This window comes from Lontra canadensis, unplaced genomic scaffold, assembly GCF_010015895.1.
Source record: "Lontra canadensis isolate GAN:19392208 unplaced genomic scaffold, GSC_riverotter_1.0 scaffold3, whole genome shotgun sequence".
Classification (NCBI taxonomy): domain Eukaryota; kingdom Metazoa; phylum Chordata; class Mammalia; order Carnivora; family Mustelidae; genus Lontra; species Lontra canadensis.
In genome coordinates this window covers 22179852-22423644 of record NW_022630997.1, presented here as the reverse complement: position 1 = coordinate 22423644, position 243793 = coordinate 22179852, and the positions used below count along the sequence as shown (strand labels likewise).

Sequence of the window (243793 nt, the reverse complement as noted above, 5' to 3'; positions counted from 1 at the left end):
TACCATATATTCTTTGGAGAAATGTCTGTTCAAGTATTTACCCACTTTAAAATTGGGTTGTCTTGTTAAGTTGTAAGAGTTCTTTATATATTTTGGATACTACACTCTTATCAGATATATGATTTACAAATATTTCCTCTCTTCCTATATTGATTTTTCCACCTGTGTCCTGGAAGTCATTTCTTCTTCTGAAAAATCTTGGCAATAAATATATTGCTAACTGTGCCTCTGCCACTTAGTCCTTCCTAAGGCCTTCAGATATGCTCATTATAAAAGACACTTGTTTCTTAAAGTGGGTGCTGAATACATAAGTGCTCATTTTATTTACATATTTTCCTGTTACTCATATATAGGTTATATTCCTTCTTGCATATAGAAGAAAAAAATATAAAGGCTTGGCAATGGGCTTCCTCTCATTACTACCCCATTCTCCTATTTCTTTCCTCTCTTTTCATTGATATACTTCTAGAATGAGTGGCCAATATTCCCCCCTTCATTTTATCTACAGCTAATTCCTCTTTAATCCTTTGCAGTACAACTTCTTTGCCCATCTTGAAATAATAACACCTCTGATTCTCTGCCCCACCTCCGTCTTTATTCCTTCTTCCCAGGGTAAGTCACTAATGACTCACTTTGTTGCAATATGCAGATGACTCTTCAATCCGAGTCTCCAAACCGAAGCCCTAACCTAAATTTTAGAACTCTTAACTATATCCTGGACAGTCCCAGTCTTTCACTTTACCGGATATATTTCCCCTATTAATCAAGGTTTTTTTTTTTTTTGTTTTTGTTTTCTAATCCAAATCCCATTTCTTCAAACCACATTAGTTTCAGTCGCAAGAGTTTTGTAGTAATTGCTGGTTCCTCCCTCTTCAGTCGCTCCTTAAATCAGTTATCACGTCTTGTTTCTACTTTAAATGCCTTTCATTTCCACTCAGTGGCTATCACCCCCATTTTTATCCATTATCATGGGGTGCTGGAATTATTTCAACAGTCCCTCTCCGTCTGATTCCACTTCCTTTCCCTTCTTAAGTGATAATGGAAATTTTTAAGAAAAATGATGTTATGAAACGTGGGGCTAGATAAGAAAGATTCCTTTGGTAGTATCGTGGAAGATGAAGTGGAGAAGGGAGGGTGTTGACATGAAGCCGACTCCCTGAATTATGGCAATGGCAGTAGGGAAGATGTATGAAAAAGCGTAAAGTCCACTGGTGACCCATTGAAGCTGGCAGGACTTATATTTAATATCCTGTATTCTATTTCCATAAATTAAGTACGTCAAGTGAATTTTCCTTAGGGAGGCAAACCGGTGCCTGTTAAGAATTGTCTCTCTCGGAATGAGCCAACCAGCCTCCATCATCCAGATGGCGGATCCCAGATTGGCCGCCTGAGTGTCAGGGAGCGGCCTCTCTAGCTACTATCTCTATGGTTCGCGGAATCTCCAGGTCGCGGTTTGACCGGGCCGGCGTTTGCGCGTGCGCGAGCTCCGGCGCGTGCCCGCCCTCCCGCAACTGCCCAAAGCCCGGGGTGGGAGGGGTGGGTCTGGGAACGTTGCGGCGGTAGCCGCCGCGTCCCCAACCCTAGGGTTATTCCCGGGCCGAGCCTGTGCCAGCGACTCTTCCGTCGCCTCCTCGGGCGGCACTCACCCGGCCCTAGATGGTGGGTCCGGACGATGCCGGAGCCTGCTCGGGAAGAAACCCCAAGTTGCTCCCGGTGCCGGCGCCGGAGCCCGCGGGCCAGGACGGGAAGATGATCCGGGCCACCGGAGGCTTCGGCGGAGGCGTCGGCGCTGTGGAGCGGCCGGCGGAGGAGGAGGGGGAGGAAGAGGAGGAGACGCCGCCTCAGCAGCTCCTTCGGCGCTACCTCGCGGCGGCCGGGGGACAGCTGGAGCCGGGGCTGTGCTACTGTCCACTCCCCGCTGGCCAACCCCGCGCCCCCCCGTCCCCGGCAGCTCCGCACTCAGACGCCCGTCCGGGGGACTCGGGCTCCAAGCACCGAGGCGCGGAGGTGGCGGATGCCCGCACGCCGAGGCATAGAGGCATGACCAACGGGGACTCGGGCTTTCTGCCGGGCCAGGACTGTCGGGACCTGGAGGACGCTCGCGGGCTGGCCCGCGCGGGCGGTCGGGATCCGCGTCACCGCCGTCTCCGCCTTGAAGGGCCTGGCGACGAGGACGCGGACGGCGCGGACAACCCGTCCGACTGGGCCGCGCCGCTCGAAGACCCGCTACGGAGCTGCTGCCTAGCAGCGGCGGACCCTGACAAACCGCAGGGCGCGGGCAGCGGCTGGGAGGGCGGCCGGGCCAGCGACGGCGGCAGCAGCAGTGAAGACGTGGAGCGGCCGGGAGCAGGCGCTGGGGGTCCAGAGGAGGGCGCGTCCGCCGCCGCCTCGGCCGAGAGGACTAGCGGGGGCGCCGGCGTAGAGCCGCGCCCCGGCGTCTCGGACGTTCACGTGAACTCTCGGAACACGTTCGAGGTGAGCCGCGACCACCTGCCCCCCGCCGGGCCGCCGGTGCCCGCGCCCGTCGCGGAGCAGGGCGCCGCTGGGCCTTCGGCCCGGGCTCGACGGAGCGGCGGTTTCGCCGACTTCTTCGCCAGGTACAGCGCAAGCTGCGCCGGGGCTCGGGGCGGGCTCGGGGCCGGGGCGGAGGTCGAGGCCGGGAGTTGGCCGAGAGAGGCTTGGGGACCGCCTCCGTCCGGGCTCTTTGCTGGCGTCAGGACTTAGCTTTGATTTGTCACCGGGAGAAGAGGAACTGGGTCTGCACTGTGTTGCCTGTCAGAGAAGTTGCCAACTTTCTGGGGAGCGAATCTTTCTGTTCCTCTGTGGGCTGGAGGCTATACCTGCTCTTCACACCTGGTTTCCGCGTATTCAGGTCCTGGCAGTGTGCTAATGCCACAGCTGCAGTTTTGCCTCCTGCGGAAAAGCAGACAACCTACTACGAGGATTAGGGGTGGTGTGTGGGGTTGGGGGTGGGCGCGGCGGTATGTGTGTACGGGTGTGGTTGTGGAAGAGAAAGGGAAGTCATTTTGCAGACATGACTATTTGTGTGGAGTTTAAAACCCATTCAAGTGACTTGGGAATTCTTGAAATTAGAACTGATTGTGTTTCATAGTGTTTAACTGTTTCAGTGGCTTTTATTAAAATGCAGTCAGTTTCGGGTTTAGAATTTGATTCCGGCCCTTAAAGCCAAGTTACTATGGCGCTTTATCTCCAAAATCCCTTTTCTGTACTTCTGCCAAATAGGCCTACGCTTTTTTCAGCAACTTTCAGATTTTTGATGCCATTGTATTTGTGTTTTGTCCTGCTATTCTTGAAATTAAGTAATGGTGCTGGACATTGCAGATTTCAGAATAGGGTTTGATAGGGCTAAATTACTCATCCTAATGCACGTTAATGAAATGCCAATTTTCCTGGACTCTTCTTGCTTGATACGCTTTTTTTCCTTTTAATCTCCAGGCAAATTTCCCAACTTGTAAACTCTCCCCTTCAGAGTTCTCCCGTGCTTTTGTTTCCTTTTCAGGGATCTTGATAGAAATGAAACAAATTCTACAGCTCCAGTTTTAGAGGATTATACAATCTGTGTGCATTTTTGTAGACACAACAATTTTCTGATTGTAATTTTTTCTATTTTATTATCATTTATTTTCCCTTGTATGAATTTACAAAAATTTATAAAGTTGTTTACATGAAGATAGGGAAATCCTAATTCTGTCTTACTTGTAGGACAAAATATATAATAGTGAGATTTGTATTTGTGCCTATAGTTGCAAAAGTATACAAAAATATACTTAAAGCTTAGAGTGGTAGTATTTTAAAAGTTTGCAAGGTGAGCTAAGCTTATACATTTGTGAACTTTGGGTATATTTTGGTCATGTTTCCATGTCAGGTGTCAGGCAATTTTAGACCTGGAAGGGGCTTTGGAGATCGCTAATTCAATCACAGAATGCCTGCTCTGTGCCACCATTGGGAGCAGAGATGATTTGCACAGTAGAGTGCAGGCTAGCAGGTATTAAGTTTGAAGACAGATTCGTATATATGCATTGTAAATTATGAGCAATAACAAGGCAAATCTATTATAAGAGGTTTTTCATATTAACAGTAGGGTGGAATTTTGATATAATTTTTTTTCTTTAATCTGTAGACTAATAGGATTTCAGTTAATATAAGTAGCTGACATTTATATAGCCATATTAAGCATGTGTATCAGAGCACTGGATTTGAAGTCAGAAAATAGGTACCATGAAGTTAATTTCTCTAAGCCTCATTTTTCTTAATTGACATTTGAATGTCAAGATTCTAGGTGTCAGGTTGCTTCTTTGTATAAGATACTTGGAAAGGGGCACAGTCAAGAGGCACAATTTTTCTTTTAGCATTTAACCAAAACCTTACTTGGATTTGGAACACCTTAAAGACAGAGACTATGATATTCATCTCCGAGTCTACAGTACCTAGCAGTGGATATTGAGAACCTTGCTCAGTTCGTGTTGGATTGGCAACTTTCATAGATTCTTCCTCTTCACTATTCTCTAGGTTGTGTAATTTTATTTTTTGTTAGTAAGTCAACTTGGGGCTTGAGCTCCTGACCCTGAGATGAAGACCTGAGCTGAGATCAAGAGATCAACTGACTGAGCCACCCAGGTGCCCAGAGTAATTTTGAAGAAGTCTCCCATCCCTGGGTAGAATAATTAGAAATTTCCTTTGCCTTGACAACCTGTGAGGTTTTTTTTTTTGTCATTGTTGTTGTTGTTTTCCCTTCATGTGTACAATTGTCATTCTTTTTTTTTTAAGATTTTATTTATTTATTTGATAGAGATCACAAGTAGGCAGAGAGGCAGGCAGAGACAGAGAGGAAGGTAAGCAGGCTCCCTGCTGAGCAGAGAGTCGTTGTGGGCCTCGATCCCAGGACTCTGGGATCATGACCTGAGCCAAAGGCAGAGGCTTTAATCCACTGAGCCACCCAGGTGCCCCTACAATTGTCATTCTTAAGCCTGGAGCTCCAGATGTGGGATCCCTTTGGGGATATCTTGTTCTAGGACGTATTCTTGTTCTTGGGAGCAATCCCTCCTATAGCCACTTCATTTTTTAATGAGGAAGTTCACTGTCTACATAAGGTATTTTAGGTAGCTAATGGCAGAGCTGGAATTAGAAACCAGGATTCCTGATTTTCAGACCAGGTTAACATTTGATCACAATTTGCATTCACCCATGGCTTTTTTCTCTCCCACCTGATTGTCCTCCATCTTTCTTCTCTTTCTACTTCCTCTCTTTCTCTTAACCTGGCAAAAATCTATAATAGAAATACTTTTAAGGAATAGTTTCATGTTTGTTTTAACTTAAGTAGAGAGAGCAGAACATATTACAACTGTTTTATCTATTACTACAAAGTTATCTTCAGTTGAGACACATCATTGACAGAAACTTCATTGAGTAGGGTAGAAGTTCTGTAGGAGCTAAAGGAGTTTAGTCCAGGATGGTACTGCTCTCCATCTCCTACTTCCCGTCTTTTTCAGATGAAGTGAGTTCTTGTTCAGTCCCTGTTAGGGGCTTGCCTCAGCTTCACATGGGTATCCCTCTGTGAATGAATGGTGACTTGACTGTGGGAGCCCCAGAAGTAATATTCCCTTAGATCCTTGGTCTTTTCCTGTCCGTAAATGTTTAAAATGTTAGGTTAGGGAGCACCTGGGATGGCTCAGTCCTATGAGCTTGGACTCTTGGTTCTGCTCGTGATCTCAGGGTTGTGAGATCCAGCCCTGCATCTAGCTCCATGCTCATTGGGGAGTGTGCTTGAGATTCTCTCCCTCCCCCCCTGCCTCTCCACTGCTTGTGTATGCTCACTTGCTCTCTCTTTCTCTCCTTCTCTCTCTCTCAAATAAGTAAGTCTTTAAAAAAATAAAATGCTAGGTGGGTTCACTATTCCTGCTGTCACCAACTTAGCAGTAAGGAGGAGTTGAAAACTTAAAAAAATATATATCTTATGTTTCCAGGCTAGCTTTCATTCTTTAAGGATCTGTTTATTACTCTTTCTTTCTTTCTTTTTTAAGATTTTATTTATTTATTTGAGAGAGAGAAAGTGAGAGAGCACGAGACAGGGGAGACCCAGAGGGAGAAGCACACTCCCTGAGCCCCATGTGGGATTTGATTATGCAACTCCAGGATCATAACCTGAGCCAATGGCAGCTGCTTAACCCAACCGAGCCACCTAGGCACCCCTGTTTATTACTCTTTCAAAAATAAAATAAATTTAAATTATTTAAATTACTTAAATGGGTCCTTCAAGCAAATTCATGTCTTAATTTTTTTTCAATCTAGAAAGATTTATTTTTTAGATAAGGTACATCTTTTATAGGTATTTTTTTATAGGTATATTTTTTAAACTGTTTAACACTTTTGAGTTTTGTTCAGATTGTACTGGCACAGTTACTGTTATTTAGAAACACACAAATATCTGTTGCCAGGTAGTGCTGATAGTTTTTTTCTTACAAAGTCTTCATGTGAATCATGAGAATTGGGTGGACTTAAAGGGCATAGCTCAGGTAGAGAAGAAAGTATTGAAGATTTTTTCCTTACTTTTAAAAAGGAGAATTGAGGGACGCCTGGATGGCTCAGTTGGTTAAGCAGCTGCCTTCGGTTCAGGTCATGATCCCAGCGTCCTGGGATCGAGTCCCACATCGGGCCCCTTGCTCGGCAGGGAGCCTGCTTCTCCCTCTGACTCTGCCTGCCTCTCTGTCTGCCTGTGCGCTCTCTCTCTCTCTCTCTCTCTCTCTCTGACAAATTTAAAAAAAATAATAATAAAAAAAATAAAAAGGAGAATTGACATTGTAGATTATGAAACATACAGATCCATGTAACTTTTTCTGTAATTATTGACTTCTGAAACTTACTTGATGTTGTGGTAAAAGATTATTTTCACAGAACACATATTACAGGTAGACTGGACATGGAAGACTAAAGGCTTGTTTAGTGCTTTCTTTTCCTTTTTTAAAATTTTTTATTTTATTAAGAAGGCTCCACACCCAACATGGGGCTTGAACTCACCACCTTGAGATCAAGGTCTGAGATCAAGGCCTGAGCTGAGATCAAGAGTCAGACACTTAACCAACTGAGCCACTCAGATGTCCCATGTAATTTTTCTTTATTTAAGGTTCTCAGAAACAACAAAATCAACCACATTTCTTTTTTTTTTAATTTTTTTTTTAAGATTTTATTTATTTAGTTGACAGAGAGAGATCACAAATAGGCAGAGAGGCAGGCAGAGAGAGAGGAAGGGAAGCAGGCTCCCTGTTGAGCAGAGAGCCCGATGCGGGGCTCGATCCCAGGACCCTGAGATCATGACCTGAGCCGAAGGCAGAGGCTTTAACCCACTGAGCCACCCAGGCGCCCCTCAACCACATTTCTTTTTCCACCTAGAATTTGCGCTGGTTGGCAAGATCATAATTCACCTGACTGAACTATCAGAGACTTCTGTCAGATTGGGCTCCCTTATTTGTTGCACAGCATGTATTCCTCCCAACCAACTAAAATAAAAGCCTGTTTCTCAAAAAAAATTCCCTTTTCAGCATTTCAATAAAGAAGAGGCAAAATATTAAATTTCTGATTTTTTTTTTAAAGATTTTATTTATTTATTTGTAAGAGCGCGAGAGCGAGGGCGAGCACAGGCAGACAGAGTGGCAGGCAGAGTCAGAGGGAGAAGCAGGCTCCCCACTGAGCAAGGAGCTCAGTCCCCCCGTGTGGGACTCGATCCCAGGATGCTGGGATCATGACCCGAGCTGAAGCCTGCTGCTTAACCAACTGAGCCACCCAGGCGTCCCAAATTTCTGATAAGTTTTAAAAAGATTTTTAGAATTACCCAAATCAGAGGTGCAGTATAATTATTTGTAAGGCAAATGAAGGAATATCTTGATTTAAATACTAAATTAAAAAATATATATTAAGTTTTTGTTACTGCAAGAGATCATAAAAAATGTGAAAGTATTTTCTATGTCACTAGTAGAACACCTTTGACATTACATTTTTAGGAAAGCTGAAAATAATACGTAATTCATTGCTCTAGAATAAAAGTAAGACCCTTTAAAATTTTAGAATGTTGTGAAGCTACCCATTATATTAGATTAAGGAGCTGATGGCTCAAGAGCCTTTTGTGTTATTTGTTCCCTGTGTCTGATACCCACTCCCCCCATTCCCCCCACCCCACCTCTGAGTGCTTTCTTAAGACACAAAACACTAAACTACTGGAAATACAGCTCTGGTTCAAGGACATTACGTAGAAATTTGTGGTTTTAGGGTGATTGGTTAGAAATGTAATAATCTAAATATAAGTCAGGTAGAAAATATTGGAAAACTCCCAATTTTTCTGAAACTAAGATAATTTTAATGTAATGGGGGGGGAGGGGCAAAGGGAGAAGGAAAGAGAATCTTAAATAGGTGGCAGGACCAGCGCAAAGCTGACATGGGGCTCAGTCTCACAATCCTGAGATCATGACCTGAGCTGAAATCAAGAGTCAGACAGTAACAAAGCAGTAACAAAGCAGACTCTTACTCCAGTATTAACTTGGAGTTACTCGTTTGGTAGAAATTTTTGAACTATTAAAAATGGGCATAGAGATTTACTCTATTTTTTAAATACTTTTTATTTTAAGATAGTTTCAGATTTACAGAAAAGTTGCAAAGATAGAGAATTCTGGTATACGCCTCACCCAGTTCCCCTATTGTTAATATCACATTACTGTGGTACATTTACAGCAACTGAGAAACCCTCAGTTGTACATTGCTATTAATTAAACTTCACACTTTATTCAGCATAGAGATATTGACTGAAAGATTTTTATTTGGGGAGCAGTTGTGTTTTACTGTACAATTAAAAATGTTTAAAGTAGAAGGAACTTTAAGGATCACTTTATTCATCATTTAATATCCTATGGAAAATCAGCAGTGGTATTAATCAGAGAAATCTCTGATTTGCTAGGTATCACCTAGTAGGGTGGTATTAATTAATATTGGAAATGAGTTAGACATGGTCATTAATTGTTCTTCAGGTGGACCAAGGGCTTTGATTTCCACGGCTTTGCAGTTCACACTATTCGGGACAGTATTTAACAACCATTGTTTACCTATTTGCCTCTAGAAAAAATTGTGAAAGCATATCTTAATTCTGTGTAATTTCATATTTTTCCAAAGTTATATTGATATGTGTTTTCTAATTCTGGAAATATTCCCCGTGACCTATTAAGGGTGGGATTTATTTTTATTTTACAATTATTTGCCTATGGTCAGATAGTGAATGAGTAAAAGAATCAGAACTTGAGCAAAGATCTGATTCCTAGTACTTGAAGCTTATATACTAATTTCTACAAATTCTGAGTTTATGAACAAAAACATAATTTTTGGTGTAGTAAAAATACTGTGGGCTTGAGAGAGAAGAAATTTGGTTTTTGTCCTGGGTGAGCTTCTTCTGCCGTTAAATAATTGTGTGACCTTGGGCAAATTAACTAAATTTAGTTAGTTCCCTCATCTGTGAAATTAGGAGATTCAGAGTCCCTTCCAGCTCCAATATACTGTGATATTATATGATTTTCTTGCAGTACTTTTATAGGCCTCAAAATTTTACCAGCTAAATATTGCAAATGTGAACTGAGTTAAAGATGGTGCTTTAAAAAACAGGATGTTTGTTGCATCCGTAAAATGAGAAAGTTGAAATATCTCCAACTCTAAATTCTGCCCTGCAGCTCTTTCCACCATCTTTCCGTGTCACCATAATGGTGTACGTTAATGTCCTGGCAGATGCTCTCAAGAGCGTTAACAATGCTGAAAAGAGAGGCAAACGCCAGGTTCTTACAGGCCATGCTCCAAGTCGTCATCCAGTTTCTGTGTTGATGCAGCATCGTTATACTGAGAGTCAAAAAAATTTTTTTAAAGATTTTTTATTTATTTATTTGACAGAGATCACAAGTAGGCAGAGAGACAGGCAGAGAGAGAGGAAGGGAAGCAGGCTCTCTCCCGAGCAGAAAGCCCAATGCGGGCCTTGTTCCCAGGACCCTGGGATCATGACTTGAGCGGAAGGCAGAGGCTTTAACCCACTGAGCCACCCAGGTGCCCCCTGACAGTAAAATTTGAAATCATTGATGATCACAGAGCACGGAAAATTGTTGTGAACCTCATGGGCAGGTTAAACAAGTGAGGAATAATCAGCCCCAGATTTGATGTACAACTCAAAGATCTAGAAAAATGGCAGAATCACGGGCTCCAGTTCTCCCAGTTTGATTTCACTGTACTGACAACCTCAGCTCACATCAGGGACCATGAGGAAGGAAGTCGAAATAACATAGGAGGGAAAATCCTGGGATTCTTTTTCTAGGGATGTAATATAAATAAAATGTGCAAATAAAATGCATTCATGGAAAAAAAATTCTACATTGCACATTTCTTTTAGTAAAGGTCTAACTCTGCCCCCAGAATAATGCTGAACATCAATAATCTTTGTTCAGTTTCTTACATATGGGTAGTATAGACCAGCAGCTCTAATTAGAAAATTCTGGATTTTTTTCCTTTTAATTTCTTTGGAGTAGGAGAGAAAATAAGATAAGTAAATTCTAGTTAATCAGTGTAGTGGAATTTGAGACCTTAACTTCCAGACCATGAGTTCTATCTCAGAGGTTGCCAGTGTTCCACTTTGGTGAACTAATAGCCCAGTACAGTAATTCCAAGCCTTTGTTATACTTCAGAGTCACCTAAAAGCACATTTTAAAAAATGAGATTCTCCTGAATCCACAACTCCTACCTTGTTAGATTCAGGGGACTTGCTTTTGGCAGATGGCATATTCAAAATACAGGATAGTTTTGTGTTAAAAGTGCCGGCCCTGGAGTTAGACTGCCTTGGTTTGAATTAGCTTATCTTGCTGTATAATTCTGCACAAGTTACTTGACCCATTTAGTTCTTAGGCAACTCATCCATAAAATAAGGATAATGGTGATACCCAACTCATGAGGCTGTCCATGGGATAACGGTCTAAGTGTGTTGTATTTCTTATTTGACGTACAGTGAAGGTTCAGATGTTCTTATTCAGACTTCAGTATGACAGCTGTAGTCCCTTCCCCACCTTCATCACTGACATCCATTGGTTTAAAGAAAGGAAGAGATGAATGGATTTTTTTGTGTACTACCTGAAGAAACATTTCACAATTTGTGTAGTAGACTTTTAAACATAATTGGTATTTGGGATTGTATGGGAATTAAAATCGACTTAAAATTAAAATTAAAATTATGATCTAAAATTTCCAGAAGTCTTGAAACTTTGAAAAAAGCAAATCTGAGAAGGACCTGAAAGGGGGGAATGTTGAGATGGATTAAAATATTTGTATCTTTTATTGTTTTAAGGAACTTTACAGACAGGCAAAGCCAGATTTTTAGTTTAAGTTCATGAAATGTTTAACTTGGCTCACTCATACATTTCAAAGTTAGTATGTTGTTGTGGGAAAGCTTTGGGAAGAGTGGAAACATTTGGAGATTTTGAGGTGACACATCTGTTACCCATCTCCAAGCATATTGGGAAGGGGAAAGTCAGTCCTTTTTGAGGCAGTTTATTTTCCTAGGAACTCTGCTATCTACCCTGAGTTGTCCCCAGGTAGTTCTGATGGATAAGTTCCTTGGGCCCTACTACAATAGTTCTTAAACTTTAGTGTTTAAAATTACCTGGAGGGAGGAGATTGTTAAGAATGGGGATTTCTTGAGCTCCCCCACTCTGGTTTTGATTCACTAGATCTTGGGTGGGGCCCAGCAGGAAACCAAGTATTTATTTAACAAGGACTCCCTAGTGATTCTGATGCAGGTGGTTCACAGACTGTAATTACTGAAATTATTGTTGATAGGTTTCCTCAGATAATAACTGGAAGAAGGTACAACATGCATTTACAACTCATATTACCTTATTGATTTAAAATTGGGTCATATCAATTATCATCTGATCTCTCTGATATAAGGAATTTGAAAAGCAGGGCAGGAGGTCCTGGCGGGTAGGGAGGGGGAAAAAATGAAACAAGATGGGACCTGGGAGGGAGACAAACCATAAGAGACTCTTAATCTCAGGAAACAAACTGAGGGTTGCTGGGGGGTGGGAGGGGGTAGGGTGGCTGGGTTATGGACATTGGGGAGGGTATGTGCTATGGTGAGTGCTGTGAGTTGTGTAAGACTGATGACTCACAGACCAGTACCCCTGAAGCAAATAATACATTATATGTTAATAAAATAAAATAAAATTGGGTCATATGTAAGTCCTGTAATTGGTGAGTATAAGTACAGGTATGGTAGAGAACAGGGGTAAATACAAATGTGTAAGTATTTTGCTAACTTTCACTAGGTTGAGAAGTTATCTCTGCCTGATTAAATCGTAGTTTCCTTTTTTTTAGTGGGAAGGGTCTTTTTTTTTTAAATTTTATTTATTTATTTGCAGAGATCACAAGTAGGCAGAGAGGCAGGCGGAGAGAGAGAGGAGGAGCAAGCAGGCTCTCCGCCGAGCAGAGAGCCCGACTTGGGGCTCAATGCGGGGCTCGATGCGGGGCTCGATCCCGGGACCTGGGATCATGACCCAAGCTGAAGGCAGAGGCTTTAACGCACTGAGCCACCCAGGTGCCTGGTGGGAAGGGTCTTTTACTTTCATTTTATGCTGTGTAGATAGCCATGCTTGCCTGTTCTGTGAAAAGTTTTAACTTTCAAAATCTTACTCAGATCTCTTTAACGTGGAGACCTAACTGTCCTTATTTATAGCTTATCAAAGAAGGTGTTAATTTTGCTTCCTTCTGCTGCTAGTTGTAACTCTTTTCCGTGCCTTTAAGAAAAAATCCTGCACATTGCACATGGCTTATTCCCCTGTAGAATTTGCTGCTTCAGCCTTTCTTGGACTTCTTATTTCTGTGGCCAAAAGAAGAAAGAGAGGGAAACCCATGTGACTGTCTGGGTTTTCAGCAGGCTCTTTCCTGCAATTAAGAGAAGTTTACCTTAGGAAACCAAGCTACAAGTTATGCTCCTAGTTAGAGCTAGTTTGAAAGTGAACTTAGTAATGTGTTTAAATTTACCCTTGAATTTGGCTTTTCACTTTCTTTTTAATTTGAATTTTATTTTGGGATACATTATTGGCTAGAAAATATTTCCATCTGCCTGTTTCTAACCCCACAGAGATTAAAACATTCTGAGTTTGGAACTGAACATGATAGTTTTGAAATCAAATTATGTGCTATTTTCTCGTATTTTCCCAAATACCGTAATGTATAACTACCCATCATACATTGGGAATTATTTACAGTTTCCAAATCTGGTTTTCATCTAGACTGTTTGTAGTACTCTTCTAGTCAAGTAGGGGAAATACTTTTATTGCCCTAAGAAAAAGGTATTCAGAGACTATAAACTTAAGATTTTTTTGTAAGAACAGAAAATGCTCATCTTTTTTTGGCTTAAAAAATAGAAATTTATTATCTGATAGCTCTGTAGGTCAGAAGTCTAATAATATATGTCTCAATGGGCTAAAATCATGGTATGAGCAGGGCTAGAGGCTTGAGGGGAGGGTCCATTTCCTTGTCTTTAGAAAATGCTCTTATTATTTGCTTTTGAAAAGCAGGACAGGAAATATAAAACTACTAAGGATAGTAGTTGTTTCCATACTATTCCAGTTAAGGTGGTAAGGAAAAAGTTAAAATTAGAAAGTGTGAAGTTACAGTTACAGACAGGAAAAGCTGTTAAGAGAATGAGTTTGAAGACCTTTCTACAGAGAAAAATTGCTGAGGAGAATACATGTTAGTTGGAAGTTAGCTCTGTACTTTGGCTGCTAGGCTTCAGAGTATTGCTACAGATTATCTGCATATTTATTTTTCTGCCCTGCTTACCTCAGTACCCTTGTAGAGGTTTCTGGAAATTTGTTGCCTCCTTAAATATGTCTGCTATGCCTCCCTCCTAACTTCCCTAATGTCCCCAGCCTCTCATGGCCTCTTCAGAAGTCATATTGTACAGCAGAAATATTTTTTAATGACAGGTATGTATGTGTGTGTGTATATGTATGAGTGTGTGTGTGTGTGTATGTATCTTGTAATATATATAATATACAGTAGGTTAATATTTATGGTGTATACATGATGTAATGTATATAATGTAAAGTAGCCTCTCTATATATGGTTTAATTTAGGTTCTAAAAGTTTAGGTGCTAGTATGATAGACACAGATATTAAAAAGCAGTGTTTTATGCAGTGTGTTCTTCCTTGAGATTCAGCTATTAAAAGGAAAATTTTTTATAAGCACCATGGTGAACCTAGCAAACAAAATCCCTCTCACCCATAAGGAGAAAATTAATTGCTCATTACCAGGAAGATATCTTGTGTAGCTTTAAATTTAAGTTCTGAAATAAACTAATGAAATTTTAAGTCAGTGAAAGGTCTCAAGAGTGATAAAATGTAGGTTTTTAAAACGTAAGTGATAAAATGTAATGCCTTTTTTTTTTTTTTTCCCCTTACATGGCCCTTGACAACCCCGTTGGACTGACTTTTTAACCTCATGGTACTACCTAGGATTGAAGAGATTTAAATCCTGGGTGTTGTTTGGAAGACAGATTTGTTGTGATTCAGAACTTGGTGTTGGGAACCAAAATTTGTTATCAAAGACTAATAACATTTCTTTTAAAGATTTTATTTATTTATTTGACAGGCAGAGATTACAAGTAGGCAGAGAGAGAGAGAGGAGGAAGCAGGCTCCCTGCTGCGGCAGAGAGCCCCAATGCGGGGCTCTATCCCAGGACCCTGGGATCAAGACCTGAGCTGAGGCAGAGGCTTTAACCCACTGAGCCACCCAGGTGCCCCAACTAATAACATTTTTGATAAATAATTTTTATATAAAGGTAAACAATACAATAATTGAACATATAACCAGAGAATAATGGCCATCTTTGTGATATACTCCTAGAAATGCATTAATACTGTTAAGAATACATAGGACAGAAATTAAGTTTCAAAATGGGGCATACAAATAACTGAGAATAGGTGCACCTGGGTGGCTCAGTGGGTTAAGCCTCTGCCTTCAGCTCTGGTCATGATCTCAGGGTTCTAGGATGGAGCCTGCATCTTGCTCTCTGCTCAGCAAGGAGCCTGCTTCCCCCCGCCTCTCTCTGCTCGCCTCTCTGCCTACTTGTGATCTCTCTCTGTCAAGTAAATACAATCTTAAAAAAAAAAAAACACTGGGAACAATTTTAGAAGATAACCACTATTATATTTTCCTAAATAAAATAATAACTGTATATTTAATGAGGAGATAAGATTGTTTTGTTCTAAGAGACCACCAAAATACAATCTTTTGATTTAGTTGTCTATTTAATGGAAATATCACAACACCTTGATCACTAGAGGGATTTCAAATATGCTACTGCAAGATAAGTTCTATCGTGCATGCCATCAGTTCAAGAAGTACTTTTAGGTCAGGCCTGAGCAAAAGGTCAACAAAACAAACCAGTAACAACCAGCACCACCATAGAGCTAAGTGTGTTTGCCTCTTTATTCTTAGAGAGTTTGGGCACCTGATGGATATTGTTTAGCCTCTGCTTGAGTTCTTTCTCTAACAGGGAGGTCAATTTCCTCAAGGCAGCCTATTGAGGAAATAATAATTGTTAGAAGTTTCTTTATGTGGAAAACAGTGTATCTCTTTGTAATGTTTCTGATCCTAATTTGCCCTTTAGAGCCACAAAGAACAAGTTATGTTTTTGTTTTGTTTTGTTTTTGTTTTTTAACATAATCACCCTTCAGAAATTTAAAGATTGCTTCTGAGCCTCTTTTTGTTTTTGGGCCTTCTGACCTAAGCATATCCGTTCTTATTGAGTTAGTTTGCAATTTTCTTTACCATCTCTTTATTCGACAAATGCTTTTGAGCCCTATTATGTGTATGAGGCACTAAGGAAATTAAATAATATTAAATAGTAAGAAAATTAAATAGCATTAAACTTTGGATGGGGGAGTCACATGAATCAGTACTTATACTGTATACTTGATTACTATTATACAAGATTTGACCAATGAGAACAGCTGGGATAGGAATGAGGCTGACTGACCCAGAGTGCCTGGTGGCTCGCTGGTTAACTATCGGCCTTCTGCTCAGTTCCTGGGATTGAACCTGGCATTGTGCTCCGTGCTCTGCAAGAGGGCTGAGTGAGGCTGACTGAAGACCATACAGGCACACAACAGTATATGCAGAATTTATGCATGAAAATAGCACAGCACTTGGGACTGCAGTATAACTGCCCTTGGGGCAGGTGAGGCAGGGTGTCAAAAATGTTGAAGTTAAATTGTGAGGGAGGTTGCATGATAGAACTAAGCAATTTTAAACTGATTCCATCCAGGATGTTTGATGGGCTTTTTTTAAAAATTTATTTTAAAAGATACAACTTATTAGAGCGAGCACAAGTGGGGGCGGGGGGGGGGCTGACTCCCTGAACCTCAGGCTGGGCTGGATCCCAGGAATCTGGGATCATGACCTGAGCTGAAGGCAGACACTTAACTGATCGAGCCCCCCTCCCCCCCGGTTCCCCTGATGGGCTCTGAAAACAAGGGAAGCATTCTCAGAATTGCTTTTATTTAGTTATTTTTTTAAAAATTTTTTTTTAAGATTTTATTTATTTATTTGACAGAGAAACCACAAGCAGACAGAGAGGCAGGCAGAGAGAGAGAGAGAGAGAGAGAAGCAGGCTCCCCGCCAAGCAGAGAGCCCGACGCGGGACTCGATCTCAGGACCCCGAGATCATGGCCTGAGCTGAAGGCAGCAGGTTAACCCACTGAGCCACCCAGGCGCCCCCATATTTAGTTATTTTTTTAAATGTTGGTAGGCTTCACACCCAGAATGAAGCCCAATGTGGGACATGAGCTCATGACCCCGAGATCAAGACTTGAGCTTAGATCAAGGGTCTGATGCCTAACTGACTGAGCCACCCAGGCACCCCTCAGAATTGTATTTCGGAATAATGACTCTTGTGGCAGATTGATTTGGGACTTGTGAAACCAGGGTTTGGTGCACTGTGGTAGTTTATGCGTGCTTGTCAGTCTCTTTATTAAAGTGTGATATCTGGTAGTTGATGTAAATAACATTAAATTCAATCCTTGTTAGAAGGCATCCCTCACAAATTGAGTGACTTATGCTTATACCAGATGTCTTTTTGTGAAGCTTTGGTGGAAGAAAACCTTGAATCTGATTTTTGTTTTGAGGGAAGTGGTATGACATGAAAATGGAGAGTCATGTGAAAAATTTATGTTTACCATGTTCTGTAAGGAGTTTGATGGGCGGGGGGGAGGAGCCAGAAGAGCTGTTAGGCTGGTTGTTTTGCTCTCATGAATCAGAAAGAAAACAACCTCCGGGAAAACCCTTAGAGTGTTAAGTTATTGTATAATCAAGTCTTTACATTCAATGCACATGTTCTGTACATTGCTTCATAAAAGTGGGTGCTGGCAGTATACCCTCAGCCATTTCAGGGATTGTTTGAGGTAAAGACAAAGTATCGAGACTTCCAAACTCCCTGGAGATAAAGAACATGTCTATTTTGTTTCTGCATAAAAGCGTAGGTCCTTATATGTAATAGGAAAACAAAGATTTATTGGGTTACAGCTTTAAAAAGGTACAAGAAGGTAATATAGCTAAATGTCTGGAACCTTTGAAATGGTCACTTTGGGAGGCTCTCCACTTTTTACTTTAATAGTATCATTTCTCAAAGTATTTTGGTACCTGTCTTTGTGGAGATGTTTCTGTAGAAGAGAAATCCTTTGGGCCAAAGTAAGGACTGAAAAACTGAACGTTGGAGGAGATCAAAGCTGAAACACATTGGGAAGCCAACTAAAGTTGTACATTAACTATAGTAAGTACTTTAAATAATATCTTAGGTATAATAGATTTATCCCCAGGCAAGTAGTTAGACATAATATGTAAATTTGCCATCACCAAAATTTTTAATAATTTTAAATATTAGCCTTCATTTTAGATTTGATAACACTTAAAATCAGCTCATGTAGAATAAACAGCTTTTGATATGAAGTCATTTTTGTATATTGTTTTAAAAGCCTTAACCAGTGGGATTTAGTTTTCTGTGTAATATATTTAGTTCCAAACAATGCCAGAAAAAAAAAAAGTGAATTACCTTGAAATAGTTCTTTACAAAGATGTGTGGTTTAGATATGGTTTTTGGTTTGGCATACTTATTACTACTTAAAGATGTAGGTCTAGTCTTAAACCGGTGACTATATTTTAAAAATTGATAATTGGAAGTTCAGTTTTAGAAACCTGTTAACATTTTTTATTATGTTAAAATACATATAAAATTTACCATTAGTGACATTTACTGCATTCGTTGTGTTTATAGTCATCACCACTGTCTAGTTCCAAGACATTTCATTACTCCAAAAGGAACCTCCATTCCCATTAGCAGTCACTGCACTCCGCTCTCCCCCCAAGACCCTGACAATCACTATCTGTGTCCTGTTTCGGTGGGTTTGCATAGTCTGGATATTTTGTGTAAATGAAATCATACAATGCATGGCCTTTTGTGTCTTCTTTCACTTGGCATGAAGTTTTCAGTGTTCATCCATGTCGTGGCATATACCAGTATTGTTCTGCTTTTGATGGCTAAATAGTATTCCATTGTGTGAATATAGCACATTTTTTAATCCACTTATCCATTGACAGGCATTTATTTGTGTTGTTTTCACCTTTTGGATTTTATGAATACTGCTGCTATGAATATTTGTGTACAAGTTTTTGTGGTTTTTTTTTTTAATGCTCCTCAAGTTATTTTGGGTGTTATGTCTAGGAGTGGTATTGTTAGATCATATGATAATGTTTAACTTATTAAGGAACCACCAGTTATTTTCCACAGTACTTGCACCATTTTACATTCCCCCCAGCAATGTACAAAGATTATACTTTTTGTACATCCACTTCAACACCTATAATTTTCCCTTTTTTTCCCCCGCTAGTTATAGCCATCCTAGTGGGTATGGAGTAGTAGCTCACTGTGGTCTTAATTTGAGTTTACCTAATGACTAATGATGTTGAGTATCTTTTCATATGCTTGTTAGATAATTTGTTTATCCTTTTTGGAGAAATGTTTATTCATATCTTTTGTCCATTTTTAATTGGGCTGTCTGTATCTTTGTGTGTGTGTTTTTTTTTTAAAGATTTTATTTATTTGACAGAGAGAGAGACAGCAAGAGAGGGAACACAAGCAGGGGGAATGGGAGAGGGAGAAGCAGGCTTCCCACTGAGCAGGGATCCCCATGTGAGACTCCATCCCAGGACCCTGGGATCATGACCTGAGCCTAAGGCAGATGCTTAATACCTGAGCCACCCAGGCACCCTTTGTTTGTATCTTTGTTGAGTTATAAGAGTTCTTTATATATTCTGAATACTGGCCCTTTATGAGTTATATGATTTGGAAATAGGTTCTCCTATTCTGTGGCTTATCTTTATACTTTTTGGTAGTATCATTTGATGGACAAAAATAGGAGCTTTTTAGATTGGCTATATTTGGGGTGCCTGGGTGGCTCAGTCAGTTAAGCATCTGATTCTTGATTTTGGCTCAGGTCGTGATTTCAGGGTCATGAGATTGAGTCCTACGTGGGGCTCCCAGGCTCAGTGTGGACTCTACTTGAGATTCTGTCTCTTTCCCTCTCCCTCTGCCCCTCCCCCTGCTTGTAGGTACACACACTCTCTCTCTCAAATAAGTAAAATCTTTAGATTGGCTATATCACAGTTCTAACCATGTGTTACCAACTTAGTTTATATTTTAAGAGGGGGAAATAAAATGTGTATATAGAGCGTAGAGGCAGGAAAGCACAGAATGTGTGGAAAGGATATAAAGTTTGGCTAATACTATGTAAGGGTTAGTGTCCATAACTGTAAGGAACAGAAGCCCACCTAAGCTACCTTAGAGGAAGGAAGGTTTATTGTAGGCATGTAACAGGCATCTTGTAGATATTTTGAAAATAGAGAATGAAATATACCTGGGCTGTAGATTGCCTGGAACAGTTCTCCACTTTTCAAGAGATGGTTTTTCTCATCTTTCTGTCTTCTGATTGTTCAATGTATGGTTTCCACCTGCAAAAGCCCTATAAAGCTGTCCCAGCTCTACCTGATTTATCAGTTCAAGCATCTACTAGCTTTCAACTGACTTAGTCTCCAAGTTTCCTATTTAAAAATCCTGGGACCAAAAAAAAAAAAAAAACAAAAAAACAAAAAACACCAAAAAAAATAAGTGGGGGGCAACCCCTTTGGTTGCCCTTGGGAGCTTTGTACTATCACTTTGCTAGCACTCAATAAACCTTGCTTTGCCACCCACCAAAAAAGAAAAAAAAAAAAAGTCCTGGGAACCTGATTGTCTCAGCCTATGAATTAATTTGTTCCAAAGGCAAGGCCATAAGATATAAATGCAGCCACATTGGGCTGCTGCTTCAGTAGGAATTGGAACAAATGGACAAAGAAGTGGGAGTGGGTTGCAGGTATGCTAAAGTCATGTATATTTCTCTAAGTTGTGGCAAGAGTAGTAGGAACTAATGTTGGACAGATTATTTGGGTTCAAGTTGTGAAGAGCTTTTAATACTAGGTTAAAGAATTAAAAATTTTCCTTAAGGATTAGGGACTATTGAGGGTTTGAGGACAAGGAAATGAAATCTATTCTTTCTTTGTACTTTTTAGCCAGAATGAGTTGTTTGACATTCTCCTAATTTCAGTTTGTCTGGATCCCCCCCCCCCCCCCGTTCATTCAGCAAGCATATTTGAACACACAGCTATATTCCAAGGAAGGAACTGGAATAAAGCCTTTCTGGTGAAGTCAGCAATGATCACATTGTAGACATTGAAATGCTATGATGTGATACTAGCAGGCAGCATGAGATGTGGGGGGGGGGGCAAAATTTACTTCTCTGGCACTGAGTCTGGCTTGTAAGTTTATCTTCAGGTTTATTCCAGTGCTTTACAGGAGTTAGGGGAGAGGGTGATTACAAAGAGGTAACATGATGGATTTTCTGGGGGTGATGGAACTGTTGTATACCTCAGTTGTGGTGGTCATTATGCAGATCTGTACATGGGATAAAACTTGTAGAACTGTACATCAAAAGAAAAACAGCCACTTTTCATTTCATGTTAGTTTAAAAAGTATTTACTGAGTGTTTTACATAGCTTATATGCAGGGCATTGTTAATGTTCTACAGTCCTGTTCACAGTGCATTTATAGCTTAAAAGTTACATTCAGATCAGTATATTAAGATAGAAAGAAGTATTAGAAGAGAATGATGCAAGCAGAAGTGGCTCTTAGAGAGGATTCATAGAAATAATGGTTCACTAGCCTGTGCCGCTCCATTAGACTAATGCTGTAGGACTGAATCTTTGTCATGTACTCCTACATCACATGTTGGGAACCTAATCTCCAGTGTGATAATATTTGGAGTTGGAGACTTTGGGAGGTCCTTGGGTCAAGTGAAGCCCATCCACATGAATGGGATTAATGCCCTTCTGAAAGAGGGCTTGGAAAGCTCTCTCATCCCTTCCACCATGTGAGGATAAAATCAAAAGTCTATGAACAGGAAGGAGGCTCTCACCAGACACTGAAACGGCCAGTGCCTTGATCTTTGACTTCCCAGCTTCGAGAACTGTGGGAAATAAGCTTCTGTTGTTTATAAGCCACCAAATCTATAGTATTTTGTTATGGCATCCTAAATGGACTAAGACCACTAGGAATAGAAGTTATTTTTTTTCTCTGTTGCTCCCCAAATGAGTAAACTTTCATTCATGTGTGTAAGTGCAGCACTAAGGATACAAGGATGAACACAGATCTCACAGTCCAATACAGTGATAACATCATAGAGCTTATATTCAAGTGCAGAAGATAACTAAATAAATTTTCAAAATCATTTTGGCCATTTTACTTCCTTTGCCTTTTCATATAAATTTTAGAATTAGCTTGTCTGTGTCTACAGATAATCTTTATTAACTTGGGAAGAATTGACATTTTTAGTATGTTTAATTTTCTGTTCCTTGAATACAGTAGGTGTCTCCATTTACTTTGGTCTTGTTTGATTTCCTTCATCAGTATTTTGTATTTTTCAGCATATGCATTCTGCTCATGTTCTATGTTTATATGTGAATACTTAATATTGGAGATACGGTAAATGATACACTTTTAAAAATTTTAGTTTCCAGTTATTAATTGCTAGTATATAGAAATATGATTGATGTTTGCCTCATATCCTGCAATCAAACTAAATGTCTATTAGTTCTAGGAGATTTTTTATGGATCCCATGGGATTGTTTATGTAGATGATGATGGTTTATACAAATAGGGAAACTTTTATTTCTTTTTCCTTCTCAGTCTGCAAGACTGACTTACTTTATTGCACTGGCTAGGACTTTCAGTATGATTTTGAGTGGGAGCGATGAGAGTGGATATTTTTATTTTGTTCTAATCTCCAAAATATTTAATCTTTCACAGTTTAGTATGATGTTAATATTAGGGTGTGTGTGTGTGTGTGTGTGTGTTTTAAGAGTCCCTTAATCAGACCAAGAAACTTCTATTCTATTCCTAATTTCTTGTGTTTTTTGTTTTTTGTTTTTTGTTTTTTTTTGTCAAGAATGGACTTAGGATATTGTCAGTGTATCAGTTGATATGATCATGTGGTTTTTCTTTAGGCTGCTAATATGGTAGATAACATTGATTGACTTTCAAGTACTGAATAAGCCTTGCATTCCTGGGATAAGCTGCACTTTTCTTTTCGCTTTTATTTTTAAATATTGTCACTTTTTAATTTTTTCACTTAAATAATGCTTTATTGAGGTATAATTCATATACTATATAACTGATCCACTTAAAGTATACAATTCCGTGGGTTTTAGTTTATTCACAGAATTGTGCGACCATTGCCACAATCAGTTTTGAACATTTTTATCACTTCAAAAAGAAACCCTGTGTCCATTATTGAAGATTAAATATATATGAATATATTTTACTTTTATTATAAAGAAAAACACTAACAAAATTTCTTTTTTTTAATGCAAGAGGCATAAATAGAAATGTATTCACAAACGTGATTAGCTTTACTTATCATCATCAGTCGTTATCTTGCGTTCATTTCCTAAATTTCTTTTAGGTTAAAAGATAGCTTACCTCCTGGTGAAATACCTTTCTCATATTTTGCTAATGTGTTGTTCCTTGTTACTGTTTATGTTCTCTTTCTAAAAGTTCTTTCTTATATTCTTCCTTTTTTCTTCTTCTGGTGGTTTCTATCTTTCTTCTGTAGTTAGGTACTACATAGGGTATAGAGAGATGGAGATTTTCTTCATGAAGCATTCAAGATGTGTAATTAGTATGTAGCACAAAAGCAAATATATTTTTTTAATTTTTTCCCCCCTTAATTGTATTCTCTTATGTTCTGCCTGTGCAACAAAAGAATAAAAAGATCTCTCTTAGTAAGATACTGCCCAAAACCTATTATGGCTGGCTCAGTTGGTAGAGCATGCCACTCTTGATCTTGGGGTCATGTGTTTGAGCCCCATGTTGGGTGTACAGATTACTTAATAAAAATAAATATTTGCTTAAAACAAGAAATAAGTTATACCATAAGGTGACTTATTGACATGAACATAGGAGGAAGAAAAAGATAATGTGTATTTTTAAAAAGCATTTTGGCAATATGTAGAATCAAAGGGAATAGGAATAGTTAAAAAGCTCTGACATGTTAATTGTTCTGTGAAGGACATGAACAAATTAAGTGTGGTTGGAAAGAAGAGGATCTAGCTCTTCAAGAGACCTGACTCAGGTCTCTAGTGATGTGACTTTGGCAAGTGATTTTATAAGTTTTCCCGATGTGGTGGCAGGTACACATTGAATACTTTGAGAATTTGATGGAAGCTATAGACAACTGCCCCCCAAAAATTTCTGTAAGCACATCATTTACTTCAAATTTACATGTAGTTTGAGGAGGCTTGTGGACCTCCTCTAGCTCATTCATGTAGGTTCATTGATTCATGATGAAGAACCTTTGACCTGGTTACCCTCTGTAGTTCCTGGCAACTCTAAAATATTTAACAATAACCCCCCAAAATTATAACCTTTACTTTCTTTCTTTTAAAAAATTTTTAATTTATTTTTTAAAATTTCTTTTCAGTGTTCCAGAATTCATTGTTTATGCACCACACCCAGTGCTCCATGCAATCCGTGCCCTCCATAATACCCACCACCAGGCTCACGCAACCTCCCACCTCCCTCCCCTCCAAAACCCTCAGTTTGTTTCTGAGTCCAGACTCTCATGGTTCCTCTCCTCCTCCAGTTTCTCCCAACTCACTTCTCCTCCATCTCCCCATGTCCTACGTATAACCTTTACTTTCAGCCTTGAAATTGTGTGTTGTTTTTTCTTGACAGAGTAAATGATATGAATTCTGTCCTTTTTTAGATAGTTCCAATCTCTGAGAATAGGTAGGTTAGTTTAGCAGTGTATATTAAATAAAAATTATGTATTTTTTTTTATTTTTACAATTTTTACAATAACAATAAAGAGATACAGAAAAAGCCTGAAAAAGAAAATTCTTGGAATTAAAAAAAGCCTTAGTTATCTGGCAGAAAAAGTACTTTTTTTGCATATAGTCAGCTGAAAGTCTTTTTCAAGTGAAAAATGATTGAGGTTTGGAAAGAATGTAAGTAATCTTCATGCCAGATCTTTAATCCAAAATACTCAAGGGTAGCCAAAGTACTGAATTTTAAAGAGACAGTACTTCTACTTCTTTGGATTAATTATGTAGTCAACTGTGGCATTCCATGATCACTAGATAATGTTTTCTTTTTGGCTTTCTATTATGCTTCGGGGAAACTTAAGTACAAAGTCCAGGAAGTTCATGTGTTTTCAACAGTCCAGTTTCTACTGAGATGGAGTTCTAAGATCAGGTCATGATTTCTAGTTTTGTTTTGTTTTTTAACTGATTTTACTTTTGATTGAAGTTGGATTCTTAACTGTTTGGAAAAGCATTCTAACCCCTCTTTATGTATTTCAGTGATGATTAGAATTTAATCTAAAAAATTAAAATAATCATATAGGTATAAATGTTAGGCAAAAAGAATGATTTCCTCCCCCACACCCCCCCCGGTGTTGACATTATTGACAGAAGATTGAAAATTTAGGTAGTTCCAGTTTTCTGTGTCAAATTCCATAGTCTGAGAAACTATGGAATTTACATGGTTTTGTCTCAGAATTTACATGGTTTTGTCATGTTTATGGGTTTGCCAGTTCTTGAAGACTGAAGCCCTGGAGTTTCTTCTACTTTAGGAATCATGGTGTAAGTTTTGCCCCTTTTTGGTTAGCTTTATCCTTTAATATGGTGTAATAGGCAAGTGGTCTGATTGTTTTATCATATGTAACTCTTTTTGTGTGGTAAAAGACATGAAGTCTTAGAAAAATGAAACGGACACAGTTACACAGATATGTGAAGCAAATATTAGTACTAATAAGCAAGAATCATTCACCAACCTTTATTATAAAAGCCACTGAGAAGAAGGGCTAGGCCCTTTTTTTTTCTCTTCTAACTCCCACATCAGTTTTTTTCTTGGTGTGCCTCTTTTGTGCGTGTGTATGTTTTCAGTGATGTGGAAACATTGAACTGCTACTTCTCACCTAGTGCTGTTTCTTAGCTGGTACAACAGATTTTCTCATTTCTTTTTGCTAAAAAGACCGGACACAGATTAGAGGAGAGAATGGAAGATGGTGTGTTTATGTCTCTGTGTGTGTAGATAGTTGTGTGTGTGAGCACAGTGTTGATTGAGGATAGAGAATGAACTTAGTGGAGAGAAGATGGATTGCCACTACCATTTCCTATTCTCTAGACAAGATGTTGTCACAGAATGGAAAAAAAACAAAACCCCAAACACTCAAACTAGAAAAATAGTTTTTAATATCTCCAGTGTATCTGAAGTAATAAGATGCTTTCAACTTCTAAAAACTTGACTTTCGGAGTTTGGGGAGAACCAGTAAATAATACTTTTTTATCAGCCCATCTGAGTTTGGAATCAGTAGGAAAAAAAAATAGGACACAGACGAATGGGTCCTGAAAACATCAACTTTATGCTGATGACATCTGGATTGAAAGACATGCCTTTGGCTGCAGCGTGACTTCTAAAACTTCCCTATCTACCTAGCTAGTCACTAGCATAGCAGGTCTTTCTTTAGGGGGTCGGAGACAGAGGGGTACAGAGGAAGCCTAACCTTGTATTATTAGGGAAGCAGAGCAAACTGTATCTTCTCTGCTGTTAAGCAGCATGTTTATCTACCAAAATTTAACCCCTCAGGTAGAGGAGATGAATAAGGGAGCAGGAAGAAGCCAGGAGTGACCTTTTCCTCCTAACACTGCCATATAATTCTCATTCGTACGGTCAAGCTCTACCTCTGAAATCCGGAGAGGAAGAACTGTCTCCTCTTTTTTGTATATGCGTGCTTGAACATGTTTGGTTGGTTTTGCTAAGAACCTTTAGTGTGGACTTTAAGAAATTTAAAGGGGATATTTAAGGGGGACAGAAAAAAGGGAACTGTGTGTGTGTGTGTTCACTTTGAAAAGGTGGCGAGGAAAAAAAGAAAAGGTGGTGAGGAGGAATCTAGTCCCACAAATTTATTTGCACTGAGACCTTAATTTCATCAGTCCTCTGATAGTGGATTAGGGGACGAGGGATGGGGTATAGGAAGAATGACAGCATATGACATATTTTTGAACTATTAATGTACCTTTTTTGTTATGTTTTCCTTTAAGACTTAATAGAGTGGTACTCTTCCTAGACTGACTAGTAGAACCCATTTGATTTGTATTACCTTAATACAATTTCATATATTTGTAATAATATCTTAAAATTACTTTTTGTTGCAGATGTATGCCTTTTAGTTGCATTATATACAGTTTCTGTGGCAGGGGATAACTTGAAAACCTAATCCAAAATTTCTTAGTGGCATAAGAAATTAATGTGAAACATTATCTGGTGGCCTTTCTTAGCAATTGGATACCTGTTGGCTCATATTTCTTTTATGGAAATTTCTTGAAGTAACCAAAGTTTATTGGATATGTAAGCTTAAGGTATTTGGTTTTGACTTGTTTTAATGATTTAATTAAAATTTAAACTTTATGCTGAACTTACTATCATTGTGATATTATACTATAAAAATGTTGAAACCAGACTTTCTCTATTGTGGAGGTTATGCATTTATTTTGCTTTTCTCCTTTCCAGTCATATCAAGATTCTTCAGAAACTACATCCATAGAAAGTATTGTTTGGTTTAAGATGTTAGTATTCCTTGACATCAATTTTGGAAATCTAAAATATCCTCACAAATTAATTTCAGATGTAAACCCACATCTTAGTATATGTGCTGCCGAAGCGAGCACTGTAAACCCACATCTTAACAGGCCTTTTATGATGCAGGATAATTTCCAGTGGTCTTTGTGAAAAGATCCATGTTTATTTGGCATTCTGACTGTGGTTTATAAAGAGTTCTGTAACTTATAGGTGGCCCGATGCACAGTATTACTATGTATAGCTGCTAGTTTTTCATATGAGAATGTATTTGGTAGTGATTACAATACCTTGATCATAGGTAAAAATCATAGATTACAATGACGACGCCCCCCACCCCCACCCAAGAGCTCTCTGTAATGCTCTGTGCCTGGAGATTTTTCTGATTTGTGATTATTACTCTCACTATAACTGCATCTTATGCTTGTGGTCTCCTCTTTCTGCTTCTATGTCTGTATTCTCTGCCAGGTCACATTATTTGAAACTATATTTCACTGTGTTTGTTTTGTGTTAGCTTTAATTATATACATAATTCTATATTTCTCGGATAGAGAATGAAATGCTATTTTTTCCCCATCATAAAACTACCTTGTTTATACATTGTGAGGGGCAAGTGATTTATGGGGTTCTTAGATTTGAGTGAAAGATCTGATTCTGGTCAATGATTAGAATTGGTGGTAGTTGTAAAAATCAAACTTATTGTTCATTGTACACTTCTTTCTCCTCCCCCACCAAGAGCTAATTGTTAGCATGAAGTCTTCTGACCCAGTAACAACCTCAGTTTGATGATTGAGACAAATTTATATAGAGATGTGAATCAATCATAGGAAGAGTACTTAAAATCTGAAATGTCTGTCAACTTTGGCTCAAATAAGTATACCTAAGCTTGTGGCAAAAGTGGATATCCATCACTATGTAGGAAAAGGCTAACTTTATAGCTCCCCAGTGGTGGATTCAGAATATGCAATCCTTTATTTATATCATGCTCTCCAGTTATAAGGGAGTTCCATTTGGGATGTTAGGTTTACATAACAATAAAAACTAATATTTTTTTGGACACATACAGAAGAAACTCTGTAACAGATACATGAATTATGAGGTATAGTATACATTGATGAACCCTTTGCTCAGTCTCAGAAATAGAACATTATCAATACTATTGAAATTATACCTATGAGTATCATACTATCCTTTCCACCCCTAAGAGGTAGCAACTAACCTGAATTCATTTAATGATTTAAGCACTACTTTTGCCAGAATGTTTTTCTTATTATTTTATATTATTTTAGAGCTTTGTAAAAATGGTATACTGTGTGTACACTTCTGCATCTTTCATTTTTGTTTGTTTTTAAAACTCAGCATTTTTTTAAAAGATTTTTTTATTTTACAGAGAAAGAGAGAGATCACAAGTAGGCAGAGAGGCAGGCAGAGAGAGGGGGGAAGCAGGCTCCCCACTGAGCAGAGAGCCCGATGCGGGGCTCGATCCCAGGACTCTGAGATCAGGGCCGGAGCTGAAGGCAGAGGCTTAACCCACTGAGCCACCCAGGCGCCCTTCAGCATTGTTTTTAAGATTCATCCATATTGATGGTTGTAGCTTTGGTTTGTGTTCATTGAGGAACAATATTACATTCAGTAACATGCCACAATTTAAGTTTTCTATTCTTCTGCCAGTGGATTATTAGACTGTTTAGGATTTTTGCTTTTTTGAATAGCGTTCCTTGAATGTTCTTAAATGTGTCTTCTAATGCACATGTCCAGAATTTTCTCTAGAGTATGTGGCTAAATGTATAATCACTAGATGCAAATGTTCAGCTTCATGAGCTAGAAACTGATGTGTGATCACACTATTATCAATTCCTAGCAGCTTTCTTCTCCCTCCAAATCTGGTGTCATCAGATTTCTTGGTTTTTGCCAATCCTGTGTAAATAAAATGTTATTCTGCTTTTAGTTTGTGGGCTCACTAATTACGAATGAGGCTAAATATCTTGATAGATTTCTTTATTTGCCATTTGTTTGGCTTCTTTGTGCAATATATTTTTTTAAGATTTTATTTATTTTTTGACAGAGAGACAGTGAGAGAGGGAACACTAGCAGGGGGAGTGGCAGAGGGAGAAGCAGGCTCCCCGCGGAGAGCAGGAAGCCTGATGCAGGGCTCCATCTTAGGACTCTGGGACCATGAACGGAGCTGAAGGCAAACACTTAATGACTGAGCCACCCAGGCACCCCTGTGCAATACTTTTTAATAGTTTTTATTGTTTTTATCAGACAGTTTGTCACTTATGAAAATTATAGTTGGAGTTCTTTATATTTTCTATATGCCAATCTTTTGTCATTTACTTGTGTTATAGTTTCTGCTCCAGATTTGTGTGTGTGTGTGTGTTTTAAGATTTTATTTATTTATTTGAGAGAGCGTGCATACAAGCAGGGGTAAGGGGCAGAGGGAGAGGGAGAAGCAGACTCCCTGCTGAGCTAGGAGGCCAGTGTGGTACTCCATCCCAGGACCCTGGGATCATGACCAGCCGAAGGTGGTCACTTAACAGACTGAACCACCCGGGCACCCCAGATTTGTGTCTTTTTACTTTCTTTTTCTATACTGCCCCTTGTAAACAAGTAGTTAATTTTAATGTTGTGATTTAATTGTTTAAAAAATGATAGTGCTTCTAGGTATTGTTTTTAGATGCTTCACTGCTATGAACTTACTTAAAAATTCTCTTGTATTTCTTTCTAAAGCTGTGGAAGTTTACTATTCAGATCTAACTATTTAATCCACTGGGAACTGACTGTTACATATGGTAGGGATCCAGTTTCATTTCCCCTGCATTGATAGCCAAAGGTCCCAGCATCATTTTTTTTTATACTTAAAAAAAAAAAAAAGTTAGATCCGTGCCCATTGTGGAGCCCAATGCAGGGCTCAAACTCAAGACCTGAGATCAAAACCTGAGCTGAGTTCAAGAGTTGGACATTCAACCAACTGAGAGACCCAGGAGCCCCCTAGCGTCACTTTTTTAATGATCTGTCTGTTGTCATTGATTGCAGTGCCACCTCTGTTTCCATTTATGCTTTTGTGTGTTTCTAAGTTGTGCATTGTTTTTCTGATGATCAATTTTTTCATCCCTGGGCCATTACCATGCTGTTTTAAAAACAGTGGTTTTGGGGGCGCCTGGGTGGCTCCGTTGGTTAAGCATTTGACTTCAGCTTGGGTTATGATCTCCAGGGCCTGGTATCCGGCTCAGTTTTGGGTTCTGTGCTCTGAGGGGAGCCTACTTCTTCTCCCGCTGCCTCTCCGCCTGGTAGTGCTCTCTCTCTCTCAAATAAATAAAATCCTAAAAAAAAACCACAAAAACACAAAAAAACTGGTTGTAGTAAATTTGGTAATCTTTGGTAGGGGGACTCAGCTTTACTTTTTTTTTCTTTAAAATATTTTATTTATTTGACAGACGGAGATCACAAGTAGGCAGAGAGGCAGGCAGAGAGAGAGAAGGGGAAGCAGACTCCCTGCTGAGCAGAGAGCTTGATGTGGGGCTCTATCCCAGGACCCTGAGATCATGACCTGAGCTGAAGGCAGAGGCTTAACCCACTGAGCCACCCAAGCTCCCCTTTACCTTCCCCCCGCCCCCTTAAAGTGTTTTGGCTATTTTTAGTCCACTCTTCAGTATAAATTTTAAAGTTTTTTCAAGATCTTCAAAAACCTTGTTTAGGGGCGCCTGGGTGGCTCAGTCAGTTAGTGTCTGCCTTCCGCTCAGGTCATGAACCCAAGGCTCTGGGTTTGAGCCCCATGTTGAGTTCCTTGCTCAGTGGGGAGTCTGCTTCTCTCTCTCCCTCTCCCTCTGCCCCTCCCCTGCTTGTGCTGTCTCTTTCACATAAATAAAATCTTAAGAAAAAAAAAAAAAAACCTTGTTGAGCTTATGATTGGAGTTGTGCAGAATCTTTAGATGAATTTGGGAAGAACTGATTTTTTTTAAAAGATTTTATTTATTTATTTGAGAGGGAGAGAATGAGGGAGAGAGAGAGAGAACAAGAGGGGGAAAGTCAGAGGGAGAAGCAGACTCCCTGCCAAGCAGGGAGCCCAATGTGGGACTCGATCCGGGGACTCCAGGACCATGACCTGAGCTGAAGGCAGTCGCTTAACCAACTGAGCCACCCACTTGCCCAGAACTGATATTTTTATGGTAGTGTCCTTTCTAAAAATAATAAGCTGTCTTTTTATTTAATTAGGTTTTCTTTAATATGTTTCAGGATAATTGTATCCATTCCCCATAAGGGTCTTATAAAACTTTGGTTAGATTTATTTCTAGGTACTTTTTGAAGATTTATTTAAGTAGTTTTTACACCCCAACCGAGGCTCAGACTTAGAATCTTGAGATCAGGAGTCAAAAGATCTTCCAACTGAGCCAGCCAGGTGCCCCTAAGTACCTTATATTTTGTTGATACTGATATTGATTTCAACTTTTTTATTTCTAGCCGTTATTGATAGATAGAAAGTCAAAACTGGGTCTTGTTTTTTGATCTTATAGGTAACCACTTGCTGAACTCTTTATTTCTGGTAATTTGATGGTATATTATGGAGGTTTTTTTTTAAAGATTTTATTTATTTATTTGACAGATCACAAAGAGGCAGAGGGGCAGGCAGAGAGAGAGGGGGGAAGCAGGCTCCCTGCTGAGCAGAGAGCCCGATGTGGGGCTCGATCCCAGGACCCTGGGATCATGACCTAAGCCGAAGGCAGAGGCTTTAACCCACTGAACCACCCAGGTGCCCCTATTACGGAGTTTTTAAATACATATTTTCATATTGTCCATGCATAATGGCTTTTGTTCTTCCTTTCTAATCCTTCTGCCTTTTATTTCTCTTTCTTACCTGATTGCACCAAGACCTTCAGTACAAAGTTGAATAGAAGTGACAATAGTGGCATCCTTGTCTTGTTCCTGATTTTAAAAGACTATGTTTCTGACATTTTATTAAGAACGACATTTACTGGGGCAGCTGGGTGGCTCAGTTAGTGTCCAACTCTTGCTTTCAGCTCAGGTCATGATCTCAGGGCTGTGGCATTGAGCCCTGTGTCAGGCTGTATGCTCAGTGGGGAGTCTGCTTGAGATTCTCTCGCTCTCCCTCTGCTCCTCTCTCTCTCTATCTCTCAAATAAATAAATAAATCTTTAAAAAAATGACATTTACTGTAGGTTTTTGGTAGGTGTCCTTAAGGAAGTTCTCTTTGAGTCATCTTTTGTAGTTTCTATCCTGAGTGGAATATTTTTCATTATCTTTTTTTCAGCATTGAGATTATCATAGTTTTTTTTTCATTACTGTATTGAATAACATTTAAGATCTTATAATGTTTGACTACCTTTGCATTCCTGAGACAACTCTAACCCAGTCATGATGTATTCATCTATCTTTACAGATTATATTTAGTTTGCTAATATTTAGTATATTTCTTCTGTGTTCATAAGTTAGGTTGGTCTGTAATTTTACTCTCTTAAGATGTTTATGCCCAGTTTTGTTACTGAGTTCATATTGGCCTTACAGATATGATTAAGGATTATAGAATAGTTTATACAATATTGGTGCAATCTGTATCTCGAAAAATTTGGTAGAACTCTCATGTAAAACTAACATGCCATGGGGCGGCTGGGTATCTCAGTCATTAAGCATCTGCCTTTGGCTCAGGTCATGATTCTAGGGTCCTGAAATCGAGCCCTGCATCAGGCTCCACGCTCAGCAGGAAGCCTGCTTGTTCCTCTCCCTCTGCCTGCTGCTCCCCCTTCTTGTGCTCACTCTCTCTCTGTCAAATAAATAAATAAGATCTTAAAAAGAAACAAAACTAATATGCCTTTCTGGGGGGAGAAATTTTAACTCTTATTTCAGTTTTTAAAATGATTTTTGGACTATTGATATTTTATATTTCTTACAAGTCTGTTTTGATAAATTGTATTTTTACAAGTTCTGTCCATTTTGAGAAATATCCTTTTTTTTTAAGGTTTATTATTTATTTATTTGACAGAGAGAGCACACACACAAGGAGGCAGAACAGGCAGAGGCAGAGGGAGAGGGAGAAGCAGGCTTGGCACCCTGGTGAGCAGAGAACCCGACCTGGAGCTAGATCCCAGGACCCTGAGATCATGACCTGAGCCAAAGGCAGATTCTTAACCCACTGAGACACTCAGACGCCCCTTGAGAAGTACTCTAAATTATTGGCTTGGAGTTGTTTATAAATTCTCTTCCCTTTAAAAGTTTTGTTTCATCTGATTTTATGTTCTCTTTACAACTAATTTATTTATTTCTATTTTTTGCATAAATCCCACTGGAAGTTTTATCTATTTTACTAAACTTGATGAAAGACCAACTTTTGGCAGTGTCAGCCTTCTATATTTGATTGTTAGTTTAAATAATCTCTTTTAATTATCAGCTTAATTGAGGTATAGTTAACATCCTATAAAAGTCATCCATTTTAAAAGCATAATTCAATGATATTAAATTTATTTAGCTGTACAGCCATTACTGAAATCTAGTTGCAGAGCATTTCTGCCACACCATAGATCATTCGTACCCATTTATAGTCAATAGTTAATTCCACCCCCAGGAGTAGCCTTTTTGTACAGTTCATATAAACGGAATTACACATGTGGTCTTACACATCTGACTTCTTTCATTGGGCATATTTTGAGTTCATCCATGTTGTAGCATATATCAATCGCCTCATTCCTTTTTAGTGCTGAATAGGATTTCATTGCATGAATATATATTTTATTTATACATTCAGTAGTTGCTGGATATTTAGCTTGTCTTTATATTTTGGCTATTATGAATAATACTGCCATATGAACAGGGGTGCCTGGGTGGCTAAGTGGGTTAAACCTCTTCCTTCGGCTCAGGTCATGATCTTAGGGTCCTGGGATCAAGCCCCACATTGGGCGCTCTGCTCAGCGGGGAGCCTGCTTCCCCCTCCATCTCTGCCTGCCTCTCTGCCTGCTTGTGATATCTCTCTGTCAAATAAATAAACAAAATCTTAAAAAAAAATACTGCTATGAACATTTCTGTTTAAGCCTTCATGTAGACCTATGTTTTCATTTCTCTTGGGTAAACATCTAGAAGTGGAATTGTTGGGTTGTATGGTTACTTTATGTTTTACTTATAAAAGAAACTGCCAAATTAGTAGGTGGCTGTACCACCTAACATTCCTACCAGCAATGTTTTCCAAGCTGTTTCACCATTTTACATGCCCACTGTTCCATGTTTTCCACATCGGTGCAAACTTGTTATTTTGTTGTTGTTTTATAAATAATAGTCATCCTTAGTGGGTGTGTTTGGTACCTAATTGTCATTTATGATTTGCTTTTTCCTAACACTAGACTATGAACAGTCGTTTATGGTATTCCCATATACTCCTTTTTATTGGTAATAATGTCCCTCTTTTATTTCTGCTTTTAGTGATTTGAATCTTCTCTTTTTTTTCTTAGTCATATAGCTAAATGTTTGTCAATTTTGTTGATCTTCTTTAAATAACCAGCTTTTAAATTTTTTTCTCTATTTTTCTATTCTTTAGTTCATTCGTACCCACTCTAATTTTTTTTCTTTCTTTCCTTATGCCAGCTTTAGGTTTACTTCTCTCTCTCTCTCTTTTTTTTTTTTTTTTTTAAGATTATTTACTTGTTTATTTGAGAGAGAGAGCCTGAGAAGGGAGAAAGTCATAGGGAGATGGAGACTCCCCATGGAGCTGGGAGCCTAATGTGGGACTCGATCCTGGTACTCTGGGATCATGACCTGAGCCGAAGACATTAACTTAACCAACTGAGCCACTCAGGCACCCTACTTTGCTCTTTTTCTGGTTTCTTCATGTGTGCCATTAAGTAATTGATAAGAGATGGTTCATTTTTAACGGTTACAACTATGAATTTCCCCCTTAGCTGTATCTCATAAGTTTTGGTATGTTGTGTTTGTTTAAATTCATCTCAGGGTGTTTTCTTTTCTTTTCTTTTTTACCCCCCCCCGAAGGTGTTTTCTAAGTAACCTTGTGATTTTTTTTTTCTTTGACCAACTGGTCATTTAAGACTATTTTGTTTAATTTCCGCATATTAGTGAATTTTCCAATATTTTTCTGTTACTGAGTTCTAGTCTCATTTTACTGTGGTTGAAAAAGGTACTTTGCATGATTTCAATCTTTTTAAGCTTATCAAAACTTGTTTTGTGGGTTAACATGTAGTTCATTCTAGAAGATGTCCTCTGTGCCCTTGAGAATGTGTGTTTTTACTTTTGGGTTGAGTGTGCTATATATGTCTGTTAGGTCTAATTGACTTACAATGTTTTAGTGTTTTCCTTTTTGATCTGCTTGTTCTATGTATTAGAGTAGGCTGCTGATATCTCCAGTTATTATTGTAGAACTGTCTATTTCTCCCTTCAATATTGTCAATTTTATTTCACATATTTTAGGGCTCTTGTTGTTAGGTGCATATATGTTTTAAAATGGTTATATCCTCTACTGGATTAAGTTTTTTTCGACATATAATGTTGTCTTTGTGTCTTGTAACCTTCTTTGACTTAATGACTACTTTGCCTGACAATAGTGCAGACACTCCAGGTCTCTTTTGGTTTTTATGTATTTTCGAAATAATTTTCCATTCTCTTTTTTTCAACTTCTTTGTATCTTTTTATCTAAAGTAAGCCTCTTGGGGCACCTGGGTGTTAGACACTTAGACGTAAGTGTCCAACTCTTGATATCAGCTTAGGTCATGATCTCAGGGTTGTGAAATCGAGCCCCTCATAGTGCCGCATACTGGGCATGAAGCCTGTTTAAGATCCTCTCTCTCCCTCTTTTCCTTCTCCTCCCTGCCCCCGCTCTCTCTTTCCCTCTCTAAAAAAATAAATACAATGAGTCTCTTATTGTCAGCTATACTTTGATAAAAAAAAATAGAATCTCTTGAAGACAGCATATAGACAGTTTTTGATTCAGTCTGCCAATATCTCTTGTGTAGAGAGTTTAATCGATTTATATTTAAACCAATTGTTGGTGAGGAAGGATTTACTTCTCCTATTCAGCTATTAGTTTTCAGTATGTCTTTTATGATTTTTGTTCACCAGTTCCTCCATTACCACTTTAGTATTTAGTTGAATGTTTGTAGTGGATCATTTTGATTCCCTTCTTTCCTTTTCTGCATATTTTTAAGCTGTTAGCGATAACTTCAAGGATTACAAGTAACATCTTAAACTTACAGCAACCTATTTTGAATAATACCAAGTCAGTTTCATTAGTATACACATTGCTACACATCTCTGTCCCTCCTACTCTATATTGTTATTGTCAGAAATTACATGTTTATACATTGTGTGTCCGTTAACATGTATTTATAAATAATTGTTTTATACATTGCCTTTTGAATTATATAGGAAAAAAAGGTTACAAACCAAAAGTGCAATAATACTGGCTTTGACGTTTACCTATGTAGTTAATTTTACTGTTGTTATTTATTTCTTCTCATGGCTTTGAGTTACTCTTCAGTTACTTCTCATTTCAGCCTGAGGAGCTCCCTTTAGCATTTCTTGTAGCTCAGGTCTGTTGGTAATGAACTCCATCAACTTTTTTCTAGAAATGTCTTCATTTCTCTTTCATTCTTGAATGATAGATTTGCCACATATTGAACTTTTAGTTTTTTTTCTTTTAGACCTTTAAATAATGTTATCCTGCTACCTTCTGGCCCCCATGATTTCTGATGAAAGATCATTTGTTAATCTTGTTTGTGGTGTTTGCTTCTCTGTTTTCTAAATTTTCCTTATCCTTTGTTTTTTTTTTTTTTTTCTTAAAGGTTTTATTTACTTAATTTGTCAGAGAAAGAGAGCACACTAGCAGGGGGAGCGGCAGGGAGAGGGAGAAACAGTTTCCCTACTGAGCAAGGAACCATGTATGGGACTTGATTCCAGGACTCTGGCATCATGACCTAAGTGAAGGCAGACACTTAACCCACTGAGCCGCCCTGGTGTCCCCAAATAAAATCATTTAAAAAAATTTTTTTTTCATTTTAGTTATGCTAGTTTTCAGCCCTAGAATTTGCTTGGCTCCTTTTTGTAATACTTTTCCCTTACCGATATTCTTATTTTGTTCATGCATTCTCCACTCCCCATTTCTTTGTCCGTGGTTTCCTTTAGTTTATTTAGGTATATTTGAGACAGTTAATTTAACATCTTTGAGTAGTAGTTCCACTGTCTGAACTTCCTCAGGGATGTTTTTGTCAAATCTTGTTCCTGTGAATGGTTCATACTTTGTTCTTTCTTTGTGTGTTTTTAAATTTTTTGTTGAGACATGGACATTCTGATTACTATGATGTGGCATTCTGTAAATCTGTTAACTCTTCAGTATTTGGTGATTTTTGCTTATTGAGTGCTAGAGTCATCCATTTGTGATGTTTCCAAACTATTTGGTGAAGTATATCATTCTTTTTGTGTGATGTCACAAGTTTTTGTTATTTCTGCAGTCAGCTGGTAGCCTGAAAAAGATTTTTTTCCTTAAACTTCTGGCTCAAAAAGAGACAAAAGAGTTTTTTGTTTTTTGTTTTTTTTAAGATTTTATTTATTTGTCAGAGAGAGCACAAGCAGAAGGGAGCCACAGGCAGAGAGAGAAGCAGGCTCCCAGCTAAGCAAGGAGCCTAATGCAGGACTTGATCCCAGGACCCCAGGATCATGACCTGAGCCAAAGGCAGATGCTTAACCAACTGAGCCACCCAGGCACCCAAGAGTTTTATCTTTTTTAATGTTCCAGTAGACACCACCAGTAGAAGCCATTGCTGCAAGATGACTGAACTGATACAGGTGTCTGTGCTGGTACCTCAGGTCACTGCCAGACCAACCAAAATTCATAACTCCAAATTTTAGAAAGACATGAACCCAGCTATCCTTCCTGATGCATCAACCACTTCAGAAACATGAGCTCCTAATCTCCACTTCTTTGGGAGGGAACGACTAAGGAATTGAGGGAAGGTGGTTTGTTTACACATGTTGTAGATTTAGGAAGGATCAGCAGCACCCTCTTCCTTCATGTACTTTCCTGTTTGTTACAAATGTTTGATAAGTTTCTAGAGTTCTGAAATGGTTGATTACAAGTGCTCTTTGCAGCTCAGTTTTTACTTTGGGGAAGGAACTGACATCTAGAGCTTAATAGTCTTCCATTTTGCATTAGTGATGCTTTTGAACTGCAAATTTGATTTAAATTTGTTTTAAATTTGATTAAGGCCAGTTTTTTTTTTTTAATTTTATTTATTTGTCAGGAAGAGAGAGTAAAAGCAGCGGGAATAGCAGGCAGAGGGAGAAGCAGGCTCCCCCCTGAGCAAGGAGCCCAGTGCGGAACTCGATCCCAGGACCCTGGGATCATCACCTGAGCCAGAGGCAGATGCCCAGCCGAGTCACCCACGTGTCCCTAAGGCCATTTTTCAATTTTTATTTTAGGGGGGCCTGGGTGACTCAGTCAGTTAAGCATCTGCCTTCAGCTCAGGTCAGGATACCAGGATCCCAGGATCGAGCCCCACGTCAGGCTCCTTGCTGAGCGTGATGTCTTCTTCTCCCTCTCCCTCTGTTCCTCCCCCTACGTGTGCACACATGCACTCTTTCTCTCAAATAAATAAAATATTATTAAAAATTAAAAATTTTTACTTTATAGATCATGACTTTGATGTCATATTCAGTAATTTTTTGCATAAACCATGGTGACAAAGATTTTTCTCCTGTGTTTAGCATGGCTGGATGGCAAACCTTTGGAGTATAGACAAGCCTTGTGGGGCTTATCGAGGGAATTGTTATTTCACTGCCAGCAGGAGGCCTTTGGGGTACTAGTTTCCATATCAGGAGGGGTGTAGAAGCTATCTCCAGGATGAGTTTGCCAGCGCTGCAAATTCGCTGAACGACTGCATGTCCTGGGCACGTGACTGAGTGGAGTTCTACTACCTACTTGGCAGCTGCTGAAAACCACAGGAGAGTTCCTTTCTCCTTCGGTGTCTTTTTCAGTGCCCTCTGTTAAGAAAATTTAACAGTTTCATGTTCATTTTGAAGGAGAAATGATCATAGAAATTCTATTATTACACACAAGATATCAAATACTATTTAAATTAATAGGCCATCGTTTGAAGCTTGAAATTGTATGTTGTAAATATACCAGTCCTCAGTATAATCATTATTAAAAACCTCCAACCTAGAGATCTTAATAAGTAGAGAATTGAGTCACTATATATAATCTCTGAGATGAAACTTCTAGAGTATCCTAAGTAGAACTTACATTGTCATCAGTTCACTTCCATTGCACACCCAAGGAAATGGGAGTGTCCCTTTGATGTATTACAAATTAGCCCACATTCTTTTGTAGGAGTCCATTGATGCCTTCCTAAACTCAAAGAATGGCTTTAATATTATGCTTTAAAAACATAACTCCTTTTTATCACAATAATGTACTTTTAAGAACAGATACATGATATTTTGAATGTAGTTAAACCAAGTTATTTAGGACTTCAAATAATTTGTAATGATGTGCAAATTAAAAATTTTCATAATAATCACATATCATAGCTTATAAGAAGGGTTCCTATTTGGTTGGATTCATCCGGACTTTTCTGAGAGTGCGTTGATCATGCTTTATTGGTGGATATATATTCTGAGTATCATTCCTGCTTCTATCTGCTATAGATACTTAATTTGGTTGGTAAGGGTCTAGAGATAAAGTAAAATCATTGATCCTTGGGGCACCTGGGTGGTTTGATCAGTTAAGCAACTGGTTTCAACTAAAGTTATGATCCTAGGGTCCTGGTTGGAGCCCTGTGTTGGGCTCCCTGCTCAGCGGGGAGTCTGCTTCTCTGACCCTCTGACCCTCTGACCCTCCCCCTTGCTTGTGTTCTCATGTGCTTTCTATCTCTCTCTCCCTCTTTCAAATGAATAAACAGTCTTTAAAAAAAAATCTTTGATCATTGTGCAGGTTTCCTTTAGATTTGTGAGAAATACTTTTTTTTCCTTTTTTTAAAAAAATATTTTAAAGATTTATTTATTTATTTTAGAGAGAGAGCAAGAGCAGGAGGAATAGAGGGAGAGGGAGAGAGAATCCCAAGTAGAGTTCACACTGAGCGTGGAGCCCGATGTGGGGCTTGACCATGACCCCTGAGATTAGGACCTGAGGTGAAACCAAGAGTCAGATGCTCAACTGATTGAGTCACCCAGGTGTCCCAAAAGATACTTTCTTCCCAGGCTATTTATTGACCTCAGAGTTGTGAGTTAAAGTCTTGTGTTGGGTGTAGAAAGTACTTAAAAATTAAAAAGATAGAATTTAATTTAAAATATTTGTATTTGTCTTGGGTACAAACATACTTTAAAAATTATTAAATAGTGTTCTGGTTACCAAAAACACAATTCATGTAACTTTTCTGTGTTTCAGAAACCTTTTTCCAAAAAGGACAAAGGAACTCAAATCAGTTGTCCATAGTGCTCCTGGCTGGAAATTGTTTGGTAAAGTCCCTCCCAGAGAGAATCTTCAGAAAACTTCTAAAATCATTCAACAGGTAAGTATTAATATAGCCACATGGTTTGTCTTAGCTTTTCAAATATTTTTTTCTTGATAATGAATCATATTCCACTTTCATTTGTCCTTTTTCTATATATAAAATTTGAGGATTATTAGATACTTATAGTAACCTTAAATTTTTTTTTAAAAACACACACATATTTTCAATTATCATTTATGGTTGTGAAAATTCTTCTCTAAAGTAATGGAACATTGAATTTTTTTCCTGGTTACTCCTTGAAGAGCTTTTTGGTTTTTTTGTTTTTCTTCTTAGCTAAGCAGTCTTACCACGTACATTGACTTGTAATTGAATATGGTAGTGTTTGCCAGTGGCACAGATTTTATGGATGCAAGGAGTTACCAATCGGTGAAACAGTAGAAAGCAAAAACTGAGTAAATTTTGAGGTTGAACACCTTCTTTGGTCACTTTTCTAGTGTTCTACCTTAACCAAGGACTTTGTGAAATAGGTGGATGTATAATCTGTTTCTAGTAATTTTGGAATCAGTTCTTCTAATATCTGTATCAATGTCCATATTCTGAAGCTCTTAAGAATTTCAGATCTTGACTCCTAAAATTGGGCTCCATCAGTACCAGGAGATCGGTGAGACTGGATGAGTTTGCAGGCATTTCTAAGTTCTGAGAAATTGTTTCTCAGAAGGAGGAGATATGTATGTAATACATTTTCTATTTCTCTCCTTCCCAATTGTAGTTTTTCAGATTCAACGCAATCATTATGTATAAAAATAATCACATTAAGACAATAATCACCATTCCAATTAGAGAAAACATCTTCCATTAAGGATTTAATAGTATTCCTTTTATTGCTTAAAGAAAAACTCATTTCCCAGGTAATACAAGAAAATTTATAAATCTTTAAAAACATATATTTTAGTTAATTTTATTTACAATTAAAACACTGACTAGTTTATATAGCTGCTGGGACTTGAAACTGCAGTGTTGTGTTTTCCAACCTGTGGGCCTGGGTACTCGATGTGCTGCAGCCTACACACAGGGGAACAGAGGCTGCCTCAGTGATACTAATGTCTGGTGGATACAGTGCAGACTGTTAGCTTGAGATTATACACAGTTTTAACATTAAGTGACACTGTTTTTTTCCTGTGGCATCATATCTTTGTTAATCTGGTTTTCTGAGGTTTCTGTGATGAAAATCAGATACTGTGCAAAGATCAGTGTTCAATGGGAAATGAGCGTGATCGTGTCCAATCTGATTTCGAGATTTGTGAAATTATACAGTGCACGATAAGCATATATGCCTAATTAGTAATTGTGGTTATTTAAGAATGAAAACCTTTTCCCCTTCAATTTATGTGTATTATTTTTTTCCAATGACTACTAAGTGTTAGGGTTTAAATCCTTATTAAATTGTTGGGCAAAACTACTTATTAAACAATACTTTGGTATTTCTACTGGTTTAGGGGGAGCCATGGAAAAATTAATGGTACGCCAAGAGCACTGTTCACCAAAAAAGTTTGGGAATTTTTGCTATCTCAACATCTTAATTTTAACTTTGGTAAAGTCTGAAAGTAACTTCTCTTGTCTAGAGTTTTCCAGAAGACCAAGTTCGCCCTCTAGAGGCAAAACAGTGGTCTTGCTATTGAAGGTTTGTATTCTTTATGATAGTTTATGTTAAATATGCATGTGCATACTTTTATATTTTTATGTAAACTAACATTCTGTGACAGGCCTCTAAGTAAATTACCGATTGGATAATTATCTGTTTACTTATATGCTGTATGCTTTTAATTAGCTATTTTATTTTGGAAAGCTAAGAGGTCACATTCTCTCTTTTTCATATACATATATTGTGTGAAAATTTGGTGAGGGGTCAGGGAAAGAACAACTCTTATTTTCATGTGGGAAGAGGGAGTGGAGTTGCTCTCCTCTGTAGTCCTTTGTCTGGCCTTTTACAAATGCTGATAATCTCCTACCTGCTACTTTTATTTTTGAACTCTCCAGCGATGTGTAGGTACTAGTGTCTGTTTTGGTGCCTTTTCCATGGTTGTTTGTTTTCTGGGAGGTGTGGTAGATAGTGAAGTCTTTGTTCTTCTGATCCTTTCCACCCTCAAAATATGTATCTCCTCATGGATGGAACCTGTTTCTGCCTCTCCCTTTCTGCTGTCTTTTTCCCTGTTTCTGTGTATGTTTTCTCCTCCCCATTTGTCTGACTTTGCTCTGCTCTTCCCTACAGTTGTCATTTTCAAGGTGGGCATGATTTTCTTTTATTAGTAATAGCAAATTTATAACTTCATGTCTCTGTTCCCACTTGAAAACATGTTTTCACATCCCTGACTTTTAAGCTCTGTAAAACTGTTATGAATACGAAGTATGATTGAGATCTTTTGTCATGTACTCCTTTTAAATGAATACTGTATGTTTAGAGTCCGAAATAAAAAAGGAAGGTATTATCAGTAAAGACATGAAGAATGTTAGGGCCTATCTTTTATTCTTTCTTTCTTTTTCTTTTTTTTTAAGATTTAATTTATTTGAGAGGGAATGCACAAGTAGGGTGAGAGGAGGTGCGGGGAGGAGTAGAGGGAGAAGGAGAAGCAGACTGTACTGGGCTTGGAGCCTGATGCAGTGCTTGACCAGAGCGGAAGGCAGATGCTTAACCAACTGAGCCACCCAGGCACCCCAGGGCACATCTTTCATGTTTTAGGGCAAGGCCTTCTGCTATTCAGCCTGTAGAAAATGAAGGGATCTAGTAATTCCAGTGTAAAATTGCTTGAAAAAGTGAGGCAGTGCTAAAAATACAGAAGAAAGTACATTCTGCTGGGCTTTTCTAAGGTTTCCTTACTTGCTTTTTGAGTGGCAAAATAGATTTATTGAGAGATTAGAGGATGAGGAGTATTTCCTAAGATAATTTAAAAAAAATTTATATTTGACAGAGAGAGATCACAAGTAGGCAGACAGGCAGGCAGAGAGAGAGTGAGGAAACAGGCTCCCTGCCAAGCAGAGAGCCCGATGCAGGGCTCGATCCCAGGACCCTGAGACCATGACCAGAGCCGAAGGCTGAGGTTTTAACCCACTGAGCCACCCAGGCACCCCTCATAAGATAATTTTTTAAAGCAGAAAGCAGATATTTAGAAAGGAGTTGATATATTCTTAAGTATGAATATATTATTGGGCCAGAATTTTCTTTTTAGTGGAAAGACATCTATAAGATTATAAAGTAACTATATAGAAAAATAAGGTTTTATTTTTAAATGTTTTTCTTTCTTAATTATTAATTACACAATTAACACATGATTACATTCTCTATAAAATGTAAAACATTATAGGAAGGTATGTCTCATTTCACTTTCACATTTTTGGGCCTTTTAAAATTCAATTTTTTGTGTGGAAGCACATATAATTATGTATGTATATTTGTACATATATGATATTATATATATATTTTGACTCATTTCAAGAACAGAATATCATTATATATATATAATTTTTTGTGTTATCTTTACATGTTTTGCATCCATAGCTTTTCAGAGATCTATGAAGTTCATAAGTGAAAGATATTTGTAGGTTAAATATTTTTTTAATTTTATTATAGTAAATTTTATTAAAGATCTGATCAGTTTAAGTGCTTTTAATGTTAACATAAAGCAACATAAAATCATTTTAGGGTAATAGCAAAGTCAAACTAACTCACGTTTGGCATTTAACTTGAATCACTTCCCAAATCACATGACTATTCATAATATTATTTTATGAGGATTATCACATGTGTTCTCTTGCAGGTGTGAAATTCCTGCTTGTGGCCTTTTGAACCAGTTGGTGAGCCATGTTAAAAGTTGCATCTATTAATAGTAAATAGTATTTCAGTTATATTGTAATTCGATTGACCTAAGTTTTTGGTTTTTCTAAATTAATTGGCCAAAGTTGGAATGTGGCTACATTGTCTTCTGACCTTTAGACTGCAAGTAAGAATGATTACAAATGAGCCATGTTACGTATAATTTTAACATGATTGCATACTAGATTGAATATACCCTATTTATGTCAAACTGACGGATCTTTTTTTGCTTGATACTGTTTTTATATTGACATCTTAAAATAAGAAAATGAGATTATAGTACTTAGATGACGTTTCCAGTTTTTCATCACTCATGTCTTTTTGTCTTTTTCTTTTTCTTTTTTTTTTTTTTAAAGATTTTATTTATTTATTTGACAGAGAGAGATCACAAGTAGGCAGAGAGGCAGGCAGAGAGAGAGGAGGAAGCAGGCTCCCCGCTGAGCAGAGAGCCCGATGTGGGGCTCAATCCCAGGACCCTGAGATCATGACCTAAACTGAAGGCAGAGGCTTTAACCTACTGAGCCACCCAGGCGCCCCACTCATGTCTTTTTCTGAGTGAACCTTCAGTTGAGAATTTGAAACACTTTCACATAACTTTTGATAGGTAAGGGAAAAAACTTTTAAGAGACTACCTGACTTCTTAATCTGAGCACTTGAAAATGTCTTAAAAATCTAAAAGAATAGGTCACTCTCCTCAGTTAAGCCATTTCTTTGAAATGTTTTACTGCAGAAACAATGACATGAAAAGGACTAGAATATGTGTACTTTGTGAGTAGTACTCAAATCTATAACATTGTGAAAGTGTAAGAGCTTAATATTCTGGTTAATAACTTGATTGGTATGTGCAGCATTAGAATATTTGAAAACAATTTGTTGGCTTTAATTATACCTTTGGTGTAAAATTTGAGCAGTACAAAAAGTACCCATTTCCTTATTTATGGTTAAATTGTGGAGGGGATGGACTGTGTCGGAATTTATTTTTGAAAAATCCTTAAAATTGTTACACCCTTGTGTGTTTGTTTTTTTCACCTTTGTTTACCTAGTGTAATGTCACCTTGAGAAGGAAGTCAGTAATTACCTTTCTGGCTGCATGTGTGTGCTTTATTTTATAATTAATGATAAATTATTGTCTTTCCCATGTATTATTAAATTGATTTCATAAAAGTTAATATATATGGTCTGAAGGTTGAGAGAGGAATTCATAATAGCTCAGCCAGCCTCTTCTTGGAGAGGAGAAAAGTGTAAGCCTTAAGAAAAAACTTACTTTGGTTAAAGAAAACTAAAAGAATAAAAGCAGTAAGTGCTCAGAAATTGAACTGGGTGGGATTTGGAGGAAAGTTTTTTGCTATCATCAGAGACAGAGACTTGGAAAAGGTTTGCTGTCTGAAAATATTGTCTACCTGTTATTTGATTCTATAAATACAGTTTATGTCAGAGTTTTATTAAAAGTTGTATTCATTCTGTCTTTATGTCAGACTTAAATATTATGTTAGGCATCAGATTAGACTGAACAAACAAAATTATGCTAATAACTTTACCAAAATGAAGTTTACTAAGGCTTTCCTGTTTGCCAAAGGGCGATTAAATGTTTTGCCCCAAGGTTTCATTAAGGTTGAGTTATGCAATGGATTTTATTTGGCCTACTACACAGATTCTGGGATAAAATTTAGAATCAGTAAAGGCATCATAATTGCCTTTATCCTCTCTACTCCAAGCCTGATGGTATCCCTGGCTCTTGGATCAAGTTGTGTTAAGAGAGCCCTTTATCTTGGGCAAGCATGGTCTTGAGGTGGTAGGTCTACATGGGGAGTTACTTCCATTTCTGACACATTATTCTGGCTGTCTGTAAACTATTCACAGCATATAGAAATATGATTGATGCAGGTTTAACATTAACTCCGTTAGAAGGGGTGTTCTCACTGTCTACTAGAACTCCAAATCAGTTTATGTGTCAGACTATTTTGGTTTTCATGTTGTCTTTGGAAGAGAAGCTCCTATTTTATTCTTTCCTCTTACCAGTTCTAGTATTTTACTTCTTTAAGAAGCTATTCAAAGTCTCTGGCCACCCCGCCTTTGAACCTGTAGAGATCTTTTCTCACATTTCCCTTCTAGGTACCTTCGTTCTAGTAGGTACCTTTAGCTACAGAGCCCAAAGCGTCAGAGTGTGGCAGAATACCATTCTGCTCCTACTTTACCATGGGACCTCATGTTAACAAACTCTAAGCCTTTTCTCTAGCCGAAACTGAAGGACAAAAATCTTTTTTTTTTTTTTAAGATTTTTATTTATTTAACACAGAGGGATCACAGAGGCAGAGAGGCAGGCAGAGAGAGACGGGGAAGCAGGTTCCCTGCTGAGCAGAGAGCCCATTGTGGGGATGTGGGGCTCAATCCCAGGACCTCGAGACCATGACCTGAACTGAAGGCAGAGTTTTAACCCTCTGAGCCACCCAGGTGCCCCAAAGGACAAAAATCTTGAACTGATTCTAGATTCTTCTCTGGCTTTTATTTCAATGAATGCATAATTCAGCATACATTGACTGTAATATATAATAGGTATGGTTCAGGTTCTTAGAATATAAATAAATAGGAGTCCTAGCCTTTGAATTATTCCAGTATAACTGAGGAGAGGCATAGCTTCATATATAATCTTAATGATTCTGAGTGCTATAGTAGAGTTGTGAACAAAGTATGAAGAGTAAATATGAAAGAATAGTTAATTCTGTTCAGGGATGACATATGAGTTGTGTTCTAATGTGTACTAACTGGTAGGAGTTTATGAGGTAGAAATGGGGGAAGCCATTCCAGAAAGAGGAAATTGAATGAGCAAGCAGGAATGCACAAGGCTTGTTTAATTAGTAGGCCAGTATATCAGTGATATAGGATAGATGGTGAAAGGTCATTAGTCACAAGATTAGAGGGCTGGGTTTTATCCAAAATACCTTTTTAAAAAAAGTCTCATTTTTATTTTTAAAATAAAATTTTTTTATTTTATTTGTTTGCCAGAGAGAGGGAGAGAACACACAGGGGGAGCAGCAGAGGGAGAAGCAGGCTCCCTGCTGAGCAAGGAGCCCAATGCAGGACTTGATCCCAGGACTCTGGGATCTTGACCTGAGCCAAAGGCAGACACTAACCAACTGAGCCACCCAGGCGTCCCCCAGAATACTTTTAAATAAAGTACTGAGACCTCAAATTCATATCTTAGAAATGAGACATCAAATTCTGGAGGCATTATAGAAGCTAAAAATGTGGGTTGGCAAATAAGGACATTAAGACTTATTGTAATAGCCCACAATTCTGGTTTCTAAATATAGTGGATTACTAATCCTACAGAATATGTTAAAAATACAGCCCCAGACATTGAGTTCCTATTATCAGATTTGTATTTTTCAATTCCTGTGTTTCTAGCTGGTTCTTTTTCAAATCTGCTATATCACTTTTTACAGTTTACAGTTCCCTGATGAAATTTCAAGCTTGGCCTTTTTCTCCCTTAACATAGTTAAGTATAGTTGTTTCATAGCCCCTGTCTGATAACTCCACTGTCTGCAAATTCTTTTTTTTTTTTTTTTTAAGATTTTCTTTATTTACTTAACAGACAGAGATCACAACTAGGTAGAGAGGCAGGCAGAGAGAGAGAGAGGAGGAAGCAGGCTCCCCGCGGAGCAGAGAGCCCAACAGGGGCCTCGATCCCAGGACCCTGGGATCATGACCCGAGCTGAAGGCATAGGCTTTAACCCACTGAGCCACCCAGCCACCCTGTGTCTGCAAATTCTATAGGTCTGTTTATACTGAAAATAATTTCTGCTAGTTTTTTTTTAAGATTTATTTATTTAATTTTTTTTTGAGAGAGAGAGAGACCGTGCAAGCAGAAATAAGGGCAGAGGCAAAGAGAGAGAGTATATCAAGCAGATTCCCTGGTGAGCGTAGAGTCCCACGTGAGACTTGATCTGATGACCCCAAGATCGTGGCCTGAGCCAAAATCAAGAGTTGGATGCCTATCTGACTGAGCGACCCAGGTGCCCCTCTGCTAGTTTTTGTTAGATGCTATTTTATCTCCGTGCATTCCTACTTACCTTTGCTGGGGTACTAGATAAAATATTTGGAATATCCATATCTAGAAAACAATTTGAAGGCTAAGATTATATCATCCTTTAGAGATTTTAATTTACGTCTCTCGGGTACCTGATGGTGCTAGCTGTCTAGTTTTTTCATCCATTAAAATGAAGCAAAGGTCAGATGCAATCTGTTTTGGCCATTTTTCTTATTAACTTGAAAACATTTTTTGATTGTTAAATCAACTTTTCATTCCTGGGATAAACTCCAGTTAGTCAAAGTTATTATCCATTTTGTATGTTGCTGGATTTGGTTTGCATATATATTTTCTTAATTGATAAACTTTTTTAGAGTAGTTTTGGATTCATAGCAAAATTGAGCAGAAAGTACAGAGAGTTTCTATATATACCTCCTGTCCCCACCCTAAATACAACCTCCCCCACTGACATCCTGTACCACCATATGATACATTTGTTACAATCCGTGAATCTACACTGAGACATCATAATTACCCAAAGTCCATAGTTTATATTAGGGTGTACTCTTGGTGTTGTATATTCTTAGAGTTTGGACAAATGTGTAATGACATTGTATCATATGGAATAATTTCACTTTATTTAATGAGTAAAACTACTATAAACATCCATAGGCAGCTTTGTTTTTTTTTAATGGATATAAATTTCCATTTCATTTGGGTAAATGCCAAGGATTCTGATTGTTGGATCATATGGTAAGGGTATGTTTAGTTTTGTAATAAACATCACATTATCTTCCAAACTGGGTATACCATTTTGTATTCCCATCAGCAGTGAATGAGAGCTCCTATTGCTCCACATCCTCATCAGCATTTGTTACTGTCAGTGTTTCAGATTTTGAGCATTCTAATAGGTACATAATAGTATCTTACTGTTGTTTTAACTTGCAGTTCCCTATTAACATATGAGGTGGAACATGTTATGTTTACTTGTTGTCTGTATATCTTCTTTAGTGAGATGTCTCTTGGGTTGTTCATTTCAAAACAGTAAGAACAGGGCACCTGGGTGGCTCAGTCAATTAAGTGTCCAACTCTTGATTTTGGCTCAAGTCATGATCTCAGAGTAGTGGAATTGAGTCTCATATCAGGCTCTGTGCTAAGCAGGGAGGGAGGCTGCTGGAGATTCTCTCCATCTCCACCTACCCCCCCCCCACCACTTGCTCGTTCATGCTCTCTCACTCTTTCTCTAAAAATAAGTAAATTATATACATAACAATAAGAACAGAACTTAGTAGGCTTTTACAAGGTTTTTGTATATTTTTTTTCTGACAGTTCATCAGATGTATCTTCTGCAAGTATTTCCGGCCAGTTTGTGGTTTGTCTTCTCATTTTCTTCCAGTATCTCTCACAGAGCAGAAGTTTTTCATTTAAATAAAGTTCTGCTTCTCAGTTATTTCTTTCATGGCTTGTTTTGGTATTACAGCAAAATAAAATCATTACCATGACCATGGTTATTTAGGTTTTCTCCTGTCTTCTAGGAATTTTATAGTTGGGTTGTTTTGTTTTGTTTTGTTTTTACATTTATGTCAATTGAATTAATTTTGTGAATGGTGTAAAGTCTATGTCTATGATTTTTTTGCAAGTGGATGTCCAGTTATTCACCATTTGTTGACAAGACTATCTTCGTTTGATTCTGTTTTCTTTGCTCCTTTGTCAAAAATCAGTTAACTGTATTTATATGGATCTATTTCTAAACTGTGTGTTCTGTCCCATTGATACATTTGTCCTTTGTCAGTACCACACTATCTTGATTGTTGTAGTTTTATAGTAAGTCTTGAAGATAGGTAGTAGCAGTCTTCCAACTTAATTTTTCTCTTTCAATATTGAGTTTGTTATTCTGGATCTTTTTCTGCTACATATAAACTTAAAGAGTCACTTTGTTAACATCCGCAAGATAACTTGCCAGGATTTTGATTGGGATTGTCTTGAATCTATACATTTGGAAAAAACTGACATCTTAACAATATTGACTCTTCCTTGCTATATACATGGCATAACTCCCCATTTATTTAGGTTTTTTTAATATCTTTCATCAGGGTTTTGTAGTTTTCCTCATGTAGATCTCGTACATATCTTGTTAGGTTTACACCTAAGTATTTCCTTCCTTTGGGTGCTAATATGTAAGTGTGTTTTAAATTTCACATTCCAGGGGCGCCTGGATGGCTCAGTGGATTAAAGCCTCTGCCTTTGTCTTGGGTTGTGATCCCCCGTCCTGGGATGGAGCCCCTCATCTGGCTCTCTGCTCAGTGGGGGCCTGCTTCCCCCTCTCTTTCTGCCTGCCTCTCTGCCTACTTGCGATCTCTGTCTGTGAAATACATAAATTAAAATCTTTTAAAAATAAATAAATTAATTAATTTCACATTCCATTTGTCCTTGTATCCTGCACCCTTGTCTCTAATTAGTTCCAGAAGTTTGTCTATTCTTTCAGATTTTCTACAGTGATAATCTTGGCATCTGCAAACAAAGATAATTTTTATTTTTTCCTTCCCTATCAGTATACCTTTTATTTATTTTTCTTGTCTCATTGCATGAGCTAGGACTTCCTGTGTAATGTTGACATCAACAGTGGTGGGAGGGGATATCCTTCTGCTGTTCTTGATCTTAGCAACAAAACTTTGAGTTACTTACCATCAGATATGATATTAGGTACAGATTTTTTTTTTTTTTGCTATTATAAAAAAATGTGTGTGGTATGTATGTGTTTCCCATGATATCTCTGATAATTTCTTTAGGATACATTTGTCTTTTGTCAGTACCACAAAGTCTTTAGGATAAGTTTTGTTTTTTTTTAAACAGTTTATTTGTTTCAAGGATACAGGTCTGTGATTCATCAGGCTTACACAGTACGCAGAACTCACCACAACACATACAATCCCCAATGTCTTTGTCTAGGATCCAAATCCTATAAAGAACTTACCAAACTCAACACCCAAAAAACAAATAATCCATTCAAGAAATGGGCAGAAGACATAAACAGGCATTTCTCCAAAGAAGACATCCAGATGGCCAATAGACACATGAAAAAATGCTCAGCATCACTGCTCATCAGGGAAATACAGACCAAAACCACATTGAAATACCACCTCACACCAGTCAGAATGGCTAAAATTAACAAGTCAGGAAATGATGCATTGGCAAGACTGTGGAGAAGGGGGAACCCTCGTACACCATTGGGGGAATGCAGGCTGGTGCAGCCACTCTGGAAAACAGTATAGAGGTTCCTCAAAAAGTTGAAAATAGAACTATTACCCTATGATCCAGCAATTGCACTACTAGGGATTTACCCCAAAGATACAAAGGTAGTGATCCAAAGGGGCACCTGCACCCCAATGTTTATAGCAGCAATGTCCACAATAGCCAAACTATGGAAAGAGCCCAGATGTCCATTGACAGTGAATGGATAAAGAAGAAGTGGTCTATATATACAATGGAATACTACTCAGCCATCAAAAAATTGAAATCTACAAGAATGTGGGGGGAGCTAGAAGGTATTACTCTAAGGAAAATAAGGCAAACAGAAAGACAATTATATGATTTTACTCATATGTGGAATTTAATAAACAAAACAGGATCATCGGGAAGGGAAGGAAAAATAAGACATGAAATCAGAGAGGGAGATAAACCATAAGAGATTCTTAACTGTAGAAACAAACAGTGTTGCTGGGGGAGGGGTAGGGTAACTGGGTGATAGACATTAAGGAGGACACGTGATGTCATAAGCCCTGGTTATTACATAAGACTGATGAATCATTGAACTCTACCTCTGAAACTAATAATACACCCTATGTTAATTGAATTTAAATTAAAAAAAAAAAGTTCTTTTCTCCTCCTAGCGCTAGAAGCATGAGGGGATTTTTCTCTAATATTTACTCTAGACCTGGTAGAGTTACTGGAGGTAGAACTCAACAGAAGTATGTGGGACTGGGTCCTCTTGTAGTTTTAGCTCTTAGACCTGTCCACATTGTACCTCCAGCTATTTTTCAATAATAGAATTATAGTTCATGTTTTCCTACCCTAGCATTTGTTCCTCCAGAGGTTTGTGCTCACAGCTTTCTGCTATGTTTCTTTATATCCACCTATCTGTCTCCATTTTGGGAGGCACAGTTCACCCTGTGACTTTACTTCTCTGATAGCTCCAAGAGAAGTTACTATTTTTTTTAGTTTATTTGACTTTTTTAGGATGGAATTGTAATTTCTAAGTTTCTTCTGTGTTAGACCATAAACAAGAAGTCAATTTGCTAATATTTTGTTAAAAATTTTCATTCAAGGGGCGCCTGGGTAGCTCAGTGGTTTAAAGCCTCTGCCTTCAGCTTGGGTCATGATCTCAGGGTCCTGGGATCGAGTCCCACATTGGGCTTTCTGCTCAGCGGGGAGCCTGCTTGTGATCTCTGTCTGTCAAATAAATAAATAAAATCAAGAATTTTCATTCAAGATACTGGTCTGTAATTTCCTTTTAATATCTTGATCTGATTTTGGTATTGGGATAATGCTGGCATCATTGAATGCGTTGAGAATGATTTCTTCCCCCTCTATTCTGAAAGAATTTGTGTAGAATTAATATTATTTTTTCCTTAAATGTTTGGTAGAACTTGTTAGTATTATCAGAAACAAAATTTCTCAACCTCAATGCTATTTTAGGTCTTGTAATTATTGTTGCGGGAGACTTTCCTCTGCAATGTAGCATATTTACCAGCATCCCTACCAATTAGATACCAATAGCCACACTCCACCCCTACCCGGAGTTGTGGCAACCAGAAATGTTTCTAGATAGTGCTAGATGTTCCCTGGGGGCCAGAGCTGACCCCAGTTGAGAAGTACTGACATAAACCAAACATGGAGGTTTGTTGTTGAGTAAATTGTTAAATATAAATTTATTATTTTAATTGACATAGGGCCATGAAGTTTTCTGTTTCTTTTTGAGTCCATTTTGGTAGCATTCCTTTCAGTTTTTAATATTTCTCCCTGTTGTTGGATTTATTGGAATAAATTGTTCTTAATATTCTCTTATTATCCTTTTATGTCTATTGGATATGTGATATGGATAGAGGTCCATCTCTCTTACATTTCTGATTTTAGTAATTTGTGTCTTCTTTCTTGACCAGTTTTACCAGAAGTTTTTGAATTGTACTGATTTTTTTAAAAAACATACCTTTAGTTTCACTGATTTTTACCTCCTCTCTGTTTCCTATTTTATTTTTCCTTTTTATTGTTTAGTTATTTCCTCTTACTTTGGGTTTGTTTTTGCTTTTTTTCTAGGTTTTTTTTTAAGGTGGATCACTGATTTTAGGCCTTTTATCCTTTTAATATAAGTATATTAAGGTATAAATTTCCCTCTAACCATGCTTTACTTGTATTCCACAAGTTTCAGTGTTTTCCTTTTTTGCTCCATTTCAAATTGTTTTTTTCTTTTTCTTTGTTATTTCTTTTACTTATATCTATAACTTTCAAATATTTCAGATTTGCCAGATAAGTTTCTGTAAATAATTTCCAATTTAATTTTGTTACGGTCATATAATATACATTATACAATTTCAGTCTTTTTCAATTTGAGATTTATTTTCTGTGTGAGACATAGCTTGTCTTAGTGAATATTCCTTGTCCACTTGAAAAGATTGCACATTCTATAGATGTTGAGGAGGAGTTATATAAACGTCAATTAGGTCTTGTTAGAAGATAGTGTTGTTTGAGTCCTGTATAATTTTGCTGATTTTCTGTTTATTCTATGAATTACTAAAAGAGGAATAATGAAATCTGCACCACAATCTACTTGGGTGTTTCTCCTTTTCCTACATGTGTTTTGTTTTTGTCTTCTTGGTGAATCAGCCTATGAAGTTATTGTCTGACTTAAATTTAGCCACTGTACCTTGCTTTCAGTTATTGGTTGCATGATAATTTGTTTTTCTATTCTTTTCCTTTTTATTCATCTTTATATTTAAAAGTGGGTTTCTTACATAACATATATTTGAATCTTCTGTATGCCATCTGATATGATGAGCTTTTTATAAATGAGTGTCATTTAATGTCATTATTAATGTGACTTGTTTTAAATTTACCATCTTGCTATTTCTTTTCAAATTGTCCCATCTGGTCTTTGTTTCTTTTTTTTTTCTCTTTTCCTGCCTTCTTTTGGAATAAGTGAGTATTTTTAGTACTCCATTTTATTTCCATTATTAGCCTATTAGGTATACCTTTGTTTTAGTTTTTCAGTGGTTGACTTGACCAACAGTTCTCAAGTGTTTTAGTTTCACAACTCTTGGATTTGTAGTTATTAATGACTTCAGAGACTTTTTGCTTAAGGTGATAATCAGTTATTACTATACCCAGAGTTAAAACTGAAATATTGAGGTATTTTTTAATTCATTTTAAAATAATGGTAGTCAAGTCATTGCATGTTAACATAAAAATTATGTTAACTCTATTTTTAAAAGTATTTTTAAAAAACTGGTAGAAAGAGTGGCATTGTTTTACTTTTTCTTATCTCTTTGAAGTCTGGCTTAATAAAAGAAGGTTAGATTATATCTCTACTTCTGCTTTCAGTTTCTTGCTATATGTTGTTTTGGTATACATCTGTGAAGAAAATCTGGCCTCAAACAGATATGTAGACAGTATTTGAAAACAAAATTCAGCCGAGTGAATGTGAAGATCTGATTGGCTTTTTTAGCGATTTATGAATTGCGTAGTATCCCATTCAGCAAGCAGAGGGAAGCTCTGAGGTGCTGTACAAAATGGAAGGTTTTTATAGGAAGGAAGGTGGGTCAAGAAATTAACTAGCAAAAGAAAAGAAAGGATGGTTTCAGGCAAAGTTGCCCTTTTTTAGGGAAGACCCTTTAAAGGGTTCTTATGATGCATATTACTTCGTCTGCCTTTGTGGAGAGATGGGGGAGGATGGAGAGGCCCCACGTGACAGATTACCTCATTGGTGCTGAGCAGAAAATTCCTGACTGACTGATTAATAAGACCGCGTTTCTGGGGCAGGTTGAAGCTGCAGTTAGGTTAGGTATCAAGCCTTTGTGTGGTCTAAGTGACTCCATTTTGGGCCTGTGGTTTTCTTTTTAACAATTGTAAAGGGAAGAGCATTTTAATAGCCTTTTCAGATATTTGTGGCTATTCTTCTTGTTACACTCAAACTCATCAAGTGGTAGTTTTTCTTAAAGGTGAGTTATATTGTGGAATCTGAAAATAAATAACTCTGTTATATTAAAATCCAATGGTCTCTCTCTCACTTTGAGTGGATGTTTTTACCCCTGTGTGGTTTCATATTATACATTGATCGTTTGGAAAATACTGGTTTACCATATTGCAGATCATTTAAATGTTGTAATATTTTATTATAGACTACTTAAAAATTGCAGTAATATCACCATTGGTTTCTTCTGAAAAATTCATTGGAAACTCTCAAACATGTGGCATTTATCAGTTTTGCAGCATTTCAATTTCACTTGAAAGGTTGACTTTTATTATTGACAATAATTACCTTCAATTGCTTTCCTTGAAATCACTAGTTCATTTCATCCTTTTTGTTTTAATAAACCTTATATTCAAATAACTTTAGATTTATAGAAGGGTTGAGAACAATGTATGATTCCTGTATAATCTTTCATTTTTTCATTAATGCTGATATTACCTGCATTATTCTGGACTTTTGTCAAAACTAAGAAGTTTACAGTTGACACTGGTACATTGCTGTTAACTAAACCCCAGACTTCATTTGGATTTCACCAGTTTTTCCAGTTACGTCCTTTTACTGTTCCAGAATCCAATCCAGAACACCACATCGTATTATCATGTTTCTTTTTCTCTATGGCCTTTGACAGTTTCTCAATCTTTCCTTGTTTTTATGACCTTGACAATTTTGAGTAGTACTGCTCAGGTATTTTCCAGCATGTTCCTTTAAAAAAAAAAAAAAAACTACTATTTTCTCTCTACTCTCAGTATTTTTGACACCAACTATGTAGGGTTCCCCTCCCCACCACAGTCAGGTGTCCTACAATTGAATTCAGTTTTGACACTGTTTACGTGGAGTCAGTGTCAGATTCCACAGCTTAAGAACTCAGTTCTACAAGACTACCCCCCACTTCAGAAGCCAAGTCCAGGTCCAGGCTTCTAGTGCTTCTGACCATCCAGCTATAAATTGGAGATTCCCATGATTCCCTCCTTCGGTTTGATAATTTGCTAGAATGAATCACAGAACTCGGGAAAATGGTTTACTTATTAGATTTAGATTGCCAGTTTATGAAAGGTTAAAACTAATGAACAATCAGATGAAAGAGATACATAGAGCAAAGTATATGGAAGGGGCATAGAGTGTCAATGACTTCTCCATGTGCATCACCCTCCCACACCCCCATGTGTTCATCAACCCAAAAGCCCTCTGAATTGTTTGTTAGGGTTTTTTATGGAGGCTTCATTATATAGGCATAAGTGATTGAATCACTGGTCATTAGTGATTAACTCAACTGCCAGCACCTCTCACCTCTCCAGAAGTCAGGGGATTGGGCTGAAAGTTCCAACCCTCTCATTACACCATTCATTCCCCTGACAACCAGCCCCTATCCTGAGGATATCCAGGAGACTTCAGCTACCCATCATCTCATTAGCATACCAAAAAACCACTTAATTCAGAGAATTCAAGGGTTTTAGGATCTGTGCCAGGAAACAGACCAAATATATATACTTATTATGTCAGGTCTTCAGTTTGGGTTTGTTTGATGATTTCCTCATGATGTGACTGGGGTTATATTTTTTTGGAGGAATACCATGGAGATGAAGTACCTACTTTCTACAAATTTGAGAAAATAACCTGCCAGATACTCAAGTCTGAATAAATATAGTTTGCTATCAGTTTTTTTTAATTAAAAAATGGTGCCCATAATAAAAAAGATTTCATCCTGTTCACCACTCAAATAATTGCATAAGTGCTTTTTCTCTAGACAACTCTTGTACTTTGGTGTGCAGCAGAAGTTCCTTATGTATACATTTCCTTTTATCACATAAAATATTACAGAGATGTTTATCATAGGTTGAGATTTAATATAATTAGTAACAATTACTGTTTAATCATAGACATTCTTTTTTTTTTTTTTTTTTTAAAGATTTTATTTATTTATTTGACAGACAGAAATCACAAGTAGACAGAGAGAGAGAGGAGGAAGCAGGCTTCCCGCTGAGCAGAGAGCCTGATGTGGGGCTCGATCCCAGGACCCTGAGATCATGACCTGAGCTGAAGGCAGAGGCTTTAACCCACTGAGCCACCCAGGCGCCCCAATCATAGACATTCTTAAGTGAAACTGACCAGACCTCCCCCATTCCCTTTTTGTTTCTTAACTGTGAGTACATGCCACGATGAATACAGTGATTAGTGGGGCGCCTGGGTGGCTCAGTGGGTTAAGCCTCTGCCCTCGGCTCAGGTCATGATCTCAGGGTCCTGGAATTGAGTCCCGCATCGGGCTCTCTGCTCAGTGGGGAGCCCGTTTCTCGCTCTCTGCCTGCCTCTCTGCCTCCTTGTGATATCTCTCTCCCTGTCAAATAAAATAAATCTTAAAAAATAAAAAAATACTGGGGCATCTGGGTGGCTCAGTGGGTTAAAGTCTCTGCCTTCGGCTCAGGTCATGATCCCAGGGACCTGGGACTGAGCCTCACATCAGGCTCTCTGCTCAGCGGGGAGGCTGCTTCCTCCTCTCTCTGCCTGCCTCTCTACCTACTTGTCATCTCTGTCAAATAAATAAATAAAATCTTAAAAAAAATACAGTGATTATACTAGTACAGTTGGAGTCTGCCTTGATTTGTGCTAGAGTAACAAAGGTTTTATGTAACGTTGCTGTAGCACCAGGACAGCTAATGTTAATACACTGACAAAGACAAACTATTATGAATATAGTTTTGACTTCGCAGGTCCAATGAAAGCGTCTCAGGGATACTATTGAGAACTGCTGCAGTAGGACTTAGAATACTTTAAGCCCCGTGTGGGGCTTGAACTCATGATCCTGAGATCAAGGCCTGAGCTGAAATCAAGATTTGGACACTTAACCGAGCCACTCAAGTGACCCAAAGATACAGTGCTTTTGATTCTACATATTGTCTTCCTATGAGAAATTTTGTCCCAAGCCGTAAATTTCCAAATGCATTACATTTTTTTTCTTTCATTCTGTAAGGTATAAAATTATCATCTCTATGGCAAAGTCTCTTACTATGTTGTTTTTTTAAGGTAATCTGTAAAGTCTCTTTGTGAGAGTTTGCAATCAATCAGATGGATATACCTCTTGGAATCGTTACTTATTTTACATTCAGTTTCTTCCTTTCCTATTCCAGTCAAGCAAACAACAAAAAACCCCCCACTAATCAACAAGTGACCTTCCACACTTAGCATTGGTTGAGATAATTTCAAGATAATGTGTCCTCTCCAAATAAGTAGTTTGCTGTTCAAAATTAACAGAGAGAAAGCACCCATAATATGAGAGATGCTATTAGCAAATGGGCTACATCTTCTCTGAGAGATTATTTTGGGGAAAAACATCTTTTCTCTTTATGTGTAGAATATCTCTTTACCTTCAAATTGTAAGACATTTTTTCTACTTTACTCTTAACGGAGATGACAACAACTACCTACCATCTTTTGACCAGGGTTAGAATGATCGACTGATGCAAATTTTTTATAGTAGCAGAATATATTATATAATTTTTAATATTGTAGAATATTGCAGAACGTAAATTATTCTACAGATATTTGCCTGCCTGCCCTTAGCATTGGTTTCATCCACTATTCTAGTTATCTCAATTAAACATATTTCATAGGACAGAATATTTTGAATGAAAAACAAGAATAAATTATAGAAGCAATAAATAGGCTTCGTTACAACATCCCATAGAAATAACATGCCATATCTTAAATGCTTCTTATCTTATATTTGGCAGGTAGATTCCAGTTACTCATAAAATAGGTCAGTTAAAACAGCTTTGTTGGCAAAAAATGAGGCAGAATCTTACAGTATTTTCAGATGGTGAATGTACTGTTGCTAGCATTATTTACTGATTTCCTTGGACTGTTATATTTCCATTTGCTTTTTAATATTGTAATGTTCTTTTAAAACCTATCAAATTATTAGTGTTTAGCTCATTATTAAACTTCTTTTGAAGAAATACATGGGGGATTTTTATGACATAATACACATGGAATTAAAGTGAATTCCACCCCCTGAGATATTATTTGTTATATTTTTAAATGAAATCTTACGTGTTTCAACTACTTTTCACTAACTTGAGCCCTCTGATCTCCCTACTGCCCCTGACTCAAGAGTTCCTTAAGAGTCATGCGATTGGCCTCCGCTATCTGACTGACTCATTGATAAGGCTTATTTCTCAGGTCATTGTGATGCTTGTGGAATGAGATATTTACTGAGAACTTTCAGGAAGGATTTTTTTCCTTCTCTTTTGTGAGAATTACTAGAAGAGCAGCTGGAGGATCATTGCAAGTTGATTAAGGATGTGACAACTCACACTGCTGCAGTCATTTCTCTGAGTAGCAAGCCAGCCTCCAGATGAAGCCCACACATGGAGGAAGATACGGCTGAGATACTGGTAGAGAAGTGGAGTCCTTGACTAATGCTGTGAACCTCTTGGTCAAAGACCAAAGTTAGCTGAGTATATGGAATATTCAGTCCTATCACCGGATAAATTCACCTAAAACTGTTTGAGTTGGCCTTTTGTTATGTATTATTAAAAAAAAAAACAACCCAAACTAATAGATAACATGTTGTGATCAGTTTTGAAAGTACTGGTACTTAATATTTTACTATTTCTAATATAATTTATAATTTTAATCCCATTAGAGTAGCAACTTTAATTCAGCAAATATTTTAGTCATTCCAGATATATTAATCTATATTATTTTCATATAAGTGTGGATTGATGCCATGTTTTTTTAGCTTTTCTTGTTCATATTACCCGCAAGAAACTCAAAGCATTTTTATGCTAAGGATCTATGATTGGAATTGCAGGAAATAGAATTTTTTTTTTTTAAAGATTTTATTTATTTATTTGACAGAGATCACAAGTAGACGGAGAGTCAGGCAGAGAGAGAGAGGGAAGCAGGCTTCTTGCTGAGCAGAGAGCCCGATGCGGGACTCGATCCCAGGACCCTGAGATCATGACCTGAGCTGAAGGCAGCGGCTTAACCCACTGAGCCACCCAGGCGCCCCAGGAAATAGAATTTATTTCTTGTGAAAAATACCTGAATGACAATTCTGTATAAAGCCCATTTGTAAGGTAGACACATAAATGATATTTAGGTGCCTCATTTTGTGTCACCTTTTATATTAAATGTATACTTACTCAGTTAATTTTTTTTAAGATTTTATTTATTTAATTGACAGAGAGGGAGCACAAGCAGAAGGAGCAAGAGAGGGAGAAGCAGGCTTCCCACTGAGCAGGGAGCCTGATGCGGTGCTCAATTCTAGGTCCCTGGGATCATGACCTGAGCCAAAGGCAGATGCTTAACAACTGAGCCACCCAGGCACCTCTTCAGTTAATTTTTAGTAAAAAACTACTTTCATCAAAGCTAGGCTTTGATGACTGGCTCACTTAGTAGAACATGCGACTCTTGATCTTGGAGTCATGGGTTCAGACCTCACACTGGGTGTAGAGCCTACTTAAAAACCTACCTTGGAGTGATCCGAAGGGGCACGTGCACCTGAATGTTTATAGCAGCAATGTCTACAATAGCCAAACTATGGAAAGAACCTAGATGTCCATCAACAGATGAATGGATAAAGAAGATGTGGTATATATACACAATGGAATACTATGCAGCCATCAAAAGAAATGAAATCTTGCCATTTGTGACAACGTGGGTGGAACTAGAGGGTATCATGCTTAGCGAAATAAGTCAATCAGAGAAAGACAATTATCATATGATCTCCCTGATACGAGGAAGTGGAGATGCAACATGGGGGGTTAAGTGGGTAGGAGAAGAATAAATGAAACAAGATGGGATTGGGAGGGAGACAGATCGTAAGTGACTCTTAATCTCACAAAACAAACTGAGGGTTGCTGGGGGAAGGGGGGTTGGGAGAGGGGGGTTGGGTTATGGACATTGGGGAGGGTATGTGCTAAGGTGAGTGCTGTGAAGTGTGTAAACCTGGCAATTCACAGACCTGTACCCCTGGGGATAAAAATATATTATATGTTTATAAAAAATAAAAATAAAAAGAGAAAAAAAAAATAAACCTACCTTGGGGCGCCTTTTCCGGTCATGGTCCAGGGGTCCTGGGATTGAGCACCGTGTCAGGCTCTCTGCTCAGCGGGGAGCCTGCTTCTCCGCAGCACCCTCCACACCCCACCCCCGCCTGCCTCTCTGCCTACTTGTGATCTCTGTCTGTCAAATAAACAAATAAAATCTTTAAAAAAAAAACAACAAACCAAAAAAAAAAAAAACCCCCCTTTTTTTTTTTTTTTTGGTCTTCTTAATCTAAACTTTTAATGGCTCTCCATTTTGTTCATGTATTCCAAATATTTTCATCAATGGAAGATTCCATAATTTAGCTTACACGTGTTCAACCTTATTTCCTGTCCTTTTTCATATTCAGTAAGATTAACGTGTTGCCTCATCCATGCCTTTGCTTGCCCCCCACCCACTTGTTCTTTCCTATTCTTTCTGCCTGTGGAATTAATACCCATCATTTCTGCCCCAGTTCTGATCCTACCTCTTCAGTAAAATCTTTGTCACTTATCTACCATGAATGTAAGTGATCTCTCTTAGAAAATAATTTATTTCTTCTTGTAAAAAAATTCAAATAATACTGAATATGTTAAAGTAAAACAAGTGCCCTTCATTCTTAGTCCAGTCCTCCAGAGGAAAACCTCTTAATAGTTCAGATTCCTTGCTGTTTTTCTACATGTATTTAAGCGTATGTGACATACTTGGTTATTACTCCTTTTGACTATATTGGAGAGCACAGTTCTAGAGGTTTAACCATATTTGTTTGTTTTTTTCTTTTGGCAAGAATATGTCAAGAATGGTGTTATGTACTTCACACTGCCTTGTAACAGGAAATATCATCTGGTGGTCTTTTCTTGTGATGTTTTAGTTGGATCAGTGTATTGTTAGCCTGATCTACCCATTTTAAAGATCCCCATGATTCTGTCACTGAATGATTTTATCATTTGATTTCATTTTTTTAAATTGTCATAGATATCTACTTGACTGTTAATATAATAAAGCAATAGATTGTTAAAAGGCCCGGCTCTGGAGTTACACTGTCTACCATTTATGACCTTCAGCAAGTGACTGCGTATCTTTGTGCCTAAGGTTCCTCTGCTGTGAGTTAGGTGCCTCACGGGGTTTTTTCAAGGATCAAATGTGTTAAATGTTTAAAACAGTGCATGGTACATTATATCAGTAAATATTATTAATATGTTGATTTAGAAATGCTATTTTGCTGTCTGTGCATTGGCATTTATTTGCATGGGAAATGCTTTATTGGATAATATTCATTGTATTCTGTCTGGCAGTGAGACCAGGTCACATTGTAGGAAAACAAAGTGCCATTTAAATAAATAAAAAACAAAATAAAACAAAAAATCCTCTCATATGTATCTAGCATCTGTGATTTTTTAAAAGATTTTATTTATTTATTTGGCAGAGTGAGAGGGAGTGCGTCTGTGTGTGTGTGTGCGCGCACACGCGCAAGCAGGGGAATCAGGAGAGGGAGAAGCAGGCTCCCACTGAGCAGGGAGCGAGATGCAGGGCTCCATCCGAGGACCAAGGGGTCAAGACCTGAGCCGAAGGTAGTCGCTTAACAACTGAGCCACCCAGGCGCCCTGCATCCATGATTTTTTTTTAAAGATTTTATTTATTTGACAGACAGAGATCACAAATAGGCAGAGAGGCAGGCAGAGAGGTGGGGAGGGGGGAGCAGGCTCCCCGCTGAGTAGAGAGCCCAGTGCGAGGCTCAATCCCAGGACCCTAGGATCATGACCTGAGCCAAAGGCAGAGGCTGTAACCCACTGAGCCACCCAGGTGCCCCTGCATCTATGATTTTTAATAAGAAAAACATTAGAAAAGGGGATTTGTTACATTTGAGTTTGTAATGAAGAAAAAAGGCATTGATCATAATTATATATATATATATCCTAGATGTTAGGAAAGAAAATTGTGATAAATGAGTGACCTTTTGACTCAAAAGGTCTCAAAAGCTGTATAGCTCTTTGGGATGGGAGTTAGTATAAATGAGCATACACAGTCTTAAATAACTTGAGCAAGAAGTCTCAAAAAATCCAGTGCAGTTTTCCCTAAAAAGTAATTATCTCAAATTAGAAGATTAAACATCAACAAGACCATCAAATTTTTAACAGGGATAGAACCATGAATTTATTATTTTACAACTGTTTGATTCAGTAGGGTGAAATAGTCTTTGAGTTGGAAAAGGTAAAAATAGTATATAAAAAGAATTATAGGTCATGGTAGGAAAGCAGCCAGTAAGTGAAGCACTTGATCAGTTTAAGTGCATTTCATTTTCTTCATTTAAATTAATGTCTCTGGGTCTCCTGGGTGGCTCAGTGGATTAAGCCTCTGCCTTCAACTCAGGTCGTGATCCCGGGATCCTGGGATCGAGACCTGCATCAGGCCCTCTGCTCAGCAGGGAGTTTGCTTCCCCCTCTCTCTCTCTGCCTGCTTCTCTGCCTACTTGTGATCTCTTTGTCAAATAAATAAATAAAATCTTTTAAAAAAATTAATATCTTTTGTAGTGGCCAGCAGACTTGCAAATCTACCCATGAAATTGTATAATCCTTAAGAATTTCTTTTTTTTTTTTTAAAGATTTTATTTTATTTATTTGAGGGAGGGCATGTATGAGAGTGGGTAGGAGCAGGGGGGAGGGAAAGAAACCCAGGCAGACTCCCAGTCAGTACAGAGCCTCACAACTCAGGATCCCAAGACCACGATCTGAGCTGAAACCGAGTCAGACACTTAACTGAGTCACCCATGTGCCCCTTTGAGATTTTCATGAAAAATATATTTATTATCTAGGTATGACTAAATCTAGATTAATTTTTTTAAAGGGAAAATGTGGGTTCTGGAAACTATAAGCCCGCAACTTGTTATTGATCTTTGTTAAATTTCTGGAAATAATTTCAGTAGAAGTCTATGAACATTTGTGAAAAAAATGCTCATCTGTAGAAATTTAAATGTATCCACCAAGAACATACTGTGTCAAATTAACTTCATTTCTTTTGATAGGGTTATCTGTTCAGATGAATTAGAAAAATGCTGTAATAATAGTTTCTTAATTTTAATAGTGTATTTGACAATCTTTTGCCATATTTTTGGGTAAGAAACGATGGTGAATTATTGTTACATTTAGAGGAAACAGGCAGATTTACAGTATTTAGATTTAAAGTAGGTCAGAATCGAAAACCAGCATTTTGATTACAGGTTTATTGTTACTTTTGGGAGATATCTTCAAGGCATTATAATAGGATTATGCCTATATCAACATTTTCATTATTGATCTGACTGAAGGGTTAGAAAGTAGGTTTATCTGCTCGTAGATTCAAAGCTGGACTTGGATAGCTGATACCATAGAAGGCAACTCCCTAAAACCTTGACTCATTAATGTATTGCATTTGTATCTTCCTCTTCTCTTAACATATTTTGCTGCTTTATATATAATATAAATTCATGATTTAGATTGCTTCAGGGAAAAAAAGTGACTTCTTTTTTTGTCTGCCTCATAGTTTTACCAAATTAATGTATGAATAGTATCTTTTATTATAGTGTAATATCCTTAATGATAGAGATTTAATAATACAAACTGAAAATTGGAAAAGATTCTACATAAAGTATGTTTTTATCTGTTCTAGGAATATGAAGCACGAACTGGGAGGACCTGTAAACCACCACCTCAGTCTTCAAGACGTAAGAATTTTGAATTTGAGCCACTTTCTACCACTGCCCTGATTCTTGAGGATCGACCATCGTAAGTATTCTGGTTGTCATCAGGTACACTATTTATATTTTAAACCTCAATTTAATTTAAACTTCAGTTTAAATTTCAATTTAAATATATTGAGAAGTTAATATAGAAATGGCTTTTTTTTAAAGAAAATTTTAAAAATCTCAGTCATGTATCCTAAAACTAATAGGAAAGAATATATTATTGATGTCCAGACTTTATACATATTTTCTTGAAGTATCTCTGAGCCAATGTATGATACATAAAATCTTTGCTTTTTTCATATCTATTCTTATTTCAACCCTTCCTGCCTTATCTTAACAAGATGAGGCAATTATTTTTCCTTTCTTGACATTTAATGTATACTTAAGATGTATTTGTCCTTGCCTTTTGGACAGATTTTAAAATTGTAACTTGAGATAATAACTACTGACTGTCAGCTAGTTGGTTTACTCTTATAAAGAATATATTCTTTTTTTTTTTTAAGATTTTTTTTTATTTATTTGAGAGAGAGAGCATGAGAGGGGAGAGGTCAGAGGGAGAAGCAAACTCCCTGCTGAGTAGGAAGCCTGATGTGGGACTCAATCCTAGGACTCCAGGATCATGACCTAAGCTGAAGGCAATTGCTTAACCAACTGAGCTACCCAGGCGCCCCTCTTTTTTTTTTTTTTTTTTTTTTTTTAAAGATTTTGTTTGAGAGAGAGAGAGAGAGAGTATGAGTGGGGGAGGGAAGAGCAGAGGAAGAGGGAGAACAGACTTCCAGCTGAGCAGGGAGCCCCATGTGGGGCTTGATCCCAGGACTCTGGAATCATGACTTGAGCCGAAGGCAGATGGTTAACCAGCTGAGCCCCCCAGGTACTCCAGGAATATATTCTTTTTTTTTTGTTTATAATTTTATTTTTTATAAACATATATATATATATATTTTTCCCCCCAGGGGTACAGGTCTGTGAATCTCCACGTTTACAAACTTCACAGCACTCACCATAGCACATACCCTACCCAATGTCCATAACCCCCCCCCCAACCCCCCTGCTCCAGGAATATATTCTTGATACCCAGTAAAACATTTTAATTTCTTCCCTTTGCTTTCCCTGCCCTTCCCATCTCAGCCTTCCACAAAGCTGGTGTTCTTCAAAATACTGTCTTTGGTTTGTTATTAAACAAAAGACACCTTCCCTAAGCAAGACCCCTTGGTTCTTAACTCCTTTTCCCCTTCTTGGGCTCTCTGGATCTATTCTTTTTCTTCTTCTAGACTTTTCTTTCCTTCCAGAGTAAAAATTCCTAACCTGTTTTGTAATTTTCCTCATCTGCAACTTTTTCTACCTGTTATCAAGAGGAACATAATAAAAGAATCTAGAGCCAAACAGGCAGAGGTTGAATTGAATATTTTGTAGACGTTGTGAGAGAAGAAAGGTTGCACATAAGTATATATATATATTTTATTCTTGTTGCATTCCTTCACACTAAAGTGATCATGACAGTCCTTTTAAAGGACTTGGTAAACATGTTCATATTCATTTTCCCATTGGTTAAAAAAAAAAAAGATTCTCAGAAATTTAGCTATGAGAACATGTCCGTTTTATTTAAGTCTTACTGCCAGGGAGAATAAACCAGGTCAATTCAGAGTGCTTCGATAAGCCAGAAAAGAATGCCTGGTTAAAGACCTTCAGACTCGGGGCGCCTGGGTGGCTCAGTGGGTTGAAGCCTCTGCCTTCCGCTCAGGTCATGATCCCGGGGTCCGGGGATCAAGCCCCGCATCGGGCTCTCTGATCGGCGGGGAGCCTGTTTCCTCCTCACTCTCTGCCTGCCTCTCTGCCTACTTGTGATCTCTGTCAAATAAATAAATAAAAATATTAGAAAAAAAAAAAAAAAAAGACCTTCAGACTCTGGCAGACAGTCGGCTGAGCAGGTAGATAACGAAGTTCCCAGAAGAGTTTTCTTAAGCTTGTTGAAATTTATCCCAAATGGGTTAAGCTTTTAATCAGGACTGTTCATTTCTTCCCAGGAGTTCATAAAAATTTTATGCAAAAGGTTCTGTTCTAAACAGTATCTGGGACATATTTTTCTTTACGCTATATATTTTTTTAAGATTTTATTTATTTATTAGAGCGAGGTCACAAGTAGGCAGAGAGGCAGGCAGAGAGAGAGGGGGAAGCAGGCTCCCCGCTGAGCAGAGAGCCCGATGCGGGGCTCGATCCCAGGACCCTGAGATCATGACCTGAGCTGAAAGCAGAGGCTTAACCCACTGAGCCACCCAGGCGCCCCTTTACGCTTTATTTTATTCTATAACTGAACCTATTTAAGTCCTGCCTTTGTACCTTTGCTCATTTACTGCCCTCTCTTGGGATGCACTTATCTTACTTCCGCTTCTCACCTCCTAATCCTTTAAGGACTAGACTTTATCTTTGCCATCTAGTCAAGTCTTTGACTTCAACCTTTAGTGATTCTTGCCTCTCTTAGATTTTTCTTGTAATGCATATAAGCAGTTCCTTAATATTGGGAACTTGAAATAGTACACTAGACAAAGTAAATAAGATCTCAGTGTACCAAAAATGTATAAAACAATGGAAAGAATGATTTTCTTTTCCACACTACTATCTGGAAATTAATATGGGAATTGTAATAAATATTACAACTTCTTTGCTGTTTCTGTGTGATTTTGTTCATCTGTAACAAACAGATTCAACTTGATAGCAACTGTTCCCCCCAGTTCTAAGATGCTGCAATTTAATTAACAATTTTATTCACCTTTCTAAAATTGGAGGGGTCTTTTTTGGGAAAGTGATTTATATAATTTACCATTTATGTAACTAAAGCCAACAAACAAAAGCTTTAGTACATGGGACTACCTGATCATCGATCCCTCTTCTACTTCAACAATTAAAAAATAGATCTAAAGAACCAATGAGAATGAAAACTTTGACTTTATTAACGATAAAACCAGATGAAAATGCGTGGATGCAACTTGTATATTAAATGGCACTCCAGGGTGCCTGAGTAGCTCAGTTGGTTAAGCTTCTGACTCTTGATTTTAGCTCAGGTCATGATCTCAGGATGAGATTGAGCCCCATTTTGGGCTCCACACTCAGCCTGGTCTGCTTGAGATTCTCTCTCCTCTCCCTCTGTCCCTCCCTCCATCTGCGGTCCCTCTCTCTCTAAAATAAACAGACTTTTAAATAAATGACAAATGACACTTCATACTTTATCTCCCTCAGAATACTCCCAGCAGCTCTGGGCCAGTTCACATCCTTCCTTTCACAGGCTGAGAAGTTGGAGCCGAGATTTATACAATCTGTAGTGTTGTTCTGTTTCTGGATGCAGCCACGTTCTGTTACCACCACTGCTCCATCTATGAGATAGCATCTGGGTAGAGATAGAGAAGTTTTTGCCTCAGTGTGAACTTGATGTTGGAAATTTCATGTTTCATCAGTCACAGTGATAGTAGAAGGAGGAGAAGAATTTCCCCTTGCAAAGGGGGTTTGTGAATTGGTGCTACTTTTCCTTTCTTAGCCTCTGTAATTTTGCAGAAACATCTAGAATCATTTTCTGCATAAGTTTTTATTGTCGGAACTGCTTTACATTGGAAGCAACAATAGCGTTTAATCATCTGAAATCTCAGAAGATTTCAAATGTAGGAATTTCTGTAATTTCATCCTTTGGTTAATTTTCTCTCTGCCTATTGCTATCCCAATCCGCCTTGAAATAAAGCCAGCCTTGGACAGGAAGGTAAGAGCATCCATATGAGCTGACTCTTCTATGTTTTGTTTTGTTTTTTTTTAAGATTTTATTTATTTATTTGACAGACAGAGAGGGAACACAAGCAGGGAGAGTGGCAGAGGGAGAAGTAGGCTTCCCTCTGAGCAGGGAGCCCGATGCAGGGCTCAGTCCCAGGACCCCAGCATCATGACCTGAGCCGAAGGCAGACACTTAACAACTGAGCCACCCAGGCGCCCCAACTCTTCTATGTTTTGAATCACTGTTGCTTAGGGGACTTTTTTAAACCCGCCGGTGGATAGAGCTATCTCCTCTTTCTATTCTGGCTTCCTTGCTGAATTACTGCATATACCATACCAAACATAATGGAGAAATCTTAAGATACAAGTGAAGACTGACAAAAAAGTAAAGCATAGGCTTTTATGTGATACCTTTGAAAAGGAGCAAATGTTCATATCCTGTATTTCAGCATGATAGGCTATCTTAAGTATTCATTAACGGTTTCTTCTCTTCACCACATAACTGATTGACATTTTGGGGCACCTGGGTGGCTCACTTAGTTAAGTGTCTGTGTTTGGCTCAGGTCATGATCCCAGAGCCCTGGGATGGAGTGCCATGTCAGGCTTCCTGCTCAGGGGAAAATCTGCTTCTCCTTCTCCCTCCCCCTGCTCATGTTCAGTCTTTGTCATTCATGCTCTCTCTCTCTTATTCATCCTCTCTCAAATAAAATTTTTTTTAATAACTAATTGACATTTTTTTAAGAGATAGGAGTAATCTATTAGTATCTTTTTTGTAGAGTAAGAGTACTGAGTGAGGTGCTTAGTATTTCTTGATTATATTCACTCAGTCTTTGATTTTCAAGACTATAGAATCGTATTTTTTAATATACTTCTCCAGGCAAATGACTGCAAAATTAGGGATTTTTTTTTGAAGGAAAAAAACATGAAAACTAGTGTATATGTATTTATTTTTATGCTTTATTCATTCACTCTAACCTAGAGTTACTTAAAACTTAGGGTACCGAAGACTCTGGTCTTCTTCAAAATGTCAAAGATTGTGTTTACCAAATGGACAATTCACCTTTGAAGCATAATTATTGAATATGTATGATGTCCCAAGGTTTTTGCATTTATAATGATTTGAAGAAGAGGATACCAAAACAGAATAATTAATAAGCCAATGATTATTTATGTACTATTTTGGTTTAGAGTATATATATTCGCTCTCAAAAAGAAAAAAAATGAAATCACAGTTGAAGAACCTTACATAGGGGCTCCTGGGTGGCTCAGTCATTAAGTGTCTGCCTTCGGCTCCAGTTCATGATCCCAGGGTCTTGGGATTGAGCCCCACATCGGGCTCCCTGCTCAGTGGGAAGCCTGCTTCTCCCTCTCGCATTCCTCCTGCTTGTGTTCCCTTTCTCACTATGACTCTGTCAAATAAGTAAAATCTTAAAAAAAAAAAAAAAAAAAGAAAGAAAGAAAGAAAAGAAAAACCTGACATACGACTATCTGAAAAGTTCTGTTTCCTGAACAGTGTTTAACTCCTTCCTGTAAATCATTTCATGGTAAGACTGGAATACTTAAAACTGATATAAATCTCTCTGCTAACCTCTTCTCAAAGTCTTCTTTTAGGACTAGGTAAACATAGTTTGGGGAACTGTCTGGAAAAATCAAGGTGTGAATTGTCAGTGAAACAGTTACATGGATATAGAGACTGTACTCTCTCATTAATTAGGCCCTTATAACTATGGTTTTGAGACATAGCTCTGTGTTACTTTAAAAATCTCTGATCTTTGTGGTTATTCAGAGTTTAATTCTGCTTTCTTACATAAATGACCTGGATAGCAAGTTACTGCTCCTTCTTTTTCTAGAGTCTAGACCATTTTATCACCATTATGGTAACAACTAGCCACATATAGCTATCTAAATTGAAATTTAATTAATTAAAATTAAAGAAATTATAAAATTCATTCCCTCAGGTACACTAGAACACATTTCAGATGCCCAGTAGTGACATGTGGCTAGTGGCTGCTGCATTCTGAACAGCACAAAAGAGCATTTCTAGCATTGCTTTAGTACTGGTCTCACCATGTGGAGAGACTGTGAGGTTGTGCAGAGAAGAGATCTATTTAGATCTATAAATTCTGCTTTCTTAATACATAGAAGACCAGATCCCCCAGATTGTGCTTTTTAAGTTTAGACTATAGTCTTTTGCTGAGACTTGTGGAAAAAAAACAAGAAAGAATGAAAGTACAAAAAGCAGAAAGCGTTAGGATTCACACCAGGAGAAGCAGGCAGCATTCTAATTGAGGGGAATGATCAGGCCCCTTTGGTGGAAAATAATAGTAAATGGTAAGGTATCTTTTTTTTTTTTTTTTGAAGATTTTATTTATTTATTTGACAGAGATCACCCCAATGGTGAGGTATCTTAAGAGTAGGTTTATAATCAGGTACCTGGGTGGCTTAGTTGGTTAAGCGTCTGCCTTCAGCTCAGGTCATGACCCCCAGGGTCCTGGGATTGAGCCCTGTGTTGGGCTCCCAGGTCAGTGGGGAGTCTGCTTCTCCTTCTCCCTCTGCTTCTCCCCCTGCTTGTGCTCTCTCTCTGTCAAATAAATAAAATCTTAAAAAGAGTAGATTTATGGTTCAAAAACTAGAAATAAAATTTTAATAAGCTGTTTCTCTATTGCTAAAATACAAATTTCTAAAGGTAGATGAAGTATAGCTACCAATCAAATAATTTTCTGTATCTTAAAGGTTCAGAGTCCAGTCAGGAAGAACTGACAGCAATATAGTGATTTCAAACAAAGAGACTTTGCAAAAAAACACTTCCTCTCTAAGCTGGAGGGAACAAAAGAGAAAACAGTATTACTGAGTCCAGATCACTCTTTACCCGAAAACTAGATTTATAGGGGCGCCTGAGTGGCTCAGTGGGTTAAAGCCTCTGCCTTCGGCTCAGGCCCTGATCTCAGAGTCCTGGGATCGAGCCCCGCATCAGGCTTTCTGCTCAGCAGGGAGCCTGCTTCCTCCTCTCTCTCTGTCTGCCTCTCTGCCTACTTGTGATTTCTCTCTGCCAAATAAATAAAATAAAATCTTAAAAAAAAAACTACAGTGGCGCCTGGGTGGCTCAGTGGGTTAAAGCCTCTCCCTTTGGCTCAGGTCATGATCCCAGGGTCCTGGGATCGAGCCCCACATCAGGATCTCTGCTCAGCAGGGAGCCTGCTTCCTTCTCTCTCTCTCTGCCTGCCTCTCTGCCTACTTGTGATCTCTCTCTGTCAAATAAATAAATAAAATCTTTAAAAAAAAAAAAAAAAAACTACATATAGGGGCGCCTGGGTGGCTCAGTGGGTTAAGACCTCTGCCTTCGGCTCAGGTCATGATCCCAGGGTCCTGGGATCAAGCCCCGCATCGGGCTCTCTGCTCAGCAGGGAGCCTGCTTCCCCCTCTCTCTCTGCCTGCTTCTCTGCCTACTTGTGATCTCTGTCTGTCAAATAAATAAATAAAATCTTAAAAAAAAACACAACTACATATATATATATTCTATATATTATATATTATATGTATCTATATAAATACATATAATAAATATAAATATATAAATATATATTTATATATATAAGTATTTAAATATATATTTATATATAAATATATATAAATAAATATATAAAATATATATATTATATATAATATATATATGTATCTTCTTTTTTTTCTGTGGTCTCATTTTCTTGCAATAAATAAGGTTTCTCCTTCAGCATCTGAAATTTAAAAACCATTAAACCTGTTCCTTTGTGGTACCAAACTATATCCAGAGACACAGGCAAGATAGTTTGCAAAAGGAAATGAGAGAGACTTAAGGCTGGGATTGGCATTAATGATTGGTTAGGATCTGGGTAGGAAGCAGCTTTGGACAACATCAGTTTGTAAGATTTAAGGGTAGGCAGTACTAGGAATCATAATGTTAATTAATTTAGTGTGAGGGCTAAACATCGGAGTCAGATAGGTGAGATTTGTGATGGTCCTTGCCCTTTAGAGCATTATTATTGTTTAACTGGTAGAATACTCAGCAATTACATTCAACTACAAATAAGAGTCTCCCCAAATAGTGGCTTAAACACACAAGGATTTATTCCCTCATATATACATGGCCCAGAGTTGGGCCGTTCAGAGCTAGTATGGTGTCTCCATGGATCAAGAACCCAAGTTCATATCTTTCTGTTGCACCATCTTCAGGAGCTGACTTTACTCTCTTGCTGACCTTGCACTTGCGTTTGGGACAAACCTGATAGAACAAAAGGTCTCTTGCAGCTGAGTCAACTCTCCTTTTAGGAAGTCTTCTAAGAGATTCCACACTTTTGTTTAAATCTTATTAGAAACAATTCTGTGTTTAATGCTAAGGAGTTGGAGAAATTCATCTTTATTATAGGATGGCAATCAAAGTTCTACTTTTTAATTTTTGGCCTTCTTTTGGATAAAATATTTTGTTGACTTTTAATTTCATCTATTATTGGTGAATTGCCTATATTTTTAGTATTGTATTAGTACTTTCTCTGTAATACATATTTTGACCCTTCATGGACTACCTTCAAGTGCTATTGTACCATTTCACATATATAAGAACATTACAGAAATATACTTCCACTTTACATGTTATAAACTCCATGTCTTAGTGTTCTTTAGAGAAGTGGAAATGCTATGTATTAAGATTCTTCTTTTTATATATCCTATATGTAAGAGATTTATTATAAGGAAGTGGCTGTCATGAATTTTGACACTGAGAAGTCTGAAGATGTGTAATCAGCAAGCTGGAGACCCAAGAGACCGGATGTTCCATATCCAGGTCAAGTCCCAAGCCTATGAAATAGGAAAGCTGATAGTGTAATTTTCAGTTGAAGACCAAAGGCAGAAGACCCATGTCCCATCTCAGAGGCAGGCAAGCAGGCTTAGAAAGAGAGAGAGAGTGAGGGGAGAGTGAGAGAAAAAGTTTGATACACAAAACTAACCATTACATCCCACCATACAGTTTTTTTTTCTTTAAACCTTTTTATCTTCTAAGGATTTGAGTAACTAGATTTCCATCTGCTATTTTCCCCTTCTACTGAATGGCCTTTTTTTAAAAATAAGGATTTTATTTATTTATTAGAGAGTGCACCCTGTGAAAGAGCATGGGCAGGGAGGAGGGGCAGAGGGAAAGAGAAGCAGACTCCCTGCTGAGCAGGGAGCCACAAGTGGGGCTCGATCCCAGGACCATGACCTAAGCTGAAGAAAGACGCTTAACCAACTGAGCCACCCAGGCACCCTACTAACTGTTCTTTTAACACTTTTTGTAGTGCTGGTCTGCTGTCTGAATTCTTTTACTCTCTGAGTGCTTTTAAGATTTTTCTTTATCTCTGATTTTCATGAATTTTTTTTTTATTTTTTTTTTAAAGATTTTATTTAGTTATTTATTTGACAGACAGAGATCACAAGTAGGCAGAGAGGCAGGCAGAGAGAGAGGAGGAAGCAGGCTCCCCGCTGAGCAGAGAGCCCGATGTGGGGCTCGATCCCAGAACCCTGGGATCATGACCTGAGCCGAAGGCAGAGGCTTTAACCCACTGAGCCACCCAGGCGCCCCTGATTTTCATGAATTTGATGATGTGCTTTGGTATGGTTTTCCTCATGTTCCTTTTGTTTGGGGTTCATTGAACTCTCATGTGTCTGCATTTATAATTTTATATCAACTTTGGAAAAATTGTTGCCTTTATTCAACTATTTTTTGTCTGCCACCTCTCCCCTTCTGAATCAGTTAAGCATATGTTGCTGTTTCAGGAGGACGTTTTTTTCTCTTTGTATTTCATTTTGTCAAGATTTCTATTATATCTTAAAGCTCACTTATTTTTTTTTTCTGCAGTTTATAATCTGCTGTCAGGCCCATTTTTTTGTGTTTTTCAGCTTAAGAATTGCACTTTTCATCTATAGGTGTTTGATTTGGATCTTGAGTTTTTATCATGTTCCTGCTGTCTTCTACCATCTTGAGTGTATTTACAACAGCATTTGTATTATCCTTGAGTTATAATCCTGTTATCTGATATTTCTGCACTATCTCTATTGATTTTTTTCCCTCAGTATAAATTGTATTTTTCTGCTTCTTTGCTTCCTTGGTAACTTTTATTGGACACTAGATTTTGTGAGTTTACATAGTTTACATAGCTGGACTTTTTGTATTTCTTTCAATATTGTTTGGCTTCAGTCTCATACAAAGTTCTTTAGAATTGGATTGCCCCTTTTAATCTAATCATTGTTAGAGTGATTTTAGAAGAGCCTTTAGTTTAGAACTAGTAACCTTACTAATGAAGCTGTACCCTAATAATTCCACCTGCTACCTGGTCTATTAGGAGGTCTTTCCACTCTGACTGGCCCAGTGCAATCTTTCAGAATGTTCTACCTAGGGGCGCCTGAGTGACTCAGTGGGTTAAAGCCTCTGCCTTCGGCTCAGGTCATGGTCTCAGGGTCCTGGGATCAAGCCCCAAATCGGGCTCTCTGCTCATTGGGGAGCCTGCTTTCTCCTCTCTCCCTGCCTGCCTCTCTGACTACTTGTAATCTCTGTCTATCAAATAAATAAATAAAATCTTTTAAAAAAAATGTTCTACCTATTCCTTTCTGGTATTTCTTTCTTTGGCTACCATAATTTAATCACACACATGCATAAATAGTATTCAGCCAGAAATTTGAGATGACCAGCTCTCCTCTCTCTGTACTCTGATCTGCAAAGTCTGGCTGTGGACGCTTCAACTCCAAACTCACCTCAGCAAGATTGATGGACTCTGGGTACCTCCAGCACTGAGACCTAGAAATGGCAGGCTTTGTGCTTAGGCATTTGTAGGGTTACCTTGTTGGTTTCCTTTCTATTAAGGATCACTGTCTGTGCTGCCTATTGTCCAGTGTCTAGAAACTAATGGTTAGTACATTCTGTTCGTTTTTCTAATTAATCAAGGCAAGAGGGTAAGCCTGGTTCCTCTTATTCCATTATGGCCTAAAGAAGTTTTAACTGTGATTCCTCCCCGTTATAACATACCTGAGGAATCTAATTTGAGAAGAAGAGGTAAAATGTATGTTTTGAAAGTTTGTCAATATCTTTGCCCATCCTGGCCTGTTGAAAATAATTAAAAACCCTGAGGGTCACCTGACAGTCTCAGCCATAAAGCATGAGACTCTGCATCTCAGGGTAATGAGTTCAAGCCCCACAATGGGTGTGGAGCCTACTTGAAAAAACATTTTTTTAATTAAAAAACCTGAATTCTCAAACTGGACATTATTACGATATATTTGGATATGTGGTAATATTCAAATGTACTTTTGCACAGTCGATATCTAAATCACCTGCTATATGAAGCCATTAATTTTATAAGCCAAAATATAGTATATGCAAGTGATTAACTGATAATCAAATTTGTAGGTAGAATGTTATCTTAACACTCTGAAAGTAGGGGCACCTGGGTGGCTCAGTGGGTTAAGCCTCTGCCTTTAGCTCAGGTTATGATCTCAGGGTCCTGGGATCCAGCCCTGCATCGGGCTCTCTGCTCAGCAGGGAGCCTGCTTCCCCCTTTCTCTCTGCCTCCCTCTCTGCTTTCTTGTGATCTCTCTCTCTCTGTCAAATAAATAAATAAAATCTTTAACAAAAAACACTCTGGAAGTAGAAAGCAATTTATAAAAGTATACCTGCACTTATCATAAAACCCAAGAATTCTACTCCTAAGTATTTACCCGAGGGAAATGAAAGCAGATACCCACACAAAGACTTGAAGTGAATATTTATAGTAGCTTTATTTGTGGTGGCCCTAAACTGGAAAGAATCTAAATGTTCATCCACATGGATATATAGAACACTACTCACCAATTAAAAGAAATACTAATTAAGTACTAATTAAAAGAATTACTAGTATGCAGAATAACATGGCTGAATTTCAAAAGCATGCTCAGCAAAAGAAACTAGACGAGAAAGAATCTATATGAAATTCTTTTTTTTTTTTTTTTTCCTATATGAGATTCTTTAAAAGGCAACTAACTAACTATGGGTGCCAGGGTGACTCAGTCAGTTAGGTGTGGACTCATGGTTTTGGCTCAGGTCATGATCTCAGGGTCCTGAGATCCAGCCCTGTGTCAGGCTCCACACTCATGGGGAGTCTGCTTGAGGATTTCTCTCCCTGTCCCTCTGCTCCCTGCCCCCCACCTCTCACTTTCTCTCTCTCTCCCAAATAAATAAATCTTAAAAAAAAATAAAAGGCAACCAACTAATGTGTAGAGATAGAAATCAGAGATGTGATTGCCCAAGGTAGAAGTGGGTAAGTATTGAGTGCAAAGAGGTCATAATGACACTTTGTAGAATTATAGAATTTTTCTATATCTTGATTAATATGTTGGTTTCACAGATATATACATTTGTTAAAACTTGTCAAACTGTATTCTTGAAATCTATTCTTCATTTTATTGTATGAAAATTATACCTCAAAAAAAATTGACTAAAAAAACTAATAAGTGGGTTTGACAGATAACCTAGGAGTGTTGGCTGAAATCTAACACATTTAAATAATATATAAACGTGTATCTGTCAGACATATAAATAGTAACATTTATGTAAAATATTAGCAATCAAGATTCTGATTCTTTTCTGAAATTCAGAGTTCTTTTCAACCTTGTACTGCCTTGGGGTGTGAAATGAGAAGGTTAAGATAGAAATTCTTTATACTTGGCTACAAAAAAGAAGTTTATACATTTAAAAGTTCATTTTTTAAAAATCGACTTAAAACATTTTTTCCCCCAGAAATCTACCTGCCAAATCTGTGGAGGAAGCTTTACGTCACCGACAAGAATATGATGAGATGGTGGCTGAGGCTAAAAAACGAGGTATAAAATTGAAGCCTAATTGGTATATTTAATTTATTGATGTCAATTAGGAAGCTAACCCGTTAATTTCAACAGGAGGGTAGATGATGAAATTAAGTCCGTTTTTAAGATGATGCTAATTTCTTATTTTTCTCACTAAATCTGTTGTTAAAAACAAAATGTCAGGGATGCCTGGGTGGCTCAGTCAGTTGAGTGTCTGCCTTTGGCTCAGTTCATGATCCTAGGGTCCTGAGATTGAGTCTCGCATCAGTCTTCTTGCTCAGCGGGGATCCTGCTTCTCCCTCTGCCTGCTGTTCCCCCTGCTTGTATGTGCGTGCTCTCACTCTCTGAAAAATAAATAAAAACCTTTAAAAAAAAAGTCATACTTTCTCTACAAGTTCTTTTACAAAACTAATAGGAGAAAGGCAGCAGACTGAGAATTCTTATAATTGCAGTGATAAACCTTAGACAACTATTATTTTAACTTATGAATGGAGATGATATGAATTTATTTCATGAAGTTCACCTTTACAGTTTTTAAGCTTTTAATATAATTTAATAATTTTTACACTTTAACTTTCTGTATGACTGAGAATGCGATTTGAAATTAGAATTTGCTTTTGTAACTTAATGGAGTCTCTCTAGAATCCCAGATGTGTCATTTGGACAGGCACAGAAATGTGTATTTTGGTATATAAATATACACATTTATTTATTTTGTCTCTCCTCCCACCAAGAAGTATAATGTAAGGATAATTTAACAGTATTTATTTACTAAGCACCGTTCGTTCAGTGTACATTTTCAGAAAATATTATACAGCTATGTATATTTTTAGGCACAAGCCTTTTAACAATGAATTTTTTTTCTTTGACTTAAGTTAGTGGAATACTATTATAGTATACATTTCTATTTTGTGGCACTATTTTGGAAATGAAGTTAATTTTTTTAATATAAGAAACCCATAAGGCCAGTTATATCTTTCTAAAAGCCCTAATCATTTAAACATTGGTTGGGTTTATTTTACTATCTAGAATTTGAAATATTCCTGCCATACCCAACAAATTTTAATTGACTCTGAATTTTGACTTTACTAGTTGATTAATGTTTATGATAGTTATTGATAAATACATAATCTAACAACATGATATGGTAGAAATAACATTAAATTGGGAAATCAGAAGGTAATAGCTTTACATCAAAAAACAATATATATGGCATGATTCTGGTTAGTAAAAGAAAGAAACACAGGAAGTATAAAACAAGACGAATTCAGGGAGACAAACCATAAGACACTGTTAATCACAGGAAACAAATTGAGGGTTGCTGGAGGGGAGGAGGGTAGGAAAATGGGGTAACTGGGTAATGGGCATTAAGGAGGGCACTGGTTGAAATGAGCACTGGGTATTATATAAAACTGATGAATCACTGAACTCTGCCTCTGAAACTAATAATACGCTATATGTTAATTAAATTGAATTTAAATTAAAAAGAAACCCCCAAAAAAGAAGGTAATAGCTTTAATCTTCTTTGATACTACCTGGATATGACTCTGTTAGTAAACCTAATGTTAGTTTCCTTAAGTCTGAAGTGCATGGGTCAGGTTGACTAGATTAAGGCTAAAACCTTTTTTGGTGTTGTTTATTATTAACACTTTTTTGTTTTAAAAGCAGTGGAACTCTCTACAAAGAAGCCTTATATAGGGGTTCCAGAGTTTGCTGAGCTTCTGACTCTTGATTTTGGCTTGGATCATGATCTCAGGAGCTATGGGATTTAACCTTGGGCTCTGTGCTCAGTGGGGAGTCTGCTTGAGATTCTCTCCTTCTCCCTCTGCCTCTCCCCCAACTCCTGCTCATGCTCTCTCATAAAATAGATCTTTAAAAAGGAAAAAAAAAAAGAAACCATATGTAGAATCTGAAAATATACAGCAAATAAAAGAGCTGCTGCTTACTTGGCCTCCTGCTTGCTGCTTAAAATGATTTCTGAGGCATTTGTGAAGCACAATTAGTAAGCATTCTGGCTAGCTGACCTCTGAAGTCCCCACTGGGTCTAAAATTGCATATTCTATAAATAAACGTATGTAAAGCATTACATATAATATACTGTTATTAATGCATTAATAATTATGATCAGTGGTATATAATAAATATATTAATATGACATGTTATATATCAATATAAAACATGGTTATAATTTCTCATATATATTCTGTATAATTATTTTGTGTACATATTCTCTTTTTGAGGCATTTCTTATTTTAAAATTGTGACTTCTGATTTTCTGTTATGTATAATTATAGTGTATATTATATAATAATATATATATGTAATTTATCTCTTCTCTTTTTGAGGCATCACTTGTTTCAGAATTGTGACTTCTGATTTTCAGAGGAGTGTTGTGTTTGTGTGTATGTTACAGTTTTTAAAATTTCAGTCTAATAAAGTAAGACCTCATAGTAGAAAGGTTTAACTATAATAGTGCCATTGGCAAAATTATTTTTTAATGTTATTTAATGTGAATTTTTGAAAAGATTCATTTATTTATTTTAGAGAGCATGAGCAGGAGGAAGGGCAGAAGGAGAGGGATTGAGAGCACATTTCAAGCAAACTCCCTGCTGAGCACAGAGCCGGCTGTAGGGCTTGATCTCATGACCCTACAATAATGACTTAGGCAGAAACCAAGAGTTGGATGCTTAACCAACTGAGCCACCCAGACACCCCTAATATCATTTTTAAGGCCTCTTTTTTAGACTTAGGTAGAAAGAGAAGGGCATAGGATCTAGCTTTTTTGTATTGAAATAATTTTTGCTTGTTTAAAACAGAAATTAAAGACGCCTATAAGAGGAAAAAAATAATGAAAGAACGATTTAAACAGGAAGAAAATATCGCAAGTGCAATGGTAATTTGGATCAATGAAATACTGCCCAATTGGGAAGTAATGTAAGTAAGCAGACTTTTCCTGAATTCCAGTCTGTCTCCAAAGATCTCGTGTTTCTAATTCTTCATTTTTATTACTTCCAACATGTATCTCATGCTTTGGCTAAATGATACTGTTAATCAGTGTCTGAAAAATTTCATGATTATTTCTGTGCCTTTAATTTTATAAATCCCTCAATCTCTAATACCTCCCTTACTGACCACCCTCTATGCCCGTCAGAATTGTACCTATCCTTTGAAGATCTCCATCTGAAATGGGAGTTGATCCATGAAATGTTGATTTCCTCAATTACCATATTAATTCTGACATACCTTTTGTCACAAGATGCACTTTTGATGTAATAGCAGATTTTTGCAAAGAAAACATTAAGTATGTATATTCATTGTAAGATGCATTTATTAAATGTTATGTATTAAAATGATTTTTAATGTTTTCTTATAATTATAAATACACTATAAATGATCTTTCCCTTCTGTAATGTCCCAATATAATTTGAGACTAATGTAGTTCTTGCTTTACTTTGCCTTTTATTTTCTGATAATATTTTTGTACATGGCTTATCTTCCCTCTAGACTGACTGGAAGGTAGAAGGAAGATGTAGTCTGCAGAGCCTAGTGTAGGGTATGCATAAGGAATTTGTTGAATATTGGTACAGTGTGACATATAGCACATTAAGCTCTTTACATAAGTAATCACATTTGATTCTTACAGCCTTTATTCTCATTTATCTTATAAAGAAGCTCAAGGCCAGAAAGGTTAAATAATTTGCCCAAGGTAATACAATTAATGAATAGTTAAACCAGATTTGAATTCAGGCCTCTCTGACTCCAAAACCTATACTTTTCAGTAGACTAACACTGCCTCTCAAAGACTCCTTATCCTTAGTAAATACCTTGTGTTTTTCTTTTTGGTACTGAGTTGACAACAGATTTTTATGTTCCTTTTATCCTGTTTCTTATGTGATTGTCCACATATTTCTGATTCTCTCACTGTAGCCGATAAGTGGCAGTTGTAGAAGGCAGCTCCCTTTAAATTACTGTTGTCCTCCTTTAGAGTACTGTTTATTCTTTAGGTTTCTGTTGCCTACAGACATGAACCCCACAGAAAGAATGCATCAAATACTTAACCATGTTCTTAAAAAGTCATTCAGTCACTTGGCCACAGACTAGGTAAACCATCATGCAACTAGTGTTTTGGTATAAAAAGTAACTCTCTCCTTTTTTTCTCCCCCTTTAATTCTAGGCGTAGTACGAGAAGAGTTCGAGAATTGTGGTGGCAGGGATTGCCCCCTAGTGTTCGTGGGAAAGTTTGGAGTCTAGCTGTAGGAAATGAACTAAATATCACTCCTGGTTTGTATTCTATATTCAGTTACTCCCACCCATCCAAATAGCCATCTGCAGTGTTACAAGGCAGGTTATTAGATTGACCATTTAAAAAGACATTACCATATCTAATGTCATTTTAAGAGCATGCCTCATTCCCACTCCCTGTAAAACCTGGTATGATTTAATGAGTAAGATTTTTACATAAATAAGATTTATGGGTTTTCCTTTAGTTGACAACCATCAGTAGTATAATTGACATCCAAATATCTTGACTGCAGGTAACTTCTTGGATTCTAGGTAGCAGTGGATGTATAAGTATATAAAAGGAAAAATGAAATAGTCTGATGGTGAGAAGGTATCCCCTCTGTTTAAAAAAAACATAAATGCTGGTAGAAGGCTAGAAGTTTCTTTTCCTATATCTCTACCCAAACCACTCCTTTCAGATTTTTATTTGAAAATTTCAAATTTTAAAAAAAAAACAGAAAAAGAAGAAAGACTCTCAAAGAACCATTTTATTTTCTTATGCTTTTTAAAATCTTAAATGATAGAAGTAAAATGTAAAGTAGTTTTGATGCAGTAAAAAAAAGTTAGTTAAAATTAGGATGATATCAAATAGAGGAAAATGTAAAGTAGTAACTAGTAAATGTTAAATAGGTTTGAGTGATAATGACAGTGCTAGACAGTGGCACCACAGGAAGACTGAGGAACTCTGGTATAATTATGTGAATAGATTGTTGCTGTTACTTAAAAAATGTTATTTACATACTAGTTTTTTAAAACTCAAGCAGTAGTGAGGAACAAATTGTATGTTTCTTCCCACTCTTCTACCCCGACTCCTGCTTTTGATCCTACTATAAATACAAGTTTAATGTATGTTCTTTCAGATCTTTTTTTATACATGTTAAAAAAAAGTGTGCATCAAGTATGATAATGTTTAAGGCTTCTCTTTTTCTTTTCTTTTCCCCCCACAAAAAAGAATGTATACCATAAGCTTATTTCATGGCTTATTTTTTTCCACACTATAATCTGCCTTGAACATCCTCTTTGTCACTGCATACAAATATACATTATGCAATACTATAGCTGCACTGTATTCCAGTTTGGCTGTACTATAAATTATTTAATCATTTTCTTGGTGATAGTCAAATCAATGACGTATGTTAAAAGAACATCAGGGTACTATTTTTTACCTCTCAAAAGTGATTAAAATAAATGAAAATTATCCGCATAGGGTATGACTGATAATAATATAGAAATATTTAACAAGGGCCTCAAAAAATAATCTTTCACCTATCTATTCTAGTTCTAAGAATAAGAAAATCGTCAGGACTGGGTACAAAAGCTTTTTTACAAGGATACCCATTGTAGCAAATAAAAATAAATAAAAAACTGGACAGAATTATAATAAAAATCTGAATATTTATCTTTAGTCTTAGAAGTGATGCCAACTTTGAATGGTATGATTATGATTTTTTATAAAAAGATTTACTTGAGAAAGAGAGAGTGAGAGAGCATGACCAGAGGGAGGAGCAGAGGCAGAGGAAGAGGAAGATAGGTAGACTCCCTGCTGAATAGGAGCCTGATGCTGGGTTCAGTCTCAGGATTCTGAGATTATGACCTGAGCCAAACTCAGTAGTCAGATGTTTAACTGACTGAGCTACCTAGGCACTCTTATCAATGATTTTTAACACTGATTTTCACAAATATCCCATAACAAACATGTTTCCTTAAGCAGACTTTTTTTTTTTTAAATTTTAAAAATATAATTTAAAGGAGGAATTAAGTGGGGTACCTGCCTGGCTCAGTCAATAGAACATGCAACTCTTGATCTTTGATCTTGGGATTGTAAGTTCAAGCCCCATGTTGGGGGTAAGAGTTTACTTTATAAAAAAATAAAGGAAGGAAGGAAGAATTAAAGAGTTTTTAATTTAGGTTAGAAAAGATTCAAGTCTACCTAACCTAACCATTTCCTCCAAATAAAACAAAGTTTTGTTTTGCCCTCTGTGCTTGAAACGAATTAAAAGGAAATATTTTTACAGTCAGAACTCTCAGATAAAACCCTTGACATTAAGGATTGTTGAACATACAGTAATTGTTTTAAATCTTAAGAATCGTTTTTATATACAGATGAGGTGATAAAGTATTGATGGCTATTTGAAATTTGGTTTGTAGTTTTGTTGAGAACTTTGACTCAAGAATGTTAAGTGTCCTAATACCTTCTGCATTAAAATACTGGTTAAGTTGGTATTAACCTTTTATGATAATGCAATCATGAAGTTGTTTTTCAAGCTCAAAATTTATAAAGTTGGTAACATAACTAGGTCATTTACTTTGAAAGTAATTTTATATTTTCTCTACTAAACAGTTCTGTATTCAGGAATGGACTAGGTGATCGTTCTTTTTTATTAGTGGTAGGAAGGAAGCTAAATTTCAATTGAAGTAAATCTACTTTTTTTTAAATAAGATTTTTTTTTTTTTTTTCGAGAGAGAGAGAGAATAGGGAGGAGGGGAGAGGAGGAGGCAGAGACTCTCACAGACTCCGCACTGAGTATGGAACTCAATACACAGCATGATCTCACAACCCTGAGTGAGATCATGACCTGAGCCAAATTCAAGAGTCTGACACTCAACTGACTGAGCCACCCAGGTACCCTGAAGTAAACTTACTTTTGATAACTTAATTTTGTTTCCTTTTAATGACTCTTAACAGTTTGACTTTTACTTACTGATTTTAATCATGACATTTATAACCCTTAGAGAATAGTAGAACAAGAATTAGTAAAGTAAGAATAGAATAGTGGGATTAGAATAAGTAGAATAGAGGATAAGAATAAGTTTTTTTTTTAAGTCTTTTTTTTTTTTTAATTTACTTGAGAGAGAGAAAGAGAGAGAGAGCATGAGGGGGAAGCACAGAGGGAGAAGCAGAACCCCTGCTGAGCAGAGAGCCCGATGTGGGGCTCCATCCCAGAACTCTAGGATCCTGACCTGAGCCGAAGACAGTCGCTCAACCAACTAAGCCACCCAGGCGTCCAGGAATAAGGTTCTAAAGTCAGTCTTAAGTGGTTCAAATCTTGGTTCCACTATACATTAGATTTGTGACCTTGGGCAAATTACTTAACATCTAAGAGAATTAGTTTTCTTCATCTGTAAATGGAGTTAGAGTATTAGCTATCTGAAAGGATTGCTCTAACAGTTATTTGTGGTAATGAATATGAAATTACAGCGAAAGTGAAATTTGCTTAGAGTATGTACAGTGTTTATCATTGTCAGAAAATGAGAAAGTGAAACTTATACGGATCTCAAAGAGTTCCCAATTCAAGTTCAAGATACATGTTAAGTCTGCTTCATATTCTACATTTGTAGATTCAGAATAACATAAATGAGGTATGTGGAGTCAAGTATGGAATTGAACTGAAATGCAAGTCTTCTTATTGTAGATAAGCACTGTAAATCTTCCCTGGAGAGATGTCCTTTGATGTTTAAAATGCATTACCATATTTTTATTAGTAGATCAATTCTGTGGCTCCCACAGGTGAGGATTTATTCGGAGAGCCTTTCTTCTTCCAGGACAGCTTTAAAATTTGAGTAGAATAGTGAGACTGGATGTGGCTTGGAGTCAGTTTGAAATCAGAAATCGTGACCTTCAGTTTGGTACCTGATAACTGCAAAAAAAAATTGCATATCTAAATTACAAAATTATATCTACCTCTTTTATCAAATTATTGACGAATTCAAATAATAGAAATTTTGACTTTAAAAAAAATGTTCTTTCTAAATGACTAGTAGTAATGAAAAATGAACAGAAGGGAGAAGAGATCAACATAGCAAGAGCTGCTTGAAATATATCTAGTCAGCTTTTTTTATAAAGATCTGATTCTTGTTAATATAAGAATACTTATTATGGTACAGTCATACATTGGAATACTGTGCAGTTGTTTTAAATAAGAAAACTAAAGCAGATTTATTCTCCTAATAAGGGGTAGCTTCTAATATAATAAAGCAAGATGCATGTTGGTGCTATAATATGCTGCCACACCTTTTTTTTTTTTTTAAGAGTAAGATATATCTGTATATATTTGTACCTTCATATTTTCATCTTTAGATTTCTGGTAAGCATAGTTACATTTGAGGGAAGGAAATTTACTTTTTATTCTATACCACTTTATACTATTTGAATTTTTTTAAAAATCATATTGTACTGCCTTTAAACAAACTTTTTAAAAAAGATTAATGAAAGCAAAAACGTTCTGGGCATTTTGGGCAATATATAAATGTTGGTGTTTTGTAAGAAATGTTTTTTGCTGGTCATCTGTCATTGAAATGTTCTGTTCTTGTGTAATTTAGAATATCAATAATGGTTAGAAAGTAAGACCGTTAAAATCTGAGGATTGAGGAAAAAACATTGTTTCTTTTATTCTTGAAGTTGTATCAAGATCATGCATATGGGTGCATAAAGTGGTAGTCTCACAGTGACTGGGCACTTAAAATGGAAAGATATGAGTAAAGATATTTGAATGCAGGCCCTCCGACCAAATCTGAAGGTTACGTAGCTTTAGAAAGCAGTATCCTAATGGAGAAACCAGTTTCTCCATTTTTCATCCAGGAAAACAAGCACTAGCATTTATTGAGGGTCTGTAAGTTGTCAGGAGCTTTATGAAAATTATCTTGTTTAATCATCAGTATTCCCATGATTAGGTATTATTTTTCTCCACTTTACAAATGAAGAAAGCCAAATTCCAGAGTAACCATGTAACTTTCTTAAAGTCCCAAATACTGAAAATCTGGTATTTGAATCTAGGTCTTACTGACTCCAAAAAATCATTTTTCTCTTACTCCATGATGATACTCCTTTAGCAAAAGCATCTCTTCCTGCCTCATACGTACATTCTCTATTGTAGCTATTTGGATGACCACTGTGCAGTATTTTATTTGCTTTCTTTCCAGTTGTGGTAATAAATAGTTTTGGTAGAATCAAGTTCTTTGATTTGCCACATTTTTGATGCCTGCTATACAAAGGAAGACCTGAGCCATAATAGGGTTTTTCTCCATTTTTAAGAGTAAAAGTTAAATCAGAATTCATTTCCTCCCATATATCCAGTCTGTTAGCTAGAAGGTATATTCTCTAGATTCTTCACATCTCTGCATTTGGGCTTCTGCCCCCTTTACCCTCAGATGTTGTTCCCATCAGGGTCACCCATCACCTCTGTGCTACAAATTCCAATGGGCAAATTTCAGATTTTGTCTTGCTATATGATACTGGATAGTTGATCACTTCCTTCTTTGTAGCTTACATCTAAGTGCTTCCAAGATTTTACATATATTATCTCATTTAATATTTAAAGCCCTAGGCTGTAAGTATTAGTACTAGCTCCACTTAGGAATGAGAAAACTAGGTTAGAAGAGTTAAGTAGCTTGTCCGGTGTCAAACAGCAACTCCCTGTCCTATGTATAGTTAGTGAAATGCTCTTTTCCTTTGGTTTCTAGGACAACTGGTTCTCTTTTATTTCTTCATGCATTTTTAAAAGATTTTATTTATTTATTTGACAGAGAGAGAGATAACCAACAGGTAGAGAGGCAGGCAGAGAGAGAGTGGGAAGTAGGCTCCCTGCTGAGCAGAGAGCCCAATGCCGGTGATCATGACCTGAACTGAAGGCAGAGACTTAACCCACTGAGTCACCCAGGTGCCCCTCTTTGTGCAGTTCTTATTCTTCTGATGTGCATCTTCCTGTGTCTACCCTTTAATATTTGTCTTTCCTGGCAATCCATATTTCTCATTTCTTTTGCCCTAATAATCTCCCTGAACACACTTATGAATGGTTTTAATCATCAACTGTATACTGAAGGATCCCAAACTCTTTCTCCAGTATGCATGCACTGCCTTCAGATCCAGTTTGTCCAAAATGGAACTTATCACCTTCCTCCTTCCCACAAATCACAAATTTGCTTCCTCTGTGTTCATTCTCTCAGTGACATTATTATGTACCCAGCTACTGTAGCCAGAAGCCTGGAAGTCCTAATGAGTCTGCCTTTTCCCCCTCTCTTTCAGCAAGTTTTGCTTTTTCTGCTTTCTGAATATCTCTTGTGTTCATTTCTTCTCTCCAACTGCACTATCACCGCTCAAGTTTAAGCCTCATCATCTTTTCCTTGGGCTATTACCACAAAACTCTAACTTCACTTCAGCAAAACGTCAGCTTCAACCTACCCACAACACTACTGCTGGCTTAACGGACACAGATCAGAGTGTGCTATAGACTCTTGTAGTTGTAGATAAACTCTAATCCCCTTAGCATGCCATTCAGGTCCCATGACCAACTAATGCTTGCCTCTGTCATCCAGCCTTATCATCTGCTCTTACTCCCTTACCCCTTTTAATCTAAGCGTCCTGAAATCACTTGTAATTCATGCAAATAAGTCATGATCTCTTTTCTCTTTGTGACTGCCCATGACAAGAATTCTTAGAATGCCTTCTTTCACCTTGTTCTTTTATAAGACCCATATTTATTCTTTATGGGACAGCTCAGTCATCACTTCTCTAAGAAGCCTTCCTTTATCCCCTACCTGGGTTAGAAAACTCTCCCAAGTGATCCCATGGTTCCATGTATATATTTTTCATGGCACTTAACTCTCAAAGCTGCCTTATTCCATGTGTGGCCCCAGGTTTACAAATGAACCTTTTCCATGGCCAGGAAAAAAAGGGTAAAAGTTAAAATATATGAATGTATTTTTCCTACTATTATTAATTTTTATTTTGTTTTCCCTAGAACTTTATGAAATCTTCCTCTCAAGAGCAAAAGAACGGTGGAAAAGCTTCAGTGAAACAAGTTCAGAGAATGATGCAGAAGGTGTGATTTTTTTTTTTTTTTTTAGTACAAATTTCTGGGTGAAAACCCAGTCAGTGAAGATATGGGTGTGATTTTTACCATGTGTCAGGAACTGTAGCAATTGCTTTACAACATTATTTCCTTTAATGTTAGTAGCCCTTTAAGTAGGTGGTATTATCCTGAATGATATAAGAGGAGACTGAGGCTCAAAGTAATTAACTTGTAAGCAGTGAAGCTGTGATGTAAACCTGTGTTTTTGGACCTTGAAACCCAGGATTTATTCACAACAGTAAGACTAATAACTTAAAAACTGAAATATTTTTAAGCCTACTTTTAACTTAAAGATAGATGGTCTTCACTCCTCAGTTATGACCTATATCCTCAATCACTGCTTTCACTCACTCCCCAAAACATTATTTATAATTCTTATCGTGCCTTAGCCTTTGTTCATTGAATTAACTCATAGACCTCATCTTTCCCTCCACTCAGTTTTTTCCCTAATCATTTTGAAGAAGATAGGGACACTTTTTTCCTGTTATCATTATTTATTAAATATAGGTAAATGTATTCAGTCACCTCTTATCCTTGAATAATGGAGAGCTATTTGTCTGCCACTTTTCTTTCTGTATTTGCTCTACTTCATAGATAGCAAACATTCTTCTTTTGCCAGTAAGTAAAACTCTAAAAATGAACATGATTTAGAATAGAGAAGTGGTATGTGTTGCAGAGTGGTTTTCTATGAGTATGTATACAACTTTATTAAATTTCTTGAATATTCTCCTATTTTTAGAAGAGTGAATAGTAGGTTAGGGAGAATTGACCAAATAAGGTTAGAGAGAAGATTTGATTTTGAGAAGGTTCATGTGTCATTCTGAGACCTGTTAGCTCTGTCAGCTATTTTTGGGAAACTAAAAGTGTAAGGAAGGTGAAGATGTAAGAAGCTGTACACTGGAAAGGCCTTAGCTGTTTCATAATTCTTTTTGAATTCATTTTATAAAGTTTTGAAAGTATAAGAATTAAAATAATTACTTTTGAGACATTTTGGTCATGATTAAGTGGTAAAAGTTGTACTTTAGTAGAAATTAATTTCGTGTAATGAAGAATTATTCCAATTAGAAACAGTATTCTATCTGATTTACTGATTTCTTATTACCTGTGTGTTTATAATTTGCAGTTGTCATTTAACTTTCCTGGCCATTGTTTTTTCAACTACTACTTCTGCCTCAATTCTCTTTTTTTAGACATGTATGTTAGACCATTTATCAGTGTCTGTCAAGTCTTTCACTTAAAAAACATATTTTTTCCTTTTTGTGCCTCAGTTTAGATGATTTTTATTGACCTGTAATCAATTTCACCAATCTTCTTTTTCCCAGTATCCATTCTGTTAGATCTGTCCAATGAGTCTTTAATTTCAGATATTCTGTTTTGTAATTTAGAATGTCAACCTGATATTTTTTTTTTAAAGATTTTATTTATTTATTTGACAGAGAGAGATCACAAGTAGGCAGAGAGGCAGGCAGAGAGAGAGGAGGAAGCAGGCTCCCTGAGGAGCAGAGAGCCCGATGTGGGGCTCGATCCCAGAACCCTGGGATCATGACCCGAGCTGAAGGCAGAGGCTTAACCCACTGAGCCACCCAGGTGCCCCTCAAACTGATATTTTTTGTAGATTCTGTTTCTCTGTGGAAATTCACCTTTCCATTCCATACATTTCCTCCCATCCTTTCCCTCTATTTTCTTTAACATTTAACAGTTAATATTCTTTTTTTTTTAAGATTTTATTTATTTGACAGAGAGAGATCACAAGCAGGCAGAGAGGCAGGCAGAGAGAGAGGAGGAAGCAGGCTCCCTGCTGAGCAGAGAGCCCGATGCGGGGCGATCCCAGGACCCTGGGATCATGACCTGAGCTGAAGGCAGAGGCTTTAACCCACTGAGCCACCCGGCGCCCCAACAGTTAATATTCTTGTTTAATTCTAATACTGGATCATCTTCAGGCCTGCTTCTGTGGGTTTGTTTTCCTCTTGATTGTAAGTCACATTTTCCTGCTTCTTTGCATATCTTAAAATGTTTTATTATATGTCAGTCATTCTATAGAAGAAGGGTAGATAAACTGAAGTTGATGTTTGCCCTGCAGAGGAAGCATGCTGTTTTCTGTCAGGCAGTTGGATTATCGCCTCAGTTCAATCAGTAACTGAGCTAGATTTGGCTAAGGTTTCAGCTTTAGGTAAACTTAGTTCATCATGGGTTTCACACATCTTGGTAGGAAAAACTGTCTATTTTTTGTAGTTTATTTGTCGTATAGGCTTCTCCCTCTCCTGAGATGCTCTCCCAAAGGCTTTGTAATTTGGGGTGATTTCCTTCTGCCTTTCCAGCCCAGCCTTCTGCACTTCACTAACACTACACAGAAGTCCCATAGGGGTAAACCAGATATACATTCAGACTCCTCCAGATTCTATCACATCGGTCTTATTTGGCCATGGAAATCTCTTCTGGTTTCTGTTTTCTCAAGCAAGGGTACCTTTGTCTATGGCAGACTCAGTCCCAAAGTCATGGCCCAGATTTGGCATATGCCTCCAGGAAGAAAAATAGCTACCTAGGAAAGACTCTTCTTTTTCTGGGATTTAAATCATCTGGACCTCTCTCTCTTTGTCCACAGCATTCTTAAAAACCTTGTGCTGTTTGAAACTTACTTATTTTTTCCAGTTGTTATTGTGGAGTGATAATCTGCTCTTGTATAAAAACTGGAAGTAGAAACCTTTCATATACTTTTCTGATAAATACATAAATACTTTCTTCATGTAAGAAGCTCTTAAGTTCCAGCAAAAGCTGTGTGGTGTTTCTTTGAATTTCTGGATTATTCATCTTTTAACTTTCCTTAAGTAACATATCGATGCTATGTGATCATTCTGTGTGTACAAGATTGAACTGGGTATAGCCAAGTAATCATTTTAATTTTATCTACCTGACAAATGCAGGTGTATCTGTTGCTGATCGGGAGGCCAGTCTGGAATTAATTAAGTTGGACATATCCCGTACATTTCCATCCCTTTACATCTTTCAGAAGGTGAGGGTTTCTAACCAGTTGTAACTACTTCTAAATTTTTTTTGATCCAAGGCAACGAATTCTCAAATGCATAGCTATTATTTTTTTAAAAAGCAAAACTATAAAAATTAGAGACCTTCATATGAAAGTGTGGAACTATTGGGAAAATTCTGAAGGAATTTCTGTTATTTTGACCCATTGACTGAACACATTGTAGTTAGCATAGCCCATAATACTTTTATTCATTATGGTGAATTTCTTTGTTTTTTTTTAATTCTGAAAGCTATTTGAATTTTAACATTTTTGCTTAGTCAGTTGTTAAAATACAAAGAACATTTTCCCAAATCTTAGTTTTCTAGGATTACTGTTGAAATAGGAAAAAATGGTTCATAAAAATGATTTTGTGCATAGGCAGTCATGAATTGCTTATACTTTATGAGAAATGATCATTACATTTTGTATGTACTTTCTATTTCTCACATGGAATTTCTCTAGATTGATACAATGAAATAAAAATTTTTACCATTAAGATTAAAATTATTAATAAACTTAAATTTGGTGTAGCTTGATGGTTTCCTTTTGCTAAAATTATATGAAGTGAAACAGTCTGTTTTCATCATAATCTTATTGTACCAAATCTAGAAATCTTTAAAATAGTACAAAGACTGTATAACTTGCATCTATCAAGTGAGTTCATTTGACTTTTCTTTGGTTCAGGATTAAATATTTTTATTAATTCTTTAGAGAAAACATTACAGAGCATATTTAGAGTATTTCTGACAGTGACACAATATACTATAACTAAAACAACTCATTTAGGAAATGCTGGAGTTTATTTAAAAATTACTTATTTGGGAATTAACATTACACAGTTATTTGTGTATTTGACATTTCATTTTTCTCTCCTAAGGGTGGCCCATATCATGATGTCTTACATAGTATCTTAGGGGCATATACGTGTTATAGACCTGACGTTGGTTATGTAAGTATTTGTTTCAATCTGGTTTTTGAATATAAACATTTTATCTATCTTATCAAAGTATCTTATGTTGTACTAGCTCACAAATGTCTGTATCACTCTGTCTTATTTTTCTTGGGGCTATCAACTAACCAGAGAGGAATCTTCCCAGGCACTTGGGAGACTGCCTGCCAGATTTCTGGGAGAGCTACTGGGGGTTTTATTATTCAATTTGTAAGCCTTTATTAATTGCCACTGTTGTTGGTGTGGTGCCTATTCCCTCCTCCCTGTGTCTGTGCCTCTGGAGATAAACCTCTTAGATTATGTTGGCTTGAGGGAAAGATAGGCACCTGTCCCTATAGAATAGAGGAAGGGATTTGCTCCTTGTATAAATTTTCAGCCAATCCCAGTTTTAGCCTTAACCCCTCCAATTTCAGAGCGGCCTGTAACTCCAGTTTCTGAGCCTTGCAGATTTGTGGCAGAATTGGTTTGCTGCTTATTGGCTTTCTTCTCTGCAGATATCTTAGTTTCAACATTCTCCATTTAGTTACAACTTCTGGAATGCTAGTGACATTTTTATTTACTGTTTATATTATTTTCCATTCTCTTTGTCTTCCTAGGCTCATATTGATTTTTTTAATGTCATTATAGTTGGATTTGGGAGGGAACACAGAATAATGTGAGTGCTCAGGGGCACCTGGGTGGCTCAGTTGGTTAGGTGACTGCCTTTGGTTCAGGTCATGATCCTGAAGTCCCGGGATCAAGTCTCATGTGGGGCTCCCTGCTCAGTGGGGAGTCTGTGTCTCCCTCTGACCTCTCACCTCTCATTCTCTCTCTCAAATAAATAAATAAAATCTTAAAAAAAAAAGGGGTTCAGTTTGCCATGTTTAACTGGAAGTCATGAAACCTCATCTTACCTTTGTCTTTTTTTTTTTTAAGATTTTATTTATTTATTGGAGAGCGAGCGCACAAGTAGAGGGGGAGGAACAGAGGGAGAAGCTCCCACTGAGCAGGGAGCCCCAAGTGGGACTCAATCCCAGGACCCTGGGATCATGACCTGAGCCAAAGGCAGACACTTAACTGACTGAGCCACCCAGTCATCCCCAAAATAAAATCTTTAAAAAATGTGAACATTACATAATGTTTTGACTATTCTGTGACATAATACATGAGCAAGGGATTTTAGATCTTTCACTCAAATTTCACTTTCTCCATAAGGACTACTTGGAACATCTTCTTTAATATAAAACCTACCATATTCCCAAACTTGGCACTTCCCCCCGTTACTATGCCATATTTGTGCTGTAGCACTTATCACTTATTCTGCCTGCCACAGGCTCTATCCTCATGGAATTTATACTCTAGAAAATCAAATAGGGAATTACTATAGATTTTGTAAAGAGTACACAGAAGAAGCCAGAGAAGTAGGAGGAGAACAAAGAAATATTGGATCACAGAAGCAAAGGGAATTCTAAAAGGGTAGAAAAGTGCCCATTGGGTTTTACAAGTTATTGGTTATCCTGGCAAGAGGAGTTTCAAGATCGGCTAGTAATGGAGTGGGAATCCAAACTGAAGTCTGCAAGAAATAAAAACTTCAAAGGGAGTTGAGAAAGTAGAAATAGTGATTGCAGGCAAACCTTGAAAACATTTGGCTGGAAAAAGAGACGAGACGGGCGGTTTCATTGTAAATACTGTTAGTGTTGTTTTTGTGTAAGTCTGTTATGCAAATCTGTACCAGAAGTGCCTGAGGAAGTTTTTTTAAACAATGAGCAGCAGTTCATATTACTTATCTGCTCAAAAATGTACAACAGTTGTCCATAACTCACAAACAAGCATCTGTGTAGCTGAGCTTTTTCCTCAAGGCTTTTCACTGTTGGAATTGCATCCTACTTAAGTTCTCCCAATTTCAAGATTGTGCTTCAGCTGGGCTGGTCCTATGTGTCTTTGGTCACATTTTTTTTTTTTTTTTAATTTCTTGGGATTTTTTTTTTTTTCTTATTTGTTCATCCTGCTTTTCCAGGAACCCAGCCTACTTCCACCCTCCCACCACCTCTTCTGTCTTAGAACTTCAGTAGCACTTTTCATACATTTCTTTTATTCTTATTTCCTCACTTTATACCTCAGACAGATGTGCTGTGACAATGAAGACAATCACCAGATTTTCAATGTCCTCTACTTTGAAAGACTTCAGAGTGAGAGAAAATGAAAGTGAGATTAGTACATGGAGATAGGCTTTTGTAGCAAGTAAAAGCTGATACTTTCTCCTTTTTTTCCAAAATTTTCACTAATCTTTTTAAACCATAACACATGAACAAAAAAATTTAAGATTAGGGAGATTTCATAGTTATTGACAGGTTCTCCGTATTTACTTTCATTGACAAAAAGAAAACTTGGTTAATTCTACTTTAATATCACTTTATAATTTTTAAGGAATACAATAAGATAAACTGTATTGAATTATTGTAAGCACATTTTGATGAATTTCTTTTCTTTGAAGGTCCAAGGGATGTCCTTCATAGCAGCAGTTCTCATTCTCAATTTGGAAGAGGCAGATGCCTTCATTGCATTTGCAAACCTCCTCAATAAGCCATGCCAGCTGGCCTTTTTTCGTGTGGATCACAACATGGTATGAACATTTGGAAGGAATCGTGTTTTCCTTTGACTGTCAGTTTCTATAGTCTGAATGCTCTTTTAGAGTGAAAAACAATAATTACAAGACCAAAATAATCTGATCTAAAATAAGTTTTTCATTGAATTATAATTTTACAAATGCTTGATAAAAAGACTCGGAAAGAAGTGCTAAGCAAGATTTTCTTTTAATTTTTTAAGGGTTTAATTTCTCTATTTCTAAAGTATACTGTTCAATAACTGTATTGATATTTCTATCTTTAGATGTTGAAATATTTTGCAACGTTTGAAGTATTTTTTGAAGAAAATCTCTCCAAACTATTTCTTCATTTCAAATCTTACAGTCTTACACCAGATATATACTTGATCGACTGGTAAGTCATAACATCAATAAAATAGTATAACTTTTTGTGTATTTTAGGAACAAGAGTAAATCTCATGCACAGGATTATACAGATAAAAACTCCTTCCCTTAACAAATAGAGAAACTCAGACATTTTTGTGGGGAGGCATTTGATTAAGAGCATGGACTCTGGACTGAAATCAGAATCCCTCAGTTTGTGTTTTAGTTTTTTATCTATAAAATGGGAATAATATCTTTATCTTGGGTTGTAGTGAGAGTGTTTTACATGGATTATTTCCTTCAACGGGTGCATGCTACGCTCAGGAGAGAGCTATTTCTTTATCATTCTTAACACACAAGAACTTAGATAGTTATGATATGTTTTTTTGGTTTGTTTTGTTTTTTTTTACTGAGGGCTTTGTTTTTTTCAAGGCTTTATCCTGCTTTTTGACAGAGGAGTGATGCTTTATTTAGGTGCTAGTGCCTTTTTCTCAGTGTTGCACTTATAGTTCTTCCTTGCCGAGGACTCTTGCGAGCCGTAACCAGTTGATTACAGAATGGTGGGATGGTGAATTTTCCAAAGGGATGGAGCAATTATCTTAAGATAGCGTGTTAAAAGTACATGTGAAACATTCAAACCTTAAACCCCAGTCATCAAATTCAGTGGATTTCCTGTAAATGAGACTAAGGTTCACTATAGAAATATAATTAATGGCCTTGATCAAGTATGCTATATTCCCAGTTGTTTGGGTTTTCTTTTATTTAAACCTTTTAAAAAACGTAGTTATTTTTCAGTTTTTTTTTTTTTTTTCCTTTTTGGTGCAAGAGAGGTGTTGTTGTTGTTGTTGTTGTTGTTGTTGTTTTCAATTTTTAAAGATTTATTTATTTATTTTTTTATTTGACACAGAGAGAGAGATCACAAGCAGGCAGGCAGAGAGAGGGGGGGAAGCAGGCTCCCTGCAAAGCAGAGAGCCCAATGTGGGGCTTGATCCCAGGACCCTGAGATCATGACCTGAGCCCAAGGCAGAGGCTTAACCCTCTGAGCTACCCAGAAGCCCCTGTTTGTTCTTTTAAAGATTTTATTTATTTATTTGAGAGAGAGAGAGTTAGAGAGCATGAGATGGAAGAGGGTCAGAGGGAGAAACACACTCCTTGCTGAGCAGGCAGCCCAATGTGGGACTCGATCCCAGGACTCCAGGATCATGATCTGAGCCGAAGGCAGTTGCTTAACCAGGTGAGCCACCCAGATGCCCAAAAAGGTGGTTTTATTAAAGGATGGGGACAGAATCCGAGGCAGAAAGAGGTGCTGCCTCAGTGTGTTCTTTTCCATTTCTACTGGGAACATTAGAGTTCCTCTGGGAAGGCGCCAAGATAATGGGGAGAAGAAAAGTTTTATGTTACGAGACCCAGAGGACCAAGGTCAAATACTAAATCTGTAGAGAAGGGGCAAAAATACTCAATTGCCGGTCTTGAGGAGTGCGAACGAACATAAGGCAAACCAGTATCACATTTGGTAATAGGGAGCAGAATGTAATTAGTAGTGAGTACTGCTGGTACCTTCTCTCATTTTGAGCAATGAATTACTATCCTCTGTACTACCAGGGGTGTGCTTTTATTATGCAATTAAATATGTGTTATTTAAGAAATAGACATGGATTTTTGTTTCACTGCCTCTGTTGAACTTATTACCTATGTAAGTAGTAAAACTTAGTTCCTTCCTCAAGTTTCATCAGCACTACCTCAGATAAGCACAGTCTTTGTAAAGAAAAATGTGTACTTTGGGAGCTCTTGGCTCCCAAAGGTGGGGTATGCAACTCTTGATCTCAGGGTTATAAGTTTGAACCCCACATTGAGTGTAGAGATTAGTTATTTAAAAAGAAAAAAAAAAAGTGTGCTCTGCCAAGGCAGCTTCAAGAAAAGTTCTCTAGCACCTACTGCCCTATTTCCCCAACCAGAGCACAGCCCTGAAGCTCCACTGGATAAAGAATTGCATGAACGGGGCACCTGGGTGGCTCAGTCTGTTAAGCGGCTGCCTTGGCCTTGGGTCATGATCCCAAGGTCCTGTGATCGGGCCCGCATTGGGCTCCCTCGGCGTAGAGCCTGCTTCTCCTTTCCCACTCCCCCTGCTTGTGTTCGCTCTTTCACTGTCTCTCTCTGTCAAATAAATAAAATCTTAAAAAAAAAAATTACATAATCAGACATCGTCAGATAGGATGGGAAAAAACATTTTAGTGATTCTGTTGGAGCTATACATGCTACAAAAGAAGTAGTAAGTAAAGTTTGGTAAAGGAAAGAAAGAACCAGTAGATGTTTGTGGGAGGAGAAAAGAGAGAAGTCTGATTACAATTTTGTATTTAGGTTACTGAAAGATGATACTTGGATTCCTCATACAAAAATAAGTAACTTTTATTGAGCCTTTCTTATGTGCCAGGCACTATTCTGAATACTTTACATTTATTCCTTTAATTTTCAAAACAATCCTGAGAGGTAGATAATATTACTCTTTATTTATAATGAGGAAATGGAGGCACAGCAAGGATGGATATCTTGCTCAAGGTAACTCACTAATGTCAAACTTAAACATTCTGGTTTCAGAGCCCATCCCCTTAACCACTAGGTGTTTTTGCCACTCTTAATTTCTGTTAGGCCATGTCTCTGTGGAAGGTGGTAAGTTACTTTTACTTACTTTCCCACTATTCAAATTTTTTGAAGGAAGGAGTAGTATCTTATTTATCTTTTTATCCCTAATTAAGCACTGTTCTTTTTATATAGAGATGATTAATGAGTGAATGAATAAATGAATGAAGAACTTCAATGACTATTTTCTCCCTAATTTTAGGATCTTCACACTGTATAGCAAATCACTACCACTTGATCTGGCCTGTCGAGTCTGGGATGTATTTTGCAGAGATGGGGAGGAATTTTTATTTAGGACTGGATTAGGAATCCTCCGATTATATGAAGATATTCTCCTACAAATGGACTTTATTCATATAGCACAGTTTCTAACTAAATTGCCAGAAGATATCACATCAGAAAAGCTGTTCAGCTGTATTGCAGCCATTCAGATGCAAAATAGCACCAAAAAATGGACTCAGGTAGAGTGACCTTTTCCTACTTCTTCTAATGGATGTGTTAAAACAACCAGTTGACTTATAAAAAACTTATTTCTCAGGGGTGCCTGGGTGGCTCAGTGGGTTAATAAGCTTCTGCCTTCAGATGGGGTCATGATCTCCGTCCTGGGATCGAGCCCCATGTCGGGCTCTCTGCTCAGCGGGGAGCCTGCTTCCCCCTCTATCTCTGCCTGCTGCTCTTGCCTACGTGTGATTTCTCTCTCTCTGTCAAATAAATAAGTAAAATCTTAAAAAAAAACAAAAACAAAATACCTTATTTCTCAAATGTTAGTGCCTAATTAAAAAACAGAAAAATAATTTTTGACTTTGAAAAAGCAAGAATTTAAAGTCGATTTTTCCTCTTTCACCTATCCAAAGCTATGGTTTTATTTTTATGTAACTCCAATAACTTTGGTTTTTGTTTTTTTTTTTACTTTGGTATTTCAAATAGACAACAATTATATCAGACACCTGCTGGGTGGCTCAGTTGGTTCAATGTCTAACTCTTGGTCTCAGCTCAGATCTTGATCTCAGGGTCATGAGTTCAGGTTCTGTGTCACGGAGCCTACTTAAAAAAACAAAAACAAAACAACCTCCCTTGTGCTAAAGATTTGCAACAGAAAGAATATAATGTATGATCTTGGCTTTTTAGATGCCTAGTCCTGTTAAGGAAGCAAACATTGGCAGTCTAAGTTAAGTGCCATAAAAGCATTATCACTTGCTCCTTGAATGATAGACAGTAGTCATCATAAGCTCACAGTTTTATTGCTTACTAAAATGAAGTGTCAGAAAATATGCGTCCAGAAAATGTTCTGTTACCAAGTAGTAATTTCAGAATATTTGGCAAGTGATGAAAACTGGAATCTAATTGTATACCATAAAATTGGGTTGAAAAGAATAAGAGGATTTGAGAAAATAGCAGTCTTCCAGGGGATAGAGTTAAATACACTAAAGCTTTTTCATGTTAATAAACTATAGTTACTTAAACCTCTTTAATCTGTGTGGTAGTTAATTTTGAGGATTAATCTTTCCTTTATATAATTTCCAGGTCTTTGCATCTGTAATGAAGGATATTAAAGAAGGAGACAAGAATAATAGTCCTGCTCTGAAAAGCTAATCTTCAAAATTAACAGACTAATTGAAACGTAAATAATGTTTTGATAAAAGTTTTTCATTTCCTATGTAAAAAGCATGGAAGAAAATGTTGGAGAAATCTAAAAGAATCAAGACATGGGAAACTGCTGATTTTGAATTCCATGGCTGAAGTAAATGAAATGAGTAACCAATTGACAGTATTAATAAAAAAGTATTTTATAGGGAGGGCCATTTTACAAAGGGAAGAGTTTAAATGGCTAGTTCATACTCCATAATTTGGAGTGAAGTTTAATGCAATAAACTTTTTTAACAGCTTTGGAGATTATTCAAATTTTTACATCTTTTCTTTTTTAACAGTTAACCATAAAAGCACTTTGGAGGTCAGAGCAGGATTGTTAAATACTACTTTAACTTCCAAAATACTATTTGAAATAAACACCTGAATACAAATATTATCTCCGTTCCAACCTTTTGAAGATATTAGAGAACAAGAGAAAGCAACATTGTAGATTATTTAAGTCACTGAAATTGTTGTCTTCATTCATAGGCTGGGACAAATTGGAGTTTTCTGGGAACTGGAAATACTGATGGGAGCTTGTTTCACATTTGTTTAGGTGTTTTTCCACAGTATCATGTTTGTTTTTGAAGGAAAATTGTTTCTTAAGGAATACCCATCACTCAAAGAATTTTAGCCTTTTTGTTTAGTCTAAGAATTTGTTCATCTAGTAATTTAAGGAAGCTAACTGGTAGAAGGAAAGTTCTTTGCACTTTAGTGGACTGAAGACTTGATTTTGGAAGTAAGTCCATGAATATAAATGAGATTTTTCACTGATAAGAGTTAAAATATACAAATTCTGAGAGTTCTGAAATAGCATGCTACTTGGCAAGACTTTAAACTTTTTAGTTAAAATTCCTTCACTGTCTGTAGAAACAAAATTTAATTCCAGTTTTAAATTTGAAATCTTAATATGTAGCCAAGTCTATGACTTGTAAAACACTGTGCATAATTTTCTAATCAATGGAAATAAGAGTAAAAGAAAAAGATAAAATTAACTTTTTTCTAATGAGTCTAACTTTGATGGTATAGTGGATAAAGAAATTAATTATTGGTAAATCAACATGAATTTTATTATAATACATTTAATCCTTAAACCTAAAATAAATCACTTGAGTATTATAAGTGATATCTGTATAACATGCTCTTTGGTTAATAATTAGATGTACAGTGTGCTTTTATGTTTGCAGTTTTGTTTAAAACAACACTTGAGCATACTATTTCTGTTAGTAGTATATAGTCTTCAAACTAACAAGCCTGAAAAACTTGTTAGTTCAGTGACTGCCTCTTTAGGAGTATGGGACCAGATGGTGTCCATATATTTTTACCCCATGGGTCATTCTAGCCTAGGGACCACTAGTGGAACCCTCAGACGTTAACTCCTATCTTAGGAGCTTACTTAGTGGAAACTGGTATTGTAATACATATTGAGGGAGTACCCAGGGTCTTAATAGGTTTTAGAATGACGTTTTTAACTCTGGTAACTACTTCCTCGATATTGGTGGCCCTGATATAAGAGGGAATGTAACCCCTGGCAGTAATCTCATTGAAGTTATACTACCTGCCTAAATTTAATCTTACTTGTGTGTATTTGTTTCCTGAGTTTGACCTAAATTACTGTATTTCTTTTTCTCATTTTTATTATTGTACAGTTTCTTTACTTTTCAAGTATAAATGTGTATATAAAATGTAAATACAAGGAATTCACTAAAAACCACTATTAATAATTACTGTGTAAATAAAACTTGTAAGCAGAGTAATTACTTGAAATGAGTCTTCATTACTTCGGGGATAACTGGTTTATTTAACCACATTTGGAGGAAAAAAAGGAATAATTTTTCCCCCCAGATTTCTCTTCCAAGGGATATTCTAGTCCTTCAGCCTCTTGAGACTCACAGTACTGGCAGCTCAAATATTATCCAGTATCTTCCTTTGAATCTCCTATACAGTCAGTAGGGTTATTCAACATGGTCAGTGTATGATGGAATTTTTTTGGTTAAAGTATATTTTCAATTAAAAAATAAGTTTTCCTAAAATCTTCAAGGTGATGTTAAATTTAATATGTATAGAATGTTTCATTTGTCTGTTTTTTTATATATATATATATATATATATATATATATATATATATATATAAAATTTCTTACTTCACTGTCCTTTCAGCCCAGGTATACATTGTATTATTTAAGTGCTACTAGAAGATCCAAGTAACTGGCATAGTTTTCTAAGAGTCATAGAATATAATCATAATTTTTGCTGATTTCTTTTGTAGTGATGATCTTTATATGATGCTATTAGCTTGGGTATATTTGTTTGATTTTACAGAAGTTAGGTAACATTTGCAAAATGGCATTAATATTTTCAAGCCTCTGACTTCAGGATAACAGCTTTCATTGTAGCTTAGGAATTGATCCTGTTTTTATCTAAAGCAGTCAACATTTTAGACTCTATACTACTGGAAGGTATAATTCTAAAGCATATAATCATGGAATAATTTATATTCATAATGCCACATGGTTATTTTGATTTTTCTTATTTTTTTATTGGATAAGACTACTTTGTATTCCATGAGCATATTCAGACAGCAGAGATGGGTGTAAAAGAGGCAAAAAAAAAATGTGACAAATAGTATTGGGAATCAGCTTTTAATTTACCATGACTAGTTGACCTATATGTGTCAGAAAACAAAGTCTTACCTCTGGGGAAAAGTGATTTTTGTGTCAAATTCATATTAGTTTGATGTTGTCAAAGCAGTGTCCAAAATATGAATTCCCAAATGTAGTAAAACTTCATTAATTAGAACTACACTGCTTCACAACATATAAAAACAAAAATTAAAATAGAAGATTTTAGAGAAACTAGTGACTTCAGAGACAGAAGAAAATCTGGCCCTTTAAAAATATTGTTTGTTAACTGAGGGTTACTGGGGGGTGGCGGGGGAGGGAGAGGGTGGCTGGGTGATGGACATTGGGGAGGGTATGTGCTCTGCTGAGTGCTGTGAATTGTGGGAGACTGATGATTCACAGACCTGTACCCTGAACCACTGAAGCAAATAGTACACTATGTGTTAATAAATATATATCCTGAAGTAAATAGTACATTGTGTGTGTGTGTGTGTGTGTGTGTGTGTGTGTGTGTGTGTGTGTGTAGTTTACTAACAGTGTAACTGCAGTAGAAGTAAATAACTTGGTACTTTGAATGAAAGTAGGAACATTTGCTAAGCCCTGCTAAACACTCTCTTAATATTTTGATAAGCTAAATAAAATTGCAAGGCTTAGGAAGTTAGCAAAATTACATTTCTTTCCAAACATTCTGCTGTTCATATTTATCTTCCCTCAGTTCCAATTAATAAGGTTTTACTGTTTTCTTTCTGTGGGTGGGTTTATTTTCTAGTAAATAACCAGAAAAAACTTTGACTTTTAAAAAAATTGCATTACAAAGTATTTTTATTTGTTGAACATTTACATAAACCGTACTTTCATGATTTTATTTCAAATGACTTTTATACTATTGCATTGAATTTGGAAAATCATTTTTATAATAAAAATGTAAACTAATTCAGATTTGGAAAAGTATATAAGACTGACAACAATATTGTATATATGTTCTCATTTTTCATTTTCAGGCAGAAAACTATACATAGTTGTTTTATAAAAGCAGAAAGTAAAGCTTCACTTTTTCCTATTCTAGGCAATACTGATAATGTAAGTAAATGATGTATTTTGACTATTACATAAATCTCAAGGCTTTTAATTTTAGCATCTATATTATTAAGAAACTTTGAAAGGGAAGTAATGACTTGATTAAACTCTTGTAGATTATATTTAGGGTGCCTATGTTTGGGCTTTGAGAGTGAAAAGATAAATTGGAAAGTGTTTGAATGATAGGGTTTGTTCTAGAAGTAAACCCAAGTGATTTTTAAATAAATTTTAGTGTAGAAAGGGAATTTTTCATTACTTTGTCTTAATATCTCTTCTGATTTGGTTTTTAAGCCCATTTATGTGAGCCCTTGAAAAGTAAACAGTGCTCATCAAATTTTTAATTAGACTACATGTTTTACTCTTTAAAAATAGAGAAAAATGAGAGAAAGTGACCACGAGCAGTGGGGAGAGGGAGAGGGAGAAACAGGCTCCCCGCTAAGCAGGGAGCCCAATGTGGGACTCAGTCCAAGGATCTTGGCATCATGACCTGAGCCCAAGGCAAAAGCTTAACTGACTGGGCCACCCAGGCGCCCCTGTTTTCTTCTTTCTTAAAAATGCAGGGCCACCTGGATGGCTCAGTTGGTTAAGTGGCTGCCTTTGGCTCAGGTCATGATCGCAGGGTCCTGGGATCAAGCCCTGAATCGGGCTCTCTGCTCAGAGGGGAGCCTGCTTCCTCTTCTCTCTTTCTGCCTGCCTCTCTGCCTACTTGTGATGTCTCTCTGTCAAATAAATAAAATAAAATCTTAAAAAAAAATAGAGAATGGGATAATAGGTAATCTAAGATTCCTGAACAGACTACAGGAAAATGGATGCAGAGCATGACATAAGGGCAAGTGGAAAAGGTGTTCAGGAAGGTAGGTTTTTTAAATTTGGTCTTGGGATTCTGAAAGGGGAGTTCTGAATGTAAATGTTGTTTACTTTGGGAGGTAGGCAAGAAGTGGGGCCATCTAGCATAAGCAAGAGGGAACAAGATTTTGTTTTTTGATTTTGGGGTTCTCCCCCCACTTCTACAACTGGGTGGATAAACAAAACCACTAATATGAAAGGGATTTCTAGGAGAGGTAGACGTTTTATGCGAGTGGGGGAAAATCATGACTGTAACATCTTAGAAGTAAATATCAGTGCCTCATCTGGACAGTCTGCCTCTGACTTTTGTATCCCCCCCCTCCCCTGCCAACTTTGCTTCAATCATACTGGCCACCTTCTAATATTCAAACATGCCCAAGCTTATTCTTGCCTTAGTCTCTTTGCACTAGCAATAGCTTCTGCTTGGACTTCAGTGAAGGTTTCAAAACAAGTCTCCCCAGAATGTGCCAATTTTGCATGCTCATTATTTTGAGCGGAAGACATTTAAGGCCCAAAAGACTCCAGAAGAGTTTTTTAGGTTCCCCCTCAATTGCCTGAAAGAATTTAGATAAAGGGGCTGGTCCAGAAAGAGAAATATCACCAAAGATAGTTAAAAAGAATATGGAGTAGATATGGTAAGCTGGTAAGCTGGGTAGGGCCTATTTGTTCAAAGTTCTCTCTGTTCCTTTCCCTGTGCTTGGCCTGGTGACCATTTGTTTGCCAAACATTTGTTCTTCACCTTTTCATGTGAATTGTCTTCCTTCCCTTTGAAGTCCCAGACCCCATCCCCTTCTTTGTAACTCAAATGGTGTATAAGCTTCAATTGCCTGATTGTTGGGGAACCTCTTGTTTTCATTGTGGGACTCCTATATTTATGTAAGTAATTAAATTTGTTTTTCTTTTGTTAACCTGTCATAGGTCATTTTGATTAATAGACCAGATAAAAGAGCCTAGAGAGGTAGAGGAAAAATTTTTCTTCCCCTATAGTCTGCTACCACAAAGGGAAAAAATTCTCTGGCTGCTGTCACTCTGAGGCTGCTGCAGCTGAGAGATCCTGGGACCTCTGGAAAAAAGCTGGCAGAAGGTAAGAATTCTTACGCAATCACTCTCCCATCTTTGCCTGCAGGGTAGGGTGGAAGCAAGAGTCCTTTCTTTTCCTTCTCTAAATTTAGGTTAGCAGGGGGAAATATTTGTGGAACTAGTTCCTTGGGTATAGCAACTCTGGTAAGGATTTATTATAAGTACTCTTGATTTTTGTTGATCCTTTTCCTCCCAGAGATGATCAATGTTTTTCTTTATCTCCGTCTGTCTCTGGCATAGGCCCTGTAATTCAGCCGTTCAAGCCAGCCTTACAGACTAGTGAGGTCACAGTCCTCACCAGACCAGTGTCTGTGTAAACTAACTTTGTTGTGGTCTAATGGGCACAAGAGGTAAAGGCTCTTGCTAAGGGACATCTATGAAGCCAAAGCTACAAAATTGATGGGCATGGGTTGAGCACCTCAGACCTGTTAAGAGTGCTAAGGTGGTACCTTGGGATAGGATTAGTTAGTCACTGAATGGGTAGCATTGACACAGGTCACCTGCCAAACTCAAGAAAATATCTGTGCAACAAGTACACGCCACACAATCCCCAACCCAGCAGCACATCCTCCTTAGATATTAGTTTGGCTCCAAGAGACCCAAGGATTAACCAGAACTGTTACTGTGCATATGAGAAAAACCAGATGGAAGTTTTCCTTTTGTCTTACTCTGTGTCTAGAAAACTTGGCTTTGTGACTAGTGAGAATATTGTCTCTGGTCACGGACAGCTGGAAAGGTGAGTGTACCAGTGTGCATCTTGGTGGCCAGTTGATTATAGACTGAGGTTCCCAGTCACCAAATCACAAGCAGCATTCTCTTCATCTGACCGTGCCAACTTCAGGGGAGCTTATCAGAAGGGGCTTTTGTCATCTCAACTTTCATTGTTTTGTTGGTGCTGGAAAAAATCCCATTCCAGTAGTGCCTGCCCGGTGTCACAGATTAGTGGGTCTATCCCTGGAGGCAACCAAGACATTGTTTTCACTGCACAATTTTTAACGCCTGCTACCCTGTGATGAGGGGCTTTTGTTTCCTAGACTATGTTTGGAGTGAATTTTTTGGATCATGGGGGCTGCATCTTCTGCACCCACTCCACGGATGCCTGTTGTATTCATGGTAAAACTTTATTCTGATCCCGAAAGTTGCCTCTCGGTCTTTCCACAAAAAGGCTTACTGACTTGAGTTGCTATTAGAATAAATATACCATGGTAGGTCTTACTCATCAGTGGCCAGATAATGGACTTCTTGAACTACAAAAACTTGTACATTTGAAAAGTTTTTAGAAAGCTCTCATCCTAAACAACTGTCTTAACTGGTACCTACGGAAAGACCAAATTGAAAAGAGGACACAGAGAAGTATAATGGCTAGCCATAGGGATTCCCTTAATAAGAGGAAAGAATGGAAATCAAATTTTAGAACAAAAATTAAAAACCACATCTTATTCAAGTCCTTCCTTCTCCTTCCTCTTATACACACTTTTATGTCCAGCTTTCTGTCCCTTACCCTTCAAATCTTTTGGATCTCGGGGCCCTGGGTCGAAGACCCTCCTCTCAAAGCCCTACTCCATCCTAAAATTTCTCCAATTTCTTCACAAAATCCCTTAAATACCCAGCTGTCCGTGTTCACTTCCCTTGATTTGCAAAATTTACAAAGAGCATTCTGGACTGATTTCCAGGCCCGGAATATGCAGGTTGCTCACATAAATACTAGAAGCCAGGAAGTGAACTTAGCACAAGCACCTGAGAAGGACGTAGGGCTTTCTTTGCTATTCCTTATAGCTTCTATTTTTCAGGTCTCTATAAGCCGTCTCTGCCAGCTTCAGGCATTCCTATGTTATATACTTTGCAGATGTCTCCTGGACATCCACCGTAAAGAATTCATGTCCCCTGGAGAGCAGCAGATCTTTTGAATTTTAAAACCCTTTTACCTCTACTTTCAGAAGATCTCAAGAAATTTAGAGAGAAGTTGGAAAGATTAGTGGCCATTAACAACCCCATTCACAGGGACCTATGTTGACTACTAAAGGGTGTTCTTCCTGCCCATGATTATACTGTAGTTATCAGACAAGCCAGACAGCCCCCTGAGGAAAACCCCACACACGGAGGAAACGGATGGCCAGAACTTCTTCTAGGTCCTCCTATGAATGCCCAGGAAATGGCTCAGCTGGAGGCTCATATTCAAGGCTTGATAGAAGCAATATTGACGACTACCCTCTCCCCACAAAGTGAACTAGTCTAAGGTTGAATTTTGCACTCAGAAGAGCAAAGACCTTTCTTGAACACTTTATACAGACTTTCCAGTAGCTTACTGTATTAAACCCAGAAGGCCCAGAAGATAGAAATCTTTTAATTTCTGCTTTAGTGGGAAATTTTCTCCCTAGTATAAAAAAAGTCATGGCAGTCCTGCCAATCTCTGAGGGTTATAAGGGAGGCAGCTACTCGTTCTTTGAAAATAGCTTACCAGAATACAAGAGGAGGGGTGCCTGGCTGGCTCAGTTGGTAGACCATGTGACTCTTGATCTTGGGGTTGTGAGTTCGAGGCCCATGTTGGGTGTAGAGGTAACCTAAAAAAATGTTTTTGAAAGAATACAAGAGGAAATAAGTTAAAAGCAACAGTTCTTGCTTTGCAACTTGAATCTTCAGAAAAGCAAAAGCATGATTCTGAGAGTAACTCAAAATCTACTTAGAGCCTTCCCCATTTACCTCCAGACAGTTGCAGATACTGTTTAAAAAAAAAAAAATCAAGTGTTTTTGGAAGAAAAATTGTCCTGCACATAAGAGAAAGGAAAGTTTAAGGGACAGAAACAATCTCCCTAGACTCTATCACCCCCCAGAAGGTTTTTCTCCTGTGGGACAGTTCCCCTTCAAATGAAAGGGTCAGCTGATTATTACACCCCAGAGTCTGCCATTAAATCTAAAATAGAGGATTGGGAATTAGACTTTTTTTTTTTAAGATTTTATTTATTTTTTTGAGAGAGAGAGAAAACATGAGCAGAGGGGAGCAGCAAAGGGAGAGAGAGAAGCAGATTCCCCACTGAGCAGGCTCCCTGATGTGGGATTCAATCCAAGGACCCTGGGATCATGACCTGAGCCAAAGGCAGATAGTTAAGGACTGAGACACCCAGGCACCCCAACGGAATTGGATTTCTTAATTGACCCTGGTGTAACTTTCTCCATAATCTGCTCAGAGAATTTATCTCTGCCTGTCACCCCTGATTCTATTCAAGCTATAGGGAGTCCCTGGGCAACCAATTTCACTGCCTCTGTCCCAACTCACCCCATTATCTTTAGGCACTCTTAATAGCCATCATGCTTTTTTTTTTTTTGTTTTAAGATTTTATTTATTTGAGAGTAAGAGAGAGGCAGAGAGAGTATGAGAGTAAGAGAGAAGCAGAGAGAGAGAATAATTGGGGGTGGGGCGGAGGGAAAGGGAGAAGCAGACTCCCTGCTGAGCATGGACCCAGTTCGGGCCTTAATCTCAGGACCCTGAGATCATGACCTTAACTGACTGAGCCACCTAAGTGCCCCCAGTCATGCTTTTCTGGTCTCCCATCTCCTCACCAGCATAACTTTCAGGTGGAGGTTTGTTATGTAAATTTAATGCCACTATAAAATATAATAAAGGCATTTTTATTTCCCTATCCTCAAACCAAACCCCAAATTTCCCACTTAGCTCACTGGAAACTCATCTCGATTTAAGTTCCTCTTAGTAGGATGAGTGTTTAAAAGATGTCCTTGTTGGGGTGCCTGGCTGGCTCAGTGGAGCACGCAACTCTGGATTTCAGGGTTGTGAATTTGAGTGAGTGAGTAAATACATACACACATATGCACATATACCATGTAAGTGGTCCAAATTCATCTCTGGGCTACACGTGCAGATGAAGTTGCATTGTTACGAGTACAGAGCCTGTGTACCTTATTTGGAAAAGAAAAACCATTTGTATCAGTGCTAGCCCAATATCCTCTTCCTAGAGACTCGAAGTGAGGAATTGGACCTATGGTAGATCTCTTTCGCAGCAGAGTATACTTGTCTTTACTTCCTCACCCTCTAACACTCCAATCTTGCCGGTAAAGAAAGAAGGTAAATTTGACTCAGACAGGAACCAAACATTGATTTGTACAAGACCAAAGAGCTGTCAAATCTTTTCTAATTCTTCACAAACCTGGAGTCCTTGATCCAGCTACTGTTCTTAACCACAGCTCCTGCTGATGCAGCCTGATTTACAGTAATTGGCCTCTGCTCAGCTCTCCTTTCAATCCCATTGCATACTGACTCACGATTTCTCTTTGCTTTTACTTTTAGAGGGAGACAGTTAATGTGGACTTCCATACCTCAGGGATACTGAGAATCTCCCTCAGTGGTTTCCCAGGTCTTTAAAGCTGACTTGGATTCTATAGCCTTCACTCAAGGTTCCACTCTTGTTCAATATGTTGATGACCTTTTCCTTTGTAATCAAACTAGGCAGGGAGCTCTTATTGACTCCCTCATTCTCCTAAAGGCACTAACAGAACAAGGCCATAGAGCCTCCAGATCTAGACTTCAACAGGTGCAAACAACTATTACCTACTTCAGACATGAAATACGTCAGAGGTCTCAAAAGGTGCCCCAGGGGCACCTGGCTGGCACAGTCAGAGGAGCATCTGACTTGATCTCAGGGTTGTGAGATCAAGCCCCATATCGGACTCCACACTCAGTAGGGAGTCTGCTTTAAGATTCTCTCTCCCTCTTGCCCTCTGGCCCTCCCTCCCATGAGCTCTCTCTATGTCTCTCAAATAAATAAATAGATCTTTAAAAAAAAAAAAAAAGGCAGCCTCTGCTATCATCACAGATCAAAAAACTTCTCTTTCACCTATACCCCTCCACCTTTTAAGACTCTACACACACACACACACACACACACACACACACACACACAAAATGCCACCTTCTCTCATTAATGACACTTCTCATTTATTCATTATTTATTAGAAGGCTGATTGGAGAGTGCTTTATCTACCCTCCTTTCCCTGAGTTTTCACTATAGACTCTTTTAACCTGTGCCTTGCTCTTATTAACCTTCACTTTTCCAACAAGTTGGGGGCAGACCAAACATACCCTTATATCAGTTTACCAAACCCTGACCACATTAATCAATATGACTGCTGATTATGTCTAACATATACATAACGCAAAAGAACCTGAATATTGGGGGCACCTGGGTGGCTCAGTGGGTTAAGCTCAGGTCATGATCTCAGGGTCTTGGGATCGAGCCCCACATTGGGCTCTCTGCTCAGCAGGGAGCCTGCTTCCCCCTCTCTCTCTTCCTGCCTCTCTGCCTACTTGTGATCTTTCTCTCTGTCAAATAAATAAATAAAATCTTTTAAAAAAAGAAAGAGGGGCGCCTGGGTGGCTCAGTGGGTTAAGCCTCTGCCTTCGGCTCAGGTCATGGTCTCAGGGTCCTGGGATCGAGCCCCGCATCGGGCTCTCTGCTCAGCGGGGAGCCTGCTTCCCTTCCTCTCCCTCTCTGCCTGCCTCTCTGCTTACTTGCGATCTGTCTCTGTCAAATAAATAAAATCTTTTAAAAAAATAAAAATAAAATAAATAAATTAAAAAAAAAGAAAGAAAGAACCTGAATATTTTTTGTTCCTGTCACTGTGAAAGTATGGTTAACTAAGTAGGGAAGATGTATGTATGACAGGGTAAGGTATCCACGACTAGCAAAACTCCACTCTGCCTCTTCTGTTGAGTTATTTGGACCCAGGAAAACCTCTATAGAAGTTCAAGGACTGTTGCGCCTGGGTGGCTCAGTCAGTTAAGCGTGATCCCTGGGTTTGGGTCTGCTTGGGATTCTTCCCCCTTTCCCTTCCCATCTGCTCCTCCCTCTGTTCTGCTCACATACCCCCTCTCTCTCAAATAAATACAATCTTAAAAAAAAAAAAAATTCAAGGACTGTCCCTTGCCCAGATAAACACAATAGGCAAAAATGTTTCCCTTTGTATCAAAAAAAGATGCCACAGAACCTTTCCTTGATGATATACCAGGACAGTATTACAATCAAACCCTGTGGTTTGATTCTACAAATAGTATCTTCAAACCAGTCAAGAAGATTAAAAATGACTCTGGCACTACCTTCTATAGCAGAGATGTTTGGCAAATCACCAAATGTTTTGGATGGTTCACAGGCCATCCTTGTACAACTTGGAATATCTTAACTGCTCCCCTGACTGGACTGGCCAATATTCCTACTGTATGTAGGTAGATCAAAAATCTGAACTCTTGGTCAGGTGGCAAAACTAAGTTTTATAGCTGCCAAAGCCAGATTGCAGGCCTTCTAGAGCAAGTATTTTGCAACCTGTTCTGTTCTAACAAACCGGCAGGAGTACATGGAAAGTAAAGATGTATGGATGCTAATGGTACTAATAACAAAGGTCATGGGGTGTCCCAGATCTAGAAGATTACAGATTCTGCTCTGACCTTGTCTGTGAACCGCACTGGCTTTTTTATCTCATGTGGCAGCAAAATTTATACGGGCTTCCCACTTAAATGGTCAGGACCATGTGGACTCACACCCGGCTCCTTTGTCACCAGGTAATCCATCTTAAATGCCAGCCAAATTGCAAACATGGGCTCCTCTTTTCATAAGACCATGCCACATAAACATACGAGGTAAGAAGTTATAGGAAACTCACTTGTGTATTGGCACTCCCAAATTCTTTTAAGCGTTGAGGACCTTATTCCCAAGTTTTGTCATTTATGTCTTGAAAAAGATGAGCTTAAATCTCTCCGTGGTAGAGAACAAGGGTTCAATACTACTATGCAGATTTTGACAATACTCCAATCAGAAGTTAATAGCTTAGCCTCTGCAGTACTCCAGAACTGATGTGCTCTGGACACACTGACCCTTAACAAGAAGGAGCTTGTGTAGTCATTGGTGAAAAATGCTGCTTCTGTGTAAATGAGACAGGACAAATAGTGTCTAACTTATGTCTATTAAAAGAGAATATTAATACTTTCATTTCAGCCTGATTCCTTTCTTTCCTTGCCAGTAGTGCATTTACAAACATGGTGAACATTCCTAAAACCTGCTGGACTTTCTGTAAGAAGTGTGGCAAACACCAAACCCACAAAGTAACATAGTACGAGAAGAACAAGGATTCTCTATATGTCCAGTGAAAGCAGCAGCATGACAAGGAGAGTGGATATGGTGGGCAGACTAAGCCAATTTTCTAGAAAAGAAGGCTAAAACTGCAAAGAAGGTTGTGTTGAAGCTTGAATAGTTTGAACTCAACTGCAAATCTAAGAGAATGCTGGCTAATAAGAGAGGCAAATATTTTGAACTGGCAGGAGATAGGCAGAGGAAAGTTCCATGTGGTACAGTTCTAAGCTCCATATTTTTATTATGAAAACTGTTTTATTATGAAATTGAATTTATTATGAAATTGAAATGAAATATGAAATATGAAAAAATCCTGTTTTGTTTTTTATAAGATTTTATTTATTAGTGTACATATGTGGATGCAGGGTGTTGGGGAAGGAGCAGAGGGGGAGGGAGAGGGACAAGCAGACTGCACTGTGTCAGATCATGACCTGAGCTGAAACAAAGAGTTAGATGTTTTAGCCGCCCAGGCGGCCCTGTAAACAATAAAATCTTGAGTTTATGTTCAAGAAAAGGGAGAGAAGGGGGTGCCTGCCTGGCTGGGTTGGTAAAGCAGGGGAATCTTGATCTCAGGGTCATGAGTTCAATCCCCATGTTGGGAGTAGAGATTACTTAAAATGGTTAAAGTGGCAAAGGTTATGTGGACTTTACCTCAAAAAAAAAATATATATATATATTTGTGGAATATAAATACTATTTGTGGAATTATATATATATATATATATATACATATACATATATATGTATATATGTGTGTGTGTGTATATATATATATATATTTTTTTTTTTTAAAGGAAGAGAAGATTAACACTTCCCATCAAATAAATGAAGCACTGCCATTTTATTGAACTGATGTATTCCCAGGATTGAGACTGGTTAAATGGGTTGTGGAGAAAAGTGCTTCAATTTGTTCTTTTCTGTTTGTTCATCTTCGTTCTATGGTTTTTTTCCTTCCCTTCCAGATGTCTTACTGCCCAGCTACTCACCTAATTCTTCTGTCCTTGGCCACTAGCTCAGCGTTTTGTTTTTTTTTTTAAGATTTTATTTATTTATTTGACAGAAATCACAAGTAGGCAGAGAAGCAGGCAGAGAGAGAGAGAGGAGGAGGAAGCAGGTTCTCCACTGAGCAGAGAGCCCGATGTGGGGTGAGGCTTAACTCACTGAGCCACCCAGATGCCCCTAGCTCAGCTTTTAATGTGTGCAACTTACAGAGAATTTTTTTTTTTTTTAAAGATTTTATTTATTTGTCAGAGAGAGAGGGAGAGAGAATGAGCACAGGCAGACAGAATGGCAGGCAGAGGCAGAGGGAGAAGCAGGCTCCCCGCCAAGCAAGAAGCCCGATGCGGGACTCGATCCCGGGACGCTGGGATCATGACCTGAGCCGAAGGCAGCTGCTCAACCAACTGAGCCACCCAGGCGTCCCCTTACAGAGAATTTTCAGACAAGTAGTTCAGAACAAATCTCCCCAGAATGCATGCAGATTATATTGAGCTAAAGACAATTAAGACCCGAAAGGGTCAAGAAAAGCTTTTTTAACCTTCCCCTCAATGCTTAAAAGAATTTACATAGACGGCCTGGTCCAGGAAGAGAGCTATCACCAGTAACAATTAACAGAGATTAGAGACTAGGTGTGGGAAACTGGGGGGAATTTGGGGAGCCTATTTGTTAGAATTCTCCCTATCCCCCTTTGTCTCTGCATGGCATGGCAAACATTTGTTTACGAAACATTTGCTCTTACCATCTTCCTGTGAATTCTTTTCCTTCCCTTCTTAGCTTAGAATGGCATATAAGCCTTAATTACCTGCCTGTGCTGAGCCTTTCGTTGACTCTATGGGACTCCTATATGTACATAAGTAATTAAATTTGTGTTTCTCCTGTTAATCTATTGTATGTCAATTTAATTAATAGATCAGACAAAAGAACCCAGTAAGGCAGGGGGAATTTTTTCTTCCCTACAGCTGTCTTCCCTTGGGCTAGCTGGCTGCTTGACATTTAATTTTTTTTCTTTTTTTTTTTTTTAAGATTTTGTTTATTTATTTGAGAGAGAGAGACAGTGAGAGAGAGCATGAGCGAGGAGAAGGTCAGAAGGAGAAGCAGACTCCCCATGGAGCTGGGAGCCTGATGCGGGACTCGAACCTGGGACTCCGGGATCATGACCTGAGCTGAAGGCAGTCGTCCAACCAACTGAGCCACCCAGGCGTCCTTGACATTTAATTTCTAGCTTAAATGTCCATCCTCAGATACCTGACTATCCAGTCTAAAGTAACTATCAGTTACTCTTACATCACTCTATTCTAATATTCTTGCAGGGTACTCTTCACACACCTCCTCCTACACATGCTTACTTACTTTAACTCCTGAAATGTTAAGATCCATATCAACAGGGAACTTGTCTGCCTTGTTTATTGCTGTACAGCTCCTAGAAATGTTTCTGGTACCCAGGAGACATTTAAATGTAGGCCCTTAAATAAAAGTTAGTGAACAAAACTTTGAACAGCCACTCTGAGGGAAGGCTGGCATAATGGCAAATGTGTCAGGAAATAAATGCACCAGTGTACTTGTATTAACAAGTGTGGGGCCAGATATTAGATGAGATGTATTTCCTTTGAAAATCAGATGAAATTGCCTTGAACTCCATCTCATGTGTTTAGACAAATCTTCCCTACTCTCTCTCTCTCAGGAATTAGAAGGGAAGTTGTCAGCTTTGAGCTGATCATTGAAGACTGTAAAGCAGATGCTACAAGTATATAGAATATAGTATATAGAAAAAAGAAACAAATATGGGAAAGATTTTGGGAGCTGGGCCAGGATTGAGTTCAAAAGAAGGAACAAGAAGATTGTCAATACATTAGGGGAAAACCCTGTGAAAAGCTGTGTTTCAGAAGTCAGGGGAACAAATTTTAGGGGATAGGTTGGGTAAGTAAAAATGTTAAGTGAGACTGATAGCTATTATTTTAGGTTAGAGGGAAGAAGGATTTAAGAACAATTATTAATCAAGATTATGTTTTATCTTAAGATAATACTGAAGTAGGAGTCAAAAGGCCTGGGTTTGGCTCCTGTTTTATCACAAAATGACCACAGACCTCTGGGCAAGTCAGTGTCACTGAGCACCAGTTTTTTTATCTACAATGTAGGAATAAAAATAATCTCAGAGTGTTATGAAGAATAGCACTCTTCAGAAGTGATTAGAAATAAATCTAATCTCAGAGTGTTATGAAGGTTGCTGAAGATGTTCATGATGGATGTATGTTGCAAGCTCTTAATTTTGTACAATTATTAAAGTTGTCCCAAGTCAGAAATGAAGGAAACAGATGGTAACATGGCAGGTATATCACAATTTCCAGAAGGGGAGCGAGCCAAGGAATTTATTGAAAGGGATTGCAGACAAGGGTGGAATTATAGGCCGAAGTAAAAAACCAGTAACAAAAGTCCAGTCTCTTCTTTCAGGTTCCCATTCTAGTTATTGGCCTATTCCTTTTTTTTTTTTTTTTAATTTTATTTATTTATTTGACAGAGAGATCACAAATAGGCAGAGAGGCAGGCAGAGAGGGGGAGAAGCAGGCTCTCCGCTGAGCAGAAAGCCCGATACAGGCCTCCATCACAGGACCCTGAGATCATTACCTGAGCCCAAGGCATTGGCTTAACCCACTGAGCCAACCAGGTGCCCAGTCAATTCCTTTTTTTTTTTTTTTTTTTAAAGATTCGGTTATTTTGAGAGAGAGCGCGCGCATGCCATTGCAGGTGAGCAGAAGAAGGGCAGCGGGGAGAATCTCATGCAGACACCCCCCACCCCTTGGAGTGGGGAGCCTGCCTAAGGGCTCATCCCATGACCCTCAGATCCTGGGGGAGCAAAAATCAAGTGATTCGCATAACCGACTGAACCACCCAAGCGCCCCCTGGTCTATTCCTGAATCCTCTTTTCTCCTGGCCACTCCGCTTGCTTTATCACTACAATCAGTTCTCCCTTATCCTTCCTTTCCTGAACTTTGCCATAATCTTACTTTCCTATTTTTCTCTCCCATCTCACCCACAACGGAGCTCTCTTCTGGGTCATTTCGGGGAGTTTTCACCCAAAATGGGCACTGTGCACCAAGGATGGTGAGTGAGATTGGCGGTATTTGTCTTTGACATTCTCACCTGAATAGTCATACATATTTTCTGTCTAAAGGATCATCGATTGACGGGATTTAATCATATCAGCCAATTTGTGAAGGTGCCTTGCAGATAAGAGCGCTCCTAAAGTGTAATTCTGAACCATCATCCAATACGTGAGAAAACTGGACTCTCCACAGTGGGCAGACTCACTCGTCCAGTGTTACAGACCTAGTTAAAAGCTAGCGGCAGAACCCAGTTTTCCCAAGATAGACCTCTTGGTAATCGCTCACGGTCCGTCAGGTGGGGGTCTCATGAAAACTAAATTGCGCCAAATCTCGCGCCTCCGGGATTCCGGGGGCGGGGCGGAGAGCAGAAAGTATCGCGAGATGACGACGTTTTCCCGCGAAGTAGAAGCGCGCGTTTTTCCTTGGCCGGGGAATTGAGGAGGCTGAGCAGGCAGCGTCTGTGAGACTTCGGCGCGCGGCGTTGCAGACCCTGAGAGCCGAGGATCGGGTTCCGGAGTGTGTGTCCAGCCATGCCGGCGCAGCGGCCCGCGAGAAGCGATGGTGAGTGCGGAGACCCTTCCTCCGGGCGCCCGCGGCGGCGTCCGGGCCGGGGGCGGGGGGGAGGGGGGCAGCATGGAGGCTACAGCCGAGATTGGTGGGTAGAGCTGACTCCAGGCAGAGACTGAGGAAGGGAGGGCAAGAAGCTGTGGAAGGTGAGTGGAGGGTCCCAGATGCGCATATGTGCGCGGTGTAGGAGACTTTACACAGCGGGGCCGCATTTTCGCGAGCATCCCTACTGGTCAACTGGGGTCCTGGCCACTTGTTGACACTGTGGAGACCCAGGATGTTTTCAGAGGACTGATGCTGGCGTCCCGTGGGTCTTCAGCTTCTGCCTCAAATGCTTCCGGGAAGGATTATTGAATGTGGGAGTTGAGTAACCGGTAATTTTTTAAAACTGCAATTTAAAAACTTTATCTCCTCTTAGGGTCCCCGACTCCAGAAGTGGTTGAACCGGAGCCTGCCGTGATTACTCAAGCCATGCTGGAGGAGGAAGAACAGCTAGAGGCTGCTGGACTTGAAAGGGAGCGGAAGATGATCGAAAAGGTAATTTAGGAATCAAGTTCATCGTCGATTGAGCCAGCAGTGACCTTCCTCGGCGGTTTGGTCTCCCGTCTGCTTTTTTCATGATCTTAAAAACAGGCTGTTACTTATCTATTAGTATGTTTACTCAGTGCTATCTTTGAGACACCTTTGCTCGTGCTTTCAGTGATGCTTCTGTGATTTGTAGTCTTGGTCGGAAAACGTTTCAAGTTGCTTCTTTAGCTCGATTAATTCTTCCAAAATTGGTAGTGAATTTCTTAGGTATTTAGTGCTATTGACCACCTAAGTGATAAACTTACTGTTTTCCTTTTGGTTTCTTGGACTAGTGCTAAGTAAGATTGTTTAGATAAAAATGGGGTGTACATTTTCTGTGATAAGTGGTTTTCTTTTACAGAGTATATATTTTGCAGATCACCGAAGCAGTTTTTAACCACTTGAAATTTCAGTTCTTAAGTGTATTTCACTCCCAGTAATAAAGCCCCACCTTGCTGCTTCATCACCCCCTGTTCAAAAAAAGGAGTGATAGCCACCCCCACTTACATTCCGCCTCCTAAATTATTTTCTTGTAGTAATTTATTTAGCACTCCCGGTATTGTGATGCTGTAGGTACTTTTGATATCTCTGCATTTACATATGAGGAAGCTGGGGCAGTTGGGTGGGGTCACACACCAGTGAACTTGAATTTGAACTCTGGCTGTCTTAAGCGTTCTTATCCTTAACCCTATACCTTAGGAAGTATACTTTAATATTTAATTAACTCCGTGCAGAATTACTTAATTTGGAAAATACTGCATCTCAAAGGCAATTAATGAATCAATTGGTTCCCTGCTAACTTTTAACACCTCCTGAACACTGTTATGAATGTTGTACATGTATTTACTAATTGGCTCCTTAACTAGACTACAAAGTAGATACTGCTGTTCATTATAACTATTAAATTTACTAGCTTAATTACTAGTATAAACTATTATTTTTATTAAAGCATTCTGTGAAGTAGGTTCTGTTTTCACTTCATTTTACAGATGAGAAAACTGAGGCATGTAGAGAACGTGCCCGGAGCAGAGAGTTCCACAGCTTTAATAGAGCCAAGATTGTAATGTAGGCCATGTCATTCCAGAATTCACACTTTCTAACCACCATGCTGTACTTTCACTCCAGTAATACTAGTTTTGTTATTATTTGTCAACCATAGTTAACCATAACCAGTTACAGTAATGTTAAGAAATTTTAATAGAAAAACAAATTTTAATAGAGTTGGGAAGTCGACCATGAATCACCTTTTACCTTTCCTCACTGTGTAAATTTTTGTAGTACTATCTAGTACTAAGTAGTATATCATTATTTATCATTTTGCTTACTGAGAGGACGTCACTTACTGTTTCGTTTTTGTTGGCTGTTCACCTGTCAAATAGGCAATCAGTAAATTGTTTATTGAATTTCAAACTATGGAAAAAGAATACTTTATTATTATACAGCATATATAAGATTATGTAAATAAAATAAAGGTACTTACTAGCCATGTAACCAGAGGATAATTACAAAGGGTGAATCCTGGGGCAAGTGTCTAGAACTGAATCAACTGCAGAGGTTGTAAGAATGGTAAAGTCTTCATTTTGAGTAGTATATCTTCAGTTTTGTGACTCATGAAGATTGTTGGGAAAGAAAGTACTATTTGAAGAAACAGTATGAGGTACAATGAGAAGACATTTCCAGAATGCATTAATTCAAGGGATGAAACATTTTTACATTTTTCTTTTAAAAGATTTTATTTTTAAGTAATCTATACACCTAACATGGGGCTCAGACTTACAACCCTGAGATCGAGTCACATGTTCCACTGATTAAGTCAGCCACATGCCCCCATTTCCACATTTTGGAAAGATCTCTCAAAATTTATAGTACCATAAGTATTTGCTGATTAAACAAGGAATCAAAATGACTTATACTTTAAGCGAAATATTTAAGCTTTTGAACAAACATTTTACATCAGTCCAAAAATTTTTTGGAATTGTTATTGTTGAGGGATAGGTATGGTAAAGCTAGCTTTTCTTTAGCAGTTATTCATCATAGAACTTTAAATAGCAATTTCTTTTTTTTTTTTTTTTTAAGATTTTATTTATTTTTTTGACAGAAAGAAATCACAAGTTGGCAAAGAGGCAGAGGTGGGAGTAGGGAGCCCAGAGGCGAGGCTCGATCCCAGGACCCTGAGATCATGACCTGAGCGGAAGGCAGAGGCTTAACCCACTGAGCCACCCAGGTGCCCCTAAAATAGCAATTTCTAATCCATTTTCAATCCCTCCATGAATAAATTGTATAACTCTCTTCAGTTCTTACACTAAAACCAGTGTGTGCTTTGCCAAAAAGCTAGTAGTATTATGGTCTATTATTATTATATTGCCTTTTTATTTATAGTATTGAAAGAATTTGATTAATTTTTGCACTTTTAACTTATAAGTTGTTCCTTACTTGACGATTAGGAAAATTCCAAGAATTAGTCTCTCCTTGCTTGCTTGTCTTTGGAGACCAAAAAATTGGCAGTACAAAAATAAAGATTCCTTTCTTTTGGGAGAAAACGTATTTATGGGCATATATTTAGAAGTACTTAAGAGGAGCTTGCTTAAGATTCTTAATGAGGAGCATTAACTTTGCTTTAGGAGATTGTAAAGTTTGTAAAGAGTAGAGAATGGCTTTTACATTGATTTGCTAGTTATTTTCTTTGGCTTTTCACCTGTATTTCCTTTTGAAAGAAGTCATTGTTAGTCCAGAAGAGGTGAAGAATGGCATTAATGTGTATATCGTGGGGGAGGGGAAAGGTAAAAAGTTATGGTAAGTGTTAGATAAAAGGAAGGTAGTTCAGATTGTGGAGAGTGAAGTGTAACTCCACCCCCACTCCCAAATCTGGTGTTGGTGTTCGGAGAGATAATGACGTAGACTGTGGGAATTTATGCTGTTGGTGTCCATTGGCATACTCTTCAACTCTAGTTAAAAGATAATTCCTGCCAGGCGCTCAGTGCTTTCCACAGAGCTACAGTTTACCTTAATATAACAGATAAAATTGTTAAGAAACAGTAATGGTAGATAAGGCTTATTACCAGATTATTTTGAAATACGTAAGGTTGGGGACGCCTGGGTGGCTCAGTTGGTTGGACGACTGCCTTCGGCTCAGGTCATGATCCTGGAGTCCCGGGATCGAGTCCCGCATCGGGCTCCCAGCTCCACGGGGAGTCTGCTTCTCTCTCTGACCTTCTCCTTGCTCATACTTTCTCTCACTGTCTCTCTCTCAAATAAATAAATAAAATCTTAAAAAAAAAAAAAAAAAAAAAAGAAATACGGAAGGTTGGTGTTGAAGGTTAATAATTGATTTAGTTTCCTAATTATATTATTTACAGATTAGTGTAACATATTTAATCTTTAATTACTTAAAATGTGTGCTAAATTATTCTGAACAGGATTTAAGGTAGCATATATATCTAAATTAATATCTAAATTAAGCCCAGAATATTTTAATTAAAGTTTAAACAAATTTTAAAAGTTCAGGATTTTTTTCAGGGGCACCTGGCTGGCTCAGTTGGTGGAGCATGCGACTCTTGATCCCAGGTTTGTGAGTTTGAGCCCCATGTTGGGTATAGACTACTTAAAATATTTACCAAAAAAATCTTTTTTTCAAATTCTAAGTAATTTAATCTTTCAGTTTATAATATCTATTTCATTCATTGACTATTGTAATCCAGTAACATCGGTAATAGTAAAAGAAACACTGTTCTAAAAGAACTGAAAATAGTTTTGTAAGATGTCAACAGAGATTATCTGCATGGACAGAATTGTTTTTTGTTTGTTTGTTTGTTTGTTTTTAAGGATTTTATTCATTTATTTGACAGAGACCACTAGTAGGCAGAGAGGCAAGCAGAGAGAGAAAAGGAAGCAGGCTTCCCGTTGAGCAGAGAGGCAGACAGGGGACAGGGGACTCGGACAGGGGACTCGACCGTAGGACCCTGGGATCACGACCCAGAGGCTTCAACCCACTGAGCCACCCAGGCGCCCGATAGAATTGTTTTATGGGTGTTTTTTAAATATATAATTTTTTTTAAAGATTTTATTTATTATTTGGACAGACAGATCACAAGTAGGCAGAGAGGCCGGCAGAGAGAGAGGGGGAAGCAGGCTCCCTGCGGAGCAGAGAGCCGGACGCGGGGCTCCATCCCAGGACACTGGGATCATGAACTGAGCCGAAGGCAAAAGCCTTAACTCACTGAACCACCCAGGTGCCCCTAAATATATAATTTCTCTAAAATGTGTATTTATTTTCATTTTATTTATCCTTACACATTTTATTGTCATTGCTTTTGTAATAGAAAAATTTATTTTGAAAGAAAAGCTGGAGAGATGATAGAACATCTAGGAAAAACAATGGTCTCTGAAGTACAAGATCAGCCTCTGCATGTATGCATACATGCGTGTGTGAACCCTCATGCACATACAAACTTTGTCTCAGGAGTAGAATTGCTGGTTGGTAAGGTTTGCATATATTTAGCTTTGATAGATGAATTCACCTGGATTCACTTCAGCGCACTTAGTGTGTTGTAGGTTTTTTTTTGTTTTTTGTTTTTAAATTCAGATTATATTGAGTTGACATATTATGAACTGGATCTTGCCTGTTTAGGTAAATAAAGTTCTTTTGGAACATAGCCTTGCCCATTTGTTTATATATTGTTTTACTGCTCTTGTCCAAAAAGGCAGAATTGAGTATTTATAAGCCATATGCTCAGATATTTAAATATTTACCCAATCGCCCTTTACAGAAAGAAGTTGTGGACCACTGAACTATACTATTTATTTGTTGCTTTTATGTTTTTCATCATGTGCCCTCTGGTATTTTTAAAAAATATTTTACTTTATCATTGTGAACTGAGGGAAGATTCCTCCTCAGCCACTAGCCTACTGTAGATTTAGAAATCACTTAATAAATGGTGTGTTAAAGTAATAGAGAAAGCAGGTTTGTAATTTGAAGATGTACAGAAGAGGAAGATTGAACTAATAGTAGGAATTAAACAAGCCTAAAAACAAGGGCAAAACTGGGGACACAACGCTGAGGAGGAAGAAGCTTCTAATAATCATAAGTACATTTAGCATGTTGAAATATTTTGACAGCGCGGTTTTTGTTTTGTTTTTTGTTTTCTGAAGCAATCTCTAGGCACAACTGGGGCCCGAACTCATCCCCTGAGATCAAGAGTCGGCATGCTCTACCGACTGATCCAGCCAGGCTTCTGGACAATACAGTTTTAAAATTCTAAAAACAGTTGTTCTACTTCCTAGCCAATTAAATTATTTATTAATTCTAATGCTCTTTCAAATAAAACTGTATGTAAAAATTTTCTGAAATCATTTGATTGTTCAAAAAGCTTAAATCTACTTGAAGTATTTAGTTTATAATGTTAATTTTATAACTTTCAAAAATTGATGGATGCCAGTAAAGATGTCCAGTGTCTGAAATTTCAGTATTTTGGTATCTAAGCTGCATCATATCAAATGGCATGTTGAACCCCGGAATCCTATTTTTTAAGCTATTTGTCCTGGTTTTGGGTTAAAATAAACCATTGTTAGTAAAGTTAATATTAGAAAAACATTTTTCCCCATTAATTACAGGAAATATAGCAAAGAGCATTTATTTTGCCTTTTTTTTTTTTTTTAACGTCTTGTGCAAAACATACATGTCAGAAAACTTAACAGTCATGGAAATTTTCTTTTTGGATAGGCTCGCATGTCTTGGGATAGAGAGTCTGTGGATATTCGGTACCGTAGACTTCAACATTTACTTGAGAAAAGCAATATCTACTCCAAATTTTTATTGACTAAAATGGAACAGCAACAACTAGAGGTATGTGTATGTAATTGATTAGAACTAGTAGCTTACATTTTTAAAAAATCACTTTATTGAGATAAAAATCACATGCAGTAAGCTGTACACATTTTAAGTTTACTGTTTGATGAGTTTTGACCAGTGTATAGATCTGTGTAACCACCAGCACAGTCAAGATGAGGAGCATTTCCGTTACCCCAAGAACTTTTCTTGTCTCAGTGATTCCCATGCCTGGCCTCCAAGACCTCTGATTTCTGTTTTCTGTCACAATAGATTGGTATTGCTTTTTCTAGAATATACAAATGGAACATGCATTAAACACTTTATTGTGTCTTGCCTCTTTAGCTCAGCATATTGTGATTCACGTGTGTTTATTCAGTAGGCCGTTCTCTTTATTCCTGAGAAGGATTCCACTGTATGAATATACTTCTGTTTATTTGTCTGATTTTTATCCTGTCTAGTGATAGTTTTTGGATGCTGGAAATTGTGGACTTTATGTTGCTTAGTCTTTTTTTTTTTAATTGATTTATTGAGATATAATTGATACATACAAAACACATGTATATAATGTACAGTTTTATATGTTTTCACATGTATACACCCATGAATTCACCACAATCAAGGTAATCAACATAGCCATCAACTCAAAAAATTATTCCCCCCCTTCTTTTTTAATTAAAGTAAAATTGACATAACGTACTAGTTTCAGGTTATGATTCAGTATTTGTGTATGTTGTGAAATGATCACCACAGTAAGTCTCGTTAACATCTTTCACCATACCTAGTTAATAATTTTTTTCTTATGATAAGAAATTTTAACTTTTACTCTTAGCATCTTTTAAATATGCAATAGAGTATTACCAACTATAGTCACCAGGCTGTATAATGCATAGCCCTGACTGACTATAACTGGATATTTGTACCTTTTAACCTGTCACTCATTACACCACCACCAATCATCAGTCTTTTCTCTATATTTATGAGCTTGGGGTGTTTTGTTTTTTTAAGATTCCACAAATTAGATTATGTGGTATTTATCTTTCTGACTCATTTCACTTAGTATAATGCCCACAAGGTCCATTCATGTTTCAAATTGCAAGGTTCTCTTCTTTTATATGACTGAATTCCTGCCCCTTTTTAAATTTTCTCCCATCCTTCACTTCCTGTCTTCCTCATCAAATAGTCATTGATCTGCTTTCCATTAAAATAGATTCATTTGCATTTTCTTTTGATGATATATTTTTTAGCTTTTGTATTTCTGAAAAAGTCTTCATTTGCTTTTGTTTTTGGAAGTATTTTTATTGAGTGAAGAATTTATTTTTCTTCAGTGCTTCCTTTTTCCTGCCCAGGTGATCCCCTGTGTTTCACTGCTTTCTGTGAGGTTTCACTGTTTTCTAGTTTACATTGATTGTGACAAAACCAAAATATTTTTTTTCTTTTTTTTAAGATTTTACTTAATTTGAAAGTGAGGGGGAAGGAGAAGGGAGATGCAGGGGGAGAGGGAGAATTAGCCTCCCTGCTCAGCAGGGTTGGACATGGGACTCTACCCCAGGATCACGACCTGAGCCAAAGGCAGGTGCTGAACCAGCTGAACCACCCAGGTGCTCCAACAAGCCTTAAGTCTTAATGGTGGTCCACAAGACAATAAGCAGTCTTAACTGTCTCCTTCAACCCTCTTACTTCTCTAGACTTCATTCTAGAAAAGTGTGTTTCTACCTTTGGGCCTTTGCACTAGCAGTTTTGTACTTGGAACCATCTTCTTGTAGATCTCTGCATAGCTTACTTCATCACCTTTAAGCCTGGCGTAAACGTTTTCCTGATGAAGCCTGCCCTAACAATCTTAAGTGAAATTGCTGTCTGACACCTTTTCTGTCTGCACGCTCCTGACCCCCTTTACCTTTCTGTTCTTCCCATTGTACTTATATAATTTATTTGTTGCCCACTAGAACCTATGAAGATTTAAAAGCTTGTGCAAATTTCAAGGCTACAGTCATCCCCTGTGTCCCCATCATTCACAGTTCAGTTATCAATCAAGATTTTGCTTTTGCTAAGTATTTTTTCCTTTTCTCATGAACTTTTGTATGGTAAAATGAAATACAAATAGAAGAGAGTAAAATAATCCACACTTAATGAGGAGTTATAATATATGTATCTTTTTTTTTTTTAAGATTTTATTATTTATTTGACAGAGTTTGCACAAGCAGGGAGGAAGGGGAGAGGGAGAAGCAGACTCCCCCTGAGCAGGGAGTGCAATGTGGGACTTGATCCCAGGACCCTGGGATCGTGACCTGAGCCAAAGGCAGACACTTAACTAATTGAGCCACCCAGGCACCCAAGGCATACATCTTTCAACCACCTTTTGGAAATGGTTTGAATCCTTTTTTGTCTGTCTTTTAAAGCTTTGTTAGGGTGCATATGGAACAGCTTTTAGTCTGATAGTAACTTGCCTTGTCACTTTGCCTGATGGGTACGAACTGTTCCTGATCGATCCCCTGTAAGCACAAGGGATTACTTTACTTGCTATTTTCTAGTTGCCTTGGTTTTACACTCATGTCACTGATAGTTCTCAACCTGAAATTTCAACTACGTACCTTGAGGGATTTCTTTGTGTACCTGACCCTGAGTATGCTAGCTGCTCTTAAGTTTTGTCCTCTTGTCTCTTCAACTCAGGGAGGCTGTTGAGCTGTTAAGATTCTTCCTCCACTATTTGTACTTGAGAATTGCCTTCAGGCAGTAAACTGCACAATCAAGATTTGTCTCATTTGTTTCCCTTTTTCAGTGTTCACTCTCCTTTGCTGCATATTGTCTGAAAATCACTGTTTAATATACATATATGGATTTCAGTTGTGTAAGGCAGGAAGGTCTGTTCCCTGTTGCTCTTTAAAGGTTTGAAGTCGAAGTTCTCCCTTGTTTTTAAATCTTTCTACAGCTCTTCGTTGTGTACTTGTTGCTTGAGCTGTGTGTTTTATACTTTGCATTTTCCACTTGTGGCACTAAGAAAAAAGTATCTTACAGGAACAGAAGAAGAAAGAGAAATTGGAGAGAAAAAAGGAATCCCTAAAGGTTACTAAGGTAATATATAGTAAGCTAGAAAGTCCTTTATGTTACCTTAAATATTGAGGAAATTCCTCTGTAGTCTTAACTTTATAGATCATCTACTTAATTTTAACCTTCTTTATCTGAAAACCTATCTTTGTTATAAGCTGCATAGGAACATATAAAATCTGTTTTCTCAATATTCTTAGATATGGAAGGAAAGCTAAAGTATAACCCTTTCAGTTTCTTATTCTGTTTTTCTTTTCTTTTTTTTTTTTTTTTAAGATTTTATTTATTTATTTGACACAGAGAGAGATCAGAAGTAGGCAGAGAGGCAGGCAGAAAGAGAGGAGGAAGCAGGCTCCCTGCTGAGCAGAGAGCCCGATGCGGGGCTCTATCCCGGGACCCTGAGATCATGACCTGAGCCGAAGGCAGCGGTTTAACCCACTGAGCCACCCAGGCGCCCCTTATTCTGTTTTTCTTAATTTCAAAATTTCACTCTTCTAAGTGGCCAGTTCTTTTGGTGCTCATAGTGATTTTTCTTTCCCCTTAATGCCTCCATCCTCATCATGTCAGCATGGATCCATAATAATTTAAATTTGTATCGTGCATAGCTGCAGCAGTGAAACCAGAATTGGAGCAAATTTATTCTATCCACTAATAACATTTCAGATAATAGAGCATTCATTTAGGGATAGCTTGAATTTTAGATGTGATCTTTTGGGGTAAATTTGTTTTAACATGAGGCTGTTTAAGGCCATATTGTTGGAATTTGTATAAAGAACAGTTGTACTAGTGAAAAGAGAGAGCAACATTTAGAGTACTTACTGTGTGTCATATATTCTAAGCTTTACATTTATTTTTTATTTTTTATTATTATTGTTTTAGATTTTTTTTCTTTCTTATTTGACAGAGAGAGAGATCACAAGTAGTCAGAGAGAGGGGGAAGCAGGCTCCCTGCTGAGCAGAGAGCCAGATGCAGGGCCCTGAGACCATGACCTGAACCGAAGCCAGAGGCGTAACCCTCTGAGCCACTCAGGCACCTCTTATTTTGGGTTTTTGAAGAATATAAACTTAAAAGATAATTTTACTTGTTTAATCATTTACTCCCTACTCTTCAACCTGTAGGTTTAATCTGTTGTTCACTTTTGCCCAGCTAACTTTTTATGTCAGGGTTTTGTCCCTGTGCGGCACCCCCGCCGCCGCCGCTATATTCAAAAGGTGCCAACCATTAAATTCTGCCTGTTCCATCTCACCAGTCCCTTTTGGTAATTTTATATTTTTAATCCTCTAACTTTTTTCTAAAGATTTTATTTATTTATTTGACAGAGACACAGCGAGAGCAAGCAGGGGAAATGGGAGAGGGAGAAGCAGGCTTACTGCAGAGCAGGGAGCCTGATTTGGGCCTCGATCCCAACCTGAACCAAAGGCAGATGCTTAATGACTGAGCCACCCAGGCACCCCTAAAATTTACCTTCTTGAGGCACCTCGCTGAATCATTCGTTTGGTAGAGCACATGACTCTTGATCTCAGGTTGTGAGTTTGAGCCCCATGTGTGGGGTGGGGTTTATGTAAGAAATTTAAAAATTTACTTTTGTTATTTTGATTTCTTAAATATATTTTCTCCTTATTCTTGATCTTCCTTTCCACCTCTTATTTTGAAACTTTTTTTTGAACATCTCTTCCTTTCCTGTATTTCCCCTCACTAATATTTTTAAATCATTATTCTCTTTTATTTCTGCTTTCAGTTATATTTAACTTAAAAATTGTACTGAAAATGAGTTGTCCTTCCATATCATACCCACTGAATATCTTTAGCATAAACCTGCAGTTACAGAAAATGTACATGGCAAAATAAAAATGCCTTCTGTGTTTAATTTGGAAATATATCAAATGGGAAAAAAAATGAGGAAAGTAGAGTCATCAAGAAAAAGGAATACAGTTATAAGCAAGTTCTGGTGGGGAAAGGTAGAAAGAGGTTACATGTTGGTAGGAGTAATAGAGTTGTGGATGTGACTCAAATGCAAGGACATTGAGCATTTATTTACTTAGTGTCTTTTAATATGTAATAGCATAAAGTCCCTAAAAAAATAATATCCTAAATTCTTGTTTTGTAGAGTAAAAATTCCATTGATGCAAGTGAGGAGAATCCAGGTAAACTTCCTTATTCTACTTTTGAAGGATATGTTTATATTTTCACTTTTATTGCTATCAAAAATAAAATAATTTTTTTTAATAGTCATGAGAAAGAAGAGAGGAAGAGAAGATGAATCCTACAATATTTCAGAGGTCATGACAAAAGAGGTAAAAATAAAGTGGGGAGGGCCCATAAGATTCACTGTTGAGTAGAACTTGTTGTGGATTTCAAACCACATTTAAAGCTGTATGGATTGCTGTTACTTATTTGGCTTTTCAGGCTGTGAAGGGACTATTTTGGGGAAGAAAATGGCACCGTCTTCCTGTTTGCTAAGGGAATGTGAGCTTCGCCTGTTTAGAAATTATTATAATAAAAAGTCACTATTATCAGATATTTCTCATAACTTCAAGATCTTATCTTCAGAACTTTGTTCTTGTTCCTTGTTGAGGACCTTTAGGGAACTGAAATCATATAGTCATTTTTATTTTATTTTTTATTTTTTAAAGATTTTATTTATTTGAGAGAGAGTGTGAGAGCACAAGCTTGAGGGAGGGGCAGACTGCCCGCTGAGCAGGGAAGGGAGCCTGATTCGGGTCTATCCCAGGACCCTGGGATTATAACCTGAACTAAAGGCAGATACCTAACTGACTGAGCGACCTAGGCACTGCCCACCCCCCATATAGTACCTTTTAAAACCAGATCCTTTTTTATCTTCTTGTCACATGTTACTTCATAAAATAGAAATTAAAAAGCATATTTAATTATAACAAACCTTAAATATCCCTTAGGCATATTTTAATGTTACATTCTTACATTTAAAAAAAAAATTCTAACTTTGTTATTTACTGTATTTTTCTGTAACCTGAGATTCAAACTCTTGAGATCTTCATAAAGTATAAAATACAAAATTTCACATACTTGTGTTTATGGATGCACTCTAATATTTTCCTTCTTTTTTTTCTTTCATTTAAAAATAATGGTGAAGGGGCGCCTGGGTGGCTCAGTGGGTTAAGCCTCTGCCTTCGGCTCAGGTCATGATCCCAGAGTCCTGGGATCGAGCCCCGCATCAGGCTCTCTGCTCAGCAAGGAGCCTGCTTCCTTTCCTCTCTCTGCCTGCCTCTCTGCCTACTTGTGATCTCTGTCAAATAAATAATAGTTTTTCAAATTGTAGGCTATGTTCATAATCAATCAAATGGGTCTTCACCATTATTTTTACTTTTTTTTTTTAAGATTTTATTTATTTAAGTATTACTTAGACTTATTGAAATTCAGGCAGTTACACATTTATCAAATGTTGGTAGCATATCAGGTGTGGGCAAACTTTGTCTTACATGTATAAGATCAATTGGTCAAGCTTAGTAGATACGGTCTTTGCCTTAGCTTTCATCCTGTGAGAAATGAGTAGTCAATTATAATTGGGCTCTTTTGAGCTTATAAACGGACTCTAAACTGAGGCACTAAGTTCATAAAATTTTCATCTAGAAGGTGACATCTGAGTTGTAACTTGAAGCATAAAATTAAAATCATTTAAAGGTTGGGGAGAGTCAATAGGGAAATAGTAAGATATAGAGAAGGTAGTGAAGAGTGTTCTAGGAAGAGTGAATAACCTTTGGCAGAATAACCTTTGACAGACATCCAGAGGTAGGAGAGAGCCTTGCAATTTCAAAAACTTAAAAATACATATTTGTTACCAGTTTGTATATAAATGAAAAGGAGGTAAGGAGGGTCAGGAGTTTAGTTACAAGGTTTAATTTTTAACAGTGCTTCATAGATAATGCTAGGTTTGTTTTGGCTGATTCACACATTGTTTTTCAAGAAGGTTCAGCTTAGTCATTGTATTTATTTATTTTTACTTAGTTTAAAAGACAGCTCTGTTCCCTATATCCCTTCAGCCTTAGGGTATGAATATCTAAACTTAAATAATACTTTGCATACACATGTGACAACCCATGTAAGCATGTATATATATTTTTGTCAGCCACTCATGTGTCCCATCATCCTACATATCTTAAATTTAAGATACATTTGAAGTTTCTTGAAAGTATCTACCATTTCATCCCCTTTGTCCTCTGCACATGCTATTCTCTGCTTGAAACATACCCTAACTTAAATCTTTAATGATTATGTCCTGATGATAACTTTTTCAGATAATTTGATATAATACTGTCCTAACTCATCAAGTGGCATTCAGGTATTGCTCGTCTTCATAACTTTAGCATCTGTTTTTCTTTCTTTCTTTTTTTTTTTTTTTAAGATTTTATTTATTTATTTGACAGAGAGAGACAGAGATCACAAGTAGCAGAGAGGTAGAGAGAGGGAGGGGGAAGCAGGCTCCCTGCTGAGCAGAGAGCCCAATGTGGGGCTCCATCCCAGGACTCTGGGATCATGACCGGAATCTAAGGCAGATGCTTAACCGACTGAGCCACCCAGGCGCCCCGGGTTTTTCTCTTTTTAAAGATTTTATTTATTTATTTGACAGATCACAAGTAGGCAGAGAGGCAGGTAGAGAGAGAGAGAGGAGGAACCAGGCTCCCCGCTGAGCAGAGAGCCCGATGCAGGGCTCTATCCCAGGAACCTGAGATCACGACCTGAGCTGAAGGCAGAGGATTTAACCCACTGAGCCACCTGGGTGCCCCCATACCCTTAGCATCTAGTAGGTACTTCAAAATCAGAACACTTCTATTCTGTATTTTTAATTTATTTGTCTTTGCCTCTTGCTCAAAATTACAAACTCAGATGTCTATCCACAGAGGCCTAAAGTGGGATAGAGTTGGGACTATAATACATTTGGAAGTGAATCCTGAAATACCAGGAGTAGCCACAACTTAGACTGTAGAGCAGGGTTTGGAAAACCTTTTCTGTACAGTGTCAGATAGTTGTTGGCTTTGAATAGTTGAGTGGGTAACTACTCAACACTGAACTTGGCCTTTTGTAGCCTGAGAGCAGTCATAAGCAGTCATAAACTAAGCAAATATGCTCGCTCAACTTTGTTCTGATTAAACTTTATTTACGAAAACAGGTTGCCAGCTGGAGTTGGTCTACATGCTATATTTGCCATTCCCTATACTAGAGGATTATTGTCATATGTGAATTCGGATTTAAGTCTCTTCAGTAAGCTTTGGCTTAAAAAAGAAACAAAACAAAAATCCCGGAAATTTTAGGAGCAAAGAACCCAATTTTTAAGTATTGTTAACTAATGCAGAGTTTTATAAGACTGTAACCTTAATTTTGATTGAGGTCCACCAGTTTTGAGTCCTGTATTTTAATTACCTTGAGAGCTTATCCCCATTTCCCTGGCATGAAGATATAACAGAATAGAATATTCTATAGAATATTAGAATAGAATATAACAGAACAGAATAAATGCTTGTTGAGTAAATAAATGAATGAACTCCATATATTGTTACTTTATTTCTGTTTTCTCAATGTTCTAGGAAATTTTGTCTGTGGCTAAAAAAAATAAAAAGGAGAATGAGGTAAGAGATTTATGAGAAATTAAATATAGGAGCCTTATCTGTTTCTCTGATCATTAATTCCTTTAATCTCCAGTGTACATTTTTTTCTCACTAGCTATTCTATTTCTTAACCTTAAAAAAAAAATTACTTCTCTCTTATCCTATTGTGCTGCTTACTTACGTAATCAACTTAAGGTGTTCTATCGCGTGGTCCTTAATGTGTAAATATTAGTTTATGGGTCCTAGGGAGTTTAGCGGTAATGCGAGTGCCTATAACAAAATGCATTCCACGTGTACATATTCCACAGCTTGTGGAAGCTCTAAGAGGTGCCTTAATCTTGTTTCTGACATGAAATATTGTGTTTGGATCTGTTTGGGAAGACTTCTTACCCCATCCCCATTTTATGCGAGAGATTCCTTGTTATCTGAGTATTGACTGTCCATGTCCCTTCAAGTACAAGATTTCTTAGGGAAGCAGAAACAGTTGTAATATGAAAATGCTTACCAAGGGCTATAAAAATTAACTTACCTGTCAAAGATTAATAGGCTTTTGGGAAAATTGATGACATTATAAAATGGGAGCTATTCTTTTTGCCCATCATAATTTTGACCAAAATTTGTATCTTATATAAGTGCACTAATTTTTATTCTTTGTTCAGTATAAGGATTAGTTTATGATACAGTTAAAACTCAACAATATTAAATAGAAATAAGATTAAGCATTTTTTTAATAATATATAGTTGCTTATTTATTTAATTAAAAAATTCGATTTAAGAGCATGCCCATGAGCAGCACGGGAGGGGCATGGCAGGGGGAAGGGGCAGACTGGGAAACAGGCTCCCCGCTGAGCAGGTGGGGCAGGGCTTATTCCCAGGACCCTGGGATCATGACCTAAGCTGAAGGCAGACTGCTAACCTACTGAGTCACCCAGGGGCCCCTTTAGTTATATTTTCAAAGATAAAGCTTCAGTCTAATTTCCCATGACTTATTATGGAATTTTGACCATTTTATAGTATGCAGTAAGTAAATGTGTACCATGCTTATGTTAATTCTGATGAATTTTGATAAATGTATGCATTCGTGTAATTACCACCCAAATCAGGATCCTAGAACCTTTTCATATGATAGAAGGATCCCTTGTATCCCTTGCTATTCATTTCTCCCACCACCAAACCTGGAGGCAACGACTTTTTGACTTTGTCACAGACCAGTTTTGCCCAGTTTTTAACCTTTTTCACAGGCTGTTTCATACAAATAAAATCCAAATATGTATCTTTTATTTCCTGTTAACTTATTATTCAACATAGTTGATACTCATTTATATTGTTGAGTTTATTAGTAGCTTTTTTTAAGTTACTGAGTAAAATTCCATTGAATGAATACTATAATTTCTTTATCCATTCTCTGGATGGGCATTTGAATTGTTTCCAGTTTGTGACTTATGAATAAGACCACCATGATAATTTGTGTACAAGTCTGTATGGACGTGTTTTCTTGTTCTTGAGTATATACCCAGAAATGGAATTGCTGGGTCATACTGTAAATATATGTTTTGAGTTTAAGAAAATTCTTTTCCTGAAGTGAACACACCCATTTTATTCTCACCAGCAGTGTATAAAAGTTTCTGTTAAGAAAAATAAAAGTAAAAAGAAGTTTCTCTTGATGTTACTACCAGCATTTCATGTTAGTCTTCTTAATTTTAACTGAACATGAAATGAATTTCACATTTTACTGAATGTGAAATGAATCTTGTATGGTTTTATTTTGCATTTTCTTAATTGCTAATTATATTTTCATGTTCTTAATGGCTCTATGTTTTCTTTTATAGAGTTCCTATTCACGTCTTTTGCCCATTTATTGAGTTACTTGCCCTTTTATTGTTGATATATGAGTTCTTTATATAATGCACAAGTTCTTTGTCAGATTTATGTACTGTATTTTCTTTCAGTTTGTGGCTTGCCTCCTCATTTTCTTAATGGTGTCTTTCAGTAAGCAGAACTTCTAAGTTTTATAGTAGCTCAGTTTATCGCTTCCCCCCAACCCCTTTGGTAGTTAGTGCGTTTTTGTCCTCTTTAAGAAATTATCACAAGGTTATCAAGATACTCTGTTTTCTTCTAAAAGCTTTAGGGTTTTGTTTTTGACTTTATGATGAACATCACAAATTAGTTTTATTTATGGAATGGTAAAATTCAGGGTTTGTAATTTTCCAGTTGAAGGTCTAGTTGTAGCTTTATTTGTGACTTCTCATGTATAAGACTTCCATCTGAATTGACTCAGTCCTCGTTTTCACATTCTTAAATGTGAAATAAAGAGTTGTGGATGTCACTAACCAGTATAATCTATCATTTGTCATAAGTTGGTAATGCGTGTCATTACAGATAAATTGCTACTCTTAAGTGTGATGTAGGGAGTTCTTAAACTTTATTTACTTTGCCCCTTTTTCTTCAACAAAAGTAATTTAGATGGAAGTAAATGTTCTTTTTTCCTTGAAAGGATTTTTTTTCCTTTCTATTTTATAGACATTATCCATTATTTTTAATTTGGGTGAAAGAAATTATTATTAACAAAATAGTTTAATAAATTCTTGAGTAGCTCATTTAAAAAGTTTGGATGGGAGGTACAGTTGTAAAGGTCATTTCAATAGTGTGTGCCTGTAATCTGTAAGAGTTATCTCAATTTTTTTTCAATGGCTTTGCATTTGTGAGAGAATGGGGGTAAGTATCTCTAAGGTTTTATTCAACAAATGGTTTTATTTCTATATACTTAATGATTATAGGACTGGGTAAATTTTGATTAAATTTTCTGATAAATAGAGGGTAGCAGCATTATGTATCAACGTTCTAATTAAGCTTTTTTTCCTCACAGAATGAAAGTTGTTCTTCTAATCTCTGTGTAGAAGACCTTCAGAAAAACAAAGATTCAAATACTATAATTAAAGACAGATTGTCTCAAACGGTTAGGCAGAACACTAAATTCTTTTTTGACCCAGTTCGGAAATGTGATGGACAGCCAGTACCCTTTCAACAACCAAAACACTTCACAGGAGGAGTGATGCGATGGTACCAAGTGGAAGGCATGGAATGGCTTAGGGTAATGAATTCTCAATTTTAATGGAAGATATTGGTTCATATCTATATAATAGCCTATTAATGTGCTGTAACATAACTTGAGTTGTTCCTTCCAAGTTCATTATTAAATGTGAAATTTTGTGTGTAAATACTTACTTTCAAATTTATTTATCTAGACTAAATTTTTGGTATTTTATTCAAGATTGCCAACACTTCTATGGTTTTGATAACCAATTTCCCACAGGTGTTATAACCATGAATATGCCAATCTTATCATTATTATCATTGGGTAAAAAGAAGAAGTAAACTGTTGCTAATCCAGCAGGTGTTTATATCTGAATTTAAATACAGTGTGTATTATTTTGTCCAGATGCTTTGGGAAAATGGAATTAATGGCATTTTAGCAGATGAAATGGGATTGGGAAAGACCGTTCAGTGCATTGCTACAATTGCATTGATGATTCAGAGAGGAGTACCTGGACCTTTTCTCGTCTGTGGCCCTTTGTCTACACTTCCTAATTGGATGGCAGAATTCCAGAGATTTACACCAGACGTAAGATATATTTCCTTTTGTTGAATATATTATCATTTCTATTATTGTTTTGTGGCCTGAATTGTAAAATTATTATTATAATTGATTTTTGGACTACATCTTGAGGGTTGTGTTTTTTGTTTTAAGTTTTTTTAAGTAATCTCTACACCCAGTGTGGGGCTTGAACTCATGACCCCAAGGTCAAGAGTTGTGTGCTCCTCTGACTGAGCCAGCTAGGAACCCCTAGTTGAATTATTTTTCAAATGTTAGCAAAACCTATGTTAAGTGTGTACGTAAGAGTAGGTATTAGTAATCTCAGGTATTTGCCAAAAATATCCCTGGATGATTTTCAGTGCATTGGATAATTTCATTCACATAAGACTGACATAGGTAGAAATTATTTCTCTTACTGTGGTGTTTTCCTTCCATATATTTGTGTCGTCTTAGCCATATCCTTCCCTTATATTTGATTTGTTTTCATGGCTTATTTTATTCTCTTTTATAAGTAAAGTAATTTATTAGAGGTGATTGACTCATTTTGCTATAGAAAAATAGAGCTAAGATTAAATCATCTTTTCTCTCCTAAATGATAAATTTTATATTTTCCAAATTGTTAATAATTTGCATTTTGTCCTTAAGTTTGTTATAAATCAATATAAAATCTTTTAGATTCCTACTATGCTATATCATGGGACCCAGCAGGAACGTCGAAAATTGGTAAAGAATATTTACAGACGAAAAGGGACACTGCAGATTCATCCTGTGGTAATTACTTCATTTGAAATAGCCATGAGAGACCGAAATGCATTACAGGTATTGGTCTCCATTGAACTCTTTGTGATCCATAAACCACATTTTTCTTAGTTCATAGCACTTTCGCACCATCTGGTAGCATTTGTTGATTTTTTTTTTTTTTTTTTTTTTTCTGATGGAAGCAGTGGATTGTGTTCTACAGATTTTTTCAGAAACCAAAAGTTGGTATTAACAGATTGAGAAGGTTGTAGTCTTTAACAAGAAAATTGAAACAATAGCACCTTGACCTATAGCCATAATATCATTCTAGTGTGTTAAGTTCAGCTAGACATAAACCTAATCTGAGAATATGTTCCAGATGTGTCTGACATGTGGTTTAAGTATATAGAACTTATCCATTTAATTTTAATTAAATAAGAATTGCATATATGAAAACAAGTTATTTTTAGACTGTCTTATGGCTATATGGTGTATCTGTTTTTAGTGTATGTTGTAGCTACTTAATTATTAGTGCTCAAGTTATGCAGTTGGAAAGTTAACCTTTGCTCATTGTCTCTTAGTTCATTTTTTGGTATTTGCACTTCTCTATCACTGTTCCACCTATTTCACATTTAGTTCTAAATTTACAACTTTTCCTTTTTCTGTCTGGTATATCAGATTTTACTTGTGTGCTGGTGGAAATTTGGGCTATATGAATTGCAGTTATGTTACTTCTTCACAATAAAAGTAATATACGCTACTTGTAGAAGAAAGCATACAGACTTCAAAGCAGTTGTAATTCTGAGAATGCTGCTGCTATATTAAGTATTTTTGTTAGCATATAGATATAATATATATATTGTGTCTTGAAAATTCAGTTTTCTACTAAATAATAAAACATGAAGACCTTTCTAGTTATTTTGACCTCCCTACCCTGACCACATTGGAACAGATGAGCCTTATTGTCAATTCCATTTGCTAGTGGTTAAGAATTTTTATAATTTCCCCTTTCACTGAACATAGGATATTATTTTAAGAATCTTCACTTTGAGGGTACAGGGCTCCTATTCCTGACTGGCAGCAGAAGTATCCATTAACTTAGGAAATTTTTTTTTTTTTTTTAATTTGACAGAGAAAGATAGCAAGAGAGGGAACACAAGTAGAAGGAGTGGGAGCGGGAGAAAAAAGCAGGCTTCATGCCAAGCAGGGAGCCTGATGTGGGGCTTGATCCCAGGATCCTGGGATCATGACATGAACCGAAGGCAGACACTTAATGACTGAGCCACCCAGGCGCCCAACTTACAAAATCATTTTTCAGAATCCTCATTTCTGTTGCATTGGGTTTTCTTTGCTCTTACATATTCATTTATATTTGTTTTGCTTTTTTATGGTAGATGTCTTATAGTGAGAGATTACTTAGGTTATCTGGTATTACCAGCAAAAGCAGTCCCAATTTTTTTTCTTTAAAAAAAAGTCATATTTAAAAAAAATTTTTTTTAAGATTTTATGTATTTATTTGACAGAGAGAGACAGTGAGAGAGGGAACACAAGCAGGGGGAGTGGAAGAGGGAGAAGCAGGCTTCCCGCGGAACAGGGATCGTGATGCGGGGCTCAATCCCAGCACCCTAGGATCATGATCTGAGTCAAAGGCAGATGCTTAATGACTGAGACACCCAGGTGCCCCCCAAAACTTTTTTTTTAAATTCTGCTATGAATCTATTAGAATGAAATGCAAAATATGTCCCATTTCATGTTCTTTCCCCCAATTTACCAATCTTGTTCTCTGAGGATACCTATAATTGCCAGCTTGGTATTTCTATTTCCCAGAAATAGTCCATATTTTTGCATTTTTAAACAATAAAATAGATGAACTTTAAGATTGCCTGATCAAAATAAAAGAGAAAGCACAGATAATAAAAATGAGAGAAGCGTTGTGCAGGGACAGTATTGTAGCCAATGAGGTTTATCTGAGGTGCGATTATTGCTAATTGAAAAATGAGAGTAAGATTTGTTTTGTTGTTTTTGCTTTTTTTCCCCCACAAAGTTTTTTTTCCTCCTTTGAGTTGATGATGCTCAGAGTAAGATTGTAGTTTTGTTGTTTTTGCTTTCTTTTTTTTAACAAGGTTTTGAAAAGTGAGAAATTAAAATTATTTTTATGACAACTTACTGAAAGTAAATGGATGGCTTTCTATGAAGATAGAAATTACTAAAACTGCCCCCAGAAGAAAGGCAAAGCCTAAACAAATCAGTAATTATACTAAGAAACTGAGAACACCATCAGATTAGAATGTCCATTTCAGATGAGGGTCTCAAGAATGAAAATTCTAATATTTAATGTTTCAGAGCATGTGGCACTAATAAAGCTTTAGTTCTTTTTTAGGAATCTAGTATAACACTAATCAAAACCTGATAAAGCATTACACAGGGAAACCACGGACTGCTTTTTTTTTTTCCCCCGTTTCTTTTAAGATTTATTTTTAGAGAGAGAGAATGAGAGGGAGCACGAGTGGGAGGGGTAGAGGAAGAAGGAAAGAATCTCAGGCAGACTCCACACTGAGTGCAGAGCCCAGTGCCGGGCTCCATCTCACGACCTGAGCCAAAATCAAGTAGGACACTCAACCAGTTGCACCGCCCAGATGTCCCCAGACTGCCTGACTAAAGAATGTGAATAGAAAAAGTTTAAATACATAATAGCAGGTGGACTTTATTAGTTCATAGCCAAGGGAAAGTCTATTTTAGGAACAAAAGTATGCATCAGTTTTAGGAAATTTATTTATCCTTTTAGTAGTTCAGAGGAAAACATGACCATCTCAATAGATACAGAAATGCCATTTGATAAAATTGAACATCCATCCCTGATAAAGAAGTTTTATTTTTAGAATTGTTTTTTAAAAAAAAATTGTGAGATCATCATTTTAAAGTTTTTCCCTAAATTCCTTTTCTAGCACTGCTATTGGAAATACTTAATAGTAGATGAAGGACACAGAATTAAGAACATGAAATGCCGTCTAATCAGGGAGTTAAAACGATTCAATGCAGATAACAAACTTCTTTTGACTGGTACTCCCTTGCAAAACAATTTATCAGAACTTTGGTCATTGCTAAACTTTTTGTTGCCAGATGTATTTGATGACTTGAAAAGGTAGGTAAGCCAGTTATTTAACTATTTTCTATATTTTTCTAACCTCAAATCTGCTCTTAGTCAAAATTAATTCCGTTCTCCTAGGTAGTTGGATTAAAAATGATACCTTTTGGCAACTTCTTTGTGGTATATATATATATGTTAATATAATTGATTTGTGGGTTAGGTTAAGTTGTAATCATTTTTTTCTCTTACAGCTTTGAATCTTGGTTTGATATCACTAGTCTTTCTGAAACTGCTGAAGATATTATTGCTAAAGAAAGAGAACAGAACGTATTGCATATGCTGCACCAGGTTGTGACTTTGTCTTATTCTGCTTACTATGGACTCAGAATGAAAAAGGAACTGCATAGATTATCTTTTGTAATAGATTTTGAAAAAGTGACCTCTAGGGCTGGGAGAAGAGCAAGGGAATAAGTTAATTCTAAAGGGGGTAGGAGGCTCTTCATTTTTCAAGACTTGATAGTATTTTTATTTACTTACTTATCTATCTAGCTATTTATTTATTTATTTAAAGATTATTTATTTATTTTTTGACAGAGAGAGAGAGAGAGAGAGAGAGAGATCGATCGATCACAAGTAGGCAGAGGCAGGCAGAGGGAGAGGGGGAAACAGGCTCCGCTGAACAGAGAGTCCCATGCGGGGATTGATTCCAGGACCCTGAGACCATGACCTGAGCTGAAGGCAGAGGCTTAACCCTCTGAGCCACGCAGGCACCCAAGACTTGATAGTACTTTTATTTTTTTATTTTTTAAAGATTTTATTTATTCATTTGACAGAGAGAGAGAGATCACAAGCAGGCAGAGAGGCAGGCAGAGAGAGGGGGAAGCAGACTCCCCACTGAGGAGAGAGCCCGATGCAGGGCTCGATCCCAGGACCCTGGGATCATGACCTGAGCCGAAGGCAGAGGTTTAACCCACTGAGCCACCCAGGCACCCTTTGATAGTACTTTTAAAGGAAAAAAGAGAAAGAAGGGATTAGGAGGTGTGTGGAGAGAGTATTGCCTGAAAGCATACAAATGCTTCATATTGACATACGTTTATTCATGTTTAAATTTTAGATTCTAACACCTTTCTTACTGAGAAGACTAAAATCTGATGTTGCTCTTGAAGTTCCTCCTAAACGAGAAGTAGTTGTTTATGCACCACTTTCAAAGAAACAAGAGATCTTTTATACAGCTATTGTGAACCGTACAATTGCAAACATGTTTGGATGCAGTGAGGTAGAGTATGGCTTTGACATAAACTGTAAATAACAGTTGTATTGGAAATTCCTTGGTTAATTTCAGTCTTAGATCTTATCATCTGTTTTTAGGACTTAGAGAATATGAATTTCTAACTAGAGTATAAAGCAATAATGAAAGTTGTCTCCTAGTAATTCTGTGATCCTACTAAAATTCAGGTGATGGTTCATGCATTAATTGCTTTATAATTATCTGGAATGTTTGTTAAAATTTTTTATTCCTATCCCAGATTAACCCAAATTATGCTATGTGGGGATTGACTAGGAAATAACAGGCACACACTGTATACAAGAGTTTCCCAGCTAGACCAATCCCCCATACACAATCCCTTTATAGAAGGTTATTGGTCTCCAAAAATGTAATAGAATACCTTATTTGAAAGAAATATCTTCTTTCATTACCCACCATATTACATTAAAGTAGAATGTGATTATCTTAAAAGATTAGGGGACCCTTAAATTTTGTTTAAATGTCTAGACTTTTTGCTGTATACCATGTACCAATCTATTTTTCAAGACATTTATGGTTCTGTACATTTCTGTTTTGTGTAACCTTTAGATTCTGTTCCCCAATTTTTATTATAATTAAAGAGAGAATCTGGTTTTTGAACTATTAGAAATTTATAATCATTGCTTATTGTGAGGAATTTCATTGCAGTGTTATACCAGTCCAAAGAAATGTTCTCTAATGCAGATATGTGGAGCTCCTTAACTTAACCCTAAGTTACTAAATTCTTTTTTTTTTTTTAAGATTTTATTTATTTATTTGACAGATAGAGATAACAGGTAGGCAGAGAGGCAGGCAGAGCGAGAGGAGGAAGCAGGCTCCCTGCTGAGCAGAGAGCCCGATGCAGGGCTCAATCCCAGGACCCCGGGATCATGACCCGAGCCAAAGGCAGAGGCTTTAACCCACTGAGCCACCCAGGCGCCCCATAAATTCTTTATATAAGTTCAAAACAGTTCTATCCATCCTTAATTTTTTCCACTGAGATATGGAGGCATTTACTCTAATGCTCTGATACTGTCATAAGCGTTTAAAATACTTAGACTTAATATGACCATATTTGCACATGGCCAAAGTTTATGGAGCCTTTATTTTGTGCCTTTGGAAATCCCTAAACTTGATGATGAAAGAGAATTTTTTTTTTCTTTATATCTTAAAACATTTGCACATAAAAATATTACAATCCACTTTTATGTATTTAGAATTTAAGTGTATAGGTTCTTTAACATATATTCCTTTTTAATTATTCACTTTTAGAAAGAAACTGTTGAGCTAAGTCCCACTGGACGACCAAGACGGCGAACTAGAAAGTCAATAAATTACAGCAAAATAGATGATTTCCCTAATGAATTGGAAAAATTGATCAGTCAAATGCAGCCAGAAGTAGACCGAGAAAGGTGTGAGTTTAAAATAAATTTAAGTATTCTTTAAACCGTGATACTTTTTGTATTTCTCACATTCATGGATTATATGTTTTTGATAGAGCTGTTGTGGAAACAAATATCCCTATAGAATCTGAAGTTAATCTGAAGCTGCAGAATATAATGATGCTCCTTCGTAAGTGCTGTAATCATCCATATTTGATTGAGTACCCTATAGACCCGGTCACACAAGAGTTTAAGGTGAATACCATTTAATAATGTACTATTTTGATTTCTGGAACTACCCCTCCGTACCTCCCATTCCTCCCTCCCCACCCTTTCTCCTGCTCCCCCTCAAGTAAATTTTAAGAAAAATCGACATTTGTGCTGTAAGTTTAAACTTAATGTTCTCTTACTATAAAGCCTCTGGGAGAGGAGTGAGAAGGATAGTTCAAGGTTGGACTTAGATTAATTTTTTTGTGAAATCGTTCATTTTATTTATTTTTTAAGAGAGAGTGTGCGCTCAATGTTGGGAGGAGCAGAGGGAGAGAATCTTAAGCAGGCTCCCTCCATGTAGAGCCCTATGTGGGGCTTAATCTCATGAAGCTGAGATCATGACTTGAGCTGAAATCAAGAGACAGGCACTTAACCAACTGAGCCATTCAGGTGCCCCCATTTTAAATTCCAGAGTGTGTCTTTCCTTGAGAAAGAATTGTCTTCTGATTTAAAAAGATCAAATGATAAGGTCAGTTTGTTTTTTAATTTAAAGTTTTATGGAGACTTGTCATTGAGAATGAACTATTTACCTAGATTTTATTTTGAGAAAAACAGATTATTGGTAATTATTGTAACTGTTTTTTCTGTTCCTTCTCTGCTTTTAAGATTGATGAAGAATTGATAACAAATTCTGGGAAATTCTTAATTTTGGATCGAATGCTGCCAGAACTAAAAGCCAGAGGGCACAAGGTGGTAATTTTGATCGGATTTTTGATTATTTAATTACTTCTATTAATTGGTATAGATACTAAGATATATTTAAATTTCAGGTGCTGCTTTTTTCACAAATGACAAGAATGTTGGACATTTTGATGGATTATTGCCACTTCAGAAGTTTCAACTTTAGCAGGCTTGATGGATCCATGTCTTATTCAGAGAGAGAAAAAAATGTAAGATTACTTCAGTCCTACATACCAAATTATCTTTTGTAACTATCTAGGTTTCTAAAGTAATGTTCAGAGTAGAATCACAAATTGATAGACTAAAAACCTTGTAGTAGGCTCAAACACAAACATTTTTTTAAAACTGATTTTTTTTTAAAGATTTTATTTATTTATTTGACAGACAGAGATCACAGGTAGGCGGCGGGGTGGGGGGGAGAGCAGGCTTCCCACCTATCAGAGAGCTCGATGCAGGGCTCAATCCCAGGACCCCAAGATCATGACCTGAGCCAAAAGCAGACGCTGAACCCACTGAGCCACCCAGACGCCCCAAACACATAAACATTTTTATTTAGTATTAGTAAGTCTTAATTTTTTAAAAAGATATTTATTTATGTATGTATGTATGTATTTATTTATTTGACATCAAGAGACATAGCGAGAGAGCAAGTATAAGCCCGGGGAGGGAGAAGCAGGCTTCCTGCTGAGCAGGGAGCCTGATGTGGGGCTCAGTCCCAGGACTCTGGGATTCATGACCTGAGCCAAAGCCAAATGCTTAATGACTGAGCCATCAAAGCGCCCCTTAATGTTTCTTAAGTTATATATTTTTCTGGTCCAACTTGACTTAATAATATCCTACTTCACTACCACTGTAAGAATATTGAGAGAACAATACTTTTTTTCCCTCCTGATTTTGGCTCTTTTCTCTACCCTAACATTTCACTGAAAATTTAAAATCTAAGCAGTTGAAAGAGTTTTATAGGAACATATATAAATCTGAGAACCTGTCATTAAGCTTATACTATTCCTTTTGGTCATATGCTTTTGATACAGAATCAGTCTATTTCTGTATCCATTTAACATTTTATCTTTTGGGGAGCATTTCAAAATAAATTAGAGATAATAATTCCCTTCTATTTTGGCATTTTGTCTTTTGGGGTGAATTTTACATATCATGAAGTGCATAAAGTCAAGTGTACATTTTCTGAGTTTTGATGAATGCAAACTTAACATCAGCTCAGCAAGTTCTCTAATGCCCCCTCTCAAGGAACCCACTTTTCCTGCTTACCCCATCCACTGGGAAACCACTTGGGGCTTTAGTTGTTGTTTTGGTCACTATGTTTTTAAGATTTTTAAGAGAGGTTGGTCTAGACTTTTTTTTTTTTTAATAACATTAGATATTCTTCCTTCAATTTCCTTTGTGATGTGTGAATTTTCTTTTTTAACAAAAATATCCTTTTTTTTTTTTTTTTTTTTTTTTGAGGATTTTATTTCTTGGAGAGAGAGAGAGCACAAGCAGGGGGAGCTGCAGAGGTGGTGGGGGAGAAGCAGGCTCCCACAGAGCAGGGAGCCTGATGCAGGGCTCCATCCCAGTACTCTGGGATCATGACCTGAACTGAAGGCAGACACTTAACTGACTGAGCCATCCAAGTACCCCAACAAAAATATCCTTAATAAAAGAGGGGCTTGGAAAACAAATGAAGGTAACATAAGCAGATGTTTAATATGTTAACATAATTGCTCCTAGGTCTAAATGACTGATTCGGTTTCCTATGGGTACATCTTTTAATTGCTGTAATTAAAAACAATTTCCCTCCTCAGTTCTTTCAGCTAAAGTTCTCTTTTCTTTATTTCTAGTACTCATAGCTATGATTTAATACAGTGAAAGGATACAGATTAAAATCAACAAAAAGAAAAGTCGTAGGGTGAAGTCTAGGAGAAACCAGATGTGACTTTTCAGTGAGGTCACATAGACAGCACGCACTTCTCCCAGCAGCAGTTTATAATTGCGCATCTCAAGTAAGCCGGGGAAACTCCTCTGAGCTTGCTGTCCGTGGTTTCCATTGAGAGTTAATCATATAGGCATGATGTATCTATGTGATTGGCCTGAGCTACCTGGTCTCAAGCCCCTCTGAAGATCAAATTGATAGAGTTTCCCAGGGTTACAGTCTTAGCCTGGGCAGTAGGTAATGTTTAATGATTTTTTAATTTCATGAATGGGACGTCTTGATAACTTTCTCTTTTCAGCAAATCTTTTTTCTTTTTTTTCCAACTTCCATGACTTCTGGGTTTTCAGTGTTTATTTATTCCACATCTGAAGAATTCATACCTAGTTTGAAGAGTTCTGCTTTATTGGGGCACCTGGGTGGCTCAGTCGGTTAAACGGCTTCCTTTGCCTCAGGTCATGATCCCAGTGTTCTGGGATTGAGCCCCACATCAGGCTCCCTGCTCACTGGGGAGCCTGCTTCTCCCTCTGCCTCTGCATTGCATTGGTGGTTCAATGGTAGAATTCTCACCTACCTCTCCCTCTGCGTGCTCTGCCTACTTGTACTCTGTCTCTCTGTCAAATAAATAAATAAATAAAGTCTTTAAAAAAAAAAAAAGAATGCTGGCTTATTATATCCCTTGGCATTGCTGTCCCCACTCCTTTGCTATAAACACATGGTTATAAGATGGTTGCTCCACAGGCAGCACGATATCCGCATTCTAGGCTGTAACAGTTTCTTTCCTTACGTTTACCTTTTTTTTTTTTCTTGCTTTTAGATGCACAGCTTCAACACAGATCCGGATGTGTTTATCTTCTTAGTAAGTACACGAGCTGGTGGCCTGGGCATTAATTTGACTGCAGCAGATACAGTTATCATTTATGATAGTGATTGGGTAAGTTGGAAGTATAGCAATATGCTGTTGTATTTCCATTCTGAATTTTTTATCTTTCATTGTATGCTTTGCAGTTTTATTTATCTGTTTGTAAAAGGTATTCCGTCTTAAGACAAAAATCATTATCAGGTGCTCTGTTTGTAAAGTCTTGAATATGTTTTATCATTGAAACTGTTCTAGAAATCTAAAATGAGTTAAGACACTTTGACAAATTCTGATCGGATCATGCATTTAACTTCAGTAGGAGTTTAAATAACTTTAATGTTAAACTATTAAATATTATTTTTCTTTTCACTTTAAGAATCCCCAGTCTGATCTTCAGGCCCAGGATAGATGTCATAGAATTGGTCAGACAAAGCCAGTTGTTGTATATCGTCTTGTCACAGCAAATACTATCGATCAGAAAATTGTGGAAAGAGCAGCTGCTAAAAGGAAACTGGAAAAGTTGATCATCCACAAAAGTAAATTATACTTATTATTTTTTTATTATTTTTTAACATTCTTTTTTATTATATTCAGTTAACTACTATGTAGTACATCATTAGTTTTTGATGTAGTGTTCAGTGATTCGTTAGTTGTGTGTAACACCCAGTGCTCATCACAGCATGTGTCCTCCTTAATACCCATCACCATATCACCCCATCCCCCCCACCTGCCTTCCCTGTGAAATGTCAGTTTGTTTCCCGGGGTCCTTAAGTCTCTCATGGTTCACCTCCCTCTCTGATTGCTCCCCTTTCAGAGTTCCCTGCCTCCTCTATGGTCCTCCGTGGTATTCCTTATGTTCCACATATGAGTGAAACCATATGATAATTGTCTTTCTCTACTTGACTTACTTGGCATTAATCCCCTCCAGTTCCATCTATGTTAATTCAAGGGTTGGGTATTCATCCTTTTTTTTTTTTTTTAAGATTTTATTTATTTATTTGAAAGAGATCACAAGTAGGCATAGAGGCAGGCAGAGAGAGAGGAAGGGAAGCAGGCTCCCCGCCGAGCAGACCCGATGTGGGGCTCGATCCCAGGACCCTGGGATCATGACCTGAGTCGAAGGTAGAGGCTTTAACCCACTGAGCCACGCAGGCGCCCCGTTATTCATCCTTTCTGATGGCTGAGTAACATTCCATTGTATATATATATATACCACATCTTTATTTATTCACCTGTTGAAGAGCATCTTGTCTCCTTCCACAATTAGGCTATTATGGACATTGCTGCTATGAACATGGGGTGCAGGTGGCCTTTCTTTTCACTACATCTGTATCCTTGGGTAGTGAAATTGCTGGGTCGTAGGGTAGCTCTATTTTTAACATCTTAAGGAACCTCCATACTGTTTTCCAGAGTGGCTGTACCAGCTTGCATTCCCACCAACAGTGTAAGAGGGTTCCCCTTTCTTCACATCCTCACCAATGTTTGTTGTTTCTTGTTTTGTTAATTTTTGCCATTCTAACTGGTATAAGGTGGTATCTCAATTGTGATTTTGATTTGTATTTCCCTGATGGCTAGTTAATAATAATTTGTAGTGCTTTTCTTATTTCAGTTGTCTGTTGTTTATTGTGAGATTTCATTAGTGTTACTTCCTTATAAAATAAATTGGTATGACTTAACTAGTGTGGGATTTAAATAGGCAGTGGGGAGGGGCACCTGGGTGGGTCAGTCGGGTGAGTGCCCAACTCTTGATCTCAGATCAGGTCTTGATCTCAGGATCATGAGGTCAAGCTCATGTTTGGCTCCATGTAGGGCATGAAATCTGCTTAAAAAAATAGATGGTGGGGAGGGGCGCCTGGGTGCCTCAGTGGGTTAAAGCCTCTGCCTTGGGCTCAGGTCATGATCCTAGGGTCCTGGGATCGAGCCCCGCATCGGGCTCTCTGCTCAGCAGGGAGCCTGCTTCCTCCTCTCGCTCTGCCTGCCTCTCTGCCTACTTGTGATCCCTGTCTGTCAAAGAAATAAATAAAATCTTAAAAAAAAAAATAGATGGCGGGGAATTTGCTGATATAAAGACCTAAACTAGGTTGGCGTGCCTATAAACATGCATGAAGAAAAACATGAGTGTTTAGATGAGCAGAGGGGCAAAGAAAACTCTCCAGGACAACACTTTCAAAGTGCCATATCCTCAATTCTGTCATGGGAATTTGGCATGATATTAATGCTTATTCCTGATAAGAGATTGCCTATCAAAAGTCTTTAAGAAAACGTCAAGCCGCTTCTTACTAGTCCAGTATATTAAGTATTAGAGTATTAAAGATACGTTGAAATAGTGCTATTAAAAAAAAATCTGTTTACTTGGTTGAACTCAGTATTTCAAAAAATATTTGGCTCTGTAGAATGTCCCATTTCATCATTTCAAATCTGGTATTTTTCAAGTACTGTGTGTTTTTGTTTTTTAAGAGAGGGAGAGAGGGTTGTGGGGGGCAGAGGAAAAGGGAGAGAGAACAGGCTTTGCATGCAGCACGGGACCCAGTGTGTGGCTCAGTCTTACGACTCTGAGATCATGACCTGAGCTGAAATCAAGAGTGGGGTGCTTAACCGACTGACCCAGGTACAGATACAGTGTTTTCTTAAACTGGAAAAGATTCTGAGAGGTAGGGGAAGTAAAGTAAGTGAGGCATTGGTATTTTATATTTTATTCCCTAAGATTCTTTGGAGAAGTTCTACTTCTATTCGTTCAATATAAAATTCTATTCAGATAAATTAGCTTCATGGCTACGTTTAAAAAAAAGTTGAAAAAATCTAAGTTATGAAGCCTAGAGAAATGGGAACATGATAATGTTGAAAATCACTATTCATTTGTTTTATGCTACTTTTCCTACCTGCTCTCTACTTGAAAATACTTTCTCCAGTGTATCTGATTTTGAGGGAGATATGGTTTAGGTTTTAGAAATCTTTAATTTGACTTGTTGGAACATTTAGATTGTAGTTGGAATTTACACTGGAGGAAAAAAGAACTTTTCTAGGGGCGCCTGGGTGGCTCAGTGGGTTAAAGCCTCTGCCTTCGGCCCAGGTCATGGTCTCAGGGTTCAGGGATCAAGCCCCACATCGAGCTCTCTGCTCGGTGGGGAACCTGCTTCCTCCCCCTCTCTCTCTCTGCCTGCCTCTCTGCCTACTTGTGATCTCTGTCAAATGAATAAATAAAATCTTAAAAAAAAAAACTTTTCTAGTAAAATTTTGTGCAAATTAAAATTTTTTCACCTGTGCTGCTTTAGGAATTTGAATGATGAAATATATTTTCTTTATTGAATATAATTTAAATTCAGTAGAATGTGTGTCTAGTTTTATTTTTCCAAGTCTGTTTTTAGTATTTTGAAAAAGTAATATCAAAAAGCAATTTGAAAGGAATTTTTAAAATACTGACAGTATTTTATTACAATAATATACATACAGTAAAATGCCCAGATCTTAAGTGTACAAATTAATGAATCTTGACAAATGTATATACTTATGTAACTATCCTCCAGGTCAAGGTAACAACCTCCTTTGTCCAAAAGCATTTCCTTGTGCACCAGTTCATTTTCCATGTGCCCTTGTCCCTCAGTAGAAGGCACCACTGTTCTAGTTTCTGCCACATAGATTCCTTTTCCCTTTAATTTCATACGTGGATTCATTTCTACATATGTAGCTGCTTTTGTTCAGCATAATATTTTGAGATTTGTTTATGTTGTGTGTATTAGGAATTAATAGTTCATGTATCCATTCCTTTTTTTTTTAAGATATTATTTATTTGACAGACAGAGATCACAAGTAGGCAGAGAGGGAGGCAGAGACAGAGGAGGAAGCAGGCTCCCTGCTAAGCAAGAGCTCAGTGTGGGGCTCGATCCCAGGACCCTGGGATCATGACCTGAGCCAAAGGCAGAGGCTTTAACCCACTGAGCCACACAGGTGCCCCTCATATATCCATTCTTAAGTTGGTTGACATGTAAATTGGTTTCCAGATTTTTGTTTTTATGAATAAGCTTCTCTTGTACAGCTGTTTGTGGACATGTGCCTTTATTTGTTCGTGGTCTTTGGGTGGGTATATGTTTACCTATAGGAAACTACTAAACTTTGCCCTAAGTGGACATACCATTTTATACTTCTGCCATGAAAGTATGAGAGTTATGGTTGCTTTTCATCCTTATCAACACTTGGTTTTGCCTTTTCTTTTTAACATAAGACATTCTGATGGAGTATATTTTGGTTTTAAAAGTGATTTTCAGTGTTTCTAATTTCTTGAACATTTTTTCTAGATCATTTCAAAGGTGGTCAGTCTGGATTAAATCAATCTAAGAACTTCTTAGACCCTAAGGAATTAATGGAATTATTAAAATCTAGAGATTATGAAAGGTACGATTTTGCTTAAAAATATACATTTTTTTACAAAAATGTAATTCACAGTTTTGATTTATCGTATGGACTTGAATATTTTGTTTTCTTACAGGGAAGTAAAAGGATCAAGAGAGAAGGTCATTAGTGATAAAGATTTGGAGTTATTGCTAGATCGAAGTGATCTCATTGGCAAGTATCATGCTTTTACTTTCTTTAAGGGAAAGTGAAACAGACATTTTAAAAGAGAGAATAGTAATATTTAATGTACCCCTTTATGTAATTCATTCAGCCACTAGTCCACAACATTTAACCAATCTTTTCTCATTGTAATTCTCTTTTGTCAGAATCTTAAAATCATGAGATTTTACCCATCTTTTACTCAGGCATCTTTTACCAAGAAGAACCTCTCTTTAAATATAGTCACTATGTCATTACATTATTACATTTAAGAATATTGGCAGTAAAACTTTTGATACCCTTTACCTAGGCCATATTGAGATTTCTCCAGTGGTCTTTACAGTTAGAATCAGCATCCAAATTTCATTGTTGGCTTTGTCTCTTTTCTTCTATAACACCTTCCTCACTTTTGTTTTTCCAAGTCATTGACAAAAACTTGATTATTTGCTCTGTGCAATGACCTGCATTCTGGAATTGGCTGATTTTTTTTTTTTAAACCCCTTTTGTGTTGTCCTCTGATTTTTTCTTCAATCTACTTATTTTCTGAAAAGTGTAAATAGCTATATATGTAGCTGTACAAGCTTAATTAGATCTAGGTTCCATTTCTTAGGAATACTTCGTTCATTCTCTCTTTGAGAAAAGCACTTGTTAACATTTAATGAGGCTCCTTCCATGTGGCTTCAAGCTACCAGGACACAGTGCCCGCCCTCCCCAGCCCCCGATGCCAACACACCATTAATATTCTCAGCTGTTCTGCTAAAGAATTTGGCCTTCTATGATATCAAGCTGCTTTATGACCTTTCCCCGTCCCAGAACTTTGTAGCTTGATCGAATTTCATCATCGAACGATAGGATCAGCTCTGATCTTGTTCTTTGGCAGCATTTACCAGTGTTTGCTTGCTGACAGGGGCCAGTTGATCAAGGTTGCAGATGTGAAGAAGCTCTGATTCCTCCTTAAGCAGTATTGTGCCATACCAACTTTTCCACAGTAACCTGGGTGATAGTTGTTGAAGTTGATGACCCTGGTTTCCCGGGTGCTTCTGGTGCTTGCCAATGTGGCCGTGGTTCACATGGTCCTGACATTTCTGTGTCTTTCTTAGTCTGGATGGTACCTTAGCAGCCAAAACAGAAGAGCTGTCGTCAGAGTTAAAATCCTACCAGGCAGTACATATATCTGAGTTTCTTATTTTTAGTGAGCTAAGATTGGTCAGCTGATTCAGGCTGATCTTAAAAAGTTTTCTGCCCTTCTGTTCGACCTGTTGGTTTTAGTATCCATTGATGATGATTGTTTAGAACCATTATTTCCTGAAAGATTGCAAAAATGGTGATATTTCTTCTTTTGTTATTCCTTCATTAGTTAGAATTAGTTTATTAAGAACTTTTCCCTATCAATTATTTGGTTATTCTATAGGGGATACAGTCTATACAGGTGAGGCAGGATAAGTTGCTTCTTTTATTTATCAGTCTTTAGAATAATGAATTGATGTCTATCATGGTAACCATAAATAATCTTGAAAACAAATGCAATAAATATTTAAAACTCATCATTTCCTGATTATATTATTAACATACTACCAATATCTATACTCTTGATTGTATTATATTTGTATAGTGGAAATAGTGTATAATGCTGTACTCTGCACATCTTTTCCCAGCCCTAGTTCAACACTTATGTTGGTAGCTTGGTATTGATGATGATAGGGATATTTAATACCATGGAGATAGGAAAAAACTACAAATCAGGGGCTTTTGATGGGGCAGGGCATCAGGGGAACCAGTTAAACATTTATGAGCACATCACTGGGTTTAATTTCTTGATGTCTTTAACTTAGTTTCAAATAGCTCTTTTTAAAATTGTGCTCTTTGTCTTATCATTGAGTTGAAAGAAGTCTTTATATATTCAAGATATAAGTCCTTTATCTGATACATGTTCTGCAGATATTTCCTCCCAGTCTGTAGCTTAGCTTGCATGTTTGTTCTTCTTCTTCTTCTTTTTTTTTTTTTTAAACTAAATTCTATGCCTAGTGTGGAGCTTGAACTCATGACCCTGAGATCAAGAGTCACATGCTGTACCTTCTGGGCCAGCCAGGCACCCCTTGTCTTGCATTTTTCTTAAGTAGTGTCTTTTGAAGGTCAACAATATTTAAGTTTTATAAAGTCCAGTTTATCTTTTTTTGCTACCTCTCATGATTTTGATGTCATCTCTAAGTAATCTTTGCCTAACAAAGGTCATGGTGTTTTCTTTAAAGAGTTACGGTTTTAGTCGTTGTATTTGAATTAATTTTTCTGTAGAGTATGAGGTAAAGGTCTAAATTTTTTGTGCATGTTGTTACTCAGTTGTCCCAGCACCATTTATTGAAAAGATTATTCTTTCCCTAATGAATTGCCTTAGCAATGTTACTGAAAGTCCGTTGATCATGAATGTAACAGTTTATTTCTGTACTCCCAATTCTGGCCCCTTGATCTGTTTGTCAATCCTATGCTACTACCACACTGTCTTGATTATTATAGCTTTGTGGTCAGTTTTGAAATTGTGAGTGAATCCAATTTTGTTATTTTTCAAAATAAGTTTTAGCTATTCTGGATTTTTTTTTTTTAAGATTTTATTTCTTTATTTGACAGAGAGATCACAAGTAGACAGAGAGGCAAGCAGAGAGAGAGGAGGAAGCAGGCTCCCTACTGAGCAGAGAGCCCGATGCAGGGCTCCATCCCAGGACCCTGAGATCATGACGCGAGCCGAAGGCAGAGGTTTTAACCCACTGAGCCACCCAGGCGCCCCGCTATTCTGGATTTTTTGTTTTTTGTTTTTTGTTTAAGATTTTACTGATTTATTTGACAGAGTGAGAGCACAAACAAAGGGAGGAGCAGGGAGCCTGGGATCATGATCTGAACTGAAGGCAGGCGTCCAATTGACTGAGCCACCCAGGAGCCCATATTCTGGGATGTTTACGTGTTTATTTTAGTTTTCAAATAGTTCAGGAAAATGAGAAAGATAAATCCCTATGGCCAAATTTTAAATACATTATTAAATAAAAATCAGTTATATGGGGTGCCCAGCTGGCTCAGTCTGTGGAGTGTGCATCTCTTTTTTTTTTTTTTTTTTTAAGATTTTATTTATTTATTTGACAGAGAGAGATCACAGGTAGGCAGAGAGGCAGGCATAGAGAGAAGGGGAAGCAGGCTCCCTGCTGAGCAGAGAGCCCGATTTGGGACTCGATCCCAGGACCCTGGGATCATGACCTGAGCTGAAAGCAGAGGCTTTAACCCACTGAGCCACCCAGGTGCCCCGAGTGTGCATCTCTTGATCTTGATCTTGATCTTGATCTATAGATGATCTTGACCCACATTAGGTGTAGAGATTACTAAAAAAAAATAAAAATCTTACATGGAGTGGGTGGTTGGGTTACGGACTTTGGGGAGGGTATGTGATATGGTGAGTGCTGTAAAGTGTATAAGCCTGATGATTCACAGACCTGTACCCCTGGGGCAAATAATATATTATATGTTAATAAAAATAATTAATAAAAAATGGGGGAAATCTTAAAAAAAAAATCAGTTGTATAGAAGGAATGTAAGGATGGTATAATATCTGAAACTATTTGCATTATCTGAATAAAGGAGAACTAGATACTGAAAACCCACTTGAGATAACATCATAATCACCTCATATTTCTTAAACTAGACAGAAGAATGTTGTTAATCTGGTAAAATGCATCTATCCAGTAAGTTACGAAAATCAGGAGCATTCAAAGATAACCGCTCTCAGTCCCACTGTACAGTATACAACATTGCACAATTTACAAGGAAGTCCTAACTAACACTATAAAATAATAAAAGTAGGTTTAGGGGAGTAGTATTTAATTTTACCCTTAAAAGTACTTTAAGTAGTTAACTAAGTACTTTAAAAGTAAATTAAGTAGTACTTAATTTTTACAGGGGGGTATAATCATCTCCATAGAACGTAAGGGAATTTAGAAGTGTTTAGATAGAATTCAAGAAGGTTGCTATTAATTAATAGTATGTGTGAGGCACCTGGGTGGCTCAGTTGGTTAAGCGATTGCCTTTAGGTCATGATCCTGGAGTCCCAGGATCAAGTCCCGCATCAGCCTCCCTGATTAGTGGGGAGTCTGCTTCTCCCTCTGACCTTCCCCACTCTCATTCTCTCTTTCAAATAAATAAATTTTAAAAACTCTTGAAAAACAATTAATAGTATGTGTATCAGCAGTAATTATTTTGAAAATAAGAAGTTTCCAGTAACTATAAAACTGTAACATGCCTAGGATTAAGTGTAACAATTTAAAGCCATTATGGGCAAAATTATGAAACATAGGACTGAATAAATGTACATATTTAACTATATTCATGGATGTGAATGATGAATATAGTGAAATGTGTGTTAAAATATAAGTTGCTATTCCCCAACTTAACTTACATTTCTTACATGACTTCCTAATTAAAACTCCAGTATGACTATTTAAAGAACTATGACAGGCAGTTTTAAAAATTTATGTGGAAGAGAAAAGGGCCAACAGCCAAGACAATTTTTAAGAACCACAAAGTATTCCATACCGTGTATTAAGACATAATTTAAAGGTCACAATAACTGAGACTAGAATTAGGATATGATAAGATAAATGAACCAGTGGTTTGGCAGATTGAGAAAGCCAGCCAAACTTGTGTGGAAAATCAGTGAATGACAGAAATGGCAATTTAAACTAAAGGGGGAAATTCCTGTTATTCAAATACATGATGCGGGGACATTTCTAACCGGTTAGACTTCATATCATACTCAGTGACACATTCTAGATAGGTTAATCTAATTGGTGAAAACCTAAATATTAAAAGCAAAACTTTTTTTTTTGTTAACATATAATATATTATTTGTTTCAGGGGTACAGGTCTGTGAATCATTAGTCTTATACAGTTCACAGCACTCACCATAGCACATACCCTCCCCGATGTCCACAGCCCAGCCACCCTATCCTTCCCCCACACCCCAGCAACCCTCAGTTTGTTTCCTGAGATTTAGAGGCTCTTACGGTTTTTCTCCCTCCCTGGTCCCATCTTGTTTCATTTTTTCCCTCCCTCCTCACCACCACACCCATCCTGCCTCTCAAATTCCTCATATCAGAGAGATCATATGATAATTGTCTTTCTCTGATGGATTTATTTCGAACAGAGGAATATATTTGTATGATTTTTAGAACAGGGAAATAATTCTTAAGGTACAAAATTAAATGAATAGATTGATAGATTTTATTACATTAAAGACTTATATAAATAGAGATGATACCATGAGCAGAGATGAGAGACAAACCACAGAAATATGTACAACACATAACAGACAGGAAGTGTTTATTACATATAGATAACTAAGTCAGCAAGAAAAATGGACAACTTGAGCAGGCAGTTACCAGGAAAGAAATGGCAGTTAACATTCAAAGATGCTTCAACATCCAAAGAAATTGGAGTAACGGCATTCAAAATCAGTAGAGATTCCATTAACAAAAACATAAAAGACCACATATTAGCAGTGAGGGGTGTGTATGAAGATAAATTTTCATGGTATCTTGCTTTCCAGCTTTTAAACTAATCACTATTGGGCTTTTTTTTTTTTTTTTTTAAGATTTTTACTTATTTATATGACAGAGATCACAAGCAAACAGAGGCAGGCAGAGAGGGAGGGGGGAAAGCAGGCTCCCTGCTGAACAGAGAGCCCAATGTGGGACTTGATCCCAGGACCCTGAGATCATGACCTGAGCCGAAGGCAGAGGCTTAACTCTCTGAGCCACCCAGGTGCCTCTGTTTTGTTTTGTTTTTTAAAACATCTCAGAATGTAATTTTAAATTGGTGTTCTAAACCTGTGTATCTTAAATTCAGAAGTGATTTTGATTAGCAAACTGATGTTTATCTGTTCCCTAGAGGCCAGTTCTCATTGTAATAAGAGGAGTATGCTTTATTTTCTCACTTTTGCTGTGTTGACTATTGATTAAGGAATAAAGTGTCCCACGTTCCTGTAGGTTTTTAAGCTTTGGGCCGATGACTCTTCTCATAACAATATGTTGGACGTCTCTTTTAAGATTCCTTTTTAGATTTGTAACTTTTTTAAAAAATAAATCCTTGTTTATATATTTTTCTCTTAGATCAAATGAATGCCTCAGGACCGATTAAAGAGAAGATGGGGATTTTCAAGATTCTAGAAAATTCTGAGGATTCCAGTCCTGAATGTTTGTTTTAAAGTGGAGCTAAAGACTATCTTTTAAAGTTCTTGTTTACATCTAGTGATTTACCTATATTGGTTTTAAAATTTGGATTATCCAGTTTACCCTTTTGATTGTATCAGTTTACATAATGACTCTTGTACCATTGCATAATCAATAGGTGGTAATTCTCTGAGCCTTATTAAGAACAAAAGAGTATTCATAGTAACTTTAGATTTTCCGTTAATTTTTCAGGCTCAGTAATATTTTTGGGTACAGGCTGATGTGTACTTAACTACTGCCAGATTTATACAGTCTTCCTGTGGAAGTTTAATATCTTTTTCCCCGCTTTTAGCAGTACAGTTCATGGGTTTGGGGTACTTCAGTTATGGAGTAGGCTTTGATGGGGGAAAGATTGGGATTATACTTTCTGTTGTTTAAATAAGAAATTGTTTGATTTTAGGGTCTATTTCTATAAAATAGTTTACCAAATAAATGTTTGTTATAAGGTGATCTCATCAAATTATTTTTTTTCAGAAAAATAATGGCTCAGGTGAAATAATAGCAAACATCTTGACTGGCGTTGTGATTCAACATTATGTTGATTTGATTTTATTCATTAGTATTGTACACACATATAAAGATTTCAACTGGACATTGGTTCTTGCAGAGCAGGCTTTTGAAAAAACTGTAGGATCTTGATAAAAGAAGTGGTAGTATATCACGCAAAAAACTAAAGAGTAGAACAAGGAAGAAGAGACCTTGAAAATGTATAGTAGGGGAGGAGTAAATATTACCCGAGTGAGGAAAACAGAATGTAGGAATATAAGTAATGTAAAATTTATGGTATATGATAGATAAACATAAAGACCAAAATAGGAACAATTTAGGCCCTGTATGTATATCAGACTATGAGGAAGAGAGCTCCTGAATGTTCCCTGAGCCATTTCTGTGTTGGTGGTTTGTCTCTTGGGAAAATGTTATATTCAATGTAGATCAGATTATCCTTGCCATAGGGTAATTGAGCTGGGACTCAGAAGAAAAACCATTTTGAGAGAATATTCAGTCTGATGAAAAGACTACAGAGAGGTGTATTTTTTAAGTGGGAATGTTTACCAGCCAATCATGCTGACCAAACATCCCCAAACTTGGTTGCTTAGTAGTCCTCCTAAGTTTCCCTACTCTGTTCTATTTTCTCCAATGACTATTTCTCTGTCTTCAAATCTGTAGTAACTCCTGTCTCACCTTGCTACCTGTTGGCACTGAGGAAATAGAATTAGAAGAGAACTTGAAAGTTGCCAGACAGCATCTATAAACCACCGCCTCCCCCCAGCATCTGTGCCCATGTATCCTTCTTTCCTGCTACTGTGGATATATTGTCCTAGCTAGAACCAACAGAAGTGTCTCATTTCTTTCTCTTAAGGAAAACTCCTTGGAAAGTTTTAGGTATGCAATTTTTTGGTGGTGGTTGTTCTCTTCCTTTTTTTTCTGAACCTGTTCTAGTCATCCCTGTCTTTCCATTGGAACATTTCTTAACTGTCACCTCAGTTTGCTTGATCTTTTTTTTCTTTCTTTCTTTTTTTTTTTTTAAATTTTTAAAGTTTATATGTCAGAAAGAGAGTGCAGGCAGGCAGAGTGGCAGGCAGAGGCAGAGGGAGAAGCAGGCTCCCTGCTGAGAAGGGAGCCCGATGTGGGACTCAATCCCAGGATCCTGGGATCATGGCCTGAGCTGAAGGCAGCTGCTTAACGGACTGAGCCACCCAGCATCCCAGTTTGCTTGATCTTTAAGCAACCTTTCCTATAGTTGTATAACCTCCACTAAGCATTTTCTGTAGTTTGCTAGTTTCTAGCAAACATATCACCTGGTTTTCCTTCCTACTTCTCTGGTCCTTTCTTAATCCCCTTAGCTATTTGTTTCTTATGTCTTTGAGCCCTAGACTTTAGAATGTCCCAAGCAAGGCTTGGGGTTCCCTTGGTGGTCCTACCTCATTGCTTTAAATAGATGACTCATTTATATCTCTAGCCAGAATCTTTGTCCTGAACTCACTTCCAGCTGACTACTTGACATTCTTACTTGGTTGCCTGATAACTCAAACTGTTCCAAACCTGAGTTTATGAACTCGTGTGCCAGCCTGTTGAGACTGACCTGAGCAGGAGCCAAGATTCAGATGCTTAACTGACTGTGCCAGCGAGGTGCCCTGGAATTTTAACATTTCTGTGCAAATATGTTTGATGGCATCTTTCACTAATGTCTTGGCAGTTACATATGATTTTTTAGTCTTAGCGGTTTGAAGTAATACTTTATGAGAAGACTAAAAAGCAGTAATGCTTATATTCACAACATTAGGTGTTTCTGTTTTAAGGTCCATACTCAATTATTTTGGTTTTGAGCTTCTTTTTAAATTAATGGCAGGTAAGTTTTTGTGATCCTATTTGTTATATTAGCCAGTACATTTCCACAAATAACATAGTGTACTTTTTTACTTCACCATCAATTATGGTTACCAAATTAAGCCCAAGGAATCATACTTAAGAATAAAAATCTTCTAAATCTCCTTTGCACTTCAGTACTTTGGAATCACTTATTGTCATGACTTGATTTACTACCATTACTGTTATGTTCAGAGAACACGTAACTTGTCAAAATCTAGTGAAGTTTGGGGCACCTGGGTGGCTCAGTCGGTTAAGTGTCCCAACTCTTTGTTTTGTCTCAGGTCTTAATCCTGAGGTCCTGGGATCAAGCCCCATGCTGGCTGTCTGCTCAGCAGGGAGTCTGCTTCTCCCACTCCCTCTCCCCCAACTACCAACCTCATGTTCTCTCTCTCTAAAATACATGAATAAAATCTTTAGCTCCAATTCATGAGCTATATCTGCAGAGTCCATCATGAGAAACAAAAGCATAGATTTTTTTCCTAATTTCTCTTTCACAAATCTGTGCGCTAACCATATCAATCAGCAGATTGACCCCCAAGTCACACCTCTGAATCTTTGTTTATTCCTGAGTCTTATTACTTAATATCCATCACTGGCTTGGTTGAATATCACCATTTGAAGAGAAGTCTCTTAGAGGTATGTGGGGAAATTATGTGAGCTGCTCCTCTTCTCTGCGTATTGAAGAAATTTATAAAGTATGCCTGCCTCTCTCCATACTCAGTACTCTGTGACCACTTACCCACCTAAGGTGGTCAGATTCAGGTTTCATTCCTTTTCTAGCTTTAATAAGTTCTTTAATGAAATATAAAAATAGCATAGTCGTTAGAGAAACATGACAGATTTCTTTACTTTTTATGGGTGTATAACTTCTATTCAGAAGAGTATACAATCAAGTGCTTAGTTGTACACGTATATCCACCGTAACTGCCTGTGTTACAGCTAGCATCTCTGAAGGCTCTCTGTTCCTCCTAATTAAGCCCTACCCCAGGGTAACCACTTGTGTAATCTTTATCACCATGAACTAATTAATTCTACACTGCAAAAATCTTTGCCAAGCATGTGAATAATGAAGTTTGGGACATTTTAAATTAATAAAGCACTTCTTCCAGTATAGATGAAATAAATAGTAAGAAAACCTCTGGTGAGAAGAGGTCTGTTAATGTTTATCTTGCCTTCCTCTTATTCTGTGTACCATTTTTACTGGATTTTAAATAAGGATTGTGTGCTTTGTTGCCCCCAACCCTTAAGTTTATTTCTCTGATTACTTGTAAGATATGAGATGAGTCCTATTTTAATGTTTTATCAAAATGAGATCTGGGACTGACTACTTTGTGCTGCAGAACAAGGTGCAGACTCATCTGGGAGCATTGGGTGCAGGGGGGTTGGCTTTACCCTATTTCTCTCAATCCCAAGGTTGTATCTGTCCTTGTTTCTCCACCTTTCATTGAATCCTTTTTGTACAAGTACTAGGGTGTAAAAGCGAAGTGATACTAGAATTTCATACAGCTTGGCACAATACTGGTTTAATGCTTCCTTGGGAGAGAATGGGAAGTTTCGAGATTTGAGTGGACTCTAACAGAGGCATCAGCAGTGCCAAAGGTAATCCAAAATTCATAATTCATCGATTATTATTAAAACTTGATATTTGGTCTTATTCTTACTCAGATATTTGCATGGTTGGCTCCCTGGCATTCAAGTCCTCAGCTCACAGTTCACTTTAGAATGAATGTCCCTCGGAATAAGCCGGGAGGTTTGAATTTGGAGCAAGTAGGCTGTAATAAGCGGCACAAAGTTGCGGAGGGGAGATAGTGACCTTCTGTTTGTGGAGCTGATCGTCAACATGTCTTTTCCTAAGGTGCCCTTGAAACGATTCAATGACCCTTCCGGTTGTGCACCACCTCCAGGTGCTTATGATGTTAAGACTTAAGAAGTATTGAAAGGACCAGTGTCCTTTCAGAAATCACAAAGATTTAAAAAACAAAAAATCTCAACAAAATCTTAATGTTGACAAAGATACTACCCTGCCTGCTTCAGCAAGAAAAGTTAAGACTTTGGGATTAAAGAGGGAATCTCAAAAGATTGATAAAGATTTGAAGATATTAGAAAAAGAGATTCGTGTTCTTGTGCAAGAACATGGCGCTCAGGACAAGCGGATCCAGGATCTGGAAGCTGAGTTGGAAAAAATGGAGGCCAAGCTAAATGCTACAGTCAGGGAAAAAACCTCTCTCTGCAAGTAATGCTTCACTAGAAAAACAGCTTATTGAGTTAACCAGGACTAATGAACTACTAAAATCAAAGTTTTCTGAAGATAATAACCAGAAGACTATGAGACTTCTAAGCCTTGAGTTAATGAAACTTAGAAACAAAAGAGAAATAAAGATAAGTATGGCTAAACAGGAAGGCATGGAGGTGAAGCTACAGGTCACTCAGAAGAATCTTGAGGAGTCTCAGGGGAAAATAGCACAACTTGAGGGGAAACTGTTTTCAATAGAGAAGGAAAAGACGAAAAATTTGAAACAGAAGAACTCTTAGAATACATCGAAGAAGTTAGTTGTGCATCAGATCAAGTGGAAAAATACAAGCTAGATGTTGCCCAGTTAGAGGAAAATTTGAAAGAGAAGAATCACGAAGTTGTAAGCCTTAAGCAGTCTCTTGAGGAAAATGTTTTACTTTCTAAACAAGTAGAAGACCTGAATGCTAAGTGTCAGCTGCTCGAGAAAGAAAAAGAAGACCTTGTCAAGAGGGATAGAGTACGGAATGAAACTCTAAATTCTGAAATGCAAAACTTAAAGGAGAAACTTACTCTTGAAAAACAGGAACATGAAAAACTACAACAAAAAGAATTATAGATTGATTCACTTCTGCAACAAGAGAAGAAATTGTCCTCCAGTCTTCAACAGAAGCTATGTTCTTTTCAAGAGGAAATGATGAAAGAGAGGAATCTCTTTGAGGAAGAATTAAAGCAAGCACTGGATGAACTAGATAAATTACAGCAAAAGGAGGAACAAGTTGAAAGGCTAGTCAGTTGGAAGAGGAAACAAAATCTCGAGCTGAAGAACTGAAACTCCTAGAAGAAAAGCTGAGAGGGAAAGAAGCTGAACTGGAAAAAATGAATGCTACTCTCAGTCAGACTACCCTGCTTTTACAGGAGAAATATGATAGTACAGTGCAAAACCTTGGAGACGTTACTGCTCAGTTTGAAAGTTATAAAGCATTAACAGCTAGTGAGATAGAAGATCTTAAGCTGGAGAATTCATCACTTCAGGAAAAAGTGGCCAAGGCCGAGAAAAGTGCAGAGGACATTCATCATCAGATATTGGCAACTGAGAATGCAAATCAAGAATATGCAAGGATGCTTCTAGATCTGCAGACCAAGTCAGCACTTAAAGAGGCAGAAATTAAAGAAATCACAGTCTCCTCTCTTAAAACAATAACTGATTTGCAGAACCAACTCAAGCAACAAGGTGAGGATTTCAAGAAACAACTCGAAGAGGAAGAAGCAAGAAAAGCTGGAAAAGAAAACACAGTGGCAGAGTTAACTGAGGAAATAAATAAGTGGCGTCTCCTTTATGAAGAACTATATAATAAAACCTTTTCAGCTACAACTGGATGCATTTGAAGCAGAGAAACAGGCTTTGTTGAATGAACATGGTGAAGCTCAGGAACAACTAAATAAACTAAGAGATTCGTATGCTAAATTACTGGGTCATCAAAATCTAAAGCAAAATATCAAGCATGTTGTGAAACAAAGATGAAAACAGCCAACTCAAATCGGAGGTGTCAAAACTCCGCTCTCATCTTGCTAAAAGAAAACAAAATGAGACAAAACTTCAGGAGGAATTGAATAAAGTTCTTGGTATCAAACATTTTGATCCTTCAAAGGCTTTTCTTCATGAAAGCAAAAAATTTTCCTCTCAAAACACCATTGAAAGAAGTCAATACAAACTGCTCTTGAGCTCCTATGGACTTTTAAGAATGATGCAAGTAAACATCGGAAAGACCTGTTAAAAATTATTTTATTCTTACTATTTTTATTATTGTTATTGCTATTGTCGCTGTTATTATGTTTTTAATGAATTTTTTTTTTTTTTAAAGATTTTATCCATTTATCTGACAGAGATCACAAGTAGGCAGAGAAGCAGGCAAAGAGAGAGAGAGGAGGAAGCAGGCTCCCCGCTAAGCAAAGAGCCCGATGCGGGGCCTGATCCCAGGACCCTGGGATCATGACCTGAGCCGAAGGCAGAGGCTTTAACCCACTGAGCCACCCAGGCGCCCCTAATGAATGTTTTTAATGTAATTAATATTAACTTCCTATTTTTAAGTATGTGAAGGGAAGTTCAATATTTTTTACCAGCATGACTTCTGATATTTTATCTTGTATTGTCTGTACCTCCTCCTCGATGCTTACCTTTATCACCTTATTCTACACCTTCTCACAGGCTTTCCAATTTACAACTCATCCCATCCAATCAACATTATTCCCCTACTCTGAAACCTTAGATGGTTTCCAGATTCTAATCACAGGTTTTTAGCTTGATACCAGAGGCCTTTTCTAATCTGAACCTCTTAAGCTAGGCTAAAACACCTTGGTTTATTCCTGCCTCTACTTGGATTGTCTAATAAGGCTCATTCTGTCATACCCATCATCCATTTATCCAGTTAAAATAAGAAAAAAGGTTATGCTGAACTCCACAGTAATCTCTTTGTCTCTTATCAGGGTCACTGGGTTGGTTAGTAATTTGCAGATTCCTCCTAAATTAAAATCTAGAGTTTCGCCTGAAAATCTGCATTTTTAATAAACTGTGCAGTCAATTCTTAGATACACTAAAAATCTAAGAAACTATCCTCAAGAGAATTTGTCTTAGAGTGCTTGGCTTCTGACAACTGGCTGCTTGATTAATATTTGTGTAATAGGAAATAAAATCACACATTAGTCATTTACGCATTATTCAACTTGTATTATATAAAATTACATTAATGGTTTTATTTAAGGTATATTTCTTTTCTTTGCTTTGCCCTCCCTACCTTGTCCCCAGAATCACACATGGTAGTATATTATTTAGAAAATGGTGATTCTTCATCTAAAATAACTGATTTACAAAGTTGGTATGCTACTATAAGCCACAAGTTCAGAAGAAATATAGAAACTAGAAGTTTTTTTTTTTTAATTTTAATTTTTTAATAAACATATAGTGTATTATTGGCCCCAGGGGTACAGGTCTGTGAATCGCTAGGTTTGCACACTTCACGGCGCTCACCATGGCGCATGCCCTCCCCAATGTCCGTGGCCCCACCACCCTCTCCCTACACCCCTCCCCCCGGCAGCCCTCAGTTTGTTTTGTGACATTGGGAGTCTCTTTTGGTTTGTCTCCCTCCCCGTCACGTCTTGTTTCATTTATTCTTTTCCTACCCCCCTAACCACACACCCCCCCCGTTGCATCTCCACTTCCTCATATTGGGGAGATCATATGATATAGAAACTAGAAATTTAAAAATTAGAAATTAGAAAAAAATGCACTTCAAATATAAAGACAAAAATAGGTGAATATTAGATTGGCAGCAGACTTATCCACAGAGACCTGGCAGGCCAGAAAGAACTGGCATGATATATTCAGAGCACTAAACGAGAAAAACATGCAGCCAAGAATACTATATCCAGCTAGGCTATCATTGAAAATAGAAGGAGATTAAAAGCTTCCAGGACAAACAAAAGCTGAAAGAATTTGCAAACACCAAACCAGCTCTACAGGAAATATTGAAGGGTCCTCTAAGCAAAGAGAGACCCTAAAAGTAGTAGATCAGAAAGGAACAGAGACAATATACAATAACAGTCACCTTAAAGGCAATACAATGGCACTAAATTCATATCTCTCAATAGTTACCCTGAGTGTTAATGGGCTAAATGCCCAAATCAAAAGACACAGGGTATCAGAATGGATAAAAAAACAAAACCCATCTATATGTTGCCTACAAGAAACTCATTTTAAACCCGAAGGCACCTCCAGATTTAAAGTGAGGGGGTGGAAAAGAATTTACCATGCTAATGGACATCAGAAGAAAGCAGGAGTGGCAATCCTTATATCAGATCAATTAGATTTTAAGCCAAAGACTATAATAAGAGATGAGGAAGGACACTATATCATACTCAAAGGATCTGTCCAACAAGAAGATCTAACAGTTGTAAATATCTATGCCCCTAACGTGGGAGCAGCCAACTATATAAACCAATTAATAACAAAATCAAAGAAACACATCAACAATAATACAATAATAGTAGGGGACTTTAACACTCCCCTCACTGAAATGGACAGATCATCCAAGCAAAAGATCAACAAGGAAATAAAGGCCTTAAATGACACACTGGACCAGATGGACATCACAGATATATTCAGAACATTTCATCCCAAAGTAACAGAATACACATTCTTCTCTAGTGCACATGGAACATTCTCCAGAATAGATCACATCCTGGGTCCTAAATCAGGTCTCAACCGGTATCAAAAGATTGGGATCGTTCCCTGCATATTTTCAGACCACAATGCTCTGAAGCTAGAACTCAATCACAAGAGGAAATTTGGAAAGAACCCAAATACATGGAGACTAAACAGCATCCTTCTAAAGAATGAATGGGTCAACCAGGAAATTAAAGAAGAATTGAAAAAATTCATGGAAACAAATGATAATGAAAATACAACAGTTCAAAATCTGTGGGACACAACAAAGGCAGTCGTGAGAGGAAAATATATAGCAGTACAAGCCTTTCTCAAGAAACAAGAAAGGTCTCAGGTACACAACCTAACCCTACACCTAAAGGAGCTGGAGAAGGAACAAGAAAGAAACCCTAAACCCAGCAGCAGAAGAGAAATCATAAAGATCAGAGCAGAAATCAATGAAATAGAATCCAAAAAACAATAGAACAAATCAACAAAACTAGGAGCTGGTTCTTTGAAAGAATTAATAAGATTGATAAACCCCTGGCCAGACTTATCAAAAAGAAAAGAGAAAGGACCCAAATAAATAAAATCATGAATGAAAGAGGAGAGATCACAACTAACACCAAAGAAAGACAATTATAAGAACATACTATTAGCAACTCTACGCCAACAAATTTGACAATCTGGAAGAAATGGATGCATTTCTAGTGACATATAAACTACCACAACTGAACCAGGAAGAAATAGAGAGCCTGAACAGACCCATAACTGGTAAGGAGATTGAAACCATCATCCAAAATCTCCAAACAAACAAAAGCCCAGGGCCAGACGGCTTCCCGGGGGAATTCTACCAAACATTTAAAGAAGAACTAATTCCTATTCTCCTGAAACTGTTCCAAAAAATAGAAATGGAAGGAAAACTTCCAAACTCATTGAGGCCAGCATCACCTTGATCCCAAAACCAGACAAGGATCCCATCAAAAAAGAGAACTACAGACCAATATCCTTGATGAACACAGATGCAAAAATTCTCACCAAAATACTAGCCAATAGGATTCAACAGTACATTAAAAGGATTATTCACCATGACCAAGTGGGATTTATTCCAGGGCTGCAAGGTTGGTTCAACATCTGCAAATCAATCAATGTGATACAACACATTAATAAAAGAAAGAACAAGAACCATATGGTACTCTCAATAGATGCTGAAAAAGCATTTGATAAAGTACAGCATCCCTTCCTGATCAAAACTCTTCAAAGTGTAGGGATAGAGGGCACATACCTCAATATTATCAAAGCCATCTATGAAAAACCCACTGCAAATATCATTCTCAATGGAGAAAAACTGAAAGCTTTTCCACTAAGGTCAGGAACACGGCAGGGATGTCCATTATCACCACTGCTATTCAACATAGTACTAGAAGTCCTAGCCTCAGCAATCAGACAACAAAAGGAAATTAAAGGCATCCATATCGGCAAAGAAGAAGTCAAACTATCACTCTTCGCAGATGATATGATACTATATGTGGAAAACCCAAAAGACTCCAAAACTGCTAGAACTTGTACAGGAATTCAGTAAAGTGTCAGGATATAAAATCAATGCACAGAAATCAGTTGCATTTCTATACACCAACAACAAGACAGAAGAAAGAGAAAGAGTCAATCCCATTTATAATTGCACCCCAAACTATAAGATACCTAGGAATAAACCTAACCAAAGAGGCAAAGAATCTATAGTCAGAAAACTATAAAGTACTCATGAAAGAAATTGAGGAAGACACAAAGAAATGGAAAAGCATTCCATGCTCATGGATTGGAGGAACAAGTATTGTGAAAATGTCTATGCTACCTAAAGCAATCTACACATTTAATGCAATTCCTATCAAAGTACCATCCATTTTTTTCAAAGAAATGGAACAAATAATCCTAAAATTTATATGGAACCAGAAAAGACCTTGAATAGCCAAAGGAATATTGAAAAAGAAAGCCAAAGTTGGTGGCATCACAATCCCGGACTTCAAGCTCTATTACAAAGCTGTCATCATCAAGACAGCATGGTACTGGCACAAAAACAGACACATAGCTCAATGGAACAGAATAGAGAGCCCAGAAATAGACCCTCAACTCTATGGTCAACTAATCTTCGACAAAGCAGGAAAGAATGTCCAATGGAAAAAAGACAGCCTCTTCAATAAATGGTGTTGGGAAAATTGGACAGCCACATGCAGAAAAATGAAATTGGATCATTTCCTTACACCCCACACGAAAGTAGACTCAAAATGGATGAAGAACCTCAATGTGAGAAAGGAATCCATCCAAATACTTGAGGAGAACACAGGCAGCAACCTCTTCGACCTCAGCCACAGGGACATCGCCAAAGGCAAGGGAAGCAAGGGCAAAAATGAACTATTGGGATTTTATCAAGATCAAAAGCTTTTGCACAGCAAAGGAAACAGTTAACAAAACCAAAAGACAACTGACAGAATGGGAGAAGATATTTGCAAACAACATATCAGATAAAGGGCTAGTGTCCAAAATCTATAAAGAACTTAGCAAACTCAACACCCAAAGAACAAATAATCCAATCAAGAAATGGGCAGAGGACATGAACAGATATTTCTGCAAAGAAGAAATCCAGATGGCCAACAGACACATGAAAAAGTGCTCCATATCACTTGGCATCAGGGAAATACAAATCAAAACCACAATGAGATATCACCTCACACCAGTCAGAATGGCTAAAATTAACAAGTCAGGAAATGACAGATGCTGGCGAGGATGCGGAGAAAGGGGAACCCTCCTACACTGTTGGTGGGAATGCAAGCTGGTGCAACCACTCTGGAAAACAGCATGGAGGTTCCTCAAGATGTTGAAAATAGAACTACCCTATGACCCAGCAATTGCACTACTGGATATTTACCCTAAAGATACAAACATAGTGATCCAAAGGGGCATGTGCACCCGAATGTTTATAGCAGCAATGTCCACAATAGCCAAACTATGGAAAGAACCTAGGTGTCTATCAACAGATGAATGGATAAAGAAGATGTGGTATATATACACAATGGAATACTATGCAGCCATCAAAAGAAATGAAATCTTGGGGCGCCTGGGTGGCTCAGTGGGTTAAGCCTCTGCCTTCGTCTCAGGTCATGGTCTCAGGGTCCTGGGATCGAGCCCCGCATCAGGCTCTCTGCTCAGCGGGGAGCCTGCTTCCCTTCCTCTCTCTCTCTGCCTGCCTCTCTGCCTACTTGTGATCTCTCTCTGTCAAATAAATAAATAAAATCTTTAAAAAAAAAAAAAAAGAAATGAAATCTTGCCATTTGCGACGATGTGGATGGAACTAGAGGGTATCATGCTTAGCGAAATAAGTCAATCGGAAAAAGACAACTATCATGTGGTCTCCTTGATACGAGGGAGAGGAGATGCAGCATGGGGGGTTGGGGGGGTAGGAGAAGAGTAGGTGGGACGGGGTGGGATTGGGAGGGAGACAAACCATAGGTGACTCTTGATCTCACAGAACAAGCTGAGGGTTGATGGGGGAAGGGGCGTTGGGAGGAGGGAGGTGGGGTTGTGGACATTGGGAGGGTGTGTGCTATGGTGAGTGCTGTGAAGTGTGTGGATTCACAGACCTGTACCCCTGGGGATAAAAATATATGTTTAAAAAAAATAAAATAAAATAAAATAAAATAAAATTAAAAAAAAGAATGAATGTCCCTCACCTCTCCCTTCTCCCTTCCCAATCTGTGGGCCTGTCATAACTCCATGTGGTGGGGTGTACTGTGATCTATCTTGTTCATTATATAAGAGAGTGAGTTGGAAACATGAAGCGGGAGTACAGTTACCAAGAAGAACCAGGTAAACTGCACTGGATTAAATAGTATGGACTCTTAACTAGAATTAAAGATGAAGGACCTCCGTTGGATTAGTTTATCAGGTGCTAAAAAGAAAAGACAAGGAAACTACACCTAGATGTGTTGTACATAAAATAACATCAAAGAAAATCTAAAGGCTAGAGAGCTCATTCACAAAGGGACAGAGATCAGGTAGATGGCACATGTCTTATTTTAACAAAAGGAAGACCGTAAAGTTGTCAATGTGTTGCAGGGAAAAAACTCCAACCTAAAACTTATATCCATCATTGGCTATCGTTGGAGATTCATGCATAACATTCAGGTGCTTGAGTAGGCGGTTAAAATTATAGATAAAGAATAGAGGAAGGGCACATGGGTGCTTTGGTCAAGCATCGATCAGACTCTTCCTCTCAGCTCAGGGTCCTGAGTTGAAGCCCGACGCTGGGCATGGGGCCTACTTTAGTTATTTTTTAAAAGACTATTTGACAGGTCACAAGTAGGAAGAGAGGCAGGCGGGGGTGGGGAGGGCAGGAAGCAGGCTCCCTGCTGAGCAGAGCCGGATGCGGGCCTCCATCCCAGGACCCTGAGATCATGACCTGAGCTGAAGGCAGAGGCTTAACCCACTGAGGCACCCAGGTGCCCAACGGAGCCTACTTTAAAATGAGTAGAGTGATGTAATTTTATATGTCAGACATCGGACAGATGTTACTAGCAGATAACCTTGTAACAATTAAAATTCACCCATTTTGGACTACAAAAAATTCTCAGCCTTTAAAAAAAATTGCTGTAGATCATTCCCTATAAGCCCACTTCAGGATAATTACAAACAAAGTGTGAACTAAGTAGCGCAATTGCTTGGAAATTTTATAACTCTTAAGTCTTTGGATCAATACCCAAGACAGTACTGCACAATAATTTTAAAGTACGAGAAGTGGATGTACTCACTGTGTTGAATAGAGCTAACATTCGCTGCAGAACTTGAGAGCATTTATGACAAACCTGTGAAGATGAATAATGAACTTAAAATGTTATAAATCAAAAAGGAAAACAGTTAAATTTTTGCATAAAATGTTTTAGGGGTCTGAAAGAATTTTTTTTTTTTAAGATTTTAAAAATTTACTTGACAGATCACAAGAGAGAGAGAGGGAGGGAAGCAGGCTCCCTGCTGAGCAGAGACCCAGTGCGGGGCTTGATCCCAGGACCCTGAGACCATGACCTGAGCTGAAGGCAGAGGCTTTAACCCACTGAGCCACCCAGGCGCCCCTGAAAATCAGAATTTTTAAAAAAGATTTTATTTATTTGACACAGGGAGAGGGATCACAAGTAGGCAGAGAGGCAGGCAGAGAGAGTGGGAAGCAGGATCCCTGCTGAGCAGAGAGCCTGATGCTGGCCTTGATCCCAGGACCCTGAGACCTTGACCGGAGCCGAAGGCGGAGGCTTAGTTAACCCTCTGAGCAACCCTGGTGCCCCCAGAATTTTTGATAGAAAAATGTAAGAACTGCTCTTAGGATTATTTTTCTTCTTGGGATGTCCAGTGAATTCTGTGAACTCTGCAGAAAGTTCCCCTGCCTAGTTTAAAATCCTGGTGGAAAAGTACACACTCCTGGTAGGTTCAGGGGTCATGTATACCAACTCATTTTCTGAGAAGGACGCTCTGGTTTTGGCCAGAGGAGGAACCTGGTGTTCTCTGAACCTCTGAACTTCCCCTGCTGGGGTGCTCGGATGGGTCAAATCTGATAACACTAGCTTGGGAGGCAGGTGTTTCTGTCACTTAAAACCTTGGTCCACAGAGGTCACATATTATGCTTGCCTGTCCTTTCCAAAGTGGGTGTAACTTACATTCTCTTCAGAGAATGTGAGACTCCTAATTTCTTTTAAGACTTTCTTTCTTTCTTCCTTTCTTTCTTCCTTTCTTTTTCTTTCTTTCTTTCTTTCTTTCTTTCTTTCTTTCTTTCTTTCTTTCTTTCTTTCTTTCTTTCTTTCTTCTTTTTTTAATTATTTGACAGGGAGAGAATATAAGCAGGGAGTGGGAGAGGGAGAGGTAGAAGCAGGCTCCCTGCTGAATAAGGAGTCCAATGAAGGGCTCAGTCCCATTATGCTGAGACCATGACCTGAGCAGAAACCAAGAGTTGGTTATTCAACCAACTGAGCCACCCAGGAGCTCCACCAAATCACATTTTTTTTTAAAAGAAAGATTTTATGAGGGAGAGCATGAGCCAGGGAAAGGGTAGAGGGAGAAACAGACTCCTCTTGAGCAGGGAGCCTGATGGGGCTGGATCCCAGGACCCCAGGATCACAACCTGAGCTGAAGGCAGACTCTTAACCAACTGAGCCACCCAGGTACCCCTAAACCACATTTTTAAAAAAGATTTTATTTATTTAGGGTGCCTGGGTGGCTCAGTTTGTTAAGTGACTGCCTTTGACTCAGGTCATGATCCTGGAGTCCCAGGATTGAGTCCCACATCAGGATCCCTGCTCAGCGGGGAGTCTGCTTCTCCCACTGACCTTTCTCCTCTCATGCTCTCTCTCTCGTTGCCTCTCTCTCAAATAAATAAAATCTTTTTAAAATAAGATTTTATTTATTTATTTATTTGAGAGAGAGATCACAAGTAGGCAGAGAGGCAGGCAGAGAGAGTGGGAAGCAGGCTCCCTGCTGAGCAGAGGGCCCAATGCGGGGCTCAATCCCAGGACCCTGAGACCATGACCTGAGCTGAAGGCAGAGGCTTAACCCACTGAGCCACCCAGGTGCCCCTTAAACCACATTTTTTATTAAGAACCAGGACTCTGGAGAAATGGCTGATTGGAGAGCCAAGCAGGAGAAGTAGGAGATGAGACTGAAATATACCACTCCATTAGAAAATAAGAAATTGCTCAAAGATTGATGGAGTTAGGTGAAGAGTAAAGAATCCCATCATTAGACAATTTGAAAAACAAAATCAATGATACAATAGATTGTGACCTATGAAAGTAATTGAATGCCTGATTTCATAATAATATATAAATACCATTGAAAACTTGACGAATAGTTATAAGGTTTCAAAGAGTCTGCCTTTGAAATATTTCTTAGTTACAAATGATGTTAAAGAGCTCCTGGGTGGCTCAGTCAGTTGTCTGCCTGGGATCGAGTCCCACATCAGGCTCCGTCTCATCAGGGAGTCTGCTTCTCCCTCTGCCTGCCACTCCCCCTGCTTGTGCTTAGGCTCTCTCTCTCAAATAAATAAAACCTTTTTTAAAAAATTACAAATGCTATTAAAATAATTTTATGGTGGGGATGCCTGGGTGGCTCAGTTGGTTAAGTGTCTGCCTTCAGCTTAGGTCATATCCCAGGGTCCTGGAATAGAGCCCTGCATTAGGCTCCATGCTCAGCAGTGACTCTGCCCCTTCCCTGCTGCTTGTGCATTCTCAAATATAACATCTTTTTTTTTATGATTTTATTTATTTATTTGACAGACAGAGATCACAAGTAGGCAGGGAGAGAGGAAGGGAAGCAGGCTCCGTGCTGAGCAGAGAGCCCGATGCGGGGCTCGATCCCAGGACCCTGGGATCATGACCTGAGCCGAAGGCCGAGGCTTTAACCCACTGAGCCACCCAGGCGCCCCTCAAATATAAACATCTTTTTTAAAAATAAAAGAAAAATAATTTTGTGGTAGAAGAGTCTGACAGGCACTCTTAAGTAATCAAAGTGAACACACACACACCCCCCCCCCGCAAAAAAAGTGAACACCCATAATGGGCAGATTGGAATTGTCATCCAATAGAATACAATGAGAAGAAAAAGCATTCTGTGATACTCCTTTCAAAGATGCACAACCTCAGGGTGCCTGGCTGGCTCAGTTGGTGGAACATTTGACTCTTGATCTCAGGGTTGTAAATTCAAACCCCAAGTTGGGGATAGAGATTACTTAATATCTTTGAGGGGTGGGGGGGGGCAGATACATAACCTGAATCTAATCATGAGGAAATACCAGACAGACCCACATCGAGAGACATTTTACAAATATCCAACATATATCTTCAAGAGTGGCAGGGTCATGGAAGTCAAGGAAAGGCTGAGGAACAATTCCAGACTGAAATAGATTAAGGAGACAACTTCTTGCAACATGTGCTTATGGGTTTAAACTGGATTCTGAACTGAATATCATGGGGACTTTTGGTGAAACATTAATAGAAATGAGGATTGTGGGGTCCTAAAGCATCAACTTTAGTTTCCTGATTTTGAAAGTTGTATTAGGGTTATATGGGAGACTTGCATTGTTTTTAACCCAAAATATGGTTTTGGAACTTCAGGTCCACAGTTTACTCTCAAATGTGCAAAATAAGGAAAACTACAAACTTTGGACTTTTCAATACACTTAGAATTATTAAAAGTAAAATATGTAAATATATATATGTGTGTGTGTGTGTGTGAAGCCAGCAGTGGGCTCATATCTAAACTGCAAACCCTTCACAAAAGAAGTGATATTGTCAATGGACATCTGAAAAAGCACTCAGCATCACGAATTGTCATGGAAATGTGAATTAAAACTGCAATGGGGTATTACGTATCTGTCAGATGGTTAAAATGAAGAACTGAATATACTTAGTATTGACAAGAAAGTAGAGTAACTGACAACTCATAGTAAAACTTTCAACCTTTTGGATAATTATTTGGCAGTATTTACTGAAAAAGAACACTTGCATCTCCAGCAATTGTAGATATGTGTTGAACAGAAAAGCAATACATTGGGATACAGAAAAGCCTTCTATAGGAAATTAATGCTATTCAAAATAGTCTCAAACTAGAATCAACCCACATGTCTATCACAATACAGTGGGAAAAAACAGTGCAATAGTTATAAGACACTATAAGAAAACATAACTAGTGCTATTTGCAACAGTATGAAGAAAAGAAACTAAATACTAAATGTATGATTTCATTTATGTAAAGTTCACAAACAGGCAAAACTAGCTTTTGACATAATGGATACATTTAGTAAGGGCGAGGGGAAGTTCTGAATAGGAGGCATAATGGGGCTTCTCGTGTTCTGGCAAAATTTTTCTAGGCCTGTGTGTTGGTTTCACAGTATATGTTCAGAGCACAACTTTTAGGACTTTAGGTTTATTATGCATCAATGAAAGGTTTCTTTAAAAAGAAACTTCTAGGGGTGTGCCTGGGTGGCTCAGTGGGTTAAAGCCTCTGCCTTCAGCTCAGGTCATGATCCTAGGGTCCTGGGATCGAGCCCTGCATTGGGCTCTATGCTCAGAGGGGAGCCTGTTTCCTCCTCTCTCTCTACCTGCCTCTCTGCCTACTTGTGATCTCTCTCTGTCAAATAAGTAAATAAAATCTTTAAAAAAAAAGTTAATTTTCTTTAGTAAAAGCTTAGAAAGAACTGTACTAATCAATTAAGAACAAATATATTTAGAGAACATCCCTTTGTACAAATATTACTATTAGTGATCTGATCATGTATAGCTATCATTCCAGTGATCGGTAGATCCTCCTGACCACTGAATGTCATCTGTTCAGGTCTTCGTGTGGTGGTGGTGGTTTTTTGGGTCTTTTTTTTTTTTTTTTTTTTTAAGTATCTCTACACTGCATGGCATGTGGGCATCGAAGTCACAATCCTGAAATCAAGAGTCGAATGCTCCTCCCGCAGAGCCAGTCAGGGGCCCCAGACCTATGGGTCTATTTAATGAACTCCCTGCATCCCAATCTCCACTGAATTCACACCTTTTGTTTTAAAATCTTGCCTTCCTTGTTGTGCATACTTCATCCCATCATTTTTTACAGTGGCAGCCTGCCCGCTCAAAAAAAAATCAGAAGTTATGTCTGGAGGTCACTGGAAGGTAGGGGAAACCATATTTTCTCAAGTCTTGCCTCCTAAATTCTGAGACAGGATCTTTTTTCAATTACCTGAGCAACTTTCACCTGTGCAGTGATGGGGAGGGGAGAATCCCTTTCTTTTATTTTTTTTCTTTTGAGAGCCTATGGTCCTTTTATCCTTGGAATCAAACAAAGGCTTCTACTTAGTGAAACTTACTATTTCGTGAATAGTCAGTGAGGTATGCATACAGAGGAGCTAGTACTTTTTCCTATAATTATTGAGGCAGCTGTGGTGTAAGCCATCATGCATCATAATGGTCCTCAAAAAATCTAGGTTCAAATCCCATTTTTGTCACTTAGAAGGTATACAACACTGGATGGGTCTCCTGTTGCCTCCAAATTACCCCTTCTCCTTTTGTAAAATTAAAATTCCTTTTCCCTGTGTGGGAGGGTGGGAGTGGGCATAAGAGTTTGATGGTAAATACATATAAATTTACTTAGCTAATTACTTGCTACATATTTGGACATTCAAGAGTTCTGTTACCTAGGTTTTGTTTAATTTTAGTACAGTACACAAATATTTCAAAAGGCTTTCATTTTCTAGGACAAAATATACTGGTGTTTGCTAAAGCATTAAAGGATAAACATTTTTGTGTATAAGGATTTCCTCTAAAATCATAAATTCTCAACTGGTCATTAATCTGAAAATCCAGAATATTTTGCAGTTTTTGTGATTAAGTGATTTACTTCACTGGCTCTCAACTGGAACCACCTAGAATGTTAAAAAAAAAAACAAAAAACAAACAAACCCAAAAACCAAAAACATTACCAATACCTGGGCTCTGCCCCAGACCTGTTAGACCAGAATCTCAGGGCAGTAGTAGTAGAAGCAAAAGAAAAACACATATTTTTATCTTTATCAGTAGGCCAAAGTCCTTTCGAAAGAGAGATTGAAGTAATCCAGTTGATTGATTAGTTTATGAGTCAGAGGGACAGGTTGAATTAGCAGGGAGTATTATAAAAGCTTTAGATGTCAAGCTCACTGTTGTCCAAAAAGAGAGTGCTTCCATGGATCTAGTTGTGGTTCTGGTGCTCTGTCTCTCCTGTTGGCTTCTCCTTTCACTCTGGAAACAGAGCTCTGGAAAGGGGAAGCTCCCACCTGGCCCCACTCCTCTCCCTTTCATTGGAAATATCCTCCAGTTAGATGTGAAGAACGTCATCAAGTCCTTAAGCAATGTAAGTATGCTTTATGGTTCTCCAGCTCCTTTACTTTTAAATAAAATATATTAAAATTAACCACATTATATTAAAATATCAAGGTATGTCTGTAAAGCATATACTTGTGAAATATTGTCAAGAATAATGGAATAAGGGGCTCCTGGGTGGCTCAGTGGGTTAAAGCCTCTGCCTTCAGCTCAGATCATGATCCCAGGGTCCTGGGATCGAGCCCTGCATCCCTGCATCAGGCTCTCTGCTCAGCAGGGAGCCTGCTTCCTCCTCTCTCTGTGCCTGCCTCTCTGCCTATTTGTGATCTCTGTCTGTCAAATAAATAAATAAAATCTTAAAAAAAAAAAAAGAATAGTGGAATAAGGGGCGCCTGGCTGGCTTTGCCAATACAGCATGCCACTCTTGATCTCAGGGTCATGAGTTTTGAGCTGCAATGTTGGGTGTAGTGATTACTTAAAAAAAAAATAGTGGAATAAAATAATATGTTCTATGAGTAAAGAAACATTTCTGTGGTAGCATTAAAATAATAAAGTCCAGGTGCCCGGGTAGCTCTGTCGATTGAGTGTCTGGTTCTTGGTCTTGGCTCAGGTCATGATCTTGAGGTCATGGGATCAAGCCCCTCATTGGCTTCATGCTTGCTCAGCACAGAGACGGCTTGTGATTCTTTCTCTCCCCCACTCCCCCTCTCCCCAATCCGCATTCATGTGCTCACTCTCTCAAATAGTCTTTAAATCTTTTAAAAAATAATAATGAAGTGACAAAATCCAGGAATTCTGCTGCCTTTGTTTCACAGCCCTTTGCTGTGATTTCTGGCTGAAAGTAAATGGTAAGGGTGGTGTTTTGTGATTAGAGATTTCATTTGAGGAGTCATCTACTATATAGTCTGTGTGTTTTGTTCATGAAAATTGAACTCTGAAGAAGCAAATAGTGCCTGACGGCAAGCAAGTAACTGGGTCCAGAACTAGCTTGAATGAATGCAAAAAATAAGAAATCATCAGGACCAACTGGATGGTGACATGATCCCCGGATTCCGCACAAAGCTGCTGTCTATACCCTGTGAATGCTGCAGGATAGAAGCACTTGTTGTTCTGTGAGATGTTGCCTGTGCTGGCACTACCTTTGGTGTTAGTAATACCAGCAGATCTCAAAGTGGAGTGGGCATGAGCACCAGCTGGGGTGGTTTTCTTTCTTTCTTTCTTTCTTTTTTTTTTTTTTAGTATGGATTTCTAGTAACTATCATAAGGCTACCAGGTCAGAATCTTCAGGAGATGGGAGCACCTGGCTGGCTCAGTCAGTAAGCTTGAGACTCTTGATCTCGGGCTCATGAGTTCAAGCCTCATGCTGGGTGTAGAGATAACTTAAAAATAAAATCCTTAAAAATAAAAAAAAAAAAAAAGAAAAGAGAAATCTCCAGAGGATGGGCTTTACAGGTGGTCCTGAAACAGCTGGGTACTAGTTCTGAGATAGGCACTGGAGACAAAAGAGTTTGGCTAAGTGGGGTTGAAATTTGGGTGTTCTGTTATTAGACACTGGGATTATACAGGAAATTCTTTGAATTTCAGTCATTTTATCTGTACAACAGGGTAAATAAACCGAGCTCAAGGCGTTGGTGTAATAATCAGTTGTAATTATCTGAGTACCAATTCCCCGGAGCATTGCCTGTCACATCAGTGGCCTTCTCTATGTGTCAGCTGTAACAATCTTATTTATATGTAAGATCCAGGAATATTTGAAGCCATGTTTGGTAGAATAAAAATATCGACAGTATGATGATATCAGGCTTAATCACACACACAAACAAAATCATGCACAAAACATAGACTAAATTGTGACTTCTTTTGCTAACATATATGTTTTCTTTGAAATTCTCAGTTCTCAAAAGCGTATGGCCCTGTATTCACTCTGTATTTTGGCATGAAGCCCACTGTTGTACTGTATGGGTATGAAGCAGTGAAGGAAGCCCTGATTGATCTGGGAAAAGAGTTTTCTGCAAGAGGAAGTTTCCCATTAGCTGAAAAACTTAATAAAGGACATGGTAGGTGAGCAGGTACACACGTTCGGCACTGGTTATGGGGTTGGAAAGGATGGAAAACTGGAATTTGAAGAGCGACTCAGCAGAACTTGGCCCATCGTGAGGCTGCTGAGTATGACCTTCCTCCTCCTTGCTTGGGACCTCCCGCCCAGTTTCTGTTTCCCCTCTGGTAGGAATCCTTTTCACTAACGGAAACAAATGGAAGGAGATACGGCGCTTCTCCCTCATGACCCTGCGGACTTTGGGGATGGGAAAGAGTAACCTTGAGAGCCGAGTTCAAGAGGAAGCCTGCCACCTTGTAGAAGCTTTGAGAAAAACCAAAGGTGGGTTATTCTATAGCTCTGATCTTGGCAGGCTGTTCTCTCGTCTACTGATGTCCTTGGAAACATTTCAGCCCTCACGTGGGAAGAGGGAGTGCAGCAAAGAGCCAGGGGAGCTTCTGTGTGTCTGAGCTTATCAGGTGTCATTTCATGACTGTGCTACAGTGTGGGTATAAAAGGTCATTTAATCCTTTTCTGTCCCAAATTTTTTATTTCCGCATCATTACACCATGAAGGTACAACATTTGGGGACTCATTTTTTTTCAGAGTTAGAGAACGGTATTTTTCCCATCGTAATAGTAATAATACATTCCCATGTAAATGTGGGTTACCTATTTCAGAAAAGGTCACCAGGGAATACTTGTCAAATGGACACAGTGGCAATGATCTCACACCTTTCACATGGAGCAGCTGTAGCCAGTGACATGTGCCTTTTTTTTCCTAATCTTACATTATTTTCATTTCTTTTTAAAAAATTTTTATTTAATTTATTTTTAAAAACGATTATTTATTTATTTATTTGACAGAGAGAAAGAAATCACAAGTAGGCAGAGAGGCAGGCAGAGAGAGAGGAGGAAGCAGGCTCCCCGCCAAGCAGAGAGCCTGATGCGGGGCTCAATCCCAGGACCCTGGGACCATGACCTGAGCTGAAGCCAGAGGCTTTAACCCACTGAGCCACCCAGGCACCCCTCATTTCTTTTTTTTTAAATTAACATGTAATGTATTATTTGATTAAATAATACAGGGGTACAGATCTGTGAATCATCAGTCTTACACAATCCACAGCACTTACCATAGCACATACCCTCCCCAATGTCCATCACCCAGCCACCCTCTCCCACCCCTGCCGCCTCCCAGCAGCCCTCCGTTTGTTTCCTGAGATTAGTTTGTTTCCATCCCCAGTCCCATCTTGTTTCATTTTTCCCTTTTCTTCCCCTCACGAACCCCTGCCCTGCCTCTCAAATTCCTCATATCAAAAGAGATCATATGAAAATTGTCTTTCTCTGATTGACTTATTTCCCTTAGCATAATACCCTCTAGTTCCATCCACATCAATGCAAATGGCAAGATTTTGGGGTTTTTGATGGCTGCATAGTATTCCATTATGCACATATATATGTGCATTATGCACATATATATACACATACATATATACATACATACATACATACATACCACATCTTCTTTATCCATTCATCTGTTGAAGGACGTCTGGGCTCTTTCCAGACTATTGTGGACATTGCTGCTATAAACATTCAGGTGCATGTGCCCCTTCGGATCACTACATTTGTATCTTTAGGGTAAACACCCAGAGCACAATTGCTGGGTTGTAGGGTAGCTCTATTTTCAACTTTTTGAGGAACCTCCATGCTGCTTTCCAGAGTGGCTGCACCAGCTGGCATTCCCACCAACAGCTGTAGGAGGGTTCCCCTTTCTCCGCATCCTCGCCAGCATCTGTCGTTTCCTGGCTTGTTAATTTTAGTGATTCTGACTGGTGTGAGGTCGTATCTCACTGTGGCTTTGATTTGTATTTTTACTTGGTTGGTCTATATGTGTTTGGTCAACTTCATTCATCTTCTGAGTGTTGCTTCCAAGGCCCATGTGTCCATTTCGGGCCAGTAATGATACTTTTTTTTATGGTTGTAATTGCTTAGGCATCTTTCATGCCACCCTCATCAATTGTGATTTCCTTGTCAACAATGATTTCTTAAAAATTTTTGTTTAAATTCCAGTCAGCTAACATACAGGGTTTTGTTTTTTTTTTTAATTGGTTTCAAGTATACAGTGTAATGATTCAGCGCTTCCATACTTCACCCGGTGGTCATCCTAACAAGTGCCTCCTTAATCCCCATCACCTACTTCACCCATCCCTTCGCCCACCTCCGCTCTGGCAACCATCAGTTTGCTCTCTACAGTTAAGAGTCTGTTGCTTGGCCTGTCTCTCTCTTGCTGTCTCTGTCTCTCTCTCGTTTTCCCCTTTGCTCATTTGTTTTATTTCTTAAATTCCACATATGAGTGTAATTATATAACATTTGTCTTTCTGTGACTGAATTATTTTGCTTAACATAACACTCTCTAGATCCATCCACATCATTGCAAATGGCAAGATTTCATTCTTTTTATGTGTAATATTTCATTTTGTGAAATATTACACACCCACACACACACACACATCTTTATCCATTTATCTATTGATGGACACTTGGGCTGCTTCCATAATTTGACTATTGTAAATAATTCTGCTATAAACAGCGGAGTGCATGTATCCCTTTGAATTAGTATTTCTGTATTTTTTCGGTGAATACCTAGTAGGACAATTGCTGGATCGAAGGGTGGTTCTATTTTTGAGGAACCTCCATACTGTTTTCCAGAGTGGCTACACTGGTGTAAAGAACTATTTTAAAATTATCAGTTTGAGTTATTTAATGTTGTTCCCTATTTACTCTAATACCCTTCAATATATGATAAGAAATGCATGTTATAGCATAACCCTGAAACTTACACAAATACCAGGTTATAAAATGATTTATTTAATTAGACTTCAGCTATCATTCATAACTCTTTACCCTGCCTTTGGCTCTGTTTTTAGCTTGATTCATTTTACTCTCTTTTATTGGTCTATTTATTTTTATTTTTTTAAATTTATTTATTTTTTTATTGGTCTATTTTTACAACTTATTTATTTATTTATTTATTGGATACAGAGAGAGAGAGAGAGAGCACAATTGGGGGGAGCTGCAGGCTGAGGGAGAGGGAAAAGCAGGTTCCCTGCAGAGAGCCCAGTGTGGGGCTCTATCCCAGGACCCCAGAATCATACCTGAGCTGCTTTCAGGTACCCCTCTTTTATTGGTCTATTAATCATGTTTTAAATTTTCTCTATTTTGTGATGTTTTGACATTTTAGGGGCCTTTCAGAACCAGGGAGCAACCTCCCCTCCTGGGGTAGCTAATTACTAGATACAGCAAACATATTGTCTTTGATTTATAAATCAACCTATCCAAGGCCCACACCCCCAAGTTGCCTCCATCACCAAATTCCCACACACCAAGCCAATACTCTCCCTGCTCTAAATGAAACCAGGGCCAGTCACTGGATAACCAGATAATACCGCTATAGCCCATAGCCCTCTGCAAATATTCAAGCTATCCAGTCCTAAATTTACTTAGGATACCTATCCTGCCTTGCTCATTCTTTCCCATGAAAACCTCAGTAAAGGCTCTGGAACATGCTTTCCCCTCATGCCTCCCGCTTTCCCCTTGCTCCTCCTGCCTCCTGACCTTCTTTGGTCCTTCTCCATGTGGCCTTGTGTGATGCACTTCTCTTCCTGGGAACTATGAGTAACAAACTCTCTTTTCAATGGGTACCTTCCCTGATCTATTGGCCTCATCATCTGAATGAAAACAGAATTGCAAGCACATTTTAAAAACACAGTGGGATTTGGGGTTAGAAATTTTTTTTTTAAATATTTTATTTATTTGTCAGAGAGAGAGAGCATGAGCACACACAGGCAGGGGGAGCAGCAGGCAGACAGAGAAGCAGACTCCCTGCTGAGCAAAGCGCCTGATGCAGGACTTGATCCCAGGACCCTGGGATTATGACCTGAGGTGAAGGTAGACGCTTAACCTACTAAGCCATCCAGGATTCTGAGGGTTAAAACTTTTATACTAATTGTTTAACCTTCTCTGCCACTCTATGAAGTGCTTGTCACGATGAATCTGATTTTCACTCTGGATTCCAAATTACCCTGCTTTTAAATTCTCTCAAATGAAGTGAAAAATCCTAAAATTACCTATTTTAGCTGTGAATCTCTCTCTCTCTCTCACACACACACACACACACACACACACACACACACACACACACAGAAATAAACCTCAAGACCTTCCCAAATTATCCACTACCTTCTAAAGTTTTTCTGAAAGTTTAGTGTCCTCAAGTGTTTCAACTGAAAAAGAGTCTGGGGGCACCTGGGTGGCTCAGTTGTTAAGTGTCTGCCTTCAGCTCCAGTCATGATCCCGGAGTCCTGGGATAGAGTGTCACATCAGGCTCTCTACTCAGGGGGAAGCCTGCTTCTCCTTGCGTGTGCTTTCTCTGTCAAGTAAATAAATAAATAAATAATCTTTAAGGTGGGGGAAAAAAAGAGTCTGGAATAGAAGCAGTTACCCAAACAAGTTTCCTATTTTTTAATTCCCTCTCATTTTGGATTCTGGTCACCCTTAATTACATCACTGATGTGAATTTGGGGGCCTTTTGCATATAAAATTTATTGATCATTTGATTATAGCAATTACATTTAAATATTTCTCACTAAAAGTAAAATTTTTCCTCTGCTTTAATTTATCTGTAAAATGACAGAATTAGCCTAAATAATAGTCCAGTTAAAAATTTATAACTATGGTCTTCTGCTAATGGCTATATATTAGCAATATTCCAGAATTCCATAAGAGGGCAGGCTGTCCAAAAAATGTGGGGCCTGATTGGCGATGAGGGACCCTGTTTCCTAAAGGAAATTATTATTTTTTGTATTGTAATAAAGAAACACAAGAACTCCATTTATTGCCTTTTCCTTTTTAAATTTAAAAAAATTTTAAAGATTTTATTTATTTATTTGACACAGAGAAAGAGATCACAAGTAGGCAGAGAGGCAGGCAGAGAGAGAGGAGGGAAGCAGCCTCCCTGCTGAGCAGAGAGCCCGATGTGGGGCTCGATCCCAGGACCCTGAGATCATGACCTGAGCTGAAGGTAGAGGCTTAACCCACTGAGCCACCCAGGTGCCCCAATTTTTTTATATTAAAAGAAAATTTTTTTAAGCAAGTTCCATGCTGAACATGGGGCTTGATCTTATGACCCTGAGATTAAGAGTCACATGCTCTGCCTACTGAGCCAGCCAGGTACCTCAGGACTCTATTTGCAAATTTAATCTTTTTTCTTTGCCTTAGCTGTGATTTAAGTTTGAAGTGAAAATTTCTTATTTTACTTTTGTCTGAGACAAACAAATCTGCACTATGATTTTATTCATTTGTGTTAGTTTTCCTCTCAGACAACATGGATACCTTTTGCTTTTTTGTTTGTTCCATCAAAATACCTGAATTTTTCCATCATCTTTCCTCCTTTAATCTTTTCCTCTGCTGATTTTACACATAATTCACTTTAACTATTCATTATCTATAGAAGGTTTCCAGGTCCCAAGCTATTTCTTCCTTCCTACAGGAGTGTACAAGTTTACCAGATAGGTGTGATTCTGCATTGATAACTTAAATTATTAGGTGTTTTTAAAAAATGTATTTTTATTATTATTTTTAAGTAATCTCCACACCCAAGGTGGGACTTGAACACATGACCCCAAGATCAAGAGTCAGGTGCTGGCTCCACCTACTGAGCCAGCCAGGTGCACCATTAGGTGTTTTTAAAAGTGGTGTCTTTCAAGTTTTTTCTTTTGCTCTTCAAAGTAATAGTCACCTTGGGTCAGAATCAAGTAAATAAAGGTAGTGATCTAAATGGAGTATTTGGAAGATTGTTATTAAACAAACTAGGGTGGGATGGACTTCCCATTTAAGGGAAAGGTGATGTGTTGATTTTGAGCATGCTGAAATCTTCGCTTACAAGGGGATTGCTATTGTTTTAGAGATCCTAAAATTACCTATTATGAACAACAAAGAGTTTTATATGTATATTTTAATGGCATTTTCTAAATCTTTCCTATTCTTTAGCCTTACCCTGTGATCCCACTTTTGTCCTGGGCTGTGCTTCCTGCAATGTGATCTGCTCCATCATTTTCCAAAATCGTTTTGATTATACAGATCAGACTTTAATGGGCTTCCTGAAAATATTTAACGAAAACCTCAAGATTCTGAGTTCCCCATGGATTCAGGTAAGGTCATGTGAGGTCTTCCCTCTGACACATCCAAAATTCTGTATGGACCATGCTGTGAAGTAAATGAAAACTGGACATTTTGGATACTATAATGTAACTGTGGAAATGAGGTTCCTCCCCCTCCTTGAGATTTGTTTTGTCTTCTTTGTTCTGCTTGCTTTAGGTTCGTGTTGCTTTTTGCTTTCCGTAGGCTATAGATATTTGTTTATTTCGTGACTTTTCTGGACCATGTTTCTAAGTCTCCTCTTCTTCATCATGTGTGGTCTCTGAAATCTCTGTTTCTTTGTGTTCAGCTAGTGTTTGCTGCAGTTTTCCTTGAGTGTGAGGGGCTGAAAAAAGGGTGTGCGGGGAGAAAGAGACAGGAAGAAGGGGACAGAGAGGAAGGGAGGAAGGAAGGAAGACAGGACAAAACAAATGAACTCTTCCAAATTGGTTCTCGACTGGAGCACTCCTTCAGTGCTTTCACCGGACCCTTCAATTCTTTCTCAGTCTTGTTGCTTACATTGAGCCAAGATCAGCTAGAGGTGAAAGCTTAGGGTCTTCTGGGGTCTTTTCTTAGCCGATGTCCTGGTTTCTAAATTTTAAAATGTCTAAATTCCTCAATATACCTAAGTACTTTGGAATGCCCTCATACCAGAAGATACTTTCTCCCCAGCTTTTCTTCCCAGGATTCTGGTGCCCTATCTTATGTCTTAACTAGTCTTTGCCCCAGGTTATTCATTTGCCTTACAGAGTTTTTGAGACATGCCTGCTGCTCTCCACCCTGAGCTCCAGTCCGATGACAAAGACAAGAGTCTGTGTCAGTCCTTCAGGTTGCCCCAGAGCAGTTGCAACAGAAAACACAATTTTTTGTAAGGTCTAGTCTAGTCTCTTGCACTGGAAACCAGAATCCCACACAAGAAGCTGCCCTTATTAAGACCACTGCCAAACCAGGAAGGAGGTAGAAGCAGGCAAATTAAAAGTTACACAGACTTTTCCACCATTTTCAAGTTGCCTTTTCGGGATTCACTTGATTGCTGTAAGCCTCTGTTTTCTAGAGTTCTGACAAGTTGATTCTCATGGTTTTGCAAAAAATCTCAGCTCTCTTTATTGGAGTGTCCTGCCTTTGGAGATATCTACTCTGGCATTTTCACTGGTCATACTCAGTGAAGTGAGTTTTTGAATACCACACTCTTGCCCAGGGCAAACCTCATGGAGTGTACATGTTGAAAAGAGAGTTAAAACCTTTATTTCACAGATAAGAAGATAAATGTCCGGGGTGCCTGGGTGACTCAGTCGGTTAAGACTCTGCCTTCGGCTCAGGTCATGATCTCAGGGTCCTGGGATCGACCTCCGCATCGGGCTCCCTGCTCAGCAGGGAGCCTGCTTCCTTCCCTTTCTCTGCCTGTCTCTCTGCCTGCTTGTGATCTCTTTCTCTCTGCCAAATAAATAAATAAAATCTTAAAAAAAAAAAAAGAGAAGATAAATGTCCAAATATGGAGCTGATGGAATTCAAGCCTATAGACTCCCTGGCCAGTGGTCTTTCCCCTAAATTCCAAAGCCCTTTTTTTGGTGACTGCCCAGAAACGTGCTGATAGCACACTCAGTGGGCATCCAGGCTCTTGCTGAAAGGTTCCCATTGCCTAAAAGATTTGTCCTCCACTCACACTTAGTGACCTCTTCATCACATTACTTAGCAGAAATATGCTAATCTAGGAAGGAAGAGAATGTCTCCTTTAAGCAGAGAAAACATTTGGGACCACAGGTGCTGCCAGGATGCACTGATGAAGGAGTAGCTTTGTGCTGTGTGTGTATGAGGTTGTCCAAACTCCCTTAACCTCAGTCTTCATCTATAAAATGTGAATCATAGTAATTCACGGCATTCTATATTTCAAGGTTGTAGGGAAGAATTAATATAAAACACGAGAGAATTGATGTAAAGATGCTTTAATACTATAAGGTGGTCGATGTATGAGTATAGGACGTTATTGTCGTATTTCATCATCTGGTCAGAGTTTTCTCCCTTAGATATCTCCATGAGCATAGAGAATTACTTTATATATACAATATAAAATGCTCTTCCAGGAGACAGAGACCATTTTCTCTTCATCTCCTTTTTTAACCAGGGCTTGACATATCTTCTATATGTTTTCAATACATGTTTTAAAATTTAATATATATATATTTTAATCTCTAAGGTCTACAATAGCTTCCCTGCTGTCCTTGATTATCTCCCAGGAAGTCATAACACAATACTTAAAAATTCTGTTTTTATAAATAATTACATTTTGGAGAAAATAAAAGAACACGAAGAATCCTTGGAAGTGAACAATCCTCGGGACTTCATTGATTACTTCCTGATGAAAATGGCACAGGTAAAATGTTAATGACAGATCCGTTATTTGTTTGCCTGCATTTCTTTTGTTCACTGATTAGTGCTCATGAGGATGTTTAAATCATCAGGCAAGAAATGCTTGACAGACACTTTAGGTACTTCTGTATGCATGGATCTACCTGGATTGAGCATCATGGAATATCACTCAATCTAAGATTGAATTGTCAAATAACTAGGATATATGGAACCTATTTGTTAAGTTTCTACCTGAAGAGAAAGAGAATGTACACTTTAGGGGAAATAAAAACACAAATTAGAAATTACAAAATATGGAGCCTTAAAATGAAGGTATATGTGATCTTATCTCAGTGTGTGGGAGAGTAAGAAGGAAATGTTTAACCTAGTTGGGCTTCCTGCTTGTACTGAGGGCTGATGTAGAGCTTCAAAATATTTGCAATAAGAATAGGGGAGGGAATTTCAGATCAGTAGAATGGTATGATGAGAGGTTCAGAAGTACGTGTTGGCAAAGAGATTAGATGGATGGAAAAAGGAAGTCTTCACTGAGTGTAACCAAAAATGGATTTGGACAGATATAGAGTTGGAGGTTGGTGCCTGTTAAGTAACTATAAGACTGAATGTTGGCATGAAAAGTTTTGATTTGCTCAGGTAGATGTATGAGCCTGAACAAGAGTGGAATACAAATAATTATTGGGGAAAATTATCCTGGGAGTCCTGTAGAATGAGCTGTATGATAAGTATGGGGCCCAAAGACCAAGTGTGAGATTTTTCATTTCTTGACTTCCGTTTGATGAAAAAAGTCTGGACCATGGAAATACAGGGAATCCTGTAATAAAATCAAATTGTTCATTCTGTCACATCTCAGAGATTTATAGAGGCTGATTTTAGTGGGAGGAAAGGAGAAGTAAGGACTGCATGGGAGATTTTAGTAATAAGAACAGATATCCTATTTGAGAAATTTAACCAAGGAGTGAAAGATTGAGATAGTAAATCTGAATAGTGAATATGATGAGTGATAGGGTCAAGCTGGAAATTGTGTGACAAAAGTAATGTAGATGCCATAAGGACACTTGTACCAAAGCAACATCCTTGAATGGGGGAGAGGCAGAATCCAGAGTGCATTATAAAAAGCTTATTCTAGAGAAGGAAATTCCTTATTGAGGCCATCACTTTATCCAATCACTTTGTAGCTTTGGGCAGAAATGAGAAACGGTGAGTAGGCTAACATGGAAAGGAAAAAAGATGCTGATGAAGTTGATTGTCAAAGAATTGTCCTTGGATTTCAGTTGGACACTCGAATCACATATTCTAGGTGCAATGGAGTGAAGAAGGTGGTGGAATTGTTTGAAGAAACTGGAAGTTTCTCTGCTTTCTCTGCTGTTAGGGCAATGTTTTTTATCTTCCAACTCTGTTCCCCTTCCACTTTTATTTAGATCAAAGACTGGCAAAGCTCATCTGTCTGTATAAATAAAGTTTTATTGAAACACACATACATACACAAAGTATGGACACCTTCCCAGAAGAATGCACCCATATAAATGTTTTTGTATTTTGCATATATTTTGAGCAATTTCCTTAATGCTAGGAAGGCTTTCCACTGGTCCTGGGTGCTGACATCTCTCATATATCAATTAACAGTATTTCCTTAATATTATATTTAAAAACTGCATTGTTCCTCTGGACTTCATTATAGTATTTAGATTCTAGCTTATTATTCAATTTTTTCTTATCCTTAATATCTACACTGAGTATAATTCACATGCCATACCCTCCCCACATTTCAAGTATAATTCAGTAGTTGTGTATTTTCAGAGTTGTGCAACCACCACCACAATCAATTACCAAACATTTTCATCACCCTCAAAAGAAACTCCATAAGCTTGAGTCGTTATCTCCACTGTCCCCCAGACCCTTCCAGCTTTCAGGCTTCACTTCTCTACTTTCTGTCGATATAGATTTGCTATTCTGGATGTTTCATATTAATGAAATTATACTGTATTTTGTTCTAGCTTCTTTAATTTCACTCCTTTATGTGCTTGAATGATATTCTGGAGAGGATATACCATGTTTTATGTATCTACTCCTTGGTTGATGGACATTTTGATTGTTTCTGGGTTTTTGGCTCTTTTTCTTTTCTTTCTAAGATTTTATTTATTTGAGAGAGAGTGAGAGAGCACGAGCCAGAAGGAGAGGCAGAGGGAGAGGGAGAAGCAGGCTCCCCACTGAACAGGGAGCCCAATTCCAGGCTTGATCCCAGGATACTGGGACCATGACCTGAACCAAAGGCAAATGCTTAACCAGCTGAGCCACACAGGCGCCGCTGGGTTTTTGGCTCTTATGAATAATTCTTCTATGGACATTTGTGTGCAAGTTTTTGTGTAGACCTATGTTTTAATTTCTCTTGGGTATATACCTGGTGGTAGAATTGCTAGATCATATGATAAGTTTATATTTAACCTTGGGTGGAAGTGTGGTGGATCAAAAACCTAAATGTAAGAGCTAAAAATGTAAAACTCCTAGAAGAAAACTTAGGCATAAAATTGGCTAAAATTGATAATCTATGTGTATGTAAGCACTGATTCTTCAAATTCACTTTAACAGGTGAAATGCTAATAATGGTTTATAAGTGCCCTACTCTTTTTCCTGGCTTTAGAGTAGTTTTGGGTTGGAAAGGTTAGAAAAGTGTGTGACGTCGATGTTACCAGTGGGTCTAGCAAATACAGCTGTTGAGGTTAAGCCTGTCTTAATGGAGTTGATGACAATTTAGGCATGCCACAGGTCACTTGGGGATTCTAAGAACCTTATTAAATTAATGTTGGCCCAGAGGACTGGATAGGAAGAATTTTTTTTTTTTAATTTTAGTGATCTCCATAGTCAATATTTCAAATGGCCCCATTGTTGTTTTCAATTTTGTGTCACCCTTATCTTAAACCAGATTTAGTTGTCCTTGTGAGGTGCTTTTACTCTCCCTATGAAAAATTATGAGATCTCTATTCATTCAGTGTCTTATTCTCAGCATCTGCCTTACTCCCATAGTCTCCTTCATCCTTTATGGGCAGTTAATGTCCAAATTTTCTGTCTGTATATCTGCACTAATTCCTGCACTTATTTCCCAAACCAAATTGTCCTGCCTTACATCTGGAGTACCATAGGGGCTGACCCCCTTTTGTCTTTGCAAATTTGTTCTTACTACAATCTGTTCTAGGATGTGCTGCCATGTTAGCTTTTGCATATTTTCAACTTTGTAATGAGTTTTTAGGCAATATAGAGTCTACATAAATTCTGTAACAGAAGAGAATTACAAACTCTTGATCCTGGCTTATACCATTTTTTAAGATATGGCTCTAACTTACTCATTTCTATCAGATAAGATTGTGTTTGCCTACCAACAAGAGAAAACCCAATTAACAATTTTTTAAAAGATTTTATTTATTTATTTACAGACTGAGATCACAAGTAGGCAGAGAGGCAGGCAGAGAGAGGAGGGGAAGCAGGCTCCCTGCTGAGCAGAGAGCCCAATGCACAGGGTCGATCCCAGGATCCTGAGATCATGACCTGAGCTGAAGGCAGAGGCTTTAACCCACTGAGCCACCCAGGCGCCCCCCAATTAACAGTGTTTTAAAGAAATAGTGGGGAGTGACTCTCTGCCTACTTTTGATCTCTCTCTCTCTTTCTGTCAAATACATAAATTAAAAAAAAAAAAGAAATGGTATATTTTTTTCAGGTACAAAGACTCTCATGTTGGGCAGTCCAGGACTTGTACAGTAGCCCTGAAGTATCATGGACTCATGTGCCTTCCATTTTTCTTTAGCATACCTACTGTGTAGACTTCATGTTCATCATGTTTCAAGATGATGTCTACACCACCTCCACCAACATATCTGTGTAGGCATGTAATAAAAAGAAGGAAGGAAAGTGACACCAAGAGGTCATTGCGGGGTGCCTGGGTGGCTTAGTAGGTTAAGCAGCAGATCAAGATTCCAGGGTCCTGGGATCGAGCTCCACGTTGGCCTCCCTGCTCAGTGGGGAGTCTGCTTCTCTCTCTCCCTCTGCCCTCTCCCCACTCTTGTGCTTGCTCTCTCATTTGTTCTCTCTCTTTAAAATAAATAAAATAAAATCTTTAAGGAAAAAAAAAAACAGTCCTTTGGTAAGAAATAGGTTGCTCGGCCAGTGTAGCTGCGAAAGAGGCTAGGAAATGGTATCTGTAGGCAAGTTTGCTTAACCATATAATGATGTGTTATTTTAGATTTATTGTAATTACGTATGCTGCCAAACCAGCAAATAATTACATCAAATAATTCCTAGGAAAATGACAACAATCAGTTGAAGCTTACTTTGGAAAACTTAGTAAACAGTGTATCTGATTTATTTGGAGCTGGGACAGAAACAACAAGCACCACCCTACGATATAGTCTCCTGCTTCTGCTGAAGCACCCAGAAGTCGCAGGTATGGCCAGCATGGTGGGCAGGGTGTACTTCTGGGCATATAACTGATGTTTATAATGATGTTGGAGCACCTTCAAAGTGTTCATAGAACCTGAATTGGTATGTAAATATATATGCATTTTCTCTTTTTTCATCTGCCTCATTTGTGTTTTATCAGCTAAAGTCCAGGAAGAGATTGAGCGTGTAATTGGCAGATGCCAGAGCCCTTGCATGGAAGACAGGAGCCGCATGCCCTATATGAATGCGGTATTGCACGAGATCCAGAGATACATTGATCTTATCCCAAACAGCCTGCCTCATGCAGTGACCCGTGACATTAAGTTCAGAAACTATGTCATCCCCAAGGTAAGATGTGTTTCTCCTACACTTGACTTCAGTGCTCTTGAAGTTCTCATATTCACAGTGTGGTTTCAATCCTCTACCAGTACAGATGAGAGAGTGCAAGAATCATACATGTGGCAGCTTGATGGACTTTGTGCTGTTTCCAATTTGAGGCTATACATTTTTTTTGAGGTTATACATTTTTATAACGGGTTTTGATATTGACTGTGTAATTCTTCCAAATTTGTTCTATTTCCTTAATATTGTTTTGGCTACTCTTAGCTATTTACATTTCCAAATAAATTATAGTATCAATTTGCCAATTATCCAAAGCACTTGGCAATGATTTTTATCAGGGTGATAGTAAATTAACTTGGAAAGAATTGACATGTTGGAATGTTGAATCTTTCAATTCATGGATATGGTGTATTCTCCTAATTTATTTGGGCTTTCTTTAATTTTTTTCAATATTCTTTTCAATATAGTGGCTTGTACATCTTTTAGATTTTTCCTAGGTAAATGATATTTTTAATATTATTATAAATTGTATCATTTTTTAAAGATTTTTTTTTATTTATTTGACAGAGAGAGATCACAAGTAGACAGAGAGGCAGGCAGAGAGAGAGAGAGAGAGAGAGAAGCAGGCTCCCTGCTGAGCAGAGAGCCCGATGCGGGACTCGATCCCAGGACCCTGAGATCATGACCTGAGCCGAAGGCAGCAGCTTAACCCACTGAGCCACACAGGTGCCCCTAAATTGTATCATTTTTTAAATGCCTTTTCTACTTTTTTAGAATATGGAAATATAATTGATTTTATTATTTTGGTGACCTCATATCTACCAACCTTTCTAAATTCACTTATCATTGTTAATAATTTGAATCTAAGTAACCATAGATCACTCAAGTCTACTGTATTGGACATGACTGACCTAAGTGGTTTTTTTTTTTTTCTGTAATATTTAAAACCTTATCTTCAGGGGCGCCTGGGTGGCTCAGTGGGTTAAAGCCTCTGCTTTCGGCTCAGGTAATGGTCCCAGGGTCCTGGGATTGAGCCCCACATCAGGCTCTCTGCTCAGCAGGGAGCCTGCTTCCCTCTCTCTCTCTGCCTGCCTCTCTGCCTGCTTGTGATCTCTGTCTGTCAAGTAAATAAAATCTTAAAAAAAAATAAAACCTTATCTTCAGAGGCACATCAGTAGCTTAGTCAGTTAAGCATTAGCCTTCAGCTCAGGTCATGATCCCCAGGTCCTAGGATCAAGTCCAACATTGGGCTCCTTGCTAAGCCAGAAGCCTGCTTCTTCTTCTGTATGCTGCTCCTGCTGCTTATGCTCTCTCTCTGACAAATAAATAAATAAAATCTTAAAAAATATATTCTAGCTGGGCTTTAAAAAAGCATAGAAGGGGAGCCTGGGTAGCTCAGTCACTGGGCATCTGCATTCATATCGGGTCATGAACCCAGGGTCTTGGGATTGAGTCCCACATTGGGCTTCCTGCTCAGTGGGAAGCCTGCTTCTCCCTCTCTCGCACCCCCTGCTTGTATTCCCTCTCACTGTGTCTCTCTCTGTCAAATAAATAAAATCTTTTAAAAAAGGAAAAGGAAGAAGCATAGAAGGCACTAGAGAATCCCTTTCTAGAGAAATGAAAGAACTTAAATCTAATCAAGTTGAAATCAAATAGGCTATTAATGAGATGCAGTAAAAAAAAAAATAGAGGCTCTGGGGCACCTGGTTGGCTCAGTGGGTTAAGCCTCTGCCTTTGGCTCAGGTCATGATCTCCGGGTCCTGGGATTGAGCCCCACATCGGGCTCTCTGCTCAGCAGAGAGCCTGCTTCCCCCTCTCTCTCTGCCTGCCACTCTGCTTACTTGTGTTCTCTCTCTGTCAAATAAATAAATAAAATCTTAAAAAAAATAGAGGCTCTGAGTGTTAGGATAAATGAAGCAGAAGAAATAATTAATGATATAGAAGACAAAAATGTTGGAGAATAAAGAAGCTGAGAAAAAGAGATAAACAACTACTGGATCACGAGAGGAGAGTTCAAGAGATAAGTGATACCATTAAGTGCAATATTAGAATAACTGGAATCCCAGAAGAGTAAAGGGAGAGAGAGAGAGAGAGAGAGAGAGGCAGAAGGTATATTGGAGCATATCATAGCAGAGAACTTCCTTAATCTGGGGAAGGAAACAGGCATCCAAGTCCAGGAAGCACAGAGAACCCCCCTCAAAATCAATAAAAATAGGTCAACAGCTTGACATATGATAGTGAAACTTGCACATCTCAAAGACAAAGAGTAAATCCTGAAAGCAGCTCAGGACAAGAGGTTCATAACCTACAAGGCTAGAAACATTAGACTGGCAGCAGACATATCCACAGAGACCTGGCAAGTCAGAAAGCACTGGCATGATATATTCGGGGTCCTAAACTAGAAAAATACACAGCGAAGGATACTTTATCCAGTTAGGATGTTATTCAAAATAAAAGGAATGATAAAAACTTCCAAGACAAATTAAAAGAATTTGTGACCACTAAATCAGCCCTGCAAGAAATATTAAATATTAAAAGGGATCTGTTACACAAAGAGGGAGCCTAAAAGTAACATAGAACAGAAAGGAACAGAGACAATATACAGAAACAATAAGTTATACCAAAGAAAATTCATATGTTTGAGGGTAAAGTCAAGTGAGTTTTGATCAATATGTAAGGTTGTGTAATTAGCACAATTAAGGTATAAAACATTTCTATCATCTCAAAAATTTCCTTCATTCTCCTTTTACAGTCAATCCACCTCCCCCAGTTTCAACCCTTGGTAACCATTGATCTACTTCTGGTTCTACGGTTTTGCCTTTTAAGGAATGTAACATAATGGAATGTGACATAAAAGTAGTATAACCTGTAATCAATATAAACCTTTATCTTTTTTATGTGACAGAATGTGTTTGAGATTAATCTTTGTTATCACATGTATCATTAGTTGTTCCTTGTTTTGATGAGTAGTTTTCATCATATCGAGTGCCACAAGTTGTTTATCCATTCACTAATTGATGGATATTTGGGTAATTTCCAGTTTGGGGCCATTTGAATAAAGGCGCTGTGAACATTTACATACAGATTTTTGTGTGGACATAAATTTTGTTTTCTTTTGGGTAAATGCTTAGGAGGGGGACTTGGCTTAACTGTTTATAAAAAACTGTCGAACTGTTTTCTAAATGTGGCTGAGACAGTTTACATTCCCACAAGCAACATATTAGAGTTCCAGTTACTATAGGCCCCCTCCATCACTTGCCATGGTTGGTCTTTTTAAATTTTAGATCCTATAGGAGGTTGTGTAGTGATATCACATTTTGTTTTACTTCTATTTTCTGGATATATAATTATGATTTGCTTCTTTTCATGCGCTGACTGACTACTCATATATGTTCTTTGGTGGAGTGTTTGCTTAAATTATATTCCTATTTTTTATTGGGTCATTTCCCTTACTTAAGTATTGCAATACTTTATATATTTTCCATGCAAGTCTTGTATCACATGTAGGTGTTGCTAACATTCACTCTCAGTCTGTTGGGTTGTTCTTTTTCTTTTTCGCTTTCTTTCTTTAGTTTTCAAAGAATGTCTTTCAAAGAGCAGAAGTTTTGAATTTTCATGGAGTTCAATTTATTATTTCTCTTTTGACTTGTGTTTTTGTGTCTTATCTGAAAAATTTTTTGCCAACACAATTTCCCAAATACATGCCCTTACATTTTCTTCTACAAGTTTTATGCTCTTAGATTTTCTATTTAGGTCTGTGATCCATTTAAAGTTCGTTTTTACTTATTGTGTGAAGTAGAAATGTTTTGTTGTTGTTGTTGTTGTTGTTATGGATATCCACTTATCCCAGCATCATTTATTGAAAATATATTAGCTTTTTAAATCTTAAAGTAACATTTTCAATACTACTTGTCTTAAAGTATATAAGGCAATGATTTAAAAAAAAATAATTTGAGAGAGACAGAGACAGTGAGAGAGAGCATGAGCAGGAATTAGGGAGAGAAGCAGACTCCATGTGGAGCAGGGAGTCCAATGTGGGGCTTGATCCCAGGACCCTGGGTTCATGACCTGAGCCGAAGGCAGACGCTTAATGACTGAGCCACCCAGGTATCCCAAAGGCAATGACTTTGTAAATAAAATTATAGACTTTAAATATGATAAACTTAGAGGGTAGAATTTCCTTCCAATGTTTAATTTAAAAAAGTAGAAAATCTAAATAGCCTTTAGACACACATACACAATGACTATGAAATGTTTTATGTATATATAAATAACATATATGAAAATGTATATACATCTGTATTTTAAGTGCATATCTACTTATGTCCATCAATCTACCTCACTCCTAAATATTTCACTATGCATCTTCTAAGAACGAGGGCTTTCTGCACATTCATTGAGATTAACAGCATTCATCTCAAGGAACTATTATCTATATAATAATTTTATCTAATATATAGCCTATAATTACATTTTTTCTGTTATCCTAAAATACTCTTTTATAGCTTTTTTTGAAGGGGCATATAGTAGCTAATCAAGGAATAAGTATGTAATTTGATTATCTGTCCCTTTAGGCTACCCTTTTATAAAGAAAAGTTCCATTTCCTTTATTTGTCTCATTTCAAGGTGCTGACAGTTTTGAGGAGTCCAGGACACCATGTGGAATATTCCTCAGTCTGGTTCGGGTGGTTTTTGTTTTTGTTTTGAGATTAGATTCCACTTCTGTGTTTTGGGGAAGAAAATTACATAGGTGATGTTGTGTATGTCCCAATGCATCATATTTGGCTAGAGACATACAATACCAATCTATACCATTATTGGTGATGCTAAGCTACTCACTTATGAAGGAGGTATCTGCCATAATTCTCTATTGCTAGGGATCTATTTTTCATAGGTGATTAATAAGAAAAAATCTATGGCATGGTACTTTAAGACCTTGTAAATATCCTGTTTCCCAAATCATTAATCCAATAGTTTTAGCATTAATTAATGATCTTTACTTGAATTGTTGAAAAATGATAAGTTTTTAAATTTTATTATTGGGGTGTGTGTGTGTGTGTATAGCTAGGATTCATCTATAACAAAGAGTTCCCCCACATTTTTATTTTTTTAAAGATTTTATTTACTTTAGAGACAGTGTGAGTGGGGAGAGGGGCAGAGGGAGAGGAGAGACAGAATCTCAAGCAGACCCCTGCTATGCCATAATCCACATGAGATGTATGAAAACTGAAGTGACAAAATAGAGCAAAGAGACACACAAGTGTCCAAACATTGTGATCAGTGGAGGGAATTCAGAGGGCAAGTAACCAAGCATTCGGTATTTCAGACCCTTTTGGAGGCCATGTTAGCATCCAGACTAGCACTGACCTTAATCTCATCCCTGTTTATTACTTGGTCTCTCTGGCTGGAAATCCTATGGGCCTTCTTTGGACCTTGGATTCTTCACATATAGATCAAAATATTGAACTAAGTTATTTCCACATTTCTTCCAGCTCTACAACTTCTTTCTAACCCAGTTTATCTTCATCTGTTCATTTCAGGGCACAAACGTGTTAGTGTCACTGACTTCTGTGCTACATGATGAACAAGAATTCCCCAACCCAGGGGTATTTGACCCTGCCCACTTCCTGGATGAAAATGGCAAGTTTAAGAAGAGTGATTATTTCATGCCTTTCTCAGCAGGTAATAAATTCCTTAGGTGCTGAAGGGGACAAAATATTTTGGGGGTGGGGCACTACATAGTGTCTGCCCTGGCGTGGCTAGAATTGTTCTTTGTCCATGACCAGAAACATCACTCTAGATATATCACTGAGCTACCAAGAGCTCCTCTAAGCAGCAGATGAAACTCATTTAGACTTTACTCACTGGCCATGAGAAAGGTATATAACTCCTCAACTTTGAGTTAAGTATTTTCTTTTTTTTTTTTTAAGATTTTATTTATTCATTTGAGAAAGAGTGAGAGCACAAGCAGGGGGAACAGGAGAAGGAGAAGCAGGGTCACCGCTGAGCAGGAAGCCTGATGCAGGGCTCAATTCCAGGAACCCTGGGATCATGTCCTGAGCTGAAGGCAGATACTTAACCAACTGAGCTACCCAGGTACCCCAAGTTAAGTATCTTCTATGTGGGGTGCCGGGTGGCTCAGTCAGTTAGGTGTCTGGCTTTAACTCAGGTCATGCTCTCAGGGTCCTGGGATTAAGCCTTACTTCAGGCTCCCTGCTCAGTGGGGAATCTGCTTGTCCCTCTGCCACCCTACCCACTCATACTCTCAAATAAATAAATAAATAAATAAATAAATAAATATTTTTTTAAAGTATTTTCTTCACTTCCCAGAGTGAGCTCTGGGGTGAAAAGTATCCACAAGCACAGCATGAACACCACAGGGGCTCACACTCTAGTTAGGGAAGGAGACTAGTAAACAGATCATTATAATCTGATAAGACTAGTGTTGTGGGGGAGGAAAGGCCAGGCAGCTCAGGAGAGCAGAAGAGGCAGCTTCCTGCTCACCCCCAGCCTACAGTGAGGTATGAACTGGAATAAGCAACATTCTAACAGCAGAAAGGGAATTTGAGCTGCCTCACAGCAGATAGGAAGTGAGGGAAAGAAGAGAAGATGGGGCACTTTTACAAAGTAGACCGTAAGAGAAGGATGTTTCTATAGACTGAGGTCAGAACCTGCCAACCAACCATGGCATCAAGGAAACCTTTGGAAAGTGGGAGGATGCCCTGCACCTGATTGTCCTCCACTCAAGATCATGTATCTTGGATATTGGGTCTCCACATCAATAGTGTTCACTGAGTCTCCAGCCATGGAGTTCCCTTCAATTATCTGATGGCTTTCAATACCTGCTTTGGGTCTTGCACTGTACATACCAAGATGTCAAGGACTGAGCCTTCCCTACAAGTAATGCACATTTTAGTGTGGTAGAAAAAGATAAACAGGAAATTATGATTCAAGGTGATGATCTATGCTTTAATTGAAGAGTGGATAAGATTCTGAGGATACCCAGAGAGAGCAAAACTCTACTGCCTGAGGAGATCACAGGGATTATAGAGAGGAAATGCATGAGACATAGATCCTGGAAGAAGTATAAGAGAATTGCACCTTAACTGAAGGGAACACCATGAAATAAAGCTGGAAATGTCATGGTATGTTGGAGATTGATGAAGAGTTGGTATGGCTAGAACCAAGAGCAGAGGGTTTGGAAGATGGAAGGAGGGATATGGAACCTCAGACTGGGTACAGAATGTGAAGAGCCAGTTCAACCCATTTGACCTCCTGTCATAGGACAGATCAGGGACACACTGAATATTTTAAAGTGAGAGAGTAATACATTTAGATGTGTTTTTGGAATCACATGAAGGAAAAAAATCTTTTTAAACTTTATGCCAGAGGTAGGAATGGAGGCACAGATACATGAGTTCTCTTCTCTTAGTCCTTCTCCCTCCAATGCACTTGGTGAAGGGGGTGGGTTTCTACAAAAATGTATGGAAACTGGAAATATGAAAAGAGCAGCTGTAACGTGGAAATACATAGTGAAGTGCTTGATGTAGGCCTGATACTCAATAATTAATTGTTGAATGAAGGGTTCCCATCAAGACACTAAGTGGATAGCAAGCATTTCCATCCTTCTGTCCACCTGTCCCTCTAACCTTCCTTCCACCTCTCCATCAGCCTGGTCATTCATCAGATATTTCTTGTGACATGTCTTGTGACGGTTCAAAACATAGTGTTCAAGGAACAGATCCCTTGTGTTTGTTACTTTCAGGAAAACGAATATGTTTGGGAGAAGGACTGGCCCGTATGGAGCTGTTTTTATTCTTGACCACCATTTTACAGAAATTCACCCTGAAATCTCTGGTCGACCCAAAGGACATTGATACCACCCCAATTGCCAGTGGGTTTAGCCATATCCCACCCCACTACCAGCTCTGCTTCATTCCCATATGAGGAAGGGCAGACCATCTGCCTGCTGCTGTGCTGTTGTCTGTAGCTCCTCCTCCTCTGAGGCATCATTCACCTCCTCACCGCTGGGGATGCACTCTCTGACCTCAGCTCCTGTTTCCCCATTCCCTCCATACCCAGTGAATATCCAGCCTCCGCTAAAGGAAAGTTTCCAGGGGCGCCTGGTGGCTCAGTCATTTAAGTGTCTTCCTTTGGCTCAGGTCATGGTCCTGGAGTCCTGTGAATGAGCCCCGAATCAGGCTCCCTGCTCAGTGGGGAGTATGTGTCTCCCTCTCCCTCTGCTCCTCTCTGGCTCGTGCTCGCTCATCTCTCTCACCTGCTCATTCTCTCCCTCAAATAAAATTTTTTTGGGGGGAAAAAAAGAGGAATGTTTCCAGAATTTTATTACACACATGCTGTGCTATTGTTTATACTCTGTAACACTTGTATTTGGCACCATATATACTTCTATAATATTGAGCTGTTACTCTATTATCACCGTGAAACAAAACCAAATGATTTGTATAAGCTAACATACAGCCATTTGTCCTCTGCGTGTTGTAAATGGAAAGCATCACTATTCGCTGAGCCAGTTCTTAGACTTTCCTTTTTTGTGCATAATACAGGTAAGAAATGGAAGAAAATAGAGTCCAAAGAGGCCACACTGCACCGTCCTCATAATGAAAGCACAGAGAGGGACAAAGAGGGAGAGGGCAGGAAAGCTCTCTTGGCTCTGTGTCACCTACAGGTACTTGAGGTTTGAATTTGAAAGTGAGAAAAGTTATGTCCAGGATCTGGGTAATAGAATTTCAGCCATGAGGGGAAGGAATAATTCATGTTAGAATTCATTTCTCTGCTTTGGTGTCACTTTGAACACCAAAGATTAGACATGTTAGTATGAACTTGTTTCAAACTTAGAGTCACGTGTTAACATATGCTTTCATATTGCTCATCAGATCTTCTAAGTGTCATTCTTTGCTCTCTGACCTAGAACAAAATCCCTGGAGGGCATCACTAGATATTCTTTTTTCTACTTTCCAACACATTGTTTTATACCTAACACAAGTGTGATGGCTTATCTAAAACATAGACAACTAAACATCTTATACCAGTCAAATAATTTCCATAAATTTTTTCTTATGTTTCTAAGTTATGAAATGAGCATCACCTATTAACCTTCTGCCTGCTCCTCTCCTAGAGAAAAATTTTATACTTTGGCATGCATTTTTAAGATAACATATGAGGTAGATGTACATATACATAATGTATGTCCAAAGTATATAATCACATACAATGTATATTATACATACACATACACACATGAGATTAAAAATGATCTTTACCACTGTGCTCGTATTATACATAATATTCTACAACTTGCTGTTTTTCTACTATACAGTATGCCAAGAAAAATTCTAAATAATAAAAACATGGGCATGAGGCCCCTGGATGACTCAGTAGGTTAAGTAGTTGCCTTCAGCTCAAGTCATGATCCTGAGGTCCTGGGTTTGAGCCCCGCATTGGGCTCCCTGCTCAGTGGAGAGCCTGCTTCTTCCTCTCCCTCTGCTTGCCGCTTTGCCTACTTGTGTTCTCTCTATCTCTCTAACAAGTAAATAAGTAAAATCTTTAAAAAATTTAAAAAACAGGGGCGCCTGGATGGCTCAGTGGGTTAAGTCTCTGCCTTCAGCTCAGGTCACGATCCCAGGGTCTTGGGATCAAGCCCCACATCGGGCTCTCTGCTCAGCAGGGAGCCTGCTTCCCTTCCTCTCTCTCTTTGCGTACTGGTGATCTCTGTCTGTCAAATAAATAAATAAAATCTTTAAAAAAATTTTTTTAAAAACATGGGCAAATGATTTGAATGGACAGATTACAGAAAAGGAAATGAAATGTTTCCCAAACTCATGAAAAGATCTTAGAAATAAAAGGTACAAATTAGAACTCTATTATATTCCTTTAAGCCTTGATTGGTAAATGAAAAGATTTTAATGGAAGTATTAGCAAATGCGTGTGCCACACATTTGTGTGTTTGTGTTCCAAAGTTATCTTCTCCATGAAATCTACCCTGAGATTCTTTTTGAAAGTTAATTAATTAGTTTATTTATTTGAGAGAGAGAGAGGCAGGGAGGGGCAGAGGGGGAGAGAAACTTTACTAGACTCTGAACTCAGCAGGAGCCTGGCACAGGGCTAGATCCCATGACTCTGAGATCTCCACCTGTGCCAAAACCACGAGTTGGATGGTAAACCAACTGTACCACCCAGGCATCCCTACCCTGAGATTCTTACTGAAACTTGTAAACTCTTCTCCATCATCTCTTTCCCCAACCTTCAGCTTCTGAATCTCCCTACAATGTGTTTGCCACTTTGCACATTTCATGTTAATTTACCTTTCTCATAAACCTAGGAGGTAGATAGTATCTGTATGAGTTTCCTAACACTGCTATAACTAATTACCACCGAGTTAGTTGCTCAGAACAACACAGATTTACCTCTTATAATTCTGGAGTTCAAAAGTCCAATATCCATGTTCATGGGCTAAAATCAAAGTGCTGGCAGGGCTGCTTGCTTCTGAGGCTCTAGGAAAGAATCCATTTCCTTCCCTTTACTGCTTTGAGATGCTGCCAATGTTCCTTGGTTCACAACACCTTCCTCTCATCAGTCCCATCCTCTTGCTTATCTTCTCCTACTTATGTTAATCTTCCTGGCTCACTTTCCTAAGGACTGTGTGATTACAGTTGGTAATTACATTTGGTAAATTACCTGGCTAATTTAGGATAACATCCTCATTTTAAAATCCTGAAGAGGGGTGCCTAGGTGGCTCAATCAAGCATCTGCCTTCAACTCGAGCCATGACCCGGGGTCCTGGGATGGAGCCCCACATTGGACTCCCTGCTTAGTGGGGACTCTGCTTCTTCCTCTCCTTCTACCCCTCCCCCACTCTCCCACCCCCTCCATGCTCTCTCTCTCTCTGACGTGCTTGCTGTCTTTCAAATAAATAAATAAAATCCTGAACTTAATCATATTTGCACAGTTCCTCTGACCTTTTAAGGTATATAATCAATTAAGCATCTTCCCCCTGCTGTGCTCGATCTCTCTTTGTCAAATAAAGTCTTAAAACACAAGAGCAATCCTTTTCTTTTGCTACTCTCCCCCCTCTTCTAAAAAGAAAAAACAAAAAACTTTCCATTTTGTGTATCTCTTGAGAGTCATCTATTTGCTAGAAGGGATGCTGCCTGATTCATAAATCATTTACTGAAGCCAATTGGATCTTCAAATTTATTCAGTTGAATTTTGTTTTTTAACAAGGATTATTAAACTGATCTTCTTTGAAGCCTTTCTTTAAAAAGAAACAGAAGCAAATCACACACAGACATCCCAGTAATTTTTTTCTTTAGGATTATTAGATTTAGGATATCTATATCTTGTTTTTCTGCTATATAAATGTAGTCACATTTGATGGTTGAGTTATAAGTCTAATCTCATAGTAACTAGGTAGACTTCTAAAGCTAGGAGGCTTTCTTCAATTATTTATAAAGATAATTTTATTAAAGATAATTTAAAAGACCTCTCCTATGGTGTTTGCAAAGAGCCAATTTCATTGTTCAAGAATGTCTAGTTCTACGATGTTCTAAATGAGGTAAGACTAATTTAATGGTACTAGAAACCAGAGAAGTTGTTGCTTCCGAGGAGGGGGATTGCCATGAATAGATGTGAAGGAATTTTCCAGGGGGTTGAGATTGTTCTATGCCTAGATAGGATGTGGTTATTTAGGTATTGGTATTTGTCAAAACTAAGCTGTAAACTCAGCTCTTATCAGAAGGCCCCAGTGCTCCCCAGATAAGCAAGATGTTTAAGGCCATCTCAAAAAGGGAAGGTGTTTCAAGTCCCAAAAGTAAGCCTTTTCTTATATCTATTGGGATCTAGTATGACCATATGTTTATAGTTGACCCTAAACTATAAACTATGTAAACCCTATAAATATAGGGTTTAAGACCCCTTATTGGGCTCCCTGCTCAACAGGGATCCTGCTTCTCCTGCTCCCCCTACCCCTGCTTGTGCTCACTTTGTCTGGTGTTCTCTCCCTCTCAAATAAATAAAATCTTTTTAAAAGAGGAAAGAAATTGCCTTGGAGCTATATAACTGGTCAACCTCTCTGTTTTAGCCTTCAGCTAAGTTGGATGTCAGCACCCACTGTTCCCTCCCAGCACCATGACCTGTGTGATTACGGTGCCATCTCACTGGCCTGGGCTGAGTTTCAACCAGAGCCACTGAGTGGCTCCAGTGGTCAGCGTGGCTTCTGAAGTGTCTCTCAGACCTTTCATTTTTCATTTGACAATGAAAGGAAACAATTTCTTAGTGACTTAAGTCTTTTTCTCCAAAGAATATAAAAATTCTGCTCCAAGCTTAGAATTTATAATATTTCACTTGAGAAGGAACTTTATTTAGGAGTTAGTTGACTCAAAAGATTTCCTATTATTGGTAGTAGTGGCTCAATAAATGTATTTTATTGATGAGTTTTGACCACCTCCTTTCATAAATATTTCTTTGTCCTGCAAGCTGGAGGATAATCTCAGAAGATAGTACTGAAATTTATACTTAAAACAATTGTATATGTCAGTCTACTAAAAGACCACAAAATGTGGCATGATTTCTCCATTAAAACTGATCTTTGGGGGATACCTGGCTGACTCAGTGAGTAGGCATGTAACTCTTGATATCAGAGTTGTGAGTTCAAGCCCCACATTGGGCATATTTAATTTTTTTTTTAATATAGCTGAGGGACGCTTGCATGGGTCAATTGGTTAAGCATCTGCCTTCAGCTCAAGTCATGATCCCAGGGTCCTGGGAACAAGTCCTGTATCAGGCTCCTTGCTCAGCAGAGAGCCTGCTTCTCCCTATCTCTCTGCCATTCCCCCTGCTCATGTTCTGTCTCTTTCTGACAAATAAATAAATAAAATACTTATTTTTTAAATTAACATATAATTTATTTGTTTCAGGTGTATAAGTCTGTGATTTTTCAGTCTTATACAACTCAGAGAGCTCACCATAGCACCATAGCATACCCTCCCCAGTGTCCATTACCCAGCCACCACATCCCTCTCACCCCCCTCCACTCCAGCAATCCTCAGTTTGTTTCCCGAGATTAAGAGTCTCTTATGGTTTGTCTCCCTCTCTTGTTTCATCTTGTTTCATTTTTCCCTGCCTTTCCCTATGATCCTCTTTTTTCTCAAATTCCTGTATCAGTGAGAACATATGATAATTGTGTTTCTCTGATTGACTTATATCATTTAGCATAATACCCTCTAGTTCCAGCCATGTTGTTGCAAATGGCAAGATTTCATTTTTTGATGGCTGCATAATATTCCACTATGTATATATACTGCCTCTTCTTTATCCATTTATGTGTTGATGGACATCTAGGCTCTTTCCATAGTTGTTGTGGATGTAGCTGCTACAAACATTGGGAGCACATGCCCCTTCAGATCTTTAGGATATCTTTGTATCTTTAGGGTAAATCGTAGGGTAGCTATATTTTCAACTTTTTGAGGAACCTCCATACTGTTTTCCAGAATGGCTGTACCAGCTTGCATTCCCACCCTCATCGTAGGAGGGTTCCCCTTTTTCCACATCCTCACCAACACCTGTTGTTTTCTGACTTGTTAATTTTAGCCATTTTGGCTGGTGTGAGATGGTATCTCATTGAGGTTTTGATTTGTATTTCCCTGGTGCTGAGTGATGTTGAGTACTTTCTCATGTGCCTATTGGCCATTTGGATGACTTCTTTGCAGAAATGTCTGTTCACGTCTTCTGCCCATTTTTTGATTGGATTATTCTTTGGGAGTTGAGTTTGGTAAATTCTTTATAGATTTTGTATACTAGCCCTTTATCTGATATGTCATTTGCAAATATTTTCTCCCATTCTGTCAGTTGTCTTTCAGTTTTGTCACTGTTCCCTTTGTGTGCAAAAGCTTTTGATCTTGATGAAGTTCCAATAGTTCATTTTTGCCCTTGCTTCCCTTGCCTTTGGCGATGTTTCTAGGAAGAAGTTGCTGCAGCTGAGGTCGAAGAGATTGCTGCCTCTGTTCTCCTCAAGGCTTTTGATGGATTCCTGTCTCACACTGAGGTCCTTCATCCAGTTTGAGTCTATTTTTGTGTATGGTATAAGGAAATGTTCCAGTTTCATTCTTCTGCATGTGGCTGTCCAATTTTCCCAACACCATTTGTTGAAGAGACTGTCTTTTTTGCATTGGACATTCTTTTCTGCTTTGTCGAAGATTCGTGGACCATAGTGTTGAGGGTTTATTTCTGGGCTTCTATTCTATTCAATTGATCTATGTGTCTGTTTTTCTGTCAGTACCATACTGTCTTGATGATTACAGTTTTGTAAGTTCGGAATTATGACACCACCAGCTTTGGTTTTCTTTTTCAACTTTCAACTTTCTTTTTCTTTTTCAACTTTCCTCTGGCTATTTGGGGTTTTTTCTTGTTCCACACAAATTTTAGTATTATTTGTTCCATTTCTTTGAAAAAAGTTGATGGCATTTTTTTTTTAATTTTTTTATTTATTTGTCAGAGAGAGAGAGAGAGAGAGAGAGCAAGCACAGGCAGACAGAATGGCAGGCAGAGGCAGAGGGAGAAGCAGGCTTCCTGCCGAGCAAGGAGCCCGATGCGGGACTCGATCCCAGGACGCTGGGATCATGACCTGAGCCGAAGGCAGCTGCTTAACCAACTGAGCCACCCAGGCGTCCCTGTTGATGGCATTTTGATAGGGATTGCCTTAAATGTGTAGATTGCTCGAGGTAGCATAGACATTTTCGCAATATTTGTTCTTCTAATCCATAAGCATGAAACTTTTTTTCATTTCTTTGTGTCTTCCTCAATTTCTTTCATGAATATTCTATACTTTTCTGAGTACAGATTCTTTGCCTCTTTGGTTAGATTTATTCCTAGGTATCTTATGGTTTTGGGTGCAATTGTAAATGGGATCAACTCCATAATTTCTCTTTCTTCTGTCTCGTTGTTTGTATATAGAAATGCAACTGATTTCTGTGCAGTGATTTTATATCCTGTCACCTTACTGAATTCCTGTATGAGTTCTAGCAGTTTTGGGGAGGAGTGTTTTGTCTTCCACATAAAGTACCACATCATCTGCAAAGAGTGAGAGTTTGACTTCTTCTTTGCCTATTTGCATGCCTTTTATTTCTTTTTGTTGTCCAATTGCTGAGGCTAGGACTTCTAGGGCTTATGTTGAACAACAGTGGTTATACTGGGCATCCCTGCCATGTTCCTCCCCTTAGGGGAAAAGCTCTCAGTTTTTCCCCCTTGAGAATGATATTCACTGTGGACTTTTTGCAGATGGCTTTTATGATATTGAGGTATATTCCCTCTATCCCTACACTGTCAAGTTTTTTTTTTAAAAAAAAGGATGCTATACTTTGTTAAATGCATTTTCTGCATCTGCTGGAGGATCATATGGTTCTTGTCCTTTCTTTTTATTAATGTAGTGTATCACATTGATTGATTTTCAGATGTTGAACCAACCTTGCAGTCCAGGATAAATCCCACTTGGTCATGGTGAATAGTCCTTTTAATGTATGGTTGGATCCTCTTAGCTAGTAATTTGGTGAGAATTTTGGCATCTGTGTTCATCAGGGATATTGGTCTGTAACTCTCCTTTTTGGTGGGGTCTTTGTCTGGTTCTGGGAACAAGGTAATGCTGGCCTCATCAAAAGAGTTTGGAAGTTTTCCTCCCATTTTGATTTTTTGAAACAGCTTCAGAAGAATAGGAATTAATTCTTTAAATATTTGGTAGATTGTTTACTTTGGTAGCATGTATACTAAATGTTTGGTAGAATTCCTGTGGGAAGCAATCCAGCCTTGGGCTCTTGTTTTTGGGGGGATTGTTGATTACTGCTTCAATTTCCTTCTGGGTTATGGGTCTTTTCAGGTTTTCCATTTCTTCTGGTTCAGTTTTAGTAGTTTATATGTCCCTAGGAATGCATCCATTTCTTCCAGATTGCATAATTTGTTGGCATATAGTTGCTCATAATATGTTCTTATACTTGTTTCTATTTCTTTGGTGTTCGTTGTGATCTGTCCTTTCATTCATGATTTTATTAATGTGGGTCCTTTTTCTTCTTTTTGATAAGTCTGGCCTGGGGTTTACCAATCTTATTAATTCTTTCAAAGAACCAGCTCCTAAGTTAGTTGATCTGTTTTACAGTTCTTTTGGTTTCTATTGTTTTGATTTCTGCTCTATTCTCTGTATTATTTTTCTTCTCCTGCTGGGTTTAGGGCTCCTTTTGATATAAGGTTATATTGTATATTTGAGACCTTTCTTGTTTCTTGAGAAACGCTTGTAATGCTATATACTACCCTCTTAGGAAGACTTTGCTGCCTCCCAAAGGTTTTGAATAGCTGTGTTTTCATTTGTTTCACTCATGAATTTTAAAATTCTTCTTTAATTTCCTGGTTGACCCATTCATTCTTTAGTGGGATGGTCTTTAGCCTCCATGTATGTGAGTTCTTTCCAACTTTCCACTTGTGATTGAGTTCCAATTTCAAAACATTGTAGTCTGAAAATATGCAGGGAACGATCCCAGTCTTTTGGTACTGGTTGAGACCTGATTTGTGACCCAGGATGTGATCTATTCTGGAGAATGTTCCTTGTGCACTAGAGAAGAATGTGTATCCTGTTGCTTTGGGATGGATTGCTCTGAATATATCTGTGAAGTCCGTCTAGTCCAGTGTGTCATCAAAGTCCCTATTTCCCTGATGGATCTTCTTTAAAAATATATATATATATTTTATTTATTTATTTGATAGACAGAAATTACAAGAAGGCAGAGAGGCAGGCAGAGAGAGAGGAGGAAGAAGGCTCCCTGCCAAGCAGGGAGCCCAATGCAGGGCCCAATCCCAGAACCCTGAGATCATGACCTGAGCCGAAGGCAGAGGCTTTAATCCACTGAGCGACCCAGGTGCCCCCCCACCGACAGATCTTCTGCTGAGATGATCTATCCATTGCAGTGAGGTGGGTATTAAAGTCCCCTACTATTATTGTATTGTTATTGATGTGTTTCTTTGATTTTATTATTAATTGGCTTATATAACTGCTCCCATTTTAGGGGCATAAATATTACATACTTAAATAACCCCTTTAAGTATGATAGAGTGTTCTTCCTCATCTCTTCCTCATATAATTTTTCTGATATAAAGATTGCCATTCCAGCTTTCTTTTGATGCCCATTAGCAAGATAAATGGTTTTCCACTCCCTCACTTTAAATCTGGATGTGTCTTTGGGTCTAAACTGAATCTCTTGCAGACAGCGTATTGATGGGTCTTGCTTTTTTATCCAATCTGATACTCCGTGTCTTTTGATTGGAGGATTTAGCCCATTTATATTCAGAGTGACTATTGAAAGAGGAATTTAGTGCCATCGTATTGCCTGTAAAGTAACTGTTTCTGTATATTGTGTCTGTTTCTTTCTGATCTATGTTACTTTTGGGCTCTCTCATTGCTGAGATGACCCCTTTTAATAATACTTGTAGGCTGGTTTGGTGATCTGATAGGCTGGAAGTTTTTTATCACTCCTTCTATTTTAGATGCCATCTTAGCTGCATAAAGTGGTTTTGGCAGCATATTTTTCTAATTTAGTACCCTGAATAGATCATGCCAGTTCTCTCTGGCCTGCCAGGTTTCCTAGATAGATCTGCTACCAGTGTAATGTTTCTACCTTTGTAGGCTATAGACCTCTTATCCTGAGCTGCTTTCCGGATTTTCTCTTTGTGTATGACAAAATTTAATTTTCACTATTACATGTCAGGGTGTTGACCTATTTTTATTGATTTTGAGGGGAAGTCTCTGTGCCTCCTGAATTTTGATGCCTATTTCCTTTGCCTTGTTAGGGAAGATTTCCCCTATAATTTGTTCCAGTATACCTTTTGCCCCCCTCTCTCTCCCCCTTTCCTCTTCCTCTGGGATCCCAATTATTCTAATATTGTTTTGCTTTATGGTGTCAGTTATCTCTCAAATTCTTTCCTCATGATCCAGTAGTTATTAATCTCTCTTTTTGTCAGCTCTTTTATTCTCCATCATTTGGTCTTCTATATCCCTAATTCACTCTTCTGCCTCATTTATCCTAGTAGTTAGAACCTAGCGTTAGAGCCACCATTTTTTTTTTACTTCATCTCATTAATAGCTTTTTATTTTGACTTGGTTAGATTTTAGTTTTTATTTCTCCAGAAAGGGATTCTCTGGTATCTTCTATGCTTTTTTCAAGCCTGGTTATTATCTTTATAATCATTAGTCTGAATTCTAGTTCTGCTATCTTACTAATGTCCATACTGATTAAATCCCTGGCAGTCAGTACTCCCTCTTGTTCTATTTTTTGAGGTGAGTTTTTCCATCATGTCATTCTGTTTAGAGAAGAATAGATGAGGGAGAAAACAAAATACTAAAATGGCAACAACCACACCAGAGAAATGTACACAAAACAAATCAGAAGAGACCTGAAATTGGGGGGTGGGGTGGGTGTTGAGGAAAAAAAGAAAAGAAAAGAATGTGAAGGGTTAGCAGAATAGAGCAATACACTGAATTCTGTGTGTATTTTGGTCAGTTTTTTAGAAAACTAGATTCCAAAATTGTAAAGAAAGGAAAACATATATGTGCAAAAATAAAATTAAATACACTGAAAGTGTACAATGTAACTGTAAAAATGGAAACTAAAAAAGAAGATAAAACAAAAGAGAAAGAAAACAACAACAACAAGAACAAAAAGGAAGGGATATAAACAGGCAGGTGAACAGAACAAAACAATACACTATCTCCTGAGTGTATTTTAGACAGTTTGTTATGAAAGGGTCCGTAGACAAAAGGACGAGACTGATACAAAGCGAAAGTTAAGCAGGGCTTTATTTCGCGCCAAGCATCGAGCATCAAACTGACGGGCCAGGGCCGTCTCTTGCAAAGAGGCGACCCCTCCCAGCCTCACAGACTAACTTTTATAGAGTAAAAGCCATGTGGTTGAGCCTGGCCACACACAGGTGGCCAAAGGAATTACAATTCACCCTATAGTAGTTATTTGAACTAGCCTATCACTCTGGTCAGAATTGGTGCCCAAAAGGCAGGGCCCACATTTTTGGGTGGTTAGGGAGGTGCTTTCCTGATTGGATGTCTCCACCTGGCTGAACACGTCCTTGGCAGGTAGGGAGGTAATACGTGCGCTTTTCCTTGATTGGACGTTTCCACCTGGCCAGACACGTCCTTGTATCTGGACTCCATTATCAGGGGCTATTTGGCCATATTTCACCAGTTCTGTTTCTAAGCGCTTTCCTCTTGGGGGAAGGGGCAGGTTCAATCTAAGTTTACTGTATAAACAACAAAATGGCTCACTCTGGCTAAGTAGGCCCTTACAGTTAGAGGAAACTACATCTCAAATTTGTAATGAAAGAAAATGAAATGAAATGTAATGAAAGAAAAACATATATATATATATATATATATATATATATAAAGTTTTATATACAATTTTGAGATGTAGTTTTATATATATATATATATATATATATAAATAAATTATGGACTCTGGGAAACACAAGGAGAGTTTTAGAAGGGAGAAGGGTGGGAGGATGGGGTAGCCTGGTAATAGTAATAGGTATTAAGAAGGGCACTGATTGCATGGAGCACTGGGTGTTATACGCAAACAATGAATCATGGAACACTACATCAAAAACTAAGGATGGGGGGAAGTCAATATGGCAGAGAAGTAGCAGGCTGAGACAACATCAGGTAGCAGGAGATCAGCTAGATAGCTTATCAAACCATTCCGAACACCTACAAATCCAACAGGAGATCGAAGAGAAGAGGAGCAACAATTCTAGAAACAAAATCGACCACTTTCTGAAAGGTAGGACGACGGGCAGAGAAGTGATTCCAAAGCGACGGGAATATAGACTGTGGGGGGAGGGGCCGGCTCCTGGCAAGCGGCAGAGCAATGGAGCACAAAATCAGGACTTTTAAAAGTCTGCACCACTGAGGGACATTGCTCCAGAGGCTAAACCGGGGTGAAGCCCATGCGGGGACAATGTGGTCCCAGGTCCCGCAGGGTCACAGAAGGATCGGGATATCTGAGTGTTGCAGAGCTCGCAGGTATTAAACCAGGGAAGCCGGCTACAGAGACAGAGCCTAGGAGTGAGCTCTCAACTCGGGATTACTTTGAACCATAATCAGTGGCACAGGCCACTGCTCTGTGAGTGGGGTCCCCACAAGATCTGGGGAGACCCCCGCCAGAAGAGCTGAAGGATCTGCAGGGTTCGGAGACTCCAGGCAGAGCTGTGTGCTAGAGACAGACTCTTGGTCACAGGCCAGGTGAGCTTGGCACACAGCCAGAGGCCAGGGAGACGGGAGTGATTGAGCACTTTTCTCTGAGGGCGCACTGAGGAGTGGGGCCCCAATCTCTTGGCTCCTCTGGGCCGGAGATTGGGAGGCCGCCATTTTCATTCCCGTCCTCTGGAACTCTACGGAAAGCGCTCAGGGAACAAAAGCTCCAAAAATCGAACCTGAGGAATTACTTAGCCCGGCCCCTGGTAAGGGCAGTGCAATTCCGCCTGGGGCAAAGACACTTGAGAATCACTACAACAGGCCCCTCCCCCAGAAGATCAACAAGAAATCCAGCCAGGACCAAGTTCACTTACCATGGAGAACAGCAGAATTCAAGAGGAGGAGAAAGCAAAGCATGGAATTCATGGCTTTCTCCCCATGAATCTTTAGTCTTGCAAAGTTAATTAATTTAAAAAATTTTTTTTTAAATTTTATTTTTTTCTTCTGCTTATTTTTTTTAACTTTTACCCTTTCCTCTTTTAACGTTTTTTAACTAGCTTATCTTAATACCTTATATAAAAAAAAGAATCTTTTTTGAACCTTCATTATTATAGTCATATTTTATCTTTCATTGTATCTAACTTTATTTTTTGTAAACACATAGGGTTTTTTCTTCTAAAAAATTTGGGGTACAACTTCTTCTAATAGATCAAAATACACCCTAAATCTAGCACCGGGCTTGTTCTAGTCTCCAGCCTGAGCAAATTCTCTCCACTTTCTTTTTCTTTATTCTCCCAACCAACTTACCTTATCAACTCCTTTTTTAGAAACTTAAATTTTTTTTTTCTCATCTTTATAGTCATATCCCATCCCCTCATTGTGTTTACCCTTATATGTTTTTCATTCTTTAAAATTTTGGGAGATAGTTTCTTCTAAGAAACCAAAATACTCCCAAAATTAAATGGGTGCCCCTGTTCTAGTCACCAGTCTAATATATATATATTTTTTCCTTTTTTATATTTTTTCTTTATTTGTTTTCTTTTTTTAATTTTTTTTCTGAACTTCTTTTTACCCCCTTCCACCTCCCCCATGATTTGGGGTCTCTTCTGATTTGGTTAAAGCACATTTTCCTGGGGTCTTTGCCACCCTTTTAATATTTTATTTGCACCTTCATATATTCTTATCTGGACAAAATGACAAGGCTGAAAAACTCACCATAAAAAAGAGAACAAGAAGCAGTACCAAAGGCTAGGGCCCTAATCAATATGGACATTGGTAATATGTCAGATCTAGAGTTCAGAATGACGATTCTCAAGGTTCTAGCTGGGCTCAAAAAAGGCATGGAAGATATTAGAGAAACCCTGTCTGGAGAAATAAAAGCCCTTTCTGGAGAAATAAAAGAATTGAAATCTAACCAAGTTGAAATAAAAAAAGCTATTAATGAGGTGCAATCAAAAATGGAAGCTCTTACTTCTAGGATAAATGAGGCAGAAGAAAGAATTAATGATATAGAAGACAAAATGACAGAGAATAAGGAAGCTGAGCAAAAGAGAGACAAACAACTACTGGACCACAAGGAAAGAATTCGAGAGATAAGTGATACCATAAGATGAAACAACATTAGAATAATTGGGATTCCAGAAGAAGAAGAAAGAAGGAGGGGAGCAGAAGGTACATTGGAGAGAATTATTGTAGAGAATTTCCCTAATATGGCAAAGGGAACAAGCATCAAAATCCAGAAGGTGCAGAGAACCCCCTTCAAAATCAATAAGCATAGGTCCACACCCCATCACCTAATAGTAAAATTTACAAGTCTTAGTGACAAAGAGAAAATCCTGAAAGCAGCCCACGAAAAGAAGTCTGTAACATACAATGGTAAAAATATTAGATTGGCAGCAGACTTATCCACAGAGACCTGGCAGCCAAAAAGAACTGGCATTATATATTCAGAGCACTAAATGAGAAAAACATGCAGCCAAGAATACTATATCCAGCTAGGCTATCATTGAAATAGAAGGAGAGATAAAAAGCTTCCAGGACAAACAAAAACTGAAAGAATTTGCAAACACCAAACCAGCTCTACAGGAAATATTGAAAGGGGTCCTCTAAGCAAAGAGAGACCCTAAAAGTAGTAGAGCAGAAAGGAACGGAGACTTATACAGTAACAGTCACCTGACAGGCAATACAGTGTCACTAAATTCATGTCTATCAATAGTTACCCTGAATGTAAATGGACTAATTGCCCCAATCAAAAGACACAGGGTATCAGAATGGATAAAAAAACAAAACCCATCAATATGCTGCCTACAAGAAACTCATTTTAGACCCAAAGACACCTCCATATTTTAAAGTGAGGGGGTGGAAAACAATTTACCATGCTAATGGACATCAAAAGAAAGCTGGGGTGGCAATCCTTATATCAGATCAATTAGATTTTAAGCCAAAGACTATAATAAAAGATGTGGAAGGACACTATATCATACTCAAAGGGTCTGTCCAACAAGAAGCTCTAATAATTTTAAATATCTATGCCCCTAACATGGATGCAGCCAACTATATAAACCAATTAATAACAAAGTCAAAGAAACACATCGACAATAATACAATAATAGTAGGGGACTTTAACACTACCCTCACTGAAATGGACAGATCACCCAAGCAAAAGATCAACAAAGAAATAAAGGCCTTAAATGACACACTGGACCAGATGGACATCACAGGTATATTCAGAACATTCCATCCCAAAGCAACAGAATACATTCTTCTCTAGTGCACATGGAACATTCTCCAGAAGAGATCACATCCTGGGTCATAAATCAGGTCTCAACCAGTATCAAAAGATTGGGATCATTCCCTACATATTTTCAGACCACAGTGCTTTGAAGCTAGAATTCAATCACAAGAAGAAATTTGGAAAGAACTCAAATACATGGAGACTAAACAGCATCCTTCTAAAGAATGAATGGATCAACCAGGAAATTAAAGAAGAATTGAAAAAATTCATGGAAACAAATGATAATGAAAACACAACAGTTCAAAATCTGTGGGACACAGCAAAGGCAGTCCTGAGAGGAAAATATGTAGCAATACAAGCCTTCCTCAAGAAACAAGAAAGGTCTCAAATACACAACCTAACCCTACACCTAAAGGAGCTGGAGAAGGAACAAGAAAGAAACCTAAACCCAGCAGGAGAAGAGAAATCATAAAGATCAGAGCAGAAATCAACGAAATAGAATCCAAAAAACAATAGAACAAATCAACAAAACTAGGAGCTGGCTCTTTGGAAGAATTAATAAGATTGATAAACCCCTGCCCAGACTTATCAAAAAGAAAAGAGAAAGGACCCAAATAAACAAAATCATGAATGAAAGAGGAGAGATCACAACCAACACCATAGAAATGCAAACAATTATAAGAACATATTGTGAGCAACTCTATGCCAACAAATTTGACAATCTGGAAGAAATGGATGCATTCCTGGAGACATATAAACTACCACAATTGAACCAGGAAGAAACAGGAAACCTGAACAGACCCATAACCAGTAAGGAGATTGAAACCGTCATCAAAAATCTCCAAACAAACAAAAGCCCAGGGCCAGACGGCTTCCCGGGGGAATTATACCAAACATTTAAAGAAGAATTCAATCCTATTCTCCTGAAACTGTTCCAAAAAATAGAAATGGAAGGAAAACTTCCAAACCCATTTTATGAGGGCAGCATCACCTTGATCCCCAAACCAGACAAGGATCCCATCAAAAAAGAGAATTACAGACCAATATATCCTTGATGAACACAGATGTGAAAATTCTCACCAAAATACTAGCCAATAGGATCCAACAGTACATTAAAAGGATTATTCACCACAACGAAGTGGGATTTATTCCAGGGCTGCAAGTTTGGTTCAACATCCGCAAATCAATCAATGTGATACAACACATTAATAAAAGAAAGAACAAGAACCATATGATACTCTCAATAAGTGCTGAAAAAGTATTTGACAAAGTACAGCATCCCTTCCTGATCAAAACTCTTCAAAGTGTAGGGATAGAGGGCACATACCTCAATATTATCAAAGCCATCTATGAAAAACCCACTGCAAATATCATTCTCAATGGAGAAAAACTGAGAGCTTTTCTGCTAAGGTCAGGAACACGGAAAGGATGTCCATTATCACCACTGCTATTCAACATAGTACTAGACGTCCTAGCCTCAGCAATCAGACAACAAAAAGAAATTAAAGGCATCCAAATCGGCAAAGAAGAAGTCAAACTATCACTCTTTGCAGATGATATGATACTATATGTGGAAAACCCAAAAGACTCCACTCCAAATCTGCTAAAACTTGTACAGGAATTCAGTCGAGTGTCAGGATATAAAATCAATGCACAGAAATCAGTTGCATTTCTTTACACCACCAACAAGACAGAAGAAAGAGAAATTAAGGAGTCAATCCCATTTACAATTGCACCCAAAAGCATAAGATACCTAGGAATAAACCTAACCAAAGAGGCAAAGAATCTATACTCAGAAAACTATAAAGTACTCATGAAAGAAATTGAGGAAGACACAAAGAAATGGAAAAGCATTCCATGCTCATGGATTGGAGGAACAAGTATTGTGAAAATGTCTATGCTACCTAAAGCAATCTACACATTTAATGCAATCCCTATCAAAATCCCATCCATTTTTTTCAAAGAAATGGAACAAATAATCCTAAAATTTATATGGAACCAGAAAAGACCTTGAATAGCCAAAGGAATATTGAAAAAGAAAGCCAAAGTTGGTGGCATCACAATTCCGGACTTCAAGCTCTATTACAAAGCTGTCATCATCAAGACAGCATGGTACTGGCACAAAAACAGACACATAGCTCAATGGAACAGAATAGAGAGCCCAGAAATAGACCCTCAACTCTATGGTCCACAAATCTTTGACAAAGCAGGAAAGAATGTCCAATGGAAAAAAGACAGTCTCTTCAACAAATGGTATTGGGAAAATTGGACAGCCACATGCAGAAAAATGAAATTGGACCATTTCCTTACACCACACACAAAAATAGACTCAAAATGGATGAAGGACCTCAATGTGAGACAGGAATCCATCAAAATCCTTGAGAACACAGGCAGCAACCTCTTTGACCTCAGCTGCAGCGACTTCTTCCTAGGAAGATCGCCAAAGGCAAGGGAAGCAAGGGCAAAAATGAACTATTGGGACTTCATCAAGATCAAAAGCTTTTTCACAGCAAAGGAAACAGTTAACAAACCAAAAGACAACTGATGGAATGGGAGAAGATATTTACAAACGATATATCAGATAAAGGGCTAGTATCCAAAATCTATAAAGAGCTTAGCAAACTCAACACCCAAAGAACAAATAATCCAATCAAGAAATGGGCAGAGGACATGAACAGACATTTCAGCAAAGAAGACATCCAGATGGCCAACAGACACATGAAAAAGTGCTCCACATCACTCAGCATCAGGGAAATAGAAATCAAAACCACAATGAGACACCACCTCACACCAGTCAGAATGGCTATAATTAACAAGTCAGGAAATGACAGATGCTGGAGAGGATGCAGAGAAAGGGGAACCCTCCTACACTGTTGGTGGGAATGCAAGCTGGTGCAACCACTCTGGGAAACAGCATGGGGGTTCCTCAAAAAGTTGAAAATAGAGCTACCCTACGACCCAGCAATTACACTACTGGGTATTTACCCTAAAGATACAAATGTAGTGATCCGAAGGGGCACATGCACCCAAATGTTTATAGCAGCAATGTCTACAATAGCCAAACTATGGAAAGAACCTAGATGTCCATCAACAGACGAATGGATAAAGAAGATGTGGTATATATATATACAAGGGAATACTATGCAGCCATCAAAAGAAATGAAATCTTGCCATTTGCGATGACGTGGTTGGAACCAGAGGGTATTATGCTTAGCGAAATAAGTCAATCGGAGAAAGACAACTGTCATATGATCTCCCTGATATGAGGAAGTGGAGATGCAACATGGGGGGCTTGGGGGGTAGGAAAAGGATAAATGAAGCAAGATGGGATCGGGAGGGAGACAAACCATAAGAGACTCTTACTCTCACAAAACAACTGAGGGTTGCCAGGGGAGAGGGGTAGGGAGAGGGTGGTGGGGTTATGGACATTGGGGAAGGTATGTGCTATGGTGAGTGCTGTGAAGTGTGTAAACCTGGCGACTCACAGACCTGTACCCCTGGGGCTAATAATACATTATATGTTTATTAAAAAATAAAAAATTATAAAACAAAACAAAACAAAAACTAAGGATGTATTGTATGGTGACTAACATTACACAAAAAGAGAAAGGAATAAAGAAAAAATAAATACTTTGAATGGATAGAATGTAACTGTAAGGACAAAAATTTTAAAAGACCTTAGCAAAACAAAAAACAAAAACAAAAGAAAAACACCTCAGGCAGCTGGAAGGTTGACCTCCCAGGTCACCGAGATGGTTCCTGTTTCCAGAAATTCTTTGGGGTGTGGCCAGGTTTCCCCACCGGTGCACAGATCAAGTTGGTGACCTCTGATGGTGGAGCCACAGGTCCTGAGGCATCGTCCCCCCGCCCCAGTAGAGCCATCACACTGAGGTTTTAGGGGGATGGGAGCTGCCTCTAGGCAAAACCACCCAAGATTCCACTGTCCCTACCTGACCCTCAGATGCTCCTCAGTTACTCCTGTGCCTCTGGTGTCTTCCTGGAACCCTGACCTGGCTGTTTTCAGACAGCTTGTCCGGCAGTGCCCTCACTTTCTGGGAGGGGGATTTACTGGAATCTTCAGTATGTCCTGCTGCCCCACCTGGATTGCTTTTTGAAGGCACGTCCTCTGGGCCATCTGGAGACCCAAGACCATGGGTCTGTGATCTGGAGGGTTTCTGAAAAAAGCTGGTGGGATGGGAGGGCTGCAAGGCACAGAGGCAGCTTTCCAGAAAGCTGTCTGGGGTCTCTGGCATTCTACCATTTTTGAATCAAAGCCCTGAGATCTTTAAAATGCCAGCAGTATTACAGCGTGGGCCATAAAATCACGACTGTGAGCGCCCAACACCACCTAAACTATTGGCGATTTCTTGCACTTGAGCTGAGTACAAAGGATTGGGAGTAGGAGCTTGAGGGGAGGTCCTGGGCCAGACTTTGTGTCTGGGGACACAGGCCATCCAGAAAAGCTTGTGCTGAGCCTCGGGAGGGGGCCTGTGTGGAGACCCCAGCTGCATACATTGCTGTCCGCTGATGCCCCCTCAGTCCACCCCAGTGCACCTGCTGCTGTGAGAGCACCTGCCCCCTCCTCTCTACCTGAGGGCTCTCCTGCACAAGCCATGCCCCTCCCCTGCCAGTCACTGTCATCCTGCAGCCTGGGAGGGTGGTTACCCTGATGACCTCCAGCCCTAGGGACAGATCCAGTGCAGGTGGGACGTGGTCTTCCAGCAGGCCTGAGCGCCAGGCCCCCACGGTGCTCACTCTCCTCCTGGGGGCTCACTGGGCCCAACTCCTCCTCTGCTCTGGGACCACTCTTGGCCCAGGCTCCACATGCCGGGACTGGGAGCAGTTCGTCTGGACCTTCTGGACTTGCGTTTCCGTGCCTATGACATGAGCACAGGCTGGCCTCACAGGCTTGTCAGAGACCACGCAGTGCAGGAAGATGCAGACCGCTTCAAGGGAGATGCCAGGTGACCCCAGAGGAGAGCATAGGCCTTGCACAAAACAAAGGGCTCATGGAGCCCAGTGTGGGATGTGTGCACCCAACCACAGGGCATGGAGAATCCTGGTGAAGGTGGCCCTGGTGGGGGGAGGGGGGACCAAAGAGGGGTCTCAGAAGAGACAGGAGACAAGGAAGACAACAGGACAGAGCTTCCCAAGGAGGTCGATGGAAGAGTCAGAGAATCACAGAGACCCTTGGGAAAACTCAGAGGCCCTGGAGACGTTGGCTGAAACACTGTCATTTGGTCAGAAAAGTTGTGTCACAAACCCCCAGTCGACACTGGATGATCTACTCTTTATTGCTTCTAGGAATCAAGGCGTATGGGCCATTAGCACTCACACTGCATGAAGTCTAGGATATATTTACTTTTCATCCCTTTTCAGGACTAGATTTTTCTAGAGGAAGTGCTAAGCATGGGTGTCTCCATTCTTTTCTTTGTGCAACCGGCCTCCGATTTCAGGAGCAGATTCCTGGTGCTCACCACCACTGCTAGCCCTGAGAACTGCCCCCTGTCTCCTCCCACAGTGGACATGACCACGTGGGTTGGGGGGTGCTCACCGATGAAGCCCCAGTGCTCAGTACAGAACAGGGATCCCAGATCTTATGCTGAATTAAGGAGGGCATAAGGGAGGGAGGAAGAGGGAGAGAGGGTAAGGAGGGAGGGAGGGAAAAGAGGGAATGAAGGAAAGGAAGAAGGGAAGGGAAGGAGGGAAGGAGGGATGGGGAGGGAGGGAGGAATTGAGGGAGAAAGGGAAGGGAGAGGAGGAGGATGGCAGGGTGGGAGCAAGGGAGAATGAGATTGAGGGAGGGAGGATGGGAGGGAAGGCAGGAGGATGGGAGAGAGGATGGGAGGGAGAGAGGAGAAGGAGGGAGGGAGGATGAGAGGGAGGGAGTGAGGGGAAGGAGGGAGGAGGGATGGGAGGGATGTAGGGAGGGTGATGGAGTGGGGGAGGGAAAGGAGGGGTGGAGGGGAAGGGGAGAGGGGGTAATGAAAGAGACGGTGAATAAATGAGGTAGGGAAGCAGGGAGTGAAAGAGCCGAAGTCCGGTCCATACATCAGGAGCCATTATTTGGGGTGAGGTCTGAAGGCATCATAGCCTGGGCCTTGGATGGTGGCTCAGGGCACATCCATCTGTCCTCCCAGTACTGACCTTCCTTCTCCTTGGCCCTACTGTCACCCTGGATCCTCTCCACCTCCTCAAACAATTCTGAATGTTCCCAGGAGCGGGGTGGCAGGAGGGGCTTCCCGGATCCTGTGCCCAGACGACACTGGGACAGTAGCTACAGGACATTCTATCATGAGGACTGGGACCGTGGATCCCATCCATCTCCTTGAGCATTAGCGTTGTCCCATTCCCTGCTCTACCACCGCTGTGCTGAACACTCCTGACAATACATCTGTGAAAAATCGTGCCAGAGATTCTGGGGCTGAGTCTGAGACCAAGCACTGCTAGGTGATGGGTACACCTGTGGCCTGGGATGGGTGCTGCTCACTGTTCTCCCAGACAGGGGTGTCTGTCACCCTTCTCTCCAGGGAACCTGCACTGGACCTCTGGTTGTTCACATTCTCCCCAGGGCTGCCAGTCCCCAGACCAGACACCCGCCGCTCTGAGGGTGACCAGCGCTGCCTCCATAGGGTTTCCTTTGCCAGAGTCCTTCCCCAGGAGCTCCCGCATCTCTGACACATACTCCCCATGTGCCTATCCTTCCCCCTGGGCTTGCATACGTTTGGTCTCTGTCGCTGTGGCACCCCGTGACTTGGAGCCTGGTTTGGAGCAGAGTCAGGTGGAACTTTTTCCTGGCCTGGGGTTGTGAGCGATGAGTTTGCCCTCTGTGCTGTTTCTTCCAGCTTTCTGCATTTCCCTGGTTTCTGTGTGGGCCACAAGAGGAACCAGCCGTGTCCTGTCTGGGGTCAGCCTGTGGTGTCCCAGCAGGAACAGGGGTCTCAAACCCAAGATTATGCTCGTAATTCCTAAAGAGGCCTCTATGATTACATCTCATCAGTAACCCATCAGGGCTTTCAATATTGAATAAGGGAAATTCCATGTCACATAAACACAGAAAAAAAATGAGTCCCCTTTGAAAATAGGTGGGCAGACACAAAGACACATATTGTGTCATTCCATATACAGAAACATCCAAAACAGGTAAAGGAACAGAGAGAGAAAGCAGCTTAGGAGTTGCAAGAGGCCAGGCTGGGGGAGAAATGGGCAGGGAGGGCTTTGGGCTCCGCCGGGTCTCCTTTGGGGCAGGAGATACCCTGCAGCGACGTGCTATAGTGTGGTAGCACAGCGTTGGGAATGTACCTAACGCTCTTGACCTGTTCAAGTGAAAACAAGTAATTTTATTTAAAACAATAAACAGTATACAAAACATGGAAAGATAAAATAACAGTTAATAGGTACCAGAGAGAAAGAATATGCAGATAGGGGATAAAACATTCCTGCGGGCCGTCAGGTTTTGGGGGACAGAACAAGGAATAATTGTACAAGGAGCAGGGCTGTGGGCTCTGGATGTGGCTCTGGGAGCCCCACAGGAGCAGGAGTAGGGCAGGGGGTGGGATAGCGGCAGGGACAGGAGCCGGGACAGATGCAAGAGCAGGAGCACAGGCTGGGGCAGGGGAAGAGAGAGGGGCTCTGGCAGGGGCAGGAACAGGAGCAGGGTTGGGAGCAGGGGCAGGGGCCAGCTCTTCTGGGATAGCGTCAGGCTCTCCGTGGGCAGGTGCCTGGTCCCCTGCCGGCTCCCGGTCTCCTGCTGACGTCTCCCCAGGCACCACCACCTCCTCTGGAGCTGTTGGGACCTGCTCTGGCTCTTCAGAGCTAGACCCAGGTATCCAGGACCCACATTCCAGAGACAGCCGCCTGCCCAGCTCATTTCGTTGGAGATCCTGGAACGAAGAACATGTTTACGTGCCTTTGCAGAGATAGAGCCCAGCCCAGGGCCTCCCAGAGAAGCTACAGCCAGGAAGGAACCCTCACCGGCACATCTCCCCAACTATAGTCCACCCGATGGGTGCTCTGAGTCCAGTCCTTGCTTCTGGCCCCACACCAGCCTCTGGGGTTTCCTGCCTGTAGGGCCTAACACTGACCCATCCCCAGACACCCACATACACCCAGCCCCGGCCTTCTCACCCTTGGGCTCGGCCTCCATGGGATCTGGGTCCTGGACCACAGTCCAGTGTGGTACCACCAGGGACTGTGGCCTGGGCAGTGTCAGAGGTCTTCCCAGGCAATCCACAGTCCCTGCTCCTGGAGATCTCCCTACGGTCACTCCCTGTGTCAGGGAGATGGAGTAGGTGTCCTCCAACCTCCTCCCTGTTTCATCATCCTTGGTGTTTTGCAAAGACAGGGACTGCTAGCCAGCCCGGATGCATCACAGCCCTGTCCGGCCATCCTCACTGTCCTCCTGCCCAGTCCCCCTGCTCTCCCAGATCACACACAGACCTGTGCGTGCACAGCCCCACACCTGGGACAGGGACACATACCTTCGGACGCAGGATAAACCCTGGCGAGAAGCTTGCAGCCCCCCACACACTGTCCCACGCAGCCAGCCTTGACCTGGGGTATGAACATGACTTGCCCACCGGGTATCTGACCCCTTGTCAACCTGCTCTTGAATGGGGTGGACACACCCCACATGAGCCTTCTTTACAAACACACACACACACACACACATGCGCAGGTCAGATCAGAGCATATGGGGCTGTGGGCTGGCTCTGGCCTCATGGTGTCACCTTTCTGTACTTCCGGTCAAGTGGCCAGAGATGTCGGGGAGCCCTGATATGACATTCCCAGCGAGGGAGTGTTTGCAGGATGTGCTTTCCTCTGCCTGCAGCCTCTGGACTTTGGGATGCAACACACAAATATGTTCATCTTTGGAGGATCTCCAACAAAATGAGCTGGGCAGGGGGCTGTCTTTGGAATGTGGGTGCCTGGTTACCTGGGTTCCAAATTCTGTTGGGCTCTGTTGTCAGGGAAGTGAGGTCACCATTCCTGGGAACCCCTTACCCTACTTACTCCTCATACCAGAGCTCCCTGAGGGCCTCCCTCCCCCAGCTTCTCAATGCTCACCCTCTACCCCATGGCCCATCCATACAGTGACACCCACACGGCCTACCCACAGCCCCCATGAGGCCTGGGTGGGGACCACATCCCCGCTGTGAGGACAGAGCCGAGTTCAAACCAGGCCCCCCGTTCATGGCCAGGACTGTGACCCTGAACAGACTCTGTGCCTCTCAGGGCCTCCCCAGGCTCCCCATCTGCACGGTGGGGTCTTCCCGCTTCTAGTTCTAGGGACGCCATCAGAGGTAGGACCTCTACATACATTCTTGCTATTATAGGAGGCTGGGACACGCACGTGGCATGCAAGGGTGAGTGGTGGGGCTGGGCAGGGCATAGAACACAACTCAGAGGGATCTGGGTCTGCTTTGGGGTCCAGGCAAGGCCACCTTCTTCCTGCCTGTCTCCCAGCCCCCATGGGAAGGTTGCAGTGAACTGATTCTGACCTTGTCCTCTCGCGACACAGACTTCCAGGGGCTCCCATTAGGTTTAGGCCCAGGGCCTCATCTGCATCCATGTGCTAGGCAGTCTCCACAGTGGTTCCTGGCATTCCTGAATCCTGGTGACCCATCCCTGTGGAATTCTCTCCCCTCCAGGGTGGGTGGCCTGTGTGACTGCGCTCTAAGGAATAGAATGGAGCAAAATGATGCGGTGGTGTTTCCAACCTGATTGAAGAAAGTCTGTAAATTCTCCTGGTTCCCTCTCTGTGTTCATTCTCTGTCTCTGTCTTCTCTGTGTGTCTCTGTGTCTCCCCCAGGAGCAGGACCTGGGGGCTCTGGGGGCGATGTGAGAAACCTCAGAAGCCCACCTTCTCCCCGTTTCCCTCTCCTGTCCTGGCGCTTGGTTCCTTCTTAAGGCCTCTCACCCTGACCAGAGCACTGACTCTGGAACCTTTTCCAGATGGGGACCCTGAGGCTGCAACAAGGAGGGTCTTGACCTTGGTCCCCAGACCAGTGGTCCAGTGCTCTGCCATGTTCTGCAAACCTAGGTCCTCAGTCCCCCAAGCCCACAGACTATCCTCTGCTCAGAAAGACCTCGAGGGAGTACAAAGCATTTTCCCAGGACTGGGAGCACAGTGGGTCAGGGATGGAGATCCAAGGCCAACAGACTTTTCTACAAGCCTGTGGGACCCTAGGGACACCCCATCTCTACAGCCCAGTTGGCAGAAAAGTAAGCTGAGGCCTTTTGTGCAGTAGCCGGGTCTGGACTTGGGCATTATCTCTTCCTACTTCCAGTAGCCCAGGATGGTGATGGACCCCAGACCCCAGACCCTGTCCTCCCCCAGTGCCCTGGAAACTCCCCTGGGTTCCCCTTGGGGGTCCCCTGACCATCAGCCTGGCCTGTCTCCCATCCCTATGCTATGCATCTGGGTTCTTTCCAGGGGTCCTAATGCCCCTGCCCCATGGCCCAGCTGTCTCTGACCTCTTTCTTCTTTCCTCCTTGTCACCCATCTTGCTCCCAGGGTGTCCACCCCTTCCGACCCTGACCTGGGCAGGCAGTCTGTGTGTGTGTGTGTGTGTGTGTGTGTGCGCGCGCGCGCGTGTGTGTGTGCAGGTACACATGCCTCTACTTGTCTGGGGATGCCCCAAGGTCATGTCCCCACATGGGACGGGGTAGGTAGCTATCCCCGAGGATCTGAGGGGCTCTCACCCCCAAAGCAAACCTCATGGGAGGGTTGGGGCTGGCCGAGGACTGGAGAGCAGCCCCACTCCTTGGACTCTGTACCCCTCATTTGTCCTGAGCCAGTCCCTGCCTCTCTTGACCCCAGGTTCCCAAATGTCTCTGAGGGCTGGACATAGAAATGCTTGAACTTGGCCACTCCTCCAGGGGTAGGTGGAGGACAGGTGCACCAGGCACACAGGTCTCCCTCCTGAGAGGGCCAGGTGTGCACAGGGGACCTGCACACAGCACCTGTACCATGACCCAGTCCCGTGGCAGACGTGCACGAGACCCATAGCTCCGCACCTGACCAGTCCCCAGTGTGTCCTCAACACTGCCAAGAGCTCTGTGGCCCCAAAGTCCGTTTAGCCCCTGAACCATGCCCGGAACCATCCTTGGCAGCAAGCCTCAGGGTGCAGGGCCAGGTGGGTTGGACATCTGGGGACATAAAGGCCACTGAATACACCCCACCCAGGTGGCTGGGAATGCAGACTGCCTCCCAGGGTCCAGCTAAGTGCAGAGCTGGGCTAGAGGACCTGGAGGCAGCAGTGGAGGCCAACTCAGGGCAGGGAGAAGAGCAGTCCACCCCACTCCCCTTCTCCTCTCCTCCCCCTTCCTCGTCTTCCTGGTAGGACCCTGGGACAGAGGTCCAGCCTGTCCTTGGCTGCAACCTTGGCTGGAGTCAGAAGTGTGGGAAGGAGGCTGGGGAGGAGGGGCCCACCACTAGGATGCCTGAGTGTGAGGGTGTTGTTACTGTAATGAGGGACCCCGTGGGCATTCAGGGATTTCAGCCCTTTTTATACACGAGCAGTGGCCTCAGGACTCAGACCCTACCCCATCCTGCACCCTCCACGAGGCCCGCATCTCTCCCAGCCCAGTCCTTGTCTGCAGCCAGTCCTCCCTCCAGCCCCAGGAAATCCAGCTGCTCTAGGGGCTGCAAACTCATTACAAGCTGCAGATGAGTCAGCCCTATGGGGCCTGGTTCCTGGTCCTGGAGACCCACAGGGGGAAAGGGATGTGGGGCAGGAGCTGGGAGAGGGCAGTGTGGACTCTCCCTGGGGTTCATGGCTCCCTGGTAAGCATAGACCCTGTTGTGTGCCAGCCCCTAGAGCACCCAGACTCCAGCTCCCAGGCAGGCTCTGGGAGGGAGACCAGAGTGTCTCTCCTGCTAGCTCAGATGTGTCACTCGGTCCTGTAGCTACAGCCTGTCCCACCAGCTGTATTCCTCCTCCTAGTTCAGCCAGCAACACCCTCAGAGCCAAGAAGAACAGTCCATCATCCAGCTCAAGGGCCAGTGTGTGGCTGGGCAGGCAGGTGAGGGCTTGCTCTGGGCTCAGGGAGTCTCTGGCTGGGCTAACGGGGGCTCAGGAGGGCTGGCCTTCCAGCCTCTCTGCTGATCCGTCCTGTGACTGGAGCCATTTGCCTCCCCTCTTTGGGTCTTGCTCTCCACCTCTGTGCAATGCAGTGATGCTGAGTGATCGCTCCCATGGCAGGAGCATGTGGGGTGCTGGTGATTGACCTAAGCTGGGCACAGAGCCTGGACTGCAGAGTGCAGTGGGGGATGGTGAGCAGCGTCACCAGTGAGCACCCCTCCCCCCAAAAGCAATCCAGTTGTTCCATGCAGCCGCCAGGCCCCTGGGAGACCACACTCCTGACACCAGGTCCCTGTGTGTTACTCTCCCTCAGCAGTGGGACAGGGTGGGGACCCCAGGACACAGGGCCAGCTCCTTCCTCTGAGGGCATGAGAACAAGGAAGACTTTCCCTGGGGTACCCCAAGGCCATATAAGTGGGGAGGTGGCTGCCCCCAAACAGGACATTGAAATTCTGCTCCTGTTAGAACCTGAGTGTTGGGTTTTGGTTCTTTCACTTGCTGGTCTGATGAGACACACACGTCTCCATGACTCCTCCTCAAATGAAGAGCTCTTGCAGGGTCCTGGGCGTCCTGGACCTGGGGACGGGAGAAGGGCCTGTCCCCTCCCTGGCTCCTGAAGGAGACCCATCCTCCCAAAGACAGGATCATTTCAGGTCATGATCCTGGGCCAGGATGGGAGACAGTCCCTCAAGGCTCCTGACTCGGGCTGAGGGGGCCTTTCTCAGGCATGGCAATGGCCACTGAACCCGGGGACTTCAGAAAGAACGCACACCTGGCTCAGGTCCTGCCCCAAGATGGTGGCTGCCTTCCCCAGCTCCGGAGGAAGAATGACATACTCCGCTTCTCTGGGCGGGGGTCCTCTGACCCACACGAGCAGGCCCTGGAAGTGTTCTAGTCCCCCTCTGGAAGTGCACCGGCACTCAGTGGGCCAATCACTGTCCACACAGGAAAAAAGACAACCATGTAAGGAAGCACCAGAGGTGATCATGTGCAAATGGCCTGTGGCCAGTGGGGCTGGCGGTTTCAGTGCCCTCCAGCGGGCCCCCTTTCCCTGGATGGGAATCCTCCTAGAGTCCCCATCCTCAGAGCTTCCTTTCTGCTGGTTCCAGGACCAAGGGAGAGACTGTGGTGTGGCTTAGAAGGATCCACCCCAGCCTCCCTCCTGCACACATCACTGCTCCCCAAGAAGCAGGGGCTGCTGCTCCTACATACCTCATGCAAGGCTGGTTTAAGGCACTCATTCCCTCCAAGACCCAACTGCTCTGGCCCTGTCACATACAGAGTGGCCATGGCTGTCTAGATGGGCCGGGAGTTCCAGGATCAGTGTTCATAGTCCTGGCCAGAGAAAGAAGTCCCATCTGTCCTCTGCTAGAGAAGGTGAATTTGGGCTCGGTGACCATCAGGTACCTGAGGACATGGGGAGTACCCTGTCCTGTCTGAGAAAACAGTGAGCAGCACCCATCCCAGGCCTCAGATGTACCCATCACCTAGCAGTGCTCATACTCAGACTCACCCCAGGAAACTCTGGCACAATTTTTCATAGATGTATCGTCAGGAGTGTTCAGCACAGCAGTGGTGGAGAGAGCAGGGAATGCACCAGTACTAATGCCCAAGGAGATGGATGGTGGCTTCATCGGTTAAGCTGCTGACTCTTGATTTTGGTGCAGGATGTGATCTCATGGTGTGGGATCGAGCCTAATATAGAGTCTGTGTTCAGTGCAGTACGGACTCACGATTCTCCCTTCCACCTCCTGCCTCTCCCACCACTCTCGTGCCATGCTCTCCCTCTCTCTAAAATAAATTAATAAAACCTTTATAAAAATGGAATCATACAGAATGTAGTTTTTAAAAATTGTAAAAACATCCCAAGATTGATTCTGCCATTTTAAACATTTTCAGTATAAAGTCTGATAGTGTTAAGTATATTTACACTGCTATGAAACATATCTTGGGAATATTTCATCATGCAAATCTGAAATTCTGTTCCTGTTATTACATGTTTTTCATGCAGAAAGCTTATTTATTTATTTACTTATGTTCAGTTAGCCAACATATAGTACATTAGTTTTTGATGTAGTGCTCAACGATTGATTAGTTGCGTGTAACACCCAGTGCTCATCGCAAGACTTGCCCTCCTTAATACCCATCACCCTGTTACCCTCTATCCCTCCCCCTCTGTAACCCGCAGTTTGGTTCCCGGAGTCCAGAGTCTCTCATGATTTGTCTCTCTCTCTGATTTTTTCCCATTCAGTTTTCCCTCCCTTCCCCTATGGTCTTCCACACTATTCCTTACATTCCACATATGAGTGAAACTGTATGGTAATTGTCCTTCTCTGTCTGACTTATTTCATTCAGCATAATCCCCTCCAGTTCCATCCATATCGATGCAAATGGTAGCTATTCATCCTTTCTGATGGCTGAGGAATATTCCATTGTGTATATGACCCACATCTTCTTTATCCATTCCTGTGTTGAAGGCCATCTTGGCTCCTTCTACAGTTTGGCTATTGTGGACATTGCTGCTATGGACATTGGGGTGCAGAGCTATGTCCTCTGTGGCAGAGCTGCCTTAGGATGCAGAGGCAGGGCAGGCAAAGGGGTGCTGGGAGACATCCTGGGCGGGGTTCCTGGCTCGATGTGTGTGGGCTGTGCACTGGCGTGGGGGTCCCGGGGTAGGTTCCTCGAAGGGCGCATGAAGCAAGTTCATCGTTGGAACTCAGATGGGTTTTCTTTTTCCCTTGGAAATCTCTTCTGCCCGATATAGATCAACTGGTCCTCTCCCCCAGACCCCTGAACTCCAGGGTGCCCACTCACCCAAGATTTTGTGGGATGAGTTGTGGACATCTCAGGGTTTCCCATGTTCCCCAGGAAGAGTGCTTGTAAAGACAGTACAGAGCCCCCAACTTCAGTGGGGTGCCTCCTGTTCCCTGGCACAGTGCAGGTAATGGGCCTTGAGCAGCACCCCAAGTTCAGCAGGGTGTCCCCTGTTCCCCACCCCCTATAGGTGTGGCACTAACAAGACCCAGAACAGTCCCCCACCTTCAGCATTTTGCACCCTGTCCATGGGGTTGGTGGTAATGGGCCGTCAGGGTTGTGCACGAGGGTCCTTCAGGTTCCTGCCCCCCCCCATCCCCCAGGTGCAGGGGTGGTGCTAACAAGCCCCAGAGCCATCCCCCAGCTTCAGCCTTGTGCCCTGTGTTCCCAGGGGATGGTAGTAATTGGCTGTCAGGATCCTGCAGGAAAGTCCTCCAGGTGAGGGTCTGGGAACCAGACCCCACTCAAGTTGCATGAGGAACAGGTGAGTGAGAGCAGCAGGCTCTCTGCTCAGCAGGAAGACTGCTTCCCCACTTCTCTGTGCCTGCCTCTCTGCCTAGTTGTGATCTCTCTCTCTCTGTCAAATAAATAAATAAAATCTTAAAAAAAAAGAGAGAGAGAAAAGTATGCGTTTCCAAAAAAAAAAAAAAAAAGAAAGAAAGAAAGAAAAGAAACAAGTATGTGTTTTCCCTTCTTCCAGGAACAGAAGCAGGTGTGCCGGCCTTAGGTCAGAGGAGCCTTCTTATCCCCACCTGACAATACTTCTCTAATCTGCCTCCACGAGACCCAAAGTTTTGAACAACAGCGTATGAGTCGGTCATGCAGCTTGTCACAGGATATCAGTGTTCCGAGAAAGCAGCATGTACATTGGGAGCAATGTCACTTACACATCAGGACTGGAGGTGAAACTTTTTTTTTTTTTTTTTTTTTATTTATTCGACAGAGAGATATCACAAGTAGACAGAGAGGCAGGCAGAGAGAGAGAGAGAGAGAGGGAAGCAGGCTCCCTGCTGAGCAGAGAGCCCGATGCGGGACTCGATCCCAGGACCCTGAGATCATGACCTGAGCCGAAGGCAGCGGCTTAACCCACTGAGCCACCCAGGCGCCCTGGAGGTGAAACTTTTTAACCGAAAACCTCCTGGGCTTTTCTCTTTTCTCTAGTTGAGCCACAAAGTAAAACTGAAGTATCTGTCCACATTCTGGATTTGGTACAAGAGTTGCTTAGTTTCCCTGCAGGTAGAACATCGCAGGCAATGACACTTTCTCTGTTCATTTACTGCTTACAGAATGTAATCTGCACGTCTGTTTCCTAGGAAGTCACTTGTATTAGAGAAGGAAGATGAGATTTACTTTTTGTGTGTGTTTGTGTGTGTGTGTGTGTGTGTGTGTGTGTGTGTTTAGCATATAATTGGATCCTTCATCTAGCAGCGTTTTTTCACTTGGGCTGGGGGATGGTTGAATGGCCACCATCTAGAGTTAGGTGGCTTTTTGGAGCCACATGGAGACATGGATGATGTCATTTGTCAAAGGTGATGTTTCATAACTGATTAGTGTTTTTGTCAAAAGAGTTACAATTGGGATGCCTGGGTGGCTCAGTTGGTTAAGCGGCTGCCTTCAGCTCAGGTCATGATCCCAGGGTCCTGGGATCGAGTCCCGCGTCGGGCTCCTTGCTCCGCAGGGAGCCTGCTTCTCCCTCTACCACTCTGTCTGCCTGTGCTCACTCTCTCTCTCTCTCTCTCTCTCTCTGACAAATAAACAAATAAAATCTTAAAAAAAAAAAAAGAGTTACAATTAAGGTAGAGGGAAAATTCAAAATTATTCGAAGTAGGCCTTTACCGTTTAAAAGCAAAGCTTGTCTTTCTAGTTTGACTAACTGTGTCATCTAGATATTTTGATGTGCTGTATTTTCTCCGTAGTTTCTTTGGTGGTGGAGTCAGAAGGAGATTCTTTGGGAATTCTCCGGGTGGAGTTACCCTGGTCGAGTCAGGTTATCCCACAGAGTTTGTTTCTCCTCATGAAATTGCCGGAAGGTAATACCTATGGAAAGGCTTTTTACACAGAAGCTTTCAGTCTAATGAAGAGCAACTAACAATGAGGTGATTTGGGCTGTATTATTCTGTAAATAATAGTTTTATGATCCCCGTCATAGGCTCTGGTATTTACTGCACAAGGAGTCCTCAGAAGGCTACAGTGAAAGACTCAGACCTCAGCGCACATTCATGTTCCATTGATACGTGACTTACAGTTTGCTGAGGTGGGAAGGTGAGTTGAGGGAAATACAACACATTTATGAAAGCTGTGGGCCAGGGTCAATCTGACAAGAGGGGGGAATCCTGGAACTTTGCAGCAGACAGGGGAGTTCCAGGTGTGGGTAGAGCTGACAGGGCTCCCGGAGGAGAGTGGAGTGTGTTCTGCAGGAGGGTGTGGGCAGGGGTGGCTGTGTGTCTCCCGTGTGACCGTTGTGACAGGTCAGGTCTGTGAGCAGGGTCCTGGCAGAGGACAGGTGAGGCCCGGGTAGAGAGCTGGCAGAGCACCTTCTTCTGTGCCTCCGGCCTCATGCAGACCCTGTGGTCACAGGACCTGCCTAAACAAACTCTTCTTCTGTCCCTCTCACTCCCATTCAGCCTCCTCCGCATTGCCAGGCCAAGACGCTGGCTTGGGTTTCTTCCTTTCAGTGTGTGTGAAGTTTCAAAACCTAAGACGATGGACATGTCGGATCATCAGAACATCTGTTCATCTTGTATTTCCTGCACTCCTTTAAGTCACTGCAGTGAATTGTACCTGCTGGGGGAAGGGGCGGTCTGTGCATTTTTATTTCTTGTTTCGATTAAACAATGGGGAACAAATCTCCTGAAATATTAAAATAGTTCTCTGTGGGTGTTCATGTTTTTCTCCTCCGTGAACCACATTCCAGTATTAGAAAATATTTTTTAAAGTAAAACAGGCGTGGGGCTCTAACAGGGCACAGTGGCCTTTGTGAGGACAAATGGAGACGGAGTGTAGGCTGTTGAGTAGCTCAAGGAGTGACTCATTGTGCTCCCAGAGAACATCTCCCCTTCCCTGGGGCGGGGAGGGGAGTGTGATGGTGGTGGCTGCTTATTTGGTGGCCCATCCTGGGCTCTGAAACCTGACCCAGTGAGTCCCTTGTGACTTGAACGGGGGAATTTATGAAAGAAACAGAATGAACTCTGGAGGGTGTCTGTATCATTTGCACTCGGACCACTCCACAGAGCAGAGGAACGCATCACCCACGAGGCATGTCAGGATCCCTGAGGGTGTAGGCTTTGCTTCCTGGGAAGAGGTTGTGTCTTCATCCTTATCTCAACCAGAGCCATGTTGTGTGGTTATGGAGACCCAGACCTTTATGTGACCGTGTCATTATTATTCTTGTTATTTTAAGAAAGCGATCTAGACATTGACTTCGAGATCCAAATATCAAAAAGGAAAAACACAAGGTCAAGTATATATATATATGAGGACTGAACTTGTGGTACCTCTCATTAGTATGGGGAATGTCGGGCTGTCCATATGAGGAAGAACACAGAATTCTATTTGGATATAAGTGTGCTGAGTACATGTAGTGTTTTATTCCGTCCTTTTCCTTACTTCTCTGAAGGGAAACTAGAGTGGTGACTGGAACTTGGCTTCTGGTTTTAAGGAATGGGAGACAAGAGATTTGAAAGAACGGGGTTCATGCTGACATGGTGCTCCGTGCCCCGTGAGGGAGGGTTTGAAGCTTGGACTTGGAAGTGTTGGTGTTCAGGGAGGATGTGGTCCAGTTTTCCCACACACAGAATACTCGGCTGGTCTGCGTAAACAGACTCTTTACTGCCTTTTGAAGGGCAACTTGAAAGTGGCTTGAAACCCTAGGACACTGGAGGAATGATTTGGAAGGGACACCTGGGTGGGCCAGTGTAGACACACCCAGGGAATTCCAGAGCCAATGATGAATATATTTCTGATACTGGAGTTTGCTTCTCAGTGAACAGCATTGAGCTGGGCAGGAAAGCAGTCTCTGGGTCTTAGGAGTCACTGTGTCAGCAGGTGTGAGCCTGGCAGGGCAGTCAGATCAGATAGCTGGGAGACTGTGAGGCCGTGGCGGTGGCCTTCGCTCTGGATGCACAGGCCAGCTTGCTCCAGGGAGCAAGACTTGCTCACACTGGCCCAAGTCTTTCATGAGAAAGGGAGACAGGGCCCTGCTCCCCAGCCAGCCCTCCTGCTGCAGATGTGATAGGAAACTTGCTTTCTGTTGGGTTCTCCAGCCCTCATCTCAGCAGGGGGCTTGGTGGGAAGCAGCCCACAGGCAGCATTATGGAATCTTGCCCAGTGTGCCCCTTGCTTCCTCAGATGAGGCACCACAGAGGTCCTCTGCCTGGCATCTTAGATTCAGCCAGCAGAAGCACTCCTTCCAGAGCCACACCCCTGAGAAATCCTCCACTTTGCCGTGCTGTGTGGAAGAGGCCAGTGTTCATCTGGAACTGAAATCTCAGCTCCTGCCATTAGGTTCCCAGGCCCCATGGCACACCAGTGTCCTTGAAGCTCTAGTTCCACATGGGGCCTCATGTGCAAGACTGAGACCGAACCTGGGTGGCTGCTGCTGCTGCTGCTGCTGCAGGTTCCTTCCTGAAAAGTGTGCAGCAAAATCTGGTTTGTGATGATGTCCCAGGAAAGAGGGACAGGTGCACCATTCTGCCCCAGCACAGGAGGATGCCAGACGTCAATCACAGGTGGCTGGTGCAGGGAGAAGAGATGTCTGTTTCCCAGGACCTTGGCCGGAGGGAGATGTGGACCTGGGATGCTTCTCTGCTCAGCTTTCTCAGATGAGCACATCAGGCAAGGGGAGGAAGTGCGTGTGGTCGCCTGGAATCGAGGAAGGTGCCTGGTTTCAGGTTTCATGTGCAACTAGATTCCTCTTACGGATCATTTTCCTGACGGGCTTCAGGATGCCAGAGGGGCACCCATTGTCTGGGCAATGCAAGAGCATTGTCCTGTTTGTGCAAGAGCGCTGGTCACCTTTCCCCCCATGGCTTGGGACTAGGAAATCGGAGGTAGTCAGTCAGTGGTGAAACGATCCAAGTAGGCCTCCATTTCTCCCTTGCCGAGATGGCCTGGTGACTGTGATAACTGCTCTGGAAATAGAAAGCAGGACACAAGGCTGGGGTGTTGAAGGGGAAATGGCGGTGGTGCTTGCTATTCACATAGGGGCCAGGTGGGTCTTCACTAGGAAGGTGATGCTTGGGTCAAGTTCAAAAGAAGGGAGGGATCTCATATCAAGAGCCTTATAAACAGAAGGGAAATCATAAGCTAAGGCCCTGGGGCAGGAACATACCAGGTATGTCCAGGAGCAGAAGAAAGAAGGCCCTGTGGCCACAGGAGACAGCTTAGGACATGACCTCAGGGAGGTAACAGTAGGGTGACAGAAAGCCATTGCAGGTCCAGGAACCCATGGGACCCTGTTTCACTGGGCCATCCTGGCTACAGTGTTGAGAACAGATGACATAGGGTTGAGGATGGGCAAGGGAGGTCAATGATGAAGATTTTCCAGGAACTCAGGCAAGAGATGGGCTCCAGTGTGGACAGACAGGTGGCCTTGGAAGGAGGGGTTAGTGCTATTCTGGGTACCTGTTAAAGATGGAGCTCACAGGATTTGCCAGTGGATTCAATATTGGGAATGGGAGAAAGGAAGAATTGAGATAACTCCCAGCTCTTGTGGGTTGTCCCGAGCAAGGCAAAGGTGGAGATTTCTGGGGGCAGGAGGTAGTCCGTGTTCTACCCACTGAGGTAGGTGCCTTTCACAGTGGACCTGCTGATGTCTGTGTCTGGGAGAATTCTGAACATCTACCCCCTCAGCAACGTTCAAGTACAAGTCTTCCCCACTTTTCTCAAAGTTCATGGTAAGACACTTGGCTTTTTGGAAAGATCTATGTTATTACCCAACTCTAGCAGCAGGAAGAAACCTGAGGAAGATTTCCCTTTTATGAAAGAAGTAAAAAAGTGGGCATCACATTCAGCATCTGTTTTGTGGGGAACCACTACAGAGGCAGCATGCATGCCAGTGAGCTCCTTCCTGGGCACTGCTCTCTACATCCAGCCACCAGCGCTTTGAATTACATCTGTGAACATCTGCTGTGCTTTATCTCCATTTATTTTGGGCATCCGTCAAGATGTTGTGTCCTGAGGCCCAAGAAGAGCCAAAGAGAAGGAACTTTTGGTGTCTGAGCATGCTCACTCACTTTTCTGTAGAAATGAGTGGTCATTCCTTTTTCTGTTTACGCCATTTCTGCTGTGAAAGTTTTGCTAGAAACCCTGTACTTTCAAGTAGCGGGGGAGCCTGCAGGGTTAGCTTTCATCTCCATGCTGCACAGAACATTCCATGACTTGTGGATTTTATCACTCAGACATGGCACCTTTGATTACCTTCACCCGTTTTCCCCCCACTATCCCTGAATCTGGCAACCACGAAACTGTTCTCATTATCTATGTGGTTAGTATTTTTTTCCATGTGGAATGTCCATGAGAGCCTCTGGTGTGTGTCTTTCCATGTCTGAGTTACTTAGCATAAGGCTCCCAAGGTCGATGTTGCGATGTTTGGTTATTGTGAATAATGCTGCCATGAACATGGGAGTGCATCTCTCTTTTGGAGGGAGTGTTTTGTGTTCTGCAAAGAAATACTCAGTACAGCAATTACCGGGTAATGTGGTAGTTGTATTAATTTTTCCCGGAACCTCCATAGCGTTTGTCACAGTGACTGCACCAATTTCCATTCCTGCCAACAGTGCACAGGGTTCCCTTGTCTACATGCCCTTGACCACAGCTGGTGTCTGTCTCTGGCACAATTGCCATTCCCACCATTGTGAGGAGATAACTGATGGCGGTTTTGACTTCTGTTTCCCTGGTAACATTAGTGATGTTGAATAACTTTTTCTGTGTCTGTTGGCCATCTGAATGCCATCTTTGGAAAGTACCTATTTACATATTCTCCCCAGTTTTTATTTGGATTTAGAGTGTTTTGTGTATTTTGGATATTAACCTCTTCTCACACGTACAATGTGCAGATATTTTTTCTCATTGGGGAAATTGCCTTTTAAAGGTTTGATGGTTTCTTTGGTCATGCAGAAACTTCACTTTGATGTCCTTCCACTTGTTTATTTTTGCTTTTGTTGCCTTTGCTTTTGGTGTCTGATGTAAAAGACTGCTCCCCAAAACCAGTAACAAGAAACTTAGTACCCGTGTTTCCTTCTTGGAAGTTTATGGATTCAGTTCTTATGTTCAAGTCATTCATCGATTCATAATTTGTATGTGTGGTGTAAGAACATGACCCACTCCCATTCTTCTGCATCTAGTGTCCAATTTTCCCAGTACCATTCACTGAAGAGACAGTCCTTTCCCCATTGTATAATTCTGCTGCTGTGTCCTAAGTTAAGACCATACATGTGTGGGTTAGATTCTGAGTTTTCTATTTTCTTTTCTATTCTTTTCTTTCTTTCTGGTCTTATAGTTTATTTGTTGGGAAAATATTTTTCCTGTTGGAATATATGCAGTGTGAACTTCATTGATGATGTCTTCATACTCTTTGTTAAGACTTTTCTCTGATGTCTCTGTTTTTGTAAATGAGTAGGTGGATCTCTAGCTTTCAACAGGGTGAACATTTGGACAGAAGTACTTAGTAGTATTATATTCTTCCATCAGATATTAGGTTGTGTCTGATTGTCTTCTTTTGTGATATTCTCAGTTGTGATGATGGGTATCTATATTTCCTTTTCCATGGTGAGTTTATTACTTTATTTTTCTTAAATTAAATTTAAGATTTAATTAATTAATTAAAGGTTTAATTAATTAATGATTTTAAATCATCCTTATTTTATAATATATATTTATCTAAAATAACATATTTAAAGAAATTTATTTATTGGAAACAACTGTTGGAACAGGACATCAATATTATTAATTCCCATTCAGAGTTAATAATTCTATCAGAGATAAGTTTAAATATATCCTTAATAAATGAATGAATAAACTTTGCCAAAAGTACTCTGATTATCAGTTTCCAAGCTTTCCATTGTGTTCCATTGACCTGTGTGTCTGTTTTTATGCCAGTACCATGCTGTTTTTTTTTTAAGATTTATTTATTTATTTATTTGACAGAGAGAGAGATCACAAGCCAGCAGAGAGGCAGGCAGAGAGAGAGGAGGAAGCAGGCTCCCCACTGAGCAGAGAGCCTGATGAGGGGCTCGATCCCAGGACCCTGAGATCATGACCCAAGCCGAAGGCAGCAGCTCAACCCACTGAGCCACCCAGGCGCCCCTACCATGCTGTTTTGATGACAACAGCTTTGTCATCTAGCTTGAAATTGGAGTGGGGTGATTCCAGGTCGCTTAGTTGCTTGTTTGTTTGCTTGCTTGCTTTCTTATCAGTGAGATTATGTATTTACTTATTTATTCATTCATTTGTTTATATTTACTTAGTTTACATTTGTATTCTAAATGTTTTTCTTTCACTTCTTTTTTATTATGGTCATATAATGTGTTATTTGTTTCAGGGGTACAGGTTTGTGATCCTTCTGTTTTACACAATACACAGTGCTCACCTCAGCACATACTCTCCCCTTGCCCATCACCCAGTCACCCCATTCCTCCACCCCCCTCCCATTCAGAAACCCTCAGTTTGTTTCCTGAGTGTAAGTGTCTCTTACCCTTTGTCTCCCTCTCTGGTTTCATCTTGTTTCCTTTTTTCCTCTCTTCCCCTATGATCCTCTGTCTTGCTTCTTAAATTCTGCATATCATCCATGAAATAAGTCAATCAGAGAAGGACAATGATAATTATCCTTCTCTGGTTAATTTATTTCACTTAGCATAATACCCTCTTGTTCCATCCATGTTATTGTAAATGGCAAGATTTCATTTTTTGATGGCTGCATCATATTCAATTCATTTTCATATCCATTCATCTGTTGATGGATGTCTGGGCTCTTTGCATACTTTGGCTCTTATTGGCATCGATGCTATAGACATTGGGGTGCAGGTGCCCCTTCAGATCACTACATTTGTATTTCTGGGGTAAATACCCAGTAGTGCAATTGCAGGGTTGTAGGTAGCTCAATTTTCAACTTCTTGAACCTCCACACTGTTTTACAGGGTGACTCCACCAGCTTGCATTCCCACCAACAGTATAAAAGGGACCCCCTTTCTCCACATGCTCACCAATACCTGTCATTTCCTGATTTGTACATTTTAGCCATTCTGACTGGTGTAAGGTGGTATCTCATTATGGTTTTGATTTGTATTTCCCTAATGTTGAGGGATGTTGAGCACTTTTTTATGTGTCTCTTGGCCCTTTGGATGTCTTCTTTGGAGAAATGTCTATTCACGTCTTTGACCTATCTCTTGATTGGATTATTTGTTCTGTGGGTGTTGAGTTTGGTAAGTTCTTTCTAGATTTTGGATACTAGCCCTTTATCTGATATGTCATTTGAAAATATCTTCTCTCATTCTGCTCATTGTCTTTTGGTTTTGTTGGCTGTTTCCTTTGCTGTGCAAAAGCTTTCTATCTTGATTAAATCCCAACAGTTCATTTTTGCCTTTGTTTCCCTCACCTTTAGAGATGTGTCTAGCAAGAAGTTGTTGTGGTTGAGGTCAAAGAGGTTGCTTCCTCTGTTCTCCTCAAGCATTTGGATGAATTCCTGTGTTACATTGAGGTCTTTCATCCATTTGGAGTCTCTTTTTTGTGTATTGTATAAGGAAATGGTCCAGTTTCTTTCTTCTGCATGTGGCTGTCCCATGTTCCCAGCACCATTTGTTGAAGAGACTTTTTTCTCCCCATTGTATATTTCCTGCTTTGAGGAAGTTTAACTGACCCTAGAGTTGAGGGTCCATTTCTGGTTTTTCTATTCTGTTCCATTGATTTATGGGTCTACCTTTGGGCTAATACCATACTGTCTTGATGATTATAGTTTTGAAATAGAGCTTGAAGTCTGAAGTTGCATTGCCACCAGCTTTGGTTTTCTTTTTCAACATCACTTTGGCTATTAGGGGTCTTTTATGCTTCCATACAAATTTGGGGATTATTTATTCCAGTTCTGTGAAAAATGTGGATGGTATTTTCATAGGGATTGCATTGACTCTGATGGGGCTTGTTCTAGGTAACATAGACATTTTCACAATATTTGTTCTTCCAATCCATGAGCACAGAACATTTTTCCATTTCTTTGTGTATTCCTCCATTTAGTTCATGACTGTTCTATAGTTTTCTGAGTAAGATCCTTTGCCTCTTTGGTTGGGTAGATTCCTTAGTATCTTATGTTTTTGGGTGTAATTATACATGGGATGGACCCTTTAATTTCTCTTTCTTCTGTCCCATTGCTGCTGTAGACAAATGCGACTGATTTCTGTGCATTGATTTTATATCCTGCCACTTTCCGGAATTCCTGGATGAGTTCTAGCAATTTTGGGGTGGAGTCTTTTGGGCTTTGCGTGGAAAGTGTCTTATTGTCTACAGAGGATGAGAATTTGACTTCTTCTTTGCCGATTCCAGCACCTTTTATTTCTTTTTGCTCTCTGATGGCTGAAGCTAGGCATTCTGTACTATGTTAAACAATAATGATGAGAATGGGCATCCCTGTAATTTTCCTTACCTGAAGGGAAAAGCTCTCAGTTTTTCCCCATTGGGAATGATATTCTCTGTGGGTTTCCCATAGATGGCCTATATGATGTGGAGGTATGTACAGAGTTTTTATCAAGAAAGGATGCTTTAATTTGTCAAATGCTTTTTCTGCATCTACTGAGAAGATCCTATGTTTCTTGTTCTTTCTTCTATTAAGTTAATGGATGCCATGAATCGATTTGCAGTTGTCGAACCAGCCTTACAGCTCAGGAATGAATTTGATTTGGTCATGGTGAATCATCCTTTTAATGGGTTGTTGCATCCTATTGGCTAGTATGTAGGTGAGAATTTTTGCATCCATATTCATTAGGGATAGTGGCCCATAATTCTTCCTTTAAATGTGGTCTTTGTCTGGTTTTGGGATCAAGGTTCTGCTGGTTCCAAATCCTTTGGTTCCAAATCCAAAGTGTTTGGAAGTTTTCCTTCCAGTTCTATTTTTCAGAAATGTTTCAGAAGAAGAGGGCTTGGGTGCCAGGCCTAAGGCACAGAAGCCAGGAAACACAAACTAGCATTAGGGGGTAGGACCTAGGGATATTGGGACCTGATCTGCTTCCCTTGAGGTGAACTCCCATGGGAGCTGAGTTGAGAGCATGGGTCAGGCTAAGGGTCAGGCTCCAGGTTTGTGGGGTGGGGGGGCACAGAAGCTGGGGGTAGCCTCTGGGGGACATGCAGGTTTCTCCTGCTCTGAGGATTTTGCGCAGCTCCAAATGGCACAGTTTCCTCCTGGGTGGCAGGAAGAGTCCTGGGGGGTGGCTCAGGGTTCCCCAGATGGAGGGCTTGGGGGCCAGGCATCTCTGGATGGAAACCTAATAACCTAGCCAAGAGTTAGGGTTGGGCCTAGGGCCATGGCAGGCCCGATCTGCCAGGGCTGAGGCGGACTCCCCAGGGGGTGGAGTAGAGGGCGGTGTTGGCCATCTTTCTGAGGTGATTCAGATCCAGTGTGTGCTTGGCATTTAGAGCATTTTCTCCCAGGGTTGGGGCTATGACCACTAGCGACCCTGAGCCAGGCCCAGGCAGCTCCCCCGAAGGCCCCCACTGCCAGAAGGGAGTTCACTGGGGGGGGGTTTCCAGCCAATTATCATGAACTTTCCACCCAAATTGATATCAATTTGGGCAGAAACCTCATGAGAATTGACTGGTGTTGTGTGGCAATTTGGGCCGTGCACATGCCTGGTGTTTGGAGTGCTTTCTTGCTAAGTGTGTGTGGTGACCATCTGGGACCACAGGGCAGGTCCAGGTGGCTCCCCTGAATGCCCCCATTGAGGTGAGCTCCCAGGGGGCGGTGTTGAGGGAGGGTGTCAGGCTGAGGGTCAGGCTCCAGGTTTGTGGCTGGGGGGTGGGGCACCAAAAGTTGGGGTGACCTCAGGGTGGAATGCAGATTTCTCCCGCTCTGATGGTTTTGCACAGCTCCAAATGGTATGGTTTCCTCCAGGTGGCAGGTGGAGTCTGGGGAATGGCTCAGGGGTCCCCAATCTGGAGGGCTTGGGGGCCAGGCCTCTGGGGACAGAAACCTGAAAACCCAAGCTAGGGTTAGGCTTAGGGCCTAGGGGCATGGCTGGTTTGATCTACCGGCTCTGAGGCAAGCCTCCCAGGGCGCTAAGTTGATAGCAGTGGTCAGATGGTGCATCAGCCTCCGTCTTTGTGCCCAGGGGTGCCACAGAAGGTGGGGGCAACCTCTGGGGGTATGCAGTTTTCTCCTGCTTGAAGAGTTCTGTGCAGCTCCAAATGGCACAGTTTCTCCTGCGTGGCAGGCAGACTCCTGGGGTGTGATTCAGGATTCCCCAATCTGGAGGACTTGGGGGACAGGAATCTCTGGATGGAAACCTGAAAACCCAACCTAGACTTAGGGTTCGGCCTAGGGGCATGGCAGGCCCCATCTGCGGTGTTGAGGCAGCCTCCACAGGGAGCTGAGTAGAGGGCTGCCTTGGCCGGCGTTTGGAGGCTATCTGGGCTGAGCTTGGGCACGGTGTTTAGAGTACTTTCTCGAAGGCCTTGGGCGATGACTGCGTGGGACCATGGGCCAGACCCATGTGGCTCCACGGAAGGCTCCTGGCATAGGAAACGAGTTTCCCAGGGCTTTCCGGCCAATTCTCATGAGCTTTCTGCTCAAAATGGCATTGATTTGGGCAGAAAGCTCGTGAGAAATACCTGGCATCGTGGGGTGATTCGGGCCATGAGCTGCCCTGTGTGGCGAGCGCTATCTCACTAGGTACATGTTGCGGCCATAGGGGAACATGGCCCTGGCCCATGCGGCACACCTGAGAGTCCCCGTAGAGGTGAGCTCCCAGGGGCAGAGATGGAGGCGGGGTGAGGCTAACCATCAGACTCCAGGTTTGTGGCCCCGGGGGGCAAAAGTGGGGGTAGCTTCATGGGACAGGCAGGTTTTTTTTCGCTCCGAGGTTCCTGTACAACTCCATAGGGTACAGTTTCCTCCTGGGTGGCAGGTGGCCTCATGGGGTGTGGCTCAGGGGTCCCTAGTCTGGAGGGCTTGGGCCTAGGCCTCTGGGGATGGAAGCTGGAAACCCAACCTAGGGTTCTGGTCTAGGACAGAGGGTCATAGCAGACCCCA

General features: G+C 39.3%; 3 protein-coding genes, 1 non-coding gene and 3 pseudogenes across 13 annotated transcripts; all 7 read left to right on the top strand.

Annotated features, from left to right (window-relative positions):
- Nucleotides 1–1505: 1505 nt before the first annotated feature.
- On the top strand, nucleotides 1506–102320 carry TBC1D12 (TBC1 domain family member 12). 10 transcript variants are annotated; one of them, XM_032836053.1, is made up of 14 exons: nucleotides 2485–2597; nucleotides 40707–40830; nucleotides 44586–44622; nucleotides 65581–65696; nucleotides 78186–78268; nucleotides 81067–81184; nucleotides 82425–82531; nucleotides 89269–89349; nucleotides 92301–92389; nucleotides 93279–93350; nucleotides 95824–95952; nucleotides 96219–96328; nucleotides 99137–99395; nucleotides 100459–102320. In XM_032836053.1, the coding sequence occupies exons 5-14, from the start codon at nucleotides 78244–78246 to the stop codon at nucleotides 100525–100527; spliced, it is 1059 nt and encodes a 352-aa protein (XP_032691944.1). In that variant the 5' UTR covers nucleotides 2485–2597; nucleotides 40707–40830; nucleotides 44586–44622; nucleotides 65581–65696; nucleotides 78186–78243; the 3' UTR covers nucleotides 100528–102320. The 10 variants fall into 10 exon arrangements, with proteins under 10 accessions (XP_032691892.1, XP_032691910.1, XP_032691902.1 ...); XM_032836030.1 differs by lacking the exon at nucleotides 2485–2597 and adding an exon at nucleotides 2777–2953; XM_032836001.1 differs by lacking the exon at nucleotides 44586–44622 and having other exon boundaries at nucleotides 1506–2597.
- LOC116854313 lies at nucleotides 9753–10351 on the top strand (annotated as a pseudogene).
- A 10435-nt stretch (nucleotides 102321–112755) lies between the features above and the next one.
- LOC116858174 lies at nucleotides 112756–113567 on the top strand (annotated as a pseudogene).
- A 4270-nt stretch (nucleotides 113568–117837) lies between these two features.
- HELLS (helicase, lymphoid specific) lies at nucleotides 117838–158092 on the top strand. The gene is made up of 22 exons (XM_032835958.1): nucleotides 117838–117981; nucleotides 118406–118524; nucleotides 124274–124396; nucleotides 127394–127450; nucleotides 129532–129568; nucleotides 129654–129718; nucleotides 132986–133027; nucleotides 135873–136097; nucleotides 136446–136628; nucleotides 137277–137420; nucleotides 140285–140481; nucleotides 140679–140775; nucleotides 141542–141703; nucleotides 142985–143124; nucleotides 143211–143349; nucleotides 143971–144054; nucleotides 144135–144254; nucleotides 146790–146906; nucleotides 147208–147367; nucleotides 151124–151220; nucleotides 151315–151391; nucleotides 157523–158092. The coding sequence occupies exons 1-22, from the start codon at nucleotides 117951–117953 to the stop codon at nucleotides 157615–157617; spliced, it is 2511 nt and encodes an 836-aa protein (XP_032691849.1). The 5' UTR covers nucleotides 117838–117950; the 3' UTR covers nucleotides 157618–158092.
- Nucleotides 139267–139403, top strand: LOC116858576. The gene has a single exon (XR_004380941.1). It is a non-coding gene; the product is annotated as a U4 spliceosomal RNA (small nuclear RNA).
- A 3706-nt stretch (nucleotides 158093–161798) lies between the features above and the next one.
- LOC116854245 lies at nucleotides 161799–164034 on the top strand (annotated as a pseudogene).
- A 13065-nt stretch (nucleotides 164035–177099) lies between these two features.
- Nucleotides 177100–200837, top strand: LOC116854234 (cytochrome P450 2C41-like). Its single transcript, XM_032835939.1, has 9 exons — nucleotides 177100–177339; nucleotides 179203–179365; nucleotides 179536–179685; nucleotides 185394–185554; nucleotides 187735–187911; nucleotides 192195–192336; nucleotides 192493–192680; nucleotides 198215–198356; nucleotides 200440–200837. The coding sequence occupies exons 1-9, from the start codon at nucleotides 177172–177174 to the stop codon at nucleotides 200619–200621; spliced, it is 1473 nt and encodes a 490-aa protein (XP_032691830.1). The 5' UTR covers nucleotides 177100–177171; the 3' UTR covers nucleotides 200622–200837.
- The last annotated feature ends 42956 nt before the right edge of the window (nucleotides 200838–243793 follow it).

Coding starts and splice junctions, on each gene's coding strand:
- LOC116854234 (XM_032835939.1), top strand. CDS start 177,172: ATGGATCTAGTTGTGGTTCTGGTGCTCTGTCTCTCCTGTTGGCTTCTC. Junction 179,366..179,535: donor AAAACTTAATAAAGGACATG/GTAGGTGAGCAG, acceptor CCCCTCTGGTAG/GAATCCTTTTCACTAACGGA. Junction 179,686..185,393: donor AGCTTTGAGAAAAACCAAAG/GTGGGTTATTCT, acceptor CCTATTCTTTAG/CCTTACCCTGTGATCCCACT.
- HELLS (XM_032835958.1), top strand. CDS start 117,951: ATGCCGGCGCAGCGGCCCGCGAGAAGCGATG. Junction 136,629..137,276: donor TCCAGAGATTTACACCAGAC/GTAAGATATATT, acceptor AAAATCTTTTAG/ATTCCTACTATGCTATATCA. Junction 144,255..146,789: donor ATTCAGAGAGAGAAAAAAAT/GTAAGATTACTT, acceptor TCTTGCTTTTAG/ATGCACAGCTTCAACACAGA.
- TBC1D12 (XM_032836001.1), top strand. CDS start 1,657: ATGGTGGGTCCGGACGATGCCGGAGCCTGCTCGGGAAGAAACCCCAAG. Junction 40,831..65,580: donor CTTCTAAAATCATTCAACAG/GTAAGTATTAAT, acceptor TATCTGTTCTAG/GAATATGAAGCACGAACTGG. Junction 95,953..96,218: donor TTCGTGTGGATCACAACATG/GTATGAACATTT, acceptor TTCTATCTTTAG/ATGTTGAAATATTTTGCAAC.